Consider the following 288,358-nt stretch of genomic DNA (forward strand, 5'->3'; position numbering starts at 1 on the left):
TGTTACAGTTTTAGTCCATGAACACGAGAAATGTCTTTATCCTGTGTTGGAACCATATTTCAGTTGTCTACATTGCCAACACATATAAAGAAAGTAAACACCCTTGAGATTATACATTGCATATATTATAAGGTTAAGTAATAAATAACCATCTGAAGAATACTTAACATGTTGAATTAATAATCTATAATTACTTTTTAATGGGAAAAAAACTCTAAATTTGATTTCCTTTTATGGCCATTGTAATATTTTACTACTGCAAAGTAAACAACTTTAATTAAAAATGATAAACAGATTAATCAAGTGCAAAGCAGAAGAATTTTCTTAGCATATTGTTCATTCAAACTGTTACATCCCAGCAAATAGATACGGACAACATGGCTGTGAGTGCTCACCTTTACTCACACATCAAAATAAAAACATGGCACAGTGATGTAAGAGTAAAAAGGAACAACAAATTGTAAAAATCAGTTAATACTACTTTAATTTCTATTAATGCATATGAGATAAAGAGATTACAAACGTTTGTCTCGCTTGCTTTTATGAACGTGACTGAGTTTAAGGTTGAAAGTCTTGTAGATTAAGAAATTATAACATATATCACATATGGATTATTATAGAAAAAAAAAGGATATGTGGTGTCTATCCATGACACAAAATCAGTGCATGCGCAACAAAAAAAAAAACCCACACACACACACAAAAAAAGCAAAGTAACAGCGCTTTTATTGCGGGTTTTCAAGCTTTCCAGTATCAAGATCCATTGAAAAAAATAAAGATCATTTAAACCATGACAGTTATATATTTGCAACACAAAAACATGTTCACAAAGATAAGGTCAAATTCAGATCACATACCTTACAACCATTATATACTCGAAATGAAAACAACACTTTATAAAGTTCGTGTGTCCTAAGCACTTTCTGGATTTACTATCCGAAAATGATGGAGTTGGAAATCCATTCTGTTTTGTTACTAGTTTCTAATATATCAACGGGAAATGTTAGGAAAATATATGAGATAAAAGAGAGCGAAAGATTCCAAAGTGACATTAAAATTCATAAATCAAAAATAAACCCTGCATGGTTAAAAAAAAGAAAAGGCCAAAAGACAAACAACAGTACTCAAATTACAATACAGAAAACTAGACACCACCAAAAACTGGTAATCTATGGTGCTCCAGCTGAGTAGGCAGATCCTTATTCGCATAATATATACATATAAATCATGTCAGTAGACCAAAGCATTGATGACCAAACATATATCACATTCTGCTTATGATAAACGAGAAACGGACCTATGCTATAATCCCGAAAACGAAACCTAACATAGACAAACGAACCATGAAAATGAAGTTAACTGCAAATTAATCCTGCCAGACGTACATGTACACCTCACAATCATTCAATACACCGAAGGTAGTTCACCTTTGTTTATAGTATATACGAATAGAACCTTTTGGAATATAAAACTTTATACAAATAGATATGCTCTTCAACCTTGTACTTGTTTGGCTTTATAAATATTTTGATATGCGCGTCACTGGTAAGTCTTACACCTGAATACGGGGTATATATCTCCTAATTGATACGATATTCCCGTGCTTGCATTTCCTATCATGATTTTCTTCATAGAGGGTTGCTGCTCACAAGCAAGCTATTAAACAAAGAGTTTCAAATGGTGAAGTTGAAATTATCCCTTCGTAAATTTTACGGACGCCATCACGAGTTAGTTGACCGTTATGGAATAACCGTTTCACAAATGATCTCGGTTACGTCGTAACTACAATCCCCTTCCCTTTCATGAATGTGACCTACCGAATTAGACTATTTACCGGATTTTATATCACATAAGCAACACGACGGGTGCCACATGTGGAGCAGGATCTGCTTACCCTTCCGGAGCACCTGAGATCACCCCTAGTTTTTGGTGGGGTTCGTGTTGTTTATTCTTTGGTTTTCTATGTTGTGTCATGTGTAATATTGTTTGTCTGTTTGTCTTTTTTTATTTTTAGCCATGGCGTTGTCAGTTTGTTTTAGATTTATGAGTTTGACTGTCCCTTTGGTATCTTTCGTCCCTCTTTTATGTAGACGAAACGCGCGTCTGGCGTACTAAATTTGATACCTTTGATCTGATACCTTTGATAACTATTTACACCACTGGGTCGATGACACTGCTGGTGGACGTTTTGTCCCCAAGGGTATCTCCAGCCCAGTAGTCATCATTTCGGTGCTGACAAAAATATCAATAATATGAACTTTGAATTTTTCGAAAAACTAAGGATTTTTTTATCCCGGGCATATAGATTACCTTAGCCATATTTGGCACAATTTTTTGGAATTTTGGATCATCTATGCTCTTCAACTTTGTTCTGGTTTGGCATTAAACATATTTTTATATGCGCTTCACTGGGGAGTCTTATGTAGACGAAACGCGCGCCTGGCGTACTAAATTATAATCCTGGTACCGTTGATAACTATTTACACCCTCTCTTCTGTCGCTTGAGATTAGAATTTCTGTGTTTCGTATGCTGCGACCTTCGACACTTCGTTAGAGAAAAGGATATGGCTGTTTCAAAACAAATGCTTATAAAAAAATCCTCTATATTTAATTTGAGTAAAAGGAAAGGTTTCAAATTGGAAAACATTCATGATACATCAACATTAAAACGCAACAAACATTGGAATTAGCCAATGACATGAGTTTATTATATATCAGTGTAGTGCTCGACCGAAAACCTGTTACTTATTCGTTCCTTTTTTTCACTTTTTATACGTTGCATTCGTGCACACGAGAAATGGTATATGTAAGTTGTTCGATAGTATTGCTTGTTAAGAAATGAGAATGTATTTTTAATTTTTTATTTAGAGAACATTTGAAATATTGTTTACGTCCAGAATTACTTCTGAATTAAACTCCATGTGTGAGAGAGAGAACAAAATGTTTGCCACATGTTATGGTTTCGTGCAGTTGTTGCATTGTGAAGTTGTTTCTTTGAGTAATATAAACTATCAAAAATTCAATGATTAATCTTTTATCACAATCATTTCACCAAATGTCATAATATTAATTTTGTAATGAAATAATTTGATACTTCTTTAAAAGTCAATCAGCTATCTTAATTAAAATGTGAAAAAATAATGTTGAACTGGTTTTCGTTTTATGATGTCAATTTCGTATCATATTTATTATATACCAAAAATAGAATTTACTAAACAATTATTTTTTTTCAGATTATGCATCAAAAGAATGTCATTTTTTCCAGTTGATAATAAGGATGATTCAGATTGTACCAAATGAATTTTCTTACACATCTAGGGTTAAATACTGGTGAGCTTTGCGATCAGGGATAGATGTGCGTCTTGTTTTTTTGTACTTCTTTGTGTCATTTTCAGCTACACCTTTGCAATTTATGTTATTTTTAGTTTAAGTATGGTTTTGCTTCTGGTAACATCCAGACAGGATGTATAATATATAGCTATTGCATCCATTTAGCCACTTAGACATAAGTTGACGAAATAAATTTATTAATCTGCTATCAAATCTCTTGGTAAATTAGAACTAGCTTTAATTCTAAATCACATGTTGGATATAACGTTCCTTTTTTTCTCTTTATCATAATTGACTGAAATATATTGATTTTTTTTTTTAAACATGCAGTCAAAAGATATCATATTTTAAGCTAACAATCTCAGAATATGGTGTAACAATGACGTCATTTCAAAGTTCACAAGCAACAGCCGGCTGGAGTTCACAGTAATTCAGATTTTTCATATTTTCCGTTGTAACACGTTTCATCATCTAATTGTTTCACCTCTTATTCAAGATAATTTTTACATTTGATTTTAAATGTTTCGGGTTTAACGTTGAGAAAACAATGATATCAAATCCAACTATCATGAACATTCATTTTTGTACAAACATAAACTAGTCGAGGTAAGCTTAAAATTGAGAATGGAAATGGGGAATGTGTCAAAGAGACAACAACCCGACCATAGAAAAAACAACAGCAGAAGGTCACCAACATGTCTTCAATGTATCGAGAAATGTCCGACCCGGATGCGTCCTTCAAGTGACCCCTAAACAAATATATACTAGTTCAGTGATAATGAACGCCATACTAATTTCCAAATTGTACATTTGAAACTTAAATTAAAATTACACAAGACTAAGAAAGGCCAGAGGCTCCTGACTTGGGACAGGCGCAAAAAGGCGGCGGGGTTAAACATATTTATGATATGTTAACCCTCTTTTTTGAATCCTTCATTATCAATCCCCTATATTTCCTGAGGATACAGAGGACAGTTTTTTTTTAAATGAAGATGCTAATCTGGTAAGATATAAAGATAGATTGCCTTCTTCAAGGCGGGTAAATTTTGCTCCAGAAAATATACGATATAATTATGTGTTAAACCGGAATTTTATTCTATCATATGACGTGGCTCTGTACTTACACATCCCGTCATTGTGTTATTGTTCTATGGTGATTTCTATATTCTTGTCTTACGTGTTAACTAATATACTTTGTCTGTGTGCCTTTTTTGTGTTTCTTTCTTGCATGTCACGTGGCTCTGTACTTATACATTCCTGATGTACTTGATTTGTTACAGGAATTTTCTTATGTAGAAAATGGTGGATCGAACCTGATAGTTTGGCTAGCTAAAGCTCTCAATTGTATGGCAGTCGTAAAAAATCCATTATATTGACAACGAGGTGTGAACAAAACAAACAGAAATAATTGGTAAAAATGGGGAAAAAAATAGGAGTACAGCTATCAACGTTGTGTTATTATCTTAATCACTATAAAAAGAAAAAAAAAAAACCATACACATAAACAAAAAATTACCAAGACATAATAACACTGGATATATAAGCACAGATTTTGTTGCAGTTCATTGTTTATGTTGTTTCGTTTTATTCTTAAACGTAGTTGGTGTGTTTCCCTCGGTTTAAGTTCGTAACCCGCATTTGTTTTCGCTTAATCGATTTATTACTATTGCACAGCGGTATGCTGATGTTGCCTATATTCAAAAGATACCGACATGGCAAATTGTTAATAATTCAAACTAATAAAGAACGTAACGTTTTTCCTGGTTTACTGTTGATAAAACAAAAAAATATATTTGACACTGAATGCGTACACGAGCAAGAAACCATGTTTGGAATTGTTAGCCATAGAACTGTCCTCACCCGGATGTATATGAAAGGATGAAACTCAAGTAATAGAGTTTAAAAAAAAACAGATTTTAATTGAACTGTGTATACCCATATTAGGCCAGGTTCACATTGACCTAAACTCGGTGTTGTGTTAGTGTAACTCACACATAAACTAAACATAATTACGTTCCCATTGATAAAACTCAATGTTTACATGTAGTTTAAATCATGTTTTGTCTACATGCAGTCGATAGTCGATGTAGGCCTTGTGTAGGTTCAGTGTACACAAAACTAGACATTCCGATCTGTAATTTTTCCGTTTATATGTAAAAAAGGAACGATTTTTATATAAAATTTATACTTTTAGCACTTATTAATTAAGTTCTTTACAGAAATATTTGTCTAAACTTGATACATTTATTTGTTATAAAAACACTTTGCGTAGCCTTATTAACCCCTTATCAAAACTCATCCATCATCATTGCCGAACACATAATTCCCTAGAAAAGGTCTTCCCGAATCGACTGGACGTACACACTGACAGAAATATTTGCCACTAAATAAATAAAATAAAAATAAATAATCTTTATTTCAAGAGGATGATCCCATTAGTTAAAACTAATCTTCCTGAGAGTCCTCAAAATAATAATAACATAGTTATAAGTACAAACAGTATAATAAAGTTATATTATACACAATATACAATTGTATTGAAATAATAATGAAAATGCATATTAATTTGCACAATTGATGAAAAATTTGTAACATTTTGTTTTAAAAGATACAAGTGTATCACTCATTTTGATTTCATTTGGTAAACTGTTCCATATTTGAGAACCTGAATATGTAAATGTTTTCTTTAAAAAAATTGTTTTTGGTTTTGGAAGATTTAATAGTTTTTCATCAGCTGAACGTAAGTTATAGTTTTGATTATTAGTAAAATGAAAATTTTCTTCTAAATAGTTAGGAACCATGCCATTAACTGATTTAAATACAAGTATTGCCTTTTGGTATTGAATTCGTTTTTCCACATTTAACCAGTGTAAACTTTTAAACAATAAACTGGATGATGTCATTATGTCAGCTTCTACTATAACCCTAGCAGATTTCTTTAATAATTTATTAAGTTTATTTATTCCACTTTCACAACAACTTCCCCATATATTGCAACAATAATCAAATAATGGCAGAATATAAGCATTAAAATAGATAATACGTATATGCATAGGTAAATATTTTCTTATCTTTTGTAATAAGTTGATTCTATTTGATATAGTAATTGACATTTTATCTATTTGCTGATTCCAATTTAAGTTTTTGTCAATATATAAACCAAGTAGTTTTTCACAATCTACATTTTCTATTTGTTCATTTGAAATATTTATATCTAAACTGTTTCCAGTTAAACAAAGCCTTTGTTTTGAACCAATAATCATTGATTTACACTTTTTGGCATTTAATTTCATACAATTTTGCAAACACCAGTTTTCAATAACATGAATATCATTTTGAAGGTTAGAAGCTATCTGAATTACATCATTACCTCTACAATGTAATGTAGAATCATCTGCATATAAATCTATTAATGAATGTTCTATATTAAGTGGTAAATCATTGATATATAAAATAAATAACAGAGGGCCCAGGATAGAACTGGTCTTTACTCAAACAACAATTCACTTATAAATGCATTACCGAAAAAGGGTGAGGTTAATTGTTTGTTTGTGTAGAATCTCAGATCCGTTAAAATACAATTAGAAATAAAAAAAAAATATCACCCTCTCCTTTTGCCAAAAGAAAAACCAACTTGTAGAAACAATATCATTTGAAACAAACAGAAAAGATAAAAATGTAGTGAGCCTTAACATCGCAATTCTTTTTCTTTGTCTATAAGCACGCAGATGCAGCCTACATTTTTAATGCGTAGTCGAGACATCTTTAAACTACTGCAAATCATCCAAAATGACTTTCTTAAAGGAGCAACCACTTTACTTTAAAAAAAAAAGGGGGGGGGTCTGAGTCCGAATTTTTCTCGCGCAAAGGTTAATATTCATTTTTTTTCGATGGTATCAACACCATTTAACACTAATGAATGGGGAAACTTTGGATTCAGACTATTTTTTCATTCTAATCATCTGTATGACCCGATTTTTTTTCAATCAAATTGTGGAAAAATCCATCCCCCCTTTTTTTATTTTTTAAGTCAAATGGTCGTTCCCTTACTGCTACAAAAGTTGTTCGAAAATTTGAGTTCGGTTCTACGTAATGAACATTTAAATGACATATAGTTTACAAGTGTGAACACATCTTATGTACAGGTAACTAAACAAGGTGTATAGATGTGGACAAATCTTATGTGAAACTAGTGTAGATTACACTAAACCAAATGTAAACATGTTTACTGTACACGGCGTTTGGTATATTATATGTTTAAACTAGTATATTGGTCACCTGCATTGTGTTGAGTAGTTGTCTGAAGTCATGCTTTTAAATGATGAGTAAAGATTACGTGTTCATATTGAAGTTTTGTTAATGTTCAGGATAATAAAATTGAGAATTGAAATGGGGAATGTGTCTAAGAACAACCCGAACTAAGATCAGAAAACAGTCCAATGCCACCAATGTGTCTTTAACATAGCTACAATTTGTATATAATATATATAGTGGAAAGTTATAGTTACCATCACTAATTGTAGAATATTCGTCATAAAAGGCAGCATATGATTACTTCAGCCAGTTAACAATAGAGGATCATATTTTCTGTTTTCATTAACAGGTTCTTTTTATTAAAATATAAAATTTATGAAAAATAAGCGATTTTTTTCTATATCGTTCTACCTAGTTTTGCTTCTGTTGCCGAACATTTACAGTTTTTTCATTTGTCATCGAAATGCGTCATCTTAAATTTTCCTTTTCTCTTTTTATATGTTTTATGACATGAAAATTAATAATTTCCTTTAAGTAGAGACTTTATACACCGTATTTTCTATATTTTTCTTATTTGTTCTTTTTTGTTAAATGGTACTTTTATGATAATTAGGACCATTAAAAATAACATTTATTATGCGAAAAGGATATCAGAATATTAACCTTTTCCCGGTTAAAGGGGCGGAACTCTTGCCGTTTCAGATATATGATATTGAGTGGAAAAAAAAACTTTCAAAAAATTAGAAATAAATTCAGTTTGACAGTTGTTGGTGAATCTGAACAGGATAGATGACACATATTATTGTTCACAAAACATGTGTGCTTAGTGGTCCTTTATTTATCCTTTAATATACCATTAAACGCTCTGAAATGTTAAAAAAATATCAAGTAAAAGCTCTCAAAGGTTCCAGGTCAGTTAGAAAACAACTTAATAACGTTTTAAAATAAGTAACCATCTGTATATATAATGTCACACGAAACCCGGTTTTTCGTCTAAATAAATCGCATATATTGCTAAGGAGTAATTTCGATGTCTACCAAACACTAAAGGCTGATACAGAAATTGTCAAATCGTACCTACTCTAATTGTGAATCATGTTCGAGTCATTTTATACCAGGCACTGTCGCAATAGTTATCGAAAAAATTTCTATGGTTTAAATTACGCTGACGAACATCAGTCCTTGACATTAATTGTGAGTTTTGATATAGTTCCAAAATATGCGTACGAAGCGCTTTTCGGGATTTACCTTCATCAGGAACGCTCAAAGCCAAACATTTGACTTCGAAGATGTATAAGTACCTAAACCGTTGAAGAGCTAACAAAAATACCTAAATAAAAAGCCAAATTCATCTTAAGCCAACATTGCCTAAGGGAGTTGAAGCCTTAGTTTCCTAATAATTTAAAAATTTATAAACGAAATTTTTAGAAAATTTTGTTAAATACTGACTACTGAGCTGATGATACCCTCGAGGACTGATAGTCCACCAGCAGAGTTATCAACCCAGTGCTGAAAAAAAAACTGAAAACAACACGTTTTATGATTTCTCGCGGCCGAAGCGCTTTTCTGAATTTACCTTCATCAGGAACGCTCAAAGCCAAACGTTTGAAATTCAAAGATGTATAAGTTCCGAAGCCGTTGAAGAGCTATTTAACAATAATACCTAAAACAAATAGCCAAATTCATCTCAAGTCAACTTTTCCTGAAGGGGTTGGAACCTTAGTTTCTTAATAAATTAAAAATTTATAAACGGACAATTTTAGAAAATTTTGTTAAATCATGTCAGTACCGAATTACTGACTAATGAGCTGATGATACCCTCGGGGACTGATAGTCCACCAGCAGAGGTATCGACCCAGTGATGAAAAAAACAATTGAAAACAACACGTTTAATGATTTCTTGCGTCCGAGGCGCTTTTCTGGATTTATCTTCACCAGGAACGCTCAAAGCCAAACATTTGAAGTTCGAAGATGTATAAGTTCCGAAACTTTTGAAGAGCTCTATAACAATAATACATAAAATAAATAGCCAATTTCATCTGAAGTTATCAAAGATGCCAAGATTATAATTTAGTACGCCAGATGCGCGTTTCCTCTACACAAGACTCATCAGTTGAATACAACATTTGAATTATCTTCTTCCATTCCTCTTCAAAATGTAATTATACGAAACAGGGTTATACATACAAAAAAGACGGCAAACCCAAAGTAAAACCATTGCCTCACCTAATATTCTGTAGAAATACCCTTTATAACATCCGAAATTTAAATGTTTCAGATACCAGCTGTCATCTCATATAAAACAACTTGCAATCGTATATAACAAACAGCTATATGGCTACAAGAAAATTGAAAGTTGCAACTGTTATTTTTTTTCTAAAATAGTGTAATCTGCCAGATTGAGTTTTCCCAAACCAAAAGGTGTAATATAAGTTAACGACCTAATTGCCGAATTTAATATTTATCATTGTGCAATTTGCATTTTAAAAATATCGATCAAAGATATTATTATGCATGGCATCAACATCAATGCTACAAATGAGGTACGATTTGTATAATTGTGAATGCATAAAGACGTAATGTACCAGTTGCATTCACATTATTTGTAAAAGAAACATTAGAAACAGTTATTTACTATAATTTTATAGCTTTGACATGGCTATTGAATAACATCTTACAATTTAAATACTAGTCCAGGGTTGTGTTATTTACTTGGCTCGTTAGAATATGTAAAAATTCACCTCCCAGGGAAGCTGTAATTAAAAGAAGATACATTAAATCTACAAAAACTATCTTTACTTTCAATTGTGGTGTTTCCTTCTATTTTGGAGTAACGTCATGGGATATTAAGTAACAATAAGTATAATTTACATTTTATTACTATCTATTCAGCAGTATGATAAATGACTAAGGAAATTCGCCTTTTGTTATTGTTATATTTTATCTTAATAGATTTTTGCTTAATTTCTTATTCATAAAACATATTTTAACCTGTTTTCCCATAGTTATTATTTGGGTATGAACATAAATCAAACCATTTTGCAAATATACTCTTCTTTTGGAATTGTTTTTCTGATTCATGCATTGACCTGTTCCTGCATATCCGCACCAATATACGTATGATAAATAGACGAGGTACCTCCAAAAGTTATTGACAAAGAATGTTGCTCGGTTACATAGTTTGTCTACCCCACTATGCAATAAGGTATACGCTTAAACCAAGTGTCCAACTTAATGTTAAGAGTCGTAAGAAATAGTTATCAAAGGTACCCTCTATTAATCTTGTGAATTGATAGCATTTTTTTGCAAAAGGAGAAGTTTGTTTACACGCTGACCACTAAGGGTTGACTGAAGAAAAGCCATGTTTACCACTGGTCTTTTCCAATACGACGAAAACACTTGTGCAACAGAGGTGTTATCGCTTTGCTGGACGTATTGCATACAAATAACGGATGTTAAAAGGATGGAAAGCCTAAATGTTTCCACCGTGGCATATCCAGAAATTTTCATACGGAGGCCCACTGTCTTCCCTTAGAGTTAATCCAACTCCACTCCAGTCATGCATCAGTGTTTCCTTATTTAATCAACATTTTCTTTCCCACAAGGAATGGGGCACCTGAATCCGCCTTTGACACAGACTGTTACGCTAACTTTACGTTGAAGAACTATTGCAACAAATGGGTTTCGTAGGTAGCCTGTTGAAAGGAAAACATTTCACTCCCTATCGAACATAACCTCATTGATGGCAATTACATTTTCATTATCTACCTATTTGATTCATTGTTAATTTGTTTTCATCCTGAATATGAATGGCATATATGCTACTGGACAGTTAGAATCCAATCCATCCAAAACGTGTTTAAAAATATTGAGAATAATTCAACTTACTAATTATACAAGCATTAGCCTTTCAAAAAGGGCTATAGCCAATTCTTAGCTGATGAAAATGGAAAGTGCTCTCGCTTTGTAGATTAATTCATTTACTAGAATAGCCACGTGCATCAATCAACAAATTTTACCACACACGTGAGGTCACATGTTATGAAGTAGTATATATCGTTTAACGTTGTTGTTTACTCCAGAAGATTCGACTATTTATAGATAAAAGTCACCTGTGTAAAATCTAATTGCTAAAATAGAGATGACAAATCCGATACTCTACGGGATTGGAGGACATTTACTAGGTTTGGATTGTCCTAACCAATCGATAAACTTTTAAAAAAATGATTTTTTATACATTACTTTGTCAAATTGAATCTCTCCCAACCTTCATTGACAACGTTTATCTGCTTTTGAAGAGAGAAAAAAACCGGTACACAATCTGCTGTAAAAGGAATTGATAACGTGCTTATGAATTGTAAGCTTATGTTTCACATGGGTTTACTATAAAACGCGGGCTGTTGCTCGCATTTGATGTTATTTAATATGAAAGTCTAACTTTTTGCCCATTAGGAAAACTTTAAATGTCTATGACGTCATTGTTTTTTTTTTAATTGTATGCCTTTTTTGATTGATTATAGTTGCAAAAAAAAAATAACATGCATATGTATAACCAGCATCAAAACTTAAAGTAGGACGCAATGTTATCACGTATTGAAGACTTTTACAATATCTGATTGAAATGCATTTAACGGGTATAAGAAAGTGACGAGTAAAAGGTTAAGATAAGTGGATTAGTTTACATTATCCCTCAAAATTATGTTCCTGCACAACACAATTTAATGTGTGTCCAATTACATTTGAACGATAGTAACTGAGAAAACACATAGCTAGAATGATTGTGAATTATAAGAATGAGTTCAAAGTTATGGGATTTCTCTAAATATGTCAGAGGCACATGCACATTCATCAAAGTGTATTTTGACAAAATACATCTTCGCTAGCCTAGGGTGGCCATCTAATTCCCTGCTCTTCTCCAGAGCTAAAGGAACTGGATAGTAACGTTGGATAACGAAGTAGGATTAAATATAGCTGATCCGTTAATCATTATAAAAGATACCAGGATCGATGTTTGATTGAGGAATAAGATTGATCACCTAAACGTCTCCCGTCGAGCAGTTAAACTCATGTTAAAGAACCCTCTCTAAAACGTTTCTATCTATGTTTGTTTTTGATATTGTTGTAGTTCAGTGTTTATGATGTTCTGTTGTCTTCCTCTTATAGTTGGTGTGTGTGTCTTGGTTTTAGTCTGTTACCAGGATTTGTTTTTCTTAATCGAATTATTACTATTAAACAGCGGTATACTATATTGTCTACAAAATCTGCATTTCTAACGGACACTGAGAATTCCGCTAACATCTATTTCAATAATTCTCTGAAATGTTGATGCTGCAATACTTAGTCCGATTTTAGAGTAAAAAAAATATCGTTTGGGGTTGAGAACTTAGGCTTTTCCTTATCACTAGGTTTAATTGTTATATGCTGATAAACCATATACATATCAAGTGGTGCTATTTGTCTCTGAGATCAACACGGATTATCCAAGATATCTTCAATCCGCGGTATCGGATACGCACCTCTTGCGGTAATTTTGTTTTATTCCCGATAATCCATACATAGCCGATATGAACTAAGATAATTGGAGCGAATATTGTTCTTCTCTAAATGCTCTTTTTCTTTCAACAAAGTTTGGACATCATATACGTTTCTGACACAAATAAATGTTGTGAAAAATCTTTAAAATTTGAAATGGGTTGCAATATTTGTATTAATTTTCAATTAAAGATTTCTTGCTCTTACGCGATACTGTGCAATTGGATATTTCTTGGTATTGCGCAAACCTTTGCAATTGAAGATTGCTTGTTATTTCGCTATATTGTGCAATTAATGATTTCTTGCTTTTGCGCAATACTCTGCAATTGAAGATTTCGTACTATTGCGCAATACTGTGCAATTGAAAACTTCTTGTTATTGTGCAATACTGTGCAAAAGAAGATTTCTTACTTTTGCGCAGTACTGTGCTCTTGCATAATACTTCATATAATAATTTACACGTCATGTTCAGTGTGTGTCTCCTGCCTTATTAGTATGTTATTGGTTTTATATGTAAATCAGAAATACTCAATGCAAAAATTAAAAATTTGAAGAAAGAGAACCAAAACATGAAGAAAAAATACTTCATATCGACTATGTATGGATTACCGGGAACTAAACAAAATTACCACAAGAAGTGCGTATCCGATACCGCGTACTGTAGATGACTAGAGTGTTGATCTCAGAGACCCCTTTCCCAAATTTTTTTTAACTCCCCTTTCAGTAATTGCCCCCATCTTTCCTTTGCTGGACTGGTACTTTGCAGGACAATTTCAGAGGGATCCATACACTTAAACACAAGTAATTGTCTGGAAACTAGAAAAAATACTTTAACCACTTTTTGGCTCCTAATTTCTGAACGTTTAGAGCAATACCCCGCCCCCCCCCCCCCCGCAATTCAATCCAAGCATTTCATTCGTGGTATGGTTCCTTGTATTACAATTTCAAAGAGATCAATACATCTATTCACAAGTTATTGTCTGGGAACTAGAAAATGCGGGTTTGGCCCCAAATCCAGATTGTTGAATGCAAGGGCAATTACCTTCAAAACAAACTCAGCCTTCTTTTTATGATATGGAATCTTATTGTACAATTTCAGAAAGGGCCATACACTTACACAAGTTATTGTCCTAAAACAACAAAAATGCTTGTTTTGTCACCTTATTGGCCCTTAATTTCTAAATTGTTGATACCATAACCCAAATCAAAGCGCTGTAAGCACTGTAGGCAGTTAACCAAAAAACAAGGCAAACATAATTATGAAAACTGTGGCAATGTTTTTTTAAAGATTTAAAAGAACAAACATTAAACATTCATATATAATTGTACATTTATGTTCATTTAATGAATTAAACATTAAGGCAAATAATTCATATTTTATCAAGGTTTTCAATAGCAACGCACATGACCACAAATGGTCATGAGTCTTTAATGAGTCAGCAGTGGTACAAATTTGCAATGATTGCAGTTCTTCTACTTGATCGTAATTGTTCGTATTAGTTTACTGTTAGTAGTTCAAGTTGACTTTAGTACAAGCTTGTAAAAGTATGAATGGACTTGCTTCCCTGGAAACAAAAACTAAGTTTGTGTTGTACAGTACAAAGGTTATGAGACACAAATCAGACAAATGTTTACTACTACAGGGATCAATGGTGAGGTCTGACTGATAAATGTAAATGATTCCACCTTCATCCCAAGTCCATGATGTCTACGTTTGAAATAAAATGACAGGTTTTAGGGTCTAGCAAAGTGATATGCATAATCCCGCTGCAAATGTTTGCACCTGTCCTAAGTCAGGAATCTGATTTACAGTAGTTGTCGTTTGTTTATGTAATATATACGTGTTTCTCGTTTTTTTTATATAGATTAGACCGTTGGTTTTCCCGTTTGAATGGTTTTACACTAGTAATTTGGGGGCCCTTTATAGCTTGTTGTTCGGTGTGAGCCAAGGCTCCGTGTTGAAGGCCGTACTTTAACCTATAATGCTTTACTTCTTAAGTTGTTACTTGGATGGAGAGTTGTCTCATTGGCACTCACACCAAATCTTCCTATATCTATATATGTGTCGCCTATGAGATTGACCTTGTATGTCATTCAATCTTTTTTTTTAAATGACAAACAGGAATTAATATGGTTTAGGCGTTGGTATCTCAATCTTTTACAAGTTCTCAAAACACACAGAAGAGGGTGTGGGGTGACCCTAGGGACTACCCATAATTTTCATTTGATTTTTTATATTGTCCCATACATGAATATATATGGTTTATTGGTAGGGATATCGACCGTTATCAAGTTTTCAAACAGGAGGGGTGGGGGACCCCAGTGACTTCCCCTTTATTTAATTTGATTTGTTATATTGTCCAATACATGAATATATATGGTTGAGGAGTGGGGATCTCATCTGTTTCTTAGTTATCAAACAGAAGTGGGTAGGGTGACCCTAAGGACTCTCCCTATATTTCATTTGATTAGTTCTCATACATGAATATATATGGTTTAATTTAAAGGTGGGGATCTCGACTGTTTCCAATTTCTCAATCATGTGACTGCAGGGACTCCCCCTATATTTCATTTAATTTAGAGTTGTGGATCCCAACTGTTTCAAAGTTCTTAAACATGAGGGGAAGGGTGACCACAGGGACTTCCCCTATATTTCATTTTGGTCTGTTGTGGATAGCTGTCTCATTGGCAATCATACCACATCTTTTTTTTTTATATAAGAAACTTCCAGCTATTTTAACTGACCTATCAAAACTGAGAAGAAAAAAATACCCCTTGAAATTGTAGTAATATGTTTAACTTGAAAAACATTTAACATGCATTACCAACATTTATCACTGATAAAAAAAAATTAAACTGTTAGATAAACTGTTACCACTGTCACATTGTATTGGATTTTGACACTATAATTGATGTACAAAATATTTTCTGCTTTTTCTTTCTTTTATATATATATCTGAGACTACTTTGTTATAGTAGTCTTAGCATATATCTTTTGGTTTTCAATTCTAGTGTTTATATTTATTCACCATGCATAGATGTATTTTGTCACCTGTCTGGATTTTCTAGTTTAAAATAGCCAAAACCCGGAATCGGATCCGATTTTGTAATCTCGCGGCAGCTATTTTATTTCAGTCAATGTTGTTTTTGACAGAGAGTGAGATACGATTTTACCGAGGATTATACTCGGATTTACACATTATTAATCGGCGATTTTCTGTATAAAGCTAGCGGTTGAACAAATTGAACATCGCTCTCATGAATGGTAATGATAAAAATAAGTTTGAGATCATTTATTGATCTTTATTAGGAAACTTTGCAAAGTTATTTTTTTATTTTCTTTCAAGGTTCGTCAGGCATGTAGGGCGTAGCTAGTAACCAAGTAGAAAGTCCGACTGCTAAACTAGAAGGTCGCAGACCTCGGACCACCGCTAATTTGAAACTTTGCGTCCAAATTGAAAAGATAGGAAATTTTCGTTTTCTAATTAAAAATTGCCGCCAACAGCGTGATCAGTTGAACTTATATAATAGACTACTGACGTATACAAACGTAGTTGACTACGTATTGACGACAAACAATATTCCTACGACTTTTGCAATTTGGGAAATCTTAACTACTTGTCTTTAGAGATTTTCGGCGATTAAATATTTCATACATTTGTTCTTTGACATCTTAGCCAAAAGCTCAGGGGAGAATAAATTACATAAGGATTTCTAATGTGCTCTACTTCCTATGTGCAACTTAAAAACTTTTGGGAAAATCGACGATCTTTTAAGGTTTTTCTGGTCATATTTTTTGTAATCCAGAATGAAAAGTATGAAAAAACTGTCCAATAAGTTATAAATAATATAGTTGCCAGCTAGATGATAACAATGGCACATATTTCAGCATTTATTGGGTAGCACACAAATCCAGGGTGCTCGCATAAGGAGCTTAACTGCCTAAAAATCTATCCTAACCTTATATTGTTTTCAAAGGTACGCGTTCCGTCTGTGGAATCGAACCTTCCGGAAAATTTCATAGAGATCCATTCTCTTAAATTAAATTAAAGTTATTGTCCGGAAATCAAATGTGTCTTCGGTCCTCAATGCTCTTCAACTTCGTACTTTATTTGGCTTTTTTACTATTTTGGATTCGAGCGTCACTGATGAGTCTTTTGTAGACAAAACGCGCGTCTGGCGTATATACAAAATTTAGTCCTGGTATCCATGATGAGTTTATTTCGGACGACGCCGACGATCCGGCGACATAATACCATTATACGACGCAAAAATAATATTTGCGGTCGTATAAAAATTGCCTCTTGACCAATGGCATTAATTATTTCCTTAAATGCATTCACCAGAACTCTTGCTAGTGCTTGTTCATTACTTTTCACTAAACTTCTAGAGACATAACACAATAACTATTCAACAAAGCCTCTTCTTTCTACTATTTCATGTTAAGCATGTACTATTATTGTCTTTAATGCAATTACTTTACTCGATCGATTGTCTACACTGTCTTCTTGGAATGGTATATTTCTGACAATTTTCTCAAAAGAAAGAGTATTCCATTTCCAGTAACAACGAAAACACTTAATAGAGTCTATGAACAAATTTGATTCCAGCCCTTTAACAATTATAGGAAAATTGACTCGGCATTCACAAAAAAACAAAGTGGTAACTATAGTTCCTAACACATTTATACTATTCCATTTGCGGTTTCGAATTTTATTTCTATGATGGGCCAGACAGAAGTTCGGTAGCTTTCTTCTATTATGACGGTCTTCTAGCCCTAGTATTTATTGTCCATGTGGTTGGAGATCTTCTAGTTTATCGTCAACAACAATACCAGCTTTTCCTTTAACATCGATCACCTCGATATCCCATTCATCTTTCTCATTGTCCTGTATAAATTTAGATTTTTTCGACTTTTATAAATAATTTTGCCACCGTTTAGAAATTTTCCAAAGTGAAAAAATTACATTGTTCATGAATACTTTTGTTGTGACTTCTATTTGGTGCGTGTTAGAAACATCTTCATACAGTATTTGGCTTTTTTCGTCGACCTTGTTATCTTTTATAAGAACCATTTTTAGCTAGCATGGATTTCCATTCTTTTTCAGTTTGCCTTGGAGTTCGATGCTTTTGCTGAAACCATCCTCTTGTCCTCGATAACACAATCAAATGTGTATTGCAATTGTCACAAGGAACGCGATGAGTGAAGTAGGCTCGGTTACCATTCAGGAACAGCTTAGATCAAACCATGTTTAGGTGGGTTCTGTGTTGCTTGCCTTTTTATCGTTTTTCTTTTTTGCCAAGGAAATGTATGTTAGATTTCTTTTTCATATCTTTTGACTCTTGAACAATGAATCATGAAAATGAAGTCAAGCATTGAAAATATTGCCAGACAGAAATACACCTTACAATCTTTTCATATATCAAATACAGTTAATATCCTAACCACAAAAGCTTGATGTTGTCCAATGTTAAGTGAGTTTAAAAGAAGATATCTTCATATATTTAATCCTTTATTCATTATAGGTTGAACAAGAATGTGCCCACAGTACATGGATGCCCCATCCGTTATATCCTTTTATATGTTCAATGGACTGAGAAAATGGGGGAAATCTCTAATTTGCCATTCACATATCAGCACCAGATGCTCCGCAGGGCATAGCTTTATACGACCGCAGAAGTTGAACCCTGAACTGTTGGGGCAAATATGGACACAACATTCAAGCTGGATTCAGCTCTAAATTTTGATTGTGATTAAATAGTTGACACAGCATAGGTTTCTGACACAGAATGAATGTGTTCTAATGAACTTAAAATTTGTGTTTTCTCTTAGAGCAATTCACTATGCTGTTGAATATTAATCCTTTCAAAAAAATGTTTGAAGAAATTTTCTTTTTATTTATGAAATTTCAAATGAGGAAAATTGAACCCATTTTTTTCAATCCCATCCCCCTTTCCCTTATTCCAAAACTAATCTCAATTAAAATTTATAATGGAGTTTGCAACAATAACTACTCATTTAAATACATCATAAAATATTAAGATGTAAAAAAAAACTGCTTGTTTTCACTGAATGGTAAAGATTATTTTAATTTATCAGTTGGTAGTAAAAAGTGAATATATATTGTATATTGTATATAACAAAGATTTAAGTTGATTCTGGACAAAGAAAGATAACTCCAATTAAAAAAAAAATCTTGCTATTGCACAATATGGTGCAATTAGATATTTCTTGCTTACTATTCTGGACAAAGAAAGATAACTCTAATTAAAAAAAAAATGCTATTTCACAATATTGTGCAATTAGATATTTCGTGCCATTGCGCAATACTGTGCAATTGAAAAGACTTGCTATTGCACAATACTTAATATAATAATTTTAGATCCTGATTTGGACCAACTTGAAACTGGGCCCATAATCAAAATTCTAAGTGCATGTTTGGATTCAGCATATCAAAGAACTCAAAGATTTCAATTTTTGTTAAAATCAAACTAAGTTTAATTTTGGACCCTTTGGACTTTTATGTAGACCAATTTGAAAACAGGACCAAAAATGAAGAATCTACATACACAGTTAGATTTGGCATATCAAAGAACCCCATTTATTCAATTTTTGATGAAATCAAACAAAGTTTAATATTGGACCAACTTGAAAACTGGGCCAATAATCAAGAATCTAAGTACATTTTTAGATTCAGCATATCAAAGAACCCAACCGATTCATTTTTTGTCAAAATCAAACTAAGTTTAATTTTGGACCCTTTGGACCTTAATGTAGACCAATTGGAAAACGGGACCAAAAGTTAAGAATCTACATACACAGTTAGATTTGGCATATCAAAGAACCCCAATTATTCAATTATGAAATCAAACAAAGTTTAATTTTGGACCCTTTGGGCCCCTTTTTTCCTAAACTGTTGGGACCAAAACTCCCAAAATCAATACCAACCTTTCTTTCATGGTCATAAACCTTGTGTTTAAATTTCATAGATTTCTATTTACTTATACTAATGTTATGGTGCGAAAACCAAGAAAAATGCTTATTTGGGTCCCTTTTTGGCCCTTAATTCCTAAACTGTGGGGACCTGAACTCCCAAAATCAATACCAACCTTCCTTTTGTGGTCATAAACATTGTGTTTAAATTACATTGATTTCTTTTTTCTTAAACTAAAGTTATTGTGTGAAAACCAAGAATAATGCTCATTTGGGCCCTTTTTTGGCCCCTAATTCCTAAAATGTTGGGACCAAAACTCCCAAAATCAATACCAACCTTCCTTTTGTGGTCATATACCTTGTATTAAAATTTCATAGATTTCTATTCACTTTTACTAAAGTTAGAGTGCGAAAACTAAAAGTATTCGACGACGACGACGCCAACGTGATAGCAATATACCACGAACATTTTTTCAAATTTTGCGGTTGTATAAAAATTACCAGAAAGATCAAAACTTTCAATTTTTGAAAAAATAAGGTTTTTCTACCTCAGGAATAGATTAGCTTGGCAAAACTTTTAGGAATTTTTGGTCGTCAATGCTCTTCAATTTCGTACTCTATTTGGCCTTTTAAACCTTTTTTGATTCGAGCGTCACTGATGAGTCTTTTGAAGACGACACACGCGCCTTGCGTAAATATAAAATTTTAATCATGGTATCTATGATGAGTTTATTATCATAAGAAAATGTATACTAAGTTTCAAGTTGATTGGACTTCATCAAAAACTACTTCGACCAAAAACTTAAACCTGAAGCAGGACAGACGAATGATGGATTGAATGAACGAACAGACTAATGAACATACAAACAGACGCACAGACCAGAAAACATAATGCCCAAAAATGGGGCATAAAAATACAGGCAAAGTTTAGATGTTTGTGAAGTGTCCTATATTTTGACTGTAGTGGAACCTTAACAAATACAAGCTTTATACTATTAGTTTATGCCTTTACTGCTGCTACCAAGCATACCTGCCTCTCACATTCTGCAAAATGCATGGAAGATTAGACAATAATTATATTTACATTTTCATAAGCAACAGTACTAAAAGGTGCTCTAAAAGTGTTACCTGTTTTTATCAGATAGTTACACAAGGGGTCATATACTTCGTCTTGTTATTCCAATAGAAGGGTAAGGTAATCATTGTGTAGATTAAGTCAAGATCTGAATTACTTGTCATAAATTCAATAGTTTGCTTCTAATGTTACAAGAAATACAAGTTTGCTTTTAAATTTTAGAGGGTATGGTTACATTAGAGAACCTTTCACTATAATAAATGCTGAAATTTCTAACTTTGGGTTACATTATTTCAAAATCTGGTAAAATGAGCGCATGTCCATGGACTATTTACCAGAAAATTTATAGATTATATCAACAATTTTCATACTAACTTTTAAAATCAGAAGTGTGTGTAAACTATTGCTCTTACATCCCCGATTTTCATTTTGCATTTTTATTCACTGACAACTTACGATTGTGGGAATATAAAAATTGTATTTATCAAAATGTGTATAGTTGATTGAGAGAAATCATTTCCTAGCTAGTTAAGCTTTAAACAAACAAACCTGTTGTATTGGATTTAATTTAATAAAATTCTCAAAGAGTTTTCTACACATATCAATTTGTGTAGTGTGTAAAATAATAAATTAAAATATTTCTCATAGGCAGATATACATTTAGTTATAATTTATTCCTGCTCATCTGATTGATCAGGTCCATAACAGAAATCTTCCTTTCAGTTTTAGCTTTAGTGGTAAGCAATAATTAAAACCATTGATTTCAAGTTTGGTCTAGTTGCTTTTGAGATAAGCTGGTACTTATTGTTTACATTGAAGATCAAAGGATACACCTATAGAATGTTACATCACAGGTTTAAGTTCTTGGAATTCCTCTGTTAAAACTTTAGCTACTGAGGGACATTTATAGGGAATGGCAAGACTTAACTCAAGAGTAATTGTGTATTCTAAATATATGACAGACTTCTAAAAATCATTTTTAAAATGACTTGCATAAAATTGCATATACTTCAGCCCAGTCAAAACCTTTAAAACCATTCAGAACCCTACAGACCATGACCCTAACTTCTAACAATAATTCAAAAGTGAATTCTTTTCATTTTATTTATAAAACAACAAGTTCTTGCCATTTTAATACCATGACAATTTTGAAAACTATAGAGATCAGCTTTCAATCAATAAAAATAAAAGATTGAGTTACACAATATTACAGAGCAGAAAGCCTGTCTATACTGTTGTAAGCATGTACATGCCTTAAAACTCACAGTTTATAATACGTAAAATATATACACATTAAAACACAGCATGGCCAGCAGTCATACAATTAATTTTTTTAATAGTAAAGTAATGTTAAAATTTAAGAAAGATTTAGCTGACTTTAATGAATTGTTCAACTGGCATCAGTTTCAAGTTTTGGTTTTAGGTAATTTGTAGTCAAATCAACTAGAAACTTTGTACACATGTTTATTATGAGGTACACTTTTTAAATTATGTCAAATAAGGTTTTTGTGGTTCACAGAACACTGGAATTATCTCATTTATCTGAATTATTTTCTTCTCAACTGAAAATGTCTTTTATACAAATGTATATAAAAAAGTATGCTGAAGTGGACCTTCAAATTGAAATCATGTTTATTGTAAAATGTGAAATTTTCATGACTAGGATGAATTGGTAAAAAATAGCTCCTCCTGTAAAGGAAATCAGTTTTAGGACAAGAATAACAGAACTGAAACTTTCAAGAAATATTTGACTCTTAGATTCATAAAATATAAACTGCTAAAATGAACCACAATAGTGACATTATGGTATTAACAAATGTGGTAAATAGCTTCAGAAAAAAAGACTCAAATGAAAAATATGTTCACTTGTTAAGAGAATATATTCACCGGTCAACAGCTGATAATGGTTGTATCAAAATTACCTTTTCAAATCAGGTGATTTGCATTAAATAAAAAATATCTTATACTTAATCAACTTTATTCTTCAAACATTAAAATAAAAAGCTACCACTTACAACAGTCAAAATGATTTCCCTTTTCTCAAAGAAGGTTCATTCAATTTGTTATTTATTATTCCTTAAAAAATGAATCACAATACTCTAAAACAATTCACTGCTCTTTTACATGTGTCTCACTTTCAGCTTTAGAAAATAAAATAACATAAATAAGCGTGAATATACTCAAATTTAAGAATGCTGATTTTCCATGTGTTGGATTTTCAAACTTTGAGCAACACAAATAAATATAAATGTCCTTTTGTTGATTGTTTAATTTTATGGTTTTGTTGTTCCATGAACACAACAATGTCTAATTTTATATTGTATGAACAATACGTATATAAGAAGATTTGTACCAGCCCAGCAAATCTTTTTCATGCTGAAATATCAATAAAAAGAAAGATTGAGATACCCTTAGAGTATGGTATGTTGATGGGACACACCCTGCTGCTATTTCATAACAGTAGGACAAATAAATAATGAACATAAGGTTATCACAGACACAGAATGGGGGGTTAACATGCTTCTTTATCTTTCTTCTACCATTAATGTCTCCTGAGGGTAAAGTTTTAAATCTTGTAATGTTCTTTTATCATCTTCTTGTGAAATCTGAAAATAGAAAAAAGTTTAATGATTTAGAATACATCATTTGATTATTATAGTTTCTGATTGATGATTTTGGACATTTTGATTTATGCAAGTATCTTGTCTAGCTGATTATTTTGTTTTTGCTTCAACTATCTTGCTATCTATTTTCAGTCTTATGATAATACCCACAAAAAATATAAATAAATGGGGAATGTTGCATATAATATAAAGAAACAAGAGTGCACGCACTGAAATGTCTCGCCTTCTTTACTAATCATTGATATTATGTTGATAGTCCTAAATATAAAGCTTTATTACAACTGTCACATAAACCCAACATTAACCAAGATAGCTAAACAAAGACCAATGAACCATGCAAATGAGGTCAAGGTCAGCTGAACCATGCCAGTCAGACATATACAGCTAACAATGCTTCCATACAACAAATATAGTTGACCTATTACTTAAAGTTTAAGAAAAATAGACCAAAACACAAAAACTTAACACTGTGCAATGAACTGTGAAATTGAAGTCATGGTCAAATAAAACCTGCTGGATTGACATTAAGATCATAATATATTTCAGTACACCAAATATAGTTGACCTTTGGCATATAATATTAGATAAAAAGACCAAAACTTAAAAAAATAACTTTTGACCACTGAACCATGAAAATGAGGTCAAGGTCAGATGACATTTACCCACTAGACATGTACACCTTACAATCATTCCATACAACAAATATAGTAGACCTATTGCATAAAGTATGAGAAAAACAGACCAAAACACAAAAACTTAACTATAACCACTGAACCATGAAAATGAGGTCAAGGTCAGGTGACACCTGCCAGTTGGACATGTACACCATACAGTCCTTCCATACACCAAATATCCTAGCCCTATTGCTTATAGTATCTGAGATATGGACTTGACCACCAAAACTTAACCTTGTTTACTGATCCATGAAATGAGGTTGAGGTCAAGTGAAAACTGTCTGACGGGCATGAGGACCTTGCAAGGTACGCACATACCAAATATAGTTATCCTATTACTTATTATAAGAGAGAATTCAACATTACAAAAATTCTGAACTTTTTTTTCAAGTGGTCACTGAACCATGAAAATGAGGTCAAGGACATTGGACATGTGACTGACGGAAACTTCGTAACATGAGGCATCTATATACACAGTATGAAGCATCCAGGTCTTTCACCTTCTAAAATATAAACCTTTTAAGAAGTGAGCTAACACCGCCGCCGCCGTAGCCGCTGCCGGATCACTATCCCTATGTCGAGCTTTCTGCAACAAAAGTTGCAGGCTCGACAATAAAGGGACATAACTACAGAACAGTAAATGTGATGCTACCCAAATTTGAACTTCATCTGAGTTTTTGAGTAATGATTTATATACTGTGTACAAGTCTTATAACATTTGGTTGAGGCTAATTAAAGTAAGAGAATAGAATTCAGCATTTTCCCACTTGTAAAGGAGCATAACTCTAGAACAGTTAAATTGACACCACCAATTCAAACTAGATTTGTATTTTGTTGTATTAAACAAGCATTGTGGATAAGTTTCATAACATTTGGTTGTGGCAAACTAAAGTAAGAGAATGGAAAGGAAAAAAAAATTTAGCCATTTTTATGTTTATAAACAGGCATAACTCAAGAACAGTAAAAGTGACACCACCAAAATTCAAAAATTGTATTTAGTGGTAAGAAGCATTGTGAATAAGTTTCATAACACTTCGTTGAGGCAAAGTAAAATCAGGAGAAACCAAATTTTTTGCAATCAGGGACATAACTGTAGAGCGGATAAAATGATGCAACCAAAGTTCAAGCTTGTTCTGTGTTTCTTGGCAATATACATTGTGCATAAGTTACATAACAATTAGTTGAGACATACTAAAGTAAGAGAACAGAAACCAATTTTGGTAGGTACATGGGGACAAACCCAGACAAGGGTAAAACTTTAAATATGCCCCCACTGCCACGGTAATGGTATAAAAATTGCACTTTGTTAAATATAAAAATTGCTGGTTCACCTGTACCCCAAAAATCACCTAAAATTACCATTTTGAAATGTAACTTACATCTTTTCTTGGGAAAGTGGTTAACAGTTTATATCCCTCTGTATTGAAGCCTTTTGACGTAACATAATAAATAAGGTGTTTTAATGGTTCCTCAGCTCTGAATCTCCGAGATAATGTCTCCCCATCTGGTGTTCGTATCCGTAACACTGTTATAGGATCTTTACAGTCTGGACTTGGTTCATCTGGCATAGCAATTTCTGCTGATAACATAAGAGCCTGAAAAAACATTTCATTGAATTTAATTTCCAACAATTACATGTATTTTTCATTAGAATCTGTAATTTAGATTGCTTGACAAAAGATTGTGGGCAATCCAATGACAAATTTTATTTGTGTATAAAACACAAACAGCTGTGAGTCTGTGACTATACATGCTCTCCATGGGTAAGTTGTAACAATGTTAAAATAATGCATTAAAAAAACCCCAAAAAACATTGATTTAAGTGGTACCTAACACTACAGGGAGATAACTCTGTAAAGTCAGCTAAACGTTTTATTTACGTTGTGTTGTAAGTGGAATACCAAGCTTCTCAATGATCACAATTAGTGTTTGTCAAACTGCTATATAACCAGTGTAAATTTTCTGACAAAACGGTTGGTTCAAAATATTTGAAATTTTTATATTTTTGTTAAAGGGTCAAAGTAAATACATTGTCAAAATTTTATGAAAATTAAACGAGCCAAATTAATTTTAGTGAAAGTGTTGGCTACCACCTTAACTCACTTGTAAGATGAAATGGTGTACAGTATATGGTATGGTATAAAAAAAAAAACCAGAAGGATAGTATTACCATGAGTACAATTTATTCAAATAACATCAAAATGACATGTTATATCATATATTCACTTTTTGAATGATGAGATACACTGTACTAGCCTGAACTTCTAAGACGGCATGCATTACTAGTTTGTGCTGCACACTGATCAGCAGAAAAGTAGGAGTGGAAGTACTTGTAAGTTAATATATGAAAAATTTACTTCAACTCAAATCTTTTTCTTACTTCTTGTTTCTGTTCTTCCTCTATTTTTTGTCGTTGTTCTTCAGCCTGTTTTTTCATCTCCTCTTCTCTTTCAAGTTTTAATGCTTCAGCCTAAAAGTTTAAATAAATAAAACTCTAAAACTAACGAAAAAGAAGATCTACAGTGTCATACAAAACACAAAAGAAATAAATGATATGATTTGTGTGTCTACATCATATAACCATCATCAGTAATGATTGGGACCAGAAATACAAAATTATAAAGTATTTGAGAGTCAACTTTGCCTGAAGCAGTTGTCACCTTAGTTTTAGCTCAACAACAAGAATTTGTCCATTGAACACGGATGCCCAACTCGCCTATTTTCTTTATTCATTGTTGTGAAATTGCAGTCAAAACTCTAATTTGGCATTAAAATAAGAATGATCTTATCATAGGGAACTTGTGTGCCAAGTTTCAAGTTGATTAGACTCAACTGAATAAAAAAACTACCTTGACCAAAAACTTACACCTGATCGGAACGAATGGACGCACATACAGAAAAACAAACAGCCCTAGGTGACAAATAAAAGTTGCAAACAATTTTTTTTATTCAAATCCTTCCATATTACAGGAAATGGCTTCCTACTGAGGAGATGGTTCCTTTGCTCACCATAAGTAGCAAGCAATATAAAAGTTATTTTGTTGTGCAGTTTCTGAGAAAAATGAGACAACAAATTCTAAGTGAAAAATACAAAGTATAGGCAAACAGGAAGAAAGTACTGCACAGATGCAAATAGCACTCATGACTATCATGATGCAGGAAAATAGGTGCTATGTCAATAACTCAACTACTAATGAAAAACTGATAAGGACTTATGTGAATATACAGTATACACAATGTGTGCAGGAAAGAAACAGTTTAACACCCTCATAAAAGGTAATAAATATGTCAAAAAACAACAAATAATGAAACACTGACATCTTCACGTGTGATTATACATTACACACAATGTATTTCTGCTATTTTCCATCCTTGCTTGTAACAAATGAATCAAATTGAAACAGGGCCATCGTTGGTGATTTCAGGTAATAACCTTTACCAGCCATGTCATTTGAAATCTATTGAATAAAGCAAATAGGTATTTCTGAGTGAATCATCCACAAGGCAACAACTCCTGAACAGTTAAATTGAAAATCTTTCAAATTAACCATTATCTTCATTTTGTTATGTGGAACAATACATTAAAATTTCATAAAAGATTAGATCAAGCATTTTCAAGTCATCACATGTATCAACATAAAGTGCCATTTCCCATTTAATCAAGGACCATATCCTGAAAGATCAAAAGATCAAAATAATAAGAATAAGCTTGATTTCTGTTTTCTCATCATAACTGGATTTGAAATCAACAAAATCAACATATTATTAGGTGTGAAATATATATTGTTTTTTCTAAATGAATAAAATGCTCTGTAAAATTCAGCTTGATACGACTGCAGAGGTTGAAACCCTATACAGTTGGGCAAGTATGGACACTACATTCAAGCTTGGTACAGGTCTGATATTGGATTGTGATTTAAAATCATTTCAATTGACACAGCATAGTTTTTTTGACACAGAATGATTGTGGTCAAAGAACTCAAAAATTTAGGTTTGACTTTTACCTATTATGGTTCAATATCCAAAATTTAAATACTCTGTCACACCAAGAATTTACTTTATTTATAGATGGACAATACTAGTTTTTTAAAGGGTCCCCTCATCAGAACTTATCTGACCACAGATGAATTATCACGTTGTGATTACTTAAACGCCGTCACATGGTGATCCCTTATAAAACTGTATGGGGTTAGTAAGTTTCATATGGGGTCCATGACGCGTTAATGGCGACATCATCTGTTAATGTTGTTGTGTTTCACTGTTTATTTTTCAACAAAACACCACAGAAAAAGTCCAGCGTCTGATAAATTCGTTATACATTGAACTACTGACTCCCTACGGATCCTAATGGATCCGTAGGGTGTCAGTAGCAAACCATATAACTTATAATATAAAACATATTGTTCTTAAAATTAATTCACACAGAATAACAAATAAACCTACCACAAAGTTCTTAAAAAAAAATTACAATCAAAGAGCTGAAAGCTCTGAAGAAAAATGACGCCACTGTCTCTAATATTGGGATAGTTTTTATGCAAGTCTTGATTTTCACATACCGTAATTAGTTTAACAATGCAACATGTCTCGTAAGCATATAATTGATATTCATATATGTGTGTGTGTGAAGTGAAGGTGCCAACTGGCTGGTTTTTTTTTTAAGACAAATGAATAGGTCAAGACTACCTGAATTGTACAAATAAATACCGTAGAAAGGCTTCTATATTTCTCACTGGTACATAGGCTGAATCCGGGTCCGTTCGCGCCCCCATTCACGTTTGCGCCAACTCATGTTCGCCCCCTTTCACTTTCACACCCTACATGTTCGCAACTAATCTTAATTGGTTTTGTGTTTAATAACTCTGTAAGCAAGTGTTTTCTTATAAGTATAATTGTTGTCATTGTCTCAAAATAAAGTGAGACAGCATTTTTTTTTTGTGTTGAATAAATCTTAATCATGTTTTGGATAGCGTATTGTTAAAGATAATAATAATCCTTTCTAAATAAAGTGTTATTTTGTCAATGTTTTATTTAGCGTTGAATAACTCTTAATCATGTTTTGGTTAGTGTATTGCTATACTTTGTTTCATTGACCTCTTTCATAATGAAGTGAGATTCTGACTAATTTTTTTTCTGTGTGTTGAATAAATTTTATCATGTTTTGGTTATAATAGTGGATTGCTATATTTTGGTTCCTATATTTTATTGTTTCGTTGTTTCAGATCAAAGGGCTTAAAAACAATTATCTTTTGTGTTTTTCCTTTAAAATCTTCAATGTTTTACTCATACCAAGCTATAAATACATTCAGTATTTACACCAAAGCAATTTAAAACAACAATCATGATTTTCCAATTATTCAACTTGAATTTGAATTAAAATTGGGCGCGAATGAGTAGAGTGCGAACGGACCTTGGGTGTGAACGTGCGAGGTGCGAAAGTGTATTGGGCGCAAACAGACCTGATACCACATAGTCTGAACCCCCTTCTCCCACAAAATATGAAGTAAATTAAAAACAAATTGTTCAGAGAACAATTGAAGTCTTTCCACTAGAAAAGATCTATTTTTATATTGAAATATGAAAAATCAGTTTAAAATGTTAGTTCCTATGGCTTTATGACGTCCGATTAACCTATGACCTTGACCTCAATTTCAAGGTCACAAACCATGGACCTTGAATCAAAATATCCTAGGTCTTTAATATGTTTCGTTAATGAGTACTACCACTTGACGCGTAATTTTAAATGTAAGATGGGCAAAAACTCCCTTTTATTGTATGCGCAGCCTTTCAACCAAAATATACAAAAATGTTTCTTTTTGTAACCTCATAGGGTTGCAAAAGCGTTGACCGTGTGCACATTTTTAGAATGAAGCGCTTCGCTTACGCGCTTCATACAAAAAGTACTTCGGTCAACGCTTTTACCCCTCAATGAATTTACAAAAAACCAGATGCTCCGCAGGGCATAGCTTTATACGACCGCAGAGGTTGAACCCTGAACAGTTGGGGCAAGTATGGACACAACATTCAAGCTGGAGTCCGCTCTAAATTTGGATTGTGATTAAATAGTTGACACAGCATAGGTTTCTGACACAGAATGAATGTATTCAAATGAACTTAAAATTTTTGTTTTCTCTTAGAGCAATTCACTATGCTGTTGAATATTAATCCTCTCAAAAAAATGTTTGAAGAAATTTTCTTTTTATTTATGAAATTTCAAATGAGAACCAGATGCTCCGCAGGGCGTAGCTTTATACGACCGCAGAGGTTGAACCCTGAACGGTTGGGGCAAGTATGGACACAACATTCAAGCTGGATTCCGCTCTAAATTTGGATTGTGATTAAATAGTTGACACAGCATAGGTTTCTGACACAGAATGAATGTATTCAAATGAACTTAAAATTTTTGTTTTCTCTTAGAGCAATTCACTATGCTGTTGAATATTAATCCTCTCAAAAAAATGTTTGAAGAAATTTTCTTTTTATTTATGAAATTTCAAATGAGAAAAATTTAACCCAATTTTTTATTCACATCCCCCTTTCCCTTATTCCAAAACTAATTTCAATTAAAATATTCTAATGGAGTTTGCAACAATTACTACTCATTTAAATACATGATGTAAAAAACTGCTTGTTATCACTGAATGGTAAAGATTATTTAAATTTATCAGTTGGTAGTAAAAAGTGAATATACATTGTATATTGTATATAACAAAGATTTAAGTTGATTCTGGACAAAGAAAGATAACTCCAATTAAAAAAAATTCTTGCAGATATTTCTTGCTTACTATACTGGACAAAGAAAGATAACTCTTAATTAAAAAAATATTTGCTATTTCACAATATTGTGAAATTAGATATTTCTTGCCATTGCACAATACTGTGCAATTGAAAAGACTTGCTATTGCACAATACTTAATATAATGATTTTAGATCCTGATTTGGACCAACTTGAAAACTGGGCCCATAATCAAAAATCTAAGTACATGTTTAGATTCAGCATATCAAAGAGGCCCAAGAATTTAATTTTTGTTAAAATCAAACTTAGTTTAATTTTGGACCCTTTGCACTTTAATTTAGACCAATTTTAAAACTGGACCAAAATTAAGAATCTACATACACAGTTAGATTTGGCATATCAAAGAACCCCAATTATTCAATTTTTGATGAAATCAAACAATGTTTAATTTTGGACCTCGATTTGGGCCAACTTGAAAACTGGGCCAATAATCAAAAATCTAAGTACATATTTAGATTCAGCATATCAAAGAACCCCAAGGTTTCAATTTTTGTTAAAATCAAACTTAGTTTAATTTTGGACCCTTTGGACCTTAATGTAGACCAATTTGAAAACGGGACCAAAAATTAAGAATCTACATACACAGTTAGATTCGGCATATTAAAGAACCCCAATTATTCAATTTTGATGAAATCAAACAAAGTTTAATTTTGGACCCTTTGGGGCCCCTTTTTCCTTAACTGTTGGGACCAAAACTTCCAAAATCAATACCAACCTTCCTTTTATTGTCATAAACCTTGTGTTTAAATTTCATAGATTTCTATTTACTTATACTAACGCTATGGTGCGAAAACCAAGAAAAATGCTTATTTGGGTCCCTTTTTGGCCCCTAATTCCTAAACTGTTGGGACCGAAACTCCCAAAATCAATCCCAACCTTTATTTTGTGGTAATAAACCTTGTGTCAAATTTTCATAGATTTCTATTAACTTAAACTAAAGTTATAGTGCGAAAACCAAGAAAATGCTTATTTGGGCCCTTTTTGGCCCCTAATTCCTAAAATGTTGGGACCAAAACTCCCAAAATCAATACCAGCCTTCCTTTTATGGTCATAAACCTTGTGTTAAAATTTCATAGATTTCTATTCACTTTTACTAAAGTTAGAGTGCGAAAACTAAAAGTATTCGGACGACGACGACGACGACGACGACGCCGACGACGACGACGACGCCAACGTGATAGCAATATACGACGAAAATTTTTTCAAAATTTGCGGTCGTATAAAAATTGAACCCAATTTTTTAATCACATCCCCCTTTCCCTTATTCCAAAACTAATTTCAATTAAGATATTCTAATGGAGTTTGCAACAATAACTACTCATTTAAATACATCATAAAATATTAAGATGTAAAAAAACTGCTTGTTATCACTGAATGGTAAAGATTATTTAAATTTATCAGTTGGTAGTAAAAAGTGAATATACATTGTATATTGTATATAACGAAGATTTAAGTTGATTCTGGACAAAGAAAGATAACTCCAATTAAAAAAAATTCTTGCAGATATTTCTTGCTTACTTTACTGGACAAAGAAAGATAACTCTTAATTAAAAAAAAATTTGCTATTTCACAATATTGTGAAATAAGATATTTCTTGCCATTGCACAATACTGTGCAATTGAAAAGACTTGCTATTGCACAATACTTAATATAATAATTTTAGATCCTGATTTGGACCAACTTGAAAACTGGGCCCATAATCAAAAATCTAAGTACATGTTTAGATTCAGCATATCAAAGAGGCCCAAGAATTTGATTTTTGTTAAAATCAAACTTAGTTTAATTTTGGACCCTTTGCACTTTAATTTAGACCAATTTTAAAACTGGACCAAAAATTAAGAATCTACATACACAGTTAGATTTGGCATATCAAAGAACCCCAATTATTCAATTTTTGATGAAATCAAACAATGTTTAATTTTGGACCTCGATTTGGGCCAACTTGAAAACTGGGCCAATAATCAAAAATCTAAGTACATTTTTAGATTCAGCATATCAAAGAACCCCAAGGTTTCAATTTTTGTTAAAATCAAACTAAGTTTAATTTTGGACCCTTTGGACCTTAATGTAGACCAATTTGAAAACGGGACCAAAAATTAAGAATCTACATACACAGTTAGATTCAGCATATTAAAGAACCACAATTATTCAATTTTGATGAAATCAAACAAAGTTTAATTTTGGACCCTTTGGGCCCCTTTTTCCTTAACTGTTGGGACCAAAACTCCCAAAATCAATACCAACCTTCCTTTTATAGTCATAAACCTTGTGTTTAAATTTCATGGATTTCTATTTACTTATACTAACGCTATGGTGCGAAAACCAAGAAAAATGCTTATTTGGGTCCCTTTTTGGCCCCTAATTTCTAAACTGTTGGGACCGAAACTCCCAAAATCAATACCAACCTTCCTTTTGTGGTCATAAACATTGTGTTTAAATTTCATTGATTTCTATTTACTTTAACTAAAGTTATTGTGCGAAAACCAAGAATAATGCTTATTTGGGCCCTTTTTTGGCCCCTAATTCCTAAACTGTTGAAACCAAAACTCCCAAAATCAATCCCATCCTTTCTTTTGAGGTCATAAACCTTGTGTCAAAATTTCATAGATTTCTATTAACTTAAACTAAAGTTATAGTGCGAAAACCAAGAAAATGCTTATTTGGGCCCTTTTTGGCCCCTACTTCCTAAAATATTGGGACCAAAACTCCCAAAATCAATACCAGCCTTCCTTTTATGGTCATAAACCTTGTGTTAAAATTTCATAGATTGCTATTCACTTTTACTAAAGTTAGAGTGCGAAAACTAAAAGTATTCGGACGACGACGACGCCAACGTGATAGCAATATACGACGAAATTTTTTTCAAAATTTGCTGCCGTATAAAAAGCATTCAATACTTAAATGCAGTTGTAAATTTTTAAAGCAAAAAGAGTTTATACTAACTTTCACTTTTTTGGATGTTCATGTACATTTTGTATGTATTTATTTTTCTCAACTACATGAATTTTTTGGTGTATTTTTAATGATATATATGAGTAGTCCAAATAATTATTACGTCTGGCAAGGCTTTTTAAATTTTATTCTGGGACCCCTTCCTATGACCACAAGGCTATGTTAATTTTTTTCTGGGACGCCTTCTTAGGAAGCCTTCCTACGAACGTCTTAGGAAGGCGTCCCAGAAAAAAATAAAATAGCCTTGTCAGACGTCATTTTTATTTGGACTAATACATGAGATATTGGATATTTTTATGCAATTAAACCATTATTTAACCAGTTGAGTCTTTTACAGGATTGTTTGTTTAATGCTGTTTAAACATTACTGAAAAAAACCACCTTAAATTTGCTAATTATTTGGCATGAAAGTTTGATTTATTGAAAGGGACTCATAGTTTTCCATTTAATTTTAATAATTGTCTAATGGTTAAAACAATAGCTTCGTGGTTTACTTTTATACACAACAACATATTCACTTTGGTTTCGTTGTTTACCTAATATTCACTATGTACTTGGTAACAGTTATTAATTAATTGAATAGAAAATATTATAATAAATATTATTGGAAGCCGAATTGATGTCAAATAGGTGCCGATTTGACTAGATGCCAATTTAACCAGGTGCCGACTTGACTTGTACGTTTCAATTCCTATGCGATGTTTGCGGTATTTTCTTGAGAAAACCTATTTTCCATCATCAAAGAGAAGAAGAAACTGCTTGAAATGATTCCCAAACGCTTCGTGATTGTTAAAATAAGTTTAATTCACTCAAAAAACAATTTTAAAACTTGCGATGTTTAAACAGGAAGTTTCAAAAACACGTGTAAAAGAAGAAATTAACCGGTGAGAGTGGAAATCCGTACATAACATATATCACTATAGTACGACTTTTAAAGCAAAACAGTTTCATCCTTTTGTAAAACAGTCTTTAATATACCTATCACATTAATGTTTGAAGGGTCATAAGCTTATTCAAACCATATAAGTCGGTATGAAACACCAAAACGGAATGATAATAACCGATTACGTTTTGTAGTTTACAAAATTCTGGACTGGTTCCTGTCAAACTACAACACTTTGTTCGACTGTAGTGGAATACAAACAGAAACCAGTTAGTTTGTAAACTGGTTCCTGGCTGATTACTACACAATGCTCATGCATAATGATAACACAAGCACATTCCAGTTTGTATTGAAATTAGTAAATACGAAACCAAGCGCGGTAGGCAGAGAAATCAGGTCGGCAGTTATGGAACAATGACTGCGTCATTTTCCAAAAAATCTTTAAAACTTGCCTATAATAATTATTGATCAAACTTTTTGTAAAATGAACAGTTAATTTAAAAGTATATTTAAACATAATTTCTCATTTTAGAATTTGATACTATATCTATTTTTAAACCAGAATCTAATAACAATGAATTTGGATTGTGATTAAATATTTAACATAGCATAGATTTTGGACACAGAATGAATGTTGTTTAAGCAAAATTCACCATATCAAAAACAGAGAGAATTCAATATTTTATTATTCAAACAAAACTAGAGGCTCTAAAGAGCCTGTGTCTCTCACCTTGGTATATGTGAATATTAACAAAGGAAGCAGATGGATTCATGACAAAATTGTGTTTTGGTGATGGTGATGTGTTTGTAAATCTTACTTTACTAAACAGTCTTGCTGCTTACAATTATCTCTATCTATAATGAACTTGGCCCAGTAATTTCAGTGGAAATGTTAATAAAAATTTACAAATTTTATGAAAATTGTTAAAAATTGACTATAAAGGTCAATAACTCCTTCGGGGTCAATTGACCATTTCGGTCATGGTGACTTATTTACAGATCTTACTTTTCTGAACATTATTGCTGTTTACAGTTTATCTTTATCTATAATAATATTCAAGATAATAACCAAAAACAACAAAATTTCCTGAAAATTACCGATTCACGGGCAGCAACACAACAACAGGTTGTCAGATTCATCTAAAAATTACAGGGCAGATACATATTGATCTGATAAACAATTTTACCCCAAGTCATATTTGCTCTAAAAACGTGGTGGCCATCTTTGTTGGTTGACCGGGTCACCCCACACATTTTTTAAACAAGATACCCAAAAGATGATTGATGCCAAGTTTGGATTAATTCGGCCCAGTGGTTTCAGAGGAGAAGATTTTTGTAAAAGATAACTAAGATTTATGAAAAATGGTTAAAAATTGACTATAAAGGGCAATAACTCCTAAAGGGGTCAACTGACCATTTCGGTCATGTTGACTTATTTGTAAATCTTACTTTGCTGAACATTATTGCTGTTTACAGTTTATCTTTATCTATAATAATATTCAAGATAATAACCAAAAACAGCAAAATTTCCTTAAAATTACCGATTCACAGGCAGCAACCCTACAACAGGTTGTCAGATTCATCTGAAAATTTCAGGACAGATAGATATTGATCTGATAAACAATTTTACCCCATGTCAGATTTGCTCTAAATGCTTTGGTTTTTGAGTTATAAGCCAAAATCTGCATTTGACACCTATGTTCTATTTTTAGCCGTGGCGGACATCTTGGTTGGTTGACCGGGTCACGCCACACATTTTATAAACTAGATACCCCAATGATGAGTGTGGCCAAGTTTGGCTTAATTAGGCCCAGTAGTTTCAGAGGAGAAGATTTTTGTAAAAGCTAACGACGACGCCGGACGACGACGCCGGACGACGACGCCGGACGACGACGCCAAGTGATGGGAAAAGCTCACTGTGCCCTTTGGGCCAGGTGAGCTAAAAAGTTTAATGTTGTTCCCTAATGACTTCAATATTAAACAATTTGATAACAGGTCAAAAATCCAAAATGTATTTACTTATTCTAGATTCAGCATATTCAAAAACCTCAATAAATCAAACAAAGACCCCTATTTGGACCAAATTGAAAACTATGCCACCAAATTTTTTGTGGTTGTATAAAAGTAAGTATCAAATGCATTTACTTTAGCTTTATCTGCAGCTAATGACTCCTGGAAAGCTGTTTCTTGTTCTTTCCTGATCATCTCTCTTGCATCTCTTTCTGACTAAAATTACAAGCATAATTTAACATAGTAACTGAGTAGACTTTGTGTTTTGTCATGTCTGTGTAGGAGTTTGTGTCATGTATAAATACTCCAGGTGCAGGAATTTCTTGCTGCATTGGAGACCTGTTGGTGACCTTCTGCAGTTGTTTTTTCTATGGTCGGGTTGTTGTCTCTTTGACACATTACCCATTTTTTGCTTTACCTACATTTAATTTTGTATAAGTGCTTTTAAATAACTTTTTGGCTTACAAATAGGTCATTTTTTTTGTGTATTTACTTTTGGCTTGAAATTATTTGTATGTAGTTAGTAAAGTTTTGTTTGGCCATCATTTCTGTTTGCATGTTTTTCTTCAGATTTATAATATTTAAATTTGCATGTTTACTTTTTGTTGACTGATCCTTATTAAACTCACTGATTTGCTATTTAACTTTTGTTTATTTATTTACTTTGTAGGAGCTATATTTTGCTCTATATGTTGACTTTTGGTGGACAAATATTTTGCTAAATATTTTGACTTTTGGAAGTGTTCTCCCCAGGGCCATTTAGCATCATGGTAATTTGATGCTATTTGAATAGGTTTACTTATACTGGCGATTCATTCCTTTTGGTGGGTATCAATTTTCATGGATTGAGGGTTTTTTTGTGAATATTTGATTACATGGTTTTCCAATCACTTCATACAAAGCCAATAGATAATTTGTTATTAGTTGATCATTTGAATTTTTTATTCACCTGTACCCACGAAACCCACAAAAACAGGTATCCAACACATAATGATTAATCCTCAGTTGATTATATTATGGATGTGATGCTATAAATTTAAGAAACAAGATGATATTTTAAGTTTTCCTGCTAATCAGGGTGATAAATAAGATCATAGATGTTAGGGATATTTTGTTCTACATGTTTACTTTTGGTGGACCAATATTTTGCTCTATATGTCAACCAACTATTGGAAAACAGTTGTACTACATGTACTTCTTTGTTGGACCTACAATTAGTTCTGTATGTTTACTATTAATTGACAGATCATTTGATAACTTATAATCTTAGTATGCTTAATTTTAGTTTTATACTATAATTCATTTTACATTTGACCTTTCAGGAATGAATTGATTAACCTTTGTAATTATGTTTCTTACCTCTTCTTCTATCTCCCCTGTTAGCTGTTGATTAAATACCTCTACTACATGTATTAACCTAGTCATTAATTCATCTAATGTCACTGAACCTAAAAATAAATTTATATTTATAAGTAAATGTTTTAGATCATTGATAAGTGTGTCAATATACAACTTGTTACAAGACTTCTAATTCAGCTGAATATATTTCTGTTATAAGTACTATTCATTCAACTACCAAACAATTTTGGCACCAGATTTGTGTTTAAAAATAATTCATAAATCGTAGCAGCCCTGCTCACCACAATATTCAAGTAAAAAAATAATTCCGAAGCACAAGCTCATAATTATAGTGCACTATTTCTAATCTGCCATGCAGTGTGACTGCTACAAAATGGTCTTGCTCTTTCTACGTAAAGATTAATGAGACCAGTCTCTTTTTGCTCATGCCACAAACAAATTGGTGAAAGATGTTGAAATGCTTCCTATACATTATGTAGCCAAACTAAGTTTTATAAAAGATTATAAGCTACTGTTTATCTATTTAAAGTCTTAAATTAAGCTTTCAATGGTTTTTGTTTAAATTATTTTTTATATCTTAATAAATAATGTAATCTCAATTATTCATTTGTGTAAGAATTTAACAAACAATTTCAATATATCAATGACCTTCACTTACCTTGTATGACATCAACTACTTCATTGGATGACCTTGACCTTGAGATTATATATAAAACAGGAAGTTGATCAGGTCTGTAATTGCGAATCTGTGTTGATGCAATACTACCAAAATGTCTTTTTGCTAAGGTTATTAATCTGTAAAAATATGTTTTAACTTTACATGATGTACTTCACTATATGATAACAAAATAGTAATGGTCACATTAGAAGCCCATTCAGTGATGAGCGGAAAGGATTGTAAATTCATCTAGTGTTGAGGGTAGCCTACAAAAGCTTAGCTTTTCAGGGCCATCAATATTTCATAGAAAGAGTCTACCTTTGTTATTTATACTGTGCATTCTAAACAGATATATCATGTTAAGGAGAGGGAGAGGTATTTGTGAAAAATACCAGTCAAGAGAATGTTAAATTTCGGGAGCTGTAAGGCAGGGAAATTCATTCTCAAGAACATGCTACATCTGTTTAATTACACCGAATATTAATGTTTAAAGATGCATTGATGATCGTGACATTACAAGTGTCCATTTAGATAGAGTATTTTTTGGCAAATACCACGGCTGAGAGGGTAAAAAAGGCATATCCTTTTGGCAAATATAACAGTAAATATGTGAAAAATACACTGGCTATATCAACCAATCAAAATCCAGGGTTCTTACATAAGGTGTAATTATTTAAGAAGCAAAATAATTCTCCAATGTAAGTGTTTTGATAATCTACTGCTACAGTAAAGTTTGTGCATCTTTACAAGGTAACTTGAAGATATTCAATGATAGTCAACCTTATTTCACTGCCCCCTTCACCTTTAAAGATTGACAATTTCGAATAGTCTTCATCTTTGGGTAGCCATAACTGTATTGTACAGCACTGAAATTATATACAACATAATTGAAGTTTTAGAAATTTTTAATCTGATAGAAATTGTCATGTCCTGTGATTATATATGAGCAAATTCTTTGATTCAACTAACTGGAGAAATAGGGGAATATCATTTTTTAAAAGGGAAACCATTGACTCCAGCCTCCAGGTTTGTAAACATACTATGGATTCATTAATATTCGTTGGATACCAATTTTTGTGCATTTCGTGGGTACAGGAGAACCATGAATAAAATGTTCAACGAATTAAAATTATTTCTAAAGTAATGTATGCACACTCTGCCGAAACCAGGAAATTAGATATCCACGAAAATGCAAGTTTTCCTCAATCCATGGAAATTGGTATCCACGAAAATAAATGAATCCACAGTAAACAAAATTCCAACCAGTCACCAACCTAACTCTTTTATAATCCAGTCTTTAAACAAAGCAGACAGATTTAAAAATTCCATGGAATATTTTTTTTTTTCCTGTATGGTTACGGTTTCATCATCAAAATGCTTTCTTTGATTCAGTAATGATTCAAATCCTGACTCCATGTGTCAAATTTTATACCTTTCATTATATGTTTATCATATAAAATTGTCTTGTTCCACAAAGATAAGACCTATATGTGATTTATCATTCATATGTACCTTGCATTATTTGTTTCTAATGAGAGATCCCAGGCCCATGTAACAAAATTATTACTGAGATAATTAACTATACTGTCACTACACAACACTTGTGAGCAGAACACATTAGATAAAATACTGTTGTCATGATGTAGATATATGGCTAATAACTTTCTCTGAAAAGAAAAAAGAAAACATCAACACATAGTTTTTAAATATTTGCAATATGTACAGTAAGATAAAGAAATCAATTCCTATCAAGAGATATTTTGATAAAAAAAATTATGGTGAAATATTCACTCCTTTAAACAGTCAAAAATTATTTAAACCCAGTGTTCTGAGGGTATTGCATGTGTGATACAATGTTATCTTCCTGCAAGAACATTGAATTAGTTAACATTTATCAGGGAAGTCTGAAAAAAATCAATATTTCAAAGCAATATATGGTAACTTTAGGCCAAAATGTGCACAAAAATGTCTCCACAACAATGAACTCAAACTTAATATTTAGCTTCCTATATTTTCGTATTGTTATGAAAATATACCTAATATCAAATCAACAGATAGAAGAATAACATAATAAGAGTCTTGTATTGCTGAACTGTGAAAAATTGATATAACAACCAATGCTAAAACAACGGTTATCAAAATGTCATTGACATACCACAAGTATTTCCCTTTCACTGACCTAATATTAAAATAACTCACACAATTGTTGTTACTACGGTGCCTTTCTCTCTGGAAACAGCTCACCTCATTTTATCTCAAAACAAAAACTTAATAGTACAGCGATATGAATTTATTTAAAAAAAACAACATCTGGCCATACATAAAATGTAAAATAAACAACTTACATCTTTTGCTCTCCCTTGTAAAGCTTCTTTTAATGCATTTTCTAGGGTTCCAACAAAAAATACTGGATGATTTTCTCCATATCTGTAAAAAATAAATACAAAGTCTTATCTTTACAGACAAAATGACATTAACATTACCCTGTAAGACCAACAGAGGCAAAATAAACATTATTCAACTTCTATTTTCACTGATTTTTACATTAATATTAATGATAGAAAGTTATTTTTAAAAATGCATATTCTTGAAGAGAAATGGTAATGCGATATGAATATAAACCATGCCTTGTACTAGGAGAGAAGCTGATACTTATTTTAAATGTGCTAGTTAACAAAGAAGCAGTCTGCAGGAATTCATGTTACCTAAACTGGAATAATTCGGACTACTGGGCAAACCAATCTTGTATGTAACTTCAAATGCTGAATGCTTAGTGGGAAAGCAGCAAATATGAATTTTAATTTCTTTAATTTGAACAAGGTAAACCAACACCTGAAGTGGTTATCATGCGGTTGGGAAATAGTGGGTGTATCATGTTGACCATATTAAACTCTTACCATGTGGTAATTGATGGGTGTTGTTGTCTTTGTTGTTGTTTTATCATAAAATTTCTTTAGTATGACCCTGTTCTAAATCAAACTCATGACCTCCAACACTTGAGTCAAATATCCTATCCAAATCATGAGACCAATGAGGTCATTAATATTGATTATATGTTTCCTTTTCATAAACAATTTTGTCCTGATTATATGTCATATCTGAACTTTATATGAGGTGTCTTGACTAAAAATGAACCACAGAACACACACAAAAATCACATTTTCACTGATATTTAAGCGTATTTTGAAATCCCTTCATAAAAAAAGTTTTCTTTTTATTCCTCTTTTCCTAGAATGTTTGTTTTATTACAAAAATCATACCTTTCACGAAATTCTCTAGTAAAATGTTCTAAAGCTTCTGTTTCATCTTTGACAGTTTCAGGTACTGAAATGTATTACTCGTATATATATATATAAATCTTTTTTTAGGCAAACAAAGGAATAGACCTGTATAAATTATTTATGTACCAATTACATTCTTTCAACAAATATAGGAACATCCAGAATGTTTTACCAGTCAGAATAGTTATAATATAATAGTAAATAAATAATAGATGTTTTGTCAATACTGAAATGCCAGCAATTTGTCACAATTACCATGATCTGAAAGAAACTGCAGGCCAATAGACAAGTTATAAAATTTCTCTTTTATTAGCTGAAACCAGATTGCAGTGAATAAAGGACATTTAGCATCTTTCTATATATTTTAATTTATATTTGTTGGTGTGATTGGGTTGCTGCCAAACTGCAATTTACTCCTTTCCTACTTTTTTGTACATATGTAAGTTTCAAACTAACAGTTCATGACCTACTCAAATGAACTTACTTAACGCTGTCATTTTGCGTGTCATTGAGTCTTCTGATTCAAACATGTCATCATCAGGTTCTGTATGAAATGAACAACTTTGATAATCTTCTTCATCGTCACTTATATCTGCTATAACATCCTGAAACAAATATATAAGAAGGGTAAACTTGTGTATTCTTTTGTCATCTATTGAACAATTCAAATAGAAATCCCAGCTATAAGTATTCAGTAAAAAGAAAGCTATTGTTCCATGTATCTGAAAATGCATCACAGTATAGCATGCTCACATGAAGTTTGAGACTAAATTTCAGAAGGCTTTTATTTGTACTTACTGAAAAAAAGTTTGATTTGTACTTCTTGAAAAAAACAAGAATGTGTCCATAGTACACAGATGCCCCACTCGCACTTATCATTTTCTATGTAGAGTGGACCGTGAAATTGGGGTAAAAACTCTAATTTGGCATTTAAATTAGAAAGCTAATATCAAAGGGAACATGTATACTAAGTTTCAAGTGGATTGAACTTCAACTTCATGAAAAACTACCTTAACCAAAAACATTCACCTGAAACGAACGAACAGATAGACTGACAAATGGACGACCGCACAGACGAGAAAACATAATGCCCCTCTACTATCGTAGGTGGGGCATAAAAAAATGGCAAACATTTCAAGGGTAAGACTGACAGAACAAAGGATTGAAAGACATAATACAGTAAAAGTCCTTATTTAAAAGAATGGATGGAATTTTGAAATAATAAACATGATTATTGAACAAAAATAAAGGTATTTCAATGTTTACATATACTTAAAGGTACTTAAACATATTGTGAGTAAAATAAACAGAGAAATATCTATGAATAATTGTGAACAAAATTTGAAAGAGTGGTGATGTAACAACAATTTCATACCAACAACATGCAATTTTTTACAATTCTATGTCAGGTGACTTATGTAACATACAGACATAATACAAAATTGATGATATTTTAATCAGATATGTTATATGCTGTTTATGAAACATTATTTTGTACAGGGGAATATGGAATTTGTTTAACATCATTTTAGTTTTGTCAATAAAATAGGCTTTTCCCTTCTGTTTGCTTTATACCACATCAAGACAGAAGGGCTATTGGGCCAAAAATCATCTATAAAATACAGCAACAGATATTAAGTAACCGATTGTAGGACTTCTTAACGACCTGTAGTTTTTAGAAGTACTGTGAACTTACTTTCAGTGACTGCTAGTTATTCCAAAACATGGTACATGTGTATAACTTGTTATTCAATTTAGTTTTTGTATCTATTTCCATGTAATCTTAAGTGATATCTTATTGTATAAGAGGAAGGAAATGAAAAATTCAGGATATTTTTTCCATATGTAAAGTGACATAACTCTAGCAACTCAAAAGTGACACTACCCAAATTCAATCTTGATTTGTGTTTTGTGGTAAAAAGCATTGTGTATAAATTTTATAACATCTGGTTAAGGCAAAACTGAGTTAGAGGACATAAACTAATTTTGGGGAAAATACTACAAGGAGAACGGCTAGGGGACAGGCTTTACACTTGAAGCCCCCTTAGCCAAGGGGCCAGCTGCGGGGACATACACATTTTTCAAGTTTAACAAATTATATAATGTCAAAAGATTTTTGAAGAGCTAGATTATAAGATAATATCTGCAGACAAACACCTCAAAATTCAACTTACATTATTGAAAAATACAAGCCAAAAAATGGAAATTGGTTACATATAATGCCAACTACTGCCTTACCCTTTGCATATAATTTAAAATATAACTGTGCTTTTTAAGTTTTTTTTTTACACATATCCCAATTTGCAGATCTATTTTAAACTGTAGAAAAGCGTGATCAACTCATCCAATACTTTTACCATATATACAAATGTTTTTTGTTCAGCTAGATTGTTATGATTTCTGTGTCTTTTGTCTTACTACTTGCACCTTAAATCATTATTTAAAACTCTTCATAGTTACCTCAACCGTCTTTTTGGCTTGTGGTCTGTGGGTTATATTTGATTTAGTGAGGGTTAATTTGTGTTCTGGTATAGATAATCCAGCACATCCTATAGTCATCTGAAAAAGAATATAAACATAACCTCTACTTGTATGATAATAATATATATATCATCTGCTTGTGTATAGAGTTGTGATTATTTCCAATCAAAATACTTCCCAAAACCATTTTCAAAAGATTTTTTTTAATTGATAGAGCTAAAAACATGAATAATATATATTTGGTGTGATGTAAATGAAAGCAAGCCCCCCTCCCCTTACTGCAGGAGCAGGAGCATGCATCGACTGTTCAATATTTTAAGTGGAAAAAAATGCTTATCCTCAACAAAAAACCCTTTATAAGGTTATTATTATATATATGTAACTGGCTTGGACTAAGATGATATCAAATTTAAGGGGACATTCTACTTGTTGAAGTGTTGTGTTGGCCTTCTTAAACTTAAAGATATTTGAAAAGTCAAACAGAATGTCATAACGGCTAGTCAAGTTGTGGTTTAATGTCGCATATAACTCAATTGTTAACGCAGCAAAATATGTTTTTCAAAGTGTTTCAAGTTCATCACGTGAATTTATGCAATACTGTTTTTTTTTACTTTTTATATCACACAGTCAGGTCAAATATTCAAAATATTGAAAATTCTATTAACTATTTCATATACATTGGAATTCATGCAAATGGATGTATCGGCTATTTTAGCAACTAAGTTTTTCATGATCTTGAAGCATGTATGTAAGATATCATATATAAACTAAAATTTATCCTTACATTTAAGAAATATTAGATATAAATATTTTTGCTTATATAATTATCTTACAGTATCATCATCAGCAACAGGAGGCCAACCAGACCATATCTGATGTCTGGCTGGTACATTGGTTATAGCATACACATCTCCTTTAATCTACAAATAAATTGAAGCAATTGGTAAGGATCAATAAATAATATCAACAAAATCCATTTTACGATTTGGTATTAATTTATTACAAAGAAAAGATCAAGTGGAAAGCAATAGAAAGAACCCAGGGAAAAATATTCATTGATAAATATCTGCTGATCTGAAAATTAGAAAACAATACAGCTGGTAAATCTTCACCAAATATCAGAATAAGGTATAGATAAACTAATTTCTATTTCTGAAAAACAATGGGTAAAAACCAGACAGGTATTGCTTACAACTGTTCTTAAAGCTTCAAGAATACGAGTCTAGCCTTTGATGGGGAGTAGCATTTACAAAGGAACATGAAAAGACAGAAGAACAGATAGACAGTGGGATATATATGTACCACAAAACTTTGTTTGCTGGGGAAAATTACACTGAACTCAACACGTATAAACAGTTCAAAGGTGAGCTTCTGAAGTCTGAAGAGCAATTTAACTTTTGGTTTTTGATAGGAATATATTGGATCTTACTTTTTTCTTTGTATTCTTGATATTATATTCATGTTGATACTAAAAGTCTAAAGTTAACTGATGTAGTTATTTGCCTACCTCTCCTACAGTTTTGATTCCTGGAACATTTAAATTAAATTCTTTGGAAGTGCCATTATCCGTAAAGTTTATTACAAGTTTGTATGTTCTATTCAAGGATTCTGTAAAGCTGAAATAGAAAAAAACAAGATTTAAGTTAGTTTGTTAATTTACTCATAAAAACTAAGGGCAATGAACAATTAGCATCACATCATATTCTGAACCATTTTTTTCAGAGTTTAAGGCTGTACATTGACCTATTGCTGTTAATTTATGTATAATTAGGTCTCTTGTGGCCAGTTGTCTGATAGGCAATCATACCACATCCTCTTTTTTATATTATAATGCAGATTCTGACCTTTGACATGTGAAATTAATCTAAAAACCTTCATTTATTATGTGTATGAAGTCTCATGGCAATTTTACCAAAATTCATATTACCTTTAGATGATGCTCAATTTTTTACCATTACTGTCTTATCTTAGCTTGCATAGAATAAAAATTCTAATGTCACAGTTAAATAGTATTTGATACTGATAATGTTTAATGTTTTATGGCTATAAACATACACTGGTCGAGTGATGTCAGTATTAACTTATAGGGGTTTACATCATTATATGTAGGATTCATAAAAGAACTGTATCAAGCAAGCTAAAACCTAAGCTCAATTAATATTACAACTTATGGAACTTACAAACTCCTGTTTAAGATACATGTAGCACATGTACATATTGAATTTTCAAAGTGTCAAAGATGAAATGTAAATGTTTACCAACTGTTTAATCTGGTGTCTACTGTAACACTTCAACTTGACAATGATTAAAATAATTCTTTTATTAGCAAACTTCACAGTAAACCCCTCCTCAAATCAATGACCATTGCTTTAGAATGTATCACTAGTTTGATGTTATGAGCATATTCAGTATATTAGTAATAACTAACAATAGACAGTATAATATGTCCATATGTTTTCTCTTATCTAATCATGCTAATGAAATATTGAGATTTATTATAAGAAGGATAAATAATTTAATAATTTAGGTTCCAGATAATAGTCTGTCATACCTTCCGTCAAATTCCTCACTGTTTGTTGTCACAATCTTTTTGTTATCTAAATGTGGTGTTAGTAAAAACAGAGTATTTTCCTGTGGCAAATGCAAATCTCTTAGAATTTTCTGAAGAAAAAAGATACATCAATGAACAATACATTTATCTAAGATCAGCTCAGCATTGAATAAATATTGATTGTTTTTATAAGTAATCATGCCTAACAAGAAGATTCGAAACACATGAGTCTTCAGTACCATACACTTAAGTTCTTTCAAACAGATGTAAATATGGCTACTATTATGATAACATATGTATGTAAATCCCTTACACAGTACAACCAAGAACACCCTGCCTGCAAAACAACTATAAAATTATACTCTTTTACATACTAGAAGAAAATTTGGCAAAATTACATGTCCAAACGGAAAGTTGAATTTTACTTGGCTAAATGCCAGCCATTACACTGCATATCTTACAAGCATTACCCAACATTATAAAGATCTCCATCAAATATTAATTGTCCTATATATTACAAAAGCTGAAAAACAAATGTGTGTAAAGAAAGTAGAAATTTATAACTTTATCAGGTTCAAAGTATTTCAATTAATTAAACAGCAAAACATTTAGTCTCTTACTGAATCGTCAGGTTTTATTTTCTTCCAGCCTTTTAATTCCTGATGTTCAGGAGGAACACCCAACCTTGAATGTACGACTTCCTTTATTTTACCTGAAATATAAGAACACAATAATTTTTTATAATAATACATTTATCAGTCAATATTAAAATCTTTGATGTTTTCATATGTATACATAATTACCAGTAATATGTAAAGAATGTAAAATCACACCAGTCTTTAAGACATGCTTTACATTTCTAAGACATACTTTAACCTTTTGTTTTAACATTACCTATATTTTCTACCATACATGTATCATCACTGTGTGTAAATCTAAATAAAGAGTTGGACGAATATATGAAATTTTTACTTAACTTGAATCTTAAAACTAACCAATTGTCTGTTGCCTAATGTCAGTGGCAAAACAAAACATAACCTGGCAAATACTTAAAGAACATTTGGTACTTAATAAACTCTTGACTTACCAACAGTTTCTGAGTCATTTAAAGACACATCAATGTTTTTTTCTCTGTATTCTATAATGAAATGTAACATCCTTGTTTTCTGTCCTGCACGTCTGGTACCAAAACTAGTTGAAGGCCCAATATCAAAATTAGAAGGTCCAGATGCTGACCCTGGGTCAAAGGTAGCAAAAGAATCGGCCACATTATTGTCAATAGGTACAGGCTCAGGAAATACACCTGGATGGAAACTATTTGATATGTCCATAGGGGCTGGATCTCCTGGCTCTATATCATGGAAAACTGGTGAATGTTGTCCTTCTGTTCCAGGCATCACATTTCCTAAAGCTCTCTACAAATTAATAAACATCATTTTATAAAATACTTTACATCTTTAAAAAGCAATATCAATAAACAAAATAGTTTGCATTACTTTTTCACAAAGGTAAAATAAAACACTGATATAAATCTTTGTTAAAATGTCATACTTGGCTTTTCTCAAACAGGAATACACCTACCAGTAATGAAGAACTATGTCAGGTAGTTGCTAAAACCTGCTTTAATATTTTATGTAGAAGAACAAATTTTTTATTTGTATATAGCTAATAATGTATTTTAAATTTTAGATATATATAGTTTTAAAATTGTGTAAAATATTTCATATAATTAATCCTTTAATATTAGTCTCTCATAATTCTTAATAGAATGGCACTTGTATATATTTTAGTATTTAGAAGCTAATAATATTTTACTGTTAGTTTTAATATACAATATGTTTTATACATGTTATCCAATATTTCATGTTATACGCAATGTTTTATATGTATATTGGAATGTATAATGTTATGCAAGTGGTGAGACTTAAATAAACTATTGAATCTGAATCTACAACAAAAAAAATGATAAAAATAAATAGCTGTGAATTAATCAAGAAAAGTCTCAACAGAAAAAAGTATCCATTGAAAGAAGTTGATGCACTACTATCAATCATAAACAACAACTAATGTTTAATTACCAAAAGAAAGCATTGAAATGGAGATTTTTTTTTTGCATCACACCAATTTTCTGTGAGACAAGAGTTGAAATGTAGAAATAAGATTTTTTTCACATCAAACCCAACTCATCCCAAAAAGCTAATCATTGAATTTAAATTAGGTTTTGCATCATATGTTTTAACTATTTTTCATATCTATACCATGTGTACTAATGTTCTTTATATGTTACATAAATTTTAGGTTATGTTAATTATCATACATGTATCTCACATACATGTATGCATTTAATCTATAAGCGTAAAATTACCATTAAATTCCATTCATTCTGATCTAAAATAGCTATACAAGTTTCCACATCTTCTAAATTTGAACAAGCCTGAAAAAAATGAAAATATATTTTCAACATTTTAGTAATTAATAGTAAATTTACAGAAAATTATCACATCAACAATATTTCATTTCATTATTCATATTTAGAGTTTGCAAATGGCCTGGTCCTATCTTTACGGCTAATTATAGATATCCATCATTTCCACCAGCAGCAATCATGATACATTTTGTAATGTAGTTTGCCACCTATGTCACTTGTTGGTGTTAGATAGAATGGACATAAACTATTTTACTTTAGAAAGGTATGTGGAATAAACACAAAATAATTTAAGGGACACTACTGTTTGAGTGACTAGTACGAAGAGGGTGTTCAGGTATGTACAATTTTTTCTAGTTTTTTTTAAGGCTTGACTTATTTACATTTGTAGTTTCTAAATGCAGAATAGGTTTTGGGATCATTAACAGGGCTCTAACACAGTATTTACACATTGACCCCTGTTCATGATCCCTTTAAATAATAATATAACTACTATGTTGAAATGTGTCCTACATGTACTAGTGCTTTCATTTTATACCAATTTTGATATTCTGAAGTATATTTTTAAAAACATTAAGATTGATTAATACTTTAGCTTATTAGTTTAAAGCCTTGCTAATTTATATTTTCATTTTGCTTTTGCAATGATCAACTTATGTATTTGTCAATTGGTATTTGTTATGTTAGTACATTTTGTTGTGTCAGTTTAAAAAGCTCAAGAGCTTTTGTCTTTCTGTATTTGTATACTTTTACAGACTTTAATAATTTTAAGGCACTGGTTACGGTAACCATAGAAACATTGAAATGTAACAATATAAAATTATTGATACATTGGAGGCAAATTGCCAGAATGCAAGGCTTCTCAAGTAACCAACTAATTCCAGCAAAGGGTCTGGGGCTACTTAATGACCTCAGAAGCTCTGGAATAAATGAAGCCAAAACCTGCTTTCTAGAGCTCTCCTGGCAGATTTTTCAAGTGTCCATACACCATTTTTTTAACATAAAACTAAGCAAGGAATCTGATGTTCAGCAGTTCTTTTTGTTGATGTGGTTCATAAGCGTTTCTTGTACACTCGTCATTTTTGGGGCCCTTTGTAGCTTGCTGTTCCATGTGAGCCAAGGCTCCATGTTGAAGAATGTACTAAAACATATAATGGTTTACTTTTACATGTGTGACTTTGGTGTAGTGTTGTCTCATTGGCACTCATACCATACATGCCATACATGTATCTTCTTATATCTATGAATTATATTACATTCGTAATTAATCAGTTCCTCACTCAACCCTGCATTTGGGCAATTAATCTCTACTGAAACTTGTTAATTATTTTCACATTTCAATATAACTATAGTCAGTGCCAAATTTTATTTGATGTAGACGTTAACATTTTCCATCACCTGTAGACAGTTCCCTTAGACATCAACGCAACACTATACTAACAAATAAAATCAGGGCGAACGGACTCTGGGCGAACAGGTATTAGGGCGAACAGAAACTAGGGCGAACCAGAATCAGGGCGGACAGACCCGGATTCGTTTAAATGCTCTCAGAATCCCTTATCAAGAAATTTTGAGGTTGACCAAAACAAAAATCTCACAGAATCCCAAAATTCCTGAAAGAATATATATAGGGGTTTCATTGGTTTCATTGGTGGGGGGGGGGCTGATCTGAATATTGTTTAGTGAGAATCCAGCATCCCGCTTCTTGTTGCCATAATAGCACATGTAATTGACTCTGTCCTGTTGAACTTCAGTCTTCATTTCCTGTTTTCACGCTTAATTACTCGACTTTCATGTGTCATGCTTAAGAATAAAAAAATCCCATGTCCCACTTAGACCCCAATGAGACCCACTATATACTTTCTCCTTTAAAAGCTTTACACTTATATCATGTTATAGATTGAATCTGTCTCACTAGACCTAAGTCTAAGATTGAGGATAATTTATGTTCATTCTTATAATATACACAACTTATACGACTCTTGTTTTTGGTGTGTTGTTTCATTAATTAACATAGAAAAATTATACAAGATTATTCCTGTTGCGCAATCATGACTTGCTTTTTCATTTCACTGGAAAATATTCAAACGTAAATGTGCTTCTGCCAATACCAATCATTTTAACACTGATCATAATTTAGTTTGAGAACTAATGAAGTCTGATTATGTGTATACGGATTTGTTGAGTGGAATCACATGTATATTCGGATAACTTGTTATTCAGTAACCTGAAAATCAGCCAAGATCCGTTCTCTCTCGCCATCTGCCATTGTTGACTATTTTTCGGGTTTTACGCGCATGCCTTTATTTACTTCCGTTTTCACTTTCAAAACAATGTTTGACAAAATAGTATATATCGGGAATTTTTAAAGCAGTCAAAGGTTAAATGTTTCCTTTTCCAACGATATGTTATATCTTTAATTATAATTTTCTTTTAATGAGAAAATTATATGATATGCGTCACGTGACAGTCACATGTCAAAAGTTTATGTAGGCATGATTTTAAATTTTCCGATTGTATATTTTCTATATTCAAACTGAGACTACTATAACACATAGTTATAGTAGTCTCAGATTCAAACATATATTTGAAAAAAAAGTAAACATAAATGACCAAACAAAAATGCAGAAAATGACTTTTACGATATCTCCAATAAGAGATCATAAGATGTCAATTGACAATTTTTGTCATATTTACTTATTTGAAGATCCAGATCGAGACATATATATATATTACATTGGTAGATATTACCAGAGACATATATACACATGTGTATATGTACATATGTGTAAATATGTCTCTGATCTTACCAAGGATATATAGTTAGAAAACTATACAAATCCTTGATCTTACTGAATTACTATAATAGTATAATGATTATACCATAATAATCCCAGATCTTTATTGCTGTTTACAGTTTATCTTCAAAATCCTAAAACTGCAAGACGTTCTTAAAGTTGCTAATTCAGGGACAGCAACCCATCAACCGGTTGTTTGATTCGTCTGAAAATTTCGTTGACCTCGTCTTTCTTTAATGACTACATCGTTGACATCGCCGACATCGTGATGTTGGCAATATCGTGAAAACATCATCTTCATCGTCCCCCTTTCCTGTCTACATTGTTGACATCGTCTACATCGTTTTTCTTGCTGTATACATCGTTGACATCGCCGATATCGCGATCTTGAAAATATCGTGTCGAAATCGTCTACATCGTTGACATTGCCGACAACGCGAAGTTGACTACATTGTTAAGACATCGCCTACATCGTCCTACTTGCTGTCTAAATTGTTGACAACGCCGGTATTACTGTGTTAGTTATACAATACACTCAGTATGCATATGTGTTTCATAATTTGCATTGCACGACTTCGTATTCGTAAGGATATCGACATCGTTGTTTTCAAAATTACGAGTAATATGTTAGCGATATCGGTAATGTCAACGATGTAGACAAGAGTAAGACACGATATCGACAACGTTGTACACTATCGTGTTGTCATTGTCTACTTCGCGATATCGCCAATGTCAACGATGTAGTCAAGAGTATGAAACGATATCGACAACGTTGTACAATATCGTGTCAATATTGTCAAACTTATGTCAACGATGTAGACAGGAGTATGAAACTATATCGACAACGTTGTACATGATCGTGTCGACATTGTCTACTTCGCGGGTCGTCAATGTCAACGATGTAGACAAGAGTATTATACAAATATAGCCTTTGTATGAGGTCGATAATTATAGATTATTACATGGCATTTTCCATATGGCCCTGATATCAGCCCTAGACTCCCATATCAAGCCAGAGGGCTTTAGCCCGAGGGCTTGATATGGGTCGTGGGCTGATACCATGGACCATATGGAAAATGACATGTAATAATCTATTTATCACATTTTTTCAAGCAGGAGAAAAAAAATAGCTTACACCAAATGATATTTGAAATTTCATCAAAAATCACTACATTTCAACGAAAAAAATAAATAAATGTATCAATGTGAGTTAAAAAAAAGTTCGTATCACAGTAGGTTAACAACGTTTTGTGAAAAGTTTAAGAAATAATTAACAATAAATAAATTAATTCTAAGAATTGCAAATATTAAACGACTTTAAAGTGTTACATTACAAATGTTAAAAAATGCTTAGGAAGAATCCTATTACGATACTCATTCCAGTGTGGCGTCATATATTTTCTAAATTCTTCATGACGTCAAAATTTTTCGGGAACTTTTGTGATTTTCACTGTTTTTTTCTCCTTTTTTCTTCTACAACACATTTGTAACTTTCTAAATTTCTTTTCATTGTGTTCAACTTGTTTACAAATAGCCTTTGATTGGCAGATTACCGGAAGTTAAACTCAGGGGCTTGATATGGATTTCGAGGGCTGATAGTTTAGTACTTGCTAACAAATGCCATTGGCAATTATGAATCATTTTATAGTACAACAAACATGGAGTAATAATGATCATGAAACTCTTCCAAATATTCAATGTTTCAAAATGCTTCTATAGCAAATGTTACCATACAATGTACATATATATGGAGGTAGTGATGCTGTTAGTTGACAATTATAGTATATTGAATTTATAACTTAACTTCTTAATAAAGTTTTTGACTGTTTTAGTTGTTGCATTTGGTTTTTTTTCCTTACTTAAAACTATTGTCGGAAGTATATGATAAAGCGATTAATACATGGCCTTTTCCATATCAGCCTGGGTATCATCCCTCGACCCATATCAGCGCCTCGACTCCGTCTCGGGCTGATATGGGGGTCTCGGGATGATACCCAGGCTGATATGGAAAAGGCCATGTATTAATCTCTATATATTGACCTGAAAGAAGTATATTGACTGAGGACGAAGTAAAAAAGCTGTCTAAATAACTCAAACATAACAATTAAGACAAAGTGGACCAGATCAACCCACTCCACAAATACTGAAGGATCTTCCTCGTAAAATACATCGTGTTGATCATGTTAGAACAACCCCGGTATATTAAATCGTATTTTGTAGGTCACATTCATGGAAAGAGAAGATAGTAACTTCTAAATATGGTTCTCATCCAACAAAACGCAAGTTGATCCAAAACAAAATTCAGGCAACTGCAAAAGGTAAAAAAACACATTAAAACAAGATTGTGTCCAACGTACACGCATTATAATTTTCTATGTTTCGTGGACCGATAAATTGGGCTCAAAACTCTCATTTGGCATTAGAATTAGAAAGATCTTATCATAGGAAACATGTGTACTAAGTTTCAATTTGATTGGACTTCAATTTTATCATAAACCACCTTAAATTTAAACCTGAAGCGGGACAGACGAACGAACGGACGGACAGACCAACGGTCTTTATGACCTGGGCATAAATTATAGTCTTCAACCTAAACGGAATCTTAGTTATTAAACGTATAACAAAAGTTAGTTCTCATCTAACCATTATGATATATAGATATGAGAATGAAAATGGGGAATGTGTCAAAGAGACAAAAACAGATAACTGCAGACGAAGGCATTCAATGGGTAATATTCAACATATGTTCAGCGAGTAAACAAAAATGTGTACTTGTTCAGTGAAATGGACGTCACTCAAACTCCAAAACATATAAATGAACTATCAAATATCACAATTTATCCCCAAATCACAATTTTAATCACTCATTAAACCCTTCAAACCTCTTGTGCTGTCCGCTTACATTACATTGCACATTTGCAGTGAACACAACATCGAAGAAAAATGCAAGAACAAGCACTCATGTCTATTTCAGATGACTACAAAGGCTCTTACAACAGCCAACTTGAACAATATATAGTACAGCACAAAAATCAAAAGGTTTTAAACTATGGTATTGGAGGCTTATAAAAAAAGTGAATAAATCCAGTACCCCATCCACACACACACACACACCAACACACACACACACACACACACACACATATTTGAATAAACATTAGATAATGCATACAATTTTCGGTACAAAGACATGGCTTCATCAATATCACGATCGAAAATTAATTACAAGGTATGTTAACAAAAAATTATGAACCATCTTTTGAAGGATAATGATCGACTTGCAACTGTTATCTAACTTTGACCTCATTTTCATGGTTCTTTGAATAATGTTTTAAGTGTTTGTAGTTTGGTCTATTTGACAGATACTATAAGCAATAGGGCCACTATATTTTGTGTAGGAAATTATTGAATGGTCAGTCTAGTAGGTGTCATATGACCATGGTTCATCGTAAGGTCATTGGTCATTTTTCAAGGTTTTGTCAGGCTATTAAAGTTATAGATTTGGAGTATGGAATTAATGTATAAAGATTGTAAGATTGTAAGGTGTCTATAGATAGAAGAAGATGTGGTATGATTTCAAATGAGACCGTGAACTCTAATTCCAAGTCACAATTTGTAAAAAATGTCTGTTTTGTAGGATTCATTCTGGGACTTACTATTATACTGACTACTAAAGTAGTATAATATTCCCAGGTTTATATGCCGTTGGCATCACTAAGTTTTCATGATTAGTTCGTCAATATTAAGTTTTTATATTTTTGTTTGTTTATCTGATACAATAAGCAATGTGTGATCACATCTCAACTATCTTTGTAAATATTGTATGAATAGATATATTACTGAAAGGCGTCTATAATGGCATGTATGAGGGGTGAAAGGAGGGGGTCCGATCCCAAAATCCCGAGTTTATTTTTGCTTAATCCCGAATTCCCGGGCCTTATTTGACCATATCCCGAAATTCCGATAAAATAAAAATGCTTTTTAGGCAAAATACATTGATAAATGATTGTATACTGTTCAAATAAAAGCAATCAGTCAGTTTGTTGTGTGCAGATTTCCTGTATCTTATAAATTAATATATTAACCTAGTGATGTAATGTTTATTGGTTGTTAAGATAACAAACATAAAGAATCTTGTTGTGTATATGCTTATTTCATGTAGAAGGAAGCGTTTTGTAGATTTGGACGTTTGGCGCGAGATTCAGTGGTTGGGTCTATAGGCGTAGGGGTGTTTGAGAGGTACTCTTGTGTTCGGTATCGGGGACATTTGGAGAACACCCCTATCGAGGAAATAGTGAATTCGCCCTAGAGTATATAAGTGGGTGAGGAATATAAACCGTCGGGTCATTACCATTTCATTACAATCCAGTCACGTCTCAGTCCTTACAGCTGAACGGACGTGCTGGGTCAGCTCTCCTTTACCCGATATCTTCGATGAGGGTTTATTGCTAGATGGTCAACGACATACTACTAAGATGACAGAAACCAATCCATGCCGTACAGAGAGACGTAGTAGTTGGCGTACCCGCGTTAACATGCCTCCAAAACCATTGTCTATTATGGGGAGTGTCATGCCGATTAACGTCCGAGGGCTGTATCCTAGGCTGTTGGGTGATACGACCTTCATTTTCCTGCCTCACGGCTTGGGTCCTGATAACGCTTCCTGTCATCTTTAGAACTACGTCCACGATTCATCTACCAGTACTCCATCATCGAGGCTAGCGGGCTGCCAAGCTGACCAAACTGGCCCTGAAAGCAGCCGTTGTGAAGAAGTAAAATCCAAAATAGTCAACAAACCAAAAACAACTCACCAAAACCAAGATGGCGGCCTCCATTCGGCGTCCTTTGCTACCCGTTCCTGACCCACGGCACAAAATATTTAAATGCTCACCAATCGTCTTCGGGCACCGAGCCGACCGTGCGAGGGCTGAAAAGCCAGTCAAGGTCGTTAAACACTTCCATATATATAACCGTCGGGACCGACCGTGCGAGGGCTGAAAGGCCAGTCAAGGTCGTTAAACACTTCCATATATATATAACCGTCGGGTTCTACCGACCGTGCAAGGGCTGTATAGCCAGTCAAGGTCGTTAAAAACTTCCATTTGTAATCGGGTTCTGTCGATGTTGAAGAAGACTGACTTACAATAGAGAATACGCTACATAGCTGTAAGATTGTAAGGAGGACAACTTGTACTGGGGACAACTTGTACTGGGTACAAGTTGGTCTAACATTGCATGTTGGAAGTTGGTAGAGCAGACTGTCTCACTCGGAGGACAGACTGCAATAGTCCACATTAGTTGTTAGTGACATACTGTCCCACTCGGAGGACAAGTTGTTCCAGCCCATACTGTCTGGTAGTTACAGACTGTCCTACTAGGAGGACAAGTTGTACCAGACCGCACTGTCTGATAGTAACATACTGTACCAGCGCGCACTGTCATATAGGACAGATTGTTCTATTAGGAGGACAGGCTGTGTTATAATTATATTTGTATATATATATATAATTGTTTTATTGTGCATTGTTACTTTGTATCGGCAAGGAGCTAGTGTATATATTTTGGTTCATTGTGTATATCATAGATAGTTATTGTTTTTGGTGTTGCGTATTGTTTGTGGACAACTTGGATCCAAGTATTTACTGGAACGTTCGTTTAAGATATAAACGCCTGGTTACACGTTACAGTGAGTCTAGTTTAAAACAATTGATATATTTATATATGGAGACCGAGACATTCAAAAAATTAGAATTAAAATAGATAGGCTAGCTAGTTTGGGCTTAAATCAAATGGTAAGAAATTTTAGTCAGTTACTTAAATGAAGTATATATGATAGAATATGTTATTACTCCTTTTTACTCTGCAGCCTTTTTGTGTGTCATCCGCAGTATCAGTTAGTTGATCTTAGTTGCGTGTATACAATGATTTCAATGTTGTTGTTTTTTTGGTGTTTGTTTTGGTAATTCTTTATTTGTGTCTTTCCATTTAAAATTTCTGACAAATTCAATATGGACCCTCTTTCTCTCTGTGGTACACTGTGATCACTACCGCAGTAACTGACATTATTCTGTAAATAACCTTGTAGAGTGCTTCGAAATTTAACATTATGTAACACCAAACTCAAACTTGGGATGGTCAAAATCAGACGCTTTTTGCTTGAGATTAGTATTCAAAAACATAGGTCTTTGAATACTAATCTTATGCTGACGCACCTAGTTTTATTCTGTTTTGTTCCTGTGTAATCGTGTCCTCAGGTTTACTATTTTGTAATCAAAAAGCGCTGCAAAACATTAACGCAGGTACAACAGAAACAATCACAACACAGAACACCTAACAGTAAGAAACATGAACCACACGAACTTCTAAGCAAAACAGGAGTATACCAAGGTGCTCTGGAAGAGTAAGCAGTTTCTGCAACACATAAAAACCTAGAAACATGGACAATCAAATATGAGCACATGAGAGAATTCAGTAAACTAATTACTATGAAGAACACAAACTCCTATCTTATATAACAAGGAATAAATGTCGATTCTCTAGAATAATAAACAGTCCCTGCTCCTTCAATAACTGGTGTCAGCGTGATGATCGTAACTACAACTACGATCATTCCAATATGACAGACACAAATTTAGGGAAATTTTAGAAGGCTGATTTCTCCACTTTGACAGTTATTTTCAGATATGTATTATGATATAGTCAAGAAACATTTTTTTTAGCATTGCCGTTGAAATATTTTTTTTGTTCATGATGAAAAATCAACAACGTGAAACTGCCTAATCCCTTCTCTACGGCGGATTCTTTAATTCCACAATAGCAATTGTCCATGAATTGCTTGAATGCTGTCAGGTTTTCAAATTTGGTAGCATTTTTTGATTTTATTATTATTATTTATAAAAATGTTAACTGTTTCTTTGCAGAATGGCAATATTGTGGTTTCATTGTAGTAGGCAATGATGCCCTTAATTTTGATGTAATTTTTTGCATCATCACCTTCATCCATTTTTCGTCTGCTAACAGAAGACAATCAATAATTAAAAAAAAAAATCGATATCTTTATTGAACTAATTACGGATTATTGATCACTTAACCATAACCAATTTAATGACATCACTGTCATTACTGATACCAGAGACATATAATAAGTAAGTAAGTAAAACTTTATTTGGATTCGGCATATTGACAAACAATACAAACATAAGCTCTAATGAGCTTTTCACCGAATATAAAAACATATGCAATAACAAATAAAACAAGGCATGCAGCATGCAATAAATAATAAGAAGCAGCACCAAAAATTAACTCTAAGCAAATAGCATATACATTTTTGTACATGTATCTTGCAAAATACCAAAACATATATATGAAGCACTAAAATTTTTAAAAATTTCTGTTTAAAAATTAATTTCTAAATAATTTATGATTTATAAAGTAAAAATTTCAAATCTTTCAAATTTTAAAAGGTAAAAAACAAAATTTCAGTTGCAACGCAGGCTGTTAATGCAACATAAAAAGCATAAATATTGTAACCAAAGTTATCTACAGGCAGAGCAAAAACATTCTGTTCCACTCCAGGACTGTACAAGACTCTTAAAATATGAGAAGCTGTTAATAGTCCTGAAGTGGTCAGGTAAGCTATTCCATAAAGTAGCAGCAGCAAAACTAAAAGATTTTTTTCCATATGAGGTAGTTCTTACCTGTGGTACATCCAAAATATTGCTGTATCTAAAAGAATATTTAGTGTGTTTAATTTTTATTAAATTTTGTAAACATACAGGAGCCAAATTATTTAAAATTTTATAAGTCTCAAGTGCCATTGTCCTGATGCGTCTTACTTGTAGGGTTGGAACCTTTGCGTTCTCAAGAAGAGTTTCAGAGGATGATAAATAGTCGTCGTATACAAATCGTAATGCTCTCTCTTGTATTTTTTCAAGTTTTTTTTAGAATTTTTCTCTGTACAAAAATGCCAAGCCAAAGGGCAAAAATTAAAATTACTCAAAATAAAAGTATGAAAAATTGTAAGTTTATTTAATCTGTTGAGAACATTCAGCTGTTGTGATGCCTGTCTACACAAGTTACTTATATGTGCATCAAATTTTAGTTGGTAATCAATATCAATTCCAAGTAACTTTACTGTTTCTTCACATGATAAAATATTTTGCTGAATTTGTATAGATGGATTTTTTGCAAAGGTTCTTTTCCCTACAGCAATAACTTGGAATTTATCAGGATTTGCCTGCATCTTATTTTCTTTAAACCAATCAATAAGCACTTGAGACTTGAGTATAATATATGTCTCTGACACAATGTTATAGATACTTGATCATACTTGTTAAAAGTACAAACCTGAAGAATGTTAAATCGATACACGCATATGCTATTTTTTGGGGGTCTTCAAACAAGAGTCCCGATAGATGAAAATCCCGAATACCCGGACGTAAATAAACGATATCCCGAAATCCCGACGTTAATGTACACCGTGTATCATCGTAGGTACTAACCAAGCGGGCGTAAGCGATTTTGATCTCACACGGTAACGAAAATCTTTGTTTTGTTCACAAGAAATGTTTTAAGAAATGATTTGGTCGTAGGTTGATGATTAGAGACGTCTCATTATTTTCCTAAAACAAGAACGATTACTAAAAGCATGTGCAAATACTTGTAGAATGCCACTGTGTGTGTGTAATAAGTATAGCTGTTTCAATAATTGGCATTGAAATCTTTCATACATATGTTATTTTTCGATATTTTATCCCTAAAGAAGCGTTGTGTACGGTGTTTAGCTGACCACATAAATCCTTATGTACGGTGCATGGTTAAGTTGTTGTACACCGTACACAAAAACTTTATTTTCATACTCGTTTATTACTCAAACAGTTTCAAGGAATGAGTAACCACATGTAGGTTTATGATTGGTAACCATCACTGTTACACTGTAATAGGTTTCTTTCAGATAAAACATGTAAATGACTCAACAACTGTATCGAAATTGAAAGTGTGTGTTGATTTTCACAACTATTTGCGCATGAACAAGTTAATTGTTCTTATTTGAATATCAAAGTTGTTTTATGAATAGGAAAAAATCGATGCCAAAAATATTTGGGATCAGGAATTTCAAATGTTGAGAAATGTACATTGAATATTGATAAAGCAAAACAAAAGATTTTCGTTACCTTGTAAGGTCAAAATCTTTTGATTTCTAATGGTCATAAGGGTGAAATATAATCCCTTTTGGGTGTAACCATGGCAACAATCTGCATTTCTTAGATACAAAATATAGCAAAAAAGGGGGGTGAACATGTCACAAAAGTCTCCAAAATTTGGTCTAAAGGAAAATTTCAATGAATTACAGTGATACCTTTCCTGAATCCATAGGTTTATATCTATCAAGTGGTCCAAAAAAAATCATATGTCTTCCTGCTCGTTTTTCCATAAAATTGAATTGAAAAGATCGAGCGCAAAATCTTTGTTGATAAACACTACAATAATTTATGGACCTATGAACGGTACGGATAGGAAAATACGGACTGTCAATCATTGAAATGGCCTATAAAACATGTTAAAATCAATCTAAATGTTCATATAAACCCACTAAGAAGGCTATATTATTCTTCAATTACCTAAAAATCTATTTTAGTGTACAAAAACTTTCATATTTAAAAAATTCACAGGGGCCATAATGCGAAACTAAACTTCTAACTGTGTATTGCTACCTAAAGTGGGTCTCATTGGGGTCTAAGCGTGACGCGGGATTGCCGATTTTTCTTAAGCGTGAAACGTGAAAGTCAAATTATTGTGTCGTGAAAACGGGAAATGAGGTCTTGCGGGACCCGGGAAATGACAAAAAATGAGAATTGCTTATGTACATGGTGTAAGCGGGATACGGGAATCTGACAAAACAGTAAGCGGGATCCGAGATCGGAACCCCCCAATAAGACCCCCTTTAAAGAGGGTAACTCAATTAGATCATAGTTTAATGCAGCCATGCAGTGACGGGTTCGTAAGTTTATGGTTCATCTGACCTTGACCTCATTTTCATAGGTCATTCAATGATTGTTAGTTTTTATGTGGTTCTTTGAATCTAGTTTGGGCTAATATAACCATATTACAGACTTTCAACATAAATTTGAGCACAAGAAAAATTATTGGTTGTTTAAATTTCCCGCTTTAAAAACTTTTAATTATACCCAAAGGGAGGTAAGTCTAATGTTGATGGAATTCTCTAGTCAAGAAGGCTAGAATCCTTAAAAATCTGATTTGGTCGCCCGACAGTTTAACTTGCTTATTTGCCTGAGAATAATTTATTTAAATCATGCTTGATGTTGTGAATTTCTTAAGTAATAGTAAGTTGATAAGTCATATGTCTTTATAGCATCATGGTATCATGCGAAAATTTTGACGACAGGAAAGCCGAAAGGTACATTGTAAGCCCAACTGCCGATCTGGTTTGTTCTTGAACTGTACAAGGGACATGTGTGAAGTGAGTGATAAGATCGACATGCTTAACTATCCTAATTGAAACAAGGAAAAGAAATGTCGTGAGAATCTTATAAGGTATATGAATCATTGTAATCCCCAAATATCGACAATTAGCCTTTAGACTGTTAGATGGCTTTGGAACCACTGGAACACAGAATAGCAAGGAACAGTGTTATCATGTTCTACAACATTATTAATCATGTCATAAAAGTTCTTGTTCACCACCTGCTCAACCACCATAACACCAGAACCTGTGGTTCTGTGTCTAATAACATCAGACAGATAACAATGGCCAAACTGGATTGCTGCAAGTACTCATTCATTCCTGCCACTATCATATCCTGGAACAACATACCTCCAGACATCCCAGCTTCCCCTTCTGTGGAACCAGTTTTTAGCTGTTCTTTTACGCTGGAGTATATACACTTTAGATCAAGGCTACCAAAACGGTCATATATTCCGGTCATTTGTATAATGTCCGGTAAAAGTCCGGCTGGGCAAAGCATGAAACGGTCATCTTATTTTTAGTTTCATAGGCTTTTTCGGTCATTTTAACATATAAATTCATGATCTTTTTGACCCAAAATTTTGCCTTTAACAGCCATACATTTCCGGTCATAAAAGTGACATGATGATTAATTACTATCAAAACAACCCCTACTTCAATACTTTCTAATTTTAATCAATGTTGGACAGCTGAAAACTACCTGTTCAGGTGACAGGTAAACTATTTTCAGTACCGGACATCGTATAAATTGATCGGTCAATCCCCAATTATTTTCGCACATTTCAGCAGCTTGTATCTAATTGATTTAAAATATATAATAAATACATTTATATACATGATTTGATAAATCATTTAAAAAAGTTTTAAATGAAAAATCGTCAGAACTACGTTGTATGAACAAGAACATGTGTGCGCATGTGCACAGGTGGGAAATTCAATGATGCAATGTCAATTTTAACAGTTTATGTCAGAACATCGAATTCATATCAAAGTAAAGTTTGATATCGATTTTAATTTAATGTCAATCATTGGGATGGCCATCTGATTACCATTATTGCCTTTTGTGACTTTGTCTTAGAGATTAAAATTCGTATCAGATATAAAATGTCCGGCTGGCTCAGAAAAATTTTGGAAGCCCTGCTTTAGATATACAGTTGATTTATACATTTCTTTTTAATGATGTAAAATTATCACTGGACTTACTTTTCATCCCTGATTCCCTTTAAATATTCTACTGCCATTTCATGGCTCTATATTTTTCATAAAAAATTGCTAAATTTGTAAATTTGTAGTCTCAGCCAAATTTTTACCTTCTCTATAGAATGAAAAATTCTAGGTCACCACTTTTAACATCTAAATAAAACATTTATCAGAGATTGAAGTTAAAATTTTGGGATGGTAGCTTACAGCTTAAATTTTGGAAGTCAATATTTTTGTTTTCTACAAGAAAAACAGGAAATTTAGTAGACCACATCAAAATTTAGAGGCCATTGATGAGTGAAACCCTACTTATTTTGAACCCTGTTTATTATATATAAATATGATACATGAACAAAAAGACTTTTCTTCTTTTTGACAACAATGGACAAAATACACTTACTTCATGCATGTAAATAAATATATCTGTTTTTTAAAGGTAATATTCTTAGCATAACCAGGCATGCATTCTTATTTCTCAATATTTAACATTTAGAAATGTTTATTTTAATTTTAAAATTATGAAATATGAACATGATTAATTGCTGTTATAGATGTTAAAATTGATGCAAATGTGAATAAACAGCAGTAAGGAGCCATTACTATGGCAACTGGAGGCATTCCAGCTCCTGGACGTTCAAAGAAATTACCTGAAGTCCCAGTTAGAAAAGGAGGAAAACAAAAGAAACCTGTTAAAGTTTTCATTACAACATACTCTGATGAATTTTATACTGAGAGAGACATAGTAAGAAAAGAGGTATGTCCTTTTATTACAAACACAAGATATTATATTAGACACACATACATTTTAACGTAACAAGCAACTTCAGTTTGTGTAGGAAAAGAGGTTTTGTTATGTACACCTTTATTTACCTGAATATGCAAAAATGAGGAGACAGAAGTTAAACAAACGTATAATGTCTTCTTCTGTTAACAATTTAAAGCAGTACAATATTTATAAAGCATGTATACCAATACAGTACATTCATGAATATACTGTTCATGTATATTGAATTATGACCTGATATAAAAAAAATATTTGTGATGATGAAACATAAAACAATGTAGAATGCTTTATATTACATATAGAATCTATCACACTTTTCTTTTGATCAAGATATTTATTTTATGGAGAAGGTTGGAATTTTGAAATTTTAACTATTGAGAATAGATACATATAATTGAATGTAGGACAGAAAGTCACAGGACAAAATTTCACAGACAAAAATTCACAGACAAAAATTCACACGATAAGAAGTCACAATTCAGTTTTGAGATTAACTTGTGATAAAGTGGTACAATCTGTTTCCCTGAATGCCCCCAACAGATATTGACAGGATTTAAAATGCAAAAAAAAATGATAAATGTGTAGTGAACTTAAAAAATCGAACTGGTCAGAACCAGTTTAAAATAATACAAATGAAAAATAATTTACACTATGAGAAACCTCTCCGAATATGAAAAACACAATATAAAAAGCATAATTATTCTATATACATGTACTACTTTCAGGTGTTGCCTGAATTAAAGTCATGGTGTGAAACCAAACATCTAACAGTTGAAGAACAGTTTGTGAAATGGGTATGGATTGTTAATATGATGATACTGAAGAGGGAGGAATGTTAAAGATTTTTTTTTGTGAATTGTAAAATGAGAATGTTTCCTCAAAAAGTGGACTGTAAAAAAAAAATTGTACATTAATACAGAACATATAGATTTTATTTTTTAACCAGTTTGGATCAGCTATTTTTCTTATAATTTTTCTTGTTGAAAACTTTTCAAGTCAAATTTTTGTGTGTAATAATGGACAGGCACATAAACATGTGAATTTATGAACTAGTTTTGTTGGTACATGATTTTCTTGCTTTGGTGGAAGACCCATTGGTGACCCTAGGCTGTTTTCTCCTTTTGGGTTGGGTTGTTATCTCTTTGACACATTCCCCCTTTCCGTTCTGAATTTCATTAGGGTACCCAACTCTTCCCCTATTTTTTCACTTTTAGTGAAATAACAAGTGGTAAGAACCATCAATGAAATAAACAATTTGCGAAAAGCATGTATTATATGGGGAAAGAAATAGAGTAATTTTAAAACGAGAAAACAGAAATTTTGTTATGGTAAGTCCCATACTGTAGTGAGTTTCAGAAATTGCTACATCAAAACCCAGGTAAAAACCTGTCTAAGTGAAACAGTTACACTAAATACTAATTGATGGCAAGCTTAGAGCATGTATCTGATTTTTAACAGCATGCCTACTCTCTATTTTTGGCCACAGTATTTCATAGCATCATCAACATAAAATAGCAAAAAAGGAACTTGAAACACTTGATTCGCCTTTGAACTATTTACCCTTTTAATAGGTATGATTGTATTCATTATTTGGTTGATTTATTTTGGTAATGGTTTTAGACCATATCATTCTGAAAGTGAAAGCCAGACTTGGATATTGTAATGAAAATAGTTTCATCCACGTTGATCATGTATACATGTGTATACGTTTTCTTTGCAGGGGTCTAAACATCCAGACAGACGAGATGTTACTGAATTGGAGAAAATACAGACTTGTATAGAAACTTGTTATTTCCAAGACGTAATGCCTATTTTTATCAATATAACAAGGTGAGCAAAACAAAGCAATGATAAATAAATAAATAACTTAGAAGTGAATTTCTCAGAGGTTTTAATACAGCATTTTTGTTTTCATCTAAATATGATATAGCTTGGATATTATTATGAAATGGTTTCATCCATACTGATATTTTCTTGATTTTGAGTTACATCTTACGTATTATGAACAACTTCACAGCATATATACATATTAAAAATATGTAAAAATCCATGAAAAATTTTCAAATTTGAATTATATTGAGTGAACAAATATCTTAACCAACAAGTTATTGCTGTAGAATCTTTATATACATGTGATTCAGTTTTGTTATTAATCTTTTTTGTTTAATATCAGTGAGTCAGTAGGATGGGTGCCAATGTGGGATGAATGTCCTGATGAAGTTGTAGAAAATTACATTGAAGCCTATGGATTAGTTGTAGAAGATTTAGAAGTTATGAATGGTGCTTTTAGGCAAGATAACCAGAACTGTAAGTCATTGATAAATAAATGTTTATTTGTTTTGTGTGTGATATTCATGTGTACCACAATGTGATTGATAAAATAAAGATAGGTCACAGAGACAGTTAACTTACATCTCTGAAAATACTAAAAATTACACAGTATGAATAAAAACATATATTTAGTGTATTCCAATGAGAAGATGTATCTATGACATGAATACATGTATATTTTTTCTGTCATTCATAATACATGTAAATAAACTAGTTCAATGGCAGATGGTCCAATTAGATACATATATGCACACAATTGCTTGATCTCTGATATTGTCTTTTCAAATGGCATTTGATGTGTCAATGACATTTTGCATGGTTAGAATACTGTAAAAATAAAATAAATTGCTGTTAAAATTACAAAAATTAAGGATAGTTTTATTTAGAGAATACAATATATTTCTTCCTAACATGAATGATAAAAAAGAATGTTTATGTAAAGCTTAAATTATTCTAATTTTTTTTTATTCATAAATAGCTTTGTTTATGATGAGAAATGATGACTTTCTGAAAAACCTTCCTATAGATGACCAAAAATATTTTCTAAAGAAAACTCCTGCAAGTGAAACGGTCATCAAAATTGGAGATAAAATTTCACAAAAGTTTCCTGTAAGTAATAACTATATCATTTATGTAGGAGAACTAAAACAATCATAGTGCTTGTAAGCACTGAAAGGTAAAGATTGATTTGATTTATAATTTGGAAGTTAAATTAAACTTTACATTGTATGAAGCATTGGTTGTAGTTGATTCAATAAAAATTATGGGCAAAGAAATACCGGTAACTCCTATTTTAAAGATTACTTAAACAATGACATCATTCATATTTTTAGAACTGAGGTCTTAGATTCCTACACCTTGCACAAGTTCTGTGATTTTCTTGACAAATATAACATAATTTTGTGACTTGAATATCTGAGTACATATTTAATATAGAAAGTTCTGGAAATGTTCATGGATAGGATATTTAGAATGATATGATTAATGAACTATATTTTGTGTATCTAAGAAGTGGTGACAAACCTTGGAAGATTTAGATATCAATTTAGTGCTGTAGAGTTTTGATTGCATATCATGCCATCTTTACCCCTAAAAAGATGTAACTTTTAACATTTTTAATACTGGTAACTTGATTGAGTGGTGGCTTTACATTCATTGACAAATATTAAGTTCTTTATGAAGGACTAACATTTGAAAATTCACAAATTTGTTATATCTGTATTGCATAATTCAAAGAAGAATCCTTAAATTAATCTTAATTTTGAATTTAACGACTCATGGCTTCTACGTTGAAATAGACTCTAAATGGTAGATTTGTACCTCTTTAGTACCCTCACAGCCAACAAACACACTTTGGTTATTTTGCATACATCAAATTGACATACCCATGGTCAATCCATGCTACAATCTTTTCTTTGACTATTGTAATATATGTAATTTTGAAGAATTGACTAGATTAAGAATTACAAATACATGCTGATTTTTACTTATGGTTACTCTGTACCAAAACTTTTAATTTCTTACAAAAAGCTTTGAAATCTCAGTTCTTGTCTGAAATATCAAATTCAATCTGAAAAAAATTTCAATTCTGTCATCTCAATTTTAGGTAAAACATGCCATAACGAATATGTTTATTTCCTGATCTTTTATTAGCCCTCATGTGTTTACAGTTATTCAGCTTCTTAATTAAGAAATAATTCCTTCATGACATGCTCTATGCTCATTTTAACATGGGTAGGCATTATATTTGTCAATATTTTACAATGAGCGTTAGCGAGGTGTAAAATGTGGTCAAATATAATGCCTACCCATGTTAAAATGAGCATAGAGCATGACATGAAGGAATTATTTCGATTCTAATAGGACAAATACAGTATTTTTATAGGTCGAAGTGAACGAAATTACAGTAAAAATGTTTGGCTATTCCCGTTGCCTCCTCGAGGAGTCTGTGCATTGCATTTCATTTTTAAAAGCTACGAGTTTAAAAGCTACGAGCAGGGTAAATATATGTTGTTCCATAAAAAAAATATAATTAAAGTTTATGTTAGCTGCTTTAATGTATATATTTTAAAGGATAACGATGGAAATAACGATAATATATACAGTAAGTTTGTGCGCATGTGTCAAACATATGTTGTGCTCATTAGAACACGGCTTTGTTTACAAAGCATAATAAGGACGTCATATTAGAATTGATTATTTGTTATTTGTTCTAGCTACTTCTTTGATGCTTTCTCAGATTTTTATTATTATATATTTTCAGATAAACAGAGTAGTAAAATATAACTGTGAGGAATACAAAGGTTTAAGTTCAAAGAATAAACCAAAATTAAAACTGAGTGATTCTTTCAAACAAAAGGTAAAAGATCTGTGCATTTGTTATAATATGGAATGTATTTTTTTGCGTCAATTTGTTTTGTTTTTCGCCATGATTTGCATGTGTTAAAACATGTAAAAGAGATATTATGTAAATGTCAACGAGTAGTGATTTTCACAGGATTCTTGAAAAGGCAGGAGGCCTTTAATGAAAGCTTGTTGGTAGATGACCGAGGGCATGCATATAGTATTAATATATAGGACAGACATTGAACAGCTTAAGACAATTGAAACTTCCTTTTAAAAAGAAGATTTCTTACTTATGACACTAGTTCAACCATTACATAGCCATTTGATTACAGTGATTAGCAAGATCCCATGTTAGGATTGATTGATTTTTTAATCAACTTGAAACTTAGTAAAAATGTTTCCTATGATGTGATCTGTCTAATTCTAATGCCAAAGTAGGGTTTTGACCCCAATTTCACGGTCCACTGAACATAGAAAATGTTGGTGTATGTTGGGGATCCGTGTACTACTGATTCATTCTTGTTTAAAAATTGTTCTATACAAGTTTATATTTTTTGTGGATGAGTAGAATGGACATATTTTTGTTTGTTTCAGATATTAGAATTTTGTAAACAAAGAATTGGTTGTGATTACTGCGGTGATCAGGTGACATCTTACAGTCCTGTTGACAATACAGTATCTCAGGAACATCTGACGTATATGAAGAATAAAAGTTCCACTGTCATAGGCAGAGATGATATTATTAAAGTGGTCAGTATTATTTTTTCCCCTGATAACTGTAAGTACTTGATTCAAAATAGAAAGCCTAACCTAGTTTCCTTAAAGAAAGAATAATACATATACATCCAAGTTGAATTTGAATATGTCAATGATAATGTACTAATTGGTAAAATAGCAGTCTGAATTTGATTTAAAATAGTTATTAACAGGCTATTATTTGAACTTGGAATTATTTTTAATTATGGACTTTACATAATTTCTTGTGCTTGAAATTTTTAATAAATTCCATGTTTATTCTGTACTCAAATGTTTTGTGCTACGCACAACACTTTCTATTACAAAGAAGATAGTACATTTTCAATAGAATGTACTGTGCCGCACACAACACTATCTATACAAAATACATTGTATGGAAAGTGTTATGAACCCCACAAAACATTATAATACATTAATTAACCAAATAAACCTGAATTATTTTTTTTAATTTCCAGCACAAGAAATTATGCAAATTCCATAATTAAAAATAATTCAGAGTTCAAATAATAGCCTGTTTATTGTGAAAATCATTCTAAGGTATACCTTTTGAGTCGGACAAAATCATCAATATGAAATCAAATTCCCAATTTCATAATGGGAAAACATGACAAAGCAAAATACTTATGAATATTTTAAGTGAAAATAGGTAAACATATGTTAATCTCTGAAACTGTGGTCTATCTTTTTTAGATTGAGGATTACATATTCAAAGAAGAAAAGGATGTTCCATTGTTTGTTATAGGGGAGGCAGGTATAGGAAAGTCTTCTGTGATGTGTAAAGCAGCTTATACTATTTACAACAATCTTGGACATATACCCTGGTAATTGATTCGTGTAATACATACTGTAATCCAACTTGTTTTCATGGAAACTTTATTTCGTGTTCAGTCCTTTTAATGCTGGGTTCAAACAAATTGGTTAATGCGAATTAGCCAATTCGATTCAATTCAAGGAAGAGTTTGTGAACACGATTAGTGAATTTGATACACATTCGATTCAAATTCAATTCAAATTAAATGTATGTGTGAACTAGGCATTTGACAACGTTTCAGTTGTTTAATTTCATGATATCCAAATTTACTTGATGTATTTGAATGAGGTTAGATCCAAGTAGCGAAAGTTTCACAAGTTCGCAACAAATGATATTCACAATATTTATCTATATGCAAAAGTCACAAAAATAAATTGCTCATGAAAATTTGTTTGTTTACAGTAACTTACAATTGCTTCTTCCAGAACAAATTGTTCATCTACTTTAACCTGGATAGATGTTTTATACCGTCAATTTAGTATTACCAGTTCTGAACAGATATATCATGTGCATGATGATGAGACAGTAAAAAGTTTCATTCTATGTTTATTTCGTAGAAGCGTCATTATTTACTATACAGTTCCACAAATCTAATTTTGAATCTAAACTAAATCATAGAAAAAGCAATAGAAAGTTAGTATTGGACTACATCTGTAAAATAATTTTCTCAATTTCTTTTATCTTGTTGTATATCATATTTTCAGCCCTGGAGGTAAATCTTGGACTTTGTTTTTCCATTTTGTTGGTGCTATTCCTGGTTCTTGTTGTTTAGAGACTATGTTGAAGAGATTGTTAAAAGAAGCAGACTTAGTTAATGTAAGTATTTATTTTACTATTTTTTGTTTATGTACACCTTTTATAATCTGACAAGTAGCTTTAAGTTTGATTTAAGTTTATTTTTACTTCAAATTTAATGCCTTAAATATCTTGTATACAGTTCATTGTTTGTGTGACTAGTTTCAATAATTATCTCTTTTGTGTTTCAGGACTCCAGCATTCCAAGAGGTGTGGAGGCAACTGCACAGTCTTGTTGTAGTATGTTAGCTAACCCCAGTATTAAGCCTATTATTATATTTATAGATGGTTTGAATCAGGTGAGATACTTTTCTTACAATCAAGTTTAATTCCTGACAGGAATGTTTTAGCATGTTGGATATACTCAGATTTTATGATCTTAGATTTTTGTTTGTTTGTCAATTGCATGTAAATACCAGGGCCCAATGACCAAGGCTGCTTAATTTTGAACTAGACCTTAAATTATAGCTGACAGATTTCATAGCCCTGATGTTGATCATTCATACTAGGGCAGATTGTTGAAAAACAGGTCACATTTACTTTACTTTTCCAAGATATTTTATGTTACGTGGATCGTTGATAATGTATATTTATTGTTATACTAAGATTAAAAGGTTAAATCTTTATCATAAAGACTTTCAACATGTTTTATTTTGATTTCAAGATGTGTTAGCAGGTGCATTCTTGTTTAGATCAAATAATGATTCTGTTTTCTCTTTTGATATAGTTTTCTGATGATCAAGCTTCAAAAGTAATGAGTTGGTTACCAAGGAAACTAGCTCCACATGTTAGATGTATATTTTCCTCTGTTACGGACTCACATCAGTACAAAACAGTGATCAGTAGAGAATCAAAGCCTATAGAGTTACCGCTAGAACCTTTGGACAAACAGTCTCGCAGTGTAAGTCAAACTAACGTTTACAATAGGGTGAAATATCATCATAAAGGGCCAACTTATGGTATAATCAATATAAATTCCATGGTGAAATCTATTTGAATTGAAACCTCCATGAATTATTTCTATTCTAAAATGACAAAAAAAGCAATTTATTTGTTTTGCAATGTTCTATGTGAAGAGAAATATTAGATGTTCCTGTTATATACACACCATAAATATTGATGTAAACACCTAAGAAAATGGATTAAGAGACATTTTTAAAAGATATACAGAACAATGACATACTGTAAATTCAGAAATTAATGCGAGGTTTTTATTATTGCGAAAAACGCAATAATTTAAACTCGCATTTTGAAATATTTTATATGAATTTAACAGGATTTTTCTCAAAATCGTAAAAATTAAAATCGCATTTAAGTGTAAAATGACAAAATCGCAATAATAAATGCAGGCAGTAATTTCTGAATTTACAGTACTAAGACAGATTTGAATGAATATAATTGATTATACTATCTAACTTTCATTTAAGAAGATATCTACATTATACAAATTCTTACCATCGTTAGTTTTTTTTTCATGTTTTGACAACCTTCAGTTTCCCATTCATGTATTTAACTGTAAAATCATAACATTCTTATGTCATCGTTAAATGATGTCATTTACACCATTTGACGTGGGGTAAATCATATATTAAAAGTATTTTACATGGAAGTAGGATTGGAACATCCAGAAACCAATCATGAAGTTGCCCATCTGCTGACATATGAATATTATACATGGATGTGTACTCAAAGCGTTTGAAGAAAGTCTTATTAGAATGAGGCTTATTTTTTATGAAATTGACGACCCAAGTCAAATGTATCTGCATATATACTCATGAAGCACTCTTTACAGCCTTTTGTATTAAATATGGTTATTATTTTGAAAACTTTTTTAATCATTTAAAGTAGAATATTAGGGTAGAAAACAAGAAAACTTTCTTAACTTGTAGACATAAAAGATGGCGAAATCTGAAGGGATCTTTCTGTATTCCAAGATATACCTACTATCTATTCATGCCAAAATTATTTAGGGAATTTGTTGCTCTGAAATATAGCATTACAAATAAGCTTTAGTTATCACATTGATATATTTTAGCATAAAACATACAGGTTATATAAAAAAGAAGATGTGGTATGATTGCCAATGAGACAACTGTCCACAAGAAACCAAAATGACACAGACATTAACAACTATAGGACACTGTATGGCCTTCAACAATGAGCACAGCCCATACCACATAGTCAGCTATAAAAGGTTAGGTTAGTACTAATAGTAAATTCATTATAATTTCAATTTATCTTACAGATTTTGGCAAAAGGTTGGTGCAAGAGATTTGACCAAGAATTAACGGGTACACAGTTAGATGCATTACTGTCAAAATCCTCCTCAGAAAACCTTTTGTGGTTGTCATTAGCTTGTGAAGAGATCAAATTGGTCTGTGACCTGGACCAAATTGATAAAAAAATCAGTGACCTTCCAGAAGGTTTACCAAAGTAAGTTAAAGAACACTATCATATGACTTATAGAAATTTATAAAAAGTAAAAGAGTACTAGAACTGACAGACTAGGTTATGACAGAAAGAATGATGATAATAATTCAGAAACAGAAAACAAAGAAATCACACGATTGGATGACTTAAATTACTATATGATATGTAGATGACCTCTAGTGTTCCTTAAGAGTGATTAGCTCATGTAAAAAATCTAGTAATACGTCTTAAATATCGAAAATTGCCAAAAAATAAATCTTTGACTATCTGTGATAAACACACAATTAATTGCAAAAGATGAAAAATTTATATTTTTGATAAATAATACTTTTATTCTTTTTTCCAAGTAAATCGTTTCACAAGAGCAGTTTATGAGGTATTCAATGTAGAATTTTCTCATTATAATTTCAGTTTATTTGAATACATGTTAATGAGACTGGAGAATGAATCTGGTAGCAACCTTGTCATAGGTACTCTGTGTCTTTTGGAAGCTTCATTTGCTGGATTATATGAGCTTGAATTGAGACAGATATTAGGTCATGAAAACACATTGATGCCTCCATCACCATTTGATGAAAAAGGTATAGAAGATTTAATAACATCCATAAGTACTAATGTATATAGTTATGTCCAAAACATGTAGATGAAACATGATATTCATGCTTTTTTTTGTCATTTTGAGAATTATTTAATTGTTATGCCCTTATAACAATGAAAGGGGTATCCATGCCTTTCAGCATTTACCAGTCATATGTTACAGCAATAAACTAGTCATGTGTTATAGCCTAAACCAGTCATACATTACACTCTAGACCAGTGTTCTCCCCAGGCCGTTTTAGCGCTGCGATGTTCAGCGCTATTTGAATTCACCGCGGTGGTATTTGGGCAGACCGCGGCGCTATCCAATCAAAAATCACTGTTATTGTTTTTGAATTTCAAACTTCCTGTTATTTTGATCACATGATCGACTGGTTAATTTTTCTGACAGTTCGTTGATTCACCCAATGATGTCAAATATCGTCGGAACCAGTTCAATAAATGATCAAAATGGCGCCATTTGCAAAACTTTAAATGCCAAATAAACCTTTCCTTCCTCGAGTTTTTTGCATTAGAAAGATGCTGAAACTTATGAAAGAAATGGACAGTGCTAACAGAGACATTTAAAACATGTCTCGGGTGCTGAAATTGTCATTTCTAAATTATATAAGGGAAGTGTTACCCCCTTCTCTGACAACGTGGTCTCGGTCATTGCTTGAACCATCTACGAAGTACGATTAAATCATGACTTTATCGCTTTTACAACCGAACTGTCGAACCTGGATTGCTTGAAGGAAGCAACCCTGTTATCAAGGGAATCATTATAAGCCCGTATTTTACGATTACTTGTCCATCAATGGCTCTTTTTCAAATGGATAAGGGAATAAAACAAAACGAACATTTTGTGTAAATATATATGAAATATCGATATTTGTCAACCAATCATCAATATATATCATTTAAATATTGCTTTAAATTTAATGTAAATAGAGGATGGCTTGGATTAGGAATAGTATTTAATGCTAAAAAAGCCACAAGTGTAAACAGGAAGTTATGTCAGCCAGTAAGGGAGATAATTTTGGAGGGAAAAACCTAAGAGAAGTATTGTCAAATCTTGACAAACTTATCTGGTGGCACATATTCAAATGTTTATGGAATTATCAAACACAACCTCTAAAGGTGGTAATTGTTACATAATTTATTTGATTGGTAATTTACCTTTGAAATAAAAATAACTCTTTAAAATATTTTTATAGGATTTCTTTCATATATGTCGTATTCATAATTGGAATATTTTAGTTTTTTTTAAGCAAATCTTTGATAACATTTGAATATTATTGAAGGGGCAAGTTCATTTCTTCCTTTGAAATACTATACTCATTTTTATTGCAAAGTTGCACTTTGCTAGAAATGTTAATAAAAGTAAATGTGAAAAATCAATCTTGTCATTGAAAACTTTCTCACAGAAGCTGACAATGATTTTATTGTTGGTCCTACATGTTCTGCAACATCACCTGCTAGTGATAAGAAATCTTCACATAGGCAGTCTGGTATAGACCTACCATGGAAAAGACGTTTCCTTGGGTTTTACAGACAAATAATAATATGAGGATTATATGAATTTACAATGGAGAAAAAAAGACTTTTCTTCTATCATGTCTATATCCAGACAATAACATTAGCAAACAAAGGGGTAACTTCCATGAGCATGATGAGTACATCATTACAAGAGAAAAAATCAATAGCATAATATAGGAAAAACACATAAAAAACCAATTACAAACCAATCGCGCGACGCGACAAAGTTTCTGAGAATTGTCGAAAATCACGCGCTTACCACAGCGCTATCCAAAAATCCTGGGGAGAACACTGAGACTATTCATAATTTACAACATAAGCCATGAAATCATATGAAATTGAATTAAGGCCTGAAAATAGTTTGATCTACAATAAAATTGTTATCCACAAATGTTCTTCACTAGAGAACTGAATAACGATTTCAAACTTTACTTAATTATATACATAATAGAATGAAAAGAATTAAAACTAATTTTAAGCTGATTACCAACTTAGATTGTTATTCTACTGATTGGTATTTTAGATGAAAAAGAATCATCTGAGAAAGAAGTTATTAAAGTTATGGATCCTGTTTCTTCAAGAAAATGGAATGCTATTATGAAAACATTACAGCCTTACTTACGCTATAATGGTGAAAGTAAAGAGGGCAGATTGGATTTCTACCATAGAGCACTCAGTAAAGCTGTCAGGAGAAGGTAACCTAAATATATTGTCATGCTAGTATTGATTGACTTTGGAAAAATATTATAGAATTCTTAACAGTGTGGACACCTGGTTTATAAATGTTATCTTGTCTGTCACAAAAATACAGTATGTCAAGGGCCTTTTAAAACTTCTTTAGATCGACTAACATAAACTTTGTGATGTTACTGAATTGTTCTAAAATTGCTATTGAAATTCTTACATAGGACCACAAGATTTGCAGGTTATTTTTAAGTTTTTGAGGTTTGAACAGTATTTGATAAAAGATATCTATATTATTTCAGACTTTCTCCTCTTCTGTGAGAAAACCAATATAATTTGCTATCTTATAATATATTCTTACTCTAAATGCTAGCTAATGAATTCGTAGCAAATATCTGAGCGACTACTACTAAGGCTTTGGTGTAGATAGCTGTGAGTGATCTATGCATATTGATTATTGTTGATGTCTTAGTGATTGTTACAAATTTTCAGGGGCCTTGGTGGCCAATAGCCAGTCAACACTGAGGTTGTGAGTTTGAACCCCGCTGGTGTGGGTGCACTCAACTCCAATCTTAATTGACTAGGATTGTCAGTTTTCCTATCACAGGTTTGTGGTTTTCTCCAGGCACTCCTGCTTCTTTCACCAATTCAAACTGGCAGCCACAACATCTAGCCTAAATGTGGTGCTTAAAAGTAGCATTAAAACACCAAAAATCAAATCAATCATTAATTTTTCACCACAGTTAATCATTTGATTGTTATACACTATTGTTTCTGTAGGTATTTTGTGAAGTCTGAAGATAAAGGAGCAGCAGAAGAACATTCAGAGGAATACTATTGGTGGCATAAAAAGTTGGCAGAATCATTTGAACATTCCAAAAATGATGAAAGATTTGTTGAGGTATTGTGACTTTTAAATAATCTTAAAAAGTTAAGTTAGTAGCAGTTATAAACGAATGGTTCAAATGTTCAAATATATTTTGAATTTAAAAAGAAAGAAAGAAAATATATGGTTATTTTAACATACATCAGTTGCTATAGTAATAACCAATACACCTTATCACTATTTGTCCATGGCCACCATTACTGGACATCACACAGGTTCCCGTAAAATTTTGAAGTCATAATACAAAATATCTGACGTCACAATGGACAAATTATTGTTGTATGATGTCAATAGTTCAAGCGGGTCAGATTCTTTGGTCAGCAGGGAATATCGATAAGGTATATTGTAGCAGGAGTATACAATTAAAAATCTTTGTTTTGCATTTAGATAATCAGCCATGAATACCCCAGGCAACTTCATGACCTGTTTTATGATGGCATTCCACCATTGTTAAATTATCTTCCACAGTCAAAATTTATCATGTTCAATTTCTGTAGTACTTTTTCTTGACCTTATTTATTTTAAAGTGAATGGCCTTTGTTAATTACAGGAATACTTGTATCAATTAGTATGTACAGATGACACCTATAGACTGACTGAATGTCTGTGTGATTGGAGAGTATTTGATAAACTTTACCATGAAGAGTATAGCTCTAAACTGCTGGAATATTGGAGAAAGGTAGGGAACAACTTGCTTTGTAGTTTGTATACTATTAAAAGTATTTAGAATATTGTGGAAAGTTAGATACAAAATTTTGCCATTGTCCATTGAAACAGTTTAATTATTGACAAATATTAGGTTGATGCTTTACCAATGAGAGCATAGCTTTAAATTGTTGAAGAACTAAAGGGATAGACTTAATATTAAAGTGAGTAGCTTATGAAATACTTAATTGTTCAATGAATTTTAAAAATAAAGATATTAGGTCTAAATTGTTACAATATTGGAGAAAAATAGATGGTTCTTAGTGTTCTTTACAATAAACAATACAGTTCAATATTCATTTAATAGTTTTTTGATAGACATAGTGATATGTCTTACCAATGAGAAGAAAGCACTATCTGTTTAAATATATGTAGTAATTGTTTCAATATATAATGATATGTAATGAACCAACACCTACATGTAATTTGGTAGTTGTTAGGTAGGGTGAAAATCTGCTGGATACATTAAGGTATTCACAGTTCTCTTTCTCCAAAGTAATCAAAGTAATAGACTATTTAACTTTAAATTAATGTGTAATAAAATTCTATGTATTTGGCTTAAAAACTTTACTCTTGTTGGCAAAATGATTATACCTTTAAAAAAACAAATAAATTTGCAGGAAATAAAGGAAACAGTTAATTATGCAAGAAAAGTTTAGGAACATTTTTCACCTAAATTGTTCCAATATTTAACAAACTTAATATGTGATTTTCTCCACTAGTAAATGGTTCTCCAAATTCCAATTTTTTTCTCATTACGTATACACAGTTGTTTTTTCCCAGTTTTTTGGAAGTTGGATTTCAAATCTCAGTATTTTGTGGACCTGATAGAGTCTTAGGTAGATAATGATGTACAAAAAATTAAGTGCTAGCAACTAACCATGCAACAGAAAAGTTGCTATTATTACTATATTTGTAGCCAAATGCTTATATTACTAATGTTTTGCAATAGTTAGTAAAAGCTTATGTATATATTTATAGGTAGGAAGTACTCATGTTATGATAAATAAATATGGTGAAGCATTACATGGACTAGAAGCACATTCAGCACATAAAGAGGAAGCTGTATCTATACGCTATGAAAAAGTCTGCAGGGTCATGTAGGTTTCTTTATCTAGTTAGAAAGTCTTTGTTTAATTGTACTTTTAAAGATAACTATTTGAAAGAAAATATCAACTGCTACCAAAAAAATTGAAAGGGATACCGATAGATAATGTAAAATGATATATTTTGAAAATGTTAAGGATACACATATTGCACTTTTGCTGTTTTTCATGTTCAAGTAATTTTATACACTGCACATAAATATTATGGTTTACGGTTTACCATTACTATGTCCATTACAGTCAAAAGTGGTTTTATGTATGATATTGCATTAGAGTATAGCATATATATATGCTTACTTTTGGAACTACTGAGCAAAATGAAATCATATTTGATCTACGGCTTGACAGTGATGAGTTGTAACTTTAAAGTGAATTTTGGATCTGGCAGACACACATTTCCTAACTTCTAATTCCTTTTTTTGTGAATTGAGGTATGTACATGTATGAAAGAACATGTGCAATGTCTTGTTTAATAATTTTGTATCCATAATATATATTAGTAAGACAAACAATTTAAAAAAAAGAAGAGATTTAGCATAAAGTTTAACTTGATTGAATGTAAGAACTAATTTACTGTCATAAATTTACTTAATTGATAAGCAGCCAGCAATTAATCAAAACTGCAAGAAATGAATATTGCAATGCAGCATTTAAAACTGTGATATTGTAAATAGTGTTCCTCCTTGAAACATAAGGCAGAGGGGTGCTAGATGACTAAGAGAGCACTTTATGGCAATATTTCATATTTTGGAACACTGTTATACATGGCAAAGGACTTGGACTATTCCTTTATATGAATACACTAAAAATATAGAAAATATCAAGAACAAATTCTGCAAAATCTACTGGAAAGTGCTAAATGTAAAACAAGTTGATTAACAATAATTAGATCTTATTTTTATTACCAATAGAGTCCAATGTGGGAAATACCATGATGCATTAGACCTGCTCAAGACAGCCATGAAGATTGAAGAAAAAGAGTTGGGAGCTCGTCCACATAGAATGGTGGAGCTTTATGCCCTAATGGCTGAAATTTATGATGAGGTAATTGGAAAAGTATATCACCAGAATATTCAGACAGATATTATCAGATATGAAATGGTTTGGTCTTTAGTTAATAGTGAAGCTTGTAAACCTACAAAAATTATTCAAAGTTTTAATACTGAGTTCAGTGTAAAATATTCTGAAGTCAATGAAAATAGATATCTGTGCAAGAAAAATTCTATATTGATTCCTTTCACATAACTGGTAATAATGTTTTAATTATTTAGTAAGGAACCGACTGAAATGTGGTTCAGTGATGTCAACTGTAATGATTTATTCCCCTTTTACTGCTCTTCTAGTTAATGTGAGGGAATGCAGAATCTAATTCATAAACTTGTATGTATTTTAATTTGCATTGTTGATCAACACACAAATATTTGATGTGATAATCAATGGTCAGTCTATGTTATAATTTTATTTTTGTAGAAATTAAAGTTAAATGATTTTGTATCTCCAAGCCAGTTACCAGATCTGAGGAAAACTATTCACTATGGAAAAAAATCAATAGCAATTAGAAAAACTCTGCCTGGCACCTACCATAAAGTAAGAAATAAATTGATATATTTATATTAAAAGAAGGAAATGTGGTATGATAACCAAGGATACAGCTTTTCATCAAAACCAAACAAAAGTTAAGAATAAAGGTTAATGCAACTTTTAATTAGGGCAGTTCCAGAATTAAACACATGTGATGCATGGGCAGCACTATTTTAAGACTATGACCATTTACAAGTGATTTTTTTTCTCAAAATTCTAAGGAAAATGCAACCCCCAATATTCAATTATTTTGAGTGCCTCTCATTCCTTCTAAAAGGATAAATTTTGGAACAGCTCTCACAAGATTATTTATTAATGCTATTTTGTGCATTTTTCCTTTGATCTTTTTTTGTGATAATTTTCATATGATGCTACTCGCTTGAGATGGAAAATTATCGCTAGAAACAAAGCATGCACGTGGCGTTGCTAACGAAATTGATATGACACTGACAACGTCATCATAGGAAAAATAGCAATAAACAGATTATCATTGATCATCTCAACTCGATTGCCTTTCTGGCTTGCCCCGTCCCAGCTCAAGCGAGAATATTAATTTCGTTGAGATGATCAACGATAATCTATAAGTAAAGGACTTTAATTTTCAATAGACTCTCTTATAATATGCAATCTAGCATTTAACTTATAAAGTTAGGTAACTTCTGTTTCAGTTTAAGCTTGGGATGAGTTTAATGAAGCTAGCATTTAACTTAGAAAGTTGGGAAGCATGTGGTGGAGGACCAGAACTGACTGGAACCTCAGCTTTAGAGGAAGGCAATAGATATATAGACAAGGCACTCAAAATATTTCAGGAGGTATGAATATAAGATTTTTGCTTTGATTACAATTGTCAAAATTGGTGTAAACAATATTTTACTACCGGTGTCATATGGTGAATACACATGAAATATTTGTCACTAGAAATAATGAATATGTAATCAGCAATCAAAAGATCATTCTCATAATTGTTTTATCAATTTTCGGGGTAAAACGTTTATAAGACAAGACTAGATAACCTAAGGTTTAAATCATGTTCTAAAAAGACTGCATATGATACTAGTGTTTAATGTGTCTCTCAAATTGACAATGAAAAACTGAATAAATAAGTTGTTGAAACTTCGGAAAGTGAAGGTAACTCTGACTGTAGAAACAGATTCACTTCAGGATGAAATAAGAATGTTGTATATATTTTTCAGTTAAATGACATGGGACATTACGCAGAAGCTTTAATGACAAAAGGTGTTCTTGCTAAGAGAGGAAGTATGGAACAGTTAAAGGTAAACCTCTATAGAATAGAGCAATTATTTTTATACAACTCAATTTCAAGGCAGAGTTTTACATGAATTTATAGAAAAATAGATAAATCTCAGTGGTGATTTCTAAATAGTTAGCTCAGTGTGCCAGTATATGTAATTTGTCTTTGCTTGTATTTTTTACTTTTATACATAGAAATTTTAGTTTTAGCCATGGACGAGGATAACGGATGCTGTTAATGATAGATAGAAAACTAATTTTAAACATAGAGCTCATAATTTTGGGTTTCAATAAATGAAGAGAAACTTTTTTGATTTGCCTTAGATATTTCTTCTTTCTGAATTTTGTGTAAGGTTCGACATTATAACTCTTGCTTAGACACTTTTCTATTTGTATTTAAGAAACAATGAATTAATTACATATGGCAGTTCTTATTTTCATCTTTTTCAGTTGTATAATGAAGCAATGGACTTGTGTATGCAAATGTATGGAGAATATCATATTCTGATGTCAAGACTCTATATAAATATAGGTATTGTTTACGAGGATAACTGTGATTATAAAAAGGCTTATGAATATTTCAAGAAATGGGCAAGAATAAGTGAGGAAATTCTAGGACCTGATCACCCAAAGACAAAGCGTGCTAGAGGTGTGCTTAGAGAAAGTAGATACCAAAATATTGCCAGGAATTTAGATGAATGGGAAAGAACTGGACATGATTCCTCACCTGGGGAAGAAAATGTTGATGAAACAGAAAGACGAGATTTAGAAAACTTTTACGATGATTCTTCCGACCAGAATGATATCAATTTAGTTGTCAGTGACTGTAATCAGAATCTTGTTTCGGTTGGCAATTTGCCAAATAATGAACAAGATGCATTAAACAGTGAAGAGGAAGTGTCGAATGGTTATTTTGAGGAAGCATCTTCACATGATGGGAGTAGCAGTAGTAGTGACAATGAAAGTGAGAACTCAGATCATGAAAATTTGTATGACGATTGTTTAAGCGAGTATGCCGAACAGTATGCAATGATTAACCCCATAGATGACAATTTAATGAATGAATTAAATATTAATATAGATGATAATGACGATGTAGATGATGAAATTGAACAAATTACTTCACGTGAAAATTACGATAATGAAGCAGAGACAGACAATAGATATGCAATTTATGCTGGTGATAACAATAGTGAAAATGAATCTGATAATTGTTCTAATACCAGGCAGAGAGTAAACCAGTTATGATTAGTAGTTTGTCTTAATAAAATTAAGGTGGACTGTTTTAGTATCATCTGCAATTATTCCTGTTTTCTCAACATACACATCCAAACACATGTAACAGGGTCATTTTATTTTGCATGTAAATGTGACTTGTACTTAAATTATTTTTACATTTAAAAACCAATCAAAACTATTTTTTTTCTAAAATTTCGATTAAATAAGGTGAAGTTTAACATCAAATTAGAAATGTGAACTGGGTATATAGATGCACTAGGTAGGGATGTCAACATGCATATACAATGTATAAGTAAACTATACCTATGGCTGCATTGTTCACTAGTTAATGTTAATCATTGAAAATTTAATCTTCATCAACCTGAACAAGTATTAAGATGTATTTTGAAATAATGAGAAGTTCAAAGGATTCTCTGACCTACTTTGATAAACATCCCTGATTCTGATTATATTGTTGTTCATATCTCAGGTATTGTAAAATGTTGGATTATTTTCTTTTGCATTGAAATTTTTTACCCTGGCTTCAGTAAGTGCTGTAAGTGATAGTAGTGCTACATATTAAGAATATTCTATATTAATAATTTAAATTATTAATGATGACATCATGACTATGGGAACTTTTTAAATTTTAGATGATCTATCATGCTTTTAGTTTACATTGTTGTAGGCATAGCATTAAATCAGTGTCATCCTAAATGGCTGAACTAGAAAAATATTGCCAGTACATGTACATGAACATGTAAGGCTTCAGTTACACAGGTTTTGTTAAGCAGAAACCATGAAAACTTTAAATCAAAATTTAAAGAAAATGGATTAAATCAACACTTTCTTAATTATAAATCCTACATGAATATTAATTCAATATTCTATGTATATTCCCCTCTAGAACATACATTCAGGTTAATTTCCTATAACCTTTTTAAACTCTGTGTTCAGTTACAATGATTCATATTAACACTTTTATGCCCATTCTGACTACAATCTGATATTACTTTTAAACTAATATTGAATGGAAGTTAGAAAAAACCCTGAGGTGAATCACACAACTTCAAAATCTTTCTTTTAAATAAATGTATGGTCCCTGCATGAGCTGGATATTTTCTAATTTTTGTATGCATTTTCAGAGTTTTGTTTCCAAACTTTGGCTTTGAGTTTTCCTGTTGAAGTTTCTATTAGACAGGAATTTTAAATGCCTGAAATTTTTAATTTTTTATTTACCTTTACATTACCATCATAATCATTAGTTGATTACTAAGTATGCTTAAATAAATAAGAAATATGGCCAAAAAGATATGAAATTGTGACATGTCTTCTTTAATTTTTGCAAAATAGCCTGACTGGGAATGGAAGAAAATGAATGATTATAAATAACCCTATTCTGTTGAATACAGTATTCCAGAAGTAGATAATACACAAAAACGCCAGCAACTTCATGGGTAAATGACTGATTTGTTTGTCAACTTGCTGGGATTTTTAGTATCAGTATTATCACCTGATGAAGTTGTGCAGTTAATTAGGTGGACACCTTTCTATGTTTGGAGTAACTTACTGTCTTTACCCATTCTATTCAGGCAAGTTACCATGGGTTAATTCAACATGTATATCAACCATATGCAGGCATTCACTCATATAAAAATTAAAAACACAAAAATACCGAACTCCGAGGAAAATTCAAAAAGGAAAATCAAAAATCAAAAGGCAAAATCAAAAGTCCAAACACATCAAACGAATGGGTAACAACTGTCATATTCCTGACTTGGTACAGGCATTTTCTAATGTAGAAAATGGTGGATTGAACCTGGTTTTATAGCTATATATAATTGATATTATAGGTAATGGAATCAATTAACATGTTAAAAAATTTCCTTAAAGTATTCATTTAGATTTCAGAAATTATTTTGAGATGCAACGTCTTAGTTTTGTAAGTTATTAATATTATTTTCACTATGAAGTGCCAAAGAATATAAACTAATGTACCCAGTATCCTGTACTGATGTTACTGTTAGTTATGTTATCCATTAAATGTATTGCAGTAGAAGGACGTTCCTTGTTTATATGCTTTCATTACCATCCAGACTTTGGATATTACTATAAAGTTTATTTGCTCAATTTTTGTATTGTTTTTGCTAGCCTAATTGCCATGGTCAAGGGGTTTATCTCAATATTTCATTTGTGCTGTTCCTATAGCAATAAGCAGTAAAAGTTTATGATAAAGACAATAAGAATTTGTGTAAGCAATAGTATTCAATAGTCTGATAAAACTCTTTGTTTTTCAATTATTGAGTACATGAAGTGCAAGTTTAATTGACATAATCATTCAAATGCAATTGGTTGTTTGAAAATTTGGACTTATTAATTTTTTTTTACATTATCAAAATTTCTTATTTGCCATATAATGGTCATAAATTTGTAATTTTTATACAAAATGATACCCATTGTTGCTATTACACTATTGGAAAAGTAGGATTAGATTTGTTGAAACAAAACCCTTGATTCCAATTCATTTTCTTGTCCCTCTATGATACTAATGCATTTACAAAACTGAAAGTGCTGAATGATGTATTACATGTATTTGTTTTTATTAAATGCTTATAAAGATAGATTGAAGTTTATCGTAAATCTGGTAAACCATTTAGTTTGTGTTGATGGATGATACTTGGTAATGTCTGTGAAATTTATTATAAGGTCATAATCCACTACCAGTTAATTAAAAAAAATAACATAGGAGACATACTTATCACAATGCAATCAAATCTTTTTCATGTGTCTCTTCAAATCAACATATTTTCCTTTATACTTGATGAATGGAGGGTATAGTTTCTGGATGACATCTGCTTCTATGCTCAGTAAACTGGCTTCTATATTCACAAAACACACAAAGGATCATGCATGACCAGTTGGATAAATATTAACAATAACTCTTTTAAAGGTCGATGCCAATGCTGGTGGAGTTTTTATTTCCTGAAGTTATCACCAGCCCAGTAGTCAGAATTTTTGTGTTGACATGAATTATCATTGATATGGTCATACCAGAGCACCTGAGATCACCCTAGTTTTTGGTGGGGTTCGTGCTTCTTAATCTTGTGTTGTCTATGATGTGTCTTGTGTACTATTTTATGTCTGTTTATCTTTGTTTTTAGCCATGGCGTTGTCAGTTAAATTTCTATCAAAGAGTTTGAATGTCCTTCTGGTATCTTTAGCATCTCTTTCATAAGAATGAATTAACTGTTTACAAAACTTTTTTTAAATAACTAAGGCGTTTCTACCTGAGGAATATATTATCATAGCTGTATTTGGCAAAACTTTTAGATTTTTTTTGGTGCTCTCTACAACTTCCTACTTTATTCGGCCTTTTTAACTTTTTTTTTTATTTGAGCGTCACTGATGAGCATTTGTGGACGAAACCCATGTCTGGCGCAAATACAAAATTTCAATTATAGTATCAATGAAGAGTTTATTAAATAAATTTTCCTACATTGTTTAAGCAAAGCATTTCTTGGGCAATAACAAGAAAAAAAGAGCATATAAGGATAAGATTTACAGAACCTATTATCAACTTGTCTTAACCTATTCAAGACATATACCCAGACAGATATATACAAACAATCATCATCTTAGATAAACATGATACATTAACCATAGTTGAGATACAGTAGAAGGTAAAAGTAGTTTACATTTGCTCCGATACTGATTTACTCAAAAGAGTTTGTTTTCATTTGCGTTTGCTCGATTATTTTATTGTATATTAATATTAGTTGAAAAAAAGTAAAATCACAAAAATACTGAACTCCGAGGAAAATTCAATACGGAAAGTCCCTAATCAAATGGTAAAATCAGATAATAAAACACATCAAACGAATGGACAACTGTCATATTCCTGACTTGGTACAGGCATTTTCAAATGTAGAAATTGGTGGATTGAACCTGGTTTTATAGCACTAAACCTCTCACTTGTATGACAGTCTCATCAGATTCCATTATGTTTACAACGATGCGTGAATATAAACTTGATCAGTTTATAATATAAACAATAGAAAATATAATATACAGCTACTATACACATCAATAATTGTACTTTTCTAAATTCTGATATATTAGTTTCTCACTGGAAACTATTATCAAATATTTACGACAAAAGAGGCGGTTTTAGGTTCCAATTTGTTAAATATCTATTTTGGACGTGAATGTTCCATGGTCCCTGCTTAGAGAGTATATATTTCTTATGCCTGTGTCTGAGGTGACGTTTATCATAAATGAACATTAAATTTAATGAATTTCGTGCCTTTTGTTTTGAAGAATTAATGATTATAATGCGTAGAAATGTTAGGACAACAAAAATGGCAGCAGTTTTTTGAAAGGGACTCTTAAAGAATATATAAATTCAGCTAGTGCTGGAATTAGAATTTCAGATTTTTATATTTTATTCATCATCACAGAATTGTATATTCTATGTGTAGCTGGTAATATATCAAGTCGGGAGTTTTCTTTACACAATTTACTAAAACTCATTATTAGATCAAACATTCTTATTAAGGATTTTGCCTGAACCTATAGAGTTCACAGTAAAACGGGGTATTATATCTCAATTTAAACGATGCTGTAACGTATTATGTTGTATATAAATCACGATCCTCTAAGTTGAGTTTTTATAACGTATTGACACTAAATCCGATGAATGTGTTATGATTGATAATCTATTTAGAGTGGTAATTATTTATTTATCAATTGTTTGGCTTTAAACACGGTTTAGTAACCAGTAGTTCTCGGATTTCGGTTGTATGTTTTTTCTTTTTTCAAGTTAGGTGGGGTCTTTTTCTTTGTATCAATCTGTAGAGTTAAACCATTTCCATATCATTTTCAGATTGTTCTTGTGTTGTGGTACTTCATTCTCTGAAATTAGTACTAACAAATCTTTTGATTTTTTTACCGTTCCATTGTTAAATTGAAACGGTGACATACGCTATAGAGATATTACTTTGGGATACCATACGGCATATTTTGTTAATAGGGAACAAAAAAATAAAACATGGTACACAGAGGAACAAGTAAACTGTTTGCTGGAGTTTCTTATTTACAACATATTTATGACTGGAGGTAGACTTTTTCAACAAATTCTCGGAATGCTTTTGGGAACAAACTATAAGCCTCTTCTTGCCGATCTCTTTTTTTCATGTGAGTTCCTTCATCCACGTGTCAAAAAAATAAGACCAAAGAAGCCTCTTCATTTAATTTCACATTCAGATATATTGATGATGTTCTTTCCATTAACAATCGATACTTTTCTGATTGGGTTCCATTAATATATCTTCCAGAACTATGACAAACGAGACGAGTTCCCCCACCTTAGTAGTTATATACAAACTTCACTAACTGATACGGTATTCCAGAGCTTGCAGCTGCTACTCAGACTTTGTAAAACGTCAACAGTGAGCAGAAGTTGACGAACAAGTGGTCTGTCAAAGAACGTCTTTTCATATTTAAAAACAAAATCTTCGGAAGACCTTGTTGATAAATATTCCGCACCAACTTCACTAATAAAACACGATGGTCTTGAAATAGAAAATGAAAGTGTATTAACTTGACATATCAACGATATAAGGATGAGGCTTTGCCGAGCTTTTTCCTGGTTTCGGGCCGATTCCTTATATTGTTGATATGTCAAGTCAATACACTATTATTGTCTTTATACTACAAGCTAGAAAAAAAACCATTTTGATTTGTTGCTGATTGTGTCATTGTTATTTATTTATTTAAATATTGGAGAGAAATCCCCATTCAAAAAGGCCTCATATTTCTAATAATTGCGCTATGATAAATGTTTGAATTTTTGTCTTTAGTTTTGGCTTATGTGCATGCCTATATGCCTTTTTTTGTTTCTCTGTTGAACTATTTTGTTTATGTTTCACAGTGATTAAGATTGTAACAGGATGTTTACTGCGGTACCCCTATTTTTGACATTTTTACGTATTATGTCTCACACATCGTTGTCAAGTTAAATGGATTTTATTTGACTGTCATACACTCGAGAGGTTTAGCTAGCTATAAAACCAGGTTTAATCAACCATTTTCTAATTAAGAAAATGTCTGTAGCAAGTCAGGAATATGACAATTGTTATCCATTCGTTTGATGTGTTTCAAATTTTGATTTAATGTTATTTTACTTTATACCAACAAATGTTCGATGCGAAGCAAAGAGCAAGAGTTGGTTTTCAAGTTAAAGCAAACTTGTTATTCCTCACATAACTTTGTTATACCGAAAAAAAACACAATTTAAAATTAAATATGCATATACTAGTATAAATACGATGTATCAGAAGATATTTATTTGTCTTAATATTATTTGTAAATATTTTATCTTTAACAATAAAAAAAAAACCCTAGAGATCCGTGTCCTACAAATGTCCTACTTACATAAGAATATATATCGTCAACCAAAGTACCCACAAATTCCGGGAAAACCACCTATACCATATATGTGTTATGTTGACAAGTAGTATATGCATATTTATTTTTGATTTTTGTTTGTTCGGTATAACAAATACAAATAACGCGCCCGAACTGACCGACTTGTTTATTCAAAACATTCGGAAAAAACCCAACAACAGGTTATTAAGCAAACGAGTTTATTTTACTTTCAGCTATAAAAAGGTTGCCCTGTCACTTAATAAGCTACATTTAAACGAAACTAGCATCTCATATATCAATGTGTGCCTGGGATTTAGGATAATACCGCAACTAAAAGATCTCCTTCATATTTTGATTGTATGCTCGATGTTGACACAGATGGAAGACCTTAAACTGGGCGAGGTAATTTGTAAAAACAAATTATAGGAAGATTCCACAAGAAGAATTAGTTTTTTTTTATTTATAGAAAATGGCCCTTTCTAACAAGATCATTTAAACGATGATTCAGGTTCCCAATATGTTTAAGTAATGTTCGGATACATTTAAAAAAAATAATTATAATCAATAAATGATTTGATCGTGGGTAACGACTATTGCCTACAATTTTTATTTCTATAATTTAATCGTTTTGTCTTTTGTTTAACCTTACAATTCGATAAAGTCCAAGCAACATAATAGTCAAACACATCACTGTTATTCAATGAAAAATAAGCATGAAAAATGTTCGAAAGGTATGGTTTTAAAACTATTTGCCAGGGTAATAATCTTTGAAACAATTGATTGGCAACTAGTTCATGTTTTCATGTAAATATTCTGACATATCATCAAGTGGACATTGTCTCACTATAAACATGGATAAACATTAATGTATTTAAAGTTCAAAGAGAAGATTACTGTTCTTTGTATTATCTTCTATTCCTTAGAATGATATGTTCTTCAGGCAACCTATTTTCCCAATTCTATGTAAAGCCTTGATAAGGTCTTTTACTGTTGGTTTAGGAAATTTTGTTTGACTCCAAAATTGCAGTATGACTTTGTTCTGTTGCACTAATTTTCCTTTGTGTTCGTATTGAATTCCCTGGATCACAGTGCTGTCCAATCCGAGTTCTATACCAAGTTGCATACCACTATTTCCAATAATATGGGTAGACAAATTCTGCAATGTATAGTTCGATGGTACTGTGTTCGTCGTATTTTCTTGAATACCTAGAGAAGTAAGAATAAGCTTTAAAGATAACTTCACACAGATTTTTAAAAAATACGCTTGAATTGTAAAATTTAACATCGATGAAGGGCTTTTCACTGTAACAATTAATCTAGTAGTCGCCCTGAGTTATAATTTCCACATTTTCTACGCAATATTTTTAAACTTTGAGTTTCCTTTACAATGAGGATTAATATGCTATGCTGTATTTAACTGTTTCGACTTAGCTAAATGTGTTTTTCCAAGATTCAATCATTGATTCTAATCTTCGAATTAAAGATGCCACAAAGACGAGGAGGTCTACAGTGGACTGTGAAATCGTTAATATTTGTTGGATACTAATTTTCTTGGATTTCGTGGGTACAGGGGAATCATGAATTTAAATGTTCCATTATTAATTTTCTAAAGGAATGTCTGCTGACTCGCAAAACCACGAAATTAAATATTGACGAATATGCAAGTTTACCTCAATCCACTAAAAAATGGTACCAACGAAAATAAATGAATCCAGAGTATGGTAAATGTTTGCATTGAAAATCTATGCAAATCACAGATTTCAGATTATTTATGATCAATTTCCCATTCTACAGTAGTCAAATGTCATATGTTTAAACCTGAAATATAACTGTTGCTTCGAATATATAGACCTGGTCACGTTTCGGCTATGTCATGGACAAATAAATACTGTTCACACAAAGACTACTGGTTTTTTACGGGTTCCAACGTTTACTCATCAATAAACTAGTTCTTTTACGTTTGTTGATACTCTAATGCAATTTGCTATTTTCGAAAGTATAAAAATAGGATTGAAAATGATTAAAGTCACAAGGGTTCGTACCGAAAAAAGACCAGGTGCTTCAACAGGAAATCAAAACAACATGTCAGCATGTCTTGTTCACAACTTTGATGTCATACCTGGGCTAAAAGTGCTGATTTAGGATTTATCGATTCAGATTTTTCCTGAAATAAGGGGAAGTAAAAATCAAATCAAATTTCAGTTTCATCCTTTTACCACGGAAAGATGATATCAAATAGGGGGAAAGTGAGAATTGTCTTTAAGATTTTCAAAGTTTCTACTAAACAATTCTTGAAACGATTAGTCATTACTTACAGTCTGGCCGACTTCTTAGTCAGCATAATCTTTGCTCACTGTTCACTGACATATGCCATTTCCAATGATGTTATGTACATCGATTTTGGGGTCATGTTTAAAAAACGTCATGAGGTCACTTTTTAGCAAAATTGACTGGCTTATGTTAAACATTAAAATTGTGCTTAGATCATAATTGCTTTAAAATGTGTGAATCTTATATTGGCATATTCAGTATAGTCCTATTGCAATTGTTTCAGAAATAAATAGGCAGGTCATTAAACTAGAGGCTCTAAAGAGCCTGTGTCGCTCACCTTGGTCTTACCGTCTATGTGGATATTAAACAAAGGAAGCAGATGGATTCATGACAAAATTGTGTTTTGGTGATGGTGATGTGTTTCTGCATCTTACTTTACTGAACATTCTTGCTGCTAACAATTATCTCTTTCTATAATGAACTTGGCCCAGTAGTTTCAGTGGAAAGTGTTAGTAAAAATTTACAAATTTTATGAAAATTGTTAAAAATTGACCATAAAGAACAATAACTCCTTAGGTGGGCAATTGACCATTTCGGTCATGTTGACTTATTTGTAAATCTTACTTTGCTGAACATTATTGCTGTTTACAGTTTATCTCTATCTGTAATAATATTCAAGATAATAACCCAAAACAGTAAAATTTCCTTAAAATTACCAATTCAGGGGCAGCAATCCAACAACGGGTTGTCCGATTCATCTGAAAATTTCAGGGCAGATAGATCTGGACCTGATAAACAATTGTACCCCATGTCAGATTTGCTTTCAATGCTTTGGTTTTTGAGTTATAAGCCAAAAACTGCGTTTTACCCCTATGTTCTATTTTTAGCCATGGTGGCCATCTTGGTTGGTTTGGCGGGTCACGTCACACATTTTTTTAACAAGATACCCCAATGATGATTGTGGTCAAGTTGAGATTAATTTGGGCAAGCAGTTTCAGGGAAGATTTTTGTAAAAGATATAAAATTTACGAAAATGGTTAAAAATTGATTTTAAAGGGCAATAACTTCTAAAGGGGTCAACTGACCATTTTGGTCATGTTGACTTATTTGTAAATCTTACTTTTCTGAACATTATTGCTGTTTACAGTTTATCTCTATCTATAATAATATTCAAAGTAATAACCAAAAACAGCAAAATTTTCTTAAAATTATCAATGCAGGAACAGCAACCCTACAACAAATTGTCCGATTCATCTGAAAATTTCAGGGCAGATAGATTTTGATCTGATAAACAATTTTACCCCATGTCAGATTTGCTCTAAATGCTTTGGTTTTTGAGTTATAAGCCAAAAACTGCCTTTTGCCCCTATGTTCTATTTTTAGCAATGGCGGCCATTTTGATTGGTTTGGCGGGTCACGCCACACATTTTTAAAACTATATACCCCAATGATGATTGTGGTCAAGTTTGGATTATTTTGGCCAAGCAGTTTCAGAGGAGAAGATTTTTGTAAAATATATATAAAATTTACGAAAATGGTTAAAAATTGACATGAAAGGGCGATAACTCCTAAAGGGGTCAACTGACCATTTTGCTCATGTTAACTTATTTGTAAATCTTACTTTTCTGAACATTATTGCTGTTTACAGTTTATCTCTATCTGTAATAATATTCAAGATAATAACCAAAAACAGCAAAATTTCCCTAAAATTACCCATTCAGGGGCAGCAATCCAACAACGGGTTGTCCGATTCATCTGAAAATTTCAGGGCAGATAGATCTGGACCTGATAAACAATTGTACCCCATGTCAGATTTGCTTTCAATGCTTTGGTTTTTGAGTTATAAGCCAAAAACTGCGTTTTACCCCTATGTTCTATTTTTAGCCATGGTGGCCATCTTGGTTGGTTTGGCGGGTCACGTCACACATTTTTTTAACAAGATACCCCAATGATGATTGTGGTCAAGTTGAGATTAATTTGGGCAAGCAGTTTCAGAGAAGATTTTTGTAAAAGATATATAAAATTTACGAAAATGGTTAAAAATTGATTTTAAAGGGCAATAACTTCTAAAGGGGTCAACTGACCATTTTGGTCATGTTGACTTATTTGTAAATCTTACTTTTCTGAACATTATTGCTGTTTACAGTTTATCTCTATCTATAATAATATTCAAAGTAATAACCAAAAACAGCAAAATTTTCTTAAAATTATCAATGCAGGAACAGCAACCCTACAACAAATTGTCCGAGTCATCTGAAAATTTCAGGGCAGATATATTTTGATCTGATAAACAATTTTACCCCATGTCAGATTTGCTCTAAATGCTTTGGTTTTTGAGTTATAAGCCAAAAACTGCCTTTTGCCCCTATGTTCTATTTTTAGCAATGGTGGCCATTTTGATTGGTTTGGCGGGTCACGCCACACATTTTTTAAACTATATACCCCAATGATGATTGTGGTCAAGTTTGGATTATTTTGGCCAAGCAGTTTCAGAGGAGAAGATTTTTGTAAAATATATATAAAATTTACGAAAATGGTTAAAAATTGACATTAAAGGGCGATAACTCCTAAAGGGGTCAACTGACCATTTTGCTCATGTTAACTTATTTGTAAATCTTACTTTGCTGAACATTATTGCTGTTTACAGTTTATCTCTATCTATAATAATATTAAAGATAATAACCAAAAACAGCAAAATTTCCCTAAAATTACCCATTCAGGGGCAGCAACCCAACAATGGGTTGTCCAATTCATCTGAAAATTTCAGGGCAGGTAGATGTTGACCTGATAAACAATTTTACCCCATGTCAGATTTGCTCTAAATGCTTTGGTTATTGAGTTATAAGCCAAAAACTACATTTTACCCCTATGTTCTATTTTTAGCCATGGCTGCCATGTTTTTTGATTAAATGGGAATTAAAACACAAACTTTATTTTAGATACCCTAGGAATCAATCAGATGAAGTTTGGTTCGAATTGGTTCAGTAGTTTCAGAGGGGAAGATTGTTGTAAAAGATCATTGAGATTTATAAAAAATGGCTAAAAATTGACTATAAAGGGCAATAACTCCTAAAGAGGTCAACTAACCATTTAGGTCATGTTGACTTATTTGTAAATCTTACTTTGCTTACTTTGCTGAACATTATTGCTGTTTACAGTCTTGGTTGGTTTGGCGGGTCACGCCACACATTTATAAACTAGATACCCCAATGATGATTGTGGCCAAGTTTGGTTTAATTTGGCCCGGTAGTGTCAGAGGAGATGATTTTTGTAAAAGTTAACGACGACGCGGGACGACGACGCCGGACGCCAAGTGATGAGAAAAGCTCACATGGTCCTTTGGGCCAGGTGAGCTTAAAATGAACATAACCTAATAGACAGACAGGTGTCTATATAATATGTCCAGCAACGTTTCTTTTGATTAATATAATATAACTTTATTGACCTATCGCAGAAATATTAATTCACTAATATATACAGTTGTTTCTACCAAAATTTATCATTAATTGGTAAAACATTGTCAACCAGGCCAGGGGAGTCTAGGCAGACAATAAATATTTTCAATGATAGAGACAGTGGTGTTGCAATCTCTATGTCTCCATTGGCGTTCTTTCAAAAAATCATGTCAGATATCTAACATGTAGCATGACCGCACATATTCAGTGTAATATGACAAATAGTATATACTGAAAAGTACAGAAAAGTCAGAAATATTAATTATTCCATATTTTATACAGACTCGACGACGCAGTCTCGAGTCTTAAAGTCGCTATTCAAATAAGACGCCAATATAGTTTTTCTTCAAAGAAGGAAACAGTTAAAGTTATTCTTGTATTATTTACTTGATTTACCAATAGTAAAGAAACTGTTATTATTAACGATTCTTTAGATGTAGGAAGATGTGGTGTGAGTGCCAATGAGACAACTCTCCATCTAAATAACAATTTAAAAATTAAACCATTATAGGTTAAAGTACGGCCTTCAACACGGAGCCTTGGCTCACACCGAACAACAAGCTATAAAGGGCCCCAAAATTACTAGTGTAAAACCATTCAAACGGGAAAACCAACTGTCTAATCTATATAAACAAAACGAGAAACGAGAAACACGTATATATTACATAAACAAACGACAACTGCTGTACATCAGATTCCTGACTTAGGACAGGTGCAAACATTTGCAGCATATATATAACGAAGTCGAATATTCACAAAAAGTACAGTATTACCCGGAGTCGCAACTTATACATTTGAGAATAGTTAGTATATATAGTAATATAGTAGTGGTAAATTGGAGTGAAAAGTCGACATAACTTATATAATTATAGAGATTTCTATAATTACTTGTTAATAAGATTGTTTATTAAATACATGTGTATATAGAACTTGACCAGAGTACTCACTAGCTTGCATACTAAGTGTTATTTATTGTGTTGATCTAATGTAAAAAGAGATACAATATTGAAATTGTCTGAATTACATAATCTATAACTGATCATAGTAACACTTCGTTAAATCATTAATTTTAAACGAATTATTTATTTCTGTCTTCTGAAACAACGCATCTTTAAACATACCAATTGGATTACGGGGTTGAGATGACCCAAGGGAGAGGTCATTTGAAATAGTATCTATTGTCGAGTATTAGTTTGTTTGGCGGATTGTCTAGTTTTGCCAGTGGGTCAGAGTTTCACTTCAGGGTAACGAAAACGCTATAGCAACACCGAGCGGAAACGTTACATTACTACCACTGGGCTGATGCCTCTGCTGGTGGACTTTAAGTCCCCGAGGGTATCACCAGCCCAGTAGCCAGTACTTCGGTACTGCCATGAAAATACGGATTTGTTTTGTGTTATTAAAAAAAAAATTTTGTGTTACAAAATGTTAGAAATTATTATAAATTAAGGAATGTATCTCCCTCATGCAAAGCTCTGATTCCTTTCACGGATTTGGCTATACTTTTTGGACCTGTTGGATTATACTGCTCTTCATCTTTTATATAAGCTTTGGATTTCAAATATTTTGACATGAATATCAATAATGTGGTCATTTTTACATATTTCCTGTTACAAAACTTTGAATTTTTCGAAAAACTAAGAATTTTCTTATCCCAGGCATAGATTACCTGAGCCGTATTTGGCACAACTATTTGGAATTTTGAATCCTCAATGCTCTTCAACTTTTTACTTGTTTGGCTTAATAAATATTTTGATATGAGCGTCACTGATGAGTCTTGTGTAGACGAAACGCGCGTCTGGCGTACTAAATTAGAATCCTGGTACCTTTGATAACTATTTACACCACTGGGTCGATGCCACTGTTGGTGGACGTTACGTCCCCGAGGGTATCACCAGCCAAGTAGTCAACACTTCGGTGTTGACATGAATATCAATAATGTGGTCATTTTTACATATTTCCTGTTACAAAACTTTGAATTTTTCGAAAAACTAAGGATTTTCTTATCCCAGGCATAGATTACCTGAGCCGTATTTGGCACAACTATTTGGAATTTTGGATCCTCAATGCTCTTCAACTTTTGACTTGTTTGGCTTAATAAATATTTTGATATGAGCGTCACTGATGAGTCTTGTGTAGACGAAACGCGCGTCTGGCGTACTAAATTAGAATCCTGGTACCTTTGATAACTATTTACACCTCTGGGTCGATGCCACTACTGGTGGACGTTTCGTCCTCGAGGGTATCACCAGCCCAGTAGTCAACACTTCGGTGCTGACATGAATATCAATAATGTGGTCATTTTTACATATTTCCTGTTACAAAACTTTGAATTTTTCGAAAAACTAAGGATTTTCTTATCCCAGGAATAGATTACCTTATCCGTATTTGGCACAACTATTTGGAATTTTGGATCCTCAATGCTCAACTTTTCACTTGTTTGGCTTAATACACATTTTGATATGAGCGTCACTGATGACTCTTGTGTAGATGAAACGCGCGTCTGGCGTACTACATTATAACCCTGGTACCTTTGATAACTATTTACAACACTGGGTCGATGCAACTGCTAGTGGACGTTTCGTCCCCGAGGGTATCACCAGCCCAGTAGTCAACACTTCGGTGTTGACATGAATATCAATAATGTGGTCATTTTACAAATTTCCTGTTACAAAACTTAGAATTTTTCGAAAAACTAAGGATTTTCTTATCCCAGGCATTGATTACCTGAGCCGTATTTGGCACAACTATTTGGAATTTTGGATCCTCAATGCCCTTCAACTTTTTACTTGTTTGGCTTAATAAATATTTTGATATGATCGTCACTGATGAGTCTTGTGTAGACGAAACGCGCGTCTGGCGTACTAAATTATAATCCTGGTACCTTTGATAACCATTGACCAATATCATCACTGAAGAGACATGTATTGTCGAAATGCGCATCTGGTGCAGGAAAATTGGTACCGTTAATGTTATCATGAAAATTACAATTTTTACTTACTAAACCTTTTAAGTATGTCGTCAACATCTACATCCCTAAATATCTGAAATTGTAAATAAGAATTTGACTTTATATAATTGCGGTAATTGTATAAAGTGTATTCTCTGTTTACTTCAAATAAGCGCTAACGCTTATTACATCGGTATGCTTAATTTTAAGTTTTTAATGAATCAATTAGATATAAACGTAAGCAATTATTTTCAGATTACTTTTCGCACATAATGATAGAACTATGCACAGTTCGCTTATAAAGTTTTAAATCATCAAGAACCAATGTTTCAACTTTCTCAGACAAAGTTAACCTTAGATGGATTTGGCTGTTACTTTTAGGTCCTGTTTGGTCATGTAGCTCAGTACTACGGTACGGACATATTATAAAAACATGTATAACAAAAATATTGTATTCATGTGTATATTCAATAAGGTAAATCCATAATAACTGACAAAATGAAACGTTATTAGGTATGGAACAACTGAAAAACAATAGTCATATTCCTAACTTGGTACATGCATTTTCCGACTAAGAATTAATCTAACAAAGATGCCAAAGAAAAAAAAAAGGTTTTATTGGATAGTAAATATGACAAAGTCACCAACTAACACAATTTTCAAAAAATGGTTCGTTTCTAAAGTTATGAAATGATTAATGAAGTAAATATATCATCGAATGAAAGTCAAAGTGATAAACATTAATTTTGAATTAATTTCATCTTTACACATCTAACAAAATACCGATAGATACTGTTAGCAGTAATAGAAACAACTGACAAACTATTTAATAAAATTGAGAATGGAAATGGGGAATGTGTCAAAGAGACAACAAACCGACCATAGAATAGACAACCGCAGAAGGTCACTAACAGGTCTGCAATTTAGCGAGTATTTAAAGAATTAAACATAATATATGATTCGTTAAAATGTTCAAACAAAATTTCAATGAACTTCCAAATTAGTCATTTTTGAAGAAATACGGGTGTGTCGAGAGGGTAAGCGTCTCTTGCTTTTCATACAGGATCAATTAATTTAATCGCGATTGTTGAATACATGTATAATAATGCTGACACATGTCTATGTCTTGGTTATAGTTCAGGAATAAATGTTTATAAATATATCAAATAGTGAGACCTTGTTATTGTATGTAATTGTTATTAACTCGAAGCCATACAACCAGATTCAACCCACTATGTATCTGAAAATCCCCTGTACTAAGTCAGGAATATGTTAGTTGTTATAAAAAAAAAAGTCAGTGTCTACGTATGCTGTGGTTTTATTTAGTTGTAGTTCAGTGTTTATCTGTTGTTTCGTTGTTTTCCTCTTATAATTGATGTGTTCCCCTCAGTTTTAGTTTGTAACACAGATTTCTTTTCGCTTAATTGATTTATGCCTATTGAACAGCGGTATTTTAACAGTTGCCTTAATATATTAAGCCTACTATCTAATCAATATATAGCGATATACCTCACAAAGTAAATGCTTGTCAAGGTTAATTGCAGCAAACGCATCTTCGATGATCCTGAAAGACGAATCTATTGTTCGCTGCTTCCATTTCATCATAACTGTAAATTTGAAGTCGTTTTCGTGAATAGCGGGAGAATTGAACTGATCCTCTACTTCCTCCCAGACTCTTACTTCTAATCCAAGCATAACTAATAATTGTCGACAACTTTCAGTTTCTAAATTTGATGCTAGTCTTCTAATGTGTTTGTCAGAAGGAGATTGCTCCATTTCTAATCTGTTAAGTCCTGTTTATATTAAAGTAAATATACACATTATCAACAATTTGTTTGTCAATATTGTATTAATAATGTGCCTTATGACTTTACAGTATAATATAATACAACTTTACAGGAACATATCTAACTGTGTGTATATCTAAACGTATGAAATTTATCATCTAAGAGAAAACAATTCATTAAATACACTTATGTGCAGCATAGGTGACTTTATGGCACAAATAAAGACTGTAAATTTTAATTGTATCCCAACTATGTACTGGCTTCCGAAGCTGCACACAAAACCTTACAAATATAGATTTGTTTCATCTTCTAGCCATTGTTCAACTACTAAATTGTCTGTTTTACTTACTAGTACACTTGGTACAATAAAAAACCTGATAATAAATTGTTCAAATAAGGTCGTTGAAAATAGTGGAATTAATTACTTTTGGAGTGTCAAAAACTCGTTGTAAGTACTTGATAAATTGCATGCATATATTGGTGATTTTGAATCTGTTCAAAGTTTTGATTTTTCTACCCTATATACCACTTTGCCTCATATTCTTATTAAGAAAAAAATCACATCCCTAATTAACTGGGCATTTAAAAAGTCGGAATGCGAGTACATATGTTCAAACTCTTTTAGATCATTTTTTAGTAGCAATAAACAAAAGAACTATGTCAATCGGACATGCTTTGATACTACTAGTATTTATGCGCTTGAGTTTTTACTTGATAACATTTTTGTTCGCTTTGGAGATTCCGTATATCTTCAAGTTATTGGAATTCCAATGGGAATTAATTGTGCACCACTTATTGCGGACCTGTTTTTGTATTGTTATGAGTTACAATTTATGAATAAAATTAGCAAAGACCCATCAAAACAACATTTGATACAAAAATTTAACAATACTTTTAGATATTTGGATGATATATTGGCTCTCAATAATGACGACTTCGGTATGTTTACTAAAGAAAGTTATTCTGTAGAACTTACTTTGAATAAAGCTACCGATAACAATGACCACTGCCCTTTCCTCGATTTTGATATCTATATCATAAACGGTAAGCTTAATACAAAAATTTATGATAAAAGAGATGATTTTTCATTTCCTATTGTTAATTATCCATTTTTAGATGGTGATGTTCCCTTGTCACCATCTTATGGTGTTTATATATCTCAACTTGCACGATTCGCTCGTGTATGTAACAACGTATTAGATTTTAGCGAGAGAAATGTATGTATTACTGAAAAATTATTACACCAGGGTTTTCGATATCACAAACTGGTCAAAACATTTACTAAATTTTATCACCGGTATAAGGAAATAATTCGTAAATATAACTCAACATGCAGACATCTTATACGTTCAGGTATTTCACATCCAATTTTTTATGGAAATATTCTTTATAAAGCTAAAAAATGTTAGTATTCTCCTCAGAAACTAACAAAACCTTTAAATAGACTTATTAGAAGGGGATATAGTTACGATACTGTTGTCAGGTCATTAAAGATTGCATATTTTGGCTTTATTAATGATTCACTGATAGGGTCTTTGCATCGGAACTAAACACATTTATTGCTAAAAAAACAGTTGTTGGCATGACACGGGTTTTGTCTTCTCATATATTATGATAGTATGATACTAAACTTCTAACGGGAGGGATTGTGCCTGATATTCATATGATGAAGACATAATCTTTCAATCAGTTTAATTGAGGTCTGGAGCTGGCATGTCAGTTAACTGCTAGTAGTCTGTTGTTTTTTATGTATTATTGTAATTTTATTTATTTTCTTTTGTTACATCTTTTGACATCGGACTCGGACTTCTCTTGAACTGAATTTTAATGAGCGTATTGTTATTCTTTTACTTTTCTACATTGGCTAGAGGGTTAGGGGGAGGGTTGAGATCTCATAAACATGTTTAACCCCGCCGCAATTTTGCGCCTGTCCCAAGTCAGGAGCCTCTGGCCTTTGTTAGTCTTGTATGATTTTAAATTTTAGTATCTTGTGTATAATTCGGAGTTTTGTATGACGTCCATTATCACTGTACTATTATGCATATTTTTAGGGGCCAGCTGAAGGACGCCTACGGGTGCGGGAATTCTCGCTACATTGAAGACCCATTGGTTGCCTTCGGCTGTTGTCTGCTCTATGGTCGGGTGGTTGTCGCTTTGACATATTCACCTTTTCCTTTCTCAATTTTATTGTGTTATCATGTTCTGTAAATTTTTAGAAATATGTAAAAATAGTTAAGTAGGTACATATGTTATTATCTGACTTGAAACTCTTTGGAATTCTTTAATTGAAAGGGGGCACTGCTACAAGCACATGTTTGAATATCCAGCCTCTTTTCCAAATTGCTGCCGAAGGAGAAACAAGTACAGAAATTTGGTGACATTCGTTTTCATAAAATATTTTTATCTAAGCATGCCTTTAAACACACTCATACTAGGTCATTCCATTTGCCATCGGCTTCACAACTACCTGAAAGCAGGACACGATCATAGACACCATTTAGACTTTAATTTGACAAAAACTTCAAATGTGGAGTTGCATGGCGTAGGAGGAAGAACTATTCATAAAATGATGAAGTTCGACTTGGGCATAGTTAAACTTATTAAACCCGATTGTGTTGTTCTACTAGCTGGTGGTAACGATGTAGTAGAGAACACGTCGGTTGAGGAAGTGGCATATAAAATGATAAGTTTTTGTTCGATCCTGATAACTACGTATGGCGTGCGACGAGTGGTAATATGTGCCATCATGCCACGCTTCCCACGGGATAATTTCAGATTAATGAAAGATAGCGTCAGAGATAGAGAATACAAGAATATGTATTTCGAAAAAGCACAAAAAATAAATAACATTATAAAAATCGAGGTTGAAAAATCATCGAAATTTATCTTTTGGGATCATAACAAAAGATTTTCCTTCGACACCACACATAAAAATTCATGCAAAGATAAATTTAATTCCGATGGAGTACATCTGAATACAAAAGGTCAATACCATTTATACAAGTCAGTAAGATGAGCAGTTATCTATGCCTGCAAAGAGATTAAATCAGAAAACGGAAATTAACACGTATCTGAACCGCATTTGAATTTTTTTTAATATGGGGACGAAGTCCCCAATAACAGTAGAAAATTCAATAAAAAAAAAAAATCTGGAAAATTTCCCGAATTTTTCATTGTACTAATGAACTCAAAATCGTTCAATTTTTTTTTTTTCGTGTTTTGAAATCCCGGACCTGCGCAGAATTCTACAATATACTTCCCTCTTCCGGTCTCGCTTGTATGAATCTTTGAGGAAAATATATATTTATCAGTCTAGTATGAATAGGAAGGAACGCAATACCAATTTCATTTTTCATTTTTTACCTGATGATAGCGTTTCTTTGTTTACATTGCATATGACGTCATAACTTAAATAACGTCACAACAAAAAATCCTAATAACAGAACCAAAATCGGAAACGTTACGGTATTACCGTTTCTTTTTTTTAACAAATATTTAAGCAGATCGAGACATATAATACATATAATAGTATTTTATGTCTCTGATTTAAGTTACAAAAAAATAATTCATACAGACTTCGTCCCCATTTACAAGTAATGTCTGCTTCATATTATTTTTTAAACTTCCGGTGGATACTCGCAACAGAATGACAATCAACATTATGATGCATAATCATGTTTCGAGTAGTACTTACCATATATAAATACACGTTAACACACACATTTACATATCAAACCCACATATAACTGTTTTGATTGATATCAGATTACACACCACATTATTACCAGTCTTGACTTTTATACCAATGATAGTAAACGTACATGTAGGTCATGCATAGAATTTATGTCTTAACTAAATTTATTATTGAGTAACCAATAGAAAATTATATATATATATATATATTTTTTTTTACAGCAGAATACTTTTTACATCTAACAAAAACAATTTGAACTAGGGAGTATCTCCAGATTTAATTGTTTAAACAGATTAACATGAATATAAATCAGGCTGAAATACAAAGAAAAACAAATAGACAAATTAAATAAAACTAAATAGGCCTATTATAAATAAAAAAATAATATATTGGAAGTATCGTATTAATTTTGCATTAGTATATTCTAGACAATGCCTCCCAAAAGACAAGCCTCGTTTGGAGTGGCAAGTGACATTAAGAAAATGAAGACGGCTGCCCAGAGAAAGCAAAATTTAACTGGGAGGCCAAGTGGGCCTTCAAATCCTCCAAATAATTCACCAGTTATGTCCCCAGATGTCATGGAGGATTAACCAATCGTGTCACAGAATGGTAGCTAGCCGTATGGAAAGGAGAATGGAGAAATTTTCGACAAGATAGCTTCAAAAAATAATGGCAATTCAGACGTTCAGGAGGCTGAAGTACAACATCATGTGGAAAATCTGAACAGAAATATACAAGGTAATGGAGAGCAAAACAATGACAATAACATTGTAGTTGTCAGTCCAGAGGTTCTGGCTGTACAACTAGCCGTTGACAAACAAATCATTGGGGGTCAATCAGCCTTTGTAACTTGCTCCCTCAAACCTGGGGGAAACATACCAGATAAAATTAAACAACAAATCTAGGCGGGACAATACATCAACTTCCATGCCCTAATAGAAAATGATGAGACAAAATACAGATTACAACTGGTTCATGGGGCGCACAACCCTGAATTGTCCATTACTGAAGAACAGAACAAGAAAACATTAACTCTAAACCAATGGCTATCAGCCTGGAACAAATTCACGGTTATAATTTGCACTAAAAATCCTAAATTAGGGTTCGTAATTCCCCACCACATGGAAATAATCCTGTAAATGTCACGAGAAGGGGGGGAACTGGCAATTGTATGATATAGAATTTAGGAAACTAATAGAAAGAGGAGAAGCGCAATGGGGGTGTACACACCTAGAACTGTATATGAGAGCTAAACTACAAGAAAACCTGAAAACTGGGAATGACAATAACAAAAGTGGAAATACTCGCTGGCCAGTTGGAGTATGTTTTTCTTTTCAAAAGGGGTTAGGGTGCAAAGTTTTAGCACAGATGTTTTAACTGCACTTTTAACCACTCATTTTCAGCATGTAAAAAACCGGTTCGGCTACCCTACAAGTTCACACAAAACAGTAACAACATAAAAAGATACAAGGTGGGAATAACCAGCCCTTTCGTGGTCCCTCCGTATCTAAGAACAGAGACGACACCTCTTCCCCAAAGACAGAAAAGACTGTCCCCACTAGAAAATGAGGTTAAATATAATTTTCATAGCAATACACCAGTCAAGGTTGATAGGCTCGGATATTGGTTAAAAGGGTATAATATAAAAATGTACAATTATTTGGTTAACGGCTTTAAATTTGGATTCGATGTTGGATTCAGAGGTTCCGTTAATCATAATACAGTTGATAATTTATTATCAGCAAAGACAAAACCGGAGATTGTGAGACAAAAAATTCAAAATGAAATTAATGCGAATAGACTTGTTGGCACTTGATGTAAAACCTTTTACAAAAATGCAATTATCTCCTTTGGGAATAGCAGAAAAGAAAACGCCTAAACATATAGAATGATCCACCACTTATCCTTCCCTGAAGGCTCATCAATCAATGACAATATACCACAAGTCAGTTGCAGTGTACAGTATGCTTCCATTCAGGACGCAATAGAACTGATTAAGACAGTAGGAAGAACAAGTTTTTGTGCAAAAACCGACATATCCAGTGCATTTAGAATTATAAACATAACAGAATCACATTACAACCTATTTGGCTTCATGTGGGAGGGGAAATACTATTACGATAAAAATCTACAAATGGGTTGTAGTTCTAGTTGTCAAATATTTGAGAAATTTAGCTCAGCAATTGAATGGATCGCAAGAAATAAATTACTTATTACACATGGTGCATATTTTAGATGATTTCATGATAGTCGATAAAACCGAAGATGGGTGTAAGAAAAATTTAAAACGTTTTCTTGCAATTTGTAAAGATATGGGCATACCAATTTCTAAGGAAAAAACATTCCAGCTATCCCAAGTCATGAGTTTTGTTGGTTACGAAATAGGCACTAAGTTGATGGAAGTAAGACTTCCCATTGATAAGCTCGATAAATGCAACAATATTATAACTGTGGTGTTACAAAAGGAAAAAATTACATTGAGGGAACTTCAATTTATCATTGGTACACTCAACTTTGCTTGTGCAGTTGTCATCCCAGGAAGGGCATTCCTCAGAAGACTTATAGACTTAACAATAGGGGTAAAAAAATCCTTCCATAGAATACGAATGACAAAATCAGTTCAGCAAGATCTAAATACATGGCAAAATTTTTTAAGGAATTTGACGAGAAGTCATTGATTTTATCAGATCGTTGGTTAACATCTGATCAACTGCATTTGTTTATAGATGCATCCGGTACATTAGGTTATGGTGCTTTGTTTGGTGCACAGTGGTTCTTAGGCAAATGGGACACAACATGGCAAAAGCAAAATATTGCCTTTTTAGATCTATATCCCATAGTCTTGGCAGTCGAAATATGGGGACACCAAATTAAAAACCAATGCATATATTTTCATACAGACATTATAGCTTTAGTGTCTGTAATCAATAAACAAACATCTAAAAATGCGTTAGTCATGTTTCGTATAAGGAGACTAGTTCTACACTGCTTAAGAAACAATGTGAACTTTAAGGCAAAACACATATATGGTTCAAAAAATGTATTGGCAGAAGCACTTTCTCGTCAACAGGTACAGACATTTCATCGGTTAGCACCATGGGCAGACACTGTTTCCAAATCAGTTCCAAATCTACCAGATTTGCCAAGCTACAGGAACCCTTGAATCAAATTTTTAACAACATTTTATCCGACTCCTCACAAAACACTTATGGAAGAGCATTTATACACTATATTTCTAAATGGAAAACAATTCCATTTAGAAATAGCTAAAAATAAAAATGACAATAATTGTGCATTAACAGCACTTACAAACTACTTAACTTTGAGAAATAACACAACAGGTCCAATATTTCTCAACTCCAGTGGAGAAGCTGTTTCTATACAATTATTTCAACATGCTTTGAATGATGCTTTAAACTTTTGTGGGCTCAGCAGAGCATATTACAAACCTCATAGTTTTAGGATAGGCTTTGCCACCGACGCAAGTGCAAAAGGATTGTCCACATAAACCATTAGAACTTTAGGTAGATGGAAATCCGATGCATTCAAATTGAACATTAGCCTATCAGGTCAAATTTCTAACCTTTAGTCATTTTATCTGTACCACAACTGATCATGTAATGACATATTTTAGAGAATGAATTGCTGCGTTTATTATTTTATATTTTGTACAGGGCTTGTTGGTCACAGCTCATTACTTATCGCATAAAGAATAACAGTTCACGTTATATGGAAACAGTGGACAAACGAGAAAGGTGAATTATGACGCTCATACAAGCTGACACAAGGACAACCTAAAACCAGGAATCCATCTGTTTACTGAGAGGCTGTTGACAGAACACAGCTTGCCAGAACTGTTATATTAAAATCTCCCATTGCATTAATTTATATGAGACAGTAAAGGAAATACAGTTATTTATAATGTTATTGTAGTATAATTTGATTGTTGTGTCTCTTTAGTAAAAGTTATATTGTATCAAGTAGATGCATTGTTAGGACACAATGTCGATAAATTGTGATTTGGTAAAATTTTAGATTGTATCGAGTAGATGCATCGTTAAGACACAGTGTCTGTAAATGGTGTCTTTTTCATGATAATTAAATCGTATCAAGTAGATACATTGTTAGGACACAATGTATGTAAACTGTGTCTTTTTTGGATAATTAATTTGTATCAAGTAGATACATTGTAAGGACACAGTGTCTGTAAATTGTGTCTCTAATGCTCTTCAACTTTGTATTTAATTGGCTTTTTAACTATTTTGATCTGAGCGTCACTGATGAGTCTTATGTAGTCCAAACGCGCGTCTGGCGTATAAAATTATAATCCTGGTAGTTTTGATAACTATTTAGTTATTTTCAGTTTGTATCAAGTAGATAAATTGCTAGGACACACTGTTTGTAAATTGTGTCTTTTTAGTTAATTCAGTTTGTATCAAGTAGATACATTGTTAGGACACAATGTCTGTAAATTGTGTCTTTTTAGTATAATTTAGTTTGTATCAAGTGATACATTGTTATGACACAGTGTCTGTAAATTGTGTCTTTTTAGTATAATTTAGTTGTATCAAGTAATACATCGTTATGACACAGTGTCTGTAAATTGTGTCTTTTTAGTTTATTTTGAATTGTATCAGTAGATGCATTGATAGGACACAATGTCTGTAAATTGTGTCTTTTAGGATAGGGCATTCGTGTGATTCAATGCCTGTATATAGAGTAGTAAGTTTTATCATTTGCATATGTAGGATGAAAGATGATGCAGGTTTCCTTTAGGGCAGCGTATTCAGCTCAGTAAGAGCTGCATACGTCATGGCGGTATCTGCTCTCAAAAGTTGAGATGTTACACTATTATTAACAAATTTATAGTCAAGGGGAGATAACTCTAAATTAATTGACTTTTCAAAAAATTTAATTTCAATAATTGGTGACATTTGTCTTGTTATTATGACACAATATGCTCATTGGTTCAGACTGTAATGAAAGTATTGTATATTAAATTCATAATTGGTACTTATAATTGTAGTGTATGCATATTTTATACATGTATCTTTTGATATGATTGATTTTGAAACATAAACCGTCACATCTGTGGCCTGCATCATCATAATATGTGTTAGTTGTTATTTTGACTTTAGAGGACCATAAATTATTATTAATCATACTATTTTTGTAATTTCGTATTTTTCAATAATCATGAACCAAAATCGTTGAAGATTTCATCGAACAATAAAAAGTCAAATGACAAAAATACCGTGATCCGAGGAAAATTTAAAACGGACATTCCCCAATCAAATGACAAAATCCAAATCTCAAACACACCAAATGAATCGCTAAAAACTGTCATAGTTGTGACTTGGTGCAGGTATTTTCTAATGTAGAAAATGGTTTAGTAAATCTCGTTTTATACAAAGCTTAACCTTTCATTTGTATGACATTTGTATGACAGTCGCATAAAATACCATTGACAATGGTGTGTGAAAACAACAAACAGACACAAAGGGTAAAAATTACAAAAATAGGGATACAGCTGTCACCATTGTGTTAATATGTTAATCAATATAAAAACATAAAAATATGTTAACAAAGAAACACAAAAAAGCAGATTTACAAAGCACATAAGCAAAAATCAAAGACAAGAAGCATCATCGTCGTTACAGCAATAATGTTTAACTGACTGAAAATGATAACCTAGAAATCAATGAATGTGTGTGAGAAAATTTTAAATCATTAAGCTTTTGCATGAATAATTGTTCAGGTTATTTGAGCCAAAGCGGCCCGTATTTAATGTCTTTTTATTCTTTTATTGTCTCAAAACGAATAACTCATTATATTCAGTTGGATTTATTTAGTATACTAGTAACATATATAAACTACTTAAAACATCATGAAAAGTATGTGACCAAGTTTTGTATTGAACTGCCGCGTGAAGGTTTATGCAAAATAAAATCTTTCTTCAAAAGAATATATGTTTACCGTAAAAAGAAATTGTACGTCAAAGTAGTTTCTATCCACATTTTGCAAAACAATACCCAAAACGGATTCACACCCATAGTTACTCGTTTTCCTGATATGTATTAGTGTCCAATCTTTTTTTTCTCGATATCTCACAAATTAAGGATCATAACTCCTGAATGGTAAAAGTGACAATCGTCAATATTAAGCTTGACCTCAATTTTGTCATCAGTAACAAAATATTAAAATTTGAAACGCTTTTGTTGAACGGTTATTGAGTAACAGCACAGAGAGGACTGGAAATACAGTTTTTTACATTTTTTTGGCAGATCCTTGATATTCGGTGTTTATAAAAGTAACTTTTCAGAATTGAGGTGAAGTAGATCTAGACTAGTCTACTATCGTAGATTATATATTGAATTGTTGTTATAGTGTTTACTTCGTATGGCTGTCCACATATACTTTAATTGCATTATATCAAATATTTTGCTTTTAAAATAAAAGGCTTGAATTCTTTTAAAATTATTTGTATTAAGTAATTATATAAGTTGCATTTCAGATTCTTGTACAACTTAATTTATCTATGTTGAATCAAACTATTTAGTTGAAATCCCAATACGTCCCCTTTTTCCATTTCCTACCAAGAAAATAATGAAATTTTACGTTTAGCCTCCTTCATACTGACATTCGAAACAGGGGTATATTAAACATTTTTTTTATTTGTACAATGAAATGTTCAATATATTTGATGAAAAGCAAGCACATAAAAATCGTTCAATAGAAACAAAATAAAATGCATCTATCTATGCATGTAAAAAATAATGAAAACGTTTTGGAAGTGTCAGTAGTTAGATTGAGACAAAAAGGTTAGATTTAATATTACAACTACTAAAGTTATTAAATCAAGAGTTCTTTGTGATCAAGTTAAAAGTTTCCTAGATGCCGACACGAGGTGGCTGACTTTTATCGAATTTCAGTTTAACAGACGACGACAGATGTTTTTCATTGTCGTAGCCATAATCCCGTCATCCTCCTCGTTTGTGATCTACCATATAAGACATGATGCACAGAATCAGATCACCCGCCAAGATAAACTAATAAAGTTAGTTTTTATGTTATGTTTTGTTAACTATAAATTGTCGTTTTTCTTTCCTTTCAATGGCATTGTTGTAGTATTTTCTACTTATGAGTTTAAATATCCCTTTTGTATTTTTGTATATATTCTAGACATTCTACCCTTGTTATTCCTAGTAATGTTAATTATAAGTGATTGTTAAGTTAAATTAAGATAGTCGTTGATAATATACTGAACGGCTTTAGAAACGCAACACTCGTTTTGTTGATTTTTTTTACCAAATCATGTTTGATTCTCTTATAGCTTCTGTCCATGCTTATCATACTTCTTTCTCCTTAAAAAAAATCAAAATCTGACTTTCCTGTTGTTATTGAACATACCGAATTTTTAAGTCGCACGAATTTCTTAAAGCGAAATTTTGGACCCATGAAAGATTGTTTCAGGTTTTTTTGCTTTGTCAAACAGTTCTTTAAATCCTTTGCCTCACTTAATTCAGTTTAAAAATGTTGCATCCCCATTTTGCCAAGACTGAGAAATAAAAAACTGAATTATCCTTTAAGAATACTGCAAACATGAAAACATAAACGTGCTGCAACCATACTTTATGACTTCAGAAACTCGTCTTACTCTCCTTCCGACAACGAAACAAGTAGACCAGATTTGTTTCTAGCCATCAATGAACAGATCAGCGTGTAGTGACCATGAAACGTCAACAGAATTTGAATACGCAACGTCATTTGAAAGACATGTTTACAGCCGCAACGTCAACTGCTAATCAAATTGCCGAGTGTCATTGAGTACAGATTCATGCCTTAAATGTTTCCCATAAACTGAATTACCAAAGAATCGACTGAGGGAAAACCTTTAAAGCCCTCAAGTTCCAACCGCATAATTGCCAAAAGCAATTATTGGGTCGAACAAATGCAAAATCAGAAGTTGTAAAACAGAACATAAAACATGTCAGACAGTATTTGTTGACCTTTCTAACAATCATTTTGGCGTTTGTAACAGGCAGTCATCGCTTTTGACGGTGACACATTCATTCAAAAACAACACAAAAATAATCTAGTGTTGCGTTTCCAAAGCCGGTATATGTTATAAACTTACGACATATTATTGAAATCTTTAGTATTGAATTAATTGTTAGCTTATTCTTTCATTTTCAGTGAAACCCACACTTTCGAAAGATTTTGTCTCTCTCGTTTTTCGAAATTTAAGGTACCTCCATAGTTTCTTCAGACTTACATATATTCTTAGGCCTTTTCTTAGTTTAATGAGTTTTATGTATGCTACTTAATTTCTTAAGGGTCGACCAATTAAGATCTTAGTAGGAAATAATTAGTTTAAGATATTTAATGCATTTCACTTAGGTAAATAGGACGGAATTTCCTAAACCAAAGGGTTTTGTATGAAAATCTTCACTTCAATTGTTTTATATATACGCGCATATAAACCCTGTTTATGATTTCATACCTCTGCAAGAAATCGCACATTGATCACGAGCAGCCTACAATAAAAAATATAATAGAGATAATGCTACTAGATTGACTGATTGTTGGTGTAAGGCTAGTGGCAAATGTCATGCATATTCAGGAAGAATTAGTAATTAACGAGAAAGGTATTTTCTGCAAAGAAAGGCTTGAACCTTGAACTACCAATAGAAAATTAGGCCCTTTGCCAATTCACTTACAGACCCTTAAAAGGCTTTCACAAGGATTCTTCATTTTTCATTGAGCGTGCAAAGGGAAAGCTAGTATAACCGTGTCGGTATGAATATTTTAAATCAATGTATAATCAGACAACCATGAATTTATTTACAAATGATATTTTTTTTTGAAGCTGTCTATTTGTATATCTTAGTACAAAATATCAATTCGTACGTTGTGAATTTTAATCAAGAATTAACCGTCACATTTGCTTAAGTGACGGATAATGTTACATTTTGCATGGTGCGTTGTTTTCTCACAGAATGATAAAAGTCAGTATGTACTAAGCATCATTGCAAAAATAGTTTGGGAAGGCCGAGTATTCGAGTACGGATTCTCGTTTGTTTTTTATAGATCTTAAGATATTTCTACTCAATTTCTCCTCACTTCAGATCCTTTTGAAATACCCCCCTTCGTTATACTAATTTATATCAATTAATAACTTAAATACGTTTATCTATAATTGCAAAACATGTGTTAGCAGTACAAGGAACGTCCGTTCCTTCCGAGTGGATTTTTTTTTCATGTGCAGGAACTGTTGTTAAGAAACTTAGAAACAGACTCCCATTTGAAGTTGTGGATCAGATCATATTTATACAAAATAAAACAAGAATGTGTCCAAAGTTCACGGATGCCCCACTCGCACTTTCATTTTCCATGTTCAATGGACCGTGAAATTGGATAAAAAATCTAATTTGGCATTACAATCAGAATGATTATACCATAGGGAACGTCTGTACTAAGTTTCAGGTTGATTGGACATCAACTTCATCAAAAACTACCTTGACCAAAAACTTTAACCTGAAACTCGCTCTTTCATTTTCCATGTTCAGTGGACCTTGAAATTGGGGTCAAAAGTCTAATTTGGCTTTTTAATTAGAAAGATCATAACATAAGCAACATGAGTACTAAGTTTCAAGTTGATTGGACTTCAGCTTCATTAAAAACTACCTTGACCAAAAACTTTAACCTGAAGCGGGACGAATGGACGGACGAACGGTCGGGCGGATGAACGGACGGACGAACAGACAGACGGACGCACAGACCAGAAAACATAATGGCCTCTACTATCGTAGGTGGGGCATACAAATTAAAGTGTTTGAAATGAACCCTACGTAACTGATTAGAGACATCTTTAATGATATTCGGATCAAGACTTTCATGGATTAATAACACACAAGTCGTTAACTTACTTTTGGGTGCAATCAACAGTTTTTTTCTATGACGTAATATTTTGAGGGACCATGTATAAGTGACCCTTAGTGCTGGACTGATTAATAAAGATACTTGTATAAAACAAGATATCACTGGAATCAGAATGTTCTCTAGCTTGTAATGGAATAAAAAAAGTGTACTTTTAATAGCATAAAAAAGTTTTATCCAGAGAAACTGGGAAAAACATTGCCTAATTTAAGCTTAAAAAACCTGAAATCAGGTCATGTGCACACCCATGAAGACATGATACCTGCACATTTTTCATAATCAAAATTGTATGAATTTTATAGATTTTTACCTGGTCTTTCAAAAAATCATGCTTCAGGGTACGTTCTCCTGCTCCGAAAAGAGCTACAGTGGCTGCAAATAAGTTTTCAATTTTCACTGCCCAAAACAGACTGTTTACAGTGTTGTCTCCCCTCAAAACAGGTATATTTAATCTATTTTTTTAAATTATTTTAATCATTCAACCAGCTTTAATTGTAGTTAATTAACATATCTTTACAACCAAATACAAAAAAACATGATACTTTTTCACCAATTATGTTGATAAAAAGGAACTTCCTCCATGTCTATTTTTAGTTGGGGAATAACCCCTAGTTTTTATACGAAACTGTTCATAGCACCCTTTGATTGTTTATCAATACAATTGAGAATGAAAATGGGAATATGTCAAAGGGACCACAACCCACCAAAAGAAGACACGCAGACACTACTCATTGATAAGAAACTCATCCTATATACCAGGATTGAAATTTAGTATTTTCGCCAGAGGCGAAATTATATGAACAAACAAGCGCCTATACATACATCCGTTTAAGGAAATATCGCATGATTAGGTCTTTCCACTTTTCGTGGAAAGACCTTTATTTTTTTCTTCTGATTATTTTGTTTTTCTTCTGCCGTCTGAGATGCTTTTTTGTTTTACAACATCGAATGGATGTTTGGCCAATGATGTTGTACAGTAATGGGGGTTTTAAAACTCACCCTGTGTGACCAAACACTAATTCTTATAGGAGTTATCTCCCCGCGTCCCCTTTTTCTTGTTATCGCTATAACTCTAAAACGGTAGAAGATTTTAACAAACTGTTTTCACCTTTTCACCAAATCGTTCGTCTCCTCTTAAGAATGATTTAGTTTATTTTGACTGGAGTGATCTGAAGACATCTTATGGGAGTTATTTCCCTTTGAAAATTTAAAATAGGCGATATGTTGGATGAATTCACACATTATAAGTCGTAGAGGCCTAAAGTCTTTCGATATGGAGTCCCTGGTCCATTTGAAGGAAATTGAGGTCAAGGTCAGAGGTCAACGTCATGTTCTCAATTTTTAATTTTGCTTGTTATCGTTATTGAAAAGAACCTGTAAATGATATGATGTGTTTGCCAAATAGCTGTTTTCAATAAGGCGCAACTTCAACCCATTTAAGTCAAAGTGTTTTTTGCCAACCCTTATAGTTTTCTCCCCTTTTGCATTTGAAATCGATATTTCTCCACTACCATACAAGTGATTGCCCAGTGGTCTTTTAATTTGAGATCACTGACATATAACCTTGAAATTGAAGTCAAGATCAAAGGTCAATTTGAAGTTCTAAATTTTGGCCTTTGCTAAAAATCGTTTTCTGTTCATTATAAGACAATTTAGTCTTCTGTATATACCTATTAATCTTATTTTTTTATATCAGTTTGAAGTACCAAATTACATCAACAAGGAGTGACATTTTCTAACATCGTTTTTTTTAAATTTCATTCTTATTATCGAGGTGGAAAGACCTTCAATTGTTCTCCGAAGAATTGTTTTTTAATTATGAAATGTTTTGCGTATATTTGACAAACGAAATGTGTTGCATAATAATATAGCGGTACAGGGATGTTAATTTCCTGTCGGGGTTGAGTCGTCATCCCATGGGAGATTACGTTGTCATAGGATAATAAATATCGTTCTATATTGTACAAAAAGGGAATATTATGATGAATATATTGTTGAATGTGCTTAATATGTAGAATTTAAATGACCCGGTCTTTCAAGCAAGAGGGCTAAATTGGAACAAAAAAATTTTGAGTAACCATCGAATTGATTTAAATTAAAGATAACGAAGAACATAAGTAACATTCTTGTTATGGCAAGATTATGTGTGCTAAATAATAATCAAAGGTACCAGGCTTATATGATTTTACTACACCAGATGCGCATTTCGTCTATACAAGACTCATCAGTGACGCTTGATTCAAAATAATTGTAAGGCCAAAACAAGTAGAAAGTTGAAGAGTATTGAGGATCCAAAGTTCCAAAAAGTTATGCCGAATACGGCTAGAACAAAGATTATTCCCTTATCTGATTTAACCAAGAAACAAGTACATTATTTAGGAAAGAAAAAAACGTCTTCCCGGAAATATTGTATCTATACCAAACACATTTTGTTTGCAAGATATTAATATATCGGTTTAAGGATGTTAATCCTTTGTCGTCATTCTCTGGGAGATTTAGTTGTCATTCGAATGTTTGACCCAATGAATTCAGCTATATATTAATATAACGATGTTATAGCCAAGGATTAAATCGTCGTTCCCATGGCGAATAAGTTGTCATAATATAATATTGTGTGTTTACTGTTTTAAATAAACATATAGATGCAAAAGGAACAAACAAACAACCTCACCCTCCAATAAAAAAAAACCTAAATAATTGATGACTATCTCACACCCGAGTGGCTACACATCTATAAGAATGCAGGAAGCATTACCTATATGGAAACGATGGATGAGTTTTACCTGTTCGTATCAAGCGAAGACTCGCTCTCGATTTTTGAAAATAATAACGGTGGCGCATTTATACTTCAACTTCCTAAAACGATATATAATGGATGGAGAATGGGAATGTGAACTGCTGGAGTTATCGTTAGTACCACAATTTCAAACAACAACGAGACGGGTGTACTTTTGCTCGGACTTCGTGGACCACACGTACATCAGGGGAACGACTCTGCCGATACTTCAATCGGCAAGGGTTTTGAATGTATCGCGAATATCGTATATGAAAAAACAATTTACCTCAGAGTAACCACATGAGATCTGTATCAAATCGAATTTGTCTTGAGGGACGACAATCTCAAATTGTGTCGCCTGAAAGATGACAACCTGTTTTGCTAACTGCACTTTCGAAATAAATCTATAGGAGAACAATGAATACACAGGCAGAAAAGGTGAAGATGTTCGGTTGCAACCTTTGTCGTAGCGTTTATGTTTGGCCCCACGATCTTCGAAGACATATGAAAAACAAACATGCTCAACAACAGCAGCAGCAGCAGCAGCACCTTCTCTGAGAGAAAAATACGAATTTCTTCAGCAGCAGCATCAGTGCCTTCCTCTGAAAGAAGACTACGAATTTCCTCAGCAGCAGCATCAGTGCCTTCCTCTGAAAGAAGACTACGAATTTCTTCAGCAGCAGCAGCAGTGCCTTCCTCTGAAAGAAGACTACGAATTTCCTAAGAAGCAGCAGCAGCAGCAGTGCCTTCCTCTGAAAGACAACTACGAATTTCCTCAGCAGCAGCAGCAAATACAAGATTTTGCTTTTAAGCATCCATTTACAATGATCGTGTCTGGACCGACCTCGTGCGGAAAAACGTTTTTTTTTATGAAAAACATGCTGCAACCAGTAAGGAAAATGTGCCGTCCATGTCCAGAAAGGATCGTGTGGTTGTACAAGAAATGGCAGCCGAGTTCAATTATTAATTTCGTATATCAACCATTATGTTGTTAACACACAGGAATAAATAAAGGAAATACAATATGTACATGTGGTAATTTATCATGATCAAGATGACATACAATACATCAATTGTGTCTTATATTACTCCAATCTTCAAGATGAGAATAAGGCCATGCGTTTTCTATCGTTTGCATCTAGGTCGTCCGATGAAAAGTCATTCAAAACATCTGTCATCTTGAAACTCTGGCATCTCATTTTCACGTAGTATGCACAATAACGTCCACATGTTTCCGAACAGTCGGTGTGTTTTTGACAACGGGAAAAACTGTACTGAGGACCATCAACGATGAGTTCACTTTTAAAATGTTGCTGGTATTTTTCTGGTGCGCGTCCTAGGGAGTCAAAAACTCGGGCGGTCCCGATGCGGGGAAATGAAAAGCCACTCAATGACTTCCTTTCTGGTCACAATTGTCCGTGTTGACCACAATTGTTTTAGGTCTGTTACTTACATATGCAGGTAAGACGTCTGTGCAGCAAACGTTGACCGAGGTTTCTCTCAAAAGTCCCTCCAGTGCCTCTCCTGACATTGGTAGGTAAATTGATTTCTTTCGACAAGCATGGTCCTCTAAACCCTGAAGATGTGCAAAGACTAGTCCACAGTCTCGACAAGCTATTAGGTCTTCTCTGTCATCCAGTATATATGACGTTGTACTTTCTGTGTCGAAACTATCTTCGCCCTTCATATCTTCGACTTCTTCAGAGGTGTCGAAACCTTTGCCCGTTTGCAAGACATCAGTTCGCAGTCTTGACTAGTCTAGTCTCTGTAGGGTCTCCTCGTCGCCTCTTAAAATTTCCGTAGAAATAAGTCTGACTTAGACGGGCACATCTGTCGTCCTAGCGTCATTACGGGTTGACGATCTATGGGATTGTTAAAGAGAACGAGGTAATGACAGTTTCGTCTCCGGGTAGGATCCTTTCCAAAGTACAAGTTTTGATTTAAAACCACTACCGATAAATTTCTGTGATGACTGCCTTCTGTAAATAAGTCGTTGATTCTTGCATCTTTGGCCGATGTGGATATCATATCATCCAATATGATCATATTCCTCGTATTGGGATCGAAAAAGTCGTCACTTTCTAAATCGACCGGGATACCACGGGAAAATTCCACTCGCGGTAGCACTGTTTTTTTGTATTTCCCCATAGAGTGGCTGCCATCTCTTGTGCAACCGCACGATCCTTTCTGGACATGGACGGCACATTTTTCTTACTTGTTGCAGCATGTTTCTCATTAAAACATTTTTCCGCACGAGGTTGGTCAAGACATGATCATGGTAAACGGATGCTTAAAAGCAAAATCTTGTATTTGCTGCTGCTGCTGCTGAGGAAATTCGTAGTCTTCTTTCAGAAGAAGGCACTCCTGCTGCTGCTGAGGAAATTCGTAGTCTTCTCTCAGAGAAAGGTACTGCTGCTGCTGCTGCTGTTGTTGAGCATGTTTGTTTTTCATATGTCTTCGAAGATCGTGGGGCCAAGCATAAACGCAACGACAAAGGTTGCAACCGAACATCTTCACCTTTTCTGCCTGTGTATTCAATGTTCTCTTATAGGTTTATTTCGAAAGTGCAGTAAGCAAAACAGTTGGTCATCTTTCAGGCGACACAATTTGAGATTGTCGTCCCTCAAGACGAATTCGATTTGATACAGATCTCATGTGGTTACTCTGAGGGAAATTGGTTTTTCATATACGATGTCCGCGATATCCTCAAAACCCTTGCAGATTGAAGTATGGGCAGAGTCGTTCCCCTGGCGTACATGTGGTCCACGAAGTCCGAGCAAAAGTACACCCGTCTCGTTGTTGTTTGAAATTGTGGTACCAACGATAAATCCAGCAGTGCACATTCCCATTATACATCCATTACTAGTATATTTCGTTAAGAAGGTTAAAGTCTAAATGCGCCACCGTTATTATTTTTAAAAAGCGAGAGCGAGAGCGAGAATAATGTACCAGTTTCTTGGTTAAATCAGATTAGGGATTTTACAATCTCTTTTCTAGCCGTATTTGGCATAACTGTTTGAAGTTTTGGATCCTCAATGCTCTTCAACTTTCTACTTGTTTTGGCCTTACAATTATTTTGATTCGAGCGTTACTGATGAGATTTGTATATTCGAAACGGGCGTCTGGCGTAGTAAAACATATAAGCCTATTACCTTTGATTATTATCTAGCACACATAAGCTTGTCATAACAAGAATGTTACTCTTTAATTTAAATCAATTCGATGGTTACTCAAAATTTTATTGTTCCAATTAAGCCCTCTTGCTTGAAAGACTGGGTCATTTAAATTCTACATATTTAGCACATTCAACAATATATTCATCATAATATTCCCTTTTTGTACAATATAGAACGATATTTATTATCCTATGACAACTTAATCTCCCATGGGATGACGACTTAACCCCCGACAGGAAATTAACATCCCTGTACCGCTATATTATTATGCAACACATTTCGTTGGTCAAATATACGTAAGACATTTCATAATAATGCGATATTTCCTTAAACAGATGTATTTTAAGGCGATTATTTGTTCATATAATATTGCAGCTTTGACATTGGTTAAAAAATGACGCATCATCAATGCCATCATAAACCGATTAAACATACGATTTGTGTATAGGGGATTAACATCCTTATTTTGCAATCTTGTTCATTGGTCGAAATATGTGACATATTTTCTTAATCGGATTATATAATCTATATTTAGTGTTAAGGGAATTCCCCGGTGGCCGCCATCTTGGGCCCGTGGGCCCTATGCTTTTACGGTATCATAAAACATCTCACTCTCTACTACTGATATTGATGGTTTAATTGCTAAGCATGTTTCTGGTTGTTTCATGAACACACCAGCAGCAATTGCTATACTGATAGTTTTGTTAAGAAACGGTGGTAAGTTATTCATTATTCAATAGGCACAAGTAAGGAGAAGCGAGGAACACATAACCGAGGATCAAGTTATATTTTGTAGTAAAACAGTTTGAACTTTAAATTAAACGTATGCATTGCTTTAAGATGCCAAGCGTTGACATCAATCATAATTTTGTTGATGGAAGGTAATGCAAAAACATATCGCAATTCTTTAAACCAGACGATTAAGATGTATCCGAATACTCGAGTACTCGTGAGTATCATGACTCAAGTATTAACTTGACATTCCTACTTTAACTATTAAATAAATGTGTTTTAATGAAAATGCATGAAACAAAATAAAAACCAATACGCCATAAATAGATTAAAAACAAACCTTGTCTGCGAGCCACAATTTTAGACAGCTGACATCGTGACATTTCTTGTGCGTATCGCATCGCCATTGATGACTTGGTATTCTATCATGAAGGAAGAAACATAATGTTTTATTGCAATGAACACCAAATTCAATCTCAAATGGCATCACCATATGAGATTCGGGTTTTTGTTCTTTGGCGTTGATTTCTGCCGACAGTGTGGAGTAAAATTCGGAAATTCTGTGAACTGCTGCAGTCAAACATTCCTGGACAGAAGATGCAAGTGTTGGTAGAATGTTTTCTTTCTTCTCTGAATGAATAAGTGACACGACAACTCTATTTTCGACAACTTGGACTGCTACATCATGTTTTCCGTCTACTTCTACAACTGCAAGATTGCTGAAAAGCATATGCTTTTTGCTTTTGTAATTTTTTACATCCCACATGTCCACAAAGGAAGCAAGAAACCTATATTGAAATGCAGGTGGTATCACTTTTTCTATAAACCGATATGACAGTAAAATTGCATTTTTAGAAGTACAAAATTTGTTCAGGTATTTGGTATTGTTTGGACTGGTAATCATAAATGGAACAAGAAAATGTGAAACGCTTTGCAATGGAGTGCTCAGGTCATCTTCAAATGTTCTTGAAGCAACTAGTATATCAAGGTGAACCAAAATTTCAATTATGAAATCTTTGTATGGTAGAATGTGCTTAAATGTGTCTTGGTTCCAAATAAAGTAAATATTGTCACGACTGATTGCTCCTGTCTGCTGCATGGTTTGAAGAATATTTTGAAATCGTTTTTCTTTTGGCCAAAACTGCTTCTCTGTAACGATAGATCTCAGAACCTCCACTAAGTATGATGGTGTAATTATTACAAAGTCACGAATATTTGCAATGTCAAAGTAGAGTAATTTACCTAACGAATGTTGAGCTTTTAGAAAAGTTTCTAACTGTTTATCTGGTAACACCATCGACTTATTTTGAGAATTAAGTATCTTGATTTGTTCTTTAGGTAAGATATTCACACCTTTCTCTGCTTGCATGGCTAGTTGTAATTCTAACGGGACCCAGGCTGTGGGCATTTGTTCACCCCACCGTGGATGTTCCGTAGCTCTATTCATTAAGCGTTGTCGTAGTGTTTGGATCTCTATATCATCGCTATCCATAGCATTGACAAAAATCAGAGGTTTGAATTCAAGATGGTTGAGCCCTGCGTGTGATTGAAACAGATCTTGAAGGTTTTTCATAAGTTTCTCTTTGTGTTTATCCACATTCTGAAAGAATTAAACGATAATATCACAATAGACATTTGAACTGTCGTTTCAGTATAATTGTATGCATTCACATTTCACTAATGATATATAAAATAAAATAAGTACAGCATATGGACAAAACGTCATTGATGGTTTGGAGGTCAGTTTAGATCAATTTTTCTATGATTCCATATGTAATAAAAATCAAATTGTTGTACCTATATAATAAAGAAGGCTACGGCTACAGAATAAACACAGAATGGACATTTTTGTCTTTATCATAAAAAAAAAAGTAGATGAAACAACTGTTAAAATAGGTGCAATTTGGGTACCGTCACGTTAGAGGCATTTTGAAACCTTGAAAAGGACTAGGTTCAGTAAGACCCCTTTTTGGCCCCAAAATATAGCAGTTTTACAAAACTGTGAAAATATAATCTTTTAAGATATTAATTAGAAAGTATATTGCTTCTGCTACACACATATGGGCTGTTTTTGACAATACAATGCACATATATCGGGTACTAGACTAATTAAGTCATGCTAAATTACTGAAATCTTCCTAATTTTTTATCATTTTAGTTAAATTTTAGACGGTTTCCGTCTGAAATAAAAGTGGCCGCATTCGTGTTCATTCATAATATTAAAATGTAAGTTGTATTTGATAATGATACATAATATATATAAAGGTTGAGAATGAACACAATGGAATTTCCAAAAAGGTAATAAGTAATACTGAATTGAACATGGGAACAAAAAACTAAAATACAATCAAATTATCCAAGATTTGCATAAGATGACGTAGTAGGAAAATTTAAAAAAAAATCGGAGGTGAACGTCTATGCTTAGAAAGAGCGGAAGTTATTTCTTAATTAGTGATTCAGTCCTCAAGTTTAAAACAAACCAAATTTTTCTATTTTTTTAAGTTCCGCTATTTATATACTGTAAATTCATATCAATCAATTTAAACGCTTATGTTGGAGCTAGCATGTCAGAAACTGATATAAATTTATGTTTGACATTGTAAATTTGTTTTGTTTCTTCATCGGACACGAGCCTTTTTTTACTTGAGTTTTTTTGTTCCACATTGGCAAGAAGTGTTAGGAAGGTTAAGAAATCAGAAAAAAATGTTTTATGTGCCGCATGAAAACACTTGTCATATTTCAGGAATCTCCATCTTTTGCCTGTTTTAAGCTTTGGTTAGTGTCAGTTAACTTGTATGTTTCGGAGTGTAGTGTGGTGTCCATTTCGATGAACCATTATACATTGACGTTTTAAGTACATTATTGCATCAATACCGTGTAATCAACCAGTCCACACTAATAAACAGTTTTTCTATAAAATCATAACAGTTAAGTTATATTAAACTTATATCCATAGACTAGACAGGTAAATACTATTCCGAAAAAAGTAACAAATTGTTTTATCATATTTTACTATAGTCTAAAATAAGTACAGCATATGGACAAAACGTCAATAATATGAGTGCCAGACGTAACAGACAATACGCATAATCACTTTAGCAGGGTGTTTGTGTTCTTCAAAATAGTGTTATATCCACGAAAATTCGAATGAATGATGTGCTTTATATAGAGATTAATACATGGCCTTTTCCATGTCAGCCTGGGTATCATCCGAGACCCCCATATCAGCCCGAGACGGAGTTGAGGTGCTGATATGGGTCGAGGGATGATACCCAGGCTGATATGGAAAAGGCCATGTATTAATCGCTTTATCATAGAATCATATTCAAAACAGTGTGGCTGTGGCCATTGATTGACGTCCTTAATTCATTTAATGACTGGGACAGATTATGTGAACGTTTGTCTGTAACGACACTGCTCACTACTTACTTATTATAGAATTTACACTGTAGGGTCACAAAAGGTTCTTAAACGCCTTTTATAATGAAATAATCCGAAAAATTAATCAGGAATAACCTTAATGTTTTGATTTATATTATTGATATAAATCATAACATCGTGTCATTCAAGATAAATTTTTTGAATTACTTTATTTAGGTATTGAGAACCTTTGGTAACCCCACAGTTTAAGTGTCTTTACCAAGTACATAGTGAGCAGTGGTCGTTACAGAAAAACGTTCACATACTCTGTCTCAGTCAATGGGATCATTTGGGAAGTCAATCAATGGCCACAGCCACACTGTTTTGCATGTGATTCTATACTTCCGACAATAGTTTTATTTACGACAAATAAACAAATGCGATAACTAAAACAGTCACAAACTTTATAAAGAAGTTAAATTATGAATAAAATATACTATAATTGTCCAACAACAGCATCACTAAAATTTGTACCTCCATATATATGTATGGTAAGTAAACATTTCCTATAACGTAACGGTACCCAAATTGCACTTATTTAGCCAATATAGCAGCGGAAATGTTACAAGATTTCCTAGAGACAAAACAATTTGTATTTTTATGATTTGATACTAAGCACATCTTTCAAAGCAAATTTTACTGAAACGTCGCCATGCGACGTCATCAAAACGTCATCTTTTCAAAATAAGCAAATACGATATGTTACAAGTATCCATTTAAACAAAAAAAGAATAATAAGCATGGACTTACATCCAATTGTTCAAAATATTTCACAAAAATAAACAAAAGCTCTTTTGACGATGTGAATTTAAGTATGGATGCAATTTGGGTACTCCTCATTTCAGAATCATTGATGGTTTGGAGGTCAGTTTAGATCAATTTTTCTATGATTCCATATGTAATAAAAATCAAATTGTTGTACCTATATAATAAAGAAGGCTACGGCTACAGAATAAACACAGAATGGACATTTTTGTCTTTATCATAAAAAAAAAGTAGATGAAACAACTGTTAAAATAGGTGCAATTTGGGTACCGTCACGTTAGAGGCATTTTGAAACCTTGAAAAGGACTAGGTTCAGTAAGACCCCTTTTTGGCCCCAAAATATAGCAGTTTTACAAAACTGTGAAAATATAATCTTTAAGATATTAATTAGAAAGTATATTGCTTCTGCTACACACATATGGGCTGTTTTTGACAATACAATGCACATATATCGGGTACTAGACTAATTAAGTCATGCTAAATTACTGAAATCTTCCTAATTTTTTATCATTTTAGTTAAATTTTAGACGGTTTCCGTCTGAAATGAAAGTGGCCGCATTCGTGTTCATTCATAATATTAAAATGTAAGTTGTATTTGATAATGATACATAATATATATAAAGGTTGAGAATGAACACGAATGCGGCCACTTTCATTTTTGACAAAAACTATCTGAAAAGTGGCGTTTTTGGCCAAATTTGATAGATTTTTCATATTTAATCTTGAATCGGAGCGTTTTGAATGACTAAATCAGTTGAAAACTTTCACATAAACTAATCGAATCAATTGAAATAGACACTTTAGTGGTTAAAAAGTGTATAAAATCTTTCGTTAGATGAACTTGAAATTTTAGGCCAAAATCGATCCTTACCGGACCTACTCCTTTGGAGGAGTTTTATGATCATTATTCCTCCATGTTTGTTGTACTATAAAATGATTCATAATTGTCAATGGCATTTGTTAGCAAGTACTAAACTATCCCCACAAAAGTTCCCGTTAATTTTGACGTCGTCATAAAAAATATCTGACGTCACAATGGAAAAGTAAACAACCGATACCGGAAATACCGGAAGTAACTTGCACGAGAGGCACTTATATGGGTTTTGTGCACGAGATGCACCTGATATGGGTTATCAGGCCGGGTGCGAACTTATGGCTTGTGTACTTCCACTCGTTACACATATGCAACAGCTATCATATCAATGCTAAGTATATGATAAATATAAAGTATTACAATATTACTGGATATGCATTTCTAATACGACCAACGCCATTTTTTGGCAAAAATAAATAGTGTTCGTTATGGTCAGATTTTGGAAGATTTTAAGTTATCCAAATTTATAGGTTTTAAAATATAAGATTATATGATATTTCATTTGTGTAAATTAGGCTCACAAAAGTACATACACAGATCATATCAGCACTCACATTACATATAACAAGAGGCTGTCACAACGACAGCAAACCGGATTTATTAACATTTATTTGTGTCCTGGCAATATCACAAGAACCATTACTGATGAATGGTGAAAGTGAAAATCGTCAATATAAAATTTGACCTCCATTTTGTCATCAGTATCAACATATTAAAATTTGAAAAGCTTAGATTGAATGGTTCATGAGTAAATGTAACAACGTGAATGGAAACGCGATTATACGATCTTTCAAGAACCATAACTCCTGAACGGTAAAAGTCAAGATCATCATTATTAAACTTGACCTCTATTTTGTCATCAGTAACAACGTATAAAAATTTCAAAAGCTTTGATTGAATGTTTCATGAGAAAATGCATGGACACGACTGGAAACATCATTTTTCACTCTTTCAAGAACCATAACTCCTGAACGGTAAAAGTCAAAATCGTCATTATTGAACATGACCTCCATTTTGTCATCAGTAACAACATATTAAAATTTCAAAAGCTTTGGTTGAATGGTTCATGAGAAAATGCATGGACACGACTGAAAACACTATTTTTTACTCTTTCAAGAACCATAACTCCTGAACGGTAAAAGTCAAAATCGTCATTATTGAACTTTACTTCCATTTTGTCATCAGTAACAACATAATAAAATTTGGGAAGCTTTGGAACAACAGTTCATGCGTAAATGCACGGACAGGACTGGAAACTCAATTTTTCAATCTTTCAAGAACCATATCTCCTGAACGGTAAAAGTCAAAATCGCCATTATTGAACTTGACCTTCATTTAGTTGTCAGTAACAACATATTAAAATTTTGAAAGCTTTGGTTGAACGGTTCATGAGTTTATGCACAGACAACATTTGATTGCCGCCCGCCCACCCGCCCGCCGTACATCCCCAGATCAATAACCGACATTTTTGTCACAAAAATCTGGTTAAAAATACAACGGCTTCTGGCAAATGTCTTGCAAGATGTCCAATGTCGGATTTCGCCGTTTTTTACAAATAAATTGTATATATATTATTTGCGACGTTATTTATTGAAAATTTAGATTAATTGCATGCTAAATAGTGCTTTTCCGTAATTGTGCTTTAACTTTACAAAACAGCTTCATACTTTTTGATAACTTGCGTAGTCAAAACGACTTCGTTTTCAAAGGAATGAAATGTCTTGCAAGTTTGTCCACAGGACGTTTTTTGTACGTTTTCAAAGTTGTTGATTTCTGGGATTGGACTAAACAGCGATAAGGTGTATGTAATGAGGTTAAACATAATAGCGGGATCCCAGGACTCTCCTTAACCGGGGACAGTGATGAAGCAGTATAATAGAGGTTTCTCAACATCTTACGAACGAACGAGAATCGCCCTAACTTGACGTAACTTGCCGTAACGAGAAAAGAGGGAGCAGTAATTTATCTTATAATTTTAGATGATCGGCTGTGCTCTTCTTCCCTTTGAAATGTCTTTTACGTGTAAAATATGCATGCTTGATTTTTTAAAACCATTTTGAATCAAATACATATTATATTTATTTGATATTATATAATATATAATATACAATTTACTGTTCAATCAACACAGTTGAAAATCTTATTGATCTATTAATTTAAGTGAAGAATATTTAATCAAAGGACAGTAATCGTACAAGAAATTTTAATAAACATGATGACAACATCACTATTTAGTATATGTGAAAAAGGTAAATATAGATTCATGTATATGGATCGAAAGGGATAGGATTTTTTTTTTATCTTAGCTAGATTAAGCTGATTAACGAAAGAAATTCTTTCGTGGACACGAGTAAAAATAAATCTAGGAGTGAACGCCTTTCGATTGAAATTTGAAAAGAAAACATCCCAATAAGTTCCGGGATAACTTCTTTGCCCCAACCACTAAAATCCAAATGATCTTTGCCCCAACCACTAAAATCCAAATGATCTCTTCTTATTGATATATATATTTATCCTGCAATTGGGTGTCCTTCTATACAGATACAGCCCTACATATATCGCTATGCTGTATCTTTATACTATACAGATATCGCTTTAAAGCTCCGCCCACTGCCGGACTGAGTATCGTTTAAACCTGTTTATCCTGCAATTGGGTGTCCTACTATACAGATGCAGCCCTACAGATATCGCTATGCTGTATCTGTATACTATACAGATATCGCTTCTAAGCTTCGCCCACTGCCGGATTGAGTATTGTTTGAACCTGTGTGACCTCAGAATGTGTATTCCACTTGCATTCCAATGACAATGACAATTGTCGATTTCAAAACTTGAATGTGTATGATTGTGTTACAAAATCAGCCATGTCAATTTCAGCATGCATGTTTAGTGAAAGTCAAGTCTGAAGCGTAGGACAACTCGTACACTTCTGTTTCAAATTGGACAATGTTTTGTTTTTAATTTTTACTGTTGAAATTCTCAGTTGAAATTAGTTGTTATGTTAAAATAGATATTTATTTACCTTGAGCGATGTATTATTATTGACCATTCGAGATTCTTTTTTTGCGAATCCATCTTCAGCGTTATGTGTGATTTTGATATTACTACGCGGGCCTCAAGGGATTACAAATCGAAAATAAATGCTAAATATGTAAGTTTTTGTGTTTTTCAAAACACAAACAATTTACAGAATTAATTGCAGGATAAAGACAATAACTGTTTAGTGTCTTTAAATATCAGCTGTATTTGTACTCGGCTCGAAACAGGTGTAGTAGCTCGCTAAAAGCTCGCATACACCTTGTTTCCTAGCCTCGTACAAATACAGATGATATTTAAGACACTTAAACAGTTATTGTCTATTTAACCTCACTAGTCAGAATGTGTATTCCTGTTGCATTCCAGTGACGAATTCGATGACATGACGATGACAATTGTCGATTTCAAAACTTGAATGTGTATGATTGTGTTACAAAATCAACCATGTCAATTTCAGCACGCATGTTTAGGGAAATTCCATGTCATGTCTGAAGCGTAGGACAACTCGTACACTTCTGTTTCAAATGGGACAATGTTTTGTTATTTGTTTTTACTATTGAAATTAGTTGTTATGTTAAAATAGATAATTATTGACTTTGATCGATGTATTATTGTTGACCATTCAAGATTCTTTTTTAAGAACCCATCTTCAGCGTAATGTGTGATTTTGATATTACTACGCGGGCCTCAAGGTTTTACAAATCGAAAATAAATGCTAAATATGTTAGTTTTTGTGTCTTTCAAAACACAAACAATATACAGAATTAATTGCAGGATAAAGACAATAACTGTTTAGTGTCTTTAAATATCAGCTGTATTTGTACTCGGCTCGAAACAGGTGTAGTAGCTCGCTAAAAGCTCGCATACACCTTGTTTCCTAGCCTCGTACAAATACAGCTGATATTTAAAGACACTAAACAGTTATTGTCTATATATAAATTGGTAGACTTAACAAGAAAAATAAAGGAAAATATTGAAATACATATTTTAACTTATATATTGTTTTTTTTTGTTATCATGGCCTTTCTTATTCTATGTGTGGATGTTTCCTCTATAGTATAATTATGAGTATATACATATTGTTTTTTCTTGTTTATTGTTTCCGTTAAGCTTCTATGGCATACTGTGCATATTTCCTCTATTTTTCATATTTCTAATTTTTCTTTTTAGTTTGGGGTGTAATACATAAAAAAAATATATTATGATTACTATGTGACTACCAGTTGTGTTAGGGCTGTAGCACTCACACTTGCAACAATAACACACACAACTCTATTTCTAACGATAGATCGAGTGCACCTTTGAATTTCTTTAACTGATTCCCAATAAATATTAGAAATAAAAAAGCTATATTACGACTTATCTATTCAAGATACTCTCCGATACGAAATAATGAAACTCATAGTAACTCAAACCGATTGGACCCATAGAAGGGATGTGTGGATATATGAAATATATTAAAGTTGTGTTATCTCGATCACTTATCAATCCTTTACCAAACGCTAATTTCGCAATGAAACGAATGGAATATTTGCCACTGAACGTTAAACACCAAACAATCAATCAACAAATTGCAAACTAGATGTGTTGAATTTTTTAATCAAGGACATTATAAAAAAATATCTTTTTGAATGGATAAGGGAGATAAATCGAACGCATATATACGACATGTTAACAAACGGAACTCAATGTAAGAAAACGAAACAGTCAACAACAGAAAATAAATTGGAACACGGATGTTTAATGACAACAATAAAATGCAAGGTTGCAAAAAAGAATATTAAGTTGTTAACTGTTGTCTTATAAACATACTGCAGTATCGGTAGACATTTATTATGGATTTTATTATAACAAAATTACTGCTCCATAACGATACGTTCGTAGAATTTCGTCCGTTCGTAAGATGTTGAGAAACCTGTTTAAAAATACTTAACTCATCAGATGTATAGAAATACACATGAAAGAGAAATTCATCTCACAAAAACACGAGGCTGGGTACTTGTACATCCCAACAACAAAAAGACACTAAGTAAAGATATGAGAGCACTCGCAGTTACTGACAGCAAGATATAGTTCAAAGACAAAAAAAAACCTATTAATAAGAATGTGTTCAAAGTTCACTGATGCCCCACTCGCATTATCAATTTCCATGTTCAATGGACCATGAAAATGAATAAAAAATCTAATTTGGCATTAAAAGAAGAAAGATCATACAATAGGGAACATGTGTACTAAGTTTCCAGTTGATTGGACTTTAACTTCTTCAAAAACTACCTTGACCAAAAACTTTAACCTGAAACTCACACTTTCATTTTCTTTGTTAAATGGACCGTGGAATTGGGATCAAAAGTCTTGTTTGCCTTTAAAATCAGAAAGATCATATCATAAGTTACATGTGTGTTAAGTCCAAGTTAATTGGACTTCAGCTTCATCAAAAACTACCTTGACCAAAATCTTTAACCTGAAACTCGCACTTTCATTTTCTATGTTCAGTGGACCGTGAAATTGGGGTCAAAAGTCTAATTTGGTTCATCAAAAACTACCCTGACCAAAAACTTTAACCCGAAGCGGAACGAACGAACGGACGGACGGACGGTACGAAGAACAAACGAACAGACGGACGCACAGACCAGATAACATAACGCCCCTCTACTATCGTACATTGGGCCTAAGAAAATCTTGCATCTAAGACTTAATTATCAATCAGTACAAATCCAACATCCAATGGATTAAGTGTAAATACACCATAATCAGTCAGAGAAAACATGACATTATGCAATGCCAAGATACAAGTATTAACAAATTTCATGAAAATGTATATGTGTATGTCAATTTTAGTTTACTTTTTAAGAACATCTATCGTCAAACTTAACAAAAGACATAATGGCTTTATAATTTACAAGTATGAAGTTATGACAAAAGTCCATATCTAAAACGTCATATTTACCTAATTTCAAGATCAAGCATATTCAATCGAAACAAATTATTTTGAATATCTAAAGAGAACAACTTTAAAAATTATCTGATTACTTCGACCGCAATGTATTCCCTTTGCCTACTGCTAGTACATTTATTTCTATTGTTTGATGTTAGTTGGTGTTGTGTCTTTTATCGGTCTTGATAGTTTCTTCTTATGCTGTGCTTTAAAAAAATGCCCCCTGTTATTGTAGGGTTCAACGTTCAAACACATGTTTAAATTTGTCACATTCTTTACTTATAAAAAAAGATGTGATATGATTGCCAATGAGACAATAAAATTGAGAAAGGAAATGGGGAATGTGTCAAAGCGACAACAACCCGACCATAGAGCAGACAACAGCCGAAGGCCACCACAAGAAACCAAATGACACAGAAATTAACAACTATAGATCACCGTACTACGGCTCAACACTGAGCAATGACGATACCGCATAATCAGCTATAAAAGGTCCCGAAATTATTGAATGCCACAGCTGTATTGGGTGGTAATCTGAAATTGCGTTATGTTGAAATATTATTGCATGATGATATTTTGTCTTTATAAATACAATATGGTATTGACATTAAGTAATGATGTTTTGATATTACTCAATATGGAATAGTCATTACTTAATGATATTTCGTAATGTAACTTAGTTGATACTAGTAATGCAAGAAAATGCCGAGTTATTACCAGTAATTACTAATTTTTAAATAAAATTTTACACATATTAATTTTACTAACTGAAAAAAAATATAATATGGTCAGCTGATCAAAAAAGATCAGTGAATATTATTAACAATTGATCATCCTAAAATATACATTTTTGTTAAAGATGCATTAGCTATATAATTCAAAATATTAAATTTTTTTTTTTGGGTGTTGAATGAAATTGCAATTTGCTTTTTAAAAAAACCAACAAGCTTATACACATGGCTGATGAGTAATTCACTTGCAATCCGTATTCATGTAAACTTCAATTTTGCCGTTTAACTTGGGATGGGCAACGCATGTATTCGGCTATTATTCAAATTCTCATATTTGATTTATAACAATGTAAAACATGTATCCACACTATCAAAAGTCTAAAATAAACAGTGTACAGAGCATGGGGTAGATAAAATATAGGTTCGTTTCGTGTGTATTTTAGTCCAGACGCCATCTTATTAACTATCGATTTGACCTCAGATTACCATATAAGCGATGTAAACATAAATAAAGATATGAATAGATTAAACCAACACGTGCAATTTGACTTTTATAGATATAGGAAGATGTGGTGTGAGTGCCAATGAGACAACTCTCCATCCAAATAACAATTTAAAAATTAAATCATTATAGGTTAAAGTACGGCCTTCAACACGGAGCCTTGGCTCACACCGAACAACAAGCTATAAAGGGCCCCAAAATTACTAGTGTAAAACCATTCAAACGGGAAAACCAACGGTCTAATCTATATAAACAAAATATGTCTGTTTGATTTTATTTTATAGATTAAAAATATATGTATCTCATTGCTTTTAACCGTATAAGAATGACTTTATGTGCATCGAATTAGTAATCAAATGATATACCGTACTTTCACTTTCATTGACATTCTTTTTCTTTAAATAACCAGTACACGTACAATGCATGCTTTGTCAATCTCTAGCTAGGGGTTAAATTGAAGTTCACATGAATACGGATTTAAAGAGGTCGACTCATTCGCTTGCAAGCGAAAACCTAATTAGCAATGTTTTTTGGCGTAATTTGACAAAATTGAACCTTTTTGGCTGCAAAAAGCGATTTTTTTTTCACTACTTCACTTTCATTATTGATTGAACAAAAAAATCAAACTTTAGATTTATTTATATATCTTTTAGCTAGTGCCCCTTTAAAAAGAATAGAATGTAAACATTATAAGTAAAACAAAAGGAACCACTTGGTTGACTGGTTCGATCCACAAATAAGATCATTCTTATACATGTACAGATAAAAACGACGATAAGCATACTTTTTGACCTACAATTTGAAATCAAACATACCTAGAAAAATCATATTGCAAGTGGGTGCTATGTGTTTATATTCATATGTTTGTTAGTATCTGGTTACTAGTATATTAACGTTGGCAGTCTTCGGAGGTCATCTAGATAATTAATTTACTTGATGTTTAGACAAATATGCACACGGAATTTGATACATATTATTGCGATTATAAATTGTTTACTTTTTATTTTAACGTTTAGAAATTTGGATATATGTTTTAGTATATTCAAAACCAAATATGAGTCAAACCGATGAACGTAAGTTTGACAACTAATGTCCCTTAAAACTGTCTTAAACATGTTTTTAGAAAATGCTTGATGAGAAAGAACAGGTGAGTTGTTCAAATTGTATAATTAAAATGTGACAGAGTCTAAATACCAAGGGAACAGCTGAACACAATAATAAAAAAATAAAATTGTTTCAAATAAAACTACTAAATTACAATCTTTTCTCATGATAAGTAATAGTTATCATATCTGTTGTACTTCAAATAATTCAACCTATACAAGTTTTTTAACAGTCCTGTTCAAAGGGCTTGGGCTGTAGTAAAGGGGTGTGTGGGTTAGTGGATTCATGTGCACTCCTTGCTTTGTCAAACCTAGGCTCCTACCAGGTCTCTTTCCAGGACCCGTCCAAGGACTTGGAACAAGCACTTGCATTATGTGCTGCGGATAAACTGGTTTTCTGTGAATGTCTGTTTGCAAATTAGGACCAGGTGCTTTGTAAGGATATGTGTTCTGTGCTTCTAATGCGACACTATCAATATGTCAAAATCCACGTCAAGTTGATCTGATTGATATGCAAAGAGTGCCTAATGGAGATTTTAATTTTATTTAAGGAATGACTGTAATATTTTTTCTGTCTATGAAGAAATAACATAAAAAAATTGGTGCAAACTGAATAAGGCGCGTAGCGGGTTATTTAACAGTTTGCGCCAAATTTTTTATGTCATTTCGAATAAACAGAAAAAAATATTACAGTCATTTCCTATAATTTAATTCCAAATTCCATTTAAACCGTAGAAAACCATGAAAAAGCGTTGATGACGTCACGGTCACATGACTAAATTATGTCTATGGGCTCATAACAAAATAACGTCAGCCAATCAGAAGACGCGTTACATCCAAAATTAAATTATTATGAATTATCAAGATCATTATTTTTACCAAATTTGGCATAATCAATTGTGTATCACAAAAAAGAACTGGCTATGTTGCCTATGATCTTCTTCAAAATGTATTTCTCATATTTAGATTTATATCATTGCCATGCATGTTGCAAATGATTTTTACAGAGTTTCAAAAACAATAAAACAACAATTTTTTTCCAGTTTCAATTCACAAAAAAAAAATCACTTAAAAACAAACAATCTTGAAGGATCTGTGATTCCCTAATCCATTAGTAATGATCCCTACAATACGTACCCTGTAACTTTCTTATTCTGTATCTTGAATCATTTTTCAAATTCAATACAAAATATCAGTAAATAGCTCTAAAAAAGCATAAAACAATATTGAAAACTGAAAAATCACCATTTTTTTATGAATAATATTCCGTAACTCGGAATGAAAAACTAGAGGCTCTAAAGAGCCTGTGTCGCTCACCTTGGTATATGTGAATTAAACAAAGGAAGCAGACAGTTCATGACAAAATTGTGTTTAGGTGATTGTGATGTGTTTGTACATCTTACTTTACTGAACATTCTTGCTGCTTACAATTATCTCTATCTATAATGAACTTGTCCGTGTAGTTTCAGTGGAAAATGTTAGTAAAAATTTACAAATTTAATGAAAATTTATTATAAAGGACAATAACTTCTAGGGGGTCAATTGACCATTTTGGTCATTTTGACTTATTTTTGAGTCTTTAATTGCTGTACATTATTGCTGTTTACAGTTTATCTCTATCTATAATAATATTCAAGATAATAACCCAAAACATCAAAATTTCCTTAAAATTACCAATTTAGGGGCAGCAACCTAACAACGAGTTGTCCAATTCATCTAAAAATGTCAGGGCAGATAGATCTTGACAAGATAAACAATTTTACTCCATGTCAGATTTGCTCTAAATGCTTTGGTTTTTGCGTTATAAGCCAAAAAACTGCGTTTAACCCCTATGTTCTATTTTTAGCCGTAGCGGCCATTTTGGTTGGTTTGTCCGGTCACAAAACACAATTTTCAAACTAGATAGCCTAATAATGATTCTGGCTATGTTTGGTAAAATTTGGCCCAGTAGTTTCAGAGGAGAAGATTTTTGTAAAAGTTAACTTAGATTTACGAAAAATGGTTAAAAATTGACTATAAAGGGCAATAACTCCTAAAGGGGTCAACTGACCATTTCGGTTCTGTTGACTTATTTGTAAATCTTACTTTGCTGAACATTATTACTGTTTACAGTTTGTATTCATCTATAACAGAATTCAAGATAATAACCAAAAACAGCAAAATTTCCATAAAATTACCAATTCACGGGCAGCAACCCAACAACGGGTTGTCCCATTCATCTTAAAATTTCAGGGCAGATAGATCTTGACCTAATAAACAATTTTACCCTTGTCAGATTTGCTCTAATTGCTTTGGTTTTTGAGTTATAACCAAAAACTGCATTTAACCTCTATGTTCTATTTTTAGCCGTGGAGGCCATCTTGGTTGGTTGGCCGTGTCAAAAAACACAATTTTTAAACTAGATACATCAATGATGATTGTGGCCAAGTTTGGATTAATTTGGCTCGGTAGTTTCAGAGAAGATTTTTGTAAAAGATTATGGAGATTTACAAAAAATGGTTAAAAATTTACTATAAAGGGCAATAACTCCTAAAGGGGTCAAACGACCATTTTGGTCATGTTGACTTATTTGTAAATCTTATTTTGCTGAACATTATTGCTGTTTACAGTTTATATTTATCTATAATAATATTCAAGATAATAACCAAAAACAGTTAAATTTCCTTAAAATTACCAATTTAGGGGCATCAACCCAACAATGGGTTGTCTGATTCATCTGAAAATTTAAGGGCAGATAGATCTTGACCTGATAAACAAATTAACCCCAGTCAGATTTGCTCTAAATGCTTTGGTTTTTGAGTTTTAGGCCAAAAACTGCATTTTACCCCTATGTTCTATTTTTAGCCATGGCGGCCATGTATTTTGATTAAATGGGAATTAAAACACAAACTTTATTTTAGATACCCTAGGAATCAATCAGATGAAGTTTGGTTCGAATTGGTTCAGTAGTTTCAGAGGAGAAGATTTTTGTAAAAGATCATTGAGATTTATAAAAAAAAATGGCTAAAAATTGACTATAAAGGGCAATAACTCCTAAAGAGGTCAACTGACCATTTAGATCATGTTGACTTATTTGTAAATCTTACTTAGCTTACTTTGCTGAACATTATTGCTGTTTACAGTTTATATCCATCTATAATAGAATTCAAGATAATAACCCAAAACAGCAAAATTTCCTTACAATTACCTATTTAGGGGCAGCAACCCAACAATGGGTTGTCTGATTCATCTTAAAATTTCAGGGCAGGTAGATCTTTACCCTTGGAATCAATCAGATGAAGTTTGGTTTGAATTGGTTCAGTAGTTTCAGAGGAGAAGATTTTTGTAAAAGTTAACGACGACGGACGCCAGCCAAGTGATGAGAAAAGCTCACTTGGCCTTTTGGCCAGGTGAGCTAATAAAAATTTATAAAAATGAAAAGGGAACTTGCACCAATAGATATAAACAATTCGCCAAAGATTCATCATGAAAACTGCTGAATCATTTTTTTATTTATTGTACGAAAACTGAAAAATCTCCTTTTTTGATTATGAAATTAAATTTTGTAAAAAACAAAAAGGAGGTCACGTCTTTAGATTTAAACACTTCTTCAAAGTGTAATGCAAATTGTTTACAGCTTTTTATAGTCATTGCCCGACATGTTGACGACGGTCGTACAAACGGACTAACGGACGCACAGATGAGAAAACATAATGCCCATAAATGGGGCATTTTAACATTGTTAAATGAACCATGAATTAAAACTCAAAGACAAGAAACCTTCGAATACGACATGTTCAGCTGACAATCAGTCTATACACCGAAATATAGTTGACCGAATGCTTATAGTAGCTGAGATACGCATTTGACAGTTGACCTTGATCATTGATCCCCGAAATGAAGCCAAGGTCAGGTGGACCCTATCTGACGGACATGTAGACAATGCAAGGAATCCACAAACTAAACAGTTTCCCAATTAATCATAATGAATAAGATATTCACATGACAAAAGATCTCTTTTTTTTCGAACAGTCACCAATCCAAGACAAGAGGCTCTCAAGAGCCTGAATCGCTCACCTTAATCTTTTTGGTTAAATCTCTCATCAATGATTATTTTGGCTTTTCAATTTATTTAAATGTTCTTTGAATCGTCCTACTTTCTTCAAAAGCAAAAAAAAAATCATTTTCTCCTATGTTCTTTTTTAGCCATAGGAGCTATTTTTCTTGACATACAAGGAAATAAAATATAAAATTTATACTAGATACTCTGAAACTCATTTAGCCTAAGTTTGGCGGAAATTGATACAGCAGTTTCAAGGGAGAAGATTTTTAGGCAGCTGAGCTGCCTTATGCGAGCACCCTGGATTTGTGTGCTATCCAATAAATGCTGAAATACGTGCCATTGTTATCATCCAGCTGGTTACTATATTATTAATAACTTATTGGACAGTTTTTTCATACTTTTCATTCTTGATTACAAATAGTATGACCAGAAAAACCCAAAAGTTTTGAAGTTGCACATAGGAAGTAGAGCACATTAGGAATCCTTTTGTAGTTTATTATCCCCTGAGCTTTTGGCTAAGATGTAGCAATTTTACCTGACCATATTGGGAAATAGGTATTTAGTCGGATCTTAACAATGGGATTTCCAGTGACACTAGAACAATAGAAAAGTCATTCTTCTTAGGAAAGAGACAGAAAAGGTATAAAAACAGGAGAGACAATTTACGCATAAAACCCGATATGCATAGGGATGAATATCTCTTTAAGGTTCATCATAACCTTTTGGCTAAAATGGCCGTATTTACACCCAAAATTTTACTCTGAGTACAGACTAACCTATACACCTGCAACAGTTTTAAGGGATGGCAGGAACTAGATATATAAATTTTAAATGCATTTTATGTTTCAGAAAATTATTAACTTTTCTAGATTTTGTTATCCATTTTTTTTCGTTCCTGCAGAAGGTGCAAAAATTAACTAAGTAGTGAAAACGATTGAGAAGCTCCCCTCATATAATCAATGTTGTGAGTAGTATTGATTTAAATGGACAATAGATGGACAATAGACACTTGTAAACAATAGGTGATTTAACAGGTTTAAACTGTGTAACAGAGTGGACCGTATCAAATGAAACTCGAGTGTTTGTTTATTTTGCTATCTTCTGCAGACTGGAAAAAAATGCACATCAAAATGCAGGTAAGTTTTTCATTTTCTGAAACGTAGACTTCATATAACTTTTATATATCTAGTTCCTGCCATGCCTTAAAACTTTCATAAATGTACCAGTTTGTCTGTACTCATAGTAATTTTTGAGGTGTAAACACGGCCATATTTTTCAATTCCTTATGATGAACCTTAAACACAAAACCATTATATAACTTTTATACAACCACTATAAATAAAGTATATGTTAAAGCTAAATTTGTTAATATATGATTTTTTAATTGCCAAACATGCTGTTAATTGAACAACCTATTGTTCAACATAGGGGTGTATAAAAAAACCGCCAGATTTGACTGCATATTTTTCTTTGTTTTTGAAAAAAATATATATCAAACCTTAATAATGTAGCTTTCTAGGTATCCAATTTTTAACGTGTTCCGAAATGTAGTTTCGTCACAAGAATTTTTCAAAGTTGTGTCATTTTGTCTATATGAATGTCGGTAAATTCGTATGATCGAGCACACCGACAAGTATATCTTTGGGACAACTCGATATAATGTAATCAATATACGTGAAAGATTACCTAATGTGAAGTTTATCAAAATCATCATAACATAATTGATCAACACATTATGTTTGAACAACATGAGTCCTACAATATAAGTTTTAAAGGTGCATATCATTTACATTCAACGTTTTTATTGGATTTTTTTTACTACAATGTAACCTCTAGGTTCAACGTTGAGAGTAAAAAAAAAATCCCAGAAATTTTTTGAATGATATTGTAAATGATATATGAACCTTTGAATTCTTATAATATCGGAATAGAAAATATGTGATCCGAATTAACCATGCACGTGTGTTACAGAAGATTATGAACTTTTATGATGTACAGGGGGTAAGGGTTTTTCTTAAGGTTCATCATAAGGAATTGAAAAATATGGCCGTGTTTACACCTCAAAAATTACTATGAGTACAGACAAACTGGTACATCCAGGAAAGTTTTAAGGCATGGCAGGAACTAGATATATAAAAGTTATACGAGGTCTACGTTTCAGAAAATTAAAAACTTAATTGGATTTTTATGTCCAGTTTTTTTCAGTCTGCAAAAGATAGCAAAATAAACAAACACCCGAGTTTCATTTGATACGGTCCACTCTGTTACACAGTTTAAACCTGTTAAATCACCTATTGTTTACAGGTGTCTATTGTGCATCTATTGTCCATTTAAATCAATACTACTCACAATATTGATTATATGATGGGAGCTTCTCAATCGTTTTCACTACTTAGTTAATTTTTTAACCTTCTGCAGGAACGAAAAAAAATGGATATCAAAATCTAGAAAAGTTTATAATTTTTTGAAACATAAAATGCATTTAAAATTTATATATCTAGTCCCTGCCATCCCATAAAACTGTAGCAGGTGTATAGGTTAGTCTGTACTCGGAGTAAAATTTGGGGTGTGAATACGGCCATTTTAGCCAAAAGGTTATGATGAACCTTAAGGTTCATGTGGACCCTATGGCTAAAATGGCCGTATTTTCACCTCAATACTCAAAATTTAGTCTGAGTACAGACAAACCTGCGCGTCTGTAAAAAAGTTCAGGCATAGCATGCCCTAGATAAATGAATTTTAAGTATATTTTATGTTTTAGAAAAATAAAAACTTACCAGGATTTTGCCGTGCACTTTTTTTCATTCCTCCAGAATGTGCCAAAATAAACTACGTTGGGAAACAGGTTTGAGAACTTCCCCACAGGTAAAAATTAAAGTGAGCATTTTTAATTGACATGGACATTAGATGGACAATAGATACCTGACAATAATTGGTTATTTAAACTGTGTACCTGAGTGGACCATATCAAGGTAAACTCAACTGTTTGTTAATTTAATCATCTTCTGCAGAGATGAAAAAAAGTGTACGGCAAAATCCAGTTAAGTTGTGAATTTTCTAAATCATACAATGCATTTGAATTCTATTTATCTAGGGCATGCTATGCCTTAAAACTTTTCCAGATGCACACGTTTGCCTGTACTCAGAGAAAATTTTGAGGTGAAAATACGGCCATTTTAGCCATAGGGTCCACATGAACCTTAAACAATATTACCATCCCAAATGCAATGAATATTGTTGGCAATACTTTAATATAAACACTACATATAGCAAAGTATATATTAAATCTCAATGTATTGTTATTAGGAAAAAGGTTTGACTCGGTAAAAAAATCGTCCCCCTCCCCCGTATTGCATGTAATGATTTAAACCTAAAGGATTCGCACTAACTGCCTAAAATGGGTCCGCTCCTGTCTTGAATCAGTGATTTTGTTTATCATAAACAAAATATTGTCTCACACTGAAAGGGGCAGCCGGGCAACCTGCACAGCCCAGCTTGTCAAAACAACTAAGATTTACAAAACATTACAGATCATTACAAACAAAAACCATCAGTTGGGCAATCTTACTGGAATCTGATTATCTCTACTGATAAATAATGCAACACTAATGACACATTTAAGTTTTGGAATGATTTTATTCACAAAGAATGTTTCTCATTGGTATACATTTCTATGCTCTTGTCTTTTCGGAGTTAAAATTGGAAATTAAAAAATGCTGCATGAAAGACACTAGCTCCATATTCCTATGCATATGATTGTCATATGTACGAGAATCATTCCATAAAATATCCGTTTGATATCCTTTCAATGCATGACACTGTCTAGTGGTTTTTCTGCCACAATTACAAGGAAAACTGGCTAAACTTGTGTTAAATCAAACACTTGAATCTTACATCGCTATTGATGTTAAGCAATTATTTAAAGGGCCATCCGGAACTGTTGGGTTTTATGACAGTCTTCCTTCCATACAGACCATCGCTGCAAAATAATTTGAACATTCAATTAGATGATTATAATATTATTTGACAATCCAAAGAGAATCTGAAAATATCAGACCACAATTAACAGAGACCCCCCCCCCCCCAAAAAAAAAAAGCCAATTTTACTATACAATGAAATTGAAAAAGTAGTTAGTTGCATGTCAAATCATCTTTTGGCTGTCGACAACAAATAAATAAAATCTATATTTCGAAGCATTTTACCCCCCCCCCCCCTTTTTTTAATGAATTTGTTCAAGGTATGGCAATTTTACCCCTTTTCAGATTTCAGTATGTCATGTTGTATATCTTTTATAAATTAGATGAATTTCTAGCAAGTTTCTACGATATTCTTTATCATTTGACAAAATACTATGCATCTGAATTAAACTGTTTACTATTTGAAAAAGCGCGCCTTCTTTTACTTTAATTTACTTCTGCCTTTATTTCACATAGCAACAAATATTAAAAACTGCCAGATTTGACTACATGTCAAATTTTTTTCCCCAAAAAAAATATATGTCAAGCAGCATAATTAACTTTACAAATTGGGAGAAAATCAAAAAAAATAATGAAAGGATGGCATGATTACAGGTTTGAACCCTGACGACACTTAAAATCGAAAATTCACTTATTTACCTATCATATGAATTTACGATGATGTGATAAACTTAACAATTAATAAATTACCTTGTGCATTATCATATTCACATTACGTTGACACGTCTTAGTTCGTCTTTGTTAGCTCATTTTAGGCTCGTAAACAATGTACACCATTTTCCGCTGTTCTTTACCGATTACCTCTAGTCAGAAGAGCGCACTGTTTAAAGGGGAGGTAATATTTTGTCACCAGTTCACGCACTGCACTGCATCGAGTGTGATACGATATTTATTTACTCGAGACAGTTAAATTTTCAAAGGAGTAGGTTCAATGACACCCCTTTTTGGCCCCAAAATATAGCAGTTTTACGAAATTGCAAAAATGTAATCTTTAAGCTACATTTTGGAAAGTATAATGTTTCTGCTACATAAATATGGGCTGTTTTTGACAATACAATGAACAAATATCACATACCAGCATCATGAAGTCATGCTAAATTACTGAAATCTTCAAAATTTTAGCATTTTGGTTAATTTTTAGACGGTTTCCGTCCAATATAATAGTGGCCGCATTCGTGTTCATTCACAATATTGAAATGGATTTTTTTGGGTTTTTTTTTTTTTTTTTTTTTTTTAAACGTAGTAAATATCTTTATTTCAAATTTGCTGTTACAATTTACCAAGTTTACAGTTGAAATGGAAGTTGTATTTGATGATAATCCAAAACATATATAAAGGTTGAGTATGAACACGGATGCGGCCACTTTCATTTTTGATAAACACCATCTTAAAAGTGACGTTTTTTTGGCATATTTGATAGATTTTTCGTATTTAAGCTTGAATCAGAGCGTTTTTTTTGACTAAATTAATTAAAATCTTTTACATAAACTAATTGAATCAATTGAAGTAGACACGTAAGTGTTTAACAAGTGGCCAAAAACTTTCGTTAGATGAACCTGAAATTTGAGGCCAATAGACCACTTTCGAGTTCATCCGTCACCGGAAAAAACTCGTCAATTGTACGCGCCTTTATCACCGTCATTTGTGCGTTTAGGGGCGTTGTCACTTCCCTTCCAATGTTGAGCGAGTGGTTGGAAAACTATAATTCTATATTGTACGAATAATTCGGCAAATTGAATTCTCAAAATTGTCAATCAACACTGCTGTCATTAGCGAATTGTCAGTAAGTACCTACAGAGCAACCATTATTTCTAGTTTATCCTGCACAAAGACGATCACTAAGACGCTTGATGAACGTAAATAGTGCAGGGATACAGGCGAGCCCCTCTATCTGGTAAATGACGTCATAAAGGCGTGCATAATGGACGAGTTTTTGCCGGTGACGGATGTACTCGAAAGTGGTCTATTCGGTCCTTACCGAACCTACTCCTTTAAAACGCGAGGCTCGCCACGCGTTTTTAATATTTGAATCCAACTTTCGAGAGTAGATATATATCGTGTTGCACGAGATTTGTTTATGGAACCTGTATTACTAATGCTTTTAGACGATTTAAGACAATCTAAATACTTCCTTTCGAACGACCATCAAAAAGATGTGTTATTTTCTATTTGACGTCATCGGGCATGGTCGCCTTTTTGCGAAAATTTGACGTCATGATTTTTGTCCAATGAAGAACTGAGATAAAACAAACCACACGTTGAAATAAATAAAAATAAACAACAATGGTCAAGAAAAGGACAAATCGAGTAAGAATTTGAGAAATATTAGAATACCTTTTTGATCTTGTCTTTATGAGTTGCAACGAAAACAATTCTTGGAAATCCATCCTCTGAGCGTTTGCTGTATGTTAAGATAGAGTTCACCCAATGAAGAAGGTAGACTAAAACAGAAAATCATAAACAGCTCAATAATCACATATTTGGGTACATATTTTTTTTAAATAAGGTATGTCAATTGACAACATTCGGAATCGATTAAATTTTGTTACATTATTTTACGGTATATATCATTTTGCGAATTCCTCAATTCGTTTCAATTATTTGAATTTTTCATCATGAATTCCATCCTGCAAAACACAGTACAGAAAAGAATCATATTTTCCAAGAACTATCACCGACTGGAATAAACTACCGGACAACATTGTAAATTGCACTTCAGTAGACTCTTTCAAATCTTCAATTTCAAAGCATCAATATTAACTCAATTACAACATCTTACTTTATCATACAAAACATTTTATATTTTTAAATTTTCAATATTTTAAAAAAAAATGTACATTTTTTCAATCTTTGTCTTGTTGTAAGTTTCCTCCTGTGACATAATCTTCAATTTGTTGAAGGCGGTCACTATATGGTAGAATAGAGAATAGAATCGTTTCCTTCCAGGCGTTATTTATCAATAAATGCCACTAGAGAGTAATTGTTTTCTGTATTGTTTTTTTCCCCCGATAAATATTTGTATTTTTACAGCAAAAACATCAACCAGCATTGATTAATACCAAGTTGCTGTAAAACAAATGACCAAAGTAGACTTAAAACTTAAATTACTACGCGCGTTTTTCTTTTAAAAATTTTTTAAACAAATTAGACTAATACAATCCATGGATTAACGATTGTTTAACATTTGATTTTATCATAAACATCTTATTCAAGAATATGAATAAAATTAGAGCTAGAAACTAGTCAACATAAAAGAAAACACTAGAAGGCTAGGCCTACTTCAGAATTTGAGATATAACTTATACATACATATTCAAATATATATGCATTTCCAAATGCAAATCATAACAAATTGCTGATAATGTTATTTTCACAAATAAATTGATATTAAAACATTTTCATTCATATGAGTCTTATTTTCCTTAAAATATTATCTCACCTGCGATATTTGATTCGCCAAAATGTCCCGGCAAAAATGATAAATCGGGCATATGTTTATAGAGATCAAGGCTCCCATTAAAAACTACAACAAATATCCCTCTGCTTGTGATAAAGAGTTGATGGGTCATGTAGTAATCTTTTTGTCCACCGAAATCCCAGACATCAATAGGGACTATGTTTTGTTTGTACTGTCCTTCCCTTAAGGATTTGATTACCATTTCATTGATTTTGTTATGTGATAATTCGTTTTCTACTTCTTTCATTAACTTTTCTTTATATTTTTCTTGCGCAGGTTTAGCAACATTTTTTTTATCTTGTTTTGGAGTTGTGGTAGTATGTTTTTCAGGCGGTAGATTGAAGTCAAGAGAATCGCTCGATGTGTGTGACAATTGTGAACTTTGCTCTGAAGATGAAATATCTGGTATCCTGGTTCTTGTAGGAGTAACATTAAACGTATTTGACGCACAGATTTCTCCAAAATCGTCTGAACTTGATTTTGATCCTGAACCAAAGAAATTTGAAGTTTTAATTTCTGCAGGAAATGGACCTGGTGAAGCAGCTTCTGCAAAATCAACCTCTTCATCGCTTCCTGAAGAAATGTTGATAAAATTAGTCGTTTTATTTTCGAAGCCTAACAGTTAAGGTATTACTCATCTTACTACAGCCTTAAACTGTTGGTCGTTTAGTATAAGCAGTTGACATTATTCACTTTAATTTTTAAAGTTTGAATCAAGCCTATATCATTTCTATCAATTTTCGTTATGTGTTGAAGCTCTTGTCATATTAAGCCAGGAGCAATACAAAAGAATATGTTGCTCTGTAATCTTTTATATTACTTTATCAAATTTACTCCCAACACGGATATTCGTGTATACGACTGCATGATTTCATATTAGGAGTTCAGAATTTTTGTATTATTCTGAGTTATTTTTATTTTCCTATGTAACTCAAAATAAGTTTGAAGTGTTGGGGTGTGCATTCTCTATTGTCTTTTCTATTATCTCCTTAAAAACGATTTTATATTATACCTTGTTTATTTGAAAATGCAATGGATTCATATAAGCTTGGTTTCTTGCTGTCACTGTCCATAGATTCCGATTTCGACAGAGTCATCATCATGCTTATAAGTATCTCTTTTACAGCATCACCTTTAGATTACAAATGAATTGCATGGTATATAGTCATTTATAAATTGAGGATATTTAACTTCGAACATTGTTTGTTGGTACCGCATTTAAGATAGAGATGTTATAATATAAATCAACTCGATCAAATAAATTCAATTCAAGAGTTTTCTTGTTTTAGACTTCGATAAAGCTCTATATACATGTACTATATAGCGATCAAGAATATAACTAGGGACGCTAAAGAGCCTGTGTCTCCCAATAAGGTGTATATGCATGTTCAACAATCACAGTGTATATAAAGTGCGAATCCTGTTTTTTTTCATTTTCACTGTAGAATGCTAGTTCGTCTATTGTAGAATAAAGGATGACGGGAAAAACTTCGTTTGGTTACTTCTTGAACATACGAAAGAATTGATTTCAATGTATGTTAAACACAATTTCATTAGAATATAACTTTCTAGTGTATAACATCAGGATTTAAGTCCAGAAAAGTGGTATCAGAGCAAATGAATCCAAAATATTATGGACTGGATGCGATTCATTTAAACTATAGATGCGATGAATTATTACTGTTAGTGTAATCATTTCTGATGTTGAATTTTTAAAGGTGCGATGAATTTTCATTTTTGTTTTATAAATATGATAATTTGACATGCAATAACTGAAAATAGTCTTAAGGGGGTACACAACACTATACCCCAAAAAAATTCTGTCGTTTAACTTTTCTTAATTTTTTTTCATTGATAAACTAGGCCAACTTAAACATCTTGTTAACATTTTAAAAGATTTGAACCATAGGTTTAAAAGATTTGACAACTCAAATATGGCATCTTTTACAAACTTATATGTGCCAAAATTGGAAGTTTCTGAAACATGGGTATAGGGTTGAATTTGTTAAAAAATATTAAATTTAATCCTAAATTGACAAAAGCATAGCTAATAATGATAGCTGAGGTGAATATTAGTTCACTGGTACACCTTTCTTGTAAGTTTTTTTTATTCCAGATTAAAAAAAATCCAGAACTTTAAAAGGGGGTATCAGAATCAACCCCGAAAAGTGAATGCTGTGCTTCTGGTATTTGAAGAAGAATTTTTTTTTGAAAAAAAATGTGTCGTTTAATTTTTATTTTTTTTATAAAACTAAGCATTTGGAGTGTCATACTAGTCGGTTGTTCTTGCAATTTTTTTTAAAAATTTAACCGTTAGATTTTTTGGTATTTTAGTTTAAATTACGCCCCACCCTCAAATTGGTTCATTAAATAAGAGCCAAATTTCAAAAAGTACATAATGGCCATATTTGTTTTCGTCTTTCGAACCAGCCTTAGGCCTTAGCTATTTGGCATGTTGATGTATCATCACAGGGTTAAGTGTTGCATTATGATGACCTTTGTGTGACTTTCAAATGTGACCTCAAGGTCAACTTTATGTTGGTTTTTTTTTCGTGAAAAACAAAACCATGTTGGCCATAAATTATTCCCCTTTTAACCTAGGCCTTACATCTTTGGCATGTGGATGTATCATCATGAGGTGGTGTGCCTTCTTAAAATTTTGACCTTCATGTGACCTTGAACTTTGACCTCAAGAACGATAATTGTGTGTTTTGGTAAGAAACACTTGTACGGGTAATGACTTTTATGTAGTTTAAAAAATCATATTACACAAGCTTTAATCGACCTTACAACAAAATAGACACATTGTATGACATGTCAACACATTCATTGCACACGGAATAAATAATGGACATGTAGTCACATACAATTGTTTGAAAAAGAAATCGTTTTTTATTGAAGTGCAGTGTATGTACTTATCTACTCAATAGACAGCAAAGTGAAAACTTCTTAGGAATCAAACAGTAGGAGGAATAATGCCCAAAACTATATACCAATAATGGGACGAACAGACAGACAGGGGTAAAACAATACCATGTGATAATTATTTTACATGAAATAGATGATCGTAACACTCCCTCCGACAATAAAATTTTAATCAAATAAATAAGAATCCATGGACAATTACACAATGCTTCTTTTCAATAGATTAAAGATAAAAAAATACTTTTACTAATACATAAATTTGGAACTATAATTAAAGCTTGTCAGCGGCTTGACCGCAAATATTTATGTATCCGGTATCTTGTTTATTTTAACCATGTGCAATATGAAAATGTCAGGATTTTCCCATAGTTGTAATCTTGCACGTGTTGCCATGTATAAAGCAGTTCAGTTCTGTTATTAGACTTGAATAGTGAATATCATTTAAATGTAGTCTCTTTATATAGTCTGGATTATTTAGGTTCCTAATGGAACCACAGTTGTCCCCAAGTTGCGACCAAAAGGTGCCACGCAATATCTGGTGGATGAACCGGACTTCGATCAACCAACTGAATGAATTATAAGTACAATTTAAGAAATGCCAGAGGGATTATGGCCGAAAACGCTGACATATCAATTACGGTAGAGGACGAGGCCACTGTCCAAATAAACCAACAATTTAATGACATTCATTCTGTGCTGAGATCATTCGGCAACAAAATGGAAAATAGTGGAAATTCTATGACATTCTGTCCCTCATTCTTTAGTGGACTCCAAACAGACGATCCAATATCATGGCTATAACGTTTCCGTGCTTGGGTAGACTTTAACAACTGCATGGAAAGAACCTACTAAGATATTTAACGCAATGAAGTTACATCTGGCTGGATCTGCACTTGAGTGGATAAAAAACGCAAGTGCTAACTGTATCCAAAATCCGGAGACTCTGTTCCAGGCATTCAAGGACCACTTTCAAAACAGTCATCCTAAGTGGCTTTTAGAGCAGCAATTATATGACCGTAGAATGCGTGGAATGAGAATCTGGAAGACTATGCAAATGACATTGAGAAACGGTGCATTCTTTTGCAAAAAACTGAAAAGGACAAAGTGATGTGTTTCGTCCGTGGAATTACGGCATTAACACTAAGAATGTTCGTAATTCAACGAAACGCTCAAAATTGGCAGGAAGCATTACATATCGCTAGATTAGCCAACGAATCCGTCCACATTTTACCGCAGTTTAACCGTACAGCTGACGACCAAGTGCAGATTTCGAGTGTGATGCAATGCATCAAATCGAAACATGACACTATCGCAAAATTAAATGAATTTGTTCAACAACTAACTGTATCGCAAAATGAACCCGCTGTTCGTGCAGTTTCTAGTGTTACTTGTCAAATGTGTGACAAACCAGGACACATTGCGAAAAATTGCAACCAACTACCAAGATTCAACGGCCAAAAGAAGGAAGAAAGGAGATGTTATAAGTGCGGTACCTACAGACACATTCAGAAGAACTGTCGAAAAAACCGTAGAAGTGCCTAGCCGTGTGAGGGCGGTCGCTGGGCTGAATGAACCTTTTACATGCCCCAGTGAAACTAACAATGAAAATATTTTTATGAATGGAATTAATTTGATAAACAATTATATCCAAATTAAGGTAGGACATGTTAATCAGTATGCTCTCATTGACTCAGGGTCAGACATTAATGTTATAAATGAACAAGTTATTTAAAGCCTATAAATTGTCGAAAATATAGATCAGATAAGACGAGAATTACTGCTGTTAGTAATGAGCATATTATGTCAGTGTAGTGTTGTTTATATTCCAATTTCAATTGGAAATGATATATTTAGTATAACATTTTATGTTGTTCAGAGTATAAGGCCAAATATTATTTTGGGCTTAGAATTTTTTACAAACTAATAATATTATTATAGATTTTGATAATAATAAGATACGTGTAGACCCTCGACGTCAACTTATTTTAAGCAAAGGCACTGTCATACCGTCGATGAGCGAGAAAGTTGTTGTAGCTAGAATTAGAGGTAGAAGTTATCTGCCTGATGATATAATTGGTTTAACATCAGCATCGCCAAAATTATTGTCTACTGGGTTAATGAATGCTAAGTCAGTTAGTAAAGTAGATAAACATCAGATTTTGTTTGGTGTGGGTAATTTTACGGATAAACCAATTACTTTATCAAAACAATGTAATTTAGGAAAGTTTGTGTTTTATAATATCAAAGCATAATAAACTGTATGATTTTAAATCTCTTAATACCGGAAGTAGAGTACGTAATGTATCAAAATCAAGTGTTGATGTTAAAAATCAAGCTGATAAATCTTTATCAGTAGATCAAATATCTCAGTTTAATACAAGATTTAGTTGACAAATATATTGATGTTTTTGTTGGTAAAGACAGTAAACTAGGTAAATGTTCACTTTTGAAACACAAAATTGAGGTTCCAGAGGGAACCACCACAGGCGCTTGGGTCTATGATACATTTTTTTTTTTTTTTTTTTTTTTTATTAAAATTTTCAATTTTCTATATTTATAATACATATCTATCACTTCTGTGCATGTCTCACCTAGTTTCGAGTGATTTAAACGACCCAGAGAAAATACCAAATTTTACTATCCATACTAAGAAACAAAAAGGCAACTAACTCGACGCCATTTTTCTGCTATCTATAAATAAATAGATTGACCTACCTGGATTCCCCAACGATTTCTCTGGGAAAACGTGCCTTCCTTGTCGTCAGATCGCACACATCATTGATATTTATCAAATTGGTATTGTTCGTAACATTTTTAGTCCATCTCCAGCATATAATAAAAAGATTTTAACTATTTTGACTATTTTCAAATTTACGTGCCCGGAAGTTGATTGTTTTTCCCGAACTTTTGTCAAAGGGAAGTAATATTTTCCCGGACTTTTTCGGAACATCTCTCCAAGTACGTAGGAAAATAATAAAGTGATACGATGACTTCCGAACTAATACTATATGTTAACAAACAGATATGATGAACAACGAATAAAATCAAGCCCCTAACTTGATTGTTAGTGGTCATAATCTTTTATTTTTCAAAAATCACACAATTTTGATTTTATGTTAGAAAGGGGAACTACAAAATTTGGAAATATTGTCCCCCCTTTTTTTTTACATGACCCATGTTTTGTAATAATTAATACAAAGTCAATAACATGGAAAGAAAATAATAGTAAATGTCCTCCCCCCCCCCTTTACACCAAACAAATAAAAATATCAGATCAAATGGTCAATGGTTTGATTTTTTTTTAATTCCTCTCATAAGTAAATTTTGTGTGATAATCTGTATATTAATAAAATTATCATGAATCAATGTTCTTATGAGTAACTTCCTTTGGTTGAATTGCCATCATTTCAGACTGAATATGAAGATTCTTTTCCGGCAATTGGAAATTTGCGCCTTTTTGGTAAAAGTTCGGAAATCATCGTATCACTTTATTATTTTCCTACGTACTTGGAGAGATGTTCCGAAAAAGTCCGGGAAAATATTACTTCCCTTTGACAAAAGTTCGGGAAAAACAATCAACTTCCGGGCACGTAAATTTGAAAATAGTCAAAATAGTTAAAATCTTTTTATTATATGCTGGAGATGGACTAAAAATGTTACGAACAATACCAATTTGATAAATATCAATGATGTGTGCGATCTGACGACAAGGAAGGCACGTTTTCCCAGAGAAATCGTTGGGGAATCCAGGTAGGTCAATCTATTTATTTATAGATAGCAGAAAAATGGCGTCGAGTTAGTTGCCTTTTTGTTTCTTAGTATGGATAGTAAAATTTGGTATTTTCTCTGGGTCGTTTAAATCACTCGAAACTAGGTGAGACATGCACAGAAGTGATAGATATGTATTATAAATATAGAAAATTGAAAATTTTAATAAAAAAAAAAAAAAAAAAAAAAAATGTATCATAGACCCAAGCGCCTGTGGGAACCACGCCTGTTCGTCAACGAGCATACAAGGTAGGCCCACGTCAAAAAGATGTTTTGGAAAACATGATTAAAGACATGCTTGAGCAAGATATTATTGAAGAGTCTATAAGTCCTTGGGGTGCTCCTTGTCTGCCCGTTGCGAAGAAAAATAACAATAGATATCGTTTTATTGTTGATTTTCGTTCTCTAAACAAACATATTTTGCCTATAATGGTTTAATTTTTAAATTGTTATTTGGATGGAGAGTTGTCTCATTGGCACTCACACCACATCTTCCTATATCTATATTTTGTTAATCTAGACGCTTATCCACTCCCTACAACAGAGGAAGCGTTAGAAAGCTTAGGGTCGGCTTCACCGACGTACTTTTCATGTTTAGAACTTCGATCAGGTTTTTATCAGTTAGAAATTGACCCTTCATCCCTCCCCCTTACAGCGTGGCGTTGTCATTTGGGGTTGTTTCAGTTTAAACTAGTGTTGTCAAATCGTACACTTTTGCCTAACCGGTTACTCGGATAATCGTTCGACCGATTAACCGGTTAACCGGTAATTTAAGTGGGTGTTTGAAAGCCTTATCAATAGAACCCTACACATAAATATAAGATGTGGTATGAATGTCAATTTGACAACCTTTCATCCAAGTCATAAATACGCTTTTTAAAATTGAAGTTTTTCCTTTAGCATTATAAGGCTTGTCTGTGAGGATTCCTGACGAAGTTTGACTTTTAATAATCAAATAGACCGTATCAAATATAGCGTTTGTACCAATTTCAGATTAAAAAATAAAAAAAAAATCTTAATCTCGTAGAATTGAATATGTCATAATGTCTGAAACCTATTATTCTTTCCTTTTCTCTTGTTGTGTCCGAAAATAATGGTGTGTGTTTCAATTTGAAATGATTAATTATAAAGAAGAAGATGTGGTATGATTGGTAATTTGCCAATGAGACAATTCTTCACAAGAGAAAATGACATAGAAATTAACAACTATAGGTCATTGTACATGCTGTACGACCTGTTATTCAATGTGTTTGCTTGTTTCTTTAAGCATGTTACTCGTACTTTCACGTATAAATTGAGTACATTCACATTGGTTTGCATTTCACAATTTTGGAATTTAAAGTAAGACTAACCCTTGCACTACGGATGTTGCACATTTAAATTTACACAATATTAGATCGAAAACGAAATAATGAAGTAATTAGTAAAATTTAATCTAATTACTGATTTAAAATTGCTGTTAAAAAAACATGTTTAATAATTATGTTTTTTAAAGATCCTGTCCCGAACTCTAATTAGTTTTATGTTTTTTTCGGATTAACAATAGCAATCAATATACTGGACAACTGATCTGTAAAACTAATTACCACAACGACAATTTTTAAATAATATATATGCTATTTAATGATTTGATTTTAGTGTTAGTTTTTTATTTGGTATATATACAGATTAGAAGTTAGATTTTTTTTCTTCAAGTTAATAGTACATTTAAAGATAATTTTTCTCTTGGCTTTAAAAGAATGCTTGTTTTTATCATTTCCGAGGAACTGATCACTCCAATGGTTTTGACAAAAAATGTAATTGATAAAGTACTGATCTTTTACAATGATTATTTTTAGCTACGATTTAAAATTATTATTTTTGTCATTAGAAATTTCTAAAAAAAAAAAATGATTTATCAGAGAGTGGTACTCTGATTGAAAACCGTTTGTAATGTTACGATTATCTATTTCATGTAAAATATTTATCACATGTTGATAGATTAAAGATAAAAAATACTTTTCAGTCTATGGAAGAAGCGTATCGATAAAAACTTTTCTTATATCACAAAGCGATATTGTCTAATATTATTAATTCGTATATTTTAACAAATTTGATTCGTTTAGGGATAGTCACATGTTAAACTATATTTTCGAAGGTAGAGAGAAAACGGCGGATAGCAAAAAGCATATTGACCTGCAAAAAGCATATTGCACGGTTATTTTTAGAATATCTAAAAACCGATATACTTTGTGACGTCATGTAATGAATTTCAGGATATTGTTTAACGTTTTGAAACACATAATATCTGTGATCGATTATTTGACGAAGAAAATCTTCGAATACATAAGATATAAAAAAAAAAAAGTAAATGAAATAACAACTAATATGTTGTTATTGTCAAGGAGAAAATGTAATATCTATAAAATTCCAACAAACCTAAATGACGATTTTGATACAAATATGGTCGGAAATTAATAATATAACAAATATAGCCTTTGTATGAGGTCAATACAGGATATATCGACCCAAAGAAGTATATCGACCTCGGACTTCGTCCTCAGTCAATATACTTCTTTCAGGTCAATATATCCTTGTATCGACCTCATACAAAGGCTATACATGTATTTGAAATTGTATAATATCGCTCGTTGATATAAGAAAAGCTTTTATCGAATCGCTTCTTCCATAGACTGCTTTTACTAATACATAAATTTGGAACTATAATTAAAGCTTGTCAGCGGCTTGACCGCAAATTTTTATGTTTCCGGTATCTTGTTTATTTTAACCATGTGCAATATGAAAATGTCAGGATTTTCCCATACATGTAGTTGTAATCTTGCACGTGTTGCCATGTATAATGCAGTTCAGTTCTGATATTAGACTTGAATAGTGAACATCAATAAAATGTAGTCTCTTTATATAGTCTGGATTATTTAGGTTCCTAATGGAACCACAGTTGTCCCCAAGTTGTGACCAAAAGGTGCCACGCAATAGGGAGCTACAATTTTAGAGGGGGTAGAAGGGGTCCGGATCCCGAAATCCCGAGGTCCCGAATTTAACATGTTTAAATAAATTTAAATCCCGACATCCCGAAACAAAAAGAATTCCCGGATGTCGAAAGGGTCAATCCCTAAATCCCGACCTTAACAACACCCTAACCCGGAGTCCCGATAAAGTTCATATCCACCCTAGGCCTCACTTGAGGAGGGGGCCAAGTTGGATGAAATTTGAAAAAAGGCAAGAAAGGCTTTTATACAAACAAAGGCAGGATGTGAAATTTGGCATAACAAGCAGGATGACAATTTAGGTAAACAATTTTAGTAAACTAATGACAATTGCAGGTCCGTAAAGAATGGAAAAATAAAAAATGCAGAACAATAATGATGATTACAACTATAAAAAAAAATGCAGGACACAATTTTAAATCCTAGCCGTTTCCCTCTAAAATCAAATGGAAATATCCTTAGACTTTTGAATTTTTGTACTTTATTTCATATCAGTTAAGACCTAGGCATTGTCAAGTAAAAAACGAAAACAGTTATGGTCATTTCTCTTTCTGTTCCCTCCTTTTCTATTACATCCTGGTTTTCTTTTGGTAAATTTATTTCACTTTGAAATTTCCCTATTATGTCTCATTGATGATTCATTTATGGAAATTGAGTAACTTTAAATGAATTAAAAGATTAAATGAGCAACAAAGGGTGTACAGCTGGTCTTAGCAATAATGTAAACATTCTGATCATGATCTTTTAAAAGCTTGCATATTAAACATGATTTTAAAACGTAGGATTGAATCAGACTACGAGTAAGAGTTATCCAGAATTTTGATCTTGAGGTCAATGGTCAATCTCAACCGAATGTCAGGGTGATATATACGTTACATCGCTATTAGGTGATACACATTCATATTATGCATATATGTTCAAATATGTTTGGTTAGTTTGCTACTAGTGTGTCATAAATCCGAAAATTTACTGGAGCAGAGCATCCATGCTTTTTACGTATTTGTATGGCGAACATTCCTTGAAAATGTACAGTAAACCCTTTAAAAAGCTTTGATTTTTTTTAACGACGTTTAAGACATATTTCTACCATATTGTTATGCTTTTGCAATTAGTTATCAAAGGTACCAGGATTATAATTTAGTACGCCAGACGCGCGTTTCGTCTACATAAGACTCATCAGTGATGTTCATATCAAAATATGTATAAAGCCAAACAAGTACAAAAATGAAGAGCATTGAGGACCCGAAATTCCAAAAAGTTGTGCCAACTACGGCTAAGGTAATCTATGCCTTGGATAAGAAAATCCTTAGTTTTCGACAAATTCTAACTTTTGTAAACAGGAAATTTATAGAAATCACCACATTATTGATATTCATGTCAACACCGAAGTGTTGACTACTGGGCTGGTGATACCCTCGGGGACGAAACGTCCATAAGCAGCGGCATCGACCCAGTGGTGTAAATAGTTATCAAAGGTACCAGGATTATAATTTAGTACGCCAGACGCGCGTTTCGTCTACATAAGACTCATCAGTGACGCTCATATCAAAATATATATAAAGCCAAACAAGTACAAAAATGAAGAGCATTGAGGACCCAAAATTCCAAAAAGTTGTGCCAAATACGGCTAAGGTAATCTATGCCTGGGATAAGAAAATCCTTAGTTTTCGACAAATTCTAACTTTTGTAAACAGGAAATTTATAGAAATGACCACATTATTGATATTCATGTCAACACCGAAGTGTTGACTACTGGGCTGGTGATACCCTCGGGGACGAAACGTCCACCAGCAGTGGCATCGACCCAGTGGTGTAAATAGTTATCAAACCGAACACAACGAACGGAATTAAAGAAAACAAAGTACAAAAAGAATAAATCGTAGGATCGCCAAAATTCTGAGGTCAGTTTTACAAGTAAATGCTTGCAAAAAAACTAAAACAACGGGTTTTTAAACAACAACAAATCACAAAATATACGGTCCTATCTAGTGTAAGATCCAACCATGTTGAACTATTTACTATTTGTATTTTATCAAGTTTAAAAGTTACACAGCGTGTTTGTTTCTCGATCTTTACGAGTAATTCACAAACCCGTCTATTAAAAATAGTCACAGGGTACATGTACATATAATATAAAAAAATAAATTTATAAGGCTGTCAGTAAGTGAACACTTTGTCAAATAGTCTTTGGTGAAAGTATTAGGACGGCGATGCAGCGATTAATGCCCGGAATCAATTGCTCGGGACTTATATTCTGTGGTTAATATAGGAAATGATACATTTAATCCTACATGTAGATCTGGGTATGAACAAATTATCAGCCTATGATAATAAAATTAACGGTACCAAATTTCATGCACCAGATGCACATTTCGACAATACATGTCTCTTCAGTGATGCTCGTGGCCAAAATATTTGAAATCCAAAGCTTATATAAAAGATGAAGAGCTATAATCCAAAAGGTCCAAAAAAATGTAGCCAAATCCGTGAAAGGCATCAGAGCTTTGCATGAGGGAGATACATTCCTTAATTTATAATAAGTTCTAATATTTTGTTACAGTAAATTTTAACAACACAATAAATCCGTATTTTCATGCCAGTACCGAAGTTCTGGCTACTGGGCTGTTGATACCCTCGGGGACTAATAGTCCTCCAGCAGAGGCATCGACCCAGTGGTAGTTATAAAATTAACGGTACCAATTTTCTTGCACCAGATGCGCATTTCGACAATACATGTCTCTTCAGTGATGCTCGTGGCCAAAATATTTGCAATCCAAAGCTTATATAAAAGATGAAGAGCTATAATCCAAAAGGTCCAAAAAAGTATAGCCAAATCCGTGAAAGGCATCAGAGCTTTGCATGAGGGAGATACATTCCTTAATTTATAATAAGTTCTAATATTTTATAACAGCAAATTTTAACATCACAATAAATCCGTATTTTCATGCCAGTTCCGAAGTTCTGGCTACTGGGCTGGTGATACCCTCGGGGACTAATAGTCCACCAGCAGAGGCATCGACCCAGTGGTAGTTATAAAATTAACGGTACCAATTTTCTTGCACCAGATGCGCATTTCGACAATACATGACTCTAGCTTCAGTGATGCTCGTGAATTGACAATTTTTACGAAATTTATTGATATATTACATCCGACTTTCTCTGACTAAGTGTGCATACCAATCCTTCTTACTTCATAATTTCTTTTAAAGAGTCGTCTAAATTATGACTATATGAAGAACATTAATTAATATCCTTCTGTGAAAATGCATCGCATATACAATAATAATGAATCGCTCTACAGTGAAAATGAAAGACTAGTATCATTATTCGACAGTGAACATGAATCGCATCACACAAACATTATAGTGGAATGTGATTCAATATAAACAACTTAGCTGTACAATACAACCTGTTTTAAGTTATACAACATTAATTATCATGTTAATAGGTACATTTGTATGCATGTGAAACTTTTTTTTTCAATAATTTTTCAGTTTATTGCAGCAACAATTGGTTGTTAACCCTTTGACTGCCATGACATTGGAACACGCTTTACCTTTGACTGCTAAGAATCGGCCCGGCTTCGTACGTTATCAAACAGCGCCATGGCAACCCTTAATACAATTGATAACGTCACGCTATTGTGCATGGTATACCTGCATATGATTGCTCGTTTTAATGACACCACAGCTGTCTGCTCCGTTGATCTATCACTCTCAAGTGCCGATTTTTTTTACTGTATTTGTGCTTTTCATTTTGTTCAGTCTAACTCTTTTAATTGGTGTTAATTGCAATTTATTAGTATTTTTAAAAGCTGATAGCCTCATTGACTTTAATGACTTTAATGGTATCAAGAAGATATGTGCCACATTGCCAATATTTTGGCCTTAATGTTATTTTAAAAAAATGCCACGGCCCATTTTAAAAAAGTAAAACCTGGAAATTATTTGGAAGATTAAATTCTTTTTGTTTGTGTTGTATGAAATAAACCGTTATTAGTTATGGAGACAACACCAGTGTACGTTTAGTTTTAAATATTTCACGTTTTTACTTCGATTGACATCAGTAGAAGTGTGACGTCTTTTGCGTCACTTTTAAATTCACGACTGACTCCAGTTCTAGAACAAACTCTATGTGTAATATGCTTTATTTAACTCAAATGTTCGGATTTGTGTACCAAATTTCCATTGTCAAACTTTAGAAGAAAAATTAGAAGCAATAAAAAAAACTTCGGACTTTGGAAAGTTTGTTTTTGTGATTTTGTTCTACATGCCTTTAGTTAAAACTGTTTGTATAATATCAAGCATCGTCACAGCAAATAGGTATTTCGTTGATTTCGGTGAATGATAGAGCTGAGAATATAAATTTATTTGTGAAAATTGCCACTGCGTGGAATTGAGTTCCTGCAATTCCTACAATTACAGACAGGCACTGTTTCATTGTCTTGTTTTACTTTTTAGTTGATGATAAGATTGAGAATGGAAAGGGGGCATATGTCAAAAAGACAAGAACCCGACCAAATATGTTAAAGGATGGCTGCTTAACGTCAAGTGGCAAATACATTATTATGCATATATAAAGGACGAAAACATGCTAATGGATATGAATATTTACTCTGCTTTGTACTAGAAATACGCCGCTTAGCCGGATGTTTTACATGCTAGTTCACAAGTAACTGTCCTTTGCTACGCCGTACCTCCTTTAATTTTTATGCTTATCACAAAGATATGAAATATTAGGAATGAAGGTTTTAAAGTAACGGGAGATAATGCTCCACTTTTAGCAATTTAAAATCAGAAAAATCGATGTATGTTTTTAAAGGTAATGTAATTCAGTCAGTATCCGTATATATTTATTTACATACATTAGGTTTAAAAATACCGTTGAATGACCATATTTGTCAGATCAGTTCATGTTGTACCCTAACCTGTACTTTGTGATAATGATGCTAAACTATGACTGTCGTAAAATGTCTGTCTATGAATATGGACAACAACATTTTGTATTTTCGTGTGCTCTTTACAGGTCATGAACTTTACTTGGAATAATCAATTCGGTGGTACAAAATGTATGTCCTTTAAAAAGTAAAACGCTTTTTGCAGAGAAAAACATATTTCAAAACGTCTGTTTTTTATATTAAAGATACTAAGTATATGCAAAAACTAAGTCATAGCTTTTGATTAACTCAATACATATACTACAAAACGATTCTAAAATAAGAATTTTAGTATTAAAAAATCTTTAATTTGATGTTCCCAGTTTTAAAAGTGCATGCGATTAGGAAAATAAGGAGAACCTGTATTATTTTTCACGCATAAATAGACAATTATATCATGTTTGAGGACACGGTGTATTTTCAAAAATCGGTATTAAAGTGAACCTATATTACTTAAGGAAGAGACCGATTTCATTGAACAGCAACTCCTCTACAAAAACAAAGAAAGTTAGAAATACTAGTTATATGACGTAAAAATAAAAGTGTTTTATACTCCTTTTATTTGTTTTTGAATAATCTTTTTTTTTTCGCCAATTTTGAGAAAATATTCAAACTCGAAGACCGTTATCGATCCGTGTCTTATACGCTTTTATTCGTGCTCAGTGGATGTAAGGCCCGTGAAATTTAAGACACAATTCGTGTTAAATATAATTAATCTAAATCAATCAGCATATCAATGTAAAATTTGACAAAAACTTTATTCTGTTTCAGTTGAAAACAATTGCGTCTTAGTCACATACAGGGAAAAGTAATTTTTATTGAAAACTGAGAGTTAAATTGTTTCCCTAATTTTCAATGAAAACAGAATTCTCTTTTCAATTTAACTTCTAATTTTTTTTTTCGAGACATTTGAAATGATTCATTACTACGATACGCATAAGAAATCAAAAAGATATGTTAGTAAAAGCGGTAACACAGGAGAGAAGGAGGGACTGTCAATTGGAAACAAATATTTCGACTTACAACAGGCCACTTACCGACAACTAAAAGAGGTTTTGAAGTTGCAATCTACTTCTTAAGAGCAGGAATCTACTTTTGGGAGTTATCGGTTTTGTGTCCATATTTATACATTCGGTCAATACCGTGGACTGAAAGGACAGATTGATATAGGACCTGCTTATCACAATATGGCACTTATGTATAGTAGAAAAGTCCATGAGCCTGGTAGCAGTTTACAAAATCTGTAAGCAACAAATCCGGAAAACATACGTTTTCTCTGTTTACGTTTTTCTACTTACTTTAATTGTATATCACGTGGTATAGATGTTAATTACCAACTTCCGAAGCAAGGTTGTCGGCTCTCCGGACATTCCCGAAGTCCTGCGTTTGATTGCCGAGTTTTAAGCTTCAGTCCTTGCTTGGAAGTTGGTTTATTACGTGTATTTTATTCATTCTTGTATGTTGGAATATTCTTAAATTGTTTGGTATTAAAGTTTTAAATTTAATGAAATAACTGTTTTGTTTTCTTTAACGATAACTTGAATGCGCTACAGAATACTGAAAAACTTGATTCATTAGCCTATATATGAGCATGTGAAACTTAACTGGTACTTTTAAATCTCTTGCACGCTTACACGCTATCTTTAATATTTATCTATTTGTGTATCAATTTAAAACCTGGGTGGTTGTACGTAGGCGCGATTAAGATAAGATAAGATAACTTTATTAGCACTAACACATTGACAATAAATGGTTATGGCAACAAATTAAAGACTAACTACAATAACATATATACAATGAAGGAGTGACAGTGGATAGTTATAAGAGAAATATATAAAAAAATAAATGAGAAGCATATACATTATTACAGAAATCAAGTACCTTTTAATAATGAGTTTCTCCAAGTACCTTTTAATAATGAGTTTCTCACCAACAAGCATTCATTCAAATAGTTTACAATAATTTTTAATATTGTTTGGGAATTACTATTTAGAATTGATATAAGCAAGTTATATGATAAGGAAGGAAATTTGTTGTTCAATAGAACATTATTTAATTTTTTAATAAGGTTATCTCTCACATATTTATAGGAGGAACATTTTAAAAGAAAGCGAAGTTCATCTTCAATGTCTTCATTGTTGCAGCAAAGACATACCCTACTCTGTTTTGGTATTTTTAGATATCGCCCTCTTTCAATAGATAAAGTATGAGCACTTAACCTCAATTTACATAATGTTGATCTATCACTTTTGGATTTGCATTGATCAACATACGAGGGTCTTTTATTTGGTTTATAAAGTATATTAAAAAAGTTCATTTTTTTATTTTGATTGATGTCAGTCTCTTGCTTTTGGAAGTCTATACCATTGATTCTCTCTTGAATGGGTTTTAAATACATCTTAATATCAATAGGATTTAGATTAATAAAATGAAATCCAAGTCTTGAAATGAGATTTTTCATATTTATTATCCAAGAGTTATTTTTTTCAGTTGCTTTATATATTTTTTAGGGCAAGTGAATTAATTGATTCAAGTATAATATGAAGCCAATATTTTATTGCTGAAAATTCTATTCTGGTATATAAAGGCAATCTATTTAGCGCGGCTAAACATGCAGCATTTGATGTTTTACAATGTATTCCTAGAATTTCTTTTAAAAATTTATGCTGCAAGTGTTCAAAGGGATCTGAATCCCTGTGTTGTTTGCCTATTCCCCAAACTTCACTACCGTATAGAGCAATATGCACAACTAGGGTGTCAAATAATTTTTCTAATAGCTTGCATTGGTTATTTAGTCCAATTGTTTTTTTTTATTTAAAAAAAGTGCTTTTCTACCCTTTTCAACAAGCAATGAGCTACACAGATTTAGATTTCCTGTGTGCTGCAGTGTCATGCCAAGGAAGCAGTATGATTTGACAAGTTTCCAGGAATTCGTTATTATATTTAAAAAAAATTATTATGGGTTTTCCCATTTGAGTTAAATATGATGACTTTTGATTTGTTTATGTTGACTTCTAGTTTAGATTAGAACCCGTCGGCATCAAATACCTTTAATATTATTATAAATTTCCCTTTTGTATTAAAACCAGAATTGGTAGCTACGACGTAACCATACAGATACAGATAGAATTATGAGTTATGTATTATTTTTTTTATATGAATTTATAAAAACAGTACATAATGTATATTTTTCTTATTTTATACAAAAATCATGATTTTGTCGTCTGTTTATATATCATGGCATTCTGCATAAGACATTCATCACATTACATATATTGAATCTTGGGTGTATCCAAAACTTTAAGCCTTTCTATCTGAAAACTAAAGATATCATGACTACCTAGCTGAGCGAAGCAATTTTTGTTCAGATCAAAAGGGGCCCTGGCGCGTATGCCGTCTACTGACAAATGGACACTCTACAAACTAGCATTCTAGACTAGAATAGAATTCATGACAAATATCTTTCTCTTGTATTGATGATAATTTTGTCTGCTTACAGTTTCTCTGCATCAAATTTGATTTTACCAAAACACCAAACGGGTACAAAAATTGTCATTTGAAGGCAATCACCGTTATAAAGAGTTTAAAGAGATACACACGATTTCGAGCAACTCATTTGTGAGGAAAATAAGGGGTTGAATGATATGCCATTAAAATAAAAATCGTTTTAAAATATGCAGATAGCTGAATGCCTTTTTGTGTTTCTTTGTAACATATATGACGTGGTTCTGTACATCCTGTCATTGTGTTATTGTATCATGGTAAATTTGGGTATTCTTGTCTTTACTGTTATAATAGAATTTGATGCAACTGTCATAAGAGTGACAGGTTTAGCTAGCTATAAAACAGGTTCAATTCAACATTTTCCACAGAATAAGCCTGTACCAAGTCAGGAATATGACAGTTGAAAAGGGACTTATCATTTTGAATATTTCTCGAAGTTCAGTATTTTTGTGATTTTACTTTTTATGAGAAAAATGAAGGTTCTAAAGACCCTATATATCTCACTTGATTCTACGTTGGTTTTCGGAATCGTAAAAATAAAATCATAACAGATAACATAATTATCATTGAGGCTAAATTTGGTTTAAAAATCACCCGGAATTTAAGCACTTTTTTTTATAAAGTGTATTAATTACCGATAAAACCAATAACTTCTTAATTGCATTTACAGTTAAACAAAGGTGAGTAAATACTTGTACATATATATATATATGTTGGTCGGTAATAAACGTTGTTCACTTATGTTTAAGTGAAAAAAATCAAGACCGTTATCACCCCGTATAACCCCGATACAAATGAATCCGGACGTTGACGCGTTCAAAGCGATAATCAGGACAACATTTGGGATGACAACAATTTCGAATGCCTCTCTAGAACTTATTTGAGTATATATAAATATGTCCATGTGCATGTTAGTTTATTTATTCAATTATAAAGTTGTTGTAAGTTTTGGATATTGTATAAAACGTTTGATAAAACTGCTAGATGCAAAACGCACAGACATGGTGCAATTTCATAAGGTTAATGATATAAACAGTGCTGAATATCTTTTCGTGCATACACCTTTGCGTATTAATACCTTAAGCAATACTAAATAACTATACATTGAATTACAACGTGCCTTCAAATGTGCTCTAGAACTTAGAATAAATAAATTTGGTGTATTTACCGTCTTCTGATTGGTTAAAATTATTAGTTTTATTTTCAATGTTGTCAATTTTTATGGCGACACGCCCACTCTGACGTTGTATATTCATACGCCAACTTGTGTGTACGTTGTTATTGTTAATATAAATGATATAAAAAGTTCTTTAAAGCCTTAATTTTGATGGAAATTTATTTATAATGAATGGCAATAATTTATTTTGATTTTATTGAACCATAAAACTAATTTTTGACTCTTCACATTTTACATAATCCGCTTCGCGGATTATTCAATGTGAAGAGTCAAAAATTAGTTTTATGGTTCAATAAATTCAAAATAAATAATAGCCATTCATTAAATAAACGCAATATCATACAAAATAAATTTTCTCTTACTGTATTGTTCGTTCCACCAAATGTGTCGCGTTCGTTGTGCGTTTTGAAATAATCACTGAACAGTTCGTTGACAAAACCCGTCACAAATCAATTTCTTGTCAAGGTTTTTGAGATGGTGTCGGCGACCCTTTTTCTGTATTTTATTGTAAATGTTTATCTGTTAACTTAGTTAAATTAGTTGAACTTTAAATATCTGTCATACAAAGCCAAAATTGAAATATTTAACCAGCGTACATCTGCTTGAAATGTTTCTACTGAAAATTGAGACTTACAATGTTATTCCAGATGAAATGAACAGTTGATAAATATATTCCAGAGGAAATAAAGTTTCAAAAAGTATGATGCAGACATTAAAACTTTAATGGCTTCAGCGGAGGATCCAGGAATTTTGAAAGGGGGCGGGGCGAAGTTTTGAAAGATTTTGGGACCTTTTTTGGACTAGAAACATAAAATAAGTGAAAAATGCACTTTTTAAACGGTTCCTGGCGTGGGGCATTCATATTCTATATTTACTGTAAAGTGTAAGGGTTGGATATGTTATAAGCTGTATTTTCCCTATTGATTGACTATCATAAAATGATAGTATGGATCCAAAGCTATGTACTGATATATTTGATGTGGGACTTCTCAGTAAAAAATAGACATGGAAAATTCTCGTTTGTTGTATGTAAAGTTAGCATTATCTCACAGATTTCTTGTTGTAAATAAGAAATACGACGGGCTATTCGATGATTTACAACACGACCGACACGAGTTAAAAAAGTCAAACAAGCAATTTTTATCCAAATACTTGGTGGATAAGTTTCACCCAACAAAGTTAAGGGAGGTAAGGGGTTCCAAATCAACCAAAGGCTACGAATGAGTCTGAAATGACAACGAATATGTGAATGACGGTCGACAAATGGAGACATAAAGGCCACACTCAGCAGTCAGGTTACAGCCCTATCTTGACACAAAATCGCTCTTCGAAGAAAGCAAGAAAGCAATGGAACAATCTGACAGTGCTTCAAATATAAATAAAATCTTGACAATCCTAGAAAGAATAGATGAGCGGCAACAGAAATTGGAAGATAAGCTTGGTAAGATAGATGAAATGAATGGATCTGTCAGCCAAATGTGCAACAAGATCAATGAAATTGAAACTTCTTTACTGAATATAATTAAAAGGAATTCACTAATAGAAAAAAGTGTGGAAGATATAGGAGAACTGCTTAACACTGTCATTGAGAGGTGTTCGGGCAACAAAAATGAAATAGAGAAAATGAAGAGTAGAAACGAAGAACTCGAAAGGAAAATAGATAATGACGACCTGAAAGACCATATCAAACAAATGGAACATAGCCTTCTAGATTTAAGGTGCAGGTCAATGAAAAACAATCTAATATTCTCTGGGTTAGGTTTTCACCAAAATGAAAATTGCGAAGAAAAGCTTCGAAGCTTCATGTATAATGAACTAGGAATAGAATTCCACGTTGAACTTGGAAATGTCCACCGATTTGGCAAGCCAGGACTCAATGGTGCTAAACCTATTGTAGCAAGGTTTCTGTACAGAAAAGATTTGGAAGCGGTGCTACGAAACACGAAAAGATTAAAAGGAAAGAGTTTTGGCGTTAATGAACAATTCCCCGAAGAGATTGAAAATCGACGGAAAAAATTGTACCCGGTTCTTAAAAAAGCTAGACAAGATGGGAAGCAAGTTAAAATGATCCGAGACAAACTTTTCATTAACGGAAAACAGTACCAAAATACAGGATCAGAACAGAATACAGAATCTGAGTACAGAGGTGCCCTGTTAAAAAACAGTCAACAGCAAATCAATAGAAGCCCTCCAATACCACCTAGACCGTTTAAACGAACGCGAACCGAGTCATCTGATATGAACAATGAAGAGAATAGATATATGTAGGACTACGCCGCTACAAGAGACAAGGTTTCAACAGAACTTTTAAACTATGAATCAGGGGGGTTAAAACTTTCTTGTATAAATGTATGTGGCTTAAAATCTAAATTGATTATCCCCGAATTCATTGAAACTGTTCAAAATTACGATATTCTAGTATGTATTGAATCAAAAATTGATGATCTTGATATGCTATCTTTGCCCAGAGGTATCTTTCTTTTTCAAAATGTAGGAAAAAATTCAAGAAAAAATCGGGTGGCATCTCAGTCATTTATAGTAAATCAATAGAAAAACATATCAAGTTTATCAAAACCGACTGTGAATTTGTTCAATGGATTCAACTCAATAATATTTCTAATCAATCAAACATGATTATCGGTTGTGTCTATATACCACCTGAAAATAGTAAATATGCGTCAAAAGATGCTTTCGATGAAATAGAAAGGGAGATGGTAACACTTAGAGATGATGAACAGTTGTGTTCACTTATTGGCGATTTTAATGCCAGAACCGGAACCCTGATTGATTTTGTCGTTCCAGATGAAAATTTGGTAGAGGTTTTAGATGAAAATTTAAACGACGAATTAATTGATTTTTTATATGATTACCAAAATCTAATTTCATTAAAAATTCCACTTAAAAGATTTTCAGAAGATAAAATGCGTCCAAATTCTCAAGGTAATAAATTAGTAGATTTTTGTAAGAAAAATAATTTGTATATAACAGCGGGAAGGATCGGGGAAGATAAGGGTATAGGAAAGGCTACCACGAAAGACAATAGTTTAATTGACTATTTTATAGTTTCGTCAAATCTTTTTAAGAATATTGAGGAGTTCAAGGTTATTCCATTTGATGCATTATTCTCTGATGTACACAATCGCATACATGTAAAACTAATAACAGAGGCCAATAAAATAGTAGAAGAAAATAAATCACATAAAAAGACCTCAATAAAATGGATTGAACAAGATAAAAATAAATTCACAGAAAATGTAAGAATGAACGAGAAAAAAATACTTGATTTGTGTAATGAATTGGAATCTTTCAAAAAAGATGATCATGACATAAACGGAGTAATAACTAGTTTAACAAATTTTTATTCTCAGACAGCTACAGATTCTTTTGGAACTTTTGTAAATAAAAGTCCTATGAAAAAAGCTAATGGGGTCAACAAGGGTAATAAACCATGGTTTGGTAAATCATGTAAATTGAAAAGAAAACAGTTTCACTCAGCAAAGTATAAATATAATAAACAGAAAAGTATAAATAACAAGAATTCACTGAAAAGAGCAAGTAAGGAATATAAAAAAGAAATAAACAATTGTTTTCAAAAATACCAGTTAAAGACTGAAAAGGAGCTTCGTAATATATCAAAAAATGACCCGAAAGAATTCTGGAAAGTTTTAAATAGATTCTCTCCGAAAAGAAAAAAGGAAAGTTCAATTTCTCTAGAAGTAATGTATGACCATTTTAAGAAGCTCAATGTGAGTGACGTAAATGAAGAGGGAGAGTTTCAATTACCTAACTTTCAGACTAATGAGTTTGATGAAATTTTAAATGGGTCCATTTCCGATGAAGAAATTATCAAAGTCATTAAGACTCTAAAAAATAATAAAGCCGCTGGATATGATGGAATAAGAAACGAGTATATTAAAAATTCAGTGTCTGTATGTTTACCTCTTTACGTCAAATTGTTCAATTTCATTTTCGACACAGGGATAATACCCGAAATTTGGTCAAAGGGAATAATAAACTCCATTTATAAGAATAAGGGAGATCTTAAAGATCCGGACTCTTATAGAGGTATAACACTGGTATCATGTTTAGGAAAAGTATTTACAGCTATACTAAATAACAGACTAGACAAATTTGCAGAAGAAATTGAACTTCTTTCAAAATGCCAAGCGGGATTTAGGAAAGGTCACTCCACGCTCGATAATATTTTTAGTTTATATTGTTTGATTCAACTTTATCTACTCTCTGGAAAACGTTTATTCTGTACATTTGTTGATTTCAAGAAAGCCTTTGATACGGTGTGGAGGATAGGGCTGTGGCAAAAGCTTATTTCTAGTAACATAACAGGCAAAATATTCAACTCTATTTATAACCTCTATTCTAATATTAAATCATGTGTTAGACATAATTCGGATTGTTCAAATTTCTTTCCGTGCGAAGTTGGAGTTAGACAAGGTGAAAACTTATCGCCTTTTCTGTTTTCTCTTTTTATTAATGATCTAGAAAACTATTTTATTCAGCATGATATAACATGCTTAGAAAAGGTGAATGAATACTGTCAAAGTGAACTTGGCATGTATATTAGAATTTTTTTATTACTATATGCTGATGATACAATATTACTGGCAGAATCAGCGGACGATTTACAAATAATGTTATATAAGTTTGATGAATACTGTGTTAAATGGAAACTAAATGTAAACATCGATAAGACAAAAGTAATGGTGTTTGAGAAGGCGAAGCGCAAAAATAAATACAGATTTATGTTAAGAGGCGAGGAGTTAAAGCTCACGGACAGTTATAATTATCTGGGATTATTAATAAGATATAATTGTAATTTTAATTTATCAAAGAAAAAACTGGTTGAACAGTCACAAAAGGCACTGTACGCATTATACTACAAGTTAAGAAATGTAAAAATTCCCTCAGATCTGCAATTTCGACTATTTGATTGTATGGTTTCTCCAATTTTACTTTATGGCTCGGAAATATGGGGTCATGAGAATGTTGACATGATTGAAAAGGTACACTTAAGTTTCCTAAAGAAGATACTGAATGTAAGATCGACAACACCAAACTATATGGTCTATGGGGAAACTGGCAGATTCCCTCTTATCATTAATATAAAAACTAAATTACTTTGCTTTTGGGCAAGATTAGTGCAAAGCGGTAGTAGAAAATTATCCGGGATTTTGTATCAGTTAATGTATAACCTGCATACTTCAGGCCAATACTCATTTAAATGGATATCTTCTCTAAAACAAGTACTAGATGATACAGGATTTTCTTTTTTCTGGAATGCACAGGGTGGTATAAAAAGTTCAGATATTAAAAAAGAAATAAAACAAAGATTAGTTGACCAATTTGGACAGCGTATATTCGCTGATATGACAAACTCGTCAAGAGGGGTGTTTTATGCGTCATACAAAACTATTTTTTGTTTAGAACAATATTTATTGAATCTTAAAGTGGCAGATCGTTATATATACAGTAAATTTAGATGTTCAAATATCAAAATCCCTATTGAGGTTGGTCGGTGGAAAAATACACCAAAGGATGATCGTATATGCCGCCACTGCGATTCAAATACAATTGGTGACGAATATCATTATTTTTTTACATGTACCAATGAACAAATTATGTCATTAAGAGAAAGGTATATACCTACATATTACACAAAGAATCCTTCCCAATTAAAATTTATTGGGCTATTGTCACATTGTAATGTACCAGTTCTAACAAAACTGTGCTCGTTTTTGAGACATTTAGATAAGATATTTTCATAATTTGTACTGTATGACAATGTAGTATTAAAATACATTTTTATTCACCCTACAATTCAAATTATTTCAAAACAAATTAACCAATTATTATATATTTTAATTCTATTGTATGATATCGCTAATTTATTTATTGTTTGTCTTGCTTGCAAATGTATAATTATGTAATTGTTGATGTATACTTGTTATCCTCTTGTAGCACCATACGTGTGCCTAAGTTGTAATAAATTGTCTTGTCTTGTCTTGTCTTGAAAAAAAAGTATTCAATATATTAGCTCTGCGAAACAGACATTCCGGTCAGACATGCTAACCCGAGCCTCAAAATAATACACCCGTTTTTTATTCATCATGTTCATTTAAAGCTTAATAATTCTGTTGGAAATTTTCGTTTATTGTTAAAGATTATTGTTTTCAATCCAAATAAGAACGGCCATAATTTTTATTTAATGCGAAAATCAGAGTCAGATTTTTTTCTCTCAAATACCTTAGACTTCCTCCTCAAATCAAATGGTTCGTACCTTAGACTTTAAATCAATCTAGAGCTTATACTGACTGGGAATTATTATTCAGCCATCATTTTATTTTAAAATAGGCTGGAACATCTGGGGTTCAACACGTTTTCGTAGGTAAATAATATTGCTGGTGATTTTTTTTTCATGAGAGTAATAGAGTATTTATTAATTTACTTTCTTTTTGTTTGAATTATGAAATAGAAGTCACTTCGTTCTTGCTCAATCCTGTGTCGCTTTGAAGGTACCATGGTTGATATCCTCAGCCTAAGCATTGTGTAACTGTAATTTGAATTTTCAAAATGACTGAGTGACGTTTTTTTGACGCACTGGTCAACTCCACCATAGAGAATCACATGACTTTGACACAATCAGTAAATATCTTTATAAGTAAAGAATTGTTGCACACAATCAAATAGACGGGAAAAGTCAAATTTTACGACGTCTAGTCTGATTAATTATTTGACAAAAAAAAAAGTCCAAACAAAGGGACTGGACCTCCTTTTCACAATTTGAGGCTCTTCCAAATGCCGATGTTGGTCCAAATTTGCCTAGACGAGACATACATGTAGGAGCTCGTTGAACTTAATTTGTCGAATGCAATAGATGTCATTCTGACTGCTTTATTTTTTATTTATTATTATTTTTTACATTTAAAGCTTTGTAGATGTGTTGTGATTGCCAGTGAGACAACTTTCCACCAAAGCTTAAATGAAGTGGGTGTATAAAGCAATTATTATAGTCCAATTTACAATATTTTACAATGAAGAAAACATATACCATACAGTCGGCTAAAAGGCCCCGATAGTAAAAGAATACAAAATGTTTAAAATGAACAACTATAGGTCACCGTACGGCCTTTAACAATGAACAAAGCCCACACCGCAACAACACACCGAAATGACAAATGTAGTACATTTCTTACGAGAAAACTTACGGCCCAATTTATGCAAAAAGTAGTGAACAAAATATATATATACATGTATAACTACTGAATTACACGCTCTTTGAATTGAACCGGCACATACATGTACATGTATACAGAATATGCCTGTATTACACATGTTTACGGGCATCCAACCCACTACATAACCGTACATTGACTGTCGTATGTTGAACACTTTCAAAAATGCTATCAAATTAGAAATCGGACGTGTGTATCGGTATGCATAGCTATAGTTGCATCTGTCGATTTATTGTATTTCCCTACCAATTCACAGTTTCGTATACCTGAGGATTTTTTTACATGTAAAAATTTCCTCCAAAAGAGTTTTTCGACAATGCAACGGACGTTATGGGTTGTTGTCAGCATGTTATGGTGGTAAATTATTATTTTCAAACATGCATATTGGTTATAATCATATCAAAGCATGATTTAATACATGCAAAATTCATTGACAAACGCAATATTGTGTCAACGAAGCGTACAGTATAAAAAGGTGTAATGACAACGAAGCGTACACAACATGAAAATAAAGACACCTTAAAACGTGTATTTTTGTTTGTTTCTAGATACAACATAAACAAACGATCTTTATAAGTTTGTTAATTTATACTATAAAGTTTTCAAAAATGTATGTTTAAAAAACTATGAGGTACGAGAAACATTAAGTTTTGAATGTTTAAAAATACCAATCACGTTTTATCATTGATACGGTCGTGCGTTTTTTTATGTTTGTATATAAAAATGACACATTTTTGAAAAACCTTTTAGTAAATAAAGAGTATAATGGCAAAGAATATATTGGAGCAAAATATCCGAAGAATAGATATTGGATTGTCTTTAAAAGTTTGAATTCCTTACTGTCTGAACTCAGTGTTACACGGTGTGTTCGATTCGAACGCTTCAACGTCCGGTTTCTTCTGTATCGGGGTTATACAGGGTAGTTATGTATGTTAAAATGCGAACTCTAGAAATGCCTGCATCAGTATGGAAGCCAAAGAAAGATTAGATGGACTTCGTAATTGACTATTAGGACAAAAAGATGAGACGAAATCACAAGAAAGGAATATATTAGAAGTGTTGCTTTTAGTAAATACTCGGATAGAACAGATTTCTGATTTTAATGTATGCCGTTTTTATGGATTCTAATGTTTCAAATAGATTTTGAATTCGTCATTTTAGTATAAACGGAGTGATTTAATCATACTTCTAGATTTTAAAGTTAACACAGTGCGTTTAGATTGACTTATCCTGCTAAACATCCTACTTCCACTTCCTCGTGGTGAGCAGAGAACAACAGTCATATACATGTTATGATTGACAATTCATTTTGTACAACTGGATAACGGAAGATAACGGCCAATAAAGATAAAAGAAGAAGAAAATCTACCTGTAAAAAAATCGGCGCTAATGAAAAGAAAAATCGGCGAAAAAGAAAGAAAAAATTGGCGAAAATGAAATGCAGATCGGCGCAAATGCTAATTAGCCTTTTCATTATATGATGTGCAATCATTATATGATGTGCAAACATTTTTATATGATGTTCTTATATACATTGTACTTATATGATGTGTAAATGAACTTATATGATGTGCAAACATTTTTATATGATGTTCTTATATACATTGTACTTATATGATGTGTAAATGAACTTATATGATGTGCAAATGAACTTATATAATGTGCAAACATTCTTATATGATGTTATATCAGTCAATCTAGCAATAACCTTATCGAAGATTTTTAAATTTTAGTCGTAAGCATTATACCCCAAATATACAAAGAAAAAAGTTCAATAAACTAGAGGATTACTAAAATTCCTATGGAGATTTGTATTGAAAACGGGCGATAACATTGCATAAAAAGGCAGAAATATCTATAAAAATTGATAGAAAATTATAACTTTACCGCTTCTATTCAGCTATTTCAAAATGGTTACAAAGCCACAAAATTGCTATTTCTTTAATGAGAAATGCGTAATAAAATAATAAAATACCCATAATACCTCAGTTTTGTACATTTCATGAGAAGAACATTATATATCATGATAGTCATATACAAACATATGACCCCATTAAGGTGGTATGGGAGTCTAAATTAAAAATGATAGATTTTGTTCATACTTTGCCTAAACGTAGTATCTATTGATATATGTTCAAAAATATCATAAAATTGATAGGTCACCGTCACGCATTTTCTCAAGCTACAGGTCGTGACAAAATGACACATTTTGTATGAATTTAACAGGAAAATCACCATTTTGTGAGTGAAAGCTATAAACTAAATGATAAAAGTGTAAAATAAAATATGGAAAGGTAGCTATTTTAAAATGCATTGAGAATATCAAAAGAAAATATTGTCGACCGTGCATTTTTTTGGCTAAACTACAAAATAGCAAAATTCCATGTGGATTCCTTCAGAAAATGCACTATTCCAGAGTTACCTCCTCTTAAAATGCCAATTTAAAAATATTGAAATTCAAGCCGAACTTATCAACACTTGTGCGAATATTAATATTTATAAATTTGATCTTTCAAATGCAAATTCACATTAGTTATCTGCATTCCTGCATAAAATTTTGCTAACTTGATTGAAATCTGGACCTTAGATTCTTTGATTTTTACAATCCAAGATGGCGAGAGACACCCATACCACTTTAAAGTATCTTACTTTACATATGATACTTTATATGAATTTAAAGACTGACAAAAAGACTTATTTTGCAGAGTTATCTCCCCTTTCCAATGTTAATTTGCATAGGAAATTTAAAATGCTGATTTTGATTTTTCCTCAAGTTAGATTTTACGTGACTCTTTTTCTATGTATATATAGGGCTAAACGATAAATAGAAGAACTAAAACTTTTTTTGTCTGCTGCATTTAGTTTGAGTTAAAAGAATCCATCCCCTTTAAAACTCAGTTTGACTGGACTATGTGCAAATATCCTTATATAAAAGAGGGACGAAAGATACCAAAGGGACAGTCAAACTCGTAAATCTAAAACAAACTGACGACGCCATGGCTAAAAATGAAAAAGACAAACAGAAAAAACAATAGTACACATGACACAACACAGAAAACTAAAGAATAAACAACAGGAACCCCACCAAAAAACTAGGGATGATCTCAGGTGCTCCGGAAGGGTAAGCAGATCCTGCTCCACATGCGGCACCCGTCGTGCTGCTTATGTGATTACAAATCCGGTAAATAGTCTAATTCGGTAGGTCAAATTCATGAAAGGGAAGGGGATTGTAGTAAGGAACATATCCGATATCATTTGTGAAATGGCTATTCCATAACGGTCAACCAACTCGTGATGGCGTCCGTAAAATTTACGAAGGGATGATTTCAACTTCACCATTTGGAACTCTTGGTTTAATAGCTTCCTTGTGAGCAGTAACCCCTATCAAAAAAATCATGATAGGAAATGCAAGCACGGGAATATCGTATCAATTGGGAGATATATACCCCGTATGCAGGTGCTGCTGGAATGTTGCTACTAAGAAATGGAAAGTTCACAATTGGAACAATATATGATGTGCAAATATACTTATATGATGTTCAAATGTTCTTATATGATGTGCAAATATACTTATATGATGTGCAAATATACTTGTATGATGTTCAAATGTTCTTATATGATGTGCAAATATACTTTTATAGCTTTTTGTTCGGTTTGAGCAAAGGCTCCGTGATGAAGGTCGTGCATTGACCTTTAATGGTTAACTTTAATAAATTGTTATTTTGGGTGGAGAGTTGTCTCATTGGCACTCACACCACATCTTCCTATATCTATTGTATGATGTACAAATATACTTATATGATTTACAAATATCCCTATAAGATGTGCATTTCTCCGTATATTATGTGCAAACTTCTGTATATACTAGTCAACACAAAAAACGATACACGACTTTGGAATCAAATTGATCAAAGAGTATTTAATATAAAACAAAATGAGATGCACTATTTTAAAAACCGTTCATTTGACATGTATGTGCGTATGATCATGGAAATCAAAACATGTCGGAAAGAAACTAAATTCCGCGTAAATGTTCACTGGAGCAAATTACTTTTGCGGAAAACTGGATTAAAATCGACACACAATTTTCAAAGTACTATAAAAAAAGTTCCAAATATGCAATATGCTAATCAAGTTTTGTTCATGTTGTGAATGATGGGTTGAATTTTTTTTTTAATTTTCTTTTGTAAAAAGAAGTGTTTTATGAAATCTAAAAGATTTTTTTTTAGAGATATGAAACACTTCACTGTAAATTGGGATCCTTTCAGGTTAGTTTTAAGTTTGAAACCGTGTATTTGGATTTCACTTTACATATACTTTATATGGTAGATGAAAGGATCATGTATACATTTTACCGATTTCCTATGGGGCCGAATTTCGCTTTACATATAGACAAAGAAACTGTATGATTTTTAAAAACGAATTGATGGCAAACGATGTCTTAACCTTTAAATGAGAGGTTCTCATCATTAGTTGGAACTTCTGTTTTTAAAATTTTATTTTTTTTAATTTTGTCAAAAAAATTTAATATCGCCCAATGACGTCATGGAAGCAAAAACATGTTTTTTGTAAACGGATTTATAGTTCCGTGGTCATTCGGTATAACCATCTTCAATATTGGTCGTATATAATGAAAACTTCATCTAGAATTCGTAAAAAAAGTCGTATATCGTTTCTTTTCTTGACTAGTATATGATGTTGTTGTTGTCATTATATTATGTGCTTGTAATCATTATCTTATAAAAATTGGTTGGTTTACTTCATTATATAATGTCGACACGTCATTGTATGATGTGCTTTCGTCGTCGTTATGGTCAATGAACATGATTAGAATGATTACTGTCTACGTCATAACTGATTCCTATCTAATTGTGCGGAGTAACACTTTAAATCCTGTTAAAATATGTGGCTACTGTTTGCTTAAGCGCACTTTAAAGAAAAAATGAGACAATACAATTCAATATAAATCAAACATTTCGGAGAAAGATTAAGATCAAATAATACAGTAGCTAATTGAAGAAATTCCAAGATGCGGCGAAAATATTATGAAACAAATTGTGAAGCCCTTTATAGCTTGCTATTTAGTTTTAGCAAAGGCTCCGTGATGAAGGTCGTACCAAGGATTTGTATAGTTTCTCTATACAAAATCCTTGGTCGTACTATGACTTATAACTGTTAACTTATAGAAGTGACCTTATGCAAACTGGAAGAAGCTATTCGTTGTACTTAATTGATATACAAGCATATAGAATCAGACATTTTTGATATCAGTGTCCAGTTAACATTTAAAAAATATCAGATGTAACATTTTTTAAACCAGGAGTAACAAATAATTTCCCTTATTCAAAAAATATTGTTTAGAACCTATATATATTTGGAATCAGCGTACAATAAGCTATCATTTGACACTGGAAATGACATTTTATTCGAATTTTACTATCTTCAAAATACATGTTTGTTTGGTGGAAAGACCTTCAACTGTTCAGGGAAATTGTTCCCTGAACAATTGGTTGAACAATAGGTTTTTAATTGTAATTCGAAATACTTCCGCTTGCTTCTGAAAAATGGTGTACGACAAGTAGAAAACTTACCACATTTCCTATTTTCTTAACTTTTGAATGACTAAGAGAGTTTCTTAGTCAACTTTCTTAGTCAACAAAAATATTACAGAACTTAAAACTATAGCAGAAGATCTGAAGAGAGAAATACATTTCCATTTTTTTTTTATTATATCAGTGTACCCAGATGACACAGTTTTGTTGGCCGAAACCACACAGGACCTGTAGGCTCTACTTAATGCCTTCCATGATTTTTTTTAAAGGCTGGGAAATTAAAAGTAAATGTTGACAAAACTAAAGCCTTAGTGTTTGGTTTTGGACGTTTGCCAACAATCTTCGATTTGTATACAGTGACACTAACAGTTTAACTATTTGGGAATTGTTTCACTAAAATAGAGAATCTTAATTTAACACTAAACATTTATCCGCTTAGTCCTTTAAAGCCATGTTCGAAGTCCTGAGAATGGAAGGACTTATCAGCTTTCTGTAAACATGTTAACTTGATGTTTTTGACCAAATGTTCATGTCTATTCTTTTATATGGATGAGAAGTATAGGGTTTTAGTAATACTGATACCAACAAATACTTTTAAATTTCTGAAAATAACCTTTAAACCTTAAGTCCTCACCACAAAATTATATGGTTTACGGGGAACTAGGTCACCATCTGGTCGACATGGATGTAAATGTTCGAGCAATGTTACTTTTGGCAAAATTTAATCCGGAAAACAAGCAAAGATCCTGAAAGAGAATTAGAAATATATCAAACGGTTCGTTATTATATCTTACGCAAATGACACGGTATTGTTGGCCAAAACAGCACAGGACCGCAAATCTAACTCGTGCTTTCATGATTATTCTGATTCCGAGCCGACCAGAATTTGCTCTTACTCATTATTTCGCGTGCTTCGAAGGGAAGCAGCAAATATCAATTTCAAAGTATTTGGTTTTAACCCGGTCGGGGTTCGAACCCACGACCTCCCGCACTCGAGGCAGTCCAGCTTCCATGATAGCACCGCTACTAAACAGTAACCAGCAATATGAAAGGTTTCCCTGAAAGTCGCTAATATATACACCTCCTGACTCTAGTAAACAGTGCTAACGTACATATAATTGATTGTTTTTATATTTTATCCTTTTCGCAAATAAAGAAAAGAAAAATCAGAAAAAATGTCCAATGAGACAAAAAACGTCGAAAAATAATGAAACGTCATATTTCACACAGAGTCAATACGCAAAAGAAATTATAAGAAGAACTTGTAAAGAATCGATCTTCAAACATGAAACGATATGGGCATGTTTTTGCCTTAGGGAGCTTCCATTTGATTTTTAAGGGGGGGGCTAGAATGAAATTTGAAAAAGAGGGAGGACAGGGGTTTTGAGTGTAAAAAAAGGCAGACAGGAGTTTCGAGTAAAAAAATAATGAATAAGAATGGAAACGGGGAATATGTCAAAGAGATAACAACCCGACCAAAACGTAGAAAACAGCTCAAGGCCACCAATGGGTCTTCAACATGCGAGAAATCCCGCACCCAGAGGAGGTCTTGAGTAGGCCCCGAAATCCTAATGTATACTAGATCAAGAAAATGGACGCCACTCTTCACTTCGAAACACAGAGATGAACTAAAAGTAAAAAAATATAAAAGACTAACAAAAGCTATAGGTACCTGACTTAGGACAGGCGCGAACTGCGGTGGGGTTAAAAGGGCAGGATGAGCAATTGGCAAACAAACCCAGGATAAACTTGTAAAAAAAGGCAGGACCAAATATAGTGAAAATAAAAAGGCAGGACCGAGATAACAACTAAAAAAAATGCCGGCACAATTTTTTCATCCTAGCACCCCCCCCCCCCCCCCCCCCCCCATTAAAATCAAATGGTTGCTACCTTAATGAAATAAAAATATTATTCTATATTAAAATTCGTAAAAAATGATTTGACTTTAGGAAGTTCTGAAACAATCTAAAAGAAGAGTTACCATATTAGATAATTTTCGTAGACAAAACAAGAGGCACCAATCCCTTCAAACAACCGAAATGATCTCTGGTGTTTCAGGAGAATGATTAGTTCCAAAAAAATAAAACACGAGACAAAAAAGACTCATATTTAATTATTGAATGTATTTATAAACCAACAATCAATTAAAAAAATCAGACCAAAATTTTGTGTACATTCAAATATAAATATGCTTTCAGAAATATGAATAACAGAAAAAAAAGTGAACTTTCGGCTAAGGAAATACTTATTAGGAACAGAGAACGAAAAAGGCTTCAGAAAAATGAAACGAGTAGAAAATCTTATGGAAAGTTGTACAAGAATAAAGAGAGCGAGACAAAAACATATAGTCAAACGATTAATGCAAGAAAAAAGAGAGAACAAAGGGAGAAATCTAGATCTAAGAATGCACGTTCGGTAATGAATTCTGTTACTGCATCAATCAGCGGGGAAAATTTAGCAAACTCGAGAGGTAAAATTAAACTGTGTAAAAATTTAGGTTTGCCAGCAAGAAGGGTTGCTGGAGGCCAGCGTATTAGGTCTAGAATTCTTAAAAGTGAATCGTCTGCATGGGCTCTTACGCAACAGAAAACAAGAAAAGATTCCATTTCAGAAGAAACAAAGAAAACAGTTTATAACTTTTGGCTCTCTGATGGCATATCACACCCGACCGGCAACAAATCCGATATCAAAAGAGAACGATTGGGACCAAACTTATATACTTCGCATATGACACACGTGCTGGAAAAAACACAAACTGATGCGTATTTAGATTTTGTCGCCAAATATCCGGAAATTAAAATTGGACAAAGAGCATTTGAGAAACTTCGACCGTTTTTCGTAAGACCTGCATCTGAAAAAGATAGAAATACATGCTGTTGTAGATATCACGTGGAAGCAAACCTTGTTTTCAAAGCATGTATGAAGTTCAGAAAATCGTGTGACAGGGAAACCGATTCGCAAGAAAGTGACTATCCCGTATTTGAGAAAATGTCAGACCTTATACATATTACGCTATGTCCAAAAGTAAATGGATTTTATAGAAAAAATTGTCTTGACCGAAAATGTAGCCTTTGCGGAGTTGGTAATTTCAAACTTTCACCCAACGAATCACAGTCGTCTTCAACTGTTGAATGGCAAAAATATGAATATATAACTGAAAAATCGAAGGGTAAAAATGTAAGGCGCCGACTGACCCTGATAAAAAAGAAAACTAGCGTAAACGAAATGTTTCTCAATTTAAAAAAGCTTCTCGAAACTTTCCCCGCTCACCAGCACCGATCAAACTGGCAAAGCAATCAACTTAAAAGTCTTGTTCAGAACTTGCCAGTCAATCATTGCATATGCATCCACGATTATTCGGAAAATTATCGCTGTGTCGAGAAAGAAGAAATCCAATCCAATTACTTCCAAAGAACTGAATGCAGCATTCATGTAACCGTCATGCACCGACACGCCATTTTAGAATACGATGGTGTAGACAGTACAGAAGAATTTCCGGAAATAATTACGGAACATTTTTTCGTAATTTCCCCGGACCTGCAACATGATAATGATTTTACAAAATATGTCCAAAAGAAAGTTAAGGAATATTTAGATTCAATATCATACACAGTTGATCATATGCATGAATTCACAGACGGTTGTTCTAGCCAATATAAATCGCGGCACTGTTTAGGAAGTTTATCTACTGCCATCCCTGATTTCGGATATAAAACATTCCATAGAAATTTCTTTGAAACAAGCCATGCAAAAGGGCCTCAAGATGCCGCGGGGGGATTTATAAAAAGACAGGCGGACATATCTGTTCTACGTGGCAATACAGTGATTCAGAATGCGAAGGATTTATTTACGTTCTGCGAAAGTAGCCTTAAAAAGCCAAGAAGTGCATTTTTTAAAAGAAGGGTATTTCGATATGTGGACTCAATTGATAGACACAATTCCAAAATATTTAAGCCGATCCAGCAAAATAGACAAATACATCATGTTTTTACTAGTACATGTAATGAAATCATTGTTTCCGATCTCTCTTGTTACACGTGCGATCAATGCATTTTGGGGAATTATCTTAACTGTTTAAATGTAGAAAATACCGGGGTAAAGAAAACTATTAAGCCACGCGAAATAACACAAACTTCTAACGAAGAAGAAGTAGCACAAGACACTGACATTCTTTCAGAAGACATATCAGATTTGGTATCCATAAACTCTGTTGTGGCTGTCAAAACCGACGATGATAACTTTGACTATTATTTAATGAAAATTTCCAAAGGTTCACACGTATTGAATTCAGCAGAGAGTGACAGCTGGGGTGCTACATATCCCCCTGGATTCGAGGTTTTCCGGGGTCATTATTATGACAAAATCAGTGACAATGATCCGTTAAAATATAAACTTTTAAAGACAAAGACTGCTTTGGTACCGACGAAATCTCTGCTATACATACTTGCTGATGTAGATGCCTCTTATCGTATAACTATTTCAGAGGACACCCATCTAGACATTCTTTCTGTATTGGACAATTTGGATTGAAATAAGAATTAAATTATAAAACATCATGCACTGTTGTTTAGCCACTCATAAAATATTTTAGTAGACCTTTCCGATTCAAATGAAATGATTCAACGTGGCTCTGCTTATAATTAAAAAATATAAAATATATATATATATATATATATATATATACAACTTTCTAAACATCAACCCAACAATGTTAGATCTGTAAATTTGCTTTCGCAAATTTTTGGTTCTTCCCTCGCCGGGATTCGAACCCATGCTTCTGTGATATCGTGACACCAAATCGCCTGCACTGCAGCCGTCCCGCTAGACCACACGACCACCTGGGCTCTCAAAAAAAGAGCTTTCGGTGGGCATGTGTTACCTTTCCACGTCAGTTTTAATCTAGCGTCGTACTACAGTACATGATATATAAGGCATGAAGATGTTATTGTTACAGATCAGCTAAATTATCTATAGTAAAGGATCCTACAAATTAATGTAAGATACAGTCACAGAAAATAATTATATTCATAAGTACGTCTGAGTCAGTGACAACCCTACAACAGATGTATCCATCGGATCGCCATCAATGATAGTGATATATATATATATACATTTTTAGTTAAATAAAATATACATGAATATCTTTACTGAAAAAAAATATTCCCATGAAAAAAAACCTGAATGAATCAATGCTTACACATTAGAAATCACATTAGAAAAACGTTACGTAAAAAACAAGAAAATAAGACGGCTTTTTGCTATATTTCCGACGTTACGTTATTATCACCAGTATTTTGCGCGACGTCTATAAGGATAATTACACATCATATTATTTCAAAAGGTGTTTGTACATCGTATAATGACAAGTGCTCATCATATAACGAACATATTAAGACAGTGTTGGCGTTCCATACATTTTGCTCATGTTGATTTATGTGTAGATCTTCTTTTCTTAAGATATTTTTCAGTATATCTCAATCTATAAAGATAATGCAAGTACAAAACTTGAGACCATAGTCAAAGGTTGAAATTCAACTGTAGGGCTCTGACAGACTCCAAAAGTGAGAAAACCTAATACCGTAAAAGAGGCTATTATCATAAGAAAATATAAAAAACATGTTAAATAGAAAACGTAAAAACAACAACCGAAAATAATTAAAATACAAGGCTTCCAAAAAAAAACCAACCGAAAAAAGCTAATTATTGACACCCGACTCTACAGGATAGGCACACACATAATACAAGGGCGGATCCAGTCATTTTAAAAAATGGGTTCCAACCCCCTACTCCCCCTTCTGGATTCGCGCCTGGATTATGTACAATTTCATTAACGGTAAATGTAGTTTAATATAATATAAACTGATGTAACCCCTGGCTCCAACTGATAGAATGACTATACAAGTAAACTTTTACGTAATAAAAATATCTACCCAATCCATGCTGTCCATGTTAGATTTTCTTTTTTTAACATTATTTAGTTTTTCGAATGATTCCAAATATCACTATATATACTTCTCTCGATTTTGCTGATGATTACTATGATTATATATGTAGTTTTTGCCAATAAATACATTAAAAAAAAATATAAACTGATATTCAAATTTTGAAGTTCAATTTAGACAACGACTGTATTAAAAAGACCATAAAACAATCATCAAATTACGCAAAATTGGGTTTCATTCACACAAAAGTTTTATTAGGTTACAACGCTAAATCGTGTCATTATTAAAATTAAGTATCGCAGTATTAATAATTGTAAACATCATCTATACATTTGAAATAAAAAAATAAACTATTCTTTTTTTGTTTTTCTTGATTTCAAAGCTGTTTTGCATGAATCAGGTTTTTAAAACAATGGATATTTGTTCAGGACATCAAAACCCGAAAAACATAGGAATGCAAAATACTGACCAGTTCGTCGTCCTGATTTTTCATTGTGTGTAATGCCCTTATATTAAGAGAAGCTCCAATAAAAAAGGTGGCATGATGACTTATATTGTAACAAATAGTCACCTTTAGGTATAACAATCCATTCTCTTTTGTCCAGATCCATACCGGCCCTTCCCATGTATATCCATATTCCATCAGTTGATTCCCGCCCTTGTGGCAGTGGATCTCCGACCAGAAGTTTTGCAAGACAACTCTTACCAGAAAAATAAGGTCCAACAATATAAACCCTGTTCCAGAAGCATTTATATTGACCAAGTTGTAAGATCTCCAAAAGGTCACCAGTTGTTTCCAGACCGATATGACCCCTCAATTCTGCAATCATCTGTCTCCCTTAAAAAGACATGGTTTGTACATATTTCCAAAAGACTGTCTTTGTTTATTTGAATAATGAAATTGAAACAATATGAAATGGTAATACATTAAGTTGGTATATTTTAAACAATGATCTAAGGCTCTGAAGAAATGACTACACGGAAACTTTATGTAACCATGATTTATTGGATAAAAAAAAGAACAAGGTTAATGTAGATCACTCAATTTGCAAATATTAAAAACAAACACATGTTGTCTGCTATTTGGTCAGGTTGTTGTCTCTTTGACATATTCTCCATTTCCATTCTCAGTTTTACATATTAAATCTAATAACACAGTACTTTTTAACTCATTTTGTATTGTAAAACTTGCTGATCGTTTGACTTTACAGCTTACCTATGCTTTGGTTTACCAAAATATAATTACATCATATGTATGTTTCATTGTAATACGTGATTCTGATTGGCTAGACTGCAATCTCGAGTTATTCCTTAATCAGTTGCATTACACAATTAAATTTATCACTTATGATGACACGAGGTCCCACAATAAAGTGCACAGGTAAATTAATACCGCAGTCCCACTAGGCCACGATCCCACTACGATCTGTGATGCCCGCGTCACACTGTCCCGATTTTTACGCCGATGACAACACGATCATGGAAATTTTCAAAATCGGGACTAATCGTATCCAGATCCGGCTATTCGTAGTTCAAACTTAAACCACCGTAGAACCATCGGCCACTTTTTCTAGCCTTCGGGGACATCTTCGGGAAGGGTTCTAAATTTTTTAACATGTTAAAAAATCTCCGAAGGTGCGTCCGATGTAGAGGGTTCGTATTGAGTTCGTATCCCCATCATCATCATCTTAATGTCACCGGGAATACATCTTTGCACATCGTATTGCATTCGTGTTTCCGTCGTTTCCATCGAGCAGTTTTGACATTACAATGTGTACACGAATGAATCACAAAGTTACCCGAAGGTCTTACTATGGCAACACAACTTCGTGAAGACCTCGTTATCCCGTCGTGTTGCCATCGAATAAAAGTACGAAGGCGACAAGATGAATCTACGACGGCAATAAATCCAGCTAAATGTAAGTTAATATTCGCGCTAAAATACATTTAAAGTGTCATGCGCGATATGCACTGGTCAGCCTTATACAACAGTTAAGAAAGACGTTCACTAAACATGGAGCTCATATCATATGATTCTATGAGAACAAGAAAGGCGACAGCGTTGTTTCTATTAATTCTAATGGAACAAGAAGAGCAGTTATTACAGGCTCAGGATTTACTTTTACAAGTAAAATATTATTTTTTGTCAATTTTTCATATTAAGTAACATAAGGAAAATCATAAACGCGGCCGTACACCAACACTGCAGGTACACGTATATTGGGAAATCAACTTTTTCTTCATTATTCTGATTTTGGGTGGCCTAGCGGTCGGGCGGGCAGGCGGGCGGGCGACAATCAAATGTTGTCCGTGCATTAACTCATGAACCGTTCAACCAAACTTTATAAAAATTTAATATGTTGTTACTGACAACTAAATGAAGGTCAAGTTCAATAATGGCGATATTGACCTTTACTGTTCAGGAGTAATGGTTCTTGGAAGATGGAAAAATGGAGTTTCCAGTCGTGTCCGTGCATTAACTCATGAACCGTTCAACCAAAGCTTCTAAAACTTTATTATGTAGTTACTGACAACTAAATGAAGGTCAAGTTTAATAATGGCGATTTTGAATTTTTCCATTCAGGAGTTATGGTTCTTGAAAGATGGAATAATCGAGTGTTCAGTCGTGTCCGTGCATTAACTCATGAACCGTTCAACCAAAGCTTTTAAAACTTTAATATGTTGTTACTGACAACTAAATAAAGGTCAAGTTTAATAATGGCGATTTTGACTTCTACCGTTCAGGAGTTAAGGTTCTTGAAAGATGTAAAAATGGAGTTTCCAGTCGTGTCCGTGCACTAAATCATCAACCGTTCAACCAAAGCTTTTAAAAACTTTAATATGTAGTTACTGACAACTAAATGAAGGTCAAGTTCAATAATGGCGATTTTGACTTTTACCGTTCAGGAGTGACGGTTCTTGAAAGATGGAAAAATGGAGTTTCCAGTCGTGTCCGTGCATTTACACATGAACTGTTCTACCAAATCTCACCAAATTTTAATATGCTGTTACTGATGACAAAATGAAGGTCAAGTTCAATAATGACGATTTTGACTTTTACCTTTCTGGAGTTATGGTTCTTGAAAGATGGAAAATGGAGTTTCCAGTCGTGTCCGTGCATTTACGCATGAACTGTTCTACCAAATCTTCCCAAATTTTAATATGTTGTTACTGATGACAAAATAGAGGTCAAGTTCAATAATGACGATTTTGACTTCTACTGTTCAGGAGTTATGGTTCGTGAAAGATCGTAAAATGGCTTTTCCATTCAAGTTGTTGAATTTACTCATGAACCATTCAATCTAAGCTTTTCAAATTTTAATATGTTGATACTGATGACAAAGTTAAGGTCAAATTTGATATTGACGATTTTTACTTTCACCGTTCATCAGTTATGGTTCTTGTGATATTTGCAGGACATAAATCAAGGGGTACAATCAAAATCACGTGATGGGTATACACACACCGGAAGTTACAGTCGAACTCGCCGCTTGAAAGGTTAGTAGTTGCATTTTCTTGTTGATATCAATTAAATTTTGATTAATAAGTTGGCACACCGAATGTCGGATATTATGTAGTTTTAAAATACACAATTGTTTTTGCTAGAAAGCGTGCAGTTATTGCAAACACTTCGACACAGTTATCTGGTGAAATTTTGGAACTGTGTCGAAGTGTTAGCATTAACTGCACGGTTTGCAGCAAGGATAATTGTGTATTTCAAAACAAGATAGTGTCCGACATTCGGTGCACTACCTTATTTATTAAATTTTATTGATATAAACAAGTAAAAACGACTACTAACCTTTCAAGCGGTCTGCTCGACTGTTACTTCCGGTGTGTGTATATCCATCACGTAATTTTGATTGTACCCCTTGTAAATAAATGTTAATAAATCCGGTTTGCTGTCGTTGTGACAGCCTCTTGTTTATGTATCGTCTGAGTTGTTGTCACGTGAATGTTTACTCCATGACCATTTCGTTTTCTATATGTCATATTTCTATAAGTCCATCTGCAAGACCTTGGCCTTTGGCATTGAACGTAAACAATGTCAGATCATTACAAGGGGGAACAATATACCAAATGTGGTTAAAATCTTATGAAGCATATTTGTTTTAGAATGTCCACAAGGGTGATATTGCCTTGTATTACAACTGCCACTGTAACCTTGACCTTTGAACTTTACAGTCAATATATAGCGCTTAAGATATTCTTAACGAGTAACACCATACTAAGTTTTGAGCATTTTGGTTCTAGAGTGTCCATAACAATTTTATCTACACGCAACTTACATGTAGTAGGCAAGGGGATACTTAACTAAGTTTTATAAGAATTAGACAAAACGTTCGATTTCCCGCGATGCATGGCAGACTTGTACAGAAATGATATGTTGTCGAAATTCTGTTCGTATCATTAAAAAGTTCAAAACAGTTAGAACGCATTTTTAGATCGTTTGTATACTTGTATTATGTACATACATGTATTGTCGCAATCATCGTAATCCATCGTGTAGCCTTCGTAATCCACCGTTTAGCCTTCGTGATCCATCGTGTAGGCTTCCGCTGAGATATGAAGCTTAACTACCCGTCTTCGGTTATCCTTCGTATGTCCATCTTTTGCTATCGTATATAATTTCGGCACCATCGCATAGATTTCGTTATTCATTATTCATAGTACTTGCTTCGGTCACTTTTTGGTATTTCAACGAGATCGGGAACAACTTCGTATGAACTTACAATTTTCGCATTCGGGTGTCCATCGTATATAAAAATCGGGACAGTGTGACGCGGGCATGAAAAAAATACAAATTTTGATGATCGTAGTACGATCGTGTAGATCGCAGCAAGGTCGTATCACAATCGTGGTGAGGTCTTCAAGTATTAGAGATCATAAAGGTCGCTGTACCATCGTAGCGAGAGCGTAGAGAAAGCGTGATTATATTCGGAGAAACTGCGCTACGATCTCACAGTGACGTTATTTCGACCTCATTACGACCATCACGTTCTCACCGCGACGCTGTTCACGACCAAATAACGATTCTAGCACGCCCTTGTCGTCCTCATCACGCTCTTCTTACTACCTGGCAACGTTCATACTACGACCATCATTCTCATTGTCATTTTCGGATATAATTAATCGTTACAGAAGCGTAATGAGGACGGAATAGCATCGTGAAAGCAACGAAAATTTACATTTGCATTCCTCTTATACCGCAACTTAATCGCGATCTCAATTTATTTCAGAATTGTTACATTCTTAAAAATCACACACTTTAGGCGTTCGTAAGAAATAAGCATGCTTCTTGTTACCGGCCCCCGATTGTCTGAATTTCCACGATCAAGCTCAACCAAATTCCTAATCAGGCCTGTTTACGACTTCTACCCGACCGTCATCCGACTGTACACGACCTTAACTCGACAATTCACGACCGCCTCAGTACTCCATCCCGACAACAAAATGAATACTTATTCGATAATTCCGATCAATTCACGATTTTACACGATCTTTACTCGACTAGCTAGAACAAATTTTTTCACGATCTCAGTCTGATTTCAACCAGACCAGATCGACCTGATCGTATATGGGTCGAAGGGATAATCGGGAATTTGTCGAGTATGCACAATTTTAGTATAAAAATGTCCGAAACTTTTATTCCCCGCCACTTATTACGTGTTACCCTTGTCCTTTCGTACGTATGTGCGTACGTCCCAACAATATAAGTTTCCGTTCTTTAATTTTATTTTGCCTCAACCAAATTTTATGAAACGCCGTATACACAATGCTTATTTCAATAAAACACAGTTCAAATGCAAATTTGGATGGCCGTTCTTGAGTAATGACCCTTTATAATGTTATGTATGATAGCTGGGGTGTTATCAGTGTTCCATGGACACAATTTTAGTAAATTTGGTCAAATTCAGTAGAAGGTCCGAATAAAATCATACATTTAAAATATCTATATAGAAATAAAGCAATTGGATTGTTAGGCAAGGTGTTAAGAGCTCAGAGAGACAGGTAAATAGCTGAAACGGAGCTTGGGGAGTGAAAAGAAGACGAATAAACAGGTGTAGTTGTAAGACAAAAAAGTGTCCCATGAAATTGTGTCCTCTAGAACAATATTTCACAGTTCCTCTGTGAAATTTTGTTCATGGGACAGAATATCACATTTGTAAACTATAAAATAGTGTCTGCCTTAGTGAAAAATTGTCCCTAGTACTTGCACATAATTTCATGGATGTTTTTTAAAAATATGTCACAAAGGACAATATTTCATAGTGTAGCTATTTTTTCTGAAGGGAAATAATTTAGCAATCATTGAAATGTTTAAATCAATTAGTTAAATCATAATTGAAATTCAAATAAAGACAACACAGATGTGAATAAAAATGGAAAGTGATGAATATAAACAGCGGTATGATTATGTGTGTGATGGTCAATATCCTCCAGAATTTGAAAATAATGATAGGAAGACAAAGCAGTTTCAAATTAAAAGCAATGAAATGTATTATGACTTTTATATACCTGTTGACAAAAAAAGAAAGAGAAAACATTAAAATTTGTAATTCAAAAATGTTAAACAATTCATAGATTCCTATTGTATATATTTTAAAAAACAAATGTCAATTTATTCTTATTATTTATTGTTAATTTTTTTTTTGGGTATTAGACCAGACTTTAATGCAATATGGACATGATTTCACTATGAAATTTTTTTCAACAAAGGTCACAATATTATCTCTTATCAAGGGACACTTTTACATAGAAGTGGACAACATTTTATAATAAAATTATGTCCTGGACCAAATTTCATAGGTCATATCTATGAAATTTTGTCCATGGGACAGCTTTTCATGGGGGACACTATTTAATCCTACATAGACAGCAACGGGCGCTGATAAATCTAAGTGAGGCAGTGGCTGACCCGCCGACCACACGTCGGCAGTATGAGAAACTTGCACTAACTAAACAGAGAGGAACCCAATGCTTATAAAAACTTCCTCATAGTGGACACTGATATGTAATGGTAGTTGTATTGGTCTTTTTTAGAGTAATTTTAGACAATATTTTGAGTTATGACAAGCAAGAACACGTTTAGATAATTGATTCAATGTTAACGTTAGAAAGAAATGCATCGTTTGAACTAACAAAACGACAAACGACAAACAGCAGACGCATTAGCAGCGAGTGTATAGGTTGTCAAAGTTTATGCAAACTTTGCAAAAGTATGTTAGAAACTAGTGTTCAAAACGTGTGCACGCTGAACTGTTTATATCGTTAGTGTAAGAACGAAATTCGCTCCAAATAAAACAAAAATATTTGTCTGTTTTATGAGTGAAATTACGTAAAAAGGGTTCGAATGAAAACAAATTGTCAGTAATTTGACCTATAGTTGTTATTAATCATTTCTATGTCATTTGGTGTTCTGTGAAGAGCTGTCTCGTTTGCAATTGTACTTCATCTTCTTTGTTTATACTAGTACAAACATTTCTGGACAAACGAAAAATACGGACAGACAAAACAGAAAATAGCCCATTTAACAGGTAAAGATAATCTTGATCGATGTACTTATGAAGCAACTTCGACAGATAACTTAGTCGTCAGCAGTCTTATAATGAATATTATTGCACAATTACTTTCATATTTGAAAAATCAGCCGATGGCATTATTGCAGGATATTCTTCCCTTCCGGAACATCTGAGTTCAACCCAGGTTTTTGTTGGGTTATGTTTTGCTAAGTTTTTAGTTTTCTATGTTGTGTGGACTGCTGTTTGTCTTCTCGTCGGTTTTATTTATTGCTATGGCTGTGTCACATGTACTGTACATAGAGGAATTTTTGTACAGTTAAATATGATGTTGCCAATATATTTTTGCGGAGACAGAGTTATGAGAGTTAATCAGATCTGCACAAACGTTTAGAGGATGGTGTAGCAGTCATGTGTTCTCGTGTATGGGCGAGTAGAGATCGACGAGTGGTCGAATGTTTTCGCGAAGGGATCGGGTATTGTTCGAGTTGGTCAGGTGTAAAATAAAAATAGAAGTTGCAGTGATCTGGAAGCGATCGGACCTAGGTCGAGTTAATCTGGAAATGATCGGACATTAGTCGAGCAAAGGTCGAAAGGATCGAGTACTGATCGGAATTTTTTGTTGTATTTCGACCAAACTCGATCTGTACATGATCCTTTCCCGATCAATTCGACCGCTACTCGACGAATTCTCGATCTCTTCTCGAGTTACTTACTCGATTGTTTTTATACGACCGCAAAATTTGAAAACAAAAATCGTCGTATCTTGCTATCACGTTGGCGTAGTCGTCTGCGTCGTCGTCGTCGTCCGAATACTTTTAGTTTTCGCACTCTAACTTTAGTAAAAGTGAATAGAAATCTATGAAATTATAACACAAGGTTTTTGATTTTGGGAGTTTTTGTTCTAACTGTTTAAGAATAAAGGGCCAAAAAGGGCCCAAATAAGCATTATTCTTGGTTTTTGCACAATAACTTTAGTATAAGTGAATAGAAATCAATGAAATTTAAACACAAGGTTTATGAACACAAAAGGAAGGTTTTGGTCCCAACAGTTTGGGAATAAGGGGCCCAAAGGGTCCAAACTAAACTTTAAAATTGAATAATTTTGGTTCTTTGATATGCCAAATCTAACTGTGTATGTAGATTTTTAATTTTTGGTCCCGTTTTCAAATTGGTCTACATAAAGGTCCAAAGGGTCCAAAATTAAACTTAGTTTGATTTTAACAAAAATTGAAACTTTGGGGTTCTTTGATATGCTGAATCTAAAAATGTACTTAGATTTTTTATTATTGGCCCAGTTTTCAAGTTGGTCCAAATCGGGGTCCAAAATAAAACTTTGTTTGATTTCATCAAAAATTGAATAAATGGGTTCTTTGATATGCCAAATCTAACTGTGCATGTAGATTCTTCATTTTTGGTCCTGTTTTCAAATTGGTCTACATTAAAGTCCAAAGGGTCCAAAATTAAACTTAGTTTGATTTTAACAAAAAAATAATTCTAGGGGTTCTTTGATATGCTGAATCTAAACATGTACTTAGATTTTTGATTATGGGCAAAGTTTTCAAGTTGGTCCAAATCAGGATTCAAAATTATTATATTAAGTATTGTGCAATAGCAAAAAATTTTCAATTGCACAGTATTAAGCAATAGCAAGAAATCTTCAATTGTACAGTATTGTGCAATAGCAAGAAATTTTCAATTGCACAGTATTGTTCAATAGCAAGAAATCTTCAATTGACAGTATTGCGCAATAGCAAGAAATATCTAATTTCACAATATTGTCTCCCGATCACGTTATTTGTCTTGATCGGGCATGATCGGCAGTGTGAACCTAGCTTAAAGCCCTAGTGCCACTAGACCACGATCGCACCACGCTCACCGCGATCGAAAATAAAAGCTAATTTCACAGAAAAAAATGAATAGAACATAAATCTCTACATCGTTGAATTTGATTGGACTGCTGTATCTAGGAAATAGAACGTCACAAAGTAACTTTTAATTGTTGCGTCGTTAGCAACTATTGTTTTAAAAATGGCGACGTCCATGTCTCTTCAAAATGAACAAACATTAATTGCAAATGAAACTATTGCAAAACATTATTCATTAAATAAATAAAGATCTCTTAAAAAGAATTGATGCAACCCAAAATGAGCATTTTCGATACAATCTAACAGGCGGTGGACTTAGAATTTTATTAGAAGCTTCTATGAATCATTTAGATAGGCATTGGTGCTTTTTATGATAACAAAAGGAAAGAAAATGAAGAAAACATCATATATAAAAAGGTACTTGACAAATCAGAAGCTGTCAATGTTGAAGATCAATATAAAATAAAATGTGAAAGATTTGATACACGTGGTCGAAATATAAAACTTAGTTGTTTTTTCTATAGATATGTACCATACAACTTCGAAGGATACTAGTAAATGATCATCTTCCAGCAGTACTAAACTGTATGACAAAAACTATCAAATCAATGGAAAACCAGTTGATCTTAATATGCTTAATAAATGCATTTATGACATGATTTCTGTAAACTTTCAGAACAGAACAATCATTTAAATTCAACCAAGACAAATGAAAAATCATGTGAAAACATTGAACATTCGCAAGCTAAATCTATTATACCTATCACATCTTATACATGTAAGTCATGTTCAAACACGGAAAATAGGAATATCCATGACGAAAATTCTGAGATTTCAACCAAAGATTACAGTAACATAAAAAAGGAAGAAGATATAAAAGAAGTTCATTCCGATATAGTACGCCAACCATAACAAAATGATAATTATTACATGCATGTGAAAATATCACACAAGATGAAAATTCTGTAAAATCACTATTACATCAACTATTAGATAAAACCGAAAGTTTATTTGAACTCGTTAAATCAATAGACAAACAATGTATAGAAGACAAACAAGATTTCCAAAATAAGATCAATCAAGTCAACTATAGGATTACCGCTTTTTCAAAAAAAATGTGTACTATAGACGAACACCAGGCAAAACATTTAAATGACACCGAAAACAGTGTCAAGCTAGTTAAAGTTAACCAAGACAAACATTTTAGTCACGTTCATAACAAAAAACAAAGCCTCGCCGAAAGAGTTAAATATTTACTAAGCCGTACACAGTGCAACGCCAAACTCTTTAAAGTGGGAAAATCAAATGAAAATATAGAGTATCGTAGTGTTAACAGCAGAACAACCAATACATCAAAGACATATATAGATATATCACATACAACAATAAGAAACTCTCAAATATTTCCAGACGAACGGAAAGAAAAAACATTGATAATAGGAAGTTCCATAATTAAAGGCATCGATGCAAACAAAGTCGGAAAAGATGTTCACATACGAACTAATAGAGGCGCAACAGTACCAACATTAAAAAAAAAGATTGAAAAATCTAGAATACAAAATTACAAAAGTATTATTTTAGTTGTTGGTTGTAATGATGCCTCGTCAAGAATACATCTAGAAGCTTTTAAAGACAAATATGATGATATGATAAAAACTGTTAAATCGATACATCCAGACATAAACATTGCTGTATCTGAGATTTGTCCAAGACGGAATGTTGATACAGAAATTAATTATGCGATATTACACGGGATTTCTACTGAACATAAGTTACAAATCATCAAACAAACAGATGCATTTGTCTCCAGAGGCGGCGATCTCGTTTCTTCTTACTACCACCGTGATGGCATACACCTGACTAATCAGGGTACAATTCTTTTACTTAGGAACATAACAGAGTTGTTAGCATTTTCAACTGACCAACTATTTCTCAGCCCAATAATGAAAGTAATGAACAGCATAGTAAACAATGGTATCTGCTTTAATTGTTGCTTTTAAGGTCACCATTGGAAAGACTGTCACAAACTTTAGGATAAATCTGATGTATTTCAATTTGTAGACAAATTATCAAATCATAGTAAATCAATTCTACTTCATAACAATTTCGATATACTTCTCAATCTAAGTCCAAATTGTAATACATCAAAATGTATATGTACTCAAAAATGTATGTCTGTAGCTGAGAATTTTAAAAACAAAAGTTCTAGAGAAAATTGTCATAAATCAGAAAATGGTATATGTGCAAATAGCCTCAGCTCAAAACCTAAATGTAATTTTAATATTAACTTGATAAAAATTGAGAATAAAAAATGGATCAATTTCATAAACAATTTTAATCTTCAACAACAAATTTGCACTGCAACGCGTATATGTGACAAATCTAAAACTCTAATTGGTCATATTTACACTACAAATCCTGATAATATTGTCCATTGTCATGTTCCTTTATATGATTAAAGCGACCACTATCCTGTATACTTAAATAGAAAAATCAATATAAAGATTATGAAAGAAAATCATATCGAAGTGTTTTTTTTTTTAATGAAGATGCCTTTTGTACAGACTAACATCAAACCCTTTTTCATAATGTTGAAATGGATGATGAATTTGATATTGCTGTCGACAAATGGTATGAGATTTTTAATCAAGTTATTAACAAGCATGTACCAATGGAAACTAAAAGAGTGAAAACATTTAAACAAGCCGAATGGTTTAATGAAGAAAGTAACAATTTCATTCAATATAGGAATATGAATCATTCAAAAAAAGATTGGGTAAACTTTAAAAAGTGGCGTAATAAACAATTGTCTCTTCAAAATGAACAAACATTAATTGCAAATGAAACTATTGCAAAACATTATTCATTAAATAAATAAAGATCTCTTAAAAAGAATTGATGCAACCCAAAATGAGCATTTTCGATACAATCTAACAGGCGGTGGACTTAGAATTTTATTAGAAGCTTCTATGAATCATTTAGATGGGCATTGGTGCTTTTTATGATAACAAAAGGAAAGAAAATGAAGAAAACATCATATATAAAAAGGTACTTGACAAATCAGAAGCTGTCAATGTTGAAGATCAATATAAAATAAAATGTGAAAGATTTGATACACGTGGTCGAAATATAAAACTTAGTTGTTTTTTCTATAAATATGTACCATACAACTTCGAAGGATACTAGTAAATGATCATCTTCCAGCAGTACTAAACTGTATGACAAAAACTATCAAATCAATGGAAAACCAGTTGATCTTAATATGCTTAATAAATGCATTTATGACATGATTTCTGTAAACTTTCAGAACAGAACAATCATTTAAATTCAACCAAGACAAATGAAACATCATGTGAAAACATTGAACATTCGCAAGCTAAATCTATTATACCTATCACATCTTATACATGTAAGTCATGTTCAAACACGGAAAATAGGAATATCCATGACGAAAATTCTGAGATTTCAACCAAAGATTACAGTAACATAAAAAAGGAAGAAGATATAAAAGAAGTTCATTCCGATATAGTACGCCAACCATAACAAAATGATAATTATTACATGCATGTGAAAATATCACACAAGATGAAAATTCTGTAAAATCACTATTACATCAACTATTAGATAAAACCGAAAGTTTATTTGAACTCGTTAAATCAATAGACAAACAATGTATAGAAGACAAACAAGATTTCCAAAATAAGATCAATCAAGTCAACTATAGGATTACCGCTTTTTCAAAAAAAATGTGTACTATAGACGAACACCAGGCAAAACATTTAAATGACACCGAAAACCGTCGTATCTTGCTATCACGTTGGCGTAGTCGTCTGCGTCGTCGTCGTCGTCGTCCGAATACTTTTAGTTTTAGAACTCTAACTTTAGTAAAAGTGAATAGAAATCTATGAAATTATAACACAAGGTTTATGACAACAAAAGGAAGGTTGGGATTGATTTTGGGAGTTTTTGTTCTAACTGTTTAAGAATAAAGGGCCAAAAAGGGCCCAAATAAGCATTATTATTGGTTTTTGCACAATAACTTTAGTATAAGTGAATAGAAATCAATGAAATTTAAACACAAGGTTTATGAACACAAAAGGAAGGTTTTGGTCCCAACAGTTTGGGAATAAGGGGCCCAAAGGGTCCAAACTAAACTTTAAAATTGAATAATTTTGGTTCTTTGATATGCCAAATCTAACTGTGTATGTAGATTTTTAATTTTTGGTCCCGTTTTCAAATTGGTCTACATAAAGGTCCAAAGGGTCCAAAATTAAACTTAGTTTGATTTTAACAAAAATTGAAACTTTGGGGTTCTTTGATATGCTGAATCTAAAAATGTACTTAGATTTTTTATTATTGGCCCAGTTTTCAAGTTGGTCCAAATCGGGGTCCAAAATAAAACTTTGTTTGATTTCATCAAAAATTGAATAAATGGGGTTCTTTGATATGCCAAATCTAACTGTGCATGTAGATTCTTCATTTTTGGTCCTGTTTTCAAATTGGTCTACATTAAAGTCCAAAGGGTCCAAAATTAAACTTAGTTTGATTTTAACAAAAAAATAATTCTAGGGGTTCTTTGATATGCTGAATCTAAACATGTACTTAGATTTTTGATTATGGGCAAAGTTTTCAAGTTGGTCCAAATCAGGATTCAAAATTATTATATTAAGTATTGTGCAATAGCAAAAAATTTTCAATTGCACAGTATTAAGCAATAGCAAGAAATCTTCAATTGTACAGTATTGTGCAATAGCAAGAAATTTTCAATTGCACAGTATTGTTCAATAGCAAGAAATCTTCAATTGACAGTATTGCGCAATAGCAAGAAATATCTAATTTCACAATATTGTGCAATAGCAATCAATTTTCAATTGGAGTTATCTTTCTTTGTCCAGAATAGATATTTGTGCAATAGCAAGAGATTTTCAATTGACAGTATTGCGCAATAGCAAGAAATATCTAATTTCACAATATTGTGCAATAGCAATCAATTTTCAATTGGAGTTATCTTTCTTTGTCCAGAATAGATATTTGTGCAAAAGCAAGATATTTTCAATATTCTTTGTAAATTTGAGTTATCTTTCTTTGTCCAGAATAGTAGTTGAATCAACTTAAATCATTGTTTTATAAAATAATCAATGTATTTTCACCATTACTACGAACTGATAAATTAAAACAATCTTACCATTCAGTGATAACAAGCACTTTTTTTTTAAATTTAATATTTTATGATGTATTTAAATGAGCAGTTATTGTTGCAAACTCCATTAGAAATTTGAATTGAGATCAGTTTTGGAATAAGGGAAAGTTTTTCTCATTTCAGATTTCATAGATAAAAATAAAATTTCTTCAAATATTTTTTTTAGAGGATTATTATTCAACAGCATAGTGAATTGCTCAAAGGCATTTTTTTTTAAAGTTCATTAGATTCTGTGTCGGAAACCTATACTGTGTCACTTTTTAATCACAATCCAAATTTAGAGCTGAATCCAGCTTGAATGTTGTGTCCATACTTTCCTCAACCGTTCAGGGTTCAACCTCTGCGGTCGTATAAAGCTGCGCCCTGCGAAGCATATGGTGTACATTATTGACATGTCAAAAACTCTCGGGTAGATAGTCAGATCGATGACGAGTAGGGTAGATTATCCCGAACATCCTTGTCGATTGAGACAGACCAGTCTCCCGATCACGTTATTTGTCTTGATCGGGCATGATCGGCAGTGTGAACCTAGCTCAAAGCCCTAGTGCCACTAGACCACGATCGCACCACGCTCACCGCGATCGAAAATAAAAGCTAATTTCACAGAAAAAAATGAATAGAACATAAATCTCTAAATCGTTGAATTTGATTGGACTGCAGTATCTAGGAAATAGAACGTCACAAAGTAACTTTTAATTGTTGCGTCGTTAGCAACTATTGTTTTAAAAATGGCGACGTTCATGTCTTTTCAAAATGAACAAACATTAATTGCAAATGAAACTATTGCAAAACATTATTCATTAAAAAAAAATAAAGATCTCTTAAAAAGAATTGATGCAACCCAAAATGAGCATTTTCGATACAATCTAACAGGCGGTGGACTTAGAATTTTATTAGAAGCTTCTATGAATCATTTAGATGGGCATTGGTGCTTTTTATGATAACAAAAGGAAAGAAAATGAAGAAAACATCATATATAAAAAGGTACTTGACAAATCAGAAGCTGTCAATGTTGAAGATCAATATAAAATAAAATGTGAAAGATTTGATACACGTGGTCGAAATATAAAACTTAGTTGTTTTTTCTATAGATATGTACCATACAACTTCGAAGGATACTAGTAAATGATCATCTTCCAGCAGTACTAAACTGTATGAAAAAAACTATCAAATCAATGGAAAACCAGTTGATCTTAATATGCTTAATAAATGCATTTATGACATGATTTCTGTAAACTTTCAGAACAGAACAATCATTTAAATTCAACCAAGACAAATGAAAAATCATGTGAAAACATTGAACATTCGCAAACTAAATCTATTATACCTATCACATCTTATACATGTAAGTCATGTTCAAACACGGAAAATAGGAATATCCATGACGAAAATTCTGAGATTTCAACCAAAGATTACAGTTACATAAAAAAGGAAGAAGATATAAAAGAAGTTCATTCCGATATAGTACGCCAACCATTACAAAATGATAATCATTACATGCATGTGAAAATATCACACAAGATGAAAATTCTGTAAAATCACTATTACATCAACTATTAGATAAAACCGAAAGTTTATTTGAACTCGTTAAATCAATAGACAAACAATGTATAGAAGACAAACAAGATTTCCAAAATAAGATCAATCAAGGCAACTATAGGATTACCGCTTTTTCAAAAAAAAATGTGTACTATAGACGAACACCAGGCAAAACATTTAAATGACAACGAAAACAGTGTCAAGCTAGTTAAAGTTAACCAAGACAAACATTTAAGTCACGTTCATAACAAAAAACAAAGCCTCGCCGAAAGAGTTAAATATTTACTAAGCCGTACACAGTGCAACGCCAAACTCTTTGAAGTGGGAAAATCAAATGAAAATATAGAGTATCGTAGTGTTAACAGCAGAACAACCAATACATCAAAGACATATATAGATATATCACATACAACAATAAGAAACTCTCAAATATTTCCAGACGAACGGAAAGAAAAAACATTGATAATAGGAAGTTCCATAATTAAAGGCATCGATGCAAACAAAGTCGGAAAAGATGTTCACATACGAACTAATAGAGGCGCAACAGTACCAACATTAAAAAAAAGATTGAAAAATCTAGAATACAAAATTACAAAAGTATTATTTTAGTTGTTGGTTGTAATGATGCCTCGTCAAGAATACATCTAGAAGCTTTTAAAGACAAATATGATGATATGATAAAAACTGTTAAATCGATACATCCAGACATAAACATTGCTGTATCTGAGATTTGTCCAAGACGAAATGTTGATACAGAAATTAATTATGCGATATTACACGGGATTTCTACTGAACATAAGTTACAAATCATCAAACAAACAGATGCATTTGTCTCCAGAGGCGGCGATCTCGTTTCTTCTTACTACCACCGTGATGGCATACACCTGACTAATCAGGGTACAATTCTTTTACTTAGGAACATAACAGAGTTGTTAGCATTTTCAACTGACCAACTATTTCTCAGCCAAATAATGAAAGTAATGAACAGCATAGTAAACAATGGTATCTGCTTTAATTGTTGCTTTTAAGGTCACCATTGTAAAGACTGTCACAAACTTTAGGATAAATCTGATGTATTTCAATTTGTAGACAAATTATCAAATCATAGTAAATCAATTCTACTTCATAACAATTTCGATATACTTCTCAATCTAAGTCCAAATTGTAATACATCAAAATGTATATGTACTCAAAAATGTATGTCTGTAGCTGAGATTTTTAAAAACAAAAGTTCTAGAGAAAATTGTCATAAATCAGAAAATGGTATATGTGCAAATAGCCTCAGCTCAAAACCTAAATGTAATTTTAATATTAACTTGATAAAAATTGAGAATAAAAAATGGATCAATTTCATAAACAATTTTAATCTTCAACAACAAATTTGCACTGCAACGCGTATATGTGACAAATCTAAAACTCTAATTGGTCATATTGACCCTACAAATCCTGATAATATTGTCCATTGTCATGTTCCTTTATATGATTAAAGCGACCACTATCCTGTATACTTAAATAGAAAAATCAATATAAAGATTATGAAAGAAAATCATATCGAAGTGTTTTTTTTTTTTAATGAAGATGCCTTTTGTACAGACTTACATCAAACCCTTTTTCATAATGTTGAAATTGATGATGAATTTGATATTGCTGTCGACAAATGGTATGAGATTTTTAATCAAGTTATTAACAAGGATGTACCAATGAAAACTAAAAGAGTGAAAACATTTAAACAACCCGAATGGTTTAATGAAGAAAGTAACAATTTCATTCAATATAGGAATATGAATCATTCAAAAAAAGATTGGGTAAACTTTAAAAAGTGGCGTAATAAACCAACGTCGTTAATATTTATTGCAAAAAAAAGGATTTTAATATGACGTTCTTCTTTAGCTTTGGGTACAAAGCCATGTTCTAATTCGAATAGAACACGGGCTGCACGTGATTGACGTCACAATTGAAATTGCAACGTCAGATGAATTTTGAACAACGCCAGAGATCAAAATGGACATTTTTGATGGTGTTTCTCGCTAGAAAATTAAATAAATATATTTTTAGTTTCTGTTCTTTTTTATATAAATAAACTGCTGATTTTCTATAACGTTTTTGGTTCATCAAATCAAAATGGCGACATTTCGAACGTCTACTATAGGTCCGCTTCGAAGTACAAAAATTCAAAATATTCCTTTTAGAATCGAAATAATTCTATCATGCCATGCTCTATGCTCATTTTAACATGGGTAGGCATTACATTTGTAAACATTTAATACCTCGCTAACGCTCGGTATTAAGATATTAACAAATATAATGCCTACCCATGTTAAAATGAGCATAGAGCATGGCATGAAAGAATTATTTCTTAAATATTACCAAAACGCTGTAACTATTTCCAAAAATAGTAAAGATCTTTGGAATCATATTAAAGAGTTACATCCAAAAGAGGACAATTTTTTTCAACCTAAAATGCAGTATGAAAATCAAACGGTTTATAACAACCAAGAAATTGTAAATACTCTTTACTCATCCGTAGCTGAAAAACTTATTAGAAATAATACTTCAGATATAGATTTTTCTATGCTACAAAATTTGACTAGTGAAAAATTAGAGAAAACTGAAAATTTTTATTTAAAACTCATTTCTGCTGGAGAGGTGTTCTCAACTTAAACATCTAAATATTACTTAATCCGCAGGTTTAGATGGAATTGGTCCCAAATTTTTAAAGCTAAGTGTAGAAATAATATCCCCATCATTAACTATTATAATAAACAAAAGTATAACTTCAAATCGTTTTCCGCAAAAATTAATACTTGCAAGAGTGTCTGCTATACATAAAGGAGGACCAAAAGATATTCCCTCATATTATCGTCCAATTTCTATTTTAAATACCTATCGTAGAGTGGTTGTATCGGACACAAATTAAGACTTAGAAATAAGAACGTCTACTTGCAATGATACTTGTATTGGAAATCTGAATAGAATAACGTCACAACAACGGTGTCGTCATGTACAATAGAGAGCGGTAGCGGGAACACCTAATGTGCAATTCTTAACATTCTGGGGACCCGCAAGTGAATTACAATAAAATGAAAATAAATTATGAAAATTTCACTTTGAATTACTGTCTCTGATAAATATAAATCTTTGAATATCTTTAACTGTCTTTGATAATGAGCAGGAATAAAATAAAACTATTTCTGTAATAAAGCACGAACAGTTAACAGTCCATAAAATTATACGATAGTCTCATTTGGTCCACATTCTTATCTTTTCCTTTGCATCGGTCGCCGCTCGTCTGGCGGGTAGTACTTCATCACACGGCCCAGTGTATTCATTAGATGTAAGTTCTAGAGGATATAACTTGCTAATAGGTCTAGACGTTTGACCATTTCTAGTCCGTAAAATAGCTGATCTGCTAAACCCATCTCGTCCTTGTTGATGATTCCTACATTCCAAGTTGTTCTTGAAGTTTCATCATGTTTATTGCGTATAGTGGGTAAGATTTCGTACAATGACATGAAGTAAAATAACAGACGTCTTGCTAGTTTGATAAGGTAATGAAAGCTAAAGGAAGTACGTCAACTATAGTGACGTTACAATCGAGCGGCGCGCTTTACTATACATCTAGTAAGCAGACTTTACAACATACTCGGGCCGCGCAAAAGATGAAATTAAAAATAATAAAAACTACAATATAAATAAATTGACACTTGAAAAAATTACTGAAAACTCTGAAGTCTCTGAAATGAGTTAATTTCTAAATATGAAAACTAAACTTGGATTGAATTTACAGTCATTGATTATGAATTATTTCCTTTTGTCCATTTCTTAAGTTTCTCTATGGCAAAACTTTTCGCTTTACGGCTTAAGTTTCTAGAAGTAGAAGGATTGTTGAGATCACAATTACTGTCTATAGTAAAGTCTCTATTTTCTGACACTTCGAGAGGATAAAGTTTTGTTATTGGACGTGAAGTGAGTCCATTTTTGTTCGTATAACAGCAGATCTCGTTTTGCCGTCACCTCCAATGTTCAGTTGATCAATAACGGCTAGATTCCACTTTGTCCTCGGTGATTCTTCGTACACTTGTACTACATCTCCAACTTTAATTGTTTGATTGTCCTTTCCGGTGTTTCGATGATATTCTCGAAGAGAGGTAAGATACTCGTGTTTCCATTTGTACCAAAACTGTTGAATAACTTAAGATTTCAATCGAAACAGTTTATTCACAGATTCATGAGTCATATCAAGTGTCGAATGCTCAAAGTCTCTTTGATCAGGGTATGGAAGTGTTGTGTTCCGACGTCCGTAAAGTAAATGTGATGGCGTTAGCGGTTCATCTAAAGGATCTGAAGATACGTAAGTTAGCGGACGGTCATTCATAATAGTTTCAACTTCAGTCACAATTGTCTTAAGAAGTTCTATATTGATAAGGGAACGTCCCAAAACCTTCTTAAAACAATCTTTTGTAATCCCTACCAATCTTTCCCAAAAGCCACCGTACCACGGTGTGCGTTTTGGTATAAATGTCCACGTTGTACCATAGTTGTTCAACTTTTCTGTAAGTGACGCTGATCGTGTGAGATTCTCTATATGCTTAGCGACTGCAATGTAGGTAGTAGCATTGTCGGATATCATCGTTTTCGGTAACGATTTTTCTACTTACGAATCTTCTAAATGCTAGGATAAATGTTTCTTCTGTTAAATTGTCCACCACTTCTAAATGCACAGCGCGAGTGCTGGCACATGTAAATAAACATATGTAAGCCTTACTTGAATCTCCATCGTTGTTTTTGGGGAAAGACGGCTTCAAGCCGTCAATCCCCTATGGGGTTGACCAGAGTGACACTCCCTCACATCATTCATTTTGTTTTTATACATGTTATAGTGTGGAAAACCCCCAACAAATCTTACTTAGATTGAAGAGAAGGAGACCCAGAAATGAATAGTTTGACTTTAAACACTTTTTTACACATTTCCCTTCTGTTTCTCACGAAATTATCGTATCTTGAACTCTCCTTTACACTATAAACGTTTATTTTACAATCCGGAAAAATTAGTATGACGAGATATTCTAAATATATCCAACCTACATTGTATTTTATAGTGACGTCATTCTTGGAAGAAGCTGGGATATCCTTCACCAGTTCACTGGTTATTTAAATCATTCTTAGAGATCGTGCACTAATTACAAATTTGTATTTGTTAAATCTAAACATAATATTTTTTACTGTAGATGATTTAAACATCAACATACAATACTTTAATTTTTAGGTCAACAACTTTCAAAATAAACAAAGATCGTGGGGTTACATGAGACAGGGGAAAGAAACGATTTTATTACTTTTTTCGGGTCTTACTAATTAGAGACAAGAAGCGTCAAAAAGCGACAAGAAGCGTTAATAAGACTATTTAGCGACAAGAAAAAAATATTCTTCTTGACGCTTCTTGTCGCTAAAATTCTTCTTGTCGCTAATGAGTGAGACCACTTTTTTCTGTAAAAATTCTGAGAATCTTCCTCCATTTCAGGAGCACCTCAATTGATGAGTAATTATCCACTAAAATAAAAGTTAATGTATTTAAACACTTCAAATGTGACATTTCATTGGATTAGTAGTCTTCTATTAAAACTAAATTTTTGTGTACCTACATAAACATTGAAATGGTAAAAAAAAAATGATAAAAATTTGCATTTTGTAGTTTAAACATATTTATTATTTACAAATATTTCAAAATTAAGATTTGGAAACAAGCTTCACACAGTTTACATCACTCGTATTGTTTTTTTATAAGTACCTGTTTCCCTGTGATGAGAATTGTAACTCGGAACTTTAACAATGGAAACTTAAAACTGAATAGATTTTTCAGTCCACACTTTCTAAAGAAAAAACTTAAAAATCCAAGAGTACTGTAACAAAAAATGGAAAATGGCCCTAGCCTGCAGTTCAGTGGTACACAATCACGATTTCAAAAAATATTGTAGTTGTTGTGAAATGACAGAATTCAGTTGAGTTTTAGATAATTAGCTATCAACTTTAATCAAATGTTTAGATTTAGAAGATGCAGATCTCTTCCATTGGTCCAAATTGAATCCTAAACTAAGGAAATGAAATTACATAAACAACAATTGATTTCAATATTGTCAACCTTTCTACATGTTCTAGCTGTTCTCTTTTTCATTCTTCATTTGAAAACTATCAAAAGATACCCCCCTTTCCAAAAACATAATTAAATAGAAACAAGGGCCGTCTTTCCCCTCAGAGCTATTCAGCTCTTTGATTCACTGTCAGAGCTCCCGTAAAATCAACTCCCGTGAACGGCGGTGCTTCTCGTAGTCTGTCCTTCGGTAAAGGCGGCAGATCTGGAGCTGTAAACGGTCGGCCTTTAACTTTTTTACAGGTCACACATTTGCGTAAGATACTGTTCGCAACTTGTCGTATAGTCGGTATCCAATATGTCTGACGGAGTAATGTGACGGTACTTGACAGTCCTGAGTGTAAATGTGAAGTGTGAGCATCCATTATAATGAGTCTAGTTAATCTATCTTTTGCAGGTAGCAGTATAGGAAATTTAGTAGATTCATCCAATGGCGCGTTATGAATACGTCCTTCACAACGAATCGAGTTGTCCTTATCCAAATAAAGTTTCAGTTGTTTAACCAAGTTGTGTGTCTTTGTTTATCCATTTTGTAAGCTTAGCCTTACGTCCAAAAAGTGTCTTCGTTGTACCTCTTGTATCAAAGTATACGTTGCATTCTGTAATTCTTGCGTACTAAAATTTCCAGTACGTTTTTCTCTCGATCTACAGTTAAATATAAATCTTTCAACGTATGCTATGACTCTCAAAACTTTCATGAAAGAATTAAACATGTCAATGTCAATTATGGTATTGATTTCCTGCGTTACACTGTGTGTACTCAATATTTGTGTCGTTTCAACTGTCACTTCTTGTTGAGCACTTGCTGGCATAATTTGCGTTTCATCTATTTTCCATTCAGGCCATTTATTCTCGTTCGTTAACCAATCCGGGCCGTTCATCTATAACATGTTGTCTCTAAACTTTTGAGTTATTATTCCTCTTGATAGAAAATCGGCGGGATTGGATTCACTTGGGCATTATTTCCATGTAAACTTTTCAGTCAGTTCTTTGATTTCTTTCACTCTTTTAGCGACAAATTGTTTTAACGTCTTGTTCGAACTCAGCCAGCTCAAGACAATTTGGCTATCGCTCCATAATATTACACGATTAACATTGATATGAGACAAAATATAAGATAAAAGTCGACTTCCAATTACTGCTGCCATTAGTTCTAGTCTTGGAATTGTTAGCTGTTTTAACGGTGCTACTCGATTGTTTGACATTAAGAGTGAACTTTTCCCTTCTGAAACTAGGTATGCACAAGCTCCGTAAGCTTTCATGCTAGCATTCATAAATACATGTATCACATTGTCGCTGTTAGAATGCGAACAATTTGTAAAGTAGTGACGATGCATAACGGTCTTTGTTGCTTCGTTAATATCTTTTCTGATGTCAATCCATTCTGTTCTCATATGATCAGGCTCGTCCCATTTCATATTTTCACCCAAAAGTGTTTGCATAAACATTTTACCTCGTACGGTTACTGGCCTGATGATCCCGACTGGATCATAAATCTTGGACGATTCTCTAAGTACTTCGCGTTTCGTGATGAGGTCTATTTCCGTGTCTAGAATATTTTCAGCATATTTTAGTGTATCTTGATCTGTATTCCAACGCAAGCCTAATACTTTGACTACCTGACTACCTGTTCTGTGTCGATAACTTTTTCAGATTCTTCAAGTTGTTGTAATAGTTTGTTATTTGATGCCCATGCGCGTAAATTGAATCCACCATCAGTAAACAATTTGCGAACAACTTTGAAATATTGTGACAATTAATTTTCGGATTTAAAACTAGAAACAATATTATCTACGTATAAATCTCTCAGTAAATTCTGTCTGGTGGTTGTTGATATGTTTTGATAAAACAGCATTTAATATAAATGGTGAACAGGTGGCTCCAAATAATACAGATTTAAACCTATAAGTCGTGATACATCTGCTTGGGTCTGTTGGATTGCTTAACCAGAAAAATATGGTGACGTCCCGGTCTTCAATATCTAGTCCAACGTTGGGAAATGCCTTTTCTATATCTACACATACGGCGTATTTATTCATGCGGAATCTTAAAAGTATTGCGGTTACATTATTAACCTTCGGAGGTACGTTAAGTAAGCAATCATTTAAGCTGGCGGTGTCCGGTGTTTGTCTACAACTACAGTCATACACGATCCTGATAGGTGTAGTTGCGGAATCTTTCTTCACTGCGTTATGCGGGATATAATGTAACTTGGCATTTTGTTTAACTAAATCTTCCTCGGCTTTCTCTATAAACCCTCGCTTTTCCTGTTCTTCGATGATTTCTCCATACTTTTGTAACAATTGCGGTTCTTTACTAAGGCGTCTTATTACATTTTCAGTCCTACGAAAGGCGACTGCTTTGTTTGACGATAATGACGGGTGGTTGGTTTTCCAAGGTGGCTTGGCGACATACTTGTTGTCAAGAAATGACACTGATGAGTTTTCATAAATCGTTTGAAATTCTTCTAGCTCTGTATTTGTGTTACTGTCTTCTATACCAAGGAACTCGATTTCCCAAAACTTTGTTAAATTACATTCCTCTGCTTTATGAGACACGATAACGTTCAATATTGAACTTCTGTTTGATTCTCTAATACTTGGTCCAGAAAGTAAATATCCTAATTTAGACTCGACGGCAGTCGGTCCATTACCTCTTATGATTTTATCTTCTACTATACTCCATTAATAATCTGCCCCAATAAGTAAATTAATATCAAACATGTCATCTTCGGTAATTGGGTGTGCTAACTTCAAGCCATGCAAATGTATCATATTAACTACTGATTTCATGTGCGTTTGTATAGGTAATGCTATTTCGGGAATGATAAGTACCTCGAGCGGTATGTTTTCTTCATCGTCAGTTTGTAAGTAAATAGTTGCCGATTGCATATGCCTAACTTGTCTGTTTTGCTCTCCGAATCCAGAAAGATGAACTATTTCGGTCCCGTTTATACCTAAATCTAGTTTTCTGGCGAGTGATTCTGTGACGAATGATCTCTGTGCTCCTTCGTCTAGTAAAATATTAGCATCTGTTGACTGTGTTCCTGAGCTCACGCAAGCGAAAGCGGTTTTCAATATAACATTTGATGTTTTATGTGGTGCGAGGGAGGAGTGTAATACGGTTTTACCATTATCTTCGTTTACTTGTTCATGTGATTCGTTCATACTGTTATTATTAGTATATATACTGGTATGATGACGTTTGTTGCATTTTTTACACGTGCTTGCAGATTTGCAATCAGCTAATTTGGCACGACCGAGACAGTTGGGTCAGGATCCCTAATAGACCTTGAGATGAGGAACTCAGATGACGAAATTAAAAAACAATATTAGTCCGCCATACAATTGTGGATGCTGTGATTTTAAAAATGGACATTAATGAACAATAAGAACTGTTTTATAGAGCTGATGTGATGAGAAAAGAAATATGTAGATTTGATCTGAAATAAATTATTAGAAAGGACAATTTTTTTATTGAGTTTTATGATAAAAATTTTGGGATTTTTTCATGTGGAGAGTGACATTTTTCACCATCTTCCGGGGTCCAGCAATTTGCGAAAAAAGTAATGACACTTGCCACCCCGAAAATTCAACCAGACATGTATAAATGTATCAGCTTCGATATGAGCCATCATACATGTTCAAGTAAACGATATGGACTGAGCAATGGAGGAAAACGTTACCATTGTCGCCTATGGATAATTAATTAAAAAAGTTGACCCAGTTAAAACATAGCCTCTCTCTCTCTTAATTACAGCTGTGCGTGCATCAACGGTTATGATTTTTGTGCAATTAACGGCTATATGCCCATTTTCATGGCAAAAAATGCAAGACTTAATGAAAGGCTTTTTGTCCAATCCTGACTTTTCGGGTTTTCCGAATGTTGAGTTTGAACGTGACTTCATACTAGTTAAAAAAAAGTAGCGGTAGCGAGTGGTCTTTCTTCTTTATCCGGTAGTTTTCCGGCTTCCATAATATTTAGTTCGTTGAGAAGAGCTTTGCGTAAATCATGTAGTGTCCAGTTTGTGGATCTGTGTTCTCGTGCTTAATGTTGACGTATCTCTGCGGGTAATTTATTTAGAATAACAGGAACTAGTTATGATCCATACGTATCGTCTGTCTGTCCGAGTGACTCGAGACCTCTTACATAAGTTTTTGTCTTATCATAGTAACTACGGAGGCTAGTAATTGTATAAATTGGAGCCTGTAAATCAAGTAAGGCCTGCATGTAGGTTTGGACTATTTTATGAGTTTGCCCGTATCTTTCCTGGAGTAATGAAATTGCTTTGTCGTAATTTGTGTTCGTTATGGAAAAACCTGCTTTAGTTTGTAACGCTTCGTTTTGTAGAAGGGACTTTAAGTAGTTGAATTTTTGTGCATCACTCAGTGTAGGATTTGTGTGGATCGCGGTTTCATAGGAGTCCTAAAAGGATTGCCAGTCTAGTATATATTCGGTAAATATAGGCAAGTTTAACTTCGGAAGCTTGTGATACTCGCTGTTTGTGCTAGACGATGAACGTGAATTTGAGCTATGTGTATATTGTTGGTTTGCTGATGTTGAAGGTTGATTAATAAATGTAGATGGAACTGATTGTGTATTCAGTATAAAATTATCGGCATGAGGGTTCAAATTCAACGAAATTGATTCATTTGCGGGAAAACTTTGATTTTGAACTGACTTGGCTAATTTTGTGATTTGCCGTAATTAATACCTGGTATTCTAAAGTGTACATGTACTCATCTGATTCCTGTATTTCCCCTGCTTCATCTTCATCCGAAGTTTGCTCCAAGATCTTTTCGTTAAATTTCTAAAATTCTTTTCTTCTGTGTGGCTGCTTCTAATATCGTTGAAATTTCTTCGTAATCCGCTTCGGAACTTTGTTGAATATCTTCGAGTTTCCTCCGGAGTTTCGTAACTGCTCCTTTGTGTCCCACTCGGACGGCTTTCATCTTCGCGTCCATTATTTCATCTGGTCTCGGCACCAATATTGCGTAAAGTGGGTAAGATTTCGTACAATGGCATGAAGTAAAACTACAGACGTCTTGCTAGTTTGATAATGTAATTAAAGCTAAAGGAAGTACGTCAACTATAGTGACGTTACAATCGAGCGGCGCGCTTTACTATACATCTAGTAAGCAGACTTTACAACAATGTATTAGAACTACCTCTCCAATATAATTGTTTTGTTTGTCCACTCCTTAAGTTCGATGTTGTTCTCTAAGTGATGTAAGCTATTCACGTTTCCATCTTCTTATCCAGAAATGGTCAATGATATGATTTTGAATCTGTAACAATTTATTAGCTGATGCGTGTGTTAAGTTTTTTTAATTTTCAATGTTTCCATCTAAAGTGCCGGTGTACGGTAAAGTCGTAATTCTCCTTCCGTAGAGTAAATGTGAGGGTGTCGATGGTTCATTATCCGTTGGATCCGATGATATGTAGGTCAACGGACGATCATTAAGAATAGCTTCCACTTCTGTGACGATAGTTTCAAGTACACTTAAACTCACAAATGCCTTTCCTAAAACTTTTTTAATACAGTTTTTTGTCAAACCTATTAATCTTTCCCACCAACCACCGTACCATGGTGCACGTTTCGGTATAAACTTCCATATTGTTCCATAGGAATTTAATTGTTCATTTAATGACGGCGACTTGGTCAGAAACTCTATTTTCTTTGCCGAAGCTACAAAGGTTGTACCGATATCCGATATCATGATTTTTTGGTAACGACTTCCTGCTAGTGAATCGGCGAAACGCTAAAATAAATGTCTCTTCTGTAAGATCTTCAACAATTTATAGGTGTACGGCCCTTGTATTCGCACAAGTAAATAGGCAAATGTACGTTTTTCCTCCAACTCCATTTTTAGTTTTGATGCTCAATGCATCAGTAAAGTTAACGCCTGTTACAGTAAACGGCGGCGAATCTCTTAGTCTGTCTGCTGGTAGAGGTGGCGGGTCCGGAGTTGCATACGGTCTTCCTGTAACCTTTCGGCAAGTAAAACATATGTGAATAAATGTTTTCACATATTGTCGGATTGCTGGAATCCAGTAAAACTGTCGTAACGAAGTGACAGTACTTTCTAATCCAGAGTGAAGTAGTATATTGTGGGCATTCATTATAATTAGAGTTGACAACGTATCATTATTTTGCAATAATATCGGGAACTTTGCTGAAGCGGCAATAGGTGCGTTGTTTAAACGTCCGCTTAAACGTATTAACTTGTTCTCATCCAGGTACAACTTTAACTGCTTTACAATATTATTATTTGATGTTTTCTGTTATAAATTTTGAAGCACATCTGGGTAATTTAGAAGCTGTGAATCCTGTAACCAAGCAACGGATGCTATCTGAATTTCTTCTACATTTAAATTCCCACTACGTTTTTTTCTCATTTTTACAGTTGTAAAAAAATCTGTATACATACGCTGTTACACGTAGAAGTTTCTGGTACGCTCCATACCTATCTATATCCATGATTTTATTTATTCCTACTGTAATACTTGTCACTGGATCGTTTGTGTTTTTTGAAAAGTTATCTTTGGTTAGAGTGGAAAATATAAGAGCTTCTTCTTTTTTCCACTACGGCCATTTTGAAGTGTCAACAATCCATCCGGGGCCTTTCATCCATAGATCACAATTTTTAAATCTCCAGTATCTCCAGGAAAATCCATGCGTAAGCTGATTCATTTCCGTAACTCTGTTTTTTACGAAAATCGGTACTTGTTTCTTAGTCATTAACCAACTCAGTGTAATTTGACTGTCACTCCAAAGTGTTGCTTGTGAAAAGCTTATATATGACTTCAAATGTTTCAGTAATCTACTCCCTATCACTGCTGCCATGAGCTCAAGTTTCGGAATTGTCATGTTTTTCAATGGGGCAACTCTGTTTCTAGACATATTCAGCGTAGACTGGTTCCCGCAAACTACATATGCACATGCTCCATACGCCTTTAAACTTGCATCTGTGAATATGTGTAAAGAAATACCTTCCGTTGGTCTCCTTTCTTTGAAATACGGTCTTGAAATTTCAGTCTCTCAACATTCATGTGGGTCTCGTTGTATTTCTTTCCATTCAATTATAGTTTCTGGCGATAACGGTTCATTCCAATCCAGTTTTTTTCTCCCATAGGGTCTGCATGCATATATATGAACATTTTGCTCCTTACTGTTATCGGACTTATAATTCCTAGAGGGTCGTAACTTTTTTAAGATTGTCTAAGAATTTCACGCTTTGTAATCAAATGATCCTCCATTTCGATGCATTCCTGTTTTGCGAAAGTAAGCGTGTCCTTGTCTGTATTCCATCTAAGTCCTAATACTTTGATAAGTTTGTCATTATCAAGTACATTTTCTGACGTTGCACGATCTTTTAAAGTATTGTTGTTTGATGCCCAGGATCGTAAACTAAATCCCGCTTTTGCAAATAAGGTACGAGATGTCTCAAAATATTGTAGTAATTAGCTCTCGATTTGAAAACTTGAAATTATGTTGTCAACGTATAGATCCTTCTGTATAGCATCAGTCCATTCACATTTATTTTCACTTTGGTGCTTTTGAACAACGGCATTTAAAATAAATGGAGAACAGGAAGCTCCAAATAAAACTGCTTTGAATCGGTAAACTGAGAGCGGACTTGTAGAGTCTGTAGGATCGGAAAACAAAACAAATCTAGTTACATCACGGTCTTTCTCTTCTAATCCAACATTCAAAAACGCCTTTTCAATATCAGTTTAAACTACAATTTGATTTAATCGAAATCTAAGTAAAATACCTGTTAACTCGTTTAGATCAGGTGGTGTATCCATTAAACAGTCGTTTAAGCTAGGAGTTTCCGGTCTTGGTTTACAGCTACAGTCAAACACTATCCTAATAGGTGTAGTTGACGAATCTTTTTTTACGGCATGATGCGGTATGTAGTGCACTCTGTTACTAGTCACGGTGTCTTAGTCTATCTTCTCTATAAATCCTCTTCTTTCTTGTTTACCTATTATTTTTCCGTATTTCTGTAATAAATGCGGTTCCTTCTATAGTCGTTTAATTACGTTTTCTGTTCTGCGATGGGCTATCTCTTTGTTCATTGGTAATGGTGGATGCTCTTCTTTCCAGGGTAATGTAGCAAAATATCTGTTGTCATGGTAACTGATATATGTCTTCTCATATACTTCTCTTAATCCCTTGTTCCCTGTTTCCTCCTCATCTATTTGCTCAATTCCAAGTGTTTCTAACTTCCAAAACCTCTTCAGATCGCATTCTTCTGTCTTTCTTGATGTCATTACATTCATCGTAGATGTTGGCTGGTCATTGTAACTTGGCGTACCGTGAAATGGTCCTGACAGTAAATAACCTATTTTTGATTTCACGGCAGAAGGTCCCTCACCTCTTATGATATGGTTTTCTATAATTGACCAATAGTAGTCGGCTCCAACGAGTAATAAGACTTGGAAATTGTCGTTCGCGGTAAGTGGATGTGCGAGTTTTATCCCGGAAAAATACGATAATTTAGCAGCTTTGCGGATGTAAGTTTTGAGTGGTGCGGCGATTTCCGGTACGATCAATACTCTGATCGGCAAGTTTCCTTCGTCTGTGAGCAAATAAATAGTTGCGGTTTTTAAGTGTCTAATTTTCGTCCTTTCTGCGCTTTCCCCGAACCCGGATAAATTTAAACTTTCTGTGCCAGTTATTGATACCTCTGTGCGCCCTCATCAAAAAGAATACTGGCATCTAAAGATTGTAGTCCTGAACTTACAGGATTTATTGCGGTTTTGAGCATGACATTCATGGTTGCCTGTGAATGTAAAATTGTGTCCGTTTCCTTCGCGTTGTGTTGAATGGTACTTACGTTCACACTATCTTCTTCCTCTATTTGTGCATTATCCTTACATAAACTCGTGTGATGACGCTTATGACATTTTCTGCATGTTTTATTTGACCAAGTTATGATGTACTAAACAGTTGAAGCATAGGCGATCTCTTTTTACTATTGACATGCGATCTTTATATTCAGTTACTTTGGTACAATTTACCGAGTGGTGTGATTCGTGACAATAATTGCACTGTTTAGATTTGAAGTTAGTGTTTTGGTGATTCTTATTTTGGTGGCTGTGACTTGATTGTCTATTTCGCGGTTTTGTGTTAGTCAAAATGCTGCAGTAGCGGTAGGATTTTCATGATTGTCTGTTGAGTTACCGGCTTCCATGATATTTATTTCATTAAATATGCCTTTTCGTAAATCTGCCAATCGTATGTTGGTGGACCCAAATTCTCTTGCAAGGTTTTTTTCGAATTTCCCCTGGTAGTTTATTCAATATTATTGGCACTAACAGCGCTCCGTATGAATCATCAGTTTGTCCTAGTGATTCTAAACCTCTTATGTAAATTGCATTGTTGTCATAAAAATGTCGGAGGTTGAAAAGTGTGTACCTAAGCGACTTTATATCAATAAGTTCCTGCATATACCTCTGTGTAATTTTATGTTGCTGACCATATCTTTCTTGTAATAGGGAAATTGCCTTTTCATAGTTTGCATTAGTGAGCGCAAAACCTGTCACTGATTTTAGAGCTTCATCGTGAAGTAACGATTTCAAATAATTAAATTTGTGGACGTTGCTTAAGGTTAGATTCGTATGCACGGCTGTCTCAAATGAGTCCCAAAATGACTGCCATTGAAGTATATCTCCATCGAAAGTAGGGAGGTTCAACTTGGGTAGTTTGTTGTATTCACTAGTTGAGTTAAAGGATGGACGAAAATCTGACAAACGGTAATATGAGTTTTTCTGGTGGTCTGTATATGAAGAGTTTATAGTATGAACGGGTTTTTACCTTATAAGTTAAATGCATACTCATCTGCTTTAACGATCTCTGTTTCAATATCTCCGTCGTCCAGTTACTGTACTATGTCCTCATCTTACTTGCGTAATATTTCTTGCTTCCCTTTCAGACTATCCAATATGTTTGACAAATCCTCCGTGTCCACGGTTCCATCTCCTTCCTGTTGAACGTCTTCAAAATTTTTTATCAGTCTGGAAATTGCACTTCTATGTCCTGCTCGTAACGAACGTAGCTTCAGATTCATCCTGGTCTCGGCACCAATATCGTAGAGTGGTTGTATCGGACACAAATTAAGGCTTAGAAATAAGAACGTCTACTTGCACTGATACTTGTATTGGAACTCTGAATAGAATAACGTCACAACAACGGTGTCGTCGTGACTCGTGTACAATAGAGAGCGGTAGAGGGAACACCTAATGTGCAATTCTTAACAATAACATATCTAAAAATTTTGAGAGACATGTAAGTACACAGTTATATGAATTCCTAAACAATAAAAAAATTGTTACATATCGCCCAGTCAGGTTCAGACAAGATAATTCCTGCAAAACAGCGCTAACTGAACTTATTGACGAATGATTAAAATATTTAGATAATGGAGAAATAGTTGGTACAGTGTTTTTAGATTTCAGTAGGGCTTTTGACCTTATCAACCATGCCATACTTTAAGAAAAGTTAATTTTTTATCATATCGGAGAACATATAATAAATTGGATAAAATCATATTTTTCCGAAAGACAACAAGAAGTCCAATACGGAGAGAATTACCTGCCCTTGGATATGAATGAGTTTTTGTTTTCTCTCTGCTCGACCTGCCTGATAATTTCAACTTAAACATGGTGAACAGTGAATTTTTCTGAAACCAACACATGACATACTTACTTTGATAGTAATGAATAAAGGTAATGAGTGAAAAACAAAATACTCGTAAGCGTGAAAGAGAAAAAGAGACAGAAACTTTTAATAGTAAACAAAACACAGGTATAAAAATGGCGGATACTGACATGACGGAGACAGAGAGCTCACTCGAACAAAACCTCGGTGAATACTCTGAGGATCAAACATTCAATAACAAACTTCTAAGTGGCATAGTAGGCATACAGCAAACATTTAACAGTCTTATAATAAAATTTGAAAACCAAAATGAAGAAATACATGGTATTAAAAATGACATATACGCCAAAGATGACATTGAAGACATACTTCAAGCTGTGGCAACAGAAACTGAAGACCAAACAACTATGATAGCCGAAGTCAGAAATCAAAATACAAAACTGACAATGGAATCAAATTCATCAAAATCATCATCAGCTAACTCTATTACAAGTTATTAAAAACAATCTGTACATAATATTTCAAAGACAATCTGAATTATATTATATCTAATGCTAATCTAACTACATAAATTCTATACATATGTTAATCAAGGCAAACTCCACAATTAAATTTCTTTTTTTCTTTTAATCCATTTTTACAAACTGAGTTATTCCTCTTTGTACTAGTTTCGGCAAAATATCAAATTTCCGGTTCGATGAGTCTTTTCATACCGTCATTTGGATCTAAAATTTATTCTAGACTGAAATCAAAACAATTCCATTGGCATACTTTCCCCTTTTTTTATCATCGAACATCATAACACACATACAATAACTTAATGTACAATCCTTTTCCTATTTATCCCTAGCTGCATGTACCTCTAGACATGACCCAGTTTATAAAACTCCAACATGTCTGGTTTTTGGTGTGTTACATGTATGCAGTGAGTACTCCCCCTTCTCCTTTTCTCCTTCAATCATTTTTTATTTTATTGAGAACTAATAAATGCTGGATTTTATCCATTCAAATACCAGCACAGAGTGGTTATGGTTGTAGACTTATGCTGTCAAACAGTATGTATAATATTAATGTGACAAACTTTATGGGCATTATCCAAATAATTTGTAGTATGTTTACTAACTCATTTATTAGTGATCATGGATAATACTTTATTACCATTTTATAATGTCCATATTGATGATAAACCTAGTATCAGAACTGTATATATCTCCAACTTATTTTTTAGTCTTATTATTGTATTAATCTTACTACAAAGTAATGACATTGAACAAAATCCTGGACCAAACTCATCAAGATATAGCTATCAAAATATTCAAATAGCTGGTATTAATGTTAATTCCTTACGTTATAAAACTGATTTAATTCATTCAGAACTAGGTGAATGTGATGTGATTTGTGTATCTGAAACAAAACTGAAAGCAAATGTTGGAAGCACTGATTTGGTAATGCCAAATTTTCATAATCCTGACTTATTCAGAAAAGACAGGTTAACTGACGGTGGAGGAGGAATTTTGATCTATGTAAGAGACAGTCTCCATTGTAAACGCCGTAGTGACTTAGAAATAGCTGAATTAGAATCAGTTTGTGTTGAAATTACAACAAAAACTGGTAGATTCTTAGTTGTATGTTTTTATAGACCTCCAAATGCACCAGTCACATCACTTGACCATTTTGAAAATTTATTAGATAATGTAATAGATACTGATAAAAATGTAATATTGCTTGGTGATTTAAACATTGACTTACTAAAAGCAAGTCCAACTAGTAGGATATCAAGAATCTGTGAAAGATATGGCATAGAAAATGTTGTTAAGGAACCTACTCGAATAACCTCCTCAACTGCAACACTCTTAGACCCTATATATATGAATAATCTTAGTTTACTAAGAAATAGTATGGTACTACCAAGTTTTTGTAGCGACCACTCTCCAACACTTATTGAGATTAATTTTTCCTCTGCTAGACAAAAAGCTTATTCAAAAGTAGTTTATGACTATGAGAGTGGTGACTATGCATCAGCAAACATGTATTTACAAAGAATAAACTGGTGTGAATGCTTTAAAAATGTTCATGACATTAATAAGATAAATGGTCTAATTAACCAAGAAGTTCATCATGTCATGGACACATATATTCCCCAAAAAAAAGTATTGGTGAGACCCAGGGACAAACCTTGGATCACAACCAGTATTAAAGTTAAAATGCGAAAGCGTAACCGTGCTTACAAAAAAGCTAAATCAAGAAATTTAATTTCAGACTGGAAAAAATTTAAAGAACTTAGAAATGAAGTGATTGATCTAGTAAGAGAAGCTAAACGTCAGTACCTGATTAACTTGCATAATTCCCTAGTCGGTAAATCAATCCCACCAGGGAAGTGGTGGAGAATAGCTAAGAGTGTTTGCAAATTTAAAAATAAAGAGAGTCAAAATTCTCCCATTAAGGTAAATGGAGAGATTCTTATTCACCCCATTGAGAAAGCAACAGCCATAAATGATTATTTTTGCTCAATATCTAGATTTGACACAGAACCTCAATTGCCTAATGTCCCACCTTTGGCACCATATGAGCTGTCTGACATAGTGATTACAGAGCAGGATGTAATTGACCATTTCCAAATTTTAAATATTAACAAACCAGCTGGACCTGACAAGCTACCTCCAAAATTTCTTAAGGCAATTTTCCCATCACTGGTTACACCCCTAACATTCATATTTAATAAAAGCTTACAATCAGGAACAGTTCCCAGTGATTGGAGATTGGCAAATGTATCAGCTATCTACAAGGGTAAAGGAGATCAGGACAAACTACAGACCTATCTCGGTTACTAATTGTTTTAGCAAAATATTGGAGAAAATTATTTTTAAGTATTTACATAATTATATACATGATCATGCAATATTAACTGATCAACAGTCCGGGTTCCGAAACAAGGACTCTACTATAAATCAGTTACTTTTATTATATGATGAGATTGTAAAAAATCTTGACAAAGGGAAAGATGTCAGATTTATTTTTTGTGATGTGTCAAAGGCATTTGATCGTGTATGGCACATGGGACTTCTATATAAGTTAAGAAAATATGGAATAAAGGGTAACTTGCTTAACTGGTTCAAAAGTTATCTTTCTGATAGACAACAAAGGGTTGGAGTAAATGGGTTTTTTTCTAACTGGAATACTGTCAAGGCAGGAGTCCCTCAAGGATCCATCTTGGGCCCTTTTCTGTTTTTATTGTTTGTGAATGATATAGTAGATGCGGTTACAAACAAAATAAAACTGTTTGCAGATGATACTTGTCTATATTGTGTTGTACATGATGAGAGATCAGCAGCTGAATCCTTGGGTCAAGATCTAGAATCATTAGATCAATGGGCAGGGGAATGGGGTGTAACCTTCAATGCAGACAAAACCAAATCTATGTATTTTACGAGAAAAAGAAATATTGATGTCACATCACTATGCATGAATGATGCACCTCTAGAAAATGTCTCAGAACATAAACATCTTGGTATAACCTTATCTTCTAATGCCAAATGGTCTAGTCACATACAGGATATTTATTCAAAAGCTTGTAAACGTCTTAATATTATGAGATATTTAAAACATAAGATTGATAGACAGTCTCTTGAAAGACTTTATATTGCATTTATAAGGCCTATTTTAGAATATGGGAACATAATTTGGGACAACTGCACACAAGAAGAATCAGATCTAATTGAGTCTGTACAACAAGCTGCTGCCAGAATTGTAACTGGGCTTCGAAAGGGAACTCCTAGATGGAAATTATATAAGGAATTAGGTTGGGATTCCCTCCAGAATAGACGTCAGAAAAACAAATTATTGTTTCTTCATAAAACTATTTCTGGAGATATTCCTAATTACATTGCTGCTGATATCTTGTCATGTACAAACACTAATGACCAGTATGGTCTGAGAAAAAAAAGGGAATTTAAAACTCCTCAGTGTCGAACCACAGCCTATAAAAACAGTTTTATTCCACATACTCTTGAAAAGTGGAATTCACTTGATGGAGAAGTTAAAAATATCTTAAGCTTCACAGGATTTAAAAGAAAACTGAATGAGGACATAAGTCCTTGTCCTGTTTTCTTTTCCACTGGTTCACGTAAAGTTAATATAATCCACTGCCAATTAAGAAATGAGGCTAGTGATCTAAAAGATCATCTCTTCTTTGATCATTTGTCGGACAGCTCTATGTTTGCATGTGGAGATCCAGTAGAAGATAATTTTCATTTCTTTTATGTTTGTCCATTTTACATTTATCAGAGATATGAGCTCTTTCGAAAAATAAGTAACTTTAAAAATGTCAATCTTGATGTCCTACTACAGGGTTGCTCAGACTTAAATATTGATGAAAACACAGAGATATTTACATATGTACAACAATATATTCATGAAACTGGAAGATTTTTATAATAATTCATGTGATATTATACTGTTTAGCCTATAACCACAGTGTACCACTCTTTAGTCTTAATTAAAGACAAACCTAACTTTTAACACAAAAAACAACCAATTGTGTTTAGCATCTTTTTGCAAATAAATTTATATATATTTTATTATATTTTTTGTATTAGTAATTATATTTTCAAAAATCAAGAAATTAATAGTCATGTAATAAGATGGTAGACTAAATTATTTATATATTGCAAAAAAGGGCCAATCAATTTTTTTATTCATATAAATAGAACAACTTTGTTGCAGTGAGCTTGTGAATTTGAGTAAAAATCACTTTATGATCTATTTGATTCCTAACCAACAGGTATTATTTTGGTATAAAATTCGATATCACCTTCAGTAGGTCTTGCTTTAACTTTGTTAACATAGTTATTTATATATGTATACACAAAAAAATACTTCAAGAAGTGGAGGAACTGCCTCCCTGACTCACTGCAACAACGTATGATCTATTAACTTATCAGAAAATTATATACTATCATGCATGTTATTCAATCCATCTTGTATGGGAAAGGATTTGTATAGGCACTGCCTTTTGTCCGATTCCTTTGTTTAAATGTACATTTGATATTTGAACAATAAAATATTTTGAATTGAATTGAATGGAATCAAATCTAATGAAGTCATACGTGGTACATTTAGAAACTAGACTTGATTGTCAACAAAGTCAAATAGCAAACCTGGTTGAACGCAGCATGAGGGAAAATGCTATAGTAATAGGGGTTCATGAACGAAAAGACGAAAACGTAATAGCGGAATTAAAATTGATTTTCAAAAAATGTTTTGAAAATAACTGAAAATATTAAAATTGACCGAGCCCACAGAATAGGGACCCAGACAAATAAAAACAGCACCCGTCCTATAGTTGTTAAATTCCATGACTACAACGACCGGGAGCATGTCATAAACACTGCACGAACAATAGGCAAACAAAACAAAGAGTTACTAAATGGCATATACATAACTCCACAGTTTCCAGACGATATGCGTGAAAACAGAAAAAGAAAAAGTGTCAACACAAAAAGCTATAGCAATTTTTGATGCCAGTAACAAGTCTAAATTTGGTACATTTGAGCAAACTAGTTCTAATGAAGTTAGTGAGAATGGTCATACTTATTGTGTCACAGCTGCTGTCACCACAACATACGCAGAAGTTCGTGAAGCTGCCCGACAAATAATGCAGGGCTAAGTATCTGCATGTACTTACAACACATTGGTATATCGGTTTACAGACAAAGACGGACATACACACGACGGAGACGATGACGACGGAGACTACGGAATTGGATCAAGGATACTTGACTATTAAAAAGAAATAGATGCACACAACATAACTATCATTTCCTCACGTACACCTCCATCTGGTACAGCAAAGATAGGTTCAAGAAAAAACAATATTATCTTGGAGGGAGTAAAGTCGGTTCTCCGCAAAATGTAAACAATAAAAACTTTAAACCAATTTACTGTTGTTTGAACTCATCTTGATAGACAATAAACATGCAGTAAAGTATGCTGAATGTCATTTTGTTTTCTTCTTTCAGGTTTATAATTTGTCAGATATTATTTATTTTGTTTCATGTATTCCCCTTTCAAATCCTATATGTTTACTATTTTAAAAGTATCTTAAGAGTTTCAATTCTCTATTTTATTTAAAGAGTATTCATTATTCCAGCGAGTTATAAAGAAGCAAATTTCAAATGAATTACCTTAATAGGTAATCTGTAGATAAAACTACTTTTTATGAATTTTAAATTTACATACAATTTTATCCGAAATAATTTCACCATGAATTAAAATAAGTCAATAAAATACATGCAGCGTATATTGTAATTTTATATAACAAAATTTACTCACGGTACCGGCACGCAGACATCATGAAAGTAACCATCTTCCCTGTGTTTTACTATAATCCCGGGAGAAAAAAAATCCCACTTTTTTGTTGTTGTTGACACTATATTTACATAGATTGCACATACACACGTTAGAATAATCCAATATACTGGTATTCTATAAAATGAATCCTCATTTCCTTTTTTGTAAAGTGCGAACATCCTTTCGATCCCCAGAAATGTTGGCGATCAAAAATGTATATATATTCATTCATTAAACATTCTTTTATACGTTTTTCACCCAATGCAAATCTTAAAAAACAATCCGATTTGTATATGCAAAAAACATGAATCCAGTGATATGCAACGCAATCCACAGTTCTATCAAAAATACATATTCTAATATGACGTGCTTCTTTCGCTTTGTAAACAACACTGTGTGAAAAATCTCGATATATCTATACTTAGCGCACACTCAGAGATATACAGAAAATGGATGTTACAATATACCTCCCACGTAAATCCACATGTATTTTAATCTACTTTGCAAAACGCTTTGCCAATTTTATTGTATTAAAAATTGTAATAAAACAAACATACCCAACTATATCAGTCCTATTCAGGACCGATAACTCTGTCGAGAGATAATATCGGGTATACAATATCGTTAAAACCAGACCAATCGTATTATAAGTCTCTGTTGGAATGTATACAATAAATCTTTTTTTTACACAATTTAAACTTTATATCGATTCATTGCCTGGATTTATCTTTAAATATTGAATTAAAAAATAAATTACAACATAATCATATTCAATGATCGAAATTCATTTAAATTAAAATTTGAATCAGAATATTTCTTTAAATAATTATAGAAACATATAAATATTTGAATGCCTTTTAAGCAAAAAATAGTTTTTTAAAGAAATTTTCATCATATTCATATTTTCCTAAAGTTTATATAAAACATACTTCTTCTGATTTGACACGGGAAGGAGAAGATATTTTTTTGTACATTTATGAAAACTTTTGTATATCACAAAATTTAAACTCTGGTAATACATGTATACACACTGACAGGATGTTGAATGTCACCTGGTTGCTTTTGGTTTGCACGTCTACCTGACAATATATTATGATGTAACATTATAACCCAAGTAAGATTTCACCTGTTCAGTCAAGGAATGAAATTTTAAAGGAATATAATATTTATCTATTATAATAGGTAATTTTTTTTTTTTTCTCTTAGGATGAAAACATTTTTTTTGTTCTAAAAGGAATGTATAAATATATTTCTAAAGAAAGATAAAATATACAGAAAACTTGAAAAACACCTTTAAAAAAAAGAGATTGTTTTTATTATAGATTTTGCAAACTATTTTCTGGTAACAGTATCTCCTGGATGCATATCTGTCAAAATAAATGTTCCCGTGTCACACTTAAAATATATTTTTTTATTAAGAAATTTTGAAATCAATGATATCAAAATATCACTAAAGGAAAATAACAGAAACATCAGAGATTCTTTATGAAAAATTAAATATAATCTAGGAAAGTCTTACTATAGAAATCATTGATTCGATGCAACATTTTCATATGATACATCAGCCGCCATTTTGAAAAATCTCGGAAAATTCCCTTTTTTAATTCGTTGTTTGACCGAATTTACCCTGAAATTAAACTGTTTTAAGTAGTATTCCTTCCTAGCTATATGTTTGAATATACTTAATCGATTTGCAAAGTTTGTGTTTTATTTACAGAATTTCTTTATTTGTTGTTAAAGTAGACATGGGTATCGGTAATTTAGCATTGCGTCAACGGAGAAATGACGAGAAAAAGTGCATGTTTTACGATTCCGATTTGACCGAATTAAATCAAAAATTAAACTGTTAGGACCAACATTGTTTGATAGAAATATGTTTGAATATCAAGGATTGATTTGCAAAAGTAAGAAAACGGATCAGGTTTATGAGAAAATTAAACTTTATTGAAGCATATATGCATTTTATATGGGGAAATATAATACAAAATGGCGGCTATTATACGTCACAAAAGTCACGTGATGTCTAACTTAGTTGGATATGAGAACTTTTATTCATATTCGAATGCATACTAAAAAGAATTAATATATTGCAACAAGTTTTGTATATTTCCTAAATATAGTAACACAACTGTATTTTGTGCAATGTCAATTTCATCATGGAAAACTTTCTCTACAATCAGGGGTTCATTAATAAGGGATGAAAATAAGCTTGATATTTATGTTACGATTATAAAAGCTATCAATATACTAATTTAAGTTGCAGTTTGAAAACAATATTTAGTCAATGTCAAACAAAAATAAACTTTTTTGTAACCATCGAAGTTCGTATAATATTATATTAAAACGGAATTCTGAGGTAGGTTTTGTTTTGTTTTCTATTGCATTTGATTTCAGCGAGTCAACATGGCAACTCCTTCGTTACGAAATGTCACTTTTGGATTTGACGGTAGCTTAAGAGAAAACATGTAAATTAAAAATCGGAAATAATGGGTTTGAGAATTAAACATATTTTTTCTAGCGGTTATTAACGAAATAATCAATGCAATCTAAAGATTTATGAGAATATTTGAGCATTATCTAACAAGGAGTAAAAAAGAACAGCTACACACACGGCACACCCAACCTCACTTCAGTATTTGAATGAACTTATTTGTCCTATTAGAATCGAAATAATTCATGGAAGCCATAGATTTGTTGTAAATTTACACATGGCCTGGGCCGTGATATTCGTTAATTTTATCCCTCGCTAACGCTCAGGATAAAATTCGAATATCACGGCCCAGGCCATGTGTAAATTCCCAACAAATCTATGGCTTCCATGAATTATTTCTTAATTTGCCATTACATAACTGTGTCCCATATTCGTACGTCGGCAAGAAAAGGTAAACAAAATTAACGACAAGAATGTCTATGTACCTGTGCACGTGTACTTCAATCTGTAATTGGGTCATTTATAGTAAAGGTTGTAAATTATAATGTTGTTATGAATGAATGAAAGTTACATGTACTTTAAACCGTAACCGGTAAACCTATATAGTAGGGTGCCCAATCAACAAATATTATCGATTTGCCTTAACGGAATAACATACGGCTATATTTTATATCATTGGAAAGAGGAGAACAAGCCTCATCGAAATAGCGTTGTCGTCGTTGTCTGTCGTTGTCACGTTTTTTTTTTAATCGGGGTCAAAGGTCAAAACCAAAATTCAAGAAATATGCACAGTCACTTTTAGATAGCTTGTTTCTCCTACATTTATGCGTTTGAAGCAAAATAAAAACGACTTATTTATGGAAAAATATCTTTTGTATCTAGATTTAGAACTTATTTTAATTTTTTTCCCCCAAAATGACTTTAGATTGACTTTTTTGCATATAGGGTGCAAATTTGAAATTTTCAAACAGCTGCTAAATAACAGTGACCTTGACCTATTTTTATTTCGAAATTTCATTTTTTTTTATTCAATTCGATACAAGTAACATCTAAAGATGTTATTTAAATCTTAACTTTAATAATTTGTCGAAAACAAAATGTGTTTTTTTACGTCTTTAAATAGTGAGATGTTCGTCAATTTCTAGGTAAATATCAAATTTCAGTTATTGAGTATAAAATAGTATATATTATCATTTGTTTCGAAATTTGTGGAACATTAACGTTAAACTTGGTTGAATATAAAGCTCTGTATATAGCTTTGCTTTACAAAAGTCAAATTTATTGCAAACGGAGAAAAAGGGGGGTTAAAGTTATGAAAACAAAACGTCTATTAAAAACAGGTAAAATACCGCAGCCTACATATACAGATGACTAAATGAGCAACAATTGACCATAATGTTTACAAGTTTTCAAAACATTATTAAGGGAGAGTGTGATGTACAACATCGATGTTTGTCGGACACTTGCGATACTTCCTGTTCAATTTCAGATTTCTTTAACTTTGATTTCAACTTTCCCGCGGCTGCAACAACGTTACCTATTGATACGTTGCTGCTAAATACAAAGTTTGACTTCCCTTGACCGCGCTGTGGTTGCACAATAATTGCCTTGTCGTAATACCTTTCCAGTTTATCTTGTAGTTTGGTTACAGGGTATGTCTTTGGCAGGTGATCAGGCAGATGAGACATATATATTTGCAATATTTGCGACATGGGGAAAGCCTTTCTACCAACAAATAAATCTCCGTGTACATCTGAAATTAGCGACCGAAAAGCGGTGTCGTGGTCCAGTATAGAACTAGCAATGTTTAAGCTTTCAGACTTAGCTTTACTAAATATTTGGTAATACAACCTTTATGATAGACTGCATTGTCAAAAAATGCTTTGTCATCCATAATTTGAAGCATTCTTAGGTCATTCTTTTCAAATGCTGATCTTCTTAAATTATTCTTTCTGTCATTTGACTCTACTTTGCGGAGCTTCCTGTCTTCTTTGAATGTTTTATTTTCACAAAAAAAAAACCCATCCCAATTTAAAACTTGGCAAATAGATTGAACCTGCATGTTTGGCACATATGTTTGAACTGCTGCAGGGGTTTTCTCGGGCGTACCTAATGACGATTCAGCTTTAAAATAACTGCAGTTGTGTCTGCTGGTGTAGGATTTATAGCACGAACCACAGGCACTTGTTTCTGTCAATATGGGGTTTACTATCAATACCAGTATAAAAAAAACACAAGGTAGCTAACGGGAATTTTCAATGTGTTCGCTTCAACCAATATTTTATTACTTTCCCTTGCCCCTTTCACGAATAAAAGTACACCAGTCTTTCGGTAATTGATTTATCTTTACAATGAAACAACTCTCACGTACCTTGAGAATACCCCTCAAACAGAATAACACACTTGAGATGAGAATTATTGACCTTTTTCCAGACCATTGAATTTGGAAGTACTAAACTTCCGGTTTACTTAGGAAGTTAATATAACACAGCAATCTGATTGGTCGAATTCATCTGGTTACCTGTTTATTTATATTAGTTACCAGAAACCAGAAAAATGTGACCAATCAGATTGCACAGTTTTATTAACTTCCTAAGTAAACCGGAAGTTTAGTACTTCCAAATTCAATGGTCTGGAAAAAGGTCAATAATTCTCATCTCAAGTGTGTTATTCTGTTTGAGGGGTATTCTCAAGGTACGTGAGAGTTGTTTCATTGTAAAGATAAATCAATTACCGACTGGTGTACTTTTATTCGTGAAAGGGGCAAGGGAAAGTAATAAAATATTGGTTGAAGCGAACACATTGAAAATTCCCGTTAGCTACCTTGTGTTTTTTTTTATACTGGTATTGATAGTAAACCCCATATTGACAGAAACAAGTGCCTGTGGCACGAACGGTGGTATAATATTTTGTAATTATCAGCACGAAGATGATCTAGGTCTGAAACATCATGCAATATCCTAAAATATAGATGATCTTTCCGTGCACCCATAGCATCAATAAAGCTATTTTTGCTAATTCCTCGCACGTTAATAAGCAATTCAGAAGCAGAACCCTGACATATAATACACTGATCCCATTTTATTTCATTCCTACTACGTTTCGGACTTGATGGACATAGTTTGACAGGACTGTGAATGTGTGCCATATTATACAATTATAACAAAACTATGAATTTTCCTCAAATAAAACAACGAAATTCAACCATATTCCGGGTCTGAAACGTGAACAAAGGATTTAATTTGTATGTTACAATTATAACAAAATTATGAATTCAATACAACAACTAAAGTTTTCCAACAAAAATTATTTCCTCAAATAAAACAAAAAACTTCAGCCATATTCCGGGTCTGAAACGTGACCGATGAATTTGATTTGTGATTTACAATAATAACAAAACTATCACTTCAATAAATCAATTAAAGTTATAAAAACCAACAAAAAAAATATTTCCTCAAACAAAACAACGAACTTCAAATTTATTGGACTATTCAAAACATAAATATTATTCATACAACAAGCATAAATGAGAAACGAAGTGAGTGACAATTGTCCTAATTAATGACCTGGTTGTGTGAACTACAAAACGATTCACGACACGAGGTAATGCGTGTTTGAATCAAGGCAGAAATTTGGACTAAATTTATGTTTTAAATTGCCATTTTCTTTGCATCGATTAACATTACATGAAAGATATTTGGCGCAAATGTGAACCCTGTCTTATTGCTTCAATCCGAATAAAAATCCCGTGATAGTACCACGTAATACAATTGCTTTCGTTGAAAATGTTGTTAATTTCAGCTTCAAAAATAGACCTAATGAAATCATGAAATAGATTTTTGTATTGTATTGTATATTTGATATGTTTTTCTGTATTTTTTTCTACTTAGTTATATAATGTCTATAATGTTCAACTACGTTAAGTGTATCACATATGAAATTAATAAGACTGTAAAGCCAAAACTAGATAATGGCTAATTATTGTATCAATTTAACTTCTCTTAATGTAAATGGCTTTGGAAACGATTTAAAACGCAAATCCATGTTTCTTTGGTTAAAAATTTTTCAAAGCGACATCATTTTCTTGCAAGAAACACACAGTACTGAATCGTATGAAACTATACAGTGCGTGAACCGGTGACAAAATATTATCGCCCCTGTAAACAGTGGGCTCTTCTGACTAGAGGTAATTGATAAAGAACAGCGGAAAATGGTGTACATTGTTTACGAGCTTGAAATGAGCTAACACAGACGAACTGAGACGTGTCAACGTAATGTGAATATGATAATGCACCAGGTAAATTATTAATTGTTAAGTTTATCACATCATCGTATCTTCATATGATAGGTAAATAAGTGAATTTTCGATTTTAAGTGACGTCAGGGTTCAAACCTGGAATCATGCCAACCTTTCATTTTTTTTTAATACTAACCTATAGTCGGAACATCTTGATTTTCTCCCAATTTGTAAAGTTAATTATGCTGCTTGACATATATTTTTTTTGGGGAAAAAAATTGATATGCAGTCAAATGTGGCAGTTTTTAATATTTGTTGCTATGTGAAATAAAGGGAAGTAAATTAAAGTAAAAGAAGGCGCTCTTTTTCAAATAGTAAACAATTTAATGCAGATGCATAGTATTTTGTCAAATGATAAAGAATATCGTAGAAACTTGCTAGAAATTCATCTAATTTATAAAAGATATACAACATGACATACTGAAATCTGAAAAGGGGTAAAACCACCATACCTTGAACAAATTCAGTTAAAAGGGGGGGGGGGGGGGGGGGTAAAATGTTACGAAATTTAGTTTTTATTTATTTTTTGTCGACAGCCAAAAGATGATTTGACATGTAACTAACTACTTTTTCAATTTCATTGTAAAGTAAAATTGGCTTTTTTTGGGGTCTCTGTTTATTGTGGTCTGATGTTTTCAGGTTCTATTTGGATTGCCAAATAATATTATAATCATCTAATTGAATGTTCAAATTATTTTGCAGCGATGGTGTGTATGGAAGGAAGACTGTCATAAAACCCAACAGTTCCGGATGGCCCTTCAAATAATTGCTTAACATCAATAGCGATGTAAGATTCAAGTGTTTGATTTAGCACAAGTTGAGCCAGGTTTTCCTTGTGATTGTGGCAGAAAAAAACACTAGACAGTGTCATGCATTGAAAGGATATCAAACGGATATTTTATGGAATGATTCTCGTACATATAAAATCATATGCATAGGAATGTGGAGCTAATGTCTTTCATGCAGCAATTTTTAATTTCCAATATAAACTCTGAAAAGACAAGAGCATAGAAATGTATACCAATGAGAAACATTCTTTGTGAATAAAATCATTCCAAAACTTAAATGTGTCATTAGTGTTGCATTATTTATCAGTAGAGATAATCAGATTCCAGTAAGATTGTCCAACTGATGGTTTTTGTTTGTAATCATTTTTGTAAATCTTAGTTGTTTTGACAATCCGGGCTGTGCATGTTGCCTGGCTGCCCCTTTCAGTGTGAGACAATATTTTGTTTATGATAAACAAAATCACTGATTCGAGACTGGAGCGGACCCCTTTTAGGCAGTTAGTGCGAATCCTTTAGGTTTAAACCATTACATGCAATACGGGGGGAGGGGGAAGATCTTTTTTTTACCGAGTCAAACATTTTTCCTAATTATAATACATTGAGATTTAATATATACTTTGCTATATGTAGTGTGTATATTAAAGTATTGCCAACAAAATTCATCAAATTTGGGATCATAATATTGTTTAAGAAAAACCCTTACCCCCTGTACATCATAAAAGTTCACAATCTTCTGTAACACACGTGCATGGTTAATTCGGATCACATATTTTCTATTCCGATGTTATAAGAATTCGAAGGTTCATATCATTTACAATATCATTCAAAAAAATTCTGGGATTTTTTTTTCACTATCAACGTTGAACCTCGAGGTTACATTGTATTAAAAAAAAATCCAATAAAAACGTTGAATGTAAATGATATGCACCTTTAAAACTTATATTGTAGGACTCATGTTGTTCAAACATAATGTGTTGATCAATTATGTTATGATGATTTTGATAAACTTCACATTAGGTAATCTTTCACGTATATTGATTACATTATATCGAGTTGGCCCAACGATATACTTGTCGGTGTGCTCGATCATACGAATTTACCGACATTCATATAGACAAAATTCTTGTGACGAAACTACATTTCGGAACACGTTAAAAATTGGATACCCAGAAAGCTACATTATTAAGGTTTGATATATATTTTTTTCAAAAAAAAAGAAAAATATGCAGTCAAATCTGGCAGTTTTTTACACACCCCTATGTTGAACAATAGGTTGTTCAATTAACAGCATGTTTGGCAATTCAAAAATCATATATTAACACATTTAGCTTTAACATATACTTTATTTATAGTGGTTGTATAAAAGTTATGTAATGGTTTTGTGTTTTAAGAGATATTCATCACTATGTATATCGGGTTTAATGCGTAAATTGTCTCTCCTGTTTTTAGACCTTTTCTATCTCTTTCATAAGAAGAGTGACTTTTCTATTGTTCAAGTGTCACTGGAAATCCCACTGTATATGGAAAAGGGAATGGGGTGGAGATATTTATTTTTCGCACGGGGAAACGAACTCTAAAGGTGTTGCTATTTTGTTTAACAGCTCAACAGATTATATATTAAAGGAAAAAAATGCAGATGAAAACGGAAGGTATCTCATTCTAACTGTTGAAATTGATAACACAGATTTTGTTTTTGTAAATTATTATGCACCGACCAAAAACTTTGAAAATGACCAAATTGAATATATTGAAAAATTAAAGATTTTATCAAATGAAAAGTTAGAACAAAATCTTGTTTTGGGTGGAGATTTTAAAACGATACTAAAGCCATCTTTAGACAAAATGGGTGGTTCAAAATATAACACACCTGTCAAATATACGAGTAAATTAGAAAATTTTATAGAAGAATTTGAGTTATGTGATATTTGAAGGACAAAAAATGTTGACTCTAGATTATATACTTGGCGTCAAAGAACACCGCTTATACCATGTCGCTTAGATTTTTGGTTGATATCGATTTTTTTGTCAAGCAGTGTTACACAAACATCCATTGTCCCGTCTATAAAATCTGATCATAGTCTTATCAAGTTGACACTGTCCGGCGAAAACTTTAGTGAGAGAGGTCCCGGTTTCTCGAAATTCAACTCGGGTTTATTGACAGATAAAGATTATTTGGATATAGTCAAAAAGACTTTATCAGAATGTGATAATAAATATCAAAATTTAGAAAATAAAAATTTAAAATGGGATACCATTCAAAGTGAAATAAGGGGCGCAATCGTCAAATATTCCAAATATAAAAACATGAAATGGCGGGAAAGAGAGTCCAGTTTAAAAAAAAACGACAAGACAAAATTCAGAAAAATCTCTCTAAAAGCCCTGGTACAGATGGGCTTACCGCTGAGTTTTACAAATTTTCTGGATTGATGTAAAAAAATATATTTGGAAAGCTATGAATATTCCTTCGAGACCGGAACCCTCTCAATAGACCAAAGAGCTATTCTGACTCTTATCCCAAAGAAAGATAAAGATAGAACACTCTTGTCGAACTGGCGACCTCTTTCTCTCTTAAATTTTGATTACAAATTATTAGCCAAAGTTATTGCGGAAAGAATGAAATTATTTATTCCGAAACTTATAGATCCGGATCAGACAGGATATGTGGCTGGTAGATATATTGGTAAAAATCTACAACTTATTGCTGATATTATATTGTTTACTACTTAAAAAATTATCCAGGGCTTATATTACTAGTCGATTTCGAAAAGGCATTTGATACGCTAGAATGGAATTTTTTTCAAAAAGCATTGGCTTGTTTTAATTTTGGTAGCAAGTTCCGGAAATGGGTCTTAACTTTATACTCAAATATATCTAGCCTTGTCGTTAATAATGGATTTAGTTCTAGTCCGTTCAAAATTGAGAGAGGTGTTCGACAAGGGTGTCCTTTGTCTCCTTTTTTTAAATTTATTTTGGCCGTTGAACTGCTGGCAATAAATATTCGTAAGAACAACCATTTATCAGGTATAAACATTGCGGATACTGAAATAAAAATTTCACATTTAGCTGATGATACCACTTGTTTTTTGAAAGATGTATTTCTGCGCAAATTTTATTAGATTCCTTTAATGATTTTGAGAAGTGTTCAGGGTTAAAAGTCAATTTTTCGAAAACCGAAGCAACATATATTGGAAGAAATAAATCGAACAAAGAAGGTTCCCTTCCTATTAAATGGACAGATGGTTTTAAAACCTTAGGTTTAAAATTTAACGCTTTTGATGAAATGGTTTGTTCTAACTTAGATACATGCATAGAAAAAATGGAATCAATTATTAAAATATGGAGGATCAGAAACCTTTCCTTGATCGGTAAAATCGTAATTCTTACTAGTAAATCACTTGCAATATTGACGCTTATTTATGTCATTTCATCTACACATGTACCAAGATCTTATGTAATTAAAATACAAAGGGGCATTGATAACTTTTTATGGAATGATAGTACTCCGAAAGTTAAATCGGAAGTTATTCAAAAGTCTCCTAGCGAGGGGGGACTGAAAGCACCATATTTTGAAGTACAGCTGTTATCCTTTCGTATCATGTGGGTAAAAAGATTTTTGTCAGAACATGACTCTAAATGGAAACATGTTTCCAACGCATTCTTCTCCCTTTTTGATTTAGAAGATTTATGTATGAGCAGATGTGAATTTGAGTTTTTAAATTTAAAAGCACATCTTTTTTATATAGAAGTGCTTTCTGCAGCTTAGAAACGTTTCAAGGGTATTTTCATCCCGTTAAATGCATTTCATGTTAGAAAACAATTTATTTGTTCAATCCGTTTATCAAGGTTAACAGAACGAGTATTTTTTTACAGATCTTGGTACACGAAAGGCATAAGGTTCATTAATGATATTGTAGATGATAAAGCCGAATGTTTGTCTCATGACGCTATTAACAAAACATATAATTTGAATGTTAATTTTGTAGACATTAGTTCTATTGAACTTGCTATACCACGTGACTGGAAAGAATTGTCATTACAACAACACATGTCACTTAAGAACAACTCTTTTGGATTTGTTTTTGAGCATGAGAATAAAAAAATGCCTATTAGCAAATTATATACTAAAGATGTATATTCACTTTTTATCTATCGGGTAAGTGTTTCTCCTATTTCACAACAAAGGTGGGAAGAAAGTTTTAATATTGAAATTAGTGACGAAAGGTGGAACAATATTTATTCACTAGCTTTTAAATGTACTATTGAAAGCAAACTACAAACTTTTCAATATGTTACACAGAATAGTCTCACATAATTATCTCCTTGAAAAATATAAACTTTCTTTAACTAATGAATGTGCCAGTTGTAAAGAAATAGAAACTATAGAGCATAAATTTTTTGAATGTATAGAAATGAAACGATTTTGGAGAGAATTTTCTAATTGGTGGCATTTAGTTTTTGGAGTAAAAATATTTTTAAATAAAGACAGTGTCATTTTTGGTATATTGAATTCTGATAACTTAGTGTTAAACTATTGTAATCTAAAGGCAAAATATTACATTAATTTTGTAAAGTACACACAATTAGACAGATTGTTTATATCTGTGCAAGCTTTTCTCAAATTTTTGAAAAGACGTCTGGAGATATTAAAATATTTATATCTTTCTAAAGACAAGCACGAGTCATTTGTCGACAGATGGGGGAATTTATGGAAGTTATTAATTAAATTTATTCTCGATATGATCATGTATATTTAATGTATTCCAAAGTATCTTTAACTTGTATCATATACCGATTATTCACATCATTTACTTGTATTTGTTTTTTACTATGTCTTATTCGAAAAATATCAATAGTATGACTATGCCATAGGTCAATCACTTATGTATTGTAAAAATGTATGTATGTATGTATGCACTGTTGTTTGAACACCAAAAAGATCAATAAAAAAAATTAAAAAAAGAAGTCCAATACGCTAACATTAAATCTGATAAATAATGTTTTAAGTATGGAGTGCCTCAAGGTTCTATTTAAGGTCCGCTGTTATTTTTAATATATATAAATGATTTACCACTTCATGTTAAACAACCCAACATGGATTTATATGCTGATGATTCAACATTGCATTTTCATGTTAAAAACATTGAAAAAATAAACAGCATATTGCAAAATGATTTAAATGCTATACAATCTTGGTGTAACAATAACAGTATGAAAAAAATGCACAAAAAACTAAGTGTATGAAATTAGGTTCAAAACAAAAACTTACACACCTATCAGAATTATGTATTACCGTCAACGAAACATGATTTGAGAATGTCCATTCTTTCAAATGACTTGGAATTGACGTTGATGAAAATTTAAGCTGGTAAAATCATGTTGATCGTATATGTAAAATTATCTCATCTAAAATATCACTTTTATAGAAAATTAAAGTATATTTGCCAATAGACACAAGGCAACTATTGTAGTTCATTTTGGGGAAATTTATTACAAAAAGATTCAGATAGAATCATAAAACTTCAAAAAAGAGTAGCAAGAATTATACTGGAATGCGATATTTCTACTAAAAAGTATTCCATATAATTTCATGTTTTCTTCTTTAAAATGGCTATCGTTTTCCAAAAGAATGAAATACCAACAATCAATTATAATGTAAAAAATTTGTAAATGAACTAACACCTGATTACTTAGCAATGCTAAACATTGATGATGTGCAACGCCACAACTTACGATCAGTCTCTAATAATGATCTTTTTGTTCCAAAACCAAATACAATTTTTTATAAAAAAAACTTTTTTTTCTGCAACCAAAGTATGGAATAATTTACCACTCGAAATAAAAAAAAATGTCGTAATGTGGAATTATTCAAGTTATAATCATTTTCTTGAAAATTATATGCAAGTCAAATAATTTGTTTTCCTTTAACAAAACAATATCAAATATTATAAGTTATATGGGTCGCTACTGACCCCCTACGGATCCATAGAGGGTTAGTAAAAGTCATAGGGGGTGAGGCCGGAGGCCGAGTCAACTATGGATTTTATTCACCCTCTATGGATCCGTAGGGGGTCAGTAGTTAACCGTATAACGAATTTATCGTACGCTGGACTTTTTCTGCTGCGTTTTGTTGAAAAATAATCAAAGAAACACAACAACATTAATAGATGACGTCACCATTACCGCGTCACGAACCCCCTATGAAATTTACTAACCCCCTACGGTCTCATAGGGGGTCACCATGTGACGGCGTTAAACCAATCACAACGTGATAATTTAGCCGCGGTACGATAATGTTTATTATTATTCTTTGTATATTTGAGTGATTGAATTGTGTATATACTAGCAATATATATTGTAATTTAATGTATGAATGTTCACTATATTAATGTATTTTAATTGAGGGCCTCAATGAAAATAAGACTAGTTCTAATTGAGTTACCCTATTTAGATAAAGAATTTATTATTATTATTATTATTATTATTGTTATAGTATATCATGTTCATTCCGCGATCCTACTATGTTCTCAGCAATAACGTCAACATCGTTTTCCATATCAATACAGTTCCATTCCTTCTGTTTCTGATTAATACGTAGATTTCTCGGAAACCATACAGTCATGCCAACGAAATCTACTAGACCACGTGGGCGTGGTGGTAGGGGTTGATGAGAGGCAGAGGGAGCAAAGTAACGAATCCTGATCAAGCAGAGATGTCGGACCGACCAATCCAACCTTAATTACAACCTATTGCTGGTCCATAAAGCTAAAATGACGACATTTTAGTGAACGATAGAAGCTTATGTTGGTCGCGGTGAGAACGTGCTGGTCGAAGTGAGGTCGTAATAAAGTCGCTGTAAGATCGTAGCGCAGTCTCTCCGAATAGAATCACGCTTTCGCTACGCTCTCACTACGATGGTACAGCCACCTTTTCGATCTTACTACGACCTTAGTACGCTCTCACTACGCTCTCATTACGGCCTGATTTCGCCACGATCGCACCATGGTTGATTTTATCATGTTCAAGTTGGCCACGCTCATCACGATTTTTAAGACCTCACCACGACCTTGATAAGAACTTACTGCGATCTACATGATCGTACTACGATCATGAAAATTGTCATTTTTTTCACAGATCGCAGTGCGGTCGTGGCCTAGTGGGACTACGGTATAATGAGGAATTCTTGCTCGTTCTAAAATCGTACTTTAGTCTTGGACAGCGTCGTGGAAGCGTGTTTGGGTCGCGGTAAGATGGTGATGGTCGTAGTGAGGTCGTAGTAAAGTCGATGTGAGATCGGATCGCAGTCTCCCCGACTAGAATTGCGCTTTTGCTACGATGGTTCAGCGACCTTCGCGATCTTACCACGAACTCACTACGCTTCTGCTACGACCTGCTTTCGCCACGACCGCACCAAGATTTTGTTAACTTGTTTAAAGTTGGCCACGATCATGAAGACCTCACCACGACCGTATTTTGACCTTACTTCGATCTGCACGATCGCACTACTAATTAAAACTTTTCTTTTTTTTCACAGATCGTAGTTCGATCGTGGCCTAACGGGACTGCAGCATAAGATTTATAACTTATCGACTATCATGGACAAAACTTTTCTTTGTTTATAAATATTATTTCTGATTAGAATTCTTCTAAAATCGTATAAATGTTAGACCTCACTTACCTTCATCGTCGTATCCGTATTCCTGAAATAAAACTTTATATAAATATCCAATCTACATTATTATACTAATTTAATTACAACCACCGGCTCCGCTGTCCCGTGGAAGCGGTATTGCCTCGGTTACAAACTTAAATCGAGCGAAACGCATCAACTACAAGAGAAAAACAAACAAATAAACGAATATCAAGAACACTGGAGTGAACAAAAAACAACTGTCATATTCCTGACTTGCAATCTAATTAAAACATAGATCTCCGATGTAGTTTATGGAAATTAGAGATCTATATTTAATTAGATTTTCTGTCTTGGTACAGGAAATAAAAAAAAAATGGTGGGTTGACCCTGGTTAAATAGCTACCAAAACCTCCCGCTTTCTGACAATGTTAAAATATATCGCTGATATGACAATACTACATGACAGAAATACAGCACAAACACAGGCAAGATCATTCATCACAGAGAAACGCACTAATAAATAATATAATAGTCGACACAACATGCAAACTGCAGAACAACAACGAACATATTTCATTAACGACATTAACACCAAAGGATATAGAAAAAAGTGACGTAACTAAAATACGATCGCGAAATTTATACAATTACTTTCACTCTGCTTGTTCAAAGAATAGTCATGACAATGATGTTATGGAAAGGCAAATGTTTAAAACTTTTTGAAAATAATCGATGTAAAGAGGTAGGGATTGTGGTTATGACAAATCGAACATATCTATGGTCATCTTAGACACAAACTTTCGATACATTTCAATCAATTTGTGTAGGAATGATTTCATTTTACCACTTGGAATCCTTGGCTCAAAAAGCTTTCTGATGAGCAGCAACCATCTTTTTGGAAAGTAATGAAATGAAAGATATTTCTAAAAAAAAAAGCGTTTCAACTTCAAGATGTATACTCCTTGTGCAGGCGCTGCTAGATATTGGTACATCAAAATAGAAAGAGTGTAAAGCACCAGCTACAAGCGGGGTCCGAACAAGCAACATCATTGTTGACAAACTAGATTTAATCAAAGACATTACTTACACCACTTGACCACAACCAAATACTCGAATATCATGTATAGCAGGGTGATGAGTTACATATTAAACTGACGATAGAAGAAGGGATAAACGTAATATCACCCTTTGTGAAAAGTAATGAGAGAAAAATTGAACAAAAAGGGATGATAAATTATAACGTTGGTTTTTCAGTTTGAGTGGTTTTTAAATAGTTTGTTTTTTTGTTGTTTTTTTTGGGGGGGGGGGGGGGGGCTCTTTATAGCTTGCTGTCCGGCGTGAAAGCTCCATGTTGAAGACCGTACATTGAACTATAATGGTTTACTTTTATAAAGTGTGGCTTGGATGGAGAGTTGTCTAAATGACACTCATACCACATATTCCTTCATCTATTAACAGTTCGCGACTTTGGTCTCGACTTTACATAATAAGTCTGAGTCAGTACTTTATTATCTAGGTGTAGTCTGAAATGAAAGGGTCTCGACCAAAGGTCGACCAGTCTAGACTAGTCTTTACCTTCGAAGTTAGTCTTGACTGATCTTATTAAATTAAATATTGATCTTACACATTCCAGGTTATTTGGTAGTTTCATTCATTGCTGTAAAATTAAACAATTTAATTAATAGGGAAAACAAAAATCAGTTTTGATTTCTTTCATAAAGTCATCAATAATTATTTTTATTACTTTTTCAAATCAACTAGGATTTTTATAAACTCTACAGATATCTCTTAAAGAATGACAGGTCGTTTAGTAGTTGGATGTACTGCTGTAGCATTTGAGGATATAATTAATAGATAAAAAAAGCTAACATTTTCAGTTCAAACTGAATTCAGATATTCACCTTTAAATTTGTTTATTACTTTTTCAAGTTAATTTGGATTTTCATTAAACTATAACGCTATCACAGTTGTATATTGATCTTACTGAATCTCAGGTTGTTATGCTGATTGGCTTATTGCTGTCAAATTTAAGGATTTAAGTTATCAAGGTAAAAAAAGTCAGACTGAATTCAAATAGTCACCTTTATATTTGTTTATTACTTTTTTCAAATTAAGTAAACTAAATTAGAAAAGTAATCACACTATACTGCACTAAAACTTGCGAAAGCATATGAATTGTGAACATGCCAGTTTATAACACAAACCTACTTTCTATAAATTTGGAGCAATATATTTGTATGCTCAAATTGCAATAAGATTACTAAGAACACAATCATGTACGTAAATACCGATAATCATCAATATATTTTTACGCGTGGTGTATTCTCGCAGGTGTGAGGTCAAAGGTTTGTATTGATCTATGAAAACGATCGTTCCTTAAAAGGAGTTACTATAATAAAGTGTGTTTGACTGATTATATCGCACGACCTTTCGATAAGCTTGGCCGCGCTGTTAAGAGAAGCAATTTAACCTTATTATAGTACTTCTTGTATGCCATGTCTTTATCTTAATCTTGAAAAAAATGAGAAAAAAATGATTTGAAATCGATTTTTACTGTATCTTTGGAACACACTTCCTATTTTAAAAGGTTATGACAGATTGCTATGAAAGTTCTATTATCATGATTATACCCAATTCTTCTTTTAACAAAACTAAGGTGTTATTTCTAAAATTTACAACTTTTTTCAAATACGCTTAGATTTTCATCAAACCTTTTTAGCTATCTTTGATAAATATTTATCCTACATAATGTCAGGTTGTTTTGTTTGGTGTATTGCTGACAAATTTAAGGACTAAGTTAATACATGAAAAAAGAATAACATTTTAGTTTTGACTAAAGTGAGATAGATACCTATAATTTAAATTTGATAGCAATAAGAAAAATGTAACTTGTATTTTGTAAGATAAATATATTGGAGATAGCTGTAGATTTTGATGAAAATCATGGCCAAATTACTTTCAAATAGTTACAAAAAACATTTAAGATGACTATCTAAATTTAGTCCGAAATTGAAAATTGAAGTATTTCTTACCTTGATAAATTAAATAATCCTTAATGTCTAGCAACATAACAACATCGGATTCAGTTAGATCTATATACAACTGATATAGCTGTTTAATTTTATGAAAACGCAAGTTAATTTGAATAAAATAAACAAATTTAAAGGTGACTATCTGAATTCAGTCGGAACTGAAAATTCTAGCTTAATAATTATCTAACAATTAAGTCCTTAAATTTGACTGCTGGGTACCAAAACCCCTGGCAACTTATAAGATGAATATATAATTTAGGCAGGTGTATGGTTGATAAAAATCCAAGTTAATTTGAAAAAGAAAATTTTGAAAAAAAATAATGATGACTTACTGAATTTAGATCAAACTGGAAAATTTAGCTTTTTTTTACCTAGATATTTAAAATCCTTAAATTTGACAACAATGCACCAACTTACATAACCAGATAGGATTCATTAAGATCAGTATATAACGGAGATAGCTGCATAGTTTTTTGAATATTCCAGTTCATTTGAAAACGTAATAAACAAATTTGAAGTTGACTTTGAATTCAGCCGGACTGATAGTTCTAGCCTTTTTTTAACCTTTAAATTAAATCCTCAAAGACAGCAATAAATCAAACTACCAAACAACCTGGCATTCTATAAGATCAATGTATAATTGAGATAGCATTAGAGTTCAATGAAAATCCAAGTTGATTTGAAAAAGTTATAGAAATACTTAAAGATGACTATCTTAACTTACAAAAAACTAAAATTCTTGTTTTTGTTTTTTCCTATTAAGTTCTTTAATTTCACAGCAATGAACCAAACACCAAATAACCTGGAATTTCGTAGGTTAATAATAAATTTATTTATGTGGGCTGATTCAGGCCATTCAAGGCGAAATTTGAAGGTCAAGATTAGTCAATACTGGTAAAGGCAGGTTGAGACTGTTCGAGCCTAGGTCGAGATAATTTTAAACTACAACAAGATTATAAAGTACTGAATTAGACTTATTAAGTGAAGTCGAGTACAGTTAAGTATTGTCGAGATAACGCCGAGTCTAGTCGAGTAAAATATGTGCTCGACTTTACTGGTCGAGCACAAAATATGAACTTTTCAGACTAATATTAAGTAATATTTCACGATGTTTGACAAGCATGTCACCAATTTATCGAAAGATTAATCTGTTAGAGCCTGCATTCAGATGAACATTCAAATTCCACAATTTATTATAGGTTCCCTCTCAAGAAGAAGTCATTCTTTGCGGATGCTTTTTCCTCTTATCGTGAAAAATGTGGGGTTATCAAGCAGAAAAGGGCTCCAAATTATAATTTGGATTGCTTAACATATAAAAATCGAGAATTCGAAGCAGTTCTTAAAATATACATACAATATTCATGAGATAGAAGAAATAAAAAAAAACACCATCAAATCTGTTCTTGTTTTCTTTTGGTTTTCAGATTAACAAAAACGACGATAAAAATCATCCTCCTTTATATTGATGCCAACAGTTTAAAAAAAAATATAACATTTGAAGCACGATATTTGAAGGCTCGTCCATATTCTCTCTGGAAATCGTTGACATGATACAAATTTAGAATAAGAACGTTGCACCCTGTGGTGACACATTCATATATATTTAATTCTGAAAAATCCGAGATAATCCATTTTGTTTTCTTGACGATTGTAATTATTATTTATTAAATAGTTTTATTTATTCATTTGTAAATGAATGTTTTAATAAGTTTCGAACTAAAAGTGTCTCATAAGTCAGTTATGGCTGGATACCGATATTTAAACATTGATTTAATTTTGTATTTTTATACTTATATTATGATGTATGATATTGTTCTGTATTGGTATATGACACTTTAATAAAATATTCTGTCTGTCTGTCTGCAATGAACTTGCACAACTTTTTTCGATTATTTTGAATAATGAATAGTAAAATACATCAGAAACTTTAGCCTGGGAGTGGGTCTTAATTCACAGTTCGAATGACGCGACAAAAAGGTTTGACCAGAATGCCTTTACTCAAACACAGCCGTTGAATGGTATACAATATGAAGGACAAACAGGACGGAGATTTTTTAAACGCACAAAGGAACATCTGTACCGCTCCGGAAAATCTAAAAAATTAAAAAGCATTATTTACAAAAAATAAGGTAAAAATAACCTCAATACAAAGACGGCGTGCATAAAGCTGATTCCACTAGCGTAACGTCTTCAAACTAATAAAATCATTTACGACGTCGGAATTTCCCCCAATAAAAGGTAAGCGTAACAAACACACTTGACATTTAGTTTATAACATGATTTTTAACATAAACATTCAACAATTATTATTTTTCGAACAACAAAGCACAGTAAATGCACATTTTGGAAATCTATGAAAATATATGCCGAGAGCAGTTTACTGAAAAAAATTTAGCGACCATTCCTAGTGCTCTATTCAGAAAATAGCGTTAAAACGTCATTTCTTTAAAATGTCACATAACAGCTGGACATTAAAAACAAATCAGGTGTTTAGACTAGCTAGACTATCGAATCATTCAGAATTTTCAGATTTTTTTAAACCTCTTGATATGCACATTTGGAATATCAACTTATTTCGGAATAAAAAAATAAAGATAACATTTTTTGTTTGTTTGCCGATTCTTCCATTTGAATATTAATCCTTCCAAAATACTACTTCTTACACATAGCGAACTACGTTTATTTTTTGGGGAAAAGGGGGGGGGGAATCACTGAAACGTCATTGTCGGACTCCGAATAAATCTATTATACGAAAATGCGGTAAATATGTTGAATTTGTATAAATTTCAGGTCAATAAATGTTTTTTATGCTTATCATATGTTACAAGTTACACATATTTTTGCTGTTTTATCTACGTTTGTTTAATACTTTATATATTGAATTTTGTTAACCCTATACTAATAATGTGGATTTTAATGACTAAAACATTTTATTTTTAATATCATTATAAAACCCTTCATGTTTTAAGATATTTTAAACAAGGTTGAATAAAACATTTTTTAAAAGCACATTTTATAGTTGCCGTCAACTTTGTGCACGCCGTCCAAATTGTTAAGATTCCAACCATCAAAACGACCCAGAAACAACAAGGGCAATCGTATTAACATTTGGATATTCACGTAAAATCATCGAACTGTCCTGGATTAAACGACTTTATCTCCTGAGTCTAAAGGACAATATACAAGGGAAATTATCTAAAACTTGTTCTACTGATATGATGAAATATTGTTGACAAAAACAAATTAATAATAGTTATCGTGGTAAACGTTTCAATCGAAACCAACGAATTAAACATCGTATTAAATTAACACTTAATAACTATCATTTATTTTTGAAAACAATGTAAGGCAACAATTATTATGTAAACTAGGTCAAATACTAGTTTGTATATTACATGATATGTTCAAGGAGTGTGACACAATATCCTTCTTCAGACTACTCTAGGTTGCATTTCTGTAAATATTGATAATGCATTTTCCCAAAGGAACTCCCTTTACGGCTGTACAACTTTTACATGAAGTTTTGAAAAAAACATTTCCTAGAATGGAAAGTTCATATGGCGTACATTTTTTTTCCAAAGGTATATAGGGCTGTGTGGCATATTTTTAACGTTTATTTATATGCCTCGAACTTCTAAGAGTTTAAGGTAATACTTAATTCTTTAATTATAGTCATATGAAAAGAGCGAGTGGTGAAAAATAATATTTATCCAATTCTTGAACCAATGCATGTATATATTATAAACTTAGTCCTCTGTGCACGAATTTCTTTTTTTTTACGCAAATATATCGTTTAATCGTCAATTGTTTTCTCTCTCTGTCTGTTTTGATTTAACAAATATGGCAGCTCATTAAATGCCTTGTTTTGAAACCGAAGGTTACCAATCGTCACCTTATAATAAACAAATTATAAAAACCATGGGTATTTAGCACGTGTTTAACATGTGCAATCTGAAAATTGTTTATTTTAATGAAAGATCCATGCGAAATGCGATCACCGGATTTTTACGAGGAGGGTTACGCTCAGGTCACTATGCATACGGAAAATATGTCGGCGAATTGCTTCCTGGAAGGACGCAATTAAAAGTAAGTAAACTTCTTCTAAATGTGGACAAATTAAAGAATTTTCCACAGAAAAAAAGTATATGTACATAAGTTGAATAATGAAAACTTTCCATTTAGTTATAAAAACATATGCATTCCTTTTTTAATTTGAGGTTTCTTATGACTTTAAGCCTACCTCGACCGTATGGTTACCACAGATTCCAATATAAACAATATTCACTTGTATATTTACTGGTAACATTCCCAAATTATGTCTCTATGAGATGCAACCTACAGATCAGAACTGAAAACTAGTATGTAAACAAAATTAATCATCTTTGAATGTTCTAAATCTTTCGAAAAGAAGCGTGGTTTGTGAAACAGCTGTATTTACAAAGTGCAGTCTCTATGAATATTCACGTATAACTACAGCTTTTTGAAACCATAGCCTGTTTACACTTATCGATAAACATGAAGATCATAAAGACACTTTCTGAAAAAAACCAATATTGACACAGGCATTGATTTGATCAACCTCATTTAGTATATTTAATAACTCTACCATTGGAAACTTTATACCTCCATATTTAGATAACACAGAATCACCTTTCGCACACTAACACAAATAAACGCAGAAGTTAATTTTTAATTATATATCAGTAAAATCAGACGTCAATGTAGAAAATTATACTTCCTTAATTTTTAATTGTAAATAATCGAGGTTTAGATATAATCCCTATGACCATGCAATTACGGAGGACCTCAATATCGTCCAAGACAGAGAGATTAAACACTTTTTGGGAAAAGGACCAAAATATCGTCCTTCATCTAAAATAGATTGTCGTCAGGTCACAAACGACGCCCTTTCCTTGTTGTGAAAAGGGTAAAATCCGAAGAAAAAAAAATCGCTTGATCTTTATTTAGATAAATGTATGAATGTTGTCGATATTCGAAATTCACATTTTGAAAATAATATCAGAAATAGATAAAAGAGTACACAATACGCCTATTTCCAGAATAAGAACTAAACTTCAAAAACTTTTAAAGCGGTTTTGTGTGTATCGGCCGACAAAGCAGCCAACAATATTGGCATGTACTAAAAGGTGGAGTGGAGTGGAGTGGAGTATTGGAGTGGAGTGTTGGAGTGGAGTCATGGATTGAAACATACTTAATATATCCAAAAATCAATATCAATTTATTTAAAAATCATTTATAAATGTTTTTGTGTTTTAAATTGCAGCACACAATGATTTTATATCATTTCATTTGACATATTTGATTATTCATCAAAGTTGGACAATGTTTTGAGTAGCATTTAATGACAGCTTAGATGGAGGGGGGTAATGTATTGTATCCTGTAATTTGTGTTACTGTCATGAATTGTTGTGTATTTCTAATAAATAGTGGGCGGCAAAGGCCCAGTAACCTATGCAGTTAAAATTAATTTTGGAAGAGCTCACAAAACTTTTATAAAAATACACATATTGCTTATGTTAATTTTCAAATTGTGGGACGTATAGTCCCTAGGTAAAAAAAATTGTCTTATTCCTGGCAAAATATGTTAGAATTAAACAGAGGCTAAAAGGTCATCTTGTGATAAAAAAAAATATATTAATATTTTTGTCATCAATGGACTATGATATAATAAAATTAAATTGTCAATCAACAACTTCAGTCACTTTGATTTTATCTTACATGTTAATTAATGACTGTACTATTTAAAATAGTTTGTTTCTTCCAATTAAAAATAGATAAGGAAAATGCATATAGCCACCATTGCCTGTCCATAGAAACCATATAACTGTCATTACTATAATCTTCGAAACTAAATAACTTTAATAGATGAGAAATTTGGTTGCTTTTGATTTATTTGATAAAATTAACAGATGTTAAATCAGTATAAACGACACATTAAATGTTCTGCATATTATGAAAACAAGACAGATATAAGTATATAATGAAAACATTTTCAACAAATTTTATTGTAAAATTAAGACTTTATCTATTGTCCTGAACATTCAATGTTGAATTCCGAGCGATTCTAGGAAAGCAAATGCTCATCTGATAAACTTTGCTTTAATTCATTAAATCTATGAATTCAAACTTTTTTCTTGCACAGTCACCATTTAAATAAAAATATGTGTTTGTAGAGAAACAGATTGTTTCAAGATTTTAGATCTTGGAATTAAATACATTCTATCTTTTTAACACAAGATCATTTGGAACATTTCTATGTTTATCCGAAAATGATTGTCCACAGCCAAATCATTTTCCTATTATTCAAGCTATGAAAGTAAGATGGTTGTTTAGTTGACTCATGTCTTTGAACGTCAGTGTGTTGTTTTTAAAATTATTTACACCAGAATGATGTTAACTAAGGTAAAATTGCCGGAGAGACCCCCTCCTAAATTTTAGAAATCTATCGTTTAACATTTATCTAAAATTTCTTTTAATATTCTTTGGAGATATAACCTTAAACCTTATGACACATCCAAGGTGAGTAGTATTGGTATAATGAACATGAATGCAGTTGGATGCTGTTGAAACATTTAATCTATGGTTGTAAAGCTACACACGTATACACAATATCTTATAAATTGGTTTAAGTTCCTACTCATTGTTTTCACTCCGTGACTCTACTCCAAAAATCCACAACTCCAACACTCGACTCCACCACTCCTCTACACAACTCCACTCCACTCCACCTTTTAGTACATGCCAACAATATTTGGTCGTATGCCGTAAATACTACACAGACGTTCTTAAGAATGACATTTTGAAATCATCTACATTCAAGTCCGTGTGTTTCACAGAGAGTCATAAAGTAAACAAACATATAATCTCGTCACAGATGTATTGGTTACCAAAACTACACACACAAAACAACAATAAAACATCGTTTCATCTTTCTATTAAGTGTTCCACAAATTATCTTTCAGTGCTTTTTTAAAACTATTTCTTTCACTACTATAAAAGATCTAATCATAAACTTTTGTAATAAAATACACGAATAAAGTGGAATTAACTATTTTTAGAGTTTCAAAAATTCTTTTAATGTTTAAGATAAATTATGTGCATTTGATGGTCCATTTGATTCTGACTTTTTAACTCTTTACAATCACATTTCGACACAATCTTATCAAAGAAAAAAGTAAAATTACAAAAATACTGAACTCAGAGGAAAATCAATACGGAAAGTCCATAATCACATGGCAAAATCAAATAACAAAACGCATCAAAAACGAATAAACAAGAACTGTCACATTCCTGACTTGGTACAGGCACTTTCAAATGTAGAAAATGGTGGATTAAACCTGGTTCTATAGCGCTAACCCTCTCTCGTTAATAACAGTCTCATCAAATTCCGTTATATTTACATGATGCGTTAAATAAACAGTCACATTTAATAAAATGGTCAAAATATGGGTACATCAGTCATCATCGCATAACAATTTTAAAAGGGACAATTTAACAGAACACAAAAACATCTATCTACGAACACATGGATTGACTTGAGTGTCTGACGTCATAAAATTTGTATACGTCACATAAATTTGTCGTTCAATGTGCATACAAACAGTTTTAAAATTTACATAGGCAATGTAAGCATACAGAGTTAAAAAATCACAAGTATGTAAGAACAAATTACTGAAATAGACCGAGATTTAAACTAGTCTAAAAGTTGTAGGTAGAATTTATGAGAATCCTAAAATCATTGTCCTATTTGATAAAATTGTCGGTTGGTTATTCAACATGCAAATGTATCATAGATAATATAAGTTTATCGACAGATTGTAGTTATTCCTATGGGCACTAATTACGCCCCTTTAATAGAAGACCTGATTTTGTACTGTTATGAATCAAAGTTAATCACCGAAATCAGAAAAGACCAGTCTAAATTGCATTTAATTGATAAATTCAACAATACTTACCGTCATCTTGATTATTTTTCGTTAGATTATCAAGAATTTTCCAAATTTAATACCGAAATTTACCAAAAGGAACTTACAATAAATAAATTTAATGTAAACGCTAAAATATTTTCTATCCTAGATTTAGATACTTCAGTTGTATACGGACATGTACGACAAAAGTGACCATTTTTTGTTCCCTATTGTTAGTTTTCCTTTTTTGGATTGTGATATTCCTCTTGCACCATCTTACGTGTTTATATTTCACAACTTGTTTGCTATGCCCGTGTCAGTTGTGACGATATATATTAGATTTAAACGACGGTGATCTATGTAGTACTGGTAAATTATTAAGTCACGGATTTCGTTACCACAAATTACTTAAAAATTTTACTAAATTCTTCATAGATATAAAGATTTGATTTTGAAGTTTGGTCGTAACAATAGAAAACTTATTTCAAACCGAATAGAACATCCTCATTTTTACGGAGATGTTGTTTACCGTGGCCGGAAATTTAGAAACGATCATGGTAAACTTATCGATCCTTCAAATAAACTTATTCTTAAAGTTTACCAATTCAACAATGTAATTAAATTTTTTAAGGTTGTTTTTATTAGTACTTATATTGATTTTGTTATCAGTAAATTAAAAGAAAAATAAACATTACTTTTATATCAATGATCAACACTCTGTCAATTCCTGTATCTTGGTATTACACAAGGTTATGTTTTTCTCTTTCTGATTATTACGTCTTAACACAAAATATTGGATGTCGGAACGTCCACGCTCTATTTTTGTTATAAGTATTTCTGTTAGCATTCATCTGATGCGGTAATCCTTTTCAACTAGTTTTTATAGTTCGTTCTTAAATTGTACTGGTTCACCACTGTCCAAGGTTAGGGAGATAGTTAGGATCTTGCTTACATGTTTAACCCAGCCATATTCTGAATGTATGTGCCTGTCCTAAGTCATAAGTATGCAGTTCAGTGGTTTTGAGTTGTTGCTCTGTTACAATTTTTTGTTTTTTTTTGTTCATTTTTTTGTTTTAAAATTAGGCGTTAGTTTTTGTCGAGCCTGCGACTTTTGTCGCATAAAGCTCGACTTAGGGATAGTGTTCCGGCGGCGGTGGTAGCTCACTTCTTAAAAGCTTTATATTTTAGAAGATGGGAGACCTGCATACTTCATACTTTGTATATGGATGTCTCATGTTACGAAGTTTCCGTCAGTCACATGTCTAATGTCCTTGACCTCATTTTCATGGTTCAGTGACTACTTGAAAAAAAAGTTAAGATTTTTTGTAATGTTAAGTTCTCTCTTATTACAAGTAATAGGATAAGTATATTTGGTATGTGCGTACCTTGCAAGGTCCTCTCGCCCGTCAGACAGTTTACACTTGACCTCGACCTCATTTCATGGATCAGTGAACAAGATTAAGTTTTGGTGGTCAAGTCCATATCTGAGATACTATAAGCAATAGGTCTAGTATATTCGGTGTATGGAATGGTTGTAAGGTGTACATATCTGCCTGGCAGGTGTCATATGACCTTGAACTCATTTTTATGGTTCAGTGGTCAAAGTTAAGTTTTTTGAGTTTTTGAATATTTCATGATCTACATGTCAGTCGCGCAGGTTTATTTGACCTTGACCTCATTTTTTACGGTTCATTGCTCAGTCTGAGTGTTAAGCTTTTGTGTTTTGGTCTGTTTTTCTTAAACTATAAGCAATAAGTCAATTTTTGTTGTTGTATGGAAGAATTGTTAGCTGTACATGCCTACTTGGCATGGTTCATCTGACCTTGACATCATTTTCATGGTTCAAAGGTCAATGTTTAGTTTTCTTGTTTATGTTAAGTTTATGAGTCAGTTGTAATAAAGCTTTATTATTAGGACTATCAACATAATATCAATGATTAGTAAAGAAGGCGAGACATTTCAGTGTGTGCACTCTTGTTCTCGTTTCAATTGTTCTACATCTGTGATTTTGGGTTTCTTTTATATCTAACTATGCGAAATGTTGAAGTTCGTATGGTGACCTATATCTGTTATTTCTGTGTTATTTGGTCTCTTGTTGTCTCATTGGTTATAATATCTTCTTCTTTATATTCAGTGGCTTTTAACTATAACGCCTTTATATAATTTAACATTATTTGTGTTTCCTAACCAATTTATACGATCATATCCTTATAAAAAGATTGTCGTCTTGACAGACATAATAAAAAAACTCATTCTAAGATGTCATTTATTTGGTTGTGGTATGTATTCTTTTAGAAGTAAAAATCTGACTTTTTTCAAAAAAGTATTACTAAATATTGTTTTTACCACATCATTAAAGTAACCAAATCCTTTAATTATTAGTTTTGCAATTACAAAAAAAATTACATTTACCTGTAGTAGTTTTTTTATTAATCTTTTTTCTGCTGTTTTTTCTTCCGAATCCCAACTATAGTCTTTGACAACATCAAAGGGTGTTTCGTTGTTCTGGAGCGAAAAGACAAAGTAGAATGTTTTCAGTAAAGTGACAATTCGATAATGTATATCCCTACTAAAAACAAATGGAGACTAAATTAATACTATGTTTCAAATTGCTCGTATCTGTAAACTCAATGTAGATTAATTGGAAACTGAAAAACAATAGTGTCAAATCAACGATAACAAGTAAAGAAGTTCAAATCGTTAAAGATAGGAAACATGTGTATAATATAAAAGAGTTAACATGCAGTAGTATGAACAACTGAAAGGATATATTTGTCAAAACACATATACTAGCAAAACAAATCCAATGAATCTGACGAGAGTGGATGAGATGATATGTACATTCATTGACAACTGTTAAACATACAAAATATTTAATCTTTGAAAAAGCGTAAGACAAAGAGGTAGGAAATGTTTTAACTGTAGATCAATATTTATTCACTGATATTTTTTTATATACGGTGCTTAAGGGATGAAAACTGAAATAAAAAAGTTCTGAGGAGTTGACAAATTGTAAGACACATTATCTTTTTATACGAAAATTCCCCTTGATATTATTGACTGTTAATTTCCTTTCCCAGCAAAGTAGAAGGATATGAAAAATTATCCCCGGGCCGCACATGCCGCTGTCAATGAAATTAACAACGTCAGCGATAACAAGATTATCATCGGTCATCTCGATTGCCTTTCAATCTCGTTGAGATGACCAACGATAACCTATAAATATCGACTTATTACCGATTTTCAGAACAACGTGCCACTTTACTGATAACTGATAACAGAAAACAAAACAGATGACTGATGATTTATATATATGATAAGTTGTGTGGTATATTAACAACTGGCGATTACGAACTGTGCTTTGAACTAACAAGACTAAGTGATTGTAAAATAAACGGTACCCATTTTAATGCACGGTTGAATATTTCGACAATAAATGCTCCTCAGTGATACTCGAAAATATATGAAAATTTTAAACTAAATTCTCCAAAAAAAGGACATAAAGTATAGCCAAAGCATGAAAAAGTATAGCTCTACATGAAGGGGACTTATTCCTCAATTCAATATAATTCCCCAAATTTTGAAACAGCAAATTTCAATAACCTGATATCAGTAATTTAATGTGAGTACTGATTACTGAGCTATTGATACACTCGGAAACTAAAAATCCACTAACAGAGAAATCGACCCACTGGTAGTACTAACATAAAAGGTAATTAATTTGGACGGAATTTATAAACCGTTAAAAAATATATAGGATTGATCAAAGAGGTAGGGCCAATTTGTGGGGAATTTTTCTCACAGAAGGGCTAATTTCAAAAAGTGCCGACAAAATAAAATTTACTATAAAAACAAAAAATAAAATGTTTTTTATCAATATCTCGATTTACATATATTATGATATGTGTGAATTATAGTTAATGTAACCCCAAAAAAGGATGAAAGTCCAAAATGCGGAATTTCGGATGTTTTTAGGTTGGTAAAACAGGGAATACCCCCAGAAGGACATTTCAAACCAAAATAAAAGTTTTGTTTTTTTATGACTGTTGTCATTCGTACTAATTTTTCCCTCAAAAATGTTTTTTATGACTGTTGTCATTCATACTAATTTTTCCCTCAAAAATGAAATTGGTTTAGTGTGTCCTTCTTACATAAAAAAACATTTTTTTAAAGAAAAAATTGTGACATCGCTAAATTGTAGCAATATATAGCTCCTTAATAATGGATTTATGTAGAAGCACCGCCGTGGCTGAATTATTACAGCACAGAAATACTAATGAATGATGATTTTCAAGACAGGGTTCGAATCTCGCTCAGAATATTTACATTTTTGTGTTGTTACACTAAATTTTAATGTTTCTTTTATAATTTGTTTTTCGGATGTTTGTCACTCTGGTTCATTTTGACTATATAATTTACTAGTATATCATTTTTCTATGTATTAAAGAAAAGAATAATGTATCGATTATTGTGCGCATTCCTATGACTCCATACTTTTGACATACGTTCTATTCATGTGTTTACATTTATTACATATATTCAAAGAACAACTGTCGTCATACTGATGTAGGTGCCTGTACATAACCAATATCACGAGAATTGATTATATGTCAATGGAGCCCAAAGATTGCGGGTGTAATACTTATAATAAAGCCATTGTGAACAAGTTTCAAAACAACAAAAACAACTTTTCGAATTTTTTTTTGAACATGGTACTATATGTAACAAATGCAGTCAACAGCAATTTTGTCGCCAATTCACAAACTGTGTAAATACTAGCACTGAAATTTGTACCACAGTCCCTACACCGGTACCTAAGTCATCAGAAAATAAAACAACACAACTCACTACAAATCGTGATTGTAGGAAAACATCGAGAAGCTGTAGCATCTGTATCACAAAGAAGGGCCGATTTGTTAAAATGTCAGAAAACACAATACTAGTATAACATGTGTTAGTAACACAGGATGATCTATGAACAACTGATGTAAGATGTTCTCCGGTTAAAATGTATACATGTATTATCTTATCTTATCTTATGGACGATAATTAAAATCTTTAAAAGACCAGGAAAAATACAGATATACATATATTCAGAATGAGAAAAACACGATTTGAATTTATTCGATATTATTTGGCTCCTTGACAAGTTACGTGGTATGGTACCTGGCATAAAGAATGTTAATAATAAAATAAAATCAATATAAAAAAAATCAATATTCTTGGCCTTGTTTTTGTAGGAATACCTGTTCTAGGCATGAACATAAATGATGTGACGTATTTTCATGTACTATTGTAAGCATCTATCGGGCTATTTGAAACATAATTTACCTATCTTATCGAATGAAAAAGAAATCCCGACAAATTGGCTCTTCCTCTTAATCAACATTTTAACATATAAAAAGAATATACTGTATAATCGCCAATGAGACAACTCTCCACATGAGACCAAATGCTAAATAACTTTAATTGTTTTGGTTAAAAGTCGATGATGGGTGTTCATCTGTCATACATAGGCAGTGATATCTTTTTTTCAATTCAATTCAATAAGGATTAGACCCAGTAACTGAAACTTCATCTAAATTGTTTGGGCATCATGTGTTGGTTCATCATTTTATATAAAGTTAAGTTGTTTCTGTGGTTGAATATGTTGTTCATTCCTTAAACATATGCATTAAGTTGAATAGTTTTTGTTGAAAATAAAACAACTAAGAAGTTGTTGCGTTGTGAATGCACTTTTGAATTGATTTCAAATTGAACACGTTGTATGTTGTTGTACTGTGGTATAGTAATATGTCAATGTTTATCATATCAGATGTCTCCTTGGCACTCATACCACATCTTACTACATAAGTTCACATATATATACTTGTTGAACTGTTAAGATCGACTTGAAAACCTATTTAATTTCACTTTTGTTGGGTTTGATATAATGAGTTGTCTTGGTTTGAGGATCAATTTGTTTAGCTATGCTATCAAACGATGCGTTTTGATAAAACATATGCAGGTTGCCTTTCAATATTTTGTCAATGACATTAATGATACCATAACGATGAATGAAAATGTGTTGACCGTTTGATATATATATTTGTTCTGATAAAATAAATTCATAATGAAATATTACCAAACTTCAAACTTACTGTTTGTTTTTTTCCTATGATGTTTGAATAGTTTATCTTAAAAATTGTCTATGAAAAAGATAGCGTGGAATCGTTGGAAATAATAATATTGCTTTCATTGACTTTTGGTTATTTATTCATACATGTATATTCAATAACTAGATTTACATCTATTGTTTTCTTGGACATTAAGTTAGATTTTTCTGAGAGTCGACTAAATGACAATCCCAACTTGATAAATTTATTTGTCTTCGATATAGTTTGAAAGCTTTCTTTTTACAGACTATACTTTGAAATGATGGTATCCCATAACTGGGAAGCGACATCCTTACACAGCGCATACCTTGTTTTTTGCATTTAGGTCTATATCTGTTCTTTCGATTAACAATTGTAATATTTGAGGGTTTCCGTATAGAGCAGTTGTGTGTAAAGGAGTGTCACCATTCTGGAAATAAATTGCTATGCTTAAATATACAAATATTATATTAATAACAATAATGTTACAACGACGATAAATGCAAAAGTGTTACATTTCTAGCCAACAAACATTATATCACACATTCACGTAAATCAGTTAACGTAAATTAATTTTACGGTTTTGATTAATAAAGTCTTACTGATATTTATCCTGCCTCGTGCCATTAACTGGTAGGTACAGGTGGAAACCCGGTTGAAATAGAACAGAAGAATCGAAACTCTTTGTAAGAGAAGGCGATAAATGCTTACTGTAATGTTTACTATAGTAATAAAAATTTTAAAAGATAATAGAAGCAAACAAAATGACAATTTTCTTCTCAATTACGAAGTGTTTTATTTCAAAACCACACTTTGCATTAGTTTTCAATTTATTTATTACATAGTTAAGCAGAACAATTAGATATCAAATCGACGACATGTGTATCTATCAAGTTGGATGAAGAGAATGCATAACTTCCGATTAAAAAAAAAATACCACGAACGGAGAACATATCTATCTATTAGTTCAGTAATTTTCGTGTCTGCCCGTCCATTATTTGACTCAAGAATAAATTCCAAAAAAAATGGATAACAATTAAATCGAAAAGAGAAATCGAGTGCACTTTTTTTTATGTTAGGGCGTGTTTGAGTTGAATATTTTGTCTTGAAATCGTACAAAGCAAGAATATTTGATTCATCATCTCGCTTCAGATTCTATCATTTTTCTATATCAAAGCTACAGGTTGACTTTATAACATAAAACTATCACAGTACTAAAAGATGAAATATATGGGTCAAGTGAAATACCTATTAATGAATCACAAAAACAGAGTAGGTGTGTTCGAATAGCTATTTTTTTTACTGAAAGTCCTTGACGACAGTCTTTCAAAGTTGGATAATGAAAATGCATATCTTTCTTCCAGGAAATATTTAATTAGATTTTTTTTTTATGTTTGTAAATTTTCGAAAATTCCACCTGACAACCGATCAGACAATAGTTTTAAGTTGAATCAATGCACACAAGATAATTAACTTATGCTCATTAGGTAGAAGATACATTTGTCTTTTAAATTAGTCTACAACTGATATATAAGGATCGTAATGGTGATATGTGGACAAATTTGTCGGTTTTCAAGAGCAAAATTGGCAGCGCGTCATCCCTACAATGGCTTCCATTTCTACGATAGTGAAAATGAACTGGCGTAATGGGGAGATAGTTTTGACGAAGAAGAATCCTGACTGGATACAGTGTGAAGCACATGTGTATACAATAACAAAATCTATAAAGTTAAAATATACAAAATATATATTGATAAATGTGACTTCTGATATGTTGTTACAAAAGCTACAACAGGATATTTTTATTGACTTAACTCTTTTATTTGTACGACTTGCCCCCAGTAGAGCTTTAGAAAAACAGTACATAAACGGACACGTTTTAGATGATACACGGACACTTATTAGTTGTTACACGGACATTTTAAAATGAATAGAATCACTCAGTGAGTTCTTGGGCACTTTAAAATTTAATTAGATTTGCACCTTTTTGTACCGACATATTTCCTGTCTTTTTTATTAGAATATTTACGTTGGCATATTATGATTCCCAATTTTATGAAAAAAAGATACATTGTGGTCAAGCGGATGATAAAGCAATGTTCTGATACCCGTATGCTAATTTCGGGGAAAACGATTTAGTTGATAGCGTTAAAAAAACTAGATAATATTCTTCCTCAGAAAAGAACATAATTCCTTTTTGAAGCTAAATGTTCAGTCCGTTAATGTATTTTGTTCAATATATGGACATGAATAGTATTCTGAACAATGTTGAAAGTTAGGAAAAGCTGGTACCAACGTTTCTATTTCAATGAAATAGACAAGAAATATAATATTTATAAAAAAATCAAATCTATTCGAAAGGTAAAATCCTTATCAACTCAACAATGCACGATTGATTCTATAAATAAAAAATGTCCGTGTTACATAATACATGTTCAAATATGCAGCAAAACTTGAAGAAAATCATTCAACTTCTGTCATCCATTTTTGATGTTTAGCTGCGCTACGTTCATGTCCATCTCATTTGTAAGGACAGATCGTCTGGTCAGGAACACGACCGGATCAATCTTAAAAGGCAGACTAAGACCTGGACTATCACCATCAAATTTAGCTGGCTTAACTGCTTCTGATATTTAAAGTATTACTATCAAATCAGTCAAAGTGTCTGTTCAAAATCAACTATACTATGACTGAAATCATTTGCAACTATCACACATGTACATTGGTGAGAAACATATTTATGAAACCAAGGCAGTTACATGTCTTTATATTAAAAAATAATGTCTTATTACATACCTTATCTGTTACATTTATATCTATATCTGTTCTTTCTAGAAGTAATTTGGCTATCTCTACCTCTGCTTTATAAGCAGCTAAGTATAAAGCGGTTCGTCCATACTGCAATTGAATGGTAATGTTATGAAAAATCTCATAAAATGACATATCTACATAAAATGGCAGAAACAATTATCGACAAAAAATAAAAAATATATTCATCATTGTTATAGTTTTTAAAGTATTCGAAATAAATGGGACTGAACGTGGACGTATTTAAACTTCCTCTTTCCTTCTTTTATATTAAAACAAAGAAACAAATAATAAACAACATCTGATAAACAAATTTAATAATACTTTTAGATGTTTGGATGATATTTTGGCTCTCAATAATGACGACTTCAGTATGTATATTAATGAAATTTATCCTGTTGAACTTACTTTAAATAAAGCTAATACTAACAATGACCACTGCCCTTTCCTCGATTTTGATATCTATATCACTAACGGAAATCTGAATACTAAAATTTATGATAAAAGGGATGATTTTTCATTTCCTATCGTTAATTATCCGTTTTTAGATGGTGACGTTCCCTTGTCACCATCTTACGGTGTTTATATATCATATATATATATGTGTATGTAACAATGTTTTAGATTTTAACGAGAGAAATTTATGTATTACTGAAAAATTATTTCACCAGGGTTTTCGATATCACAAACTAGTCAAAACATTTACTAAATATTATCATCGGTATGACGACATCATTCGTAATTATAGCTCAACATGCAGACTTCTTATACGTTCAGCTATTTCACATCCAATTGTTTATGGAAATATTCTTTATAAAGCTCAAAGGTGTCAGTATTCACCTCAGAAACTTACAAAACCTTTGAATAGACTTATTAAGAAGGGATATAATTACGATACTGTTGTCAAGTCATTAAAGATTGCATATTTTGGCGTTAATATTGAGTCACTGATAAGGAATTTGCATCGGAACTAAACACATGTATTCTAAAAACAGTTGTTGGTATAACCCCGTGAACTTGCGGCATGAGTTCGTGAAGTTCGGCGCGGGTTACATTAAAGTTTGTAGGTCTATAATCGACACGTTGGCTGCTTTAAACGCAAGACCGTATAAAATATATACAAATTTATTAACACAAGTTTACAGTTCGAAAGCTAGGGGAAGACTGCCCAAGCAACAGTTTACAAAACATAAATTAAGTCAAAGATAAGGGTATTAAAACAATATAAAAGGTTCTCATAAAAAATAAATATAATTATCCAATGTTATGTAATGATAATAGGATTATTGTCCTCCGGCTGAACTTAGTAAAATAGCGATAATTGCTTTTGTAGTTCAAGTGCTAGATACAGATTCAATAGGTTATTAAAGTCTCACCACTTGAAATACATGTATTATCTCGCACTTTTGGCATCCATCGGATTAAGTTGTAAAATAGTAAATCTATAATTTCTTAATTTGGATACTTGAAATAAGAAACATTATATTTAAGAATAAAACCAGAAATATTCTGCTAAAACTAAAATGAGAAATATTCAATTTAAAACTAAAACGAGAGTTCATAGCAATATTCAATCTTAAACGAGAGTTCATATAAATATTCAATCTAAAACGAGAGTTCATCTAACTATTCAAGACAAGAGTTCATATACATATTCAATTCAAAACGAGAGTTCCTGAAAAGCACTTTGCAAATTTTAGTAAAAGTTCTCATTGTCACTTTTCTTCCGGGTATATTCTCCACTACTTCCCCGAAGTGCTCGTCCCGAGCACAAATTGCTACATTTCGTATTTGGGTTTGTAATGTTATTTCATCTATGGGTAATTCGTCTTGGGATAAATCGTCTTTTGGGTAATTCGTCTATGGGTGATTCGTCTATGAGTAATTCGTCTATGGGTAATTCATCCTCCTGGTTGCTGAAAGTGTGTACATACTGAACACATGACGAACATAGAAAATGCACATATATTGGACCTTTTCATTAATATACAAAGGGGGTATGAGGAGGGAGACATAAAAATACTTGAATACTCTGAGGAGAGGGACTACTGACATGACTATACTAATTTTCTGGGGAGGGGGACTACTGACATAAATATACCAAAACGCTGAGTAGGGGGACTACTGACATACATTTATTAACGCTCTGAGGAGCGGGACTCCTGATATAAGAATACTAACTCTGAGGAGGGGGACTACTGACATAAGTATACTGTACTCTGAGGAGGGGGACTACTGACATAAATATACTATAATATTCTGTTTCACTTCACATTTCGGATAAACATGACTTAATCATATGTAAAAATATATAAAACAACGAAGGGGTGCTTTCATCATAATCATAAAAGTAGGACTAAGTATCTGAGTATTCAATGAATTGCAGAAATAAAGGGGGACAATAATGATCCTTGGCCCGTTTAGGATTCTAACATACTACACTAGACTGTCTTGATGATTTTCGAAAACACTATCAATAATTTGAACAGATTAACAGATTATCAGTGGATATATCTACCTTGTAAGCAGGTTTTGATCAAACATAACAAAGCATTTTTCTGACATGTAGTATACAGGTCGTCACTCCTGTACACCCATGGAAACAAGAACACAAGATAGGTGACGAGTCCATCTTGCACTCCTGTTTCGGACCAAAATTGTATTCTAAAATGATTTTGTTATACCACTGATAATCTATGTATTCATATGGAAGCTCATACGTGTACATTCAACTACCTATAGCATGGTACGTGAAATGATACAAAATAATAACGACAACTAAACAATAATTGTGGTTATTTGGTATACTCTAGTCAGTGATCTTTGTTCAAAGTTACAACCTTTACTCGTGTAATACACTAGGTTCTAGGATACAACAAGGATACACAGACTTTAGCTAAATTTATTGGTGATTGTCTTACTGCCAGTGACAAATATCTCAGGAAAAAAATGGATATTCATCTAAGAATAATAAGGTGTTCTTACTAAAAAAAGATTGTGAATGTGAAAATGACAAACAAAAATAGACATTTTTCATTTAGTTGATTATCTAAGCTTGAGGGAAAAAACATGTGTACTGAAAACAAAAATTGACCGTGTGTATTATTAACGTTATCCGTGTCGTTTTCGCTTATTTTTACTTTGATTCTGAGCATGAAAGTGTTGGATTAAGTCATTGTGTATGTTGTTTGATGGTTCCCATGTATTTTGTGAACTACTATAACCTCGCCAATTAATAAGGTACTGCTTAATGTTGCCTCGTTTTCTACACTTAAGTATTCTTTCGACGTCATATATGTCCTGTTGGGGGTTTGGAATTTGTGACGGTTGCGTATCTTTGTGTAATTGTGTTGGAACATTTTGATTATTTTTCCCTACTTGATTTTGTGTGTGGTTAATGATTGTGTCATTGACTCTGTCAAGGATTTCAGGCATGTCCATGAGTTCCTCTGGGTTTAGGTCGTGATCCTCATCTTTTTCATTAGGTGGGTTTGTGGGACGATTCTTGGGGTCGAGAAACTTCTTCAATCGATTTGCGTGCACTGGAGCCTTCAATATTTTATCGTCAGACGCTTTGCGCAAACGGTAAGTATATTCGCCTATGTGTTCTGCAATGTAATATGGTCCAGTCCATTTTCGTTGGAGCTTGGGAGACAAGCCTACCGGTGTGCGTGTACAATAAAGCCATACTTTGTCTAATATATAAAAACTTGGTTCCTCCACCTTTTTGTCGTGTTGCGTTTTATACTTCTGTTGTGCAGCTTCAATATTTGTCTTAGCTATTTTTCTGGCATGGGTGAGATTATCAACGATCAATTTAAATGCTGACTCTGCATCTTTGCTCAGACCTTTTGTAGATTCTGGAATCAGTGCAATATCTATAGGATTTCGAGGCTCTCTTCCAAAGACTAAATAATATGGACTATATTGTGTGGACTCGGTTTGTATTGTGTTTCTGAAAGACATCATGACGCCTTGTAAATAGTCGGGCCAAGTCGACTGGTTGTCATGACAATACATTCGCAGAGATGTTGCTAATGTACGATTCTGTCGTTCGGTTGCTGCATTGCATTCTGGGTGATAGGATGACGTATTGAGCTTGGTGATCTGGAAAAGTTTGCAGATTTCTTTCACGAGGTTTGAAGTGAAATGTTTCCCTAAATCTGTAAGAATTTGTCTACAAGGACCATATCGACATATAATTTCGTTGTACAAGATTCTTGCAGTTTCTACGGCTCCTGCTGTTTTCAGTGGAAAGGCTTCACACCATTTGGAGAACGGACATACTACTAGCAAAATTTGATTGAAACCTCCTGATGAATGTGGTAAATTGCAAAGAATGTCCATGTGTATTCTTTCAAATACTCCAGTTGCCGGAAGAGGCTATAAGGGTGCTCTCTTAGAGTGTGGATTAGTCTTTCCTTGTTGACATGCAATACAGGTTTTCACATAATCTTCAATGTCTGAGTACATTCTCTTCCAGTAATACTTCATTCGGATGTTGTTGTAAGTTCTGTCAATACCGGGGTAAGCTGCAATAATTGCATCATGGTACGATAAGAGTACATCGTTTTGTAATGACTTTGGTACAACAAGTTGTTTAATTACCCTATCTGATAAGTGTCCTTTCCCTCTAGGATAATAGTGGTGAAACAGTATTCCATTAGAAACAACGTAGTGATTTGATTCTCGGACTATTACATCAGCTTTCTTTTTGTCTTGGGGTAACATGTTTTGTTCAATGTATTGTAGCATTTGTCCTGCTTCTTCGTCTTCATTTTGAGCTGCTTGGATTCTACCCTGGGTAAGGTGTGTGGTTTCGATCATCATGAGTAATGGATCTACATTACGATATTGATTATCTGCTTCAGTGATTGCCTTAATTGATTGCTGATACTGATTCATGTTTTGATTCGTCTGAGTGTTGTGACTGGACTGGCTGGATGACTGAATTTTGTTGATTGGTTTCTTTTCTGGATTGATTGGTTGCTGTATATGTAGCCTCGATCTCGTCTATACTGAGTCGACGATGACGCTGGTTCTCGGGGTGCTGAATTCTGGAGAGGAAGTCAGCGCAAACGTTGTCTTTTCCTGGTTGATAGTGAACTTCAAAATTGTACGTCTGAAGATACATGGACCATCTAGCTAAACGTCCGGTACTTTCTTTAATACGATGAAGATATTGCAAAGCTATATGGTCAGTATAAACGTGGAGTTTGTTATTGGCCAAATAAACGTGGAATTGTTTGATAGCTACAACTAGTGCGAGGCATTCTCTGTCTTTAACGTCCCATCTTTGTTCTGGTTTTCGTAACATACGTCCGCCATACGCAATAACTCGGAGTTTCTTGTCTTTGTCATGTTGACATAGAACATATCCTATTGCAGTACCATTTGCGTCAGTATGTAAAATAAACTCTTTATTAAAGTCCGGAAATACTAGGATGGGAGCTGATGTGAGTTTTGTCTTGAGAGTTTCGAGCGATCGTTGGCATTCGTCTGTCCAATGAAATTGTTGATCTTTGTGTAGCAGTTGATTGAGCGGAGAAGTTATTTTGGAGTAGTTGTGAATGAACTTCCTGTAATAATTACATAGTCCAAGGAACATGCGTACTTCTTTGACATTTTTCGGCGCTGCAAAGGAATGTACAGATGCCGTTTTCTCTGGATCCACTGCTATGCCATCTTTGGTGATAATGTGGCCTAAATATTGGACTTCTTTGCAAGCGAACTGACATTTTGACGGTTTCAATTTAAGGTTTGCCACGATTAGCTTATCAAATAGGGCTGATAAATGACAAAGGTGTTCTTCAAAGTTCTTGCTGTAGATAAGAATGTCGTCTACATAAACTAATGCACTTTTCCAGTTGAGATCTATGATTACTTCATTCATGATCATGTTGAAGGTTGCAGGTGAATTTGCCAGGCCATATGGAAGTCGGTTGAACTCGTATTGACCTCGATGCGTCATAAAAGCAGTCTTTTCTTTGGATTGCTCATCAAGTTCTAGCTGCCAGAAGCCCTGTCTCATATCACAGACGCTATATGTCTGGGCAAGTTTTTCTCCAATTGTATCTAGGACATCTGAAAGATTTGGCAGCGATTGTGTATAGATTTTCGTAAGACGGTTTAGTCTGCGATAGTCCACACATACTCTCTTCTCGCCATTGGGCTTAGCTACTAGCAAGATGGGGCTGCTCCATGGTGACATGCTTTTTCGAATGATACCTTGTTCCTCCATTTCGTCCAAATGTGTATTTATTTCTTCCTTTGTTTTAGGGGTAGTCCGGTACGGAAATTGTCTGACTGGATTTGCATCGCCTGTGTCAATGATGTGTTTGCCTATTTTGGCACAGCCCAATTCGGTGATGTCTTTAGCAAAAGCTTGCCTATATTGCCCTAACAGAGTCAATAACTGATATTTTTGTGTTTCGCTTAAATCGGATTTTGAAAGATCAATACCTATCTCGGTAGCAATTTTGATATAATTATTATTTGAATTTGAAGCTTCGCCAGTTCTGATACTATCTATAAACTCAAAATTTTCTTTTAATTCTCCAAAAATTTTATCATCTTGAATTTTAATAAAATTTCCAATTATAGTATTTTGTTTCAGTGTAATTACAGCATTTGTAGGATTTAAGATTTCAAAAACAGAAGTGTTGTTATGTGTTTGTATTAAGCACCGTGCTCCCATAATATTATGTTTGCCAGCAAGTGAAAAATTTGGTTCAATCACTCCTGATGTGTTTTCGCTAAAATTTTCTATTTTTACAGGAAAAATAACTCTTTGTCTTGGTTGAAAGGTAACATCAGATAGCACACGAACAAAATTGTGTGTGTGATCTCGATCTTGGCCCTGACTTAAAGAAACTTCTGTCATTCCATTTTGTAATGTTAAAACTTGTTTGGGGAAACTTATCTCAGCTTTTTGATCATGCATGAAGTCTCGGCCTAAAATAAGTGGCATATTGACACAATCCAAAATACAAAAATCGTGAAATAAAGTTAGCTTTCCTATTTCAACGGGCAGTGTGACTTTGCCTAGCACTCTGAAAAAAATGTCATTTACACTACAAACACCTAACAAATCTGATTTATCTACAGGGTAAGGTTTGTCTACTTGTAATGAAGTATTTGTATTTATGACCGATACTGCTGCACCGGTATCTACAAGAGTATGAATAACTGAGGAACCTATTCTAACATTTATTTTACAATCGGCTCTTGAACAGCCTGTATTTGCAAAAAGATTAACAATATTCTGATTAGGGGGGTTATTTCTAGAATTCATAAACCTGTCTTTGATTGAATTATGGGATATGTTGGACTTAGTACGACTTGGATAAAAATTGAATTTGTTTCTCTGAAGCCTATTATTTGGGGGGCGTATCTGTTGTCTATTCACACGATTAAGTACATTGACATGGGGAACGTAAAAATGTGCATTCTCAAATTGTTCGTAATTATGACAGTATGTATCACACTTACCATTACTTCTGGGTTGGTTCTGCGGTGTAGGATTGTCCTTAATAGCACTGGTGACTTGGTCTGGTTTTGACTTCAACTGAATTGTCATGTCTGCTAGCAATGCAGCATCGATAGCCTCACTTATGGTAAACTTTTGTTTGAGACCAGTTGCGGTAACAAACGGAACAACAAATTCTGGTCTAAGTCCTTGATATATAAAACGCTCCATAAATACGGTTTGACCTGCTAGAAAACATAGTCTCTCAACCCTAGATATGAATTGTGAAACAGTTTCATCGTCTTTTTGTTTCAGATTGGCCGCTTCCTTCCAAAATCCTACTTTTTGCATTCAATTTCTACCAAAACGGTCCTTGAACTTACGGAATAGTTTATCGGCTTTGCTGTTTATGTCTTCGTCGTCAAGTAGCATATACCATGCTTAAGCATAATTGTCTATGAAACACGTGAATGCTCTTGTGGCTTGTACGTCATCCCACTTTGAAAATTCACACATTAGTTCGTATCTCTTTATCCAAACGTCTGCATTTTCTGTTTCGAACGCGTTAAAAAGTTCCAATTTCGGTAATTCCATTTTTAAATTTTCGTATATTGGGACTAGTTCATAAATAAAACACTCGCTTGGCTGCTAAGGTTACGGTAATCGAGGAGTCCTTCCCAATAATAACCCCGTGAACTTGCGGCATGAGTTCGTGAAGTTCGGCGCGGGTTACATTAAAGTTTGTAGGTCTATAATCGACACGTTGGCTGCTTTAAACGCAAGACCGTATAAAATATATACAAATTTATTAACACAAGTTTACAGTTCGAAAGCTAGGGGAAGACTGCCCAAGCAACAGTTTACAAAACATAAATTAAGTCAAAGATAAGGGTATTAAAACATTATAAAAGGTTCTCATAAAATATAAATATAATTATCCAATGTTATGTAATGATAATAGGATTATTGTCCTCCGGCTGAACTTAGTAAAATAGCGATAATTGCTTTTGTAGTTCAAGTGCTATTTACATGTATTATCTCGCACTTTTGGCATCCATCAGATTAAGTTGTAAAATAGTAAATCTATAATCTCTTAATTTGGATACTTGAAATAAGAAACATTATATTTAAGAATAAAACCAGAAATATTCTGCTAAAACTAAAATGAGAAATATTCAATTTAAAACTAAAACGAGAGTTCATAGCAATATTCAATCTTAAACGAGAGTTCATATAAATATTCAATCTAAAACGAGAGTTCATCTAACTATTCAAGACAAGAGTTCATATACATATTCAATTCAAAACGAGAGACCTGAAAAGCACTTTGCAAATTGTAGTAAAAGTTCCCATTGTCACTTTTCTTCCGGTTATATTGGCATGACACGGGCAATGTTCTTCTCATATACTGTGAAAGTACTTTTATTCGTGGGGTACCAATTTTCGTGGTTTTCGTGGATGACTTTATCCACGAATTAAAGTGTCCAACGAAAGAAAACAACCATTGTCCAAATCAAGACATGGAGAGATCCCCATGAAGGTTTGCCTACTGATATGATCTAAAGAATATATAATTATCCTCGAATCTGAGAATACTTTAATAGCAGTCACAGAACTACAACTGCATGCAGGAATATATATCCATTTAATCTTGTTTATTTAAAATAACCTAAACGGTACAACTTTTGATCTTTTAATTCACATAAATATACTTTTTACCGATGAAAGTGCGATTTCCGGTATTGATATGCTAGTATGATAAAGTGTTAATTTTATATTCTCATAGTTCTCGTACATATGGGAAATAATAATTTCATGCTGGGCTTAATTTTGATCAGAACTATTTGACTATTCAAGATACATTTATAGCATTTATTTATGATACTGATTTCTTTATGTGACATGTTTATGGCCTAATTAACACCTTTGATAGTGAATAGTCCTTTTTATCTGTTGATCACTTTATCTAAGGTTAATAAGTGTCGTCACTACAATTAACAGGATTAATGTTTACCTTGCAATTTCCTTCAATGCAGACTATTTGAAACCATAATTTTTAAAGGCTTTAATTTTTAATTATTTTTTTTTTAGAAATCCAAGAATTTAAAAACCCACGAATATGTAAATATTGCGCAAACCACGAAAATTGATACCCACAAATTAAAGTACTTTCACAGTATGTTATGATGGTATTTCATCTCAATTCAGTCACGTCTCAGTCATTACAGCTGAACGGACGTGCTGGGCCAGCTCTCCTTTACCCGCTATCTTCGATGAGGGTTTACAGTTAGATGTTCAACGACTTACTACTTAAGATGACAGAAACCAATCCATGCCGTACAGATAGACGTAGTAGTTGGCGTACCCGCGTTAACATGCCTCCAAAACCATTGTATATTATGGGGAGTGTCATGCCGATTAACGTCCGAGGGCTGTATCCTAGGCTGTTGGGTGATACGACCTACATTTCACTGCCTCACGGCTTTGGTCCTGATAATGCTTCCTGTCATCTTTTGAACTACGTCCGAGATCATCTACCAGTACTCCATCATCGAGGTTAGCGGGCTGCCAAGCTGACCAAACTGGCCCTGAAAGCAGCCGTTGTGAAGAAGTAAAATCCAAAATAGTCAACAAACCAAAAACAACTCACCAAAACCAAGATGGCGGCCTCCATTCGGCGTCCTTTGCTACCCGTTCCTGACCCACGGCACAAAATATTTAAATGCTCACCAATCGTCTTCGGACACCGAGCCGACCGTGCGAGGGCTGAAAAGCCAGTCAAGGTCGTTAAACACTTCCATATATATATTATGATGGTATGATACTAAACCCCTAACGAGAAGGATTGTGCCTGATGTTCATATGATGAAATCATAATCTTTCAGTCAGTTTAATTGAAGTCTGGAGCTGGCATATGTCAGTTGACTGCTAGTAGTCTGTTGTTATTTATGTATTATTGTCATTTTGTTTATTTTCTTTGGTTCATCTTCTGACATCAGACTCGGACATCTCTTGAACTGAATTTTAATGTGCGTCTTGTTATGCGTTTACTTTTCTATATTAGTTAGAGGTATAGGGGGAGGGTTGAGATATCACAAACATGTTTAACCCTGCCGCATTTTTGAGCCTGTCGCAAGTCAGGAGCCTCTGGCCTTTGTTATTCTTGTATTATTTTAATTTTAGTTTCTTGTGTACAATTTGGAAATTAGTATGGCGTTCATTATCACTGAACTAGTATATATTTGTTTAGGGGCCAGCTGAAGGACTCCGCCGGGTGAGGGAATTTCTCGCTACATTGAAGACCTGTTGGTGACCTTCTGTTGTTGTTTTTTTTTTATTTTGGTCGGGTTGTTGTCTCTTTGACACATTCCCCATTTCCATTCTCAATTTTATTTATCAATTATTTCCAGTGGACGTTAAGCAACCAACAATCAATTGACCAATTATTTCCAAATAAGATAAATACTATAAAATAAAGAATTTGAAATTATTGACACGAGAAACATGCTAGTGATAAATTTATATAAATGATCTACCAGAAATATTTGATGAAAGTTGTAAACCAGTGACTCTGCAAAATATGTCAATGAACTGCCTTATGTTTGCAGATGACATTTTGTTATTATCTGAAACTCCTGAAGGTTTACAGAACTCTATAAATAAACTAAATTCTTATTGTAATAAGTGGCAGCTCACAATAAATAAACAAAAAACTAAAATAATGGTCTTTCAACAGAAAAACATTTTAAATAATAAATATGATTTTTACTTAAATGGTGACAAACTAGAAAAAGTTTTAAAATATAAATATCTTGGAAATATAATTGAAGCATCTGGGAAATTGACTTCATCACACACTGATTTGGCTAAGAAAGGTACTAAAGTTTTGTTTTCTATTTTTAAGTATCTTTCTCCTTTAGAAAATGTGTCTATAAAAGTATACAAAAAATTGTTCGAATCACTAGTTAAACCTATTCTTATGTATAACTCTGAAATTTGGTATATGGATTTTTATGAAAAAATAATAAGAGCTGAAAGACGAGCTCAAATTAAAGACATGAGTAAATTTGATATTTTAGCAATGATTGATAGTAGCCAAGTGGAGAAGACACATTTAAAATTTTGCAAATATATACTTGGGCTTAGTAAACAATCTGTCAATATAGCTGCAAGAGCAGAACTAGCTCAGTATCCCATAGATGTCTTTATTAAAGTACAATCATTGAAGTACTTAGCAAGAATTTCTAGTGATGAAAATAACCCTTTATTATATGATGCTTTTTGTTTATCTAAATGGCTTAGCACTAATGGTATATTTTCATGGTTTTCATATGTAGAAAATATAGCCAATGTAAATAAATTAGACATAAATAAAATTCAGGATATAAACTATCAACAAGAGAAGAGTTCATTCTCAAAAAATTCTCAAAAAATATTAAAAAAGAACTTAAAGATAGCTTTGAAAATATTTTCTTTGAAAAATTAAGATTAACTAATGAAACCAGTAAAATATTCTTGTACAGTAAAATAAAAACAAAATATGAAATAGACAAATACATTTCTAAAAATAGTTTTGAAAATAGAAAATTATTATGTAAAATGCGAGTAAGTGACCATTTCTTGGAAATAGAGAGGGGAAGATATAAAAGAATTCAAAGAGAAAATAGAATATGTAATATAAATGCGGTTGAAGATGAAACCCACTTTTTCTTAAAATGTAAAATTAATAAATCTTTACGTAATCAGCTTGAAAAAGATATAATTAATAAATGTCCAGAATACTTAAATTTGTCTGAAACAGATAGATTACAATTAATTCTATCTTCATTTGATATTATGCAGCTTACTGTTCCGTTCATTAAAAATTCATTTGCACTGAGGGGAGTGGACACAACGCCAGCATAAATATTACTGTTTTACCACTTTATATATGATGTTTAATATGTTAATTTTTCTATTGTGTATATTGTATTGTATTGTTTGTATATGCCTTCAACCCCCAGGGGTATAAATGTGCATTTCATTTATAAATAGATAAAAATAGTTTGCTTGCTGCATGTATTGCGAAACGTAATTTGCATATTTTAGGACTAGCTGAAACTCATCTGATTGGACAAGCCGATATCGTCGTCGATGGCTACACATGGAAAGGATATGAAAAAAAACCCAATTACACGTGCGTGCTAGAGCAGGTTCAAGAGGCGTTGATTTTTAATGTTACTAAAATAAACGATTTAGTTGATGGAATTATATGGATACGTTTTTCCGAAAGAAATAACACAGAGTCTTGTTTTTATATTTGTGTGGTTTATCTATCGCCGAAAAATTCTACACGGCCATTAAACATTCATGAATTTTTAGATCCGCTTACATCAGATATCTATACAATTCCAAATTGTAGTCTTTTTTACTTAAGTGGAGACTGGAACAGTCGGGTTGCAGATATACCGAAATTTATAACGGGACTTAATAATTTACCTGAGCGACAAGTTGTAGATTTTACTCACAACACGTACGGAGATATTTTGTGTGATTTTCTTAGTAATGTTAACTGTTGCATCTTAAATGGGAGGAACTTCTTACCTCATGATTTTACATATGTTTCAACAAAAGGGGCATCTGTCGTTGATTACTGCATTGTATTGTATGAGAAATTAATTTTATTTGGCATTTTTGGGGTTGTTAGAGATCACCAGTTAATTGATAGTATATTTAATATTGGGGAGTATGAACCTAAACATATACCTGACCATTCATTATTATGCTGGACTTTTAGTACACGAGTTTGTTAGAATGATAAATAGCATCCGGCGACAATTTATATACAGTTGAATAAAAGTACTAATTTGACACTCGCAATATACCTAATGAGTGGATGGCAGATGTTGAAATAGTTGGAACATTGAATCAGTTTATACAGAACTTAGAATTATCAGGAATTACCCGGAAAGAACTGGACGATAAATATAATGATTTGGTCACAATTATTCATGACGAAATGAACTCTTAACTTACTAGACGAAAGGTGGTTCACTTGAAACGTAGGAAATTGGTGGACCGATAACCTCACTGTGCTCTGGAATAAAATATGGGAAGCCGATCATAAATGGGAAAGAAACCATAACCAGGATAAGAAGAACTTGAGTCATATATTTGCAAACAAACTTAAACTTTTTGATAAAAATTGTCAACAGACAAAATGGCAATATTGGTACCGAAGTCAAGATAATCTTTTGGATATACAAAGAGGGGACCCACGGGAGTTTTGGAAGAACATTGGCAAGATTGGTGTCGGTAGTGAAAGACAGAAGACCATATCCATGGAAGTTGTACTAGAAGATGGTTCAATTTGCTCGGACACTAAATTATTCTAAATAAATGGAAAACTTCTTATGAAAAATCTGTTGAATTATGATGCTGTAACTAATGCTAATGAAAATATGTCAAATACTATTTTGAATGTTTATTTAGATTGTGAAATTAGTATTGATGAAGTGTTAAAAGTATGGATGCAACCTAAAAATGGCAAAGCGCCAGGGATCGATTTGATACCTGTAAAATTGTTTAAAAATAATTTGTTATTACATGTTTTGCAAAAATTATTTAATATATGTTTTAAATTTGGTAAAATTCCGTCTGTATGGTGTAAAGGGATTATCACACCTATCCCAAAGTGTTCTACATCGGACCCCAGGTATCCTTTGTCTTATCGGGGAATAACTTTGGCACCTTGTGCCTATAAATTATATTGTACAGTAGTATTTTAAACAATAGATTGGTAAATTGGTTAGATCATGGAGATATTTTACATGATGAACAAAATGGGTTTCGTAAAAGTAGAAGTACTATTAATCATTTAAGCACGATTACGTCAATTATTGAGACAAGGAAATTGAAACAAATGTCAACTTTTGCTGTCTTTGTAGATTTTAAGAAAGTTTATGATACAGTGAACAGGAGTTTATTATTCAAAGATTTAAATGATCTTGGAATTAGTTCAAAATTTTGCAATACTATCAAAACGATTTACTCTCAGGTTGAATATGCAATTAAATTGAATGAAAACTTGACTGAGTGGTTCAGTGATGACTGAGGCTTAAAACAAGGTGTGTTTTATCACCTATACTGTTCAATATTTTTATAAACAGTTTAGTCACAGATATAAAAGGTCTAGACATCGGTATTGATATAGATTGTGAACAAATTGATATTTTATTTTATGCCGATGACATTGTATCAATTGCTGAAAATGAAAATGATGTACAATTAATGCTAGATATTCTTCATATATAGTTTAAAGATAAATTATTGTATGTTGACTTTGAAAAGACAAAGATTGTGCATTTTAGAAATCCCTCTGTACAACCAACAAACGTAATATTTTTACTTGGTGAAAAACAATTGTGTATTGTACAAAATATCAGTATATTGGCTTATTATTTGACTGAATATCTTGATTATAATGAAATGACAAAATCTGTAGCCAGGTGAGCAGGGAGAGCATTAAGTTTACTGATTGTAAAGAGTAAAGCATATGGAGGTTTCCACTTTAATAAATATATCAAACTTGTTGATAGCTTAGTCTGGTCAGTCATAAGTGATGGTGCAACCATATGGGGCAACAGAGACATTTCTTGTATTAATGCTGTCCAGCACAGAGCTATCCGTTTTTTTATGGGTCTTGGTAAATATACACCTAGTGATATCATTAATGGGGATATGGGTTGTAAACCTCCTTGTATGAAGCAGTGGACTTGTGGTTTTAGACATTGGGCTAGATGTAATGTTATGTTAACAGATAAGGTGAATTATAAAGTGTTTTAATAAAAATAATGGTGTTATAGAACTGTGACAAAATTTAGAGAATGTAATGTAGATTTATACACTAATTCAGATAATGTGTTGCATAAAAATGTTATTCCACAGTTAGGAGATTTTTTATTTGAAAATTATAAGGTAAATTTTCATAATAGAATATTCTCACAAAATGTTGGGAAAAAATTACGTACTTATAAATTGTTTAAAGATGTTTTTGAAACAGAGATGTATTTGAGGAAGAACATTTCAATACGATACAGAAGTGCATTTGCTAAATTTAGGTGTGGCGTTGCCCCCTTGCAAACAGAAACAAGTCGCTATGAAAATAAAACTGTAAATGAAAGAGTTTGCTTTTCGTGCAATGATAAAATTGAAGATGAGAAACATGTTATTTTAGATTGTCCTTTATATGCAGATTTACGTAAAAGTTTATTTTATGAAATTAAAAGAAGTAATGGTGATTTTGATGTTTTATCTGATGATGATAAGTTTATATATACTGGTCAACAAAAGAAACGATACAAGACTTTTTTTTCAAATTAAAGATAAAGTTTTCCATTCAATGGACCAATATTGAAGGTAGTGATACTTAATCATTATGGAAATATTAATCCGTTAAAAAAAAAAAAAAAAAATTCCTTTCGTGACGTTTTTTTCGCGATTTTTTGTTTTTTTACAAAATTTACATAAAACGACAATTTAAAAAAAAGAAGTTCCAAATAATGATGCCAACCTCTCATTTAAAGGTAAAGACAGTGTTTGCCATCAAGTTGTTTTTAAAAATCATACAATTTCTTCGTTTATTTGTTAAGCAAAGTTTGTCCCCATGAGAAATCGTTAAAATGTATACATTATCAACTGATTTACCATAGACAGTATGTGTAAAGTGATATTAAAAAAGCGGTAACAATCTTAAAACTTATCCGAAAGGTTCCAAATTTACTGTGTGTTGTTTTCATATCAAAAGCATTGATTTGAGACGAAAATAAAAAAAAATGTTTTTGCATTTTTTGAGATTTCAATACACTTTTTTTCCCAAAAATTTGAAAAAAAAACAATATTTCAACCCATTACTTACAACATGAACATTACGTGATTAGCATATTGAATATTTTTTAACAAATTTGAAATTTTATTTAGAGCTTAGAAAATTATGTGTCGATTTTTTATTCAACTTTCCGCAAAACTAATTTGCACCCTACGATCGTTTACACTGAATTTAGATACTTTCCGACAAGTTTTGATTGTGAATACATTGCAAATGAAAGTTTTTAAAAAATAGTGTATCTCATTTTTTTTTTATATTTAATTCTTTTTGATAAATTTTATTTCAAAGTCGTGTATCGTTTCTTTTGTTGACTAGTATATATTTTTTAAAATACTGATTGTTTTGATGTGGTTGCCAATACCTGCTTTAACATTTTAAGTAGAAGAAATAGTTTTTTATATGTTTGATTGATGGTTATGTTTTTATAAACTTGAAATATTTTTTCGACATGATAAATGTAGTTGTATGGTTTTACATAAAAAAAATGTATTTATAGAAATAATAAATATATATATATATATATATATATATACAACTCGTCTAAACATCAACCCAACAATGTTAGATCTGTAAATTTGCTTTCGCAAATTTTTGGTTCTTCCCTCGCCGGGATTCGAACCCATGCTACTGTGATATCGTGACACCAAATCGCCTGCACTGCAGCCGTCCCGCTAGACCACACGACCACCTGGGCTCTCAAAAAAAGAGCTTCCGGTGGCCATATGTTACCTTTCCACGTCAGTTTTAATCTAGCGGCGTACTACAGTACATGATATATAAGGCATGAAGATGTTGTGGTTACAGATCAGCTAAATTATCTATAGTAAAGGATCCTTCAAATTAATGTAAGATACAGTCACAGAAAATAATTATATTCATAAGTACGTCTGAGTCAGTGACAACCCTACAACAGATGTATCCATCGGATCGCCATCAATGATGGTTATACATGGCTGTGTACATAATGTATATACAACTCGTCTAAACATCAACCCAACAATGTTAGATCTGTAAATTTGCTTTCGCAAATTTTTGGTTCCTCCCTCGCCGGGATTCGAACCCATGCTACTGTGATATCGTGACACCAAATCGCCTGCACTGCAGCCGTCCCGCTAGACCACACGACCACCTGGGCTCTCAAAAAAAGAGCTTTCGGTGGCCATATGTTACCTTTCCACGTCAGTTTTAATCTAGCGGCGTACTACAGTACATGATATATAAGGCATGAAGATGTTGTGGTTACAGATCAGCTAAATTATCTATAGTAAAGGATCCTTCAAATTAATGTAAGATACAGTCACAGAAAATAATTATATTCATAAGTACGTCTGAGTCAGTGACAACCCTACAACAGATGTATCAATCGGATCGCCATCAATGATGGTGATACATGGCTGTGTACATAATGTATATACAACTCGTCTAAACATCAACCCAACAATGTTAGATCTGTAAATTTGCTTTCACAAATTTTTGGTTCTTCCCTCGCCGGGATTCGAACCCATGCTACTGTGATATCGTGACACCAAATCGCCTGCACTGCAGCCGTCCCGCTAGACCACACGACCACCTGGGCTCTCAAAAAAAGAGCTTTCGGTGGTCATATGTTACCTTTCCACGTCAGTTTTAATCTAGCGGCGTACTACAGTACATGATATATAAGGCATGAAGATGTTGTGGTTACAGATCAGCTAAATTATCTATAGTAAAGGATCCTTCAAATTAATGTAAGATACAGTCACAGAAAATAATTATATTCATAAGTACGTCTGAGTCAGTGACAACCCTACAACAGATGTATCCATCGGATCGCCATCAATGATGGTGATACATGGCTGTGTACATAATGTATATACAACTCGTCTAAACATCAACCCAACAATGTTAGATCTGTAAATTTGCTTTCGCAAATTTTTGGTTCTTCCCTCGCCGGGATTCGAACCCATGCTGCTGTGATATCGTGACACCAAATCGCCTGCACTGCAGCCGTCCCGCTAGACCACACGACCACCTGGGCTCTCAAAAAAAAGAACTTTCGGTGGCCATATGTTACCTTTCCACGTCAGTTTTAATCTAGCGGCGTACTACAGTACATGATATATAAGGCATGAAGATGTTGTGGTTACAGATCAGCTAAATTATCTATAGTAAAGGATCCTTCAAATTAATGTAAGATACAGTCACAGAAAATAATTATATTCATAAGTACCTCTGAGTCAGTGACAACCCTACAACAGATGTATCCATCGGATCGCCATCAATGATGGTGATACATGGCTGTGTACATAATGTATATACAACTCGTCTAAACATTAACCCAACAATGTTAGATCTGTAAATTTGCTTTCGCAAATTTTTGGTTCTTCCCTCGCCGGGATTCGAACCCATGCTGCTGTGATAACGTGACACCAAATCGCCTGCTCTGCAGCCGTCCCGCTAGACCACACGACCACCTGGGCTCTCAAAAAAAAAGAACTTTCGGTGGCCATATGTTACCTTTCCACGTCAGTTTTAATCTAGCGGCGTACTACAGTACATGATATATAAGGCATGAAGATGTTGTGGTTACAGATCAGCTAAATTATCTATAGTAAAGGATCCTTCAAATTAATGTAAGATACAGTCACAGAAAATAATTATATTCATAAGTACCTCTGAGTCAGTGACAACCCTACAACAGATGTATCCATCGGATCGCCATCAATGATGGTGATACATGGCTGTGTACATAATGTATATACAACTCGTCTAAACATTAACCCAACAATGTTAGATCTGTAAATTTGCTTTCGCAAATTTTTGGTTCTTCCCTCGCCGGGATTCGAACCCATGCTACTGTGATAACGTGACACCAAATCGCCTGCACTGCAGCCGTCCCGCTAGACCACACGACCACCTGGGCCCTAAAAAAAAGAGCTTTCGGTGGCCATATGTTACCTTTCCACGTCAGTTTTAATCTAGCGGCGTACTACAGTACATGATATATAAGGCATGAAGATGTTGTGGTTACAGATCAGCTAAATTATCTATAGTAAAGGATCCTTCAAATTATTGTAAGATACAGTCACAGAAAATAATTATATTCATAAGTACGTCTGAGTCAGTGACAACCCTACAACAGATGTATCCATCGGATCGCCATCAATGATGGTGATACATGGCTGTGTACATAATGTATATACAACTCGTCTAAACATCAACCCAACAATGTTAGATCTGTAAATTTGCTTTCGCAAATTTTTGGTTCTTCCCTCGCCGGGATTCGAACCCATGCTACTGTGATATCGTGACACCAAATCGCCTGCACTGCAGCCGTCCCGCTAAACCACATGACCACCAGGGCTCTACAAAAATATAGTTTTATATATATATATATATATATTCAACTCGTCTAAACATCACCCCAAAAATGTTAGATCTGTAAATTTGCTTTCGCAAATTTTTGTTCTTCCCTCCTCGCCGTGGTCTAGCGGGACGGCTGCAGTACAGGCGATTTTGTGTCACGATATCTCAGTAGCATGGGTTCGAATCCCGGCGAGGGAAGAACAAAAAATTTGCGAAAGCAAATTGAGAGATCTAACATTGTTGGGTTGATGTTTAGACGAGTTGTATATATATAAACGCATAAAAAAGTGTACACAACAACTCCAAATACAAAAAAAGGGTAACTATAAATGTAATTATATCCTATATATATATATATGTTACAGTTAATAGGTGAAATAAGGAATTACATGTAATTTCTAAAATTAGGAATTACATGTAATCCCCGTTGTACTTAGTAAATACAAGTAATTCCTGAAACGGCCCAGTTATAAAAAGTAATTACTAGTTTTAAAATGAATTTTTACACCTATTTACTGTTTGTTAAAACAATGTTGTAATGTGGTAAGCTGATCAAAATGTATGGTAAGTCTAGCTATAGAAGATCAGTAAGTACTCTTAAAAAGTGATCAGCCTAAAATGTACCTTTTTTGTTATAAAAGCATTAGCTACGAGATATAAAATAAATTAAATATGATGTTTTTGTTTGTTTAATCATTAATGAAAATTATATAGTGAAATTATAATTCACTTTTAGCATTCAATCTGGTTCTATTTTACTAAAATAAACAGAGAAACATGGTTGATGATTTTTGCACTTGCAAGTGAATAATTGGACCCCATTGAATACGTATTCATGTGACCTTCAAATCAACCCCTAGCTGAAGATAGGTTACTTATGTATTCAGATTAAAAATTTTAAGGGTTTCGCGGAACCCTGAGTATCTCGCCTACTTTAGCTGTTAGTCGACAAAACTCAACAAAAATGGAGGGGGGATATCAAATCTTTTGACTAGTGCTGTAAAAAGCTTCTGTCCAAACTTGGTTTAAATCCAGGATGGTTTATGAAATCTGATAAATGTTTAAAAAAAACTTTAACCACAGAGTGTATGTATTGTTAACTGGGGAAAAACTAAGTCCATTTATAAGGAATATACGAAAAGGGATTTTTTTTACAAACTTTACCCTCTGGATACTATCTTATGGCCATAAACAAGCTTCTGTCCAAGTTTGGTAGAAATCCAGAATATTCTGAGAAAGTTATCAAAATTTTTAAAACTTTAACCACAATGTGAATGCAATGTTAACTGACATATAAGTCCATTTATAAGTAAAATACGAGTCTTTTCACAAAAGTTACTTCTTGAAAATAATCTCATAATTATAGTCAAGCTTCTGTTCACGTTTTTACTATTTTGTAAAGGAATTTGACTTATGTCATTGGGCAAGTTTATATGCAACATCAACAACAAACAACAAATATTTGATTTGTTAATCACGGTGCCCAAAATGAGCAGAGCAATTGCAATGTAATTTTCAAACATAATGTAAAGTAAATTAAAAATAAGTTAAAAGGACTTAATATGATTGATTTTTATTAAATTGATTAATATAAAATATTAAAGCAAATGAAGTAAGCAGAGTATTGGAGATTGCAATATAAAGAATTTATGAGATTTTAAGAATTATTCATCCAAATTTGGCATTATCAAATGGTTATCAAAAAGAGCTGACAAAGTTGCCTATAATCTTCTCACAAATATATATCTCAATTTTGGATTGATATCCTTGTCTTGCATGCTGCAAATGATATTTAGGGAGTTTCAATACTTTTAAAACAACCATTTTTCAGTTTCAATTCACAACCACTAAAGGTGTGCCTTATATTCACTAATCCTTAATTAAGTCTGCCCTTAAATACCTACCCTTTTACTTTCTTATTTTGTATCTTGGATTATATCTTAATTTTAAAACAAAAATATCAAGTTAGTAAATAGCTGTAAAAATGACAAAGAAAGTCAGTGAATACCAGTAATCACTGAAACAACTAGTAAATACATGTAATTACTAAATTGGCTAGTAATTATAGGTATTTACTGAAATGTTTAGTCATTACGTGTAATTCCTAATTTCACCTATTTACTGTAACATATATATATATATTCATTAAATGAAATAGTAAAATAAGTTAAAAAGTTAACAGTTCCATTCAATCGATTTCATCCTTCCATTGGGACTCTTCAGGATAACTGATATCTGGAGAGTCCCAATGGAAGGATGAAATCGATTGAATGGAACTGTTAACTTTTTAACTTATTTTACTATTTTATTTAATGAATATATACATCTGCACATGTGAAATTTATTTTTTACGCCTATATATATATATATATACAACTCGTCTAAACATCAACCCAACAATGTTAGATCTGTAAATTTGCTTTCGCAAATTTTTGGTTCTTCCCTCGCCGGGATTCGAACCAATGCTACTGTGATATCGTGACACCAAATCGCCTGCACTGCAGCCGTCCCGCTAGACCACACGACCATCTGGGCTCTCAAAAAAAGAGCTTTCGGTGGCCATATGTTACCTTTCCACGTCAGTTTTAATCTAGCGGCGTACTACAGTACATGATATATAAGGCATGAAGATGTTATTGTTACAGATGTTATTGTTATATATATATATATATAGATAAAGATCCCTCAGAATCAAGGAATATTTTTCTAAGGACACTACAAAAAGTTCCACTGATAGTGACACAAGTGATCTCGACTCAGATGACAACCAAGAAGATGTCGATATTCCCAGATTCAGGAAAAAAAGTTCATGGATTCCTAAACCCAGTAAATGTGCTACTTTAGAACATATTATTGACAAAATTAAATCCGACGTAACACATCTGTCCACTGCTACTTCCCAAACATTCAACAATTAAACGAAGCTGTGCGGTTACTTAAAAACAGAGACGACATTATAATAAAACCAGCAAATAAAGGGAGCGCTGTTGTCGTCATGGACAGATGTGACTACATTCAAGAGGCAGAACGTCAACTCTCTGATGAGAGATTTTATAAGAAATTAGACTCTGATCCCACCCCTCAATTTAACAAAGATATCACCACAAACCTGAAAAACATGTGTGAAGAGGGTCATATCGATGAAAACACATTTAAATATCTAAAACCTGAAAAATCAAATCCAGGGCGTTTCTATCTTCTGCCCAAAATACATAAAGTCAATAATCCAGGTAGACCAATTGTTTCCGCCAATGACCACCCTACAGAGAAAATATCAGAATTTATTGACTTTCATCTCAGACCACATGTAGAAAATTTACCATCATATATACAAGACACAACACATTATATTAAAAAAATGGAATCTTTGAACCCTCTCCCACCTGAAACGATCCTTGTCTCGCTTGATGTTACCTCCCTCTATACTAACATCCCCCATGACGATGGTATTGAAGCCTGTAGGGAAGTCTGGAACTCTCGTAACACCTTACATCCACCAACTGAATGTCTCATCCAGCTCCTCACTTTGGTATTAAAATACAATAACTTCACATTCAATGGTGAACACTTTCTCCAAGTTAATGGAACAGCAATGGGAACAAAGATGGCCCGTCTTATGCCAATATTTTTATGGGGAAATTAGAACAGAGAATTCTAAATTCTTTTCTTTATCAACCCCTCTCTTGGTTCCGATTTATTGACGATATTGACATGAAGTGGGATAATACTGAACAAGAACTAAATTTGTTTATTCAACATGCCAACGATGCCCATCCCTAAATAAAATTCACATATGAAATCTCTGACTCTAAGATCACATTTCTTGACACTACAACGCAATTGAGGGATGGAAACATATTTACAGATTTGTATTGCAAGCCCACAGACAAACATCAATATCTGTCTCCTTTAAGTTGTCACCCTAAACATTGCACCAAGAGCATTCCCTACAGCCAGGCCATACGTATAAAAAGAATTTGCTCCACCAACGATGTTGCCAAAAAACGACTACAAGAACTTCGCGGTCACCTAAAACATCGGGGCTACAAAAGGAAAGACATTGATAAAGGTTTTTCTCGTGCTAGCAACATCAGCCGAGATGAACTTCTACAATATAAAGTCAAAAAGGTCAACAGGAGGGTGCCTTTTGTGTTGACTTACCATCCAAAATTTGACAACTTATCTCACCTTATCCGCGAAAGTTGGAAAGATATCGAAAAACATCCTAAACTATCCAAAATATAGTTGTGCGCCAAGTGTTCGGCTGCTTAATTGTTCTCTCTCGATAAAATTGAAAATTAAGTGATACATAGTGATTGGATATATTTGACTTTTGTTGTGAATATTCACAATTATGCATCAATCATGAATACGAACTTAATTTTTGGAATTTTATTTGCAATAGTTTGCATTAGACTATCAAACTTTAACAAAGGATTGTATATCAACCTAGTGAATACCTACTCAGTACGTGTAATCATGGATAACCCGCAAGGTACAGTACGACGATCATACAGTACAAGTGAACTGATGAACTATCGCTCAGTCCCTAGACGGTTGATTAAACCAGACCGTGACGTATTAGAAAGATTAAAAGGTTTGGAAATATTAAATTATAGAAGATCACGCTCAGGCAAAAAGAAAAAGAAAACTCATAGAATATCTAGAAAACAAATCGGTGTTAATCCGCCTAACTTGATATATCCCAAACGATGCAATACACTAAGCAATTTCGCAGAAAATGTTATCTGCTTGACTGTCAATTGCCGATCGCTAGTCAAAAAAGACGTCCTCGTCGGGCAAATGCTACGTGAGCAAAATGTTGACTTTGCAATTTTAACAGAAACCTGGTATTCCGATGAAAAGCAATATCAATTTGAAACATCAGATCTTAATCAAAATGGGAACAAAATAAGCGTATCAAACAGGCAAAATAAAATCGGTGGCGGCGTTGCTCTATCATGTCGAAGCAGTATTAAAATGCGTAAACTGTTTTCCGGCACAAAATCGTGTTTTGAGTATGGAATATGGCAACTAGTATTTAAATCTATAACAATAAATTGCATTGGTTTTTACAGACCACCATCCTTAGCGACACCAAATCAATTTGTGAACGAATTCTTTCAGTTTCTAGAAGATATAGTCCCTAAGTATTCAAATCTCATAATCATGGGTGATTTCAACTTGCACATCGAGGATAACAGTAATGCGATTTCGGAATTTAATAACTCTCTCGATGCACTTGGATTAATACAACATGTTGACTTTCCAACGCATATTCACGGCCGTAGTCTAGACTTGGTTATCACGGAATTCACGAATGGAGTCAATCTTATTTCGTGTGAAGCAGGTCCGTTTTTGTCTGACCACTGCGCCGTAAAAGTGACAACGAGGGTACAAAAAGAAAACATTGTCAGCAAATCCATTTCATTTCGAAACTTCAAAAATATGAACAAACAAAATTTCACAGAAGATCTTCAAAAATTGTCATTAGAATCCGATAACGTTGAAACCTTTGTTGGGGAATTTGAGAACACTATCGAATCTTTACTTAATATTCATGCACGAATGCAGGAAAAGACACAAATATGTAGAGCACCCAAGCCCTGGTTTAACGAAACGATCATGTCTATGAAACGACTCATGCGGAAATCGGAAAGACTCTGGCGTAAACACCGAAAACCGTGTGATTACGAAATTTATAAATCATCCATGAACAAATACCACCATGAACTTAGGAACGAGAAACATTCCATTCTAAGTCAAAAAGTACTTTCTTTTAAAGGTGATTCTAAAAAGCTATACAAATTCGAAAAAGACTTAACAGGCAGTAAGGCGGAAAATCCGATGCCAGCCGTTGAAAACGAAAATGAACTTCCCGATAAATTTGCGGACTTCTTCATGAACAAAATAAAAACAATTCGTGATTCTCTGAGAGACTTTGACGATTACAAACCATTGTTCAAAGACGTTCCGTTATTTACATCTTTTAAAAATCTATCAGAAGACGAAGTTAAGACCATCATAAATAAATTGCAATGTAAATCATGTGAACTTGACATTTTGCCTACGAAAGTACTTAAATCGTTCCTTAGTGAATTGTTGCCTGTTATCACAAAGTTAGTTAACTTGTCTCTTAGTCAAGGCGTCTTCCCATTAAGATGGAAGCAAGCGGTAGTCAGGCCTCTGCTGAAAAAGGCTGGTCTTGAAGTAATTTACTCAAATTATAGACCAGTAAGCAACTTGTCTTTCCTGTCTAAATTAATTGAAAAATGTGCGCTATATAGACTGAATGAACACGTGAAAGATCATGATCTCCTTCCTACAAACCAATCTACGTATCGTCAATTCCATTCGTGCGAATCGGCCCTTCTACGACTCGTTTATGACATACTCGATGGGATGGAGCATCAAGAAGTCACCGCTATGATCGCCGTTGATTTAAGTGCAGCATTCGATACTGTAGATCATAGTATTTTGATAAATGTACTCGAATATCAGTACGGTGTAAATGGAACCGCACTTAAATGGATCGATTCCTATTTGAGACCTCGAAGCTGTCGTGTAAATGTCAGCTCTACAACATCATCAGAGCGACAACTTGAGTGTAGCGTACCACAGGGAAGTTGCTTAGGTCCCTGGCTTTATTTAGTCTACGCCGGAACCCTATTCGACATTATTCCACCATCTATTACTGTGTACGGATTTGCCGACGACCATACTGCTAATAAACGTTTCGTGCCAACATTAACGAATGAGATGGATGCAATTTTTGACTTACAGGACTGCGCTGTTCTTATAAACACCTGGATGAACAGTAACAAACTAAAAATGAACAATGCGAAAACAGAGTTTATTCTCTTTGGCAGTCGACAACAACTCTCTAAATGTCAGACAAAAGAAATAATCATTTGTGGAGATGTTATAAAATCAAAAACATGTATACGGTACTTAGGAGCTTTTCTGGATGAGACTCTAAACTTCAAAGACCATATTACTAAAAAATGTAAGACAGCAATGATGAACTACTACAAAATAAAGTGCATAAGATCCTATCTATCGAAAGAAGCAACTGAAACTTTGGTCTTATCTTTGGTTATTTCACATTTAGATTATTGCAATGTTATACTTTTTGGAGTTTCACAAACTGATTTATATAAATTGCAACGTATACAGAATATGTGTGCCAAACTTGTGTTAAACCGTTCTAAGTATGACAGTGCCAAGCAGGCATTGTTTGACTTACACTGGCTTCCGATCAAAGCCAGAATTACATTTAAAATCTTAACATATATGTACAACTGTCATGTAGGTAATGCACCGTCATATTTGATCAATTTGTTAAATCCTCAAGTGTCGAAACGTTCATTAAGGTCGTCAGAGTCATCTATTGGTTGTTATGCAGTCCCATATAACAAAAAGAAAACTTTTTCAGATAGAAGCTTTAGTACTATTGGGCCAAAATTGTGGAATGAACTAGGTACAAATGTAAGAAACTCTGAATCTTTGGATATTTTTAAATGTCGGTTGAAAACATTGTATTTCCAAAATTATTTTGAACTTTTCTGACTTTTTTCTTGTGTATCACAGTATAAATTTTCAATTTTTGGTATTGTACATACATATTGTATTTTTGTTTAGTATTTTTGTATTTTATATGTCATTTATGTACAACGCCATTGAATACATATTGTATATGTAGAAATAGGCGTTTAATTAAGTTTTCATGTTTCATGTTTCAAGATCTTTCCCGAGCCACCTGTACTGGCTTTCCGTAGGCCCAAAAGCCTTAAAGACTTGCTGGTGAGAGCTGAGTTATCCTCTCAAGCAGGCTCTTCGTCAGTGGGCTCTTGTAAGGGTTGTGGAAACAAACGATGTCTGACTTGCAAACAAATACTGATTACCCAGACTTTTAACAGTCACTCCACTGGTACAGAATACACCATATTTTGCAATGTTAATTGCAAGACTACAAATGTTGTGTATCTCCTACAGTGTAAATGTGGTAAACAGTATGTTGGCGAGTCAGAACAGCCGTTTCACAAACGAATGAACGGTCATCGTAGCGACTACCAATGCAAGCCAGACCTCCCTCTTAGTCGACATTTGAGATCCCCTGACCACACTAAGGCAGATCTTAATCGACTGACCATTACTATCATTGACCACAACTCTGCTTGGTCTAGGCAGGATAGACTTACTCGGGAAAGATTCTGGATAAGAAAATTAACAACTTTGGCACCAAATGGGATAAATGAAAAGATGTAGTTCGACATCATGCAGTGCTTCACATCTGGGTTATACTACTTATTATTACAGTCTCTGTTTCTATTTCTTTACCTTACTCATCTCTAAAATAAATCTGTTGAATATAACAATTTATATTGCTTAATTTTTTGAGGGATGTATAAGTACCAAGCCACGTTCAACTAGTTTACTTTAGTCAAAATTTATTATTATATTTTAACGGCCGTTGGTTTTAAACATATCAGACTCTAATGTAACTATACTATCGTTGTCAAATCTGAAATATTGACAAATTTAGACCGTTCAGTGCTGTTTATTTGGAATTCTTACTGACGCAATCTTTCTTGTAACATCATAATTATAGATACCGTTAAAGCTTTGGAGTTGTGCTAGTTCATATCGCACATTATTTTTTTTAAATTTAAAGCATGTATTTGAACTCTCTGATGTAAATAGTCATATAACCTATGTCGTGTTTAACACATTTTTAGAACTGTGCAAGCGTCTTACCTGATGTTCGGTTTGACCTTTTTAATTGTATAAACTTCAAGATTGTAACAGCTTAATCTAAGTAGACTGATAATTGATTCATTCAACATCACAATCATATATACTGATGAAGGATATCTGTTATCCGAAATATTTATAAATAATTACATTTATAGTTCCTTTTTGTGTTATTGGTGTTGTTATGTACACTTTTTAGGCGTTTATATAATTTATTTTATTGTGTACATGTATCGTTATTTGTAACGATCCAGCGCCCTCGTGGGGAAAATCATTGACTATTATTCAGACGTTTTATATATAAACTTATATATATATCAAAAAGCTTACCTGGCCTCTAAAATTTATATCTGAACCTTGAGCGAGAGATAGCATGACTTCTTCCAAATTGCCTCGATTAACAGCATCCAGAAAATCCTGTACGTAAATATTAGTATGAACATTATCTTAAGTTCTAATAAAATGTCTAAAGAATATTTTTGAAGTTTAAAAATATGCACCGAAAGAAAAGGCACAGGTATACTAAAGAGTTTGATAAATAAGTATTCACATAAGAATAATATTTAATTGAATATTTGTTTTATTGATCTTCAAAAGCATTTGATTCAGTGAGGAGAAGAGATTAATTTTACTATATCAATTAGCAAAAATTGGAGTGGGCCTAAAAAAGTTAATGTTATAAAGAACCAGTATTCAAAATTTGAAACTTCCTTGAAATGGGACAATACTTTTTCCATTAGTCTCCCTCTTTTTTTTATATTTTTTATTAATGAACTGGATAACTTCTTCTGTCATGAAGACTCCATGCCATCACAACTAATAGACTCAACCCTTGGATCACTATGTTTTGCAAATGATCTACTTTTGACATCCTAGAGTAAAGTTGTTAAACATAATCAGTGGGCAGATTTACATAATTGTAAAGACAAGTTTATTTACGGTAACTATAAATGAAGACACTTTTTAATTGCAAATAACTTAAATGTTAGATAACAGTGTCACATGTTTCTTACAAATCAATCATAACTTTCCCTTTTTGTTATGTATGCACATGTATTTCATTAATCAGAATGACTCGTTAATTACTATTGTACTTCACTTTGTTTACGTCATTGTAGTTTCTGATACTTACTCTTGTACAATCTAGAAGCATATTATCACAAACATACAATAAATACAATATACAAGATTCAAAAAAAATATTTTAGAGGTAGCCTCTATTTATGCTATACATAGAAGTACAGTACATCCGTGAACTAGCAGTGATATTTGTATACTTTATTAATATCACCTTAAAATATTCGGCACCCTGTACGTATGTATAGAAAGTATCCCAATAATTTCCACGATAAATACATGTTAACTTCTGTTAATAAAGATTGGGCATACATGTAGC

At 32.9% G+C, this 288,358-nt stretch overlaps 6 protein-coding genes across 7 annotated transcripts; 3 read left to right on the top strand and 3 right to left on the bottom strand.

The window, feature by feature from the left end:
• Positions 1 to 22,211: 22,211 nt before the first annotated feature.
• Positions 22,212 to 52,244, bottom strand: LOC134687860 (FAS-associated factor 1-like). Its single transcript, XM_063548322.1, has 18 exons — positions 52,044 to 52,244; positions 49,757 to 49,825; positions 48,479 to 48,806; positions 48,012 to 48,103; positions 47,392 to 47,501; positions 46,348 to 46,456; positions 45,674 to 45,760; positions 44,820 to 44,918; positions 42,844 to 42,964; positions 42,339 to 42,402; positions 41,424 to 41,505; positions 40,591 to 40,745; positions 39,079 to 39,215; positions 38,421 to 38,509; positions 37,197 to 37,277; positions 26,804 to 26,893; positions 25,803 to 26,018; positions 22,212 to 23,731 (listed from the first exon to the last, which is right to left on the bottom strand). Exons 1-18 carry the CDS (start codon positions 52,083 to 52,085, stop codon positions 23,651 to 23,653), a joined length of 2,052 nt encoding a protein of 683 aa, XP_063404392.1. The 5' UTR covers positions 52,086 to 52,244; the 3' UTR covers positions 22,212 to 23,650.
• Positions 52,245 to 62,836: 10,592 nt separating this feature from the next.
• LOC134687870 (TPR repeat-containing protein DDB_G0287407-like) lies at positions 62,837 to 84,185 on the top strand. 2 transcript variants are annotated; one of them, XM_063548338.1, is made up of 23 exons: positions 62,837 to 62,957; positions 64,852 to 65,054; positions 65,810 to 65,878; positions 66,805 to 66,914; positions 67,258 to 67,391; positions 67,894 to 68,024; positions 69,679 to 69,774; positions 70,356 to 70,511; positions 71,208 to 71,338; positions 72,033 to 72,144; positions 72,315 to 72,422; positions 72,851 to 73,024; positions 74,369 to 74,556; positions 74,965 to 75,134; positions 77,192 to 77,363; positions 78,133 to 78,253; positions 78,789 to 78,917; positions 79,925 to 80,043; positions 80,961 to 81,093; positions 81,520 to 81,636; positions 82,299 to 82,442; positions 82,824 to 82,904; positions 83,332 to 84,185. In XM_063548338.1, exons 2-23 carry the CDS (start codon positions 64,902 to 64,904, stop codon positions 84,127 to 84,129), a joined length of 3,546 nt encoding a protein of 1,181 aa, XP_063404408.1. In that variant the 5' UTR covers positions 62,837 to 62,957; positions 64,852 to 64,901; the 3' UTR covers positions 84,130 to 84,185. The 2 variants fall into 2 exon arrangements, with proteins under 2 accessions (XP_063404408.1, XP_063404402.1); XM_063548332.1 differs by lacking the exon at positions 62,837 to 62,957 and adding an exon at positions 63,027 to 63,168.
• Positions 84,186 to 91,241: 7,056 nt separating this feature from the next.
• Positions 91,242 to 185,022, bottom strand: LOC134700137 (uncharacterized). Its single transcript, XM_063561536.1, has 9 exons — positions 184,761 to 185,022; positions 147,161 to 147,280; positions 146,131 to 146,721; positions 145,026 to 145,132; positions 121,646 to 122,905; positions 113,186 to 113,219; positions 100,711 to 100,994; positions 99,253 to 99,295; positions 91,242 to 91,731 (listed from the first exon to the last, which is right to left on the bottom strand). Exons 1-9 carry the CDS (start codon positions 185,017 to 185,019, stop codon positions 91,445 to 91,447), a joined length of 2,985 nt encoding a protein of 994 aa, XP_063417606.1. The 5' UTR covers positions 185,020 to 185,022; the 3' UTR covers positions 91,242 to 91,444.
• Positions 185,023 to 218,272: 33,250 nt separating this feature from the next.
• LOC134700240 (uncharacterized) lies at positions 218,273 to 219,964 on the top strand. Its single transcript, XM_063561631.1, has one exon. The coding sequence runs from the start codon at positions 218,273 to 218,275 to the stop codon at positions 219,962 to 219,964; it is 1,692 nt and encodes a 563-aa protein (XP_063417701.1).
• A 41,676-nt stretch (positions 219,965 to 261,640) lies between these two features.
• On the bottom strand, positions 261,641 to 262,876 carry LOC134700410 (protein NYNRIN-like). Its single transcript, XM_063561837.1, has one exon. The coding sequence runs from the start codon at positions 262,874 to 262,876 to the stop codon at positions 261,641 to 261,643; it is 1,236 nt and encodes a 411-aa protein (XP_063417907.1).
• Positions 262,877 to 281,203: 18,327 nt separating this feature from the next.
• On the top strand, positions 281,204 to 281,851 carry LOC134700609 (uncharacterized). Its single transcript, XM_063561993.1, has one exon. The coding sequence runs from the start codon at positions 281,204 to 281,206 to the stop codon at positions 281,849 to 281,851; it is 648 nt and encodes a 215-aa protein (XP_063418063.1).
• Positions 281,852 to 288,358: the final 6,507 nt, after the last annotated feature.

The sequence above is a fragment of the Mytilus trossulus genome, chromosome 1 (genome assembly GCF_036588685.1).
Source record: "Mytilus trossulus isolate FHL-02 chromosome 1, PNRI_Mtr1.1.1.hap1, whole genome shotgun sequence".
NCBI classification, from domain to species: domain Eukaryota; kingdom Metazoa; phylum Mollusca; class Bivalvia; order Mytilida; family Mytilidae; genus Mytilus; species Mytilus trossulus.

Bases quoted from the DNA above. Each gene is read 5' to 3' on its own strand.
- LOC134700240 (XM_063561631.1), top strand. From the start codon at position 218,273: ATGGATAATACTTTATTACCATTTTATAATGTCCATATTGATGATAAA.
- LOC134687860 (XM_063548322.1), bottom strand. From the start codon at position 52,085: ATGGCAGATGGCGAGAGAGAACGGATCTTGGCTGATTTTCAG. The intron at 48,807-49,756 runs GTAATTTTACGC...ATTAATTTGTAG, and splicing joins AGAATGAATGGAATTTAATG to AGAGCTTTAGGAAATGTGAT. The intron at 40,746-41,423 runs GTAAGTTGTTTA...TTTTCTTTTCAG, and splicing joins TACAAGGGAGAGCAAAAGAT to AGAAAGTTATTAGCCATATA.
- LOC134687870 (XM_063548338.1), top strand. From the start codon at position 64,902: ATGGCAACTGGAGGCATTCCAGCTCCTGGACGTTCAAAGAAATTACCT. The intron at 73,025-74,368 runs GTAAGTCAAACT...TTTATCTTACAG, and splicing joins TGGACAAACAGTCTCGCAGT to ATTTTGGCAAAAGGTTGGTG. The intron at 78,918-79,924 runs GTAGGGAACAAC...ATATATTTATAG, and splicing joins TGCTGGAATATTGGAGAAAG to GTAGGAAGTACTCATGTTAT.
- LOC134700137 (XM_063561536.1), bottom strand. From the start codon at position 185,019: ATGATTGCAGAATTGAGGGGTCATATCGGTCTGGAAACAACTGGTGAC. The intron at 145,133-146,130 runs GTGAGATAATAT...TTTCTGTTTTAG, and splicing joins TGGCGAATCAAATATCGCAG to TCTACCTTCTTCATTGGGTG. The intron at 113,220-121,645 runs GTTTGTTTTTAA...TTTTTATTGTAG, and splicing joins AATTGTGGCTCGCAGACAAG to GCTGCTCGTGATCAATGTGC.
- LOC134700609 (XM_063561993.1), top strand. From the start codon at position 281,204: ATGGACAGATGTGACTACATTCAAGAGGCAGAACGTCAACTCTCTGAT.
- LOC134700410 (XM_063561837.1), bottom strand. From the start codon at position 262,876: ATGGACATTCTTTGCAATTTACCACATTCATCAGGAGGTTTCAATCAA.